The sequence below is a fragment of the Hermetia illucens genome, chromosome 6 (genome assembly GCF_905115235.1).
Source record: "Hermetia illucens chromosome 6, iHerIll2.2.curated.20191125, whole genome shotgun sequence".
Taxonomy (NCBI): Eukaryota; Metazoa; Arthropoda; class Insecta; order Diptera; family Stratiomyidae; genus Hermetia; species Hermetia illucens.
The window spans coordinates 5,753,361-6,041,718 of record NC_051854.1 but is presented as its reverse complement, the minus strand read 5'-3'; the positions used below and the strand labels follow the sequence as shown (position 1 = coordinate 6,041,718).

General features: G+C 42.0%; 16 protein-coding genes and 4 non-coding genes across 31 annotated transcripts; 10 read left to right on the top strand and 10 right to left on the bottom strand.

The window, feature by feature from the left end:
* Positions 1-17,686: 17,686 nt before the first annotated feature.
* On the bottom strand, positions 17,687-25,949 carry LOC119660440 (DNA polymerase alpha catalytic subunit). The gene is made up of 7 exons (XM_038068992.1): positions 25,643-25,949; positions 25,388-25,582; positions 24,284-25,317; positions 24,030-24,215; positions 18,708-21,049; positions 18,042-18,511; positions 17,687-17,985 (listed from the first exon to the last, which is right to left on the bottom strand). Exons 1-7 carry the CDS (start codon positions 25,656-25,658, stop codon positions 17,813-17,815), a joined length of 4,416 nt encoding a protein of 1,471 aa, XP_037924920.1. The 5' UTR covers positions 25,659-25,949; the 3' UTR covers positions 17,687-17,812.
* Positions 25,950-28,099: 2,150 nt separating this feature from the next.
* Positions 28,100-35,679, top strand: LOC119659200 (carnitine O-palmitoyltransferase 2, mitochondrial). Of its 2 annotated transcripts, none has more exons than XM_038067168.1 (5): positions 28,100-28,517; positions 28,580-29,398; positions 31,393-31,666; positions 31,741-32,526; positions 35,416-35,679. In XM_038067168.1, exons 2-5 carry the CDS (start codon positions 28,615-28,617, stop codon positions 35,546-35,548), a joined length of 1,977 nt encoding a protein of 658 aa, XP_037923096.1. In that variant the 5' UTR covers positions 28,100-28,517; positions 28,580-28,614; the 3' UTR covers positions 35,549-35,679. The 2 variants fall into 2 exon arrangements, with proteins under 2 accessions (XP_037923096.1, XP_037923095.1); XM_038067167.1 differs by having other exon boundaries at positions 28,100-28,521.
* A 3,150-nt stretch (positions 35,680-38,829) lies between these two features.
* LOC119660504 (nuclear pore complex protein DDB_G0274915-like) lies at positions 38,830-53,827 on the top strand. The gene is made up of 4 exons (XM_038069101.1): positions 38,830-39,291; positions 42,089-43,537; positions 53,179-53,314; positions 53,483-53,827. The coding sequence occupies exons 1-4, from the start codon at positions 38,935-38,937 to the stop codon at positions 53,617-53,619; spliced, it is 2,079 nt and encodes a 692-aa protein (XP_037925029.1). The 5' UTR covers positions 38,830-38,934; the 3' UTR covers positions 53,620-53,827.
* A 4,936-nt stretch (positions 53,828-58,763) lies between these two features.
* On the bottom strand, positions 58,764-60,408 carry LOC119659410 (40S ribosomal protein S8). Its single transcript, XM_038067482.1, has 5 exons — positions 60,356-60,408; positions 59,900-60,006; positions 59,623-59,722; positions 59,164-59,475; positions 58,764-58,918 (listed from the first exon to the last, which is right to left on the bottom strand). Exons 1-5 carry the CDS (start codon positions 60,357-60,359, stop codon positions 58,809-58,811), a joined length of 633 nt encoding a protein of 210 aa, XP_037923410.1. The 5' UTR covers positions 60,360-60,408; the 3' UTR covers positions 58,764-58,808.
* A 278-nt stretch (positions 60,409-60,686) lies between these two features.
* Positions 60,687-63,064, top strand: LOC119659405 (pre-mRNA 3'-end-processing factor FIP1). Its single transcript, XM_038067476.1, has 5 exons — positions 60,687-61,005; positions 61,065-61,641; positions 61,859-62,436; positions 62,500-62,585; positions 62,679-63,064. Exons 1-5 carry the CDS (start codon positions 60,784-60,786, stop codon positions 62,806-62,808), a joined length of 1,593 nt encoding a protein of 530 aa, XP_037923404.1. The 5' UTR covers positions 60,687-60,783; the 3' UTR covers positions 62,809-63,064.
* A 4,580-nt stretch (positions 63,065-67,644) lies between these two features.
* Positions 67,645-72,318, top strand: LOC119659406 (2-oxoisovalerate dehydrogenase subunit alpha, mitochondrial). Its single transcript, XM_038067477.1, has 6 exons — positions 67,645-67,857; positions 67,921-68,446; positions 68,662-68,827; positions 68,890-69,093; positions 71,772-72,038; positions 72,101-72,318. The coding sequence occupies exons 1-6, from the start codon at positions 67,795-67,797 to the stop codon at positions 72,174-72,176; spliced, it is 1,302 nt and encodes a 433-aa protein (XP_037923405.1). The 5' UTR covers positions 67,645-67,794; the 3' UTR covers positions 72,177-72,318.
* Positions 72,319-74,062: 1,744 nt separating this feature from the next.
* On the top strand, positions 74,063-77,191 carry LOC119659411 (acylphosphatase-2-like). The gene is made up of 4 exons (XM_038067483.1): positions 74,063-74,240; positions 74,304-74,320; positions 74,398-74,507; positions 76,982-77,191. The coding sequence occupies exons 1-4, from the start codon at positions 74,099-74,101 to the stop codon at positions 77,094-77,096; spliced, it is 384 nt and encodes a 127-aa protein (XP_037923411.1). The 5' UTR covers positions 74,063-74,098; the 3' UTR covers positions 77,097-77,191.
* A 2,280-nt stretch (positions 77,192-79,471) lies between these two features.
* LOC119659402 (dipeptidyl peptidase 9) lies at positions 79,472-87,565 on the top strand. Its single transcript, XM_038067472.1, has 12 exons — positions 79,472-79,627; positions 79,692-80,224; positions 80,284-80,485; positions 80,543-80,819; positions 80,918-81,197; positions 81,258-81,414; positions 81,478-81,717; positions 81,772-81,966; positions 82,033-82,344; positions 85,788-86,010; positions 86,071-86,263; positions 86,407-87,565. The coding sequence occupies exons 2-12, from the start codon at positions 79,956-79,958 to the stop codon at positions 86,609-86,611; spliced, it is 2,553 nt and encodes an 850-aa protein (XP_037923400.1). The 5' UTR covers positions 79,472-79,627; positions 79,692-79,955; the 3' UTR covers positions 86,612-87,565.
* Positions 87,566-96,273: 8,708 nt separating this feature from the next.
* Positions 96,274-145,646, bottom strand: LOC119659407 (serine protease inhibitor 88Ea-like). Of its 2 annotated transcripts, none has more exons than XM_038067478.1 (4): positions 145,622-145,646; positions 97,173-97,919; positions 96,833-97,062; positions 96,274-96,698 (listed from the first exon to the last, which is right to left on the bottom strand). In XM_038067478.1, the coding sequence occupies exons 1-4, from the start codon at positions 145,629-145,631 to the stop codon at positions 96,411-96,413; spliced, it is 1,275 nt and encodes a 424-aa protein (XP_037923406.1). In that variant the 5' UTR covers positions 145,632-145,646; the 3' UTR covers positions 96,274-96,410. The 2 variants fall into 2 exon arrangements, with proteins under 2 accessions (XP_037923406.1, XP_037923407.1); XM_038067479.1 differs by lacking the exon at positions 145,622-145,646 and adding an exon at positions 120,597-120,811 and having other exon boundaries at positions 96,289-96,698.
* Positions 133,519-163,418, top strand: LOC119659401 (neurofibromin). Of its 3 annotated transcripts, XM_038067471.1 has the most exons (36): positions 133,519-133,669; positions 137,833-137,976; positions 138,039-138,204; positions 138,274-138,510; positions 138,572-138,716; positions 138,775-138,877; positions 138,949-139,191; positions 139,423-139,613; positions 139,681-139,951; positions 140,012-140,564; positions 140,622-140,663; positions 140,715-140,808; positions 142,014-142,400; positions 142,469-142,779; positions 142,847-143,084; positions 143,145-143,273; positions 143,325-143,736; positions 143,797-143,958; positions 144,024-144,118; positions 145,818-146,044; positions 146,109-146,523; positions 146,576-146,782; positions 146,838-147,099; positions 147,155-147,559; positions 147,619-147,799; positions 147,860-148,500; positions 148,562-148,658; positions 148,720-149,219; positions 149,292-149,558; positions 149,619-149,870; positions 151,057-151,152; positions 154,890-154,979; positions 155,398-155,600; positions 155,664-155,850; positions 160,533-160,698; positions 160,757-160,878. In XM_038067471.1, the coding sequence occupies exons 1-36, from the start codon at positions 133,610-133,612 to the stop codon at positions 160,876-160,878; spliced, it is 8,301 nt and encodes a 2,766-aa protein (XP_037923399.1). In that variant the 5' UTR covers positions 133,519-133,609. The 3 variants fall into 3 exon arrangements, with proteins under 3 accessions (XP_037923399.1, XP_037923398.1, XP_037923397.1); XM_038067470.1 differs by having other exon boundaries at positions 138,289-138,510; positions 140,012-140,663; positions 146,591-146,782; positions 160,757-163,418; XM_038067469.1 differs by having other exon boundaries at positions 138,289-138,510; positions 140,012-140,663.
* Positions 163,419-169,077: 5,659 nt separating this feature from the next.
* Positions 169,078-172,076, top strand: LOC119659403 (dynein regulatory complex protein 11). Its single transcript, XM_038067474.1, has 8 exons — positions 169,078-169,656; positions 169,720-169,951; positions 170,006-170,231; positions 170,294-170,471; positions 170,525-170,678; positions 170,735-171,510; positions 171,565-171,735; positions 171,790-172,076. Exons 1-8 carry the CDS (start codon positions 169,121-169,123, stop codon positions 171,974-171,976), a joined length of 2,460 nt encoding a protein of 819 aa, XP_037923402.1. The 5' UTR covers positions 169,078-169,120; the 3' UTR covers positions 171,977-172,076.
* Positions 171,914-177,914, bottom strand: LOC119659408 (U6 snRNA phosphodiesterase). Its single transcript, XM_038067480.1, has 5 exons — positions 177,560-177,914; positions 172,687-172,829; positions 172,454-172,631; positions 172,227-172,389; positions 171,914-172,159 (listed from the first exon to the last, which is right to left on the bottom strand). Exons 1-5 carry the CDS (start codon positions 177,649-177,651, stop codon positions 171,971-171,973), a joined length of 765 nt encoding a protein of 254 aa, XP_037923408.1. The 5' UTR covers positions 177,652-177,914; the 3' UTR covers positions 171,914-171,970.
* Positions 177,915-177,926: 12 nt separating this feature from the next.
* On the top strand, positions 177,927-180,206 carry LOC119659404 (vacuolar protein sorting-associated protein 45). Its single transcript, XM_038067475.1, has 4 exons — positions 177,927-178,168; positions 178,241-178,439; positions 178,501-179,579; positions 179,636-180,206. The coding sequence occupies exons 1-4, from the start codon at positions 178,076-178,078 to the stop codon at positions 179,978-179,980; spliced, it is 1,716 nt and encodes a 571-aa protein (XP_037923403.1). The 5' UTR covers positions 177,927-178,075; the 3' UTR covers positions 179,981-180,206.
* Positions 180,207-185,894: 5,688 nt separating this feature from the next.
* On the bottom strand, positions 185,895-213,968 carry LOC119659141 (phosphatidylinositol 4-kinase type 2-alpha). 6 transcript variants are annotated; one of them, XM_038067076.1, is made up of 8 exons: positions 213,540-213,968; positions 213,152-213,434; positions 191,136-191,254; positions 190,732-190,862; positions 190,453-190,648; positions 189,787-190,344; positions 187,572-187,711; positions 185,895-187,498 (listed from the first exon to the last, which is right to left on the bottom strand). In XM_038067076.1, exons 1-8 carry the CDS (start codon positions 213,618-213,620, stop codon positions 187,429-187,431), a joined length of 1,578 nt encoding a protein of 525 aa, XP_037923004.1. In that variant the 5' UTR covers positions 213,621-213,968; the 3' UTR covers positions 185,895-187,428. The 6 variants fall into 6 exon arrangements, with proteins under 6 accessions (XP_037923004.1, XP_037923003.1, XP_037923008.1 ...); XM_038067075.1 differs by having other exon boundaries at positions 185,895-187,507; positions 213,540-213,964; XM_038067080.1 differs by lacking the exons at positions 213,152-213,434; positions 213,540-213,968 and adding an exon at positions 206,131-206,284 and having other exon boundaries at positions 185,895-187,507.
* Positions 213,969-219,611: 5,643 nt separating this feature from the next.
* LOC119659529 lies at positions 219,612-230,154 on the bottom strand. The gene is made up of 7 exons (XM_038067666.1): positions 229,468-230,154; positions 226,352-226,533; positions 221,347-221,471; positions 221,037-221,278; positions 220,774-220,962; positions 220,445-220,650; positions 219,612-220,373 (listed from the first exon to the last, which is right to left on the bottom strand). Exons 1-7 carry the CDS (start codon positions 229,570-229,572, stop codon positions 220,154-220,156), a joined length of 1,269 nt encoding a protein of 422 aa, XP_037923594.1. The 5' UTR covers positions 229,573-230,154; the 3' UTR covers positions 219,612-220,153.
* Trnag-ucc lies at positions 226,087-226,158 on the top strand. The gene has a single exon. It is a non-coding gene; the product is annotated as a tRNA-Gly (tRNA).
* Positions 230,155-234,411: 4,257 nt separating the features above from the next.
* LOC119659527 (hexosaminidase D) lies at positions 234,412-278,449 on the bottom strand. Of its 3 annotated transcripts, XM_038067663.1 has the most exons (9): positions 277,860-278,449; positions 277,613-277,783; positions 238,691-238,834; positions 238,170-238,586; positions 237,892-238,035; positions 237,076-237,830; positions 236,627-236,827; positions 236,257-236,563; positions 234,412-234,815 (listed from the first exon to the last, which is right to left on the bottom strand). In XM_038067663.1, the coding sequence occupies exons 3-9, from the start codon at positions 238,832-238,834 to the stop codon at positions 234,636-234,638; spliced, it is 2,148 nt and encodes a 715-aa protein (XP_037923591.1). In that variant the 5' UTR covers positions 277,613-277,783; positions 277,860-278,449; the 3' UTR covers positions 234,412-234,635. The 3 variants fall into 3 exon arrangements, with proteins under 3 accessions (XP_037923591.1, XP_037923592.1, XP_037923593.1); XM_038067664.1 differs by lacking the exons at positions 277,613-277,783; positions 277,860-278,449 and adding an exon at positions 277,474-277,588; XM_038067665.1 differs by lacking the exons at positions 277,613-277,783; positions 277,860-278,449 and adding an exon at positions 261,592-262,088.
* Trnak-uuu lies at positions 254,969-255,041 on the bottom strand. The gene has a single exon. It is a non-coding gene; the product is annotated as a tRNA-Lys (tRNA).
* Trnak-uuu lies at positions 261,409-261,481 on the bottom strand. The gene has a single exon. It is a non-coding gene; the product is annotated as a tRNA-Lys (tRNA).
* Positions 277,216-277,287, bottom strand: Trnag-ucc. Its single transcript has one exon. It is a non-coding gene; the product is annotated as a tRNA-Gly (tRNA).
* Positions 278,450-288,358: the final 9,909 nt, after the last annotated feature.

The window sequence follows — 288,358 nt, the reverse complement described above, 5'->3', positions numbered from 1 at the left end:
TTTTGTTAAGGGGCCTGTGGTCTTTGAAAGTTTTTTTACAGATTTTTTTGGAAGGTATTGGTTACGCATCCCGGGTAGTTTTTGACTGGAAAAGTCAGGATTTTTGCACACGGTATTTTAGGCCGTACTTTTTTAGAAAAAGAGTTTCCTTTTGAGGACCCTTTGGTGTGTCCGGATGACTCAAGTGGTTAGATCGCTGGGTTGTCGTAGCGGAAGGTCGCCGTACAAATCTGACTGGGCCCAGAGGGATCTGTTATCTTGAGTGGATGTCGGACACCAGTCGACTCAGCTGTGAATAAGACGGAGAGTGCCAACACCCACTAGGACCCTTTCCCTCGAAGACGACGCGAATTATTGAGAAGCGAGAACCCTTTAATCAGGAGTCCTCGGCTCTTCTGGGATTTTTTCCTTGTGAATTGCCAACCATCAACTGAGCAAAGTTAAGGTTTTTCATTACCGCTACGATTTTTTTATCTCACCTCTTAAGGAACAACAAAAAATGCCACTGCCGGCAGGAATTCAAATTTCCCCACTCAACTACCTGAATCGTTGTAATTTCACCGTTCAGGGGAGACTTGGCAGTGAATGACTAGATGCGAAATGGTGACATTACAGGGGCCTTCTATGTCCTGCGCCATCTTTCAGCATCCCATTGGACTGCAGGTGGTACACGGTGCTCTGGTGGCGTTTGAAGCCGAGAAGCTTGTCTATCTTCAAGAAAAAGGAGCACAAGATTTTGCAGAAATGTTTTTCGGAGGTTTCGCCTCAGGCCACCGTATGAACCTATCGATAATTATGAGGCAATAGCTAAAACCGCGCGAGTCTCACAAAGGGCCAACTAAATCGAGGTGGATTGTATGGAAACGATTGGTGGACTGAAGGAACCTGAGCGCCTCTGACATTCGATACTCTGTCTGGGCCAAGAATTAATGCCCTTGTTCATTAACGGCCAGGAATACTTTGCGGTGACTAGCCGATTAATTGTCCGGCGTGAGATGCTTCGTTACGGAAATCGGCTGGGATATACGGCCTTGGGCCCTTGCCTTAGGTTTCGCAGAACATCTGAACGCATGTTCTAATTAGGACGGGAGCTTCCTGGAAGCAACCACCTTATGAGGGCTCTTTCAAACTCTCCGAACGAGGCCCGCCCGCCTTTTTGGCTCGATTTCGGAGGAAAACTGAAGAGGGTCTCTCTAGCCCGCTTAAAGTCTTTGCTCTCGGAAGAAAGCGCAGCCAGGAAGAGGAGTGCACAACGCGTCCATTTTGACTTGCTTCAGCCGAGGTGCGGTAGTCATGCGTCTAGTTCTTCGATGAAACCCCCTTGGATTTCAGCTGAGAGGGGAGTACTGTGGGGTAGCGAGTAATTTGCGAAATTGAAATTGGGAAGTTGTGATAGTCACTTTTCCGGTAGGTCGGGCCAGTTCGATAATCAGACTTTCCTGTAATCCCCCCATCTTCCCTTTTGCTGATCACGACAGAGTATGTCGTCCCGAATTGTATTGAAGCTTAATCGATCTACAGCAGAAGTTTCCTGTTTTTGGCGAAGTTCAGTCTCGGCTGGGTGTGTGTGTGTGTATGGTGGGGGAGAAGCTACAGCTTCTGAGCACTCAGGCCGTGTTGGCCCATTGTACTCGCCTCCCCCGTCTAACGGAATATTTCGGATTCGTTAACGTATCGCAAAATTTCCGTTAGTGGACCTGATGCTACCCGTCGCAATTGGAGAACATCGGCACCAAAGATCTGATGCCTGATGCGTCCATATGCGGGGCATTCACATAGGAAATGCTCCGTGGATTCCGCTTCCTCATTACAGGAGGGACACGTATCAGTCTCGGCTACTAGACGATGGATGCATACATCAAAGTGGGCTTCATTATGGACGTATACATCTAAGGAATCCGTTTTCATGAAAGTCTCTCCCAAGGTTGCCACTTACTATGTTTTAGGCCATACTTTTGGAAAAATTGTCATTGTTGATGATATGAAATCGCAAAATATTAGGTTGTCGAGTGTAAAATTCTCCCATATTAGGTGAAAATGATTAAAATTACTAAAAGCAACACCGGAAAACTTAATTAACTTGCTGAAAACCAAATGCAAAGTAATGTACTTGGGTGAAACCAGAAATCTATTGCCAATCAGCCGCAACCTTGATCTCTTTTGTCGGAAACCTTCCTCCATTTGCAACTATTCCGCCTACAAGATGATGCAAAAGTTTCTACACCTATTTTTTTATACATCCCCCGTTTTTTATTCAGTTGAATTCTGTATTTGTTCAATCTACTGCTGCCTATTTTCGGGGTTTAGGCCCCCCAAATAAACTCGAATGAATTAGTTGTAATCATTAGTACTTAGTGTCGCAACTAATTGTGTGCAACACTGAAAACAGCCTATTGGGAACGAATTTGTCGGCATAATACTCAAAATGTGAAATAAATTACCACGAAGAAAGACTATGTGATTTTTTTGCGGGATATTTCGCTCTGAATTAAGAAAATTTTAATTTTTAGGGGTCCCTCCCAGTCAATTTTCGTACTCTACCAAATATTCTCAGACGGCGAAAGTTGCAATGTTAATTGGGTGATATTGCAATTTTCGCCCAACATCCGAGTTGTTACTATTTTTCCCCCTTAGACCACGCCTGTTAGATGTACCTGATGGTTATCCTTTATCTAGGTTAACCTCCCAAACTGGTATATTTTCATGGTTTTCATGTGCCATGCATCGATCGCTTCATGCATGATATGAAGTGGCATTTCTCGAGCTGCACGCACGATGCTGGAATTCAACCTCTCCAAATCGGTGTAAGTTCGATCGCAGGCAGTTTCCTCTAACTTAGCTCAAAGGCAGAGGATTCAAATCTGGGCTGCCTGAGGCGCATTCATTCGCGGTTATGAAGTCAGAAACATGCGCCGCTAACCACTACTGAATTATCTTGGCTTTGTGAGCGGAGGCCGAATCCTACTGGAAGCACCATGGCTTTCCAGCGAATAGAGATTTACTCAATGGCTCGACTACATCCTCTAACAGGGAACAGGGTTGCGACGAACACATTCAGGGATAGCATGCACGATATTCGGGCGACGTACGGAGCGCGGGCGTTGCTCCCGCGGCCTGTCAACCACATCAGCTGCTTCGTGGTATCAAGCTAATGTCCTAAAAATGAATCGTCCGTTTACCGGCCGCTTTTTTAACAAACTATGAATCTCCTTTGGCGTATTCCCACAGTGGTGCAACGCAATAATCGCGATTCTTTTTTCGCAGTTACCGAACTTCAGTGTGTTGTCATTCACACGCTACTGACCTTCGGAACTTGAAAGTCTGATGGAAGTGGGGTATGGTTAGGTACTCTTGTTACCATTGTGGGCAGCCTAACATTTCTCGCTATACGTATTGACTGGCAGAATACGACATGATTTCATGATTTTTCACGAAATAAACTTTTGCTTCATCTTGCGAACAAGACACATCCATAGAGCAAAAAATGATAGTTCACGTATCGGACAAATTTTGAAAGTCAGCATTCAAAGATGGACGAAAGGTGGTGACCAAACATGTACATTAATCATTTTAATGAATACAAAAACTTGGAGTGGCCAAGCCACCATCCTCAAATCTTCGTGTTTATTACACGCTTTCAGTTTTCAGAAATAACATATTTCCGGAATCAGTTTTGCACTTATTCAGTACGAAACCTTCGAAGAAGAAAAAAGGAAGATTTGGTTTTTTTTTCAGTTAAAAGAAGAGACAATTTTTCTTATTTAAAGTTCAGATATTTCAAAAGGAGAAATAAATTTACTGAAAATATTCCCATTCCATACCACACAGAATCAAGGAAACAGTTGCATGTATAGCACACTTTACATATACATATTTGACTAAACATATATAAAAATCTGTAGAAATCAATACGATTTAATCATAGGAATGCGAAAGAAAAAAATACTATCTACAGAAAAACATTTATAAAATATCTTCTTAGTGTTAAAGTCAGTCAAGTTTGTACCGCATTTACTTAAAAAAAATAGTAAAAAATTGGGCATGCGCTATATAACGGTTGTAGAAAGATGAAGATAAGGAAAACCAACTAATGTAGAATTTCAAAGATTGTAAAATTTATCTAGAATTACTACACATGAAAGTATGTTTTACCTAAATGATAGAAACACACGTTTTATTCCACGGATTTAAAAATAAACAAAAAAAAAAAATAAAACCGAAAACGTTTTTTTTCGTATTCAAAATATAAAAAACAATAAATGAGATATTTTGTAGTATTTTTGTAAAGTCATGTAAATTCGAAATGTACTAAAAAAAAGATACATATTTGTAATACCACGAAAGATATATAAACTAAAAGAGGAAAAGGACGATAATAATTCTGTTTTATTTACTAAAAAAATATCTTATACAGTTTTTCATATCGTTACTTTTCTTTGAAGGTGAAAAAAATTAATAAATTTAAATAAAGCAAAAGAATATATGAAGTCAAAGGAGTCCCGATGGTCATGAGTGGAAAAATTTGGTAATGAATAGATGAAAATGTATCTAACAAATATTGTAAATTTTGTATTTATCAGTAATGAAAATTAGGAGAAGATTGAAACGGAAATGATTTAGGATTGAAAAATGGATATAGAGAAGAGAATTGGCAGAAAAGAAATATTTTTTTAGATTGGCTCTCGAATTTTGCTTAATTAAAAAATGCATCTAAAAATGGAAATATTCAAGAAAAAAGTGAATAATGTAAAAATAAATCAACAGATATTTGTATTGATATTAGATGTATGCAATTGTACTTTATGTAATTAGATACAGAAACAAAAACAAGAAAATGTGCGGAACTAAGAAAGGGATTTGTATATTGTGGATATAAGTTGGAGATGAAACACTTTGTTCCATAATAGTCAAATGACATAAATAATAATTTGATAACACCCGGGTGTAAATGAAGGATGTTATGATCGGAAAATCAAATCGTCAACGAATCCTTAAAATTTGCTTTAAAACTTCACAACCAAATGCCAATGATTTCAAATGTGGTTTCCATATCTCAACTTGAAGGGGCATTGTTCATCTCGTTCGAAACCCATCTTACAACCTTAGTTAAGGCCGACTAGGGTATAATGATCGATTATCTATCAGCGCTATACTCTTATTTGTGAATAATCTTACAAAAGGTCACATTTTTCAATGTTAAAAAACTTTATAAGCACCCCTATTCATTATTCCTTCCTTTATCCTGTAAAGTGTTAATCAGTCAAGCTTTCTCACTTCTCCAATCTAGTATGGTCTTAACTTCCAGAGGAACTGGAGTGAATCTTTGGTATCTTCTGGTTTGTTGTCTTGCGTGTCCTATTTCAAATTGAATGTGGTTGGGGCCTAACATCACACAAAAGACCTCTTCGAACTGTGCTTATTGAAAAACGACTGATGTATTACAAACAGAAACTAGAGGCTCAAAACGATAGAAATGGATGGGGCAGGCTGTCCGGGCTTGCAATATCCTCTTTTCCTCATGATGTTTTCATATGTAATCCACGAGTTATTATCCGGTCCAAGAAAGGTTCATTTTTGGACCGAGCAAGTGGAGATGTGCATATGACGACTCGATCATGCAAATGTGACTCGCTTAACTCATGCGGCACCCATATGGAATATTTACCAGACCAATCCTAGCTTCCGATGTTGTCGAAAAAGGGATCTTGCTCAATCATAGTCGTGATAATGTCGCTATCGATCAAAGATGGCCGTCTTGAACGTGGCTTGTAACTAAGGTCGAAATCACCTGCTTCAAATTTGTCAAACTATCTTCTGCAGGTTCTATTAGAAACAGCAGGTAATAACCTTTCTCAATTGCCATTTTCCTAAATCCACTCGAAATAGGATCCTTAGAATGATCTTCTGAGTTTAGAAAATAGTTAAAAGTGGCACGCATTGTATCAGGAAACGAAGAACGATACGAATTTAACTTTTGGCGAAATGCATCAGGGGTCTAATAGCAATGCTAAAGTATGTAGAGTGTGTACAGCATCGGAATTGACTGAAACATCAGCGAAGTTATGGTGATACAATAACAGTCACGCCAATGCTTTCACGAATTTCACAGGAAATACCAGATAAATGGCATCCTTATCCTTTTCACAAGGAGTTTCACTTCAGGATTCTAACAAAATTTCTAGAGGTTCAACTAGAGTCATTCGCTATAATCGGTAAATATGGGCAAGTCCAGTGAACCTCGTATACAATGCTACTTTTCATATCAACAACGGCGCAACAACCGGTATCCGGTCTAGGTCTGCCTTAGTAAGGAACTCCAGACATCCCGGTTTTGCGTCGTAGTCCACCAATTTGATATCCCTAAAAGCTGTCTGGCGTCCTGCCCTCGACCATCATTTCATCTGAGGCAGGGTCTTCTTCTTTTTCTACCATAGATATTGCCCTTATAGGCTTTCCTGCCTAGGTTCTTCTCACACATACGGATTAGGTGACGCACCCACCACAACCTGTTGAGCCAATTTTATCCACAACCAGACGGTCATGGTATCGCTAGTAAATTTCATCATTATAGAGGCTACGGAATCGTCCATCCTCATGTAAGGGATCAAAAATTCTTCTTTCTAACGCGGGTGAGAGTTCGCAGTTTTTTTTGCTAAGAACCCAAGTCTCTGAGAAATACATAAGTACTGGCAAGATCATTGTCTTGTATAATAAGAACTTGACCCTATGGTAAGACGTTTCGAGCAAAACAGTTTTCGTTGGCTGCCAACAACTATGCGCGGATTTCGTCGCCATAGCTGTTATCGTTTGTGATTTTTGATCCTAGACAGGAGAAATTATCAACGGTCTCAAAGTTGTGGTCTCCGATCTTTATTGTTCTCGTTTGTCCAGTGCGATTTGATGTTGTTGGTTCTCTGGTTTTTAGCGCGTCTTGCCTTCATTAATGTGCATCTCAAGATCTCGCGCCGATTGCCGTTTGCTCGATAACATCTGCAAAGCATGATATGGGATCCCCTTGTTTTAGACCGTTGTTGATGTTGAATGGTCCCGAGAGTGATCCTGCTGCTTTTATCTGGCCGTGCATATTGGTCAGGGTCAGCCTAGTCAGTCTTTTTAATTTCGTCGGGATACCGAATTGTCTCAAGACCGTGTACAGTTTTACCCACAGTTTTGGCTATGCTATCATAGATGGTCTTAAAGTCGATGAAAAGATGGTGCAACTGATGGACATATTCAAACAGTTTTTTCATCGCTTTCCGCAGAGAGAAAATCTGATCTGTTGCTGATTTACCTAGGGTGAAGCCTCTTTGGTATGGGCCGATGATGTTCTCGGCATATGGGGCTATCCGTTCAGATAATGCTTCGTTGCCAGTCGTCAGGCATTGATTCGCTGTCCCACACCTTGGGCATCAGTTGATGAGCCGCTTGGTGTAGTTGGTCGCTTTGATTTCTATTTTTATTTTTAGCAGAAAATATTTCCCTCCTTGTTTGTTCCGTATCATTTTCAATGCAAATATATATAAAACTTTAGCACCAATAGCAGTATTCGTTATCAACTTGCGAAGCATTTGTTAAATATCATATCAAAGTATTTGTTGAATATCCCCCTCTCGAATCAGGGGAATCGGGTACAATGGAGCGCCCAGAAGCTGGGCCCCTCCCTCCCCCAACTCAACTACACACATCACCCTCACAGCGGGCAAGTAATGCAGAATTTTCTGTGTAATGTCTTATTCATACCCAAATATTCTGATGTTCTGAGATCAACTACCAACACGGTTGAACCATGGATAATTAATGTTTAGGAGGCATTTAGGAGGCTGTATGTTATGTTAAAGAGAATTGGCGACTAACTGTCGGCATTTTCAGTCGACTTAATTTCAATTTCAGTTCTTAGCCTTCTATATCATGAAGTTCCTGCCTTTTACCTTGGTATTTTCTCCATCGCGCTATAAGTTGATTTCCTTTCAATATTTTGTCTTTTTGTATCTGACCTCCAAGTAATTTACATTAAGGGTATCGATATACAAAGAATAAAATTTGCCCATACAAGTACGTAACCTATGATCAAAAAGTACCGGGAATTTACAAATAAAACAACACAACATCATTCATTTTCCTGGAAATTTATTTTATTTCATACAAAATAGGTAAAATCCATCTGAAGTAACACGCGAGTGCTAGCGTTTCACCCACTCGTCTATACATCGCTGGTAGGCCGCCAAAGAGATGGCGTTTAGCTCTCTCGTCGCAGTCTACTTTTTTGTTTTTGGCTCATCCTCAAAGCGCCACTCGCACGATTATCGACTTGTACGTCTCATTACCAGTAATTATGCGTTTCATGATCCTCTTCCACTGTACGGCTATTTTTAAAGTATTTGTATCACTCAAATGTCCCAGTTCTCGATAAAGCAGACTCTCCGAAGGCTTTTAGCAAGATTTTCAATGCATCAGCACAGGACATTTTGTTAACTGAAAATTTCAAACAAACTCTTTGCTTACCAAAACTATCCAGATAGACGCCAGGCTGCATTAGCGCTAAATATTGACATGTGCGACAGTTAAGGCGATACCAACTTAAAAATAACTGCCTGCCATGCTCAGATTCTTTAAATAAAAATTATCGATACTTTTTGATCATAGGTATATACTATTAACCTAAGCAACCAAATCGTGTCAATACAAAGAGGGACTAAGACTCGGATTTGGAGTTCAATAATGACCTTCCGTGGAAAGCGACACAGTCAAGCTTTTTAATCAAACTTAAACTGAAATAATTCCTTCAGCTACATATTTTCCCTAATACATCGGTGGTTTGCTGATCAAACATCCTGGATCTTACCCTAGCTCTATAAACATTTAACCGACAAAGTAGAAATTTTTAAGTTTTTTCCAGCACCTACCTCAGTATAAAACACCAAATCGTAGTGGAATTCCCAGTTATCACGTGAAAGTTTATTCCATTATGGAGAATAAGGAAGATGATGTTGCCCGTCAGTTCCCTCAAACGTTTTGTTGTTCGTCGCTGATTTAACTAGTCTGAAAATAAAAGAAAAAAACAAATATTTTCACCGTGGTTACTCGGAGTTTTGTACTGTTTTTGTATATGCAGCACTGAAATACACTGCTACCGTTTAGAGGAATGATTTAAACGTAGAATGGGCCATACCTATAGTGACCAAAAGTCCATCAGATTGGGAGTCTTCAGCTTCAGTCTTCAGAAGCAGTTTACTTTTGCCGCTTGATGCAAAAGGGGTGGTGCCTAGTTAGTTTAAGCACCATCGCCTTTTACCCTCATGTCCTTTAGTCCATGAGAGTATATCTTTCAATGCTGATCTAAGTCTCAATTAGCTGTTAATCCTCCGGATATGAAATAGAGACATCACCACCGCCATAAAAACTGAAAGGGAATAGAAGCATATTTAAAGATTATTGATAAAGTTTAAAGCCTAAAACAAACATTTGAGGTAGGTGAGGCTTACTACACATGGACGGTCGTGAACAATTTTCCCAGGGAAAAGGATGCGAGACCAGGCGTTGAAGTTTCCAAAGGGAGACTTACATTTTTTTCGCAGGCAATGCCGCAGTTATTTCAAACCCAAGTCACCATTGGTGCGTCATTCAGACAATCGGTTTCGGCATTTCTCGCTAAATTTTGTACAGCTCTCATAAAAGACTGTACTTATCGCACAAGGTTGGCTATAGGTCAATAGCAATTCTGGCCATTTTGTAACTATCAAACAAATTGCGAAAGGACCCTTCATACGGCATACACATTAAAATAAAATAATAAAAATAATTGCTATACCGATTATGCCAAAGCTTTCGACAGTATCCCCCTCAGGGGGATTCGTTGAGTCCCTTCTGGTTTTGCATGGTCTACTGAATAATGCTACGTGTGTGTGACACCGCCTACGAGCTGACACACTTGATGTACTTAGATGACATCAAGTTGTATGCTGGTACTGATAACCACTTTAGAAATTTGTTGCGAATAGTAGAAATATTCAGCCGTGATATTCGGATGGAATTTGGATTAGGGAAAAGTCGAATGCAAGCTGTCCGCAAAGGCCACCACGATCCGCATGCCGGCCATAGCATTGATGACTTCCACATCCAAGCTATGATTGAGACACACTGCTACAGATATCTAGAAATTATTCAAGGAATCCATGCTCGAGTTGGTGATCTGAACTATGCTCTGCTGTATTCGCTATCCCTTCACTGGTTTATGTATTCGGAATATTGTCGAGGACGAAAACGGATCTGAAAGATGTCCAGCAGCAGATACGGACTACTATGTACAAATTCCAAATGCATCATCCAAACTCTGCCGTGAAGCGGATGAACCTGCCTCGTGACATCGAAGGTAGGGGCGTGGTTGACGTGGCGGTACAACATCATCGCAAAGTCCACTCGCTACGCGCTTATTTTTACAGCAAAGAGCAGACTAGTCCTTTGCATGTAGCTGTCTGTAAGGCAGATTGTGGGCTGACTCCACTTAACTTGAAAGATCGATCTTTCAATCATCTGAATGGGTTGAAATCGGACCAAGAGCGGATGGATGATTGGAAGTCGAAGGCACTAAATGCATAGTAAATACGTGAATTGTCGTTGGCAGCCATTTGTCGAACAGAAAGCTGCGTAATGGGGAGTTCTTTGCTGAGACGGAGGAATCCCTCCTCCATGTATGCCATTTAGGACGACGTGGTCGCCACTGAAGCTTATGAAAAGCTCATAATGAAAGAGCGGGTGAAGACTGATCAGTGCAGAGTGTGTGGATCGGCGCTAGAGACGTCGAACGATCTCGTTTTTGGTTGCACTGTAACGGCACCAGTTCAATACACGAAGAGGCACAATGTAAGGTAATTCACCAAAAGCATGGGCTGATCATAGGAACATGTCCAGTTTTCCGTACTTGATAGTTTCGCTTCTATCAAGTATTGGGACCGGAAAGTTCTAACTAATCGCCACATACCACACAACAAGCCTGACGTGCTGTTAGTAGAAAAGACGCGTCGCTCCAAATATATTACTGATGTTGCTATCCTCCATAATAGCAACATTGAACAGAAATACGTGGAGAAGAAGGTGAACTATGAGTCACTGGCTCGGAAAATCAAATAAATTCGGCGTCTCGAGAGAGTGGTTGTACTTCCCATAGTATTGTCAGCTACAGGTATCGTACCTACATCTCTCACGGCCTCCCTTGATGTCCTGGGACTCTAACACAGTTTGAGTAAAAACTATGCAGAAGGACATCATACACATGCATACGTGTTCGATGTTGCGGGGAGTTTTGGATGGATTCTCCCATTAACCTACCATCACCACCAGCACCCCTTAATTTTTTTGTAGGTAGGATCATCCGAGTCTAAATGGTTAGCTTTTAGTTCTAATATTAGCTAAAATCCGGCATCTGCCGAGATTGTAACAACTCGGAAATAATAATAATCGTTGACGAAACTATCCATATTGGATCAGGGCCTTGAAGTGTGTTAGAGCACTTCATTCAAGACCCTAATAGGGCACATACACTGTCAAACAAATAGCGCGACGAAGCGATACGGAACGTTGCTTTGTGCAATTGCATTTCCCATACACTTAGTGAAATTTTGTTCAAACATTAGTTACAAGTTGGAAACGGTACGAGTAACATGTCATTAAAATGGTATTGCATCTATCTGTATTGTTATCGGGAGGGGTAGGAGGGTAAGTGGATGGCCCCTCTGTGCCCTCCTTCCACGGTGGGACGATAATTACTCTTAACAGCTTATTTATGATTCGAAACTAGCCCTTTTCCGAAGTTCCATAACTTTAAGAGAAGTGGAAAGGAAGGATATTTTTTTCCATCTATATATCCTCTTTACACTCTTGCTGTCCGGCGGTATGGTTGATAAACCCAACTTTACTATCATATCAAAATACCCTCCCATTATACGGAGAGAATTTGAGAGAAAGGAAATCCTTTATCATTGCGGAAATAAGGCTCAAAATTAAACCCTATCGATTAAAGGGATGATGACCGCCGCTTCCCTTTAACGATAGAAAAAGAAAACCTTTCTCCCCATTCTGTCCTCCTCGAGGGATAACCTTCAACTTGGTCATGCTGATGTAAAAGGAACCTCACTTTGAATGGTCATAACATTGTAAGGGCGATGGGCGCATTGAGTCCCCCTTCCTACTCCATAAACTTTCCATCCCCTCCAGGGTGAGGTTTAAAATCTACCATTACGAAAATTATATTTCAGTTGTCGGCTGAAAAATATTGCGCAACGAAACACAATATGCCCATACACAACACATCGTGTTGCGCAAACGTTTCCGTTGCGCAAAAGATTTCGAACATGTTTGAAATCGGTCAACGCATCAAACGCGCCCATACATCATCAAATTATTGCACAACAGCCTGGGCTGCGCAATTTGTTTGATAACGTATGGGCCCTATAACATTACACTGTAGGATTAAATGTGGTCAGAGTTCCGTACGCCCGAAATTATTACCCTGATTTAACTCGTATTCATTCACAACTGGGTCGATTGGTTTCCGACATCCTGTCACGATAATCCCTCTCAAAATAAAATACTAGCGAGAAGAAAAACCGACTAATCATTCCCAACAATCTGGAGGGCCAAGTGACAGGATTGCCCAACAAATGTAAGTTTCTTGAAAAGGTGCACAATGAATAAGACCTGACATACAATCTGACCAGCATGGGTTCAATCTTTTTCTTTGCAGTATTGATGCTGGCAGCAATTCAGGAAGGATTAAAATTTAAGAAGCAGTTGGAGACGATATGTCTAAAGTAGTCACCAGTCTCGAAAAAGGTTTTCTAACCAGGAGTTATTAAATATTATAGAAAGAATAGATCACACAGAATAATTGAAGAAAATTTAGGCAAGGAAAAAAGAGTAAATTGTCCAAATTTTTTAAACATGCTGGATAGGCTTCAGGTTATGAAGATAATCCCCTTTTTTAAAAAAGAAGACTGCGAATGGTGAAAATGTAAAAATCGAGAAAACTAAATCTATATGGTCACGAGCGACACAATTTTTCAAACTATAACTACTCGAATATTTATCAATTGCTCGTTTTATTAATACCCTTTATAAGCAGAACTTCCAGGAACTGGAATTATATTCTTAAATGTTATCTTTTTCGAAGAGAGCTTGAAAGCCAGAAGCATCTTCCAGGCTCCTGTCTTTATTCCTCTCCGGGCTACCTCTTGTTTAGGAACAGAGGTTTAAATTCGTGGTGCTGTACTTTTTGGAGAGTTCTTCCTCAATTGTTTTCTAAAAATATCTATCACAGGTTCCTCCAAATCCCTGTCACGTCACAATAATGCTGATGAGGCACAGTAATCCACTACTTTTCTCTGCCTGGCTTTTCACGAGAAATTTGTGTTGATTGAGGCGGTTGTGAAGCAGTGAAGCCATTTTCGACGTGTTCCGAAAGTTACACCTTTATAGAAACTGAACAAAGTGGACAGCCCAACAAGATTCTGCAATTCTGGCCCTTTTCATAAGCACATACTATATACATAGTATATATATGTATATATATTCAAAATTAAATTAAGGGAAAATGGAAAATTGAGAAAGTCTTCAAATGTTTATGGATTTTGTATTATCGTTCTTTGTACTTGAAAAATATATAAAAAAAATCATACATAAAAACTTTTATGTAATTATCCACTTCTTCATACTAAACTATATATCCTTACATGTTTAAAATGCAAATATATATATATGAAAATATAAAAAAAAACTATCAATTAATAATCCATGGATATAAATATTAGAAATATAAAATTGAATAATTAACCCTGTGTAAATGTGTAAGTGATTTGAATATCTTGCGTATAAATACAATAGAAGTATATATATATAAAGAGAGAAACAATTTTTTAAAAGACTTTTTGAATAAAAAAAATGTATAATTCTTAAAATCACACATTCTTATATGCATTATACATACATGGAATGAAAATATGAACAAAAGCATTTTTGTATACACAAACCGAGAAAACGTTGAAACAAGCAAAGATATATAACCACACGCTGACATAGAAGCCAATATGAAATACATATTTCCATTGTTTATTGAGTATCTTGTTTTCTATAATTCGAAGGAAATTATATTTCGCTTGAAAGTATATTTATTTCGAACAGAGAGGTAGTCGCCATTTAAGGTCATTCAGATTTAATAAACCCAGAGGAAATTTGTTTTAATGGCGGAAATTGACTCTAAGTTTTCGAGAGAATAACCTGCTATTATAGACCTTTAAAATAAGTTGCTTATTTAACATAAATTTGGAAGTAGAATTAGTAAAAGAAGAAGCAAAATGTTATATATTTTAAAACCCACTAGAGGTCATTTGCTGTGTATGTTCTTCTTTGATTTTGAGTAAAATATGTAAAAAAAAATATTTGATATGTAAGGGTAAAACCAAACAACTTGGCGAAAAAAAATTGCAACCTAAACAGGTTTGTGTCTTATAACTATATAAGCTCTTTTAGAAATAAAATATGGAAAATAATTATTAGAAAAAAAGACTTTTGTTCTTTAGCTTCAGTTGGTTAGCTTACACAAGTCGTAATTTACCTAGAATATTTTTATTCCTTCTTCCTAAACTAATAATCACGAGTTTGGTCCCTATTTCGATATCATCCCATTCATCTGGATTATGCTAGACCCTGGTGGGAACATCACCTACGTTTCCACCTCAAGTTCAACCAAGGAGTTTTGGCAACACATCGACCAATAGTCTATATATCAACTCGTGGCTCTTCTCCCCTCTGAATTGATGATCACGGGCTCCCCCAATGGCACATATTGACAGATATATGTACATTTAAAATTTTTCATTAAATTAATCCATTGCATGATGAACGAAAACCTTTTTTGATAAAATTTATTATATCAGTTTTCGATTATAAGCACTGTTGAAACCTTAATTTGTTTTTCACTACCTACGCTGGGACTTTAGAATAAAATTAGAGCCATTATCTGTAACAAATCGTCTACTAGAGGGTCGCTTCTTTAACTGGGGCACTCGGCAAAAGGAACTTGACTTGACAAAAGACACCGAGACTTCATCTTCCTCGATTTTCCCAACCAATTAAAGAGGAGAGCTCGCTTGAATTCTTGACCGATCTAGTTTCAAACTGTTCAGTTTGTTAGACGGATAATAGCTTTAGAATTAAACGAAATCTCCCTTTCGTTGAAATGAAAACTGGCGAAATATGGCTTGGAAATCATTTTCAACAGCAGGAACAGCCAGATCAAGTCCAGAATATACAAAATTTAAAATTTTCTGCGTAGATATATCGGACAAACCAGAAGGAATATGGAACACCTCTGGGGGAGCACTTGAAGGAAGCAGAGTTGGCAGAAAAAAAGGTGCAACAGTCTTCAGATCGAAGGTAGCGGAACATATCGTCTTAAATAAACACATGGTTTCCAGTGGAAACGTAAACGTTGAAAGACGCACCGCTCAACAGGAATCAAGGCAACGGATATTCCTGGATTTTCAATTTGATCAGGAGACGCATTCGCGAGGACAATTATAATACCTGTTGCATCGATGTCACAAGTAATCGGGGGGCAGGAGTGTATGAGGATTCATTTACCAGCCGGGGGAATTGGTAATTGAATCCTCCCTCTCCCAATACCAATGAGAGGAAACATAAATTGAAAGATTTTCTTTACCCATTCAAACCCAAGCACCGAAGAAGGCAAGAAACGCCGAAATATGCATACATGCTGAAAATAAAAATTTAGTAACCTGGAAACCACTTTTTAATTTTTTTTTAATAGCTGAAGATTGGTTTTATTTTGCATACAGACCTCAGAAACTGAGTACGATAGGAACTACTAAACTAGAAAAGAAGATGCAGTTTGTATCTTCTTTCAAAGAGGGAAGGTCAAGCTGTGCAGCCATTGCCCTAAATGCCGATTTGGATCAGTAATGGTGGCATGGTGAAGTAGAGGTTTTTCAAAGTAACCGAAAAAACTGCAAGAGAAAGCAAAAGACTACTAAAAGGGAAAGTCGGCTAATTTTGCGCAAGGCTCTAGGGGCTCGAACTGCAACCTTCCAGAGTATTTTAGATGACCTAAGTAGTAAGGAGACGGCTGGTAGCAGGAACATTAGAGTGCAGATTGAGTTCAGCCACTCTCCTACCTATTTTATACGAGCTAACACCGAGCAACACAAAGCCAGTGGCTCGTCATTACAGATGATTGGAAGCTGTTCCTTAGAGTCGCATGGCAATAAATCCATCGTCAGGCTGATTTGTTGTTCTAGGCCGCCCTGATCCCAGCCTTCGTAAGTAGTTACCAGTTTACTTGTGCCTTTGGATCGCCCGCCAACACAAATGGACAATTGAATAAAACAGTAAAACAAAAACAATTTCTATATATAAATGCGTTTCATACTAGTCGAATTATTACGGGAAAAAACGATAAAATTTTGCAAAAAGTCCCTAAAAATTATAGATTTGTTTGGGAATCTAATCTACATCCTAAATAAACCACCACCAAAATAAAAAAAAAACTTACCGGGAATATCGGGAATAGCTGCGTGCATCTTTAGTCCAGTCTTCCGGTTACATTGGTGGCGCTCTGCAGCTTCACCTAAGGGTCGTCCTGGTGCTCGCAGCGCTGGCAAGTTAAAATTGCAGTCTAGGTACGTCTGTTCAAATACAAAAGACTTGAATTGAAAAAAAAGACAACATACTCACCTCCGGATGTCTGCAGTTCTCATCGCGATGCTTGTTTACTTTAAATATTGTATAAATAAAGGGCAAGTGCCGTTCTACCCGAATTTAATTTTTCAAATTGGAAAAAAAACAGTGGAATAAGAATTTTCAATTAACAAGGGAGATTCCGTTTTGGTAAGTTCATGACGATAGTCGAGTAGAAGAAAATCAAGAATCGTTAAGTAGCAGAAGTGGTAAAAAAACGAGGAAAGTATCCTCGATTCAAATCTCAAGTAGGCCAGTGGAAAAGTTCTTCTTTCTTCTCATTTCAACAAAAACAGAAAATCAAAAATTCTGAGAAATAACCGAGATTCAACATCGATAAAAGAGAAAATTACTTGCGCGAACATTCGAAGACTGAAAATAAGGAGTGGCGGAATTTTACGACTGACATGAAACTTACAGTCTGAATTAGGAAGTTTCAGTTTGAATAAACGGTGACTGCAACAACGGCTTATAGGAAGACAACGGAATATCTCCAAAGAATGTCACCAGCCAGGTAAAGAGCTACATACATGAAGAAACTCGAAGTAAGTACTTGAAAAGGATTAAGTATCAACGGAAACAACAAATGGCGATCTGAAACTGAAGAAATGGTAGCAAATTAACGAAACAAATAGTGATGCTCCGTTGCTGTTTGGATTGGAAAGAAATTTCGCAATATAAGCTACGCCATCGCTAGTTAAATGGTTAAGCAATGAAGAGAATTCATCCAAAATTTCAGGAATCTCAAGGTGTCACCTTTTAATTAGGCAATACGACTGGACAAAAATTGGAATAGTTTGATTAAACCATCGTCCAGTCCTGACATTGCATTGCCCCTGCTGAAAAAGAATATATTATTATTAACCCATCAAAGCAGTACTCGGCCTCAGGATATTATAAATTGTTCAAACATTCGAAATACTGAAGACGTTACCATCAATTGACTTTAAATAAAAATGTATTTTCCTCGAAACTAAGCGTAAGAAATGCAATTCAGTCCAGACGAATCCCATCTCATAAAAGTTCATAAAAGTAAACTAATCTATTCAACCTCGTACGTTACAATCTAAACAAATTGACTTAAGACATTTGGTAATAATGGAACCGCTTTTGAGACATTCAAATTCGAGAACAATTTCGATAAACTGATTGTGCAGAAAGCGGAATTCTCCAAAAACTGATCGACCGTCTCCTTCAGGAAATTATAGGCTCCCTCGGCATCCGCGGAAAGATTCGCACCTAAAACGAAACAGTCGTTAAGAAGCTAAAAATGAGAGAAATATCCGTAAACTCACTTTTGTTTTCATGTTTTGATAGATCAAACACGTATTGGAAATAGTTTAGTTGCGTGAATAGATCCCTCTCTGTGTATTGCTTGATCAGATTCCCTTTCTTGCAAGCAAAGCATGTGGGCCGGTTGTTTTTCATGACATGCGAATATATCCTTGTGTTTGCATTGCACGATGGATCATCGCACACCATCCAGTTGTCGTAGAATCGCCTTATGTATCGACGTATACTTAATACGAGCTCATTTCTAATCGAAGGAGCATACTGGTATGGTGGAACAGTGCATTCCTTGTTTGTGCATGTTTCTAGCACGGCTACGTATTTTGAATTAACCGGTTTAAAGGCAGAGGCAAGGACGTTTTCTGTTTTGCAGGAAATACAAGTGAATTTGAACTTTTCGCAGTGTCGATATTTCTGAACGACAGGTTTGGCGATAGAAACACCATCCCCCTCTTCCATTCGCTCACGATGAACCCTACAGAAGGAGGAAATGTTAGAAATTCTACGAATGAATAATAATAATTGTTGGCGCAACTATCCATATGGGATCAGGGCCTTGAAGTGTGTTAGAGCACTTCATTCACTACGAATGAATGGTGATAACAAAAAATGAAAAACTAGGACATGAAGTTGAAATTCAATATAACCCATGAATACAATTTCCAACATACCTCTGAGCTGCCGCTTTATATTTGCTTGCATCCAGTCCAAGACATGCAGCTATTCGACTTGCATCGGTTCCCTCCAAAGGTTCGCATAACCGCGAAACAACCGGATGAATTTGTTGTGCCAAATAGTACACCGTATCCACCTTTAACTTCTCCTCTGTTTTCAGCTCATCCAAATGGTATGCCCGTTGCATTGGCGCGTTATTTGTACCATCATCGCAAATTATATAACTCACCACATCGCCCCTTTTGTAGCGCTTATTTCGTGTGCTATTCATTCGAAGTGCGACATGGACATGTGGGAAACTTTGAATGTTTGTGTAGTCTCTTGGATTTTTTGTCAGTTGTTTCGTGATGATAAGAAGCGGCAAAGGAACCGCATCGTTAACAATGTCTTCTTTGAACTTTTCCAAACGTGCATGGATATTTTCGATTTTCTCGTCGAGTTGATTATCAGAAAGAATTTCATCGAGAACAGTTTTTCCAGCCATAACTGCAATCTGAGACCAATCACGACGGACAATGTCCAGACCTTTGTGCTCTTGTTTCAATTCAATATCTCCTTTCTTGTTCTTCGCCATGGTAACCGCTGCGTATTTCTTCTTCTTCAATAGGAGCAGATATTTGAACACCCCGTCAATGTCCAATTCGATTTGCTTGTAGATCTTATTCACACTTTGCTTGATGCTGTGACCAATTTTGAATACTTGATCATAGTCCAATATATTTGTATTTATCATTAAACTGTCTGTGTCTCCGTAGATTACTTCATAGTTCAATTTCTGCACAAGACTTTTCGTGTTCATTAAAATCTCGCGACCTTTGAAAGTTACCAAAGCAGCGAGATGTTGTGCGAAGAAACGAGAGTTCGAGAAACCCAAGCAACCATACATAGAATTCGCAGTCAGTTTCAGAGCAAGCTGCCGAATATTGTATTGCATCTTCAAGTCCGGATCCAAATCAGGGTTCGCCATAAGTTTTTTGACTTCACGCCGACTCTCCACTAACCGACGAATCTGGCGCGGTAGCACTCCTTGTTCTGCACCAGAATCCGGAACCGTTGCTATGTCATCCTCCTTCTCAGGAGGTTCAACCGTGGTAAAACATATGTTGTACTCTTGAATGATACTCGGATATAGCGAATTGAAGTCCATGAGTAAGATCAGCTTATCATAGAACCCTTTAATCGGATCAAGTACGAGGCCACCTGAATAGGCGGCCTTCTTACGACTAGTGGCTGTTTGAGCCGAAGTATCTCCCTGATCCCAACGACCTTCGCGTTGCTTCTTATCGGGCACAATATACTGCTTTTCAGTGAAAGCATGCAGGAGCAGAAATTCATTACGTTCTGACCGCCCTCCTTGCAATGTTCGAGACATCAGGTTTCCACAAACATTAGTGATTTGCAGTGCCAAGGGAATCACATTCAATTCACACATTATTCTTAAAATGTAAGAGCAATCTTGCATGGTCAACGTAATCAATTTCATTACCCCTTCGCCGCTTTCGTACATTGAATATAAATCATTGTTCGACACGTCCACGCAGTCCTCTTCCCTTATCTTCAGGATATTCACACACAACGTTTCCAAGTCATAGCTTCTCGATTTAATTAGCTCTTCGGCCGATTGTTTCACGTCGCAAATCAACCGCCCAGCGAATAAATCTTTTAGTTTCTTGCCTACAATCTGCGACATTTTTAATCGTCCCAGCCGTGAACCTTCTGGAATTTTCGCAAAACCAATGCGGTCACAAATGATGTCCAATTGACAATCATGCGCATCGTGCGTAACTATAAGATCGGGATCGATATTCTGATATGTAGCTAGGAACCAACTGAGCAAGGCTCTTTCCGAGTCATGTTTTGTAGTTTTCGTCGACTTATATTGGTTTAGCTTCTGATTTATATCCAGCGGCCAGGCTTGCGTTTGAGGACGCGTAAAACCACAGAAATGCCGATTGAACGGTGGGTTCGGGGGCGGTTTATCAACAAAGAATTTATTGTTCACTAAACAGGAAATCATAACGATTTCGTTTTTCATTGTTTTCGGGTTGAGTGCCGAACGGATGTTGGTAGTTAAGACAACCATTGGAGGTGGAGGAGTTTTACGATCATCGACTACGTGGATTTTGTTGATATTAGAGCAAACTGCTTCAAATTTACACCAGCTTAGACGTTTCTGCTCGGCTACTACGAATTCTTGAATATTCAGCCAACATGGACCTTTGATTTTGCGCTCCAAGAGGAATGTTTCGAGAGCTGAAGTATTTGTTCCGAAAATGTAGGCTATCGAACTGTAGACTTTTTTGAAGTAAGGAGTTGGGAATTTTCCTTCGTAGCGAACCTGAGACAACAGAATAATTGGTTAGTTATGGAATCAGCATAGGCAATTATTCTACGTAAAAACCTCTAACGTTAAGATCAAATGCAAAGCCACTACAATTTTTGCAATATCGCTGTAATTGTGCCAGAAATAGACTCAAGATCGCAAATACCTAATGTTTCACCACTTGGATAGGTTTCTTGCAAAAATGTCGTTCCTTTTCTAAATACCCTTAGCCGAAAATTATCTTTCTTGTCCTCGATATATTACGCAATGGTCAATGGTGGTCAAAGGGTAATATAGATCCCAGGGCGAAACGTGAATTGGTACCCACGATGGAGCATAAAACCTGAGAAACGCCTACTGAACCAACACCAACAGCTCTACTACTTATCTCCACCTCCACGTGGTGAATGCTGGGAGTTCTTCCTTAACGAAAAGCTGCAAACAGACAAGCATAAAGACGAGTCTCCCGCGTCTAAAAACGGGACAACATGTACCAACTGGTCCTTCAGGTTGGGGGTTGGGTAGGGCTGACAACCCTACACGGAAAACTGATGTTACGAAGCCACAAAAGGAGCCTCTGGCAGGATGGATTTTAAAACGACCAACCCGGCAACGAAAACGGAATAACGACGTGCATTTTCTCATGGAACGTGCGCTCCCTGTACAGACTCCCTGTACAATATAAGGCTGATGTAACAGCGTTGCAAGAGATGCGCTGGACAGGGACCGGTTTCCTGGAGAAAAGCCACTACACCATATATTCTGGCGGCCAACCAGTAAACCATGTGCTCGGAGTAGGTTTCTCAGTCAGCCAAAAAATGAAACCTGCTGTTATTGGCTTTGAACACACAAGCGCACGGCTATGCACTCTGCGCTTGCGAGGCAAATTTAGAAATATAGCCCTCATTAACGTTCACGCCCCTACAGAGGAGACTGCAGAGTTGGAGAAGGATACCTTCTAGGAGGCAGTTGAGCGGACCCTCGAAGCCTGTCCTAAGTATGACATTAAAATCATACTTGGAGATTTCAACAGTCAAGTAGGGACGAAGCCCGTATTCAGGCGATATGTCGACTCCTAGAACTCCGTCGAGCGGAAAAGCGACTTGACAGACGGAAGAAGGAAGCCTTAGAGAACCTGGCGGAGCAATCGCACCAGGCGCGCAAGTTTTACCACAAGTCAGCAGGATGAAGCCTTATGCACCTCGATGCTCATACTGCCGAGACAAAGAGGGAAATCTGAACTGCTCAACAACCAAAATATCGGCGAGTTGGATGTCCCACCAACTGAAGGACGACGGACAAATGCTCCCACCACCAAGCACAGAAGAAATCCCGCCTAAAAACCATAAATCGCCATGAGCCCATCACGAAGTCTGGGGAAGCAGCGATACCAATCAGAAAGGTCAGTACCTTCTTGACTTTATTCTTAGCAATAAGTTAGAAATATATAACATAGGGAACACTCCAACATCTGTGAGTAGCACCAGATAAGAGGTACTAGACATAGCTCTAGGAAATACTCTAATGAACGGGCTGGTCAGGAACTGGAGGGTGTCGGATGAGCCCTGTACGTCTGAACACAGAATAATCAGATTCGACATTGAGGGAAACTCCGAAATAAAAAGAATAATAAGGAACCCCAGGAGAACGGATTGGGATTCCTATGCAAAGCCTCAGACCAACAACATGGCTCACCCTCAAGGGGGCAGTGATATCGGAGCGAACTGGAATTATTAACAGTAGTGGAAAACACAGCCGTCGTTGACGCATATGAGGCCAACTGTCCGACTAAGAGTCAAGTCATCAAGAGATGTACCCTGGTGGAATAGGAACCTAACCAAAATGAGAACAGGAGTACGAAAATTCTTCAACCGAGCGAAACAAACCGGGGACTGGCCGATTTACAAAAATGCACTGACTGCGTATAGCAACGCGTACAGGGAAGCAAAACGGAACAGCTTCAGAGAATTATGTGAAGAGATCGAACCAACCACAAAGCTGTAGCCAAAGCGGGGCAATACCTTTTGTCTGCCTGAAGAAGGAGAATGGAACATTTGCTGAGGTGGACAGACTATACCTGCTTCTCAGAACTCATTCCCCGGGGCCCTACCCCCCGGCGACAAGTCTACCTGACACCCCAACAAGGATCCTTTTCACCCTAAATCTTTCAAACCGATTTGCCGTTCGTGCTCAAAACGTTGTAAAACGTAATCCCCTACATCAGTGTCAGCACGTTTACCGGGCAGGACGGTCAACTCGGCGTCTTGCGGTAATGGAGATGAAGATGTTGCATTGGACTAGTGGCGTGACACGTTTTGACCACATCCGAAATGAGAACATCCGCGACCGTTATGGGCTTCCACCAATCGTGGAAAAATTGCGAGAGAGGCGTCTTCGATGGTATGATCACACAATTCGAGCTAACGAGAATTCACTTGCCAAGATTGGTCTGAACATCGAAGTCGATGGTAAACGACCAAAAGGCATGCCGAAACAACGGTGATTTGATACGCTGGATGGGGATTTAAAGGCCTCGAGATTGCATCCAGATCAGGCATTTGATAGAGCCAAACGACGAAAACGATCACGACGAGCCGACCCCGCTTGTGAACGGGACAAAGGCTGAAGAAAAAGAGGAATTACCCAATATGATACGTGTCCATCCTGTAATGAGGAAGCGGAATCCACGGAACATTTTCTATTTGAGTGTCTACGGACGCCTCAGACATGAGATTTTTGGTGCTGATGTGCTCCAACTGGAGTGGGTAGCATCACATCCACTAACGGAAATCCTGCGATACATAAACGAATCCGGGATATTCCGTTAGACGGGGGAATCGAGTACAATGGACTACTAAGGTCTGAGGGCTCAGAGGCTTTGCCTCTCCCCCAGCTCAAGCACACACAACCAATAGAGTATAATATTCTTAGTAATTATTGCAAAAATGTGTATCTAAAGTATAAAAAACGGTAGCTAAGAAAAAACAACACTTACCTCCATATATTCACAAGACTGCGGCACATCAACGCCAGGAACTTGAAACGCAAAGTGTTTCGTGACCCTCTTCGATCTAAAACTGCTTAATCCCAGCTCAGTCGATATGACTTCAGTGAATTCTTTGTAGACATCCATGAACGTGACTTTCTGTTTCGTAAGTTTATTAGTTTTCACATCCAAGATCTTAAAAAAAAACCAAAGCAGCAATATTGAGCGGAAAGTTCGTTCCAAGACTTCATATTTTCACTTACATATTCTCTCGGCAATAAATAGAGACATCGATCCACATTCTCCACATGCACACAAACTGATTTGTTCTCCTTCGCATTGCCCACCTTCCCGAACAAAAATACCTGACCAGGACGCTTGAATGGATCTTCCCATGCATCCCAGTACCACATTTTCAACCCGTCTCCGTTTGAAATGGTCTCCGTCTGTGTTTCAGCGTTCATTTCTTCCTCAAAGTTATCCATGTTGCAAATATTCTCCCAGTTATCGAGAAGATGTTTGAAATCAGCCTCGGTCGCAGCTGAAGTGGGCTTTGCAGTTGGTTTTTCTATTTTCTGGACTGTCTGAGCAGTAGTCTTTGCAGGTTTTTCAATTTCAACCTTTTCCTCGACAAACTGATTTTCATCATCGTCCAGAATACTGAAATCCATGTTGTCTACATAATCGTCCGCGTGGGATTGCCCGTTTGTGGTGACACTAGGTGGTGTGGACGTTTTCGATTCACCGTTTTCTTTCTTCGCTTCCTTAATTGGTGCTTTCGCAGCTTCTGACTCTTCGGGCTCAATATTTTTCGTCGTCTCTGTCGATTGGATCTTGTTTTCAGGCTTAAGGACACGATTGATAATCTCATCGTCTGTAGGATCAGATTTACTTTTCTTGGGTTCCTCTCGCTTCTTAAGACTATTCAGGAAGCTTTGCATGTAATCCTTGACGATCGCATCTTCACTTTTTTCTTTTACTTTTATTCTGGCTTCTGAATTGGTCGAAGCCGTTGATAAGTCTGTGCTCGTCTTGTTTTTCGCAGTGTCCAGATCTCCCAAAACATCGGCGAGGATGTCGTCCTCTTCCAGCTTCACAGGGGCTTCTTTCTTCCGTTTCACAGCTACATTGCTGAGAAGGCTCTTTATAGAACCTTTACCCTTCGCCGGCTTGTCCGCCTCACGTGGCCTTTTCTTGCCCTTTTTCACGCTTCCTCCTCTGTGGTTGTCTTCTTCCCCAGAGTAGTACTCATCGTCCTCAAAAATATCACGACCATCCTCAACATATCCTGTTCCATCTGGAAGGATCGTAAATTGTGTAAATTCAAGTATTTTACCAAACGGCCGAGTCGCCGGGCATTATCTTACCGTCTTCAATCCAATCGGCTCCGTACTTCTCCCTCGCCCTTTTCGTAAACTCCACCTCGTCAACGATATCGTAAACATTGTCCACTTCTTCGCTTACGCTACATTTATTTTTCTGCCCTTTCAGCTCCTTTAGTTTCTGCAGCGCAGCAAAGCGTCCGCCTTTATCAATTCGTTGCCGTTTTGAACGTTGCTCGTCTGGGTAAATACACGAATTTCCTGAGACTCTTCATTGCCACAATAATTTACAATACTCACAACTTGATTCTGACATAATTGGACTAATGTAGACGCATACGTGCAATTAAAAATTGAGATCTATTTCACCGAACCAAAACACTCCACTCAGTTGCAAAATACGCGGTAAAATTTGACATAACAACCAAACAAGTGGCGGGAAAACAACAAAAGTCACACAAGTGTTGGATTGTGGCAGCACTAGAATGGCCAGCATTGGAAGCAAACCGCTGTCAGATAGACAGAACTGGAAGGCATTGGATATGAATTTGCAATTGGAAACGTCAGCCGTCAATGTTGGAATATAGTTTAGTAGGTTGCGTTCGGAAAGTGGATTCGCCTATATTTTTAAAAAATGGATTTTACGTTAAAAAATAATAAATAAGACGAGATGAGATGAGATAAGAGATACGTTAAAAAAGATAAATAAGAAAAATAAATTGGTTGGGATGTGAAATGGAAATGCAAAGAAAGGCAGACCTTCAATGATCGGTTTAGGCACTTTACAAAGAGGGGATTTTTCAGAAAAATGTCCTTTTGTATGTAAAACTTAGTTGCAAAGTCTTCTCTTTTTTTGGAAGTAGCATAGCTGAATGAAACTACCAACTAAACACCTCCCAGTCATCAGAGAACTATCCTGGAGCCGCTTGACACATTATTCATTACTTCGTGCTAGCCCTCCCGCTATCCCGGCTTTGGGAGCCTTCAAATCAGGGAACTTCTTTCACCAACGATAGAAAAGGGGAAGAAGGGAGTTGTCAGTTCAGGAAATCCCTTACCGTCCGATCTCTCCGCCGGTCGAATTTAATCTTCTTCGCAATAAGAAGAGCCCGAACATAATGCGCAATACGATTCCAGCTGCGGCCCTATCCGCTGCTGCTTTGATTTGCTCGAAGAAGCTCATCTTCAAGTCGAGCATCATGAGATCTGAGGGTATCAGCGTCTGGAGGTAAGTGTATAGCCTTGTGATGAAGGCGACGTGAATTGGGGGAAAACCTGAAAAATCCCTTTTCGAGGGTTTAAACGTTAATTTCTCGCTTAGTACATAGAACTAGATGAAAAGGAACCTGATTCGTGATCATGAGATGTGAGGGTATCAGCGTCTGGGGGTAAGTGTATAGCCTTGTGATGAAGGCGACGTAAATGGGGGAAAAGCTGAAAAATCCCTTTTCGAGGGTCTAAACATTAATTTAATTTAGGGCTTCCTCTTTATTTGGGAGTCCCAGTGTTACATCGGGTATGTCAGCCCTCGCTGCCTCTTTTGCTGATCGCTGCGGTGAACGATGCATTTTTGTGGTGTATCCAAACGCACTCAGCTTTTCCTCTTTCCCTGTTATTTCGTCGATTTTTTTGACTGGTTTATGTGTATTTTGTATTTTCTCTCCGTATTCTCCATGGAAAATTCACCAGCGCATCATGTGCAAGGGAGCGGGGCGCAATAGTCAGGAACGGGTGTGCCTTCGTGGACACAGCCCCTATCCCAATTCCCCGTGGTCTGACCTACGCTTAGCTGATCCCGGAATTCACGGACAAATCAGCGCTCGGTCGAGGCAACGGGGTCTGCTAACACCGGGTCAATGCACACTACCTGACCAGGGTCCCGAAAGGGCTGGCTCCTGATATACGTCACAACTACCACCTTGGCAAAGCTAGGCTCACATCACCCCATCTACGTCGACAGAGAGCCCCATATATGCAAAAGGGGGGTTTAAAATTTTTCATTAAATATAGTCTCTGTTAGTGCTTTTCGAAGCCGGTCTTAGTTTTGACATTTGTTGGGAAGGTGGGGTGCGCGGGGTTCAAAATTATCATTTCTTTAAAGCGCCATTCTCAGAAACTACCAAACCGAAAATACGTCAAAGTTGTTACTTCTTTGCAAATTCAAGACTATGAATGTCAATATCACCCGAAAGTGGATACTCTCACATAATACAATATATGCATATATTACGTGCTGCGTACTAAGGACACAAAACCTTTCGTACCTTAAGCGTTTAGCTTCCGGTTTCCCGACTTGTTTCTAGGTTATAATTTGTCTCATTGGAATTTATAATCCAGGCCCGGGGGAAAGGCCCCCCTTCCCAACCTCCCCTTGTCAGAGATGCTTGAAGGAGATAATCAAAATGCAGCCTAGATGGAGGATGGATAGGGAAGGAAGACTCATTCGTGATTATTATTATTCATACAACGTGAAGTGATAAAGTTAACTTATGCATTGAATGAATTTTACTGCAACTGCGGAGATTATAATAATTAGTATGACAAATCGTACTTTGACCCCCATTTAAGCACAAATAAACAAATTATGTAGTTTTCTTTTTCACTCCAACATAAAGTAAAAAGCAATTCTCTAATCAATATGCGAACATTAATGACGACTACCGACATTTCAGGGCTATACAACCTCTAACAATGACCACAAGTATCTTCCGAGCACGCCTAGTCTTCGAATAACGCGCCAAGCTCGTCACTATACGCCTTGCCAAGCTATCGTATGTTGGTGCCAAGTTTTCCGAGAGCGAACGTAAATGTAAACGAAAAATGTCTTCAACGAGAGCTACGCTCACCGCATTCACTTCTGCTTCTTGCACTCAGCTGATGCCGAGTATTTACAACCAATGAGTTGTCATATTGTGGCCCGCGGTCGGCGACTTTGACTGTTTTAAAAATAATACGCTTGTTGTACCCAGGTTGGGAGGGTTCAAAGTGCACTATCTCGCAGCCGACATAACACATTTGGGGTTTGCGGTAATCGGGTCCTAATCCAGAAAGCAATTGAAGGTGTTTTGCAATGGTCGTCTAGAGTGCAGTGATAGTGTTAATTCTACTCTGAAGTGACGGAAGTGATCATTTAACCATTGCACCGGGCTCTGTTGGCACGTACTGTCGGGAACAAGTAGGTCAGTTATCAGCATGTGGAAATGTAATGTAATCTCATCACCTTCTGGTTTATCTCAGGCGCGCAGCGGAACATACAAAAATAAACAATCACCATGCTAAGGTCAAAGATCATCCCGTTACGAAAATTAGTTATCCAACCGAATTCATTGCACAAACGATGGAAAACTACCATCAAGAATGATTTGGAGTACCAGTTCCTCCAACGCTCCATACTGCCAACCATGCACTTCCAACAGTCGCTGCCGCGGTTGCCGATTCCTTTACTAGAAAAGACTTGCGAGCGCTATCTAGCTGCCTTGAAACCAATCCTAATAGATGAAAGCTACAGAAAAACCGAGGATGTTGTGAATCGCTTCAAAACAGGCTCAGGACCACAACTGCAGAAGATGCTCAAAGACAGAGACCTCAAAAACAAGCACACGAGCTACATATCAGAGCCTTGGTTCGATATGTATCTTCGAGATCGAGTTCCTCTTCCAATTAACTACAATCCAGTGCTCATCTTGAAGAACGACGAGCGCAAAGAGTACAACGCACCCTTGATAAGAGCCACTAATTTAATCATAAGTTCATTAAGGTTTATGAAGTCATTACGTGACGAATGTCTAGAGCCTGAAATATTTCATTTAAATCCGAAGAAGAGCGATAATGAACGCTACAGGAGAATTGTGAAGTTAGCCCCCAAAGCAGTTGCAACTTACGTGTCGTACGCGTTCAAGGCGTTCCCATTGGATATGAGTCAGTACAGCGGTCTATTCAGGGCGACACGCATTCCTGAGCTGGATAAGGATCGCATTTATCGAAGTGAGAAATCCCGACATTTGCTCATCATTCGTAATGGACACTTTTATGCTGTGGATGTTTTAGACAAAGATGGTAAGTTGAAGAGTTTGAATGTTGTGTATTTCTTTCAGGAGTCGGTGCTTCTCTTTTTGATGGGAACGAGGAGCCTTGCGCCCTTTTATTTCTAATAATTGTCCTTTACTATTATAATGCTATACAAGGAAAACATATTTCTTACCTTTTCTTTGCTTCATTTGGCAAACGGATTGATGGCTTCCTAATTGGCAGATCTCCAAGTTTTTCGCAACTGTCTAGAGTTGTCATGACTCTATATTATTAGTCTTAAAAGAACTATACACAGGAGGTGAAACTAGTTAACAAGATAGGAAAATGGAAGCCAGACGCTTCAGGCTACAAAAGGTTTTGTGTTTCCCTATGTGAGGAATGATGAGTGCATGGCAGTCCCTGTGTACATAGTTAAAAGTTCAATTCCCCTCTACTTTTTAACTTTCCATTCGTACATGTTCACTCTAAATAAACAATTATCTATTACCCTAGATTTCATTTAGTTGCATCACTGTAATTTTCGGTTGGGAAGGTTCAGAGAACGAGATCTGTTTCATTTTTTTGGGCACACATTTTGGGTCCTATCTCCCCTATTCAACCAATATCAGTTTTCAAAAGTACTAATTGAGCCTTTTCATTTGATACCTCACATGACCATGTTCTGTGAAAAGAAAATTTACACCCTCCTCTCGCATGAATGGGGGCCCCCGTTAAAATTCAACACAAAATGGTGACACTCGCTGCATTAGAGGAACACGCAGACCACATGTTTTCACCAAATTGCGTAACAATCGGTTCAGCGGTTTCTGAGTAAATCGGGTGTGATAGGCGGACAGACAGACAAGCCCAAGTTGGACTTTGGTTAAAACAAGGAAGGCGGGAGGTGAAGCAGGGAAAATGATTACAAAACGAAACCGTCAAGAAGCGCTGGTAATAACAGCAAACGAAGGTATGTTCTATGCTGATATTTTACGCAGGGTCAAGGCTGATCCTACGCTGATGAGCTTAGTGACAATGTAACACGAATTAGGTGAATACAAAAAGGAGGATTGCTGTTCGAATTATCGAAGGAAAAGAAGGATCATGTTGACCTACAAAGGAATATAGAGGCTTCACTCAGCGAGCAAGCGACCGTCCGCGTAAGTCGGTCAATGAAACTGCACTGTACGCAACAACGTATTTATTGTGGAGGTGTAGGAGTACATTGAGATCATCTGTCGGGCAGAATTGCAGAGCCCCGGTAGTACCTGCACACGCGGTTCTTTGAATCCTATTAAGCTTCGTTCTATTGTACTTTTTGCTCAGCACAGCAATAGAACCGTACGTTAGGATGGGACGTACTACCGCTGTGTATATCCACAAAACCATCCTCGCTCGTAGTCCCCATTTCTTTGCAAAGATCCTCTTGCAGGCTTAGACGGCTATACGAGCCTTCTTAACTCTCAGTTCTATGTTCAACCTCGAAGTTGGCTTCGGATCCGGGATTATACCCATATACCAGAGGTGTTCTCTCTATAATTGTCCTTAAGTGGATGTCTACGACGCGCTCTCTTCAACACGAAGGAGGTGAGGCTGATTGGTCGAAAGTCATTCGCGGACTTATGGCCACGACTGCCCGCTTTCGGTATGAAAAACATTTTTTGTTAGTCTCGCACTACTGGGGCTGCATCCCTTCCAAGTGAGGCCACCAATCAAGTGCTAGTAATTCCGATATTCGTAGCTTCCTATATCTTTCCATCTAACGCCTTGTACTGCGCGGATATAGTGTACGCACATCAGCCGCAAAGTGAACACAAGTACCCTTACTAGAGAGGCAATAAATTTGTCTTTTATTTATTGCCAGAAGAACTATAGATAAGAGTAGCTTTCTGCTCATACATTTAAGCCAACCAATTCCTTGTTGAGAAGTTTTAGATTATTGTCATAGCTCCCAAATATGCGACGACATCCATTCATTCTAAGGACAATTCCTTTACAAAGCATATAACCATCACGTAAATAATACTTCCGATAACCCACAGGAAACATCGAAGCCCCTAACGTTATATTAGGAAGAGTGAAATATGTTCTCCAAGACAACACACCAGCAAACGAATTTCCATTAGGATCCTTGACTGCATGGGAACGCAACAAATGGGCGACAGTAAGGCATCATCTGCTGGATATTGGCAATGAAAAGACTATGAAATTAGTAGATTCAGCATTGTTTTGCTTGTGTTTGGATGACTCCTCTTACGATGAGGCGAATCCCGTTCCACTTGTTAGAAGTTTCTTGGCAGGAGATAGCAGCAACCGGTAAGTGATTCACTTCATGATCCAATCAGTAGTAACTCCATGATCTCTTAAAAACACTGTTATTTCAATTTCAGGTGGTTTGACAAATCCGTATCCATATTCATGGGAAAGGATGGTGCCAGTGCAATCAACTTCGAACATTCATGGGGCGATGGTGTTGCAGTGTTGCGCTACTTCAATGAAATCTACCAAGATTCAACCAAATCACCACTAGTCCATCCTGACACTAATCCCGCAGGTGATATTGATGGCTCAGTTAAACGTCTCGAATTCAAACTCGATGATCGCATGAAAGAAGCAATAAAAGAAGCAGAAAAGGCACACAACCAAGTCATGGATTCGTTAGATCTTAACTTCCTCATTTACCACGACATAAACAAAAGCAGCTTGAAGAAGAACGCAGTTAGTCCTGACTCAATAATCCAACTTTCATTTCAATTAGCTTTTAAAATGCAATATGACAAATATGTTGGCACGTACGAATCATGTAGTACCGCGGCATTCAAGCATGGACGCACGGAAACTATGCGACCGTGTACAATAGCAACAAAAACATTTTGTGATGCAGTTTTATCGAAAACTGATCGTCCTGACCGTCAACAGTTACGGTCAATGATCGATCAATGTTCAACATATCACGGACAATTGACAAAGGAAGCGGCAATGGGACAAGGTTTTGACAGGCATCTATTTGGATTACGACATGTTGCTGAATTGAACGGTATTCCGAAACCAAGTATTTTTGAGGATGCAGGCTATCAAATTATTAATAATAATATCCTGTCGACGAGTACATTATCATCGCCGGGTATTGTAGCTGGTGGCTTTGGACCGGTTGTTAAGGATGGATATGGTATAGGGTGAGTAAAAGTATTTTTCTAATAAATACTGCTTAGACAGCATTAGCCAGGTATCGAGGGTGCATTATTTGAGTCTTCAAAAAATTTGCAGAAAGTAGAATGGTACTCTAACCCTAATATAACTTTAGTTTGCACTGGGAGAAACGTTTGAAATAGCCAAACAACTTCGTCCTTCGTGCATATTGTTGGTTATCACGTTGGGATTCATCTACCTTTTAAGTGGCTTTGCAGCAACCATGTTTATGCGCAGATGGGGTAGGTGGGAGAAAAACACCCACACCCACGTGGACAAAAGTGGCTATGGGAAGGACACCCAGAACAAGAAACAACAACAAAATTTGAAGAAGATGCATTCATGGAGATGCTATTGGGAGGCCACAATCCCGGTGGTGCGGCTACAGAAAAGGTAGAACAACGCATAAGGAGAGCATGTGACGCTACTATGCTGAGGCGACGGGTCCTCGTAAAAAGGCGATCAAACTATTGGTGGAATGAACAGACCGGGGAGTTGCGGAATGCATGTTTTCGAGCTAGAAAGATCTGTCAACGATCTACAGGAAGACCAGGCTTTGAAGAGAAACGGCAAGTATATGTGAACCTTCGAGATAGGCTTAAGCAGAGACAGATCAAAGCCTCGGGTGTACAGGGTGGTTATGAAGAAGAGGGCGAACACCACAACTAACCTGCCCGCATTTTCTGCTCGATTTCGTGATTGTGCTCTTCCCGCCGGATAAAGGAGAGCGCAAACAACACAAGCAAACATTGGACGTTTACACCATACCTGCGCTAACTTAAGAGGAACTTCCAGAAATTTGCCGGAGAATTGGTGACAACAAAGCACCTGGTCTGGATGCTGTTCCCAATAGAGCAGACCTGACTGGTTATCGCTGTATTTGAAACATGCATGGTAGGAGTTTCCCCACCGGTGGAAGAGGCAAAAATTAGTTTTGCTCCCAAAGCCGAATAAGCACCCAGGACGTCCATCATGATACCGCCTGAATTGCCTCATCGACACGGTAGATGCTCGAAAGGGCCATCTACAATAGGCTGCTCCCTATCATTGAATATAAAGAGGGACTATCGTAGCGACAATTTGGATTTCGACAAGTTCACTCAACGATTGACACCATAGAAGTTGTTTTGAAGCTGGCTTGAGACGTAATGTTGTCTAATAAATGCTGTGCGTGGTGACATTGGAACCCAAAATGCGTTCAATTCCGTTAGCTGGGAGAGGATAAAAAGGTCACTGGCTAAAAAGGGTGTCCCTAGTTATTTGACTAAGCTCCTCGTTGTGTCCCTAGTGTTCCTAGTTTTTTGACTAAGCTCCTCGAAAGTTACCTTTCGGAGAGGACACGATACGGATAAGAGATCGAAGCAGTACACCGTCAATCGTCAGTGTAGGATCCTTTCTTGTGGAACGTGATGTACAATGGGGTCCTTGTCCTTCCCGTGCCAAAGGAGGCCACGATAATCGGTTTCGCAGAGGACTAGCTGTGGTTGTAGTCGCGAAACAACCTGAAGACGTTGAGGTGACCGCTAATGAAACAATTAGTGCCCTAAAAGTGTGGCTGGAGATGGTTCAGCTTGATCTTGCGGAACAAAAAACGGAGGCGGTTTTGATTACCAACCGTAGGAAGAGGAATACGGTTAATATTCACTTGGAAACCGGTTATCAAATATCTGGGGGTGATGATTGATGCTAAAATCAATTTCAAAGGACACCTGGACTATGCCTGTGAGAAAGCGGCAAATACCAGCATATCATTAGCATTGGAGATATAGTCGGAGATTACTTGTGGCCGGAGTGGTTCGCTCCACACTAATTATACACGGCACCAGAACAATAAAAGGCGACGCAGCGAGTGTTAGTGCGTGAATGATCCCGATAGACATTCTGGCAAGTGAGACACGCTGCCTGTACGAGAAAAGGAAAATGAATCCACCTGAAAAGAATGCAGACTACCGAAAAGCGGCAACGCAAAAGTTGCTGGAAAAGCGGCAGCAACGGTTGGATGACTCACAGAGGAGTCGCTGAACCCACACTTTGATTCCCCGTATGGAGGAGTGGATTCCCCGACGACACGGCGAGATTACCTACCATTTGACGCAATTCCTGTCATGTCATGGTGGTTACAGGAAGTATCTGCACCAATTCAAGCTGGATGATTCTCCCTTTTGGCCTGAATGTGGTTGCACACCTGAGGACCCCGAGCATGTCATGTTCCACTCTTCAAGAAGCGGAGTGCGCAAGTAATGATTTGCGGCGGTTCCGTAGGGAAGGAAGAAGGGGCAAGTGCGAGTGGTTTTAGCGGGTGAGACTGTCACAGACTGCTGCAACCTGGTGCAGGCAGACAGATAGATAGTAAACTGATTTTAATAAGATTTTGTTTTACATAAAACCTTAAAAAAGCTGACAAAGTATATGCGGCAATTACAGAGGAATTTCACTGCTTTAGTTGACCTATAAAGTATTCATCACAATTCTTGAAATAAGCTCAATTCCTACGTGGAAAACAAGTGTATGTCTCTCTTCACTCCTCTTTGTTCTTGTCGTGGACACTATCACATAGGACATCCAACGTTCAACGCCTTTCACATTGCTCTATGCAGGTGATGTTTTCCAAGCGTTTCATAACAAAGCCTATCGCGAACCACTTGTTCAAAAATGGAATGGTCACCTCACGCAGCAGGAAGAGGGGGGCACCTCCGATGGTGTGGTCGTGCAATTCGCATTAACATTAAAAAGCCGACCATAGCTATGATGATGACTTGATACGCTATATGACGGTTTTTTTAAAAATATAATCGACGGCTAATTAATAAGAATTATATCACTATCGCTACTTGTTCCATTATTCTACTAAATATTGTTTTTTCACTCTTTTCCAGGTATGTTATCTCGAATGATCGATGTGGTGCGATTGTTACATCATATAAAGGACAGCGAAATGGTAGCGAATTTATAAAGTGCCTTAAAGAAGCTTTCGATACGATTCGAGACGTCTTGCAAGGCGGAAAGTGATATCTAAATATGTAAAAAAAGTAAATAAAATGTGTTCCTTTTTAATGGAAATTTCAAGTGGAAAGGGATATATTTTCTACAATTTATATGAATGTGTATTTTATGAATAAATGTATGCTTTTTTAACATCAGACCAGATCAAAAGTATTATTGTTGCTCAATGAACAACTAAAATTGTTGAATTCTCAATTAACCATTTCCTCCCCTCCCATCTTTCGAGCCAAAATTAACTTTTGGGGTCAAACTTTAATGACGATATGTTGTTGGTCGATTGCCAGAAGACTATCCTAAGTGGTCGCAGACAAGAAGAAAAAAAAAATTGGCGAAAGCAATCGTGAAGGTCCACCCGGAAATATTGTTCCATTGCAGTGTGTTCCGTCAACACACGCTTCCTTGAGTCTATGCAGGCCAAGCTCGGAAAGATGGGCGGCGGGCCTCACTGTACATCTGAGGGAAGACAATCAGCAGCAGTAGCAACCAGCCATTAGGAGATTCCATAGGAAACAAATAGGCAGATATATCAGGAATCTGCCAACTGAAGGATTATGGAAGGACTGACCTGCTCGAAGCTAACACTCGATTCAGACCATGCAATGGTTTAGCGGCAAGTACTATTCTCTTGCCTTCCTTCAACGTGCAATATACTTTTCATACGTCCTACGAAGAGGAAAACACAAATGTACTTACAGGAGGCAGACAGTCATATATCTTTTGAGATAGGAAATAGAAGAAAAGGCTAATAAGCAGCCTAGGTTAGAGGCATTTTAGGTATGGAAAATATAGAAAAGTGCTCGTTTCGTTGACATTTTCCATAGTTCTGATAATTTCATTGAATTTCTCGTACAATTTCAATCACATTTCTTCCTGTACTTTTGGGCTCTTGCTCAGAGCTGGCGAGGAGCTAGACGGGGCAGTAACCATGTTGACAGAGAAAAAACCTAGTTGCCAAGGAGAACCTGCAAGTGACAGCCCCAGGAAACGCTGTATTCACATTGATTTATTAGTCGTGATGCAGTAAGTGAATGCTCTGAGACTTAATAGGGCGATAAGACTCGAGTCTGCAAGAGACTCCTGGCTCTATCCACAAAGACGTAACAGAGGTTATCTGGTATCACGGGAATCGGGATACCCTTCCGAGGGTATATGTCTCACGAAAATTCCAAGAAGGCGTTTTATCGGCCCGATTATCTGGGAATTTCAAGGTGACTGTAGTTGGGCCCAAATCACGAGCAGAGCTCCTTGTGGACTCAAGCGTGGAGTTGCCCTGTAAATTCGGGTGCCATACCTCTTTGTTGCCTTAGAGGCCTCAGCTAGGCCTCACATGCACCAGTATGAATTCTAAGCCTGCATTCAGTATAAACCGGCGCCGCTATACCAGTTACAGTGAAGCGCTGATTATAGTCTTCAAATCAATGTGTGTCTTAAAAGGAACATCGAGTTAAACCGACAAAGCGAACGGGCAGCTGTTGTAGAATTGCTAAATTCGGACATTATTCAAATGAGTTTAGAAGAAAAGCAAGAAACAAAGCTGGACAACAGTGCAGGGAAATTTAGGAGACAGTTCCATATTGGTAGCGATAATCTATCAACAGCCATGATTTCAAAAAAAGTCGGTAAGATTTCTGATTCCTCGTAGCCTAGAAACCTTACTCTAAAAAGCGAACTGAATGAGATCAGCAAAGAACTTGAAAATGTTCCATACGTCGACTGTAATCAATTTAGTATATTTTTTCGATTGATGATCATCAGAATCATCGTCGACTCTTGTAGAAGTATTAAGAAGAAAATCACGAAATTGTCAACATTAAGGGAGATATAAACTTTTAAAGTTTTTCCCAAGATTCATCGAAATTTCCCCAACCTATATACGATTTTGAAGCTCAGATCCCTTACCAAAAGTAGTGATCACAAATTAAGCTCCTTTTTTCGAAATTCTCAATATTAACGGAGATGTAAACGTTTCTATTCTAAGGAAATGTGCCATCTTAGTGATATCTACCAGCAAACCACATCAAGTGAAGACACGATTAGGAAGCGTGAAGGACCCCGAGGAAGGACGTTATTTCGATAAGATCAGCTTTGTTCCTGGATCCAAATATTTCAGAGATTTTGTGTGCCATCCAAGTCAATCCGATTTAAATTAAATATCTATCATATAATCAACGAGCACAAAAAGTCAATTAAATTAATTATTTTTGGAATCATTGTCTATAATAAGAAAATATATGAACAATCATCAGATATAATAAGATCACATTTTTCTACCAATCAAAATGGTTCTAAATAAAAAACTTTTAATGAGTCTAGAATACCAATAGAACAAAAACTGATAATTCTACTCAATTTCAATTTACTTAACGAGAATGAGGTGTTCCTATTTGTCCAGAAAATAGGAAATGTACTTCGCCAAGCATATCTTAGTGCCAAAAATCTCATACCAAAGATAATAATTAAAAAAATCTCAATTAATTCTCGTGGAATCAAATTATTTGATTTACACGTTTTAGAGAACTGGAGACGTATTTCATACATCGCAACGTTTCCGTTTCAGAAAGTGTAAAAAATTGGCTTATTAACCCCTTTTTCTACAGTTCTTCATCTTTGTATCTAAAGTTGTCCACCTCTTCATGCTCGCCTGTAATTACACAGCATTTGCATAGTATCCCATTCGTGAAATTCACACGTTTTATTTTCAAATCTAGGTTCTAATAAGTAATCTAAATTTAGTAAAAATAAATCTTTGAGGAGTCGCCAAAAGCCTACTGATTTACACAGTAGTGTAAAGAGGGAACTTAAGTTCAGATTTGGCAGAAGATCCTTTAAAGCTGGTATGAAGAAAAAGCCGCCTTATTGGATGTATCTTTTACAGGTGCATTCTAGGTTGAATGCAACTTTTCTAATTTTCCAACCGTGTGAAAAAGGCCCAACAATAATTAGTGTGAAATGCATACTAACGTCGACGAACTTACTGATTACGAAAACGGCGCCCCCGCTACATATCCCCAATAGATCTGTATAATAAATATGACTACATACAGAAAGAATAAACGCCATTCTCCCCTATAATTTTATGCTAAAATCAAAATAGCTACTTTTGGTCATGCTCATGAACTGTTCATGGGCTTCCAATCGAAAAGATCACCCAAGGTACGCTTCTTTGAGCAAGAGGCTGTAAGAAAAGCAAATAAAAAAATCCGACACGCTGGTCATCATTGAATCAATGTAGATACATTGTACACCTGAAAGGTAAAAACTGTTTGTAAAATGATACCCAACTTTAGTATTCGGTGATCCGTTGACTACGGATAGTCGCTGACGCAAAGTTCAGATACATCTGCTTCCGCCAGTATATGTAGCTCCGTTCTAGCCACTTATAAATTTCGAGAATGAATCGGTTTTTATTAACTCTATCCATAATTTTATCTCCAGTTTATTCGAATTTTATCGATTATGGATATCAAAGTGAAATTCCGCCCAATTTCGGTCGGGAATTACCAAAAATAACGGCTGTAGATGTGATGGTGGATATAACGAATGATCTATCTTATAAAATTTTGCGACAGCATTCAATCGCGAATAGAAATAATTTTGCATTTTCGCCAACGTCTCTGGCTAGTGTTTTAATTGCATTGTATGAAGGATCGCAAGGTGCTGGTGCAACGGAGATTTATAACGTCCTTAAATTACCATGGGATCGGGATTTATTGAGAATCGGCTATCGAGATATTCACAGACGTTTAAGAGTAAGGAAATAATTTCTTATTTATGATTTTGTTTTTTAATCAAAAATTTTCCAATCGACTTAATTAACATATCGTGTCGGAAATACCAAATGAAAGAGATTAATAAAAATTCAATTTTTGAATTTCCAATAATGGATTTAGTTCAGACTCTTTCATGGGAAAAAAACCTGTTAGCATACTTTCTGCCCAGAGAAATGTTTTGGATATCCCAGAAATATGTTGTCAGGAAGTCAAACCAAAATAGTCAGATTATCAAAGAAGTTCTACTTTTTAATGTGTGACCGCTGCGACCAAATTTCTAGAAAGTGTTTTATGGTCATGATATCGATTATTCTAAAAGCTGAAAGATTCTTTATTTTGGGAGTAGGATATTTGAATGCGTTTACGCACAGCATGTTGGACTCCCGCAACAGTATACTGTCGAACTACCAACTAAACACATCCCTGTCACTTCCGACTAGCCCTCCCGCTCTCCCGGCTTGGGGAGCCTTCAAAGCAGGGAATCCCTTTAACCAACAGGTCCCTCTGCTGGTCGAGTTCAATCTTCTTCGCAATAAGAAGAGCCCAAACATGCGCAGTATGATTCCAGCTGCTAGTGCTCTTCATCATCTTTCTGACAATGTTGTCTGGAGAGAGCTCCCCTGTGTCTGCATAAAGCTACTGACGAAAACCATCCCAACTCTTGCAAGAGAAAAAGGTGTCTTCAGCGTCGTGCGCCATTCCATTCTAGAACACACAATCAGGAGATCGCGCCTTCCCAACCATGTGCAGGTAAGACTGAAAACTTCCATGCCCGCTTAGAAGTTGGGTAAGGAAATCATCAATCTCAAGGGTGCGTCCGGTTCAGCCACGGCTCTAAACTGTCGATGAGCCGCGCAGTCCATCTGCCCCTTGGCTCATTTTGGCAAGAGAGTTGCCACTCGGTAAGTGTGCGTTGACGTTCTTCACGGGCAACCACCTATCTTAAGTTCTCGCTTTCACGCTTGCTAAGGAGCGTAAAGCTATCTCGCTCCTTAGCAAGGGGGGCAACGGGGATTACTTCCGCGATCACCACCACGGCAGGTTCGGAGACAGCGTGATAAACCGTGCAAGGCTGAAACCAAGAGCATTCATCCATCCAGACTATCGTAGAAAGCGCTCCAGAGGTCCGGCCCAAACTCCAAATTCGTATAGGGATGCCTTGAGAGACTGAACACGCTCGCACAATAAGGACTGGATTCTCTGGATTCGAGACCATGTTGGATTGGAAGGCAATGATGCAGCGGGCGAACTGGCCAGGCCCTTCCTGCCTCTACTCGGACCAGAACTCTTCTGTGAAATCTGAAACTGGTTCTTGGCTATGACATTAAAAAATGGAAAAGAAGGGCTGAGGGAGCTATACTGGGCGAACTAACCAGGAATGGAGCAGTTCAGGGCGCTTATAGAGGGATACGAACTCAAGCGCACAAGGGAATGTTTAAAACCCACCAAAAATAACTTCCGGATTTTAGTAAGAATATTCACTGGTCACTGCCAAACTATCACCTAGGGAAGTTAGGGATATCTACGGACAATGTCTGCAGGTTCTGTGCGATGAAATGTTCATACATGTTCTGGGACAGTGTCTGGTATTTGTGAAAGTAGGACGAGGCACCTGGGAGAATACTTAATACCAAATGCCAAGTTGAAATATTTGGAAAAAGGGAATTCTGACGATTCCTTGACATACTATAGTTAATACATACACTATAACCAGTGGTCAAAGGGTAGTATAGGTCCCAGGGCGAAAGGGAGATTGGTTCCCACGTTGGAGCGTAAAACCTGGGAAACGCCTGCTGAACCAACACTAACAGCTCTACTACCAAACCCTATCTCCACCTCCACGTGGTGACCGCTGGGAGCTCTTTCTTAACGAAAAGCTGTAGAGGTAGAAGGATGAAGGTGAGTCTCCTGCGCCTAAAAACGGGACAAATTGTTCCAACTGGACCTCCTGGTTGGGGGTTGGGCAGGGCTGACAACCCAACACGGAAAACTAACGTTACGAAGCCACAACAGGAGCCTCGGACTGGACGGATAATACAACGAAAAACCCGGAAACGAAAAAGGAATAACGATTTGCGCATTTTCTCATGGAACGTGCGCTCCCTGTGCAGAGATGGAGCTGCCAGCAGCTAGCCAATACCCTGTCCCAATATAGGGCTGATGTAACAGCATTGCAGGACATGCGTTGGACAGGGACCGGTTTTCTGGAGAAGAGTCGCCACACCATATATTATAGCGGCCATCCAGTAAACCATGTGCTCGGAGGTTTCTTGGTCAGCCAAAAAATGAAACCTGCTGTTATCGGCATTGAAAATATAAGCGAAAGGCTATACACTCTGCGTCTGCGAGGCAAATTCAGAAATATAAGCCTCATTAACATTCACGCCCCTCCAGGGGAGACTGCAGAGTCGGAGAAGGATACCTTCTACAAGGCAGTAGAACGAACCCTCGAAGCCTGTCCCAGATATGATATCAAAATCATACTTGGGGATTTTAACAGCCAAGTAAAGACGGAGCCCGTATTCAGGCGATACTTTGGCTCCCATAGCTTACGGTATTCATTCCGTTTTACTCTAAAATTAACAACAATAGGTCATAATATCAGTTAACAACAATGCTAGACCTCTTAGCTATTTATATTCCAGGCTTTTTACCTATCGCTAGATAGCGTTAGTAAATGCACTGAATACTTTCTCCCTTATGATAAACTGCTCAATTTACTTTTTGTTAATTCAAAGATTTCCATTTGATAACAATCATAAATTTGATTTTACAGAAATATTTCTTCAACGAAGAGAACCCATTAACTGGCCTCAGTTTGAGCAAAGACAACGTCACAATCACTATGCAATACGAGGATATTTTGGAATTTTATGGGTACAGCTTGGAAATGGATACGCATCCCTTCAATGACGGGGCATCGCAAACAACTTCGGCATCTCCTACAACAGAATCAAGCACATCAACTACAGAATCAACTACATCAAGCACGCAATCATCAACTACAGAATCAATTACATCAAGCACGCAATCATCAACTACAGAATCAACAACAGCAACCCCGGAATCAACAACGTCATCAACGGTGACGCCGGAATCAACAACGTCATCAACAGTAACGCCGGAATCCACAACATCATCCTCAGCAGAACCTGAATCAACAGCATCATCCTCAGCAGAGCCGGAATCAACAACATCATCAGCCGCCCCGACAGCGACCACATCTTCGATAATGCCAGATTCCTCATCATCAAACCCTACGACAACCCCAAAATCAACGACACCAGTAGTAACTTCGGAACCAACGACTGCGAAATCATCAACAGTAACTCCAGAAACAACAACGCAGCAAACAACCATGATCCCAAAATCACCGACTACGGAACCGAACCCCGAAACAACGACTATCTTGACTGAATCTAGCACAAACGAACCACAAGAAACTAGTGGTTCACTACCAACTACTACTGAAGCAATGCCAAGTGAATCCAAAACAACCCCAGTCGAATCAACTGAACCTACGGAAACTTCAACCATGAATACCGAAGACCCAACAACAGATTTATCAACAACCTCCTCCCAGGATTCAACAACTATGACAACAGATTCCCCAACTACTCTTGAATCAACAACCCGTGATGCAACCAGAATATTAAGCACCATTGATCCCAGCAACGTGATATTCCCACCGAGGCGACGAAAACGACCTTCCAGCAATCACAAAATAGTGCGGAGGGAAGGTCGTTTCAAGCGACAATTTCCAATCGTATTTGAAGACCCAACGTTTACAATAACCGTTACACCAATTCAGCCCCAAATCCCCAGTTTTCATTTCGTTCCGGTCGACGGTAACGATGATGGTATCAATAGTTTCTATCAACCTAAAAATGCCGTTATAAACAAAAAGGAGATTTACCATGTATTCTATCTGAACGCGCAGGAGACCATTCAAGCTCGCTACAAGGTCTTCAACTCGATCTTGCGTTTCAACTACATCCAAAGCATTAGATCGTCCGTTCTTGAACTTGAGCTGGACACTCCAGACTACGATCTTTTAATTATGATCCCAGATTATGAATTCGGACTTGATTTTTTGTTGGAAGCATTGAAACTGGCACCCAGTCTGCGAGTGATTCGACAGGAAATGAAGCCACGCTGGGTGCAGGCGATAGTTCCGGACTTCAAATTGAAAGGCAATATCTTTTTGACCAACGATCTTCAGAATGTAAGTACAGTGCATGCATGTGTTTTTAGATAAGCATACTCGTAGGTAGCTGACCAATTGAAAGATTCAGGTTTGCAATCTGGAGAGATACAAAAAATTGGTTGTCTCAACAGTTTTATTAGTAATTTTTCACGGCAAGAGTTACTCATGCGAAAAGACGGTAGTACTATGCTCTGTGAATATAGACATGGAAAATATCTTTAGTGCAAGATAAGATCTTCAATTGAAATCATTGGTCATTTGTTATTTTATTGTTGGTACCGGCACACGCAGCTATAATGGTTCCGGTTCCAAAATTAACCTGGATTCGTAGGAATAATGGACCGTATTTATGGTTCAATGATAGGCATCAACTTTTTAATCGATTCGACTCCCGTTGCGAGATTTATCTAATTTAAATCTTTATTTTCCCAAGGCAATTACCTACAAATATTTTTTTTTCTCTTCATAATTCGTGTACAGTGAAATCAAAGTTGCAGCCAATTAATTGTTATTAATTGCAAGTTCATTTGCTTCAATAACCCTGAGATTACGAATCCCTTGTTCTAGTAACTTAGCTAGTCTGGGACCTCTAGACGCCATAGCACAGAAATCTTAAAATTATCTTTCGTCAATAGCAAAGGCGCAACTTTACCCTTTTTGGATAAGTGACGAAGTCACAATAAATTTTTCGGCCCCCCCCTACCCCGTGGAACCACCTTTCGGCGTTACATCACGGGGTGGAGTTAACTTACTTTAGCTAGGTTTCTCCCAGTCAGTCTTCCTGGCAAACTACCATTCTGCGGACAAAATTTCCCGGTGATAGCACTTCATCTAGAGTTTCCTCTAGGTTCCTCCTGTCTTCCACGAACCTTGGGCATTGGAAGAATACGTGCGCTAGTTCCTCTGGGTCTCCGTCGCAGTTTGAACAATTAGGTGATGTGTCCAATTTAAACCTGTGGAGGTAATGACGGTATCCTCCATAGCCAGTGAGAAACTGGGTTAAATTATAATTTGTCTCCAGCCACTCCCCGATGGAATTGATCAACCTACAAGTCCAAAGGCCCTTTTCTGACTGTTCCCATCGCTGTTGCCATCTGCTTAGGGATCTCTCCCCTTTGTTTTTTTCATCTGCGATAAGGAAAAGAACCCAGTATTATAAATGTTCATCATTTTGGTTGCCAGGATGTCAATCGGTATCATTCCTGAGATGACGAACGCTGCATCATCTGAGACGGTTCTGAAGGCAGAACAAACCCTTGTTCTTCTGTAAACAGTGCCTTTCCCCAAACTGCATACAGTATAATAGAAACTCACCACCCTGGCTATGAGCAGCCTACAAGTATGCAGGGGTCGTTCGGCATCATCCTTGCCAGAGTGATACTCGTGGTATATACTTTCTCGCAAGTATGCTCTGTGTGCTGCTTAAAATTGAGTTTTCCGTCTATCATCACCCCCAAGTATTTGATGAGTGGCTTGGAAGTGATGATACGATTCCCGATTCTAATTCAGGCGTAATTTCTCCGGACCGTTTTCGTCTTTTCCTCCGCGAGTGCCAGTCCAGCACTCTCCAACCAAACTTTAACAACACTGATTGCTTCCCCTGAATTCAACTCAGCATCCTCGAGATGCTTTGCTACCAAAACCAGCGCTATATCGTCGGCGTAACCAAACACCGTGGCCTCCTCCGGAACCGAAAGGTTAAGTACATCATTATATATGATGTTCCGCAGACCCGCTCCAGCATTTTCCCCCTAGGGTCTAGAAGGCATATGGGTCTATAGGAGGACGGTTCCCCTGGAGGTTTGCCAGCCAAAGGCAGCAGCACCAACTTCTGCCGCTTCCATGGTGGAGGAAAGATACCCTCCGACATGCACGTTTCGAGCAGCTCCGCGAACATATCCGGTCTACATTTGACGACAAGTTTAAGGGCCTTATTCGGTATGCCGTTGAGACCCGGGGCTTTGCTGTCGCCTATTCGACTGCAGTAGCTCATCTTTGATGACTGGTGGAATTGCCGTCACATTCAGAGTTGGTTAGAATGTGTCGATACCCTCCTCTTGCTGAGGGAATAACCCCTGGATGATTTTCAGCAAGAGGGTCGGACACGTAATCTGCAGAGATGAACGGTCTCTGAATCGTCCCATAACGATTCTATAAGCACTCCCCCACAAGTTTACGTCCACTTCTGAGCAGAGCTTCTTAAAGCATTTCCTCTTGCTTCGCTGGATGGCGAGCTTGAGGGTTTTGCGGGCTGCCTTATAGCCCCCCCCCCCCCCCCCACCCCCCCCGACCGACTCTACCTACCGCCCTCTGAGCCGCTGTTCTGCCTCGGTGGTAGGCTGATCGAAGGCTGGCCAGTACACCATTCTACCAGTAGTTTGGTCTTCTACTGGGGAATAGACACCTCCTCGGCATGGACGCATTACACGCTTTGGTGAAGCATTGGGCGACACGCACGGCTCTTTCCGTAGAGGCACCTGCTTTATCAGCTTTACCTAACCACACTTCTATGAAGGTCTGCTAACCCAAAGCTTTTTCAGACCAGCCTGAAATCTTTCTCGGCTCCGGGTCGGATAGGTCTTTGCCGTGTGGCTCGACACATGTCTCAACGAAGATTGCCTGGTGGTTGCTGAGTGTAGCGTTCGCGGGCGCACCAGGACATACCACGTGAAAGCGCAGGGCTGACAAAGGTCAGGTTTACAACCGAACCTGACCCCCTCTTCTGAAAAGTGTTTGCAGCACCTTCGTTAGACAAAACTATGTCCATCTGCGTAAAAGCTTCTGATAAACTGCGCGCCCTTGCATTTGATTCTCTGCTACCCCACTCAAGGGCCCAAGCGTTGAAATCACCAGCAATCACCTTTGGACTTCGTCCCCTTGTGTCGAGCACAAGGTTATCAAGCTTTTCCTCGAATTCAGACAGTGTCATACTTGGTGGGGCGTAGCAGCTGTGTACATATACCCACTTATTTTCGCCCACACAAAGGCACTGGCTGCCTGACTTGCAGTGCATTGCCTGTCGACCGCAAGCCCATATCGCCGCTTCACCAGTCGAATCTGTGGCCTATATGCGGCGGGTCGAAAGTGATCATTTCTTTAAGGGACCCATTCTCAGAAACTACCCAACCCAAAAATCTGAAAAAAAGCCCGATCACGAAAGCTCCTGTGCCATCGATGTGCAAATGCATACAAGATTACGGCGGTCTGCACGGGGCACTAGCCCAGAGGGGACCATGCCGGCAGACTCCGCATGCCCGTCAATTTGCATTGCCGAAGCTGCAGGAAAGGGGGAAAGCCTCAGGCACTTCCTCTACGATTACCCAGCTCTAGCTAGAGTCAGGCTACGGACACTGGGTAAACCATTCTTTAGGGACCTCAGTGAGATTTCTAGCTGCAGGGTGGAAAGCTGCTTTCCTCCGTGAATGCTATGGGCTGGCTCTGAAGATATGATTCGGCTAGACTCTGCCTCCCTGCTCTCATCACAGAAGTCACGGTCTCAGGAGTTTGTGGCATCAAAACAGCGCACCACAGCGCTAATCGGACTCCTCGGAGCGGCCGCTGATACCTGCCTACCTACCCTACCACCAATAAGGATATTGTAATGAATGTTTATGTTCGCGAATGTACTGTAAGATTGACGGATGGCGCCATTGCGTTTCGATGGAGCTTCAGTCTTTGCGGGCGAACCTTCACGGTCAATTTCACCAGCTTTCTAGGTTTCTGGGATACTTCTTCCCTCTAGGTCGTCTTCGGCCACTCAGGATGGTCGTTTGATCATTTTATTTCCCCTAGGCACTTAATCTCTCTACCAGAGAAGTAGGGTGAATCCGTGCGCACTGACCCTGCGGTCTTTTGAAATAGGATATAACGGCAATGCTGGGATGGTTCCGAAGTGGACTTTTGGTCCTATATACTGACGGAAGATTCTACATGGGTTGTTAGTAGAAAAGAAAAATGTTATTCATTAGCCAATGGTGACTAGATGTAATTAATTAATATATTCATCTTAACTCCCAATTTTACCTTAAATCTGACAAGTTTAAGTTAAACCTTACATAGATTTCTCAATCTGAATCAAATGGAAGCCACTTGCTGTGAAGCCCAGTGCTTTGTTTTTATCATCACCACAATGCGAATAAAGAAAAGCTTGAAAAATGTTCCCGAGAATCTGACTCAAATCTGAAGAGTCATTGACCAAAATCAGATTCAAATCTTAATCACTGAATTAAAATTAGTTCACACTGAGTTCTTGAACTGTGTCGAATGCATCGAAGCATGGTAAAGGTTGCTTCTTGGATCTTGACCTTTACGGTCAAGTAATTATTCTGCTTGTATATTTGCTCAGCACTTGATACTGCATATTTTGTACGACTTTGGATTTTCTTTTGTATTTTATAAGTTTACCATTTTATTTTGCAAAATGAATGCAGAGTAGATACTCAGATATTCAATTTTTCTTTCTCTGAATCAATTTCAAATTAAATACATTTTTAATTTACTCTTGAGTTAGGCAACAGCAATTAACGCATGAAAGGACTATTTAATGATGAACAAACTAGAGGACCCCCGTTGATTAATATTTTCATCGACATTGGTTGTAAACATTACACTTATCGACCTGCACGAACTCAATGTTCTTCAGTTTTTAATCAATTAACGAAGGCTGAAAAATCATTTTACAACAAATGTATTTTTCGAGAAAATGCCTGGCAATGGTTTACTGCATATGGCGAAGTACCCGTCAGAAATCACAACGTCGTTCATTGTTATACTAATTGCAACCGCCTCACGGTCGTTCCTGTTGTCGACGATGGGTAGCAGTCTGTCGTAGTAACTCTCTTTATTATCTTCAACAATGTATCCAACAAACTCACCGCATGAGTCTCCAAGGGGCTTATAAGGTTTGGGAAGCAGCTCAAGAAATAGACGAGAAAAGTCACCTTCTTTGATCTTAATCCTCATAGACCTCAGGAGTCGCTATCGACCTTTAAAGGGCCGCTTACGATACGGGGTGTGACGTCCCCGAGGTGCCCGAGTAAGTAGTTCTGACCCCCTAGCTGGCAGTATACCTGCGTCCTAGGTAGTAGCCTCGATAAAGCTTCTCGGTGAAGAGCAATCCGCGAATGACCGGTACACGTCGGGACACACTGGAAGTCTCCGGAGCCGTCGACGTCAACGGGGTGATGGGAGCGTAGCTCTGCCAAGGTGGTAGTTGTAACGTGCATCAGGAGCCGGCCCTTTCGGGACCCTGGTCGGGTAGTGTGCATTAAACCGGTGTTAGTAGACCGCGTTGCCCCGAGCTAGCGCTTATCCGTCCGTGAATTACGCAGATGGATTCGGACACAAACCGAGTAGAAGTGCAGTCAACCGTCCTAGCTAGAGCCGAAGAGGAAAGGCTCATCAGGAAATGCGCAGCAGTGGCGAAGCGTATGCGGTCGGCAACGTTCCTCCAGAGGAACATCAGCAAAAACGAGCTAACTGAATTGGAGAAACTATTGGACCGCACCTCCTTTTATAGGCGAACGTGGAGAGCATCGGAAGACGATTGGAGAAGAGAGACAGCCGCACTCCCCGCTGAGAACGCTGCTTGCATCAAACGGACCGCAGATAACCCACTACAAAGCGAACTGGGGAAAAGGTGGAAAGAGGACGACGTGCTTGAAGGAAACTTTATTGAAGTAATTTCCAGGGCCCAAAAAAAGAAGGCGAAGACGGAAAAAAGGAAACAACTAACTACGCCGTCAGAGACACGCCTGTCTAAAGACAAGGAGGCTACAAACCAAAAGCCAGGAGCAGAAAAAAGGAGGAAACGAAGAAGGAGGCTCATTAAGCCGACAGAAGGCAAGACATTTGCGGAAGTCCTTAGTGAAATCCGCTACAGGATGAAACCTGACGACAACGGAGCAGAAGTGTCTTCCATACGGAAAATGAGGAGTGGCGGAGTTCTCGTCGAACTGGGCCCAAAGACCACTAACAATAGGGGGGAGAAGCCCATGTGCTCTCCAGAAATTCGGGATCTTGACTGCCTCACAGAAAAGGTCGAAGTAGAGGAGGCGATAAAGTGTGAATGTCAAGAGGTAATCAATGCTACAGGTGCCTGGACTATGTACACACGTCAGCAGCTTGCAAGGGACCGGACAGGAGGACAGCATGCCGGAGATGCGGCCAAGTAGGCCATCAAGCGAAGACCTGCAATGAAAGCGAGAGTTGCCTTCTCTGCAGAGATTGTGGTGCGTCTGGTGAGAGCATCACACATAGTGCGCGCTCGGGATGGTGTCCAATCTTCAGGGCGGATTTGGAAAAGGCTAGGGTGCGAACGGCACGATCCGCATTCTAGAAATTAACATGCACCGGAATGCAACCGCTCACCAGTTGCTAGCGCAGTTCGCTGCGGAAGAAAATGCTGATCTAGTGCTAATTAGCGAGCAATACCGAAACAAAGACCCGTCCCCATAGCATTTCGACTTATCGGGCACCGCTGCCATCTGGCTTTGGGAGGACGTTCGACTTCGTGTTCTTGCCGAAGGCCGAGGGAACGGGTTTGTCTGGATCCGGTGTTTAGGGATGACGTTTTTACCTGACGCCGAACGAGACGATGTCGGACTTTCGGCGCCGGCTTGATGCTCCGGAGGACGCCGTTTCGAGCACGGAGGAGAAATCCTGGTAGGCGGTGATTTTAATGCCAGGGCCCTTGAATGGAGCATGCCTCAGTCAGACTCCAGAGGGAAACGGATTCTGGAAATGGCGGCGAGAACCAGGCTCGTAGTTTTGAACACCGGATCCACGCCCAGGCTGTGAAGGAAGCATCCCTGGCAACACTTATGCGTCGGAATCTCTGGCATCATCGGTGGACGGATGACGAGTCCTAGAAGACTTCTCGGCAAATGATCACCAGTACATCACGTTCGAAATGGTTGACACTACTTGCCTGTAGCACCAACGCGACGCTCCTCCTACCGTTGGAGTGTCGCGAGGGTGAACATCGGAAAGTTGATCGAAGCTCTTGGAGCAGGCAGGGCCGCACTGAAGGGCGCTCTGGGGGGTGGTAGCAGCTGACACCGTCGTAAATTTAGTGATGAAGTGCCGGAGGGGCCCCAGGTATGACAAGCCTTCTATGTACTGATGGACGGCAAAAATTGCCGACCTACGGAAGAAGCGTCATCAGCTCCGCCGTTTGGCACAACGTTTGCACGCTAACGAGGACGCATGTGCCATAAGAGCACAGTATAGATCAGCAAAAAGGAGACTCCGCAGCGCTTTGCCACTGACAGAACCTTGTCAACGAGGTGAACCCGTGGGGACTGGCTATAAGCTTGTCACCCGGAAAATCGGGGCTCTGCGGACGCCCTGCATACTAAGTACCGACCAGATGGACCGCATTCTGCGGGCATTGTTCCCCAGACATCCAATAGCGCGGAAAGCGTCAAGAATTGCACCCTTTTCACAATGAGAGAGCTCGGAGAAGCGATTTTCACTATGAAAAACAAGAAGGCGCCAGACCCTGATGGCACCCCGGCGGAAGTTTACAAACTGATGTTCCGCCAACGGCCAGAATTGATGCTTGAAGCGTTTAACGCTTGCTTGGAGGAGGGCATTTTTCGCTGTCGCTGGAAAGTGGCCAGACTCACGCTGATCAGCAAGAGTAAAGGAGACCCGGAGCTCCCGCCTGCATACCGACCACTATATATGCTTGACGCGGCCGCGAAAGCTCATCAGGAGTAGACTCGCTGGAGCGATTTGCGCTGTCGGGGACTTACCCCCAAGGCAATTCGGGTTGAGAACAGGGAGATCCATAGTGGATGCTATTATGGAAGCGGTTCATCGAGCCAAGGCACGCAGAAGCGGATCTCGACGGATAGTGCTCCTCAGACCGCCTGATGTCAGAAATGCCTTCAATTCCGTAAGATAGTCAGATATGCTAGGTACATTAGAAAACTCATTTCACGTCCCAAGCTATCTCTTGTGGATATTGAGGGGTTATCTGAAAGATCGCTCCCTGCTCTATGAGACGTTAGAGGACCAAAGGAGAATGGAAATCACGTCGGGAGTAGCACAGGGATCCATCCTAGGGCCGGACCTCTGGAACCCTTCCTATGATAGTCAGCTGAGACTCGATATGCCCGAAGAGTCGCGCCTGGTCGGTTATGCAGACGACGTTGCCGCACTTGTTGCCGGACGCACTGTTGAACGGCCGCAAAGCAGACTTGGCATATTGATGCGCCGGGTAAGCGGATGGATGACTGCTCACGGTTTCAGCCTTGCGCTGGAAAAAACCGAAGTAGCCATCGATCGGCGAGTTAACTATAGAGTCAAAACCAGCGATTAGATTCTTTGCTTTAATGCTCGACTCGAAGATGAGCTTCTTCGAGCAAATCAAAGCAGCAGCGGACAAGGCTGCAGATGGAGTTGCGGCCTTGAGCCGGCTAATGGCGATTGTCGGGGGTCCTATATTTACTAGAAGACGTCTCCTTATGGGAGCAACGCAGTCGGCGCTGCTCTATGGCGCGAAGGTATGGGCTAATGCCCAAGGTGGTGTATCGTAAGCGCCTTGCTCAAGTGCTGAGGCGGGGAGCTTTGCGAGTGGCGTTTGCTTATCGCACCGTCTCCGAACCGGCTGTGATGGTGATCTCGGGAGTGATCCCCGTTGCCCTCCTTGCCAAGGAGCGCAAAGCTATTTACCGCTGTAAGGGCGAGAACCTTAAAGAGTAGCAACTTTCTTGGCAAAATGAGCCAAGGAGCAGATGGACTACGCGACTCGTCGACAATTTAGACCCGTGGGTGACCCGAACGCACGGTGAGATTAATGATTTTCTTACCCAACTGCCAAGCGAGCATGGATGTTTTCAGTTTTATCTGCACAGGTTTGGGTAGGCGCCATCTCCTGATTGTGTGTTCTGCAACGGAGTGGCGGATGACGGTGAACACACCTTTTCCCCCTTGCGAGAGATAGGACGGCTTTCGTCAGCAGCTTTATGGAGATACAGGGGGGCTCTCTCCAGAGAACATTGTCAGAGAGATGCTGAAGAGCGCTGCCAGTTGGAATCGTATTGGGCATTATGCTCGAGCTCTTCTTATTGCGAAGAAGATTGAATTCGAGCAGCGGAGGGATCAAATGGTACGGGGTTCCCTGAACTGACAACTCCTTTCTTCCCCTCCCCTCCCGTTGGTGAAGGGAATTCCCTGACTTGAAAGCTCCCAAAGTCGGGAGAGCGGGAGGACTAGCCCGAAGTAATGTGTCAAACGATTCTAGGCTAGTTCTCTGATGACAGGGAGGTGTTTAGTTGGTGGTCCGACAGCGTACTGTTGCGGGATAGCTTCTTTTTGTCCGCAATGCATTAATAAATGAGAACAAGAATAAAATGAACCAAAGTAAGCCTTTTATAATCAGAAAATTTAGCGGCCAAATCATTAACAAAACACCCGTTAAATCTTATTCTGCACTGCAGAAGATACATTGAGAAAATAGACCAATAGATTGTTGCAAAACAATTCATTGGCAATTGAAGTTGCTGCTATTAAGTTAATTTGACGAAATTACTCGCATCAGTTGTTACCAACTGACATTATCTGGTAATTTATCTCTTTTTTCCGTCTTTATCTATCGTTTGTATGTTGAATTGAAGTAATATAGACAAATACCTTTTTTGAATTTTTTTCAGATGGGCATTTTAGAAGTGTTCGAGCCATCAAGGGCTGACTTTAGTCCAATGACCAATGAATCCGATATTTATGTTAAGCACATTGAGCAATCGATAAACGTTCATTTGAGGACGCGACCTGCTGACCAATTGAAAAGTAAGATATGTTTTTTCCCCATATTCTTTAATAAATTTATAATTTAAATAACTGAAAATGGAGGGTCAGAATATTTTACTAAAAATATAGATGTAATGGGATTTCATGTCTATCCGATTTTTAAATATTTCAACTTTTCTAATCTGTAACCAAACTTCCTTCTTTCAGGACACATTGGACCTTTTAATAGACCCATTGAGGTCTCCGTCAACCACCCATTTCTGTTTTTCATCGTCGATAAAGAAATTGATGTTGCCATCATGGCTGGCAGAGTCTTAAACCCAGTTAACGTTAGGATTCACTGAAATTTATCTAAACACAAATGTATCCATGATATCTATGATAGTAATTGTTGTAAGTTTAAAATATTTATTTAAATTCAGTATTAAAAGTGTAATTTTGTAAATTCGATTTGCATTCCTGCTGTAATGTAGAATTCATGTGTGTCTAATACGTGATACTGCAATGAAAATAAAAATTCTGCAACCGACAATATCAATTTGTTTTTTATGCGATGAATATATTTGAATCAAATAATTGAGCTATCATGCAATCGGAACACGCATTTTAATAATTGCAATGGAAAAGAAATGATGATTCCATTAATGGTAGCAGAAATTGTTTAACAATAAGAGTTCAAGTTCAGCCGGAATTGTTCGAGAATAATTGGCTATGAAGGTGCGTTTTTAGAATATTCCCCGATAGTGGTGGGCGGATATATTCTAATTTGTAATTTCAACCTATGGATATCCCCATAAATGCCAATAGTTATGAAACTATAAAAACTGAGGTCAGAATGAATAAGTATGAAGTGGGTCACACGTTGATTTTTTTTTATTTCCAGCAAGCACAAATAACGAAAACAATTTTTTAAGGAGAAGTTGCCGTCGATACTTAAGTGTATGTTTACGACTAAAATATTAAAATATAGTTTTTTTCATTTAGGGGTAAGCATGGTAAATTCTGCAAACATCGGTATTTCAGGAACCAGATGCTCCCTTCTTGTCCCCTCCTTTCCCTTCGCCAGAGCGTATGCCTAATAAAAACTCCTTTTTATAGAGTACCCTAGAAGGCCTGAGAATCCCAGCAGAACCAGCTTTATATTCATTCATTCATAATAATTACGAATAAATGGGATAGGACTCAAATGAGCACTCCTCCATGCCATTCAGGTCACTACCGTTCTATTTTGACAGACTTTCAAAAGTCAACGCAAATCCCAAGCACCATTTTCGTGGCATCTCCAAGTAGCCAAATCCGTCCGAACACATTGAGGATATTTGCAATACTACTTTATAAATACACTTTATTTCCAAGAAGTAGATTATTCAGCCGATCTCGGAGACCAAAGTCTTACCGCGGAACTATTCCTTGTAGCTACTGCGGCTTTTGCAAAAGTGTTACTTGTATTTATTCAAATTCTTGAGAACCTGAGATCTTACTACTTACTTACTGTAGAAAAGCTAAAATAGTCCTAGCACTAATCAAAGAACACTACAAAAGCCCAATCGACAACGACAAGATGGCTTCCGCTCTGAATCCTCCAGTAATGCAAAGATGTCAATTTCGCAAATACTTTCCAAAGGCATCAACAAAGAGAATACTCCTGGAGTCGTCTACGCAAGAGAACAGTCCGGAAAAACAGTTAAATTGATGTAAAATCTCAAGGGAGACCGAAACCCAGAATACAACCCATCACATATCTCTTCGCTCTTCCAGCGAGTCCTGCATCCTCGACAAATAGGTATGAATTTCGGGGGAAGAGCAAAGGAATCGTCCGTCCTCCTGTAAGAAGTTGATTTTTTTCAAAACCCTCCTCTCGAACACGGTAAAGAGCTCACCATTTTTCTTGCTAAAAACCCAAACCTCTGAGGAATTTATAAAGACTGTAAGTAGTCTGTTTTTTTACCGAGTGGTTGCTCTACTTAACCCTCTAGCAATTGTCAAACTTTTAAGGAGAAAAGAGAGGTCATTAAAAGTTCTAATTCCAGACAAGTGTCTGGAAGTAATTGGCGCCGGCACAGTACTTCCCTACCAGTGAAAAAATCTAACCCGTCGGTCAGTTTTCGTTCAGTTTGTCACTTCAAGTTGTTGAACGAGCCTTCGGATATTTCTTGCAGGATGGGCATGGCCACGGATGCTTCCTGTTGTTGTTCCAAGATCGGGTTCTGTCCCATATCGCCCATCACGTAAGCAGGATTGAGCCGATCGATACGATACTGTAAGGATTCGACCGGCAACTTCTACTTTAAAGAACTTATCAGTTCCACTGATCACCTGATGTGGGCCCTGATACGAATGTTTGAGTATTTTCGTATCGAGTATCGTTACGGACGCCCAAAACATCATTGGTCCATACCAAAGAGGTTTCACTCCAGGCAAATCAATACGCGCACACTCTCGGAAACGTAACCTTAACTACTGGCGGAATGCTGAAATAGCGAAGTGTCGTACGGAATGCTTGAAGACCAGAAGACGGAGTCAACGCCGAAGAAACATGCCAGAGTATGTACAACGGTACCTCAAATATAAATAGGCACGAAAAAAGTTTCAGTGGGCCATCACGAAAAGTAAAAATTATCGCTTCAAGGGACTCTGTGACGAGGCAGACTCAGATCCTTGGGGAGGAGCGTACAAGTCCGTTATGTCAGCAATGAAAGGCAAAAGGTCCCCTCTTATTATGTGCCTTAGACTATTGTGGGAGATAGTGTTAACATTGTTCCCCCAGCATTCGGAAACAGTCTTTCCAATGTCACCAATGAGCGCGGCCTCCAGTAACCACAAGTCTTAGACGCAGTGAAAAGGGTCCGGGATGTCGCAGCCCCCGGCATTGATCGAATCCCAAACCAGGCGCTGAAATTTGCAATGAGAATGGCACCAAGCATGTTTGCACGGGTATTTACAGATTGCCTAAGAGAAGAGTCCTTCCCCGCAGAGTGGAAAATACAAAAGCTTGTATTGATCCCGAAGACAGATAAGCCGATAGGTGAACCAGCATCCTATAGACCTATCTGTCTTCTGAATACAATAGGGAAGGTCCTCGAGCGGGTAATCTATAACCGGTTATATCCATTAATTGATAGTGGCGGTTATTTATCGAATAGGCAGTTTGGCTTCCGGAAGGCTCGGTCAGCGGTTGATGCTACCAAACTGGTTTTTGAATTAGCCAGAAAAGCCTATGGCGAAGGAAAATACTGCGCACTGGTGACTCTTGACATCAAAAAATTTGTTCAATCCTGCCAGATGGAGCTATATCATTGAAGCGTTCATCGCGGAACAAACACCAAAATATATATTAAATATAATTTTCGATTATTTCCGACAGCGCAAGCTACTTTATGATACGTACGAAAGGTCGAAGATGTATCTAATAACGGCAGGAGTTCCGCAGGGGTCTATTCTGGGCCCTCTGCTATGGAACTTAATGTATAATGGCGTTTTACGGCTTCCAGTAGCTAAACAAGCCGTTGTCGTCGGATTCGCAGATGACGTTGGAGTGGCCATAACATCCAATCATCCCGACGAAGTACAGATATATGCGAACGATACTAGACGGACGATCAAGTTTTGGTTTAAAGACCACGGGCTGGAACTTGTCGAACACAAAACGAATTTGGTGCACTTTACAAAGCGGCGAAAGCAGAAAACTATTGAAATTGGCTTGGGGGCGTATGTTGTTAGCTCTCAGCTATCGCTGAAATACCTGGGAGTAATATTCGACTCAAAGCTGAGCTTTAAACCCCACTTAAAGCTTACTGGGCAGAAAGCGGCGACTATCAGCTCAACACTGGCAAGGATGCTTCCAAATGTAGTCCTCCCGAAGCACAGTCGACGATTACTCTTATCGTTAGTTCCCAGCTCTGTACTTCTATACCCGACACCAGTGTGGGCGTCGGCGATAAAAATCGGAGAAAATTGCAGACGGCTTCAAGCTGCATATCGATTAAGCGCTCTCCGAACATGTTACAGGGATGATAATTGCGGTAGATATTCTAACCGATGAGAACCAGGAAAGTGAGCGTATGCGTCATTAGCTGCATGGGACCAGGCGAAGAATGGCCGGTGGACACATAGACTTATCTCAGACATAAACATGTGGACTATGCGGAATCACAATGAAACGGGTTACGATCTGACTCAGTTCTTAAATGGGCACGGTGGATACAGGAGTTACCTCTACAGGTTTGGTCTAGATGAATCGCCCGATTGTCCTACGTGTAAAGGTGCAGCCGAAAATGCAGAACACGTTTTCTTCGCCTGCTTGAAAAGCTCAAGCAGAATTCTAGTAAGGTTTTGTGTTTGATATTGGTATTTTCATAAATATCGCTTCCGACATCTCTACTCCAAAGCCACCTTCCACAACCAGTTATCTTCTTTCCATTTCAAGAGGACTCCAACCAGAAAAAGGAAATAAAGATTGCTGCACTCACCTCAATGTATAAAAACAGCAGGTTGACTTCCTAACATTTTCTTGAGAGCTGGGTAACTGGAAAAAAAACATCCATGTCGACTGATGAAGCGAAGGTTTCCCTTTCCGCCTCCATGAACATCTCAGAAGAAGTCAAAATCCAAATGTTGAAAGGAGAACAACCAAACTCGGCATCAGATGAACGCCCTCCATTGGTCCTAAATGTTAGATCCGATGGTAAAAGTTTGAGTGATTCCATTGTCCAGCTGGTCTCCTGTTTCAACTGGATTTTTTGCTTAGTTTGTAGCCTGATATTTGACTACAATCTCGCCAGTGCAATGAATTTTTCCAAGGAACTTGGTGAAATTTGATTCCGTTTTGTGTTCCTCGTTGCACCTCATTTATTGACTTGAGCTCAAAAAGTTTATATATGAGCTCAGGGCGGCTTCAATTCCTGTTGATACATAGATTGAAGTGCAGTGAGTTTATTGGGGACAAGTCCTAAGTGGGTACCTCAACAGAATTGGGTTCGCCTGTCCCCCGAATGATTGTTACTTCATGGCCGCTTGACGTGGTTTCGTCTGGCGCCACGCTAGTATTTATCGATGCTCTTCTTGATCCGGTGGTACTGGGACCCCGTCATGCGTAGCAACGATGTACTGCCAGACTGCAAACTCTGCATTCCAAGCGTCCATTGTTAGGTCACAAAATTTCAGCGAGCAGGAATCGCGCCTTACCAATAGCATCACAATTGTTTCCTGCTTGTGACTGAAGTGCTTCAATGAAAATGTTGATTGAAGTTTGGGCAGCTTACAAGCACGAGGAAGTCCTCGTAGTTAATCCGAAGTCGGTATCAGTAAAATCCGACCACAATTTATCTCAATTGTTGGAGACACAGAAGTAATAAATGTGCCTCTGTCCACTGCGGGGATTACATGTCGCCGAGGATATCTTAGGGATTTCGCAGGTTAAGCAAAACTTGTTCCTCCAAGTTCATGCCAACTACCCAGGGGAACGTTCAGAGACAAAAACGGGGAATAATATTTAAAAATTTTACGTAACTAAGTTTATTAGTCACTCATTTGTTTATTTTGTTTTCTTCGACTTAATTTTCCTCATGTAGAATTCCAGTTCCTTGCCTTCGAGGATGTATCCGTCGGCGCGTCCGCATTGTCCGGGGCGTGACGACACGCAAGCTGGAAGGAGAGGGAGAGCATTAGGTTATTTAAACAGAAACTGGAGATAGAGGCGAACTGAGACTGTTTTTTAAGGACTAAAGGATCAGTGTAACTATGACAAGCAAAATCATCTCCCCCAAAAGGACTCCACTTAAAACAAGCTTCGTCCAAAAGACTGGAAGATCGCTAGATTGGTTTTCATCATTCGAGCTCTAGTCGCAACTGCACAAACTCACACAAGGCATGGCAATCAGGATATTTACCTAGAAGACGACCGGACGAGAACTGTTCCTCGAGAGCCGGCTCGACTTTAGCGTACTTTTGTCGTGCCAAATACTTCTTCATGACACGGTCGCTGCGCTTCTTGTTGAGGACGTCGTTCTCATCGTCCTTCTGTTGGTGTTTGGGGTCACGTTTACGGCCCAATGGAAGGACGTAGTGACTTTCGTACCATTGGCGGAATGGTGTGGCGTCAATGACGACGATGGCGTTCTTGACTAAAGTCTTTGTACGGACCAACTCGTTGTTTGAGGCGTTGTAGACGACATCAATGACACGAGTCTTGCGGGCAGCACCTGTAATAAGAGAGAAAGGGAGAATTTAGTGACTATGGAGGTTGGTGCCACTGTCCACGTTTTTCCACCGCCGTCGGTGCCCAATACAGATTTCCGGACAACACAACCATGTTCCCCGCTTAACCTAAAATGCACAAAACAACTCACCTTCAGAGGCCCAGGCGAAGTTTCCGGAATCCAGGCGCAGAGCGCGGTACTTAACATTTCCGCCTCGAGTCCTTACATTATGAATACGAGGAGCTCCGAGCTGCAAATGGAAAAAAGGAACAAAGTTAGTCCGGCCCAAATCCACGGCAGCGTTCACTCAAAAGTGCTTTCAGTCGCAAAACAAGGTTAGAGCTCTCTTCACAGGCGAATCAGATGACACGCAAACCGATATCATCCCCAAGGCAAACTCACTTTCAACCGGGATTGCTCGACTCACCTTTGTGTTGGCAGCGGGACGTCCTAACTCGAACTTCCTCTTCTTGCGGAGGGGCTTGCGCTTGCCACCGGTCGCGCGCCTCTTGTGGAAATTGTCACGACTGATACCTGCACAACAGAAATTATTCACATTACAAATTTGCCGTTTAGGTCCAGGCTAATTCCGCTAGCCAGGTTGCTCCACTTTCCCCCCAATCTGCCGTTCACTTTGCAAAAACATTCGAAATCCCGGACACTCGCCTTCCGAAATCAATCAAAACACCCGCAACCAAGTGTCAAACTCCCGAAAGCCGATGCAGATTTAAGACTCAAAAACCCGCCATCATCGCGAAATTTTCACGGAAATTTGCAACATCGAAATGGAGGATCCATTTTACGGTATTCAATGCGATATTCAACACGGATTTTTGCAAGATGAACGCAGATTTCGGCGGAGTTAATTTCAGATGGCACTCACCCATCTTGGAGTACGAATAGAGAAAGAACTGTCGGAAGTTTCGTTGACTTAGACAAAAATTCAACGAAATGTGGTTTTGACGAAAATGTCAAGATTTGTGGTGATGGGCTGCGTTCGATAGATTGTTGGGTGTTTACTTGCAAATTGTGTTATGTCTAAGAGCAATAGTTATAAAATGAAAACAGTTAAATTAATTAATTAAACATTTCTTTCCATATCAGATAAATTTACACAATAAAACGCATCAAAAATGGATATTTGTTAACACCGCTGTAACAATACTTAATTTTCGCTGTCATTGTGAATCATTGTGAATTCCTAATCGTCATCTGTCAACTGTCAGTAATTGGTTGTTTCTTAAGCACATCGCCCAGCCGGGATTCAGATTAGTTTTCTCAATATCAGGGCGAGACTAGTTGAGTTTGAGAATGGCAGATGATACCAATGAGGATAGCTGGCTTTACGGCACATCAAACCCCGACTCAACGACAAACGAAGAGGAGAGAAAAGAGCCAGACACCCAAGAACAGCCAGCAGACGACAAAACCGATGGCGAGGTCGAGCAAGAACCCACAGAAAATGGAAACGAAGCAGAAGCAGACGAAGGCCGCCAATCACCAGACACAAATGAACCGGACACTAAGGATGAGGTACATATTAAATAGGTTTCTTCCAATGCAGATAATATTTGACCCCTTGTTTACCCCAGGAGACCGTCGACGACCCAGCAAACGAAATGGAAGAGCAAGAAGATGACGAGGCCAACAACGGGCGCGAACAAGCCGACTCGGATTTAGACGACAGCGACGATGATATCAATATTGTCATAGGCGATATCAAGACAGGCCCACCGGCCACATACAACATTAAACAGAGGGCGAACCTCATCGCCCCGACAGCGGCCATCTCGCAGGAGAAACCAAAGCCTTCCGCGGGCAAATTCAATATCGAAGAGTTTGAGAGCGTTGGCACGATAAATGGGGTTCCCGCACACGAATTCAGTATCGATTCGCTGGACGAGAAGCCGTGGCGGAAACCCGGTGCCGATATTACGGACTATTTTAACTATGGATTCAACGAGGACACTTGGCGGGCGTATTGCGAGCGGCAGAAACGGTTTCGTATCAATGAAAGTGGCGTGGGGCTGCAAGGACTCGCCGCGGGAGGAACGAATGTTATTGCTCAGGCGGCCGCGAATAATAGGACACTCACGCCGCTTACGAATAACGATAATAGCAAATATGCTGGACAGTTGGGTCCACCGAGGAGACCGGGTCCGCCTATTGGTAAGTTGTGCTAGTCTAGATTAACATTTTTACGTCTATTTCGCTCCAATCGGGGCAACAAGCTTCCCACTCCATTTCCCCTCTGAGCTAACACCTTTTTACCGGTCCCGTCTCTCTGGAATGCGAGATCAAATGCTGTCTTATCTCAAACTTTTCCCCCTCCAATTGCACTTTTGTTGTATCTAAAAAACAATTCTTACAAAAACATTCTTTCCAGCGCCAGCAAAAGAAAATGTCATCCAAGTCATGACGGCAGAAAGGCGTGAATACAGTCGTCCAGGTGGCCCACCATTCGGCGATCAATACTATGAGCCAGATTCCTACAACTACGGCTACGAGCCAACGCAAGATTCCCAGTGGATGAATGACAACAACGCCGGCTGGGCACCGACCGGCATCAAAGAGCTTACACCAGGTCCACAGATGGTTCCACCACCCATGGGCGGTATGGTTCCGCCGCCGCATATGGCTATGCGCGGCCCAATGCCCTTACCGCCGATTGTGGGGATGCCTCCGCCTCATATGCCCCCAATGAATATGATGCCACCGAATCGAATGATGCCCAACAATCCAAACGAGCAGCGTGACAATAGGGAGCGTGAGAACCGAGAACGCGACCGTGAACGGACCGATCGAGAGCGGGATCGGACCGATCGCGAACGGGATCGTGAACGCGAACGGGAGAGAGAACGCGAAAGGGAACGTGAACGGGACTGGGATTGGGATGAACGGGAACGTGACCGTGAAAGACGCGAAAGAGATCACGATCGACATCGTGATCGTGGCAAATCAGAGGTAAGTCTCCTTGAAAATTCTGCAGCACTCTCCCTAGATACATATTCTCATCATCCTTTCCAGGAGTCTGATCGGCAACCCGGGAACGAGTCCCCAACCTCAAGGGATAGAGAGCGACGACGTCGAGACAGAGAACGTGATCGTGAAAGGTAAATTGCGTTTCCTCTTTTTTTTCTTGCACCTCCCTTACCATTTCACTCTAAAACTCGCCCAATAAACTCTAAATTTTTTCCTTCCCTTAGGTCAAAGCGTGAGCGATCCCGCAGTCGAGAGGCCAGATCACGAAGACGTTCGAGAAGTCGCGAGAAAGATCGCGATCGCAAGTCTCGCGACAAAAAGAAACATCGTAAAGACAAGGAGGATAGTGAATGAAACCCGTTTTTCTTTCTTTATAATTCACACTTAATTAAATTAGAAATTTAAAAAAGCAAACATTGTCTCTGGATCACACGGGATGTGATCGCGTTTTAAGTTTTTTGTCTCCTTTTGTACACGCACGTGACGTCAAGTTGACTTGTGCATTGTTCTTTGCGGTAATGAATAAAATATTGAGAAGAATTATGTGCATGAACAGAAGAGTAGGCAACTGAAAAAAGGAAAACAATAAAAGAAAATTTTCCAAAAACTATGCGATGTGTTTTTATTACTTCTCTGTTTCAGGGGTTCGTGAGATGTGCCCAAGAAGGAGGAACGCAGAAAGTGTCTTAATTGCTTTTTAACTGACATTACCAAGCACTCCTCAATTTTGTCACACTCCCTGGACTAAGTCTTAATTGGGTACACAAGCATCGAGGGAAATGAAATAATTTTGATGGCGAAATGCTCAATGCGGTCTACAATATCACAAAATTGTTGAAGTGACTACCAATCAGTTTTTAGCGCTGAACTTCCACCTAATTCTTAAAGGCGTAGATCCTTATTTCTCAAGGTGCTGCGGTATTTGCTGCTTGGTTGATGGATTTGAATCCAAAGCTTATAATGGAGCAATAGCTTCACAAAGAGCAGTCTTGCAAAGCCAAGGTTGGCTGCCAGTATAATGGCAATGGTAACGGGGTGTCACCTTTAAAGTGCCAGATATGTTACAATATTTTTGTTTGCATAGTTCTGTTTCACTACTGTAAAAAGACTTCTAGAACCGAAATTGAAGTGGCCTGGATTTTCTGATAGAACGGCAGAATATGATCCTTACAAAACTCCCCCACAAGTGCTCCCCTTGGACACCACCTTGCCGTCATGGGAAAGCCTATAGTAGTTCATTATTACACTAAGGGTGTCCAAACCACATGAAGGTGGAAGCAAAGTATTTAAACTCTCCAAATGGTAAGAAGCCACAGACTTCCAATCCATCCGTGACTTTGAGCAATTAAGTCACGGCGGAGGCACGGATTATTGAGACTTCATCAGAATGTCCCCCCACGGAGAAATCTGTGGAAGACATGCTCTCCACTTCAGTCGAAAGTCTGCACTCACTGTCTGGTGCGGTCAGCCGCAACTCCCATAATGAGAGAAACTCGAAACCTGACCAAGGCCGGTCTGTCAGTGATACTTTCGCCTAATTCTTCGAGAAAACCGGAGGCTAAGGCATGACAGAAGGAAACTACGGCCGCAAAGGAGAGGGGACTGCAGGCTACATCTTACCTGTCAGAACCTTCTCTTTCGCCTCTATCAGGAAAAGCGGAAGAAAGCCAAGGTGGTGATGTGAATGCGGAAAAGGATCCACCGTGAACCTGGGAGGACTCCCAGTCGATTACCGCGAAAGAATGCAAAGTTTCTGGGGAATGAGGACGTGGACGTTCCTGCACCACTAAGTATGTTCCCTTCTTCCATAAATTTTACTGACTCCACCACCAAATCCCCTCCAACGATTCTGCTTCACAGCACAGCACCCCCAATCTTCCTTCCCTGCAACAACGTCGCATCCTCCATGATATAGATTGTGTACCCTTTCCAAACTCTGTAATTACCCGATGAAAAGCTTTGCCAAATGGGATATTATTTCCCGCATCGCCTCTTGTAGTACATGTAACCCGGATATTTTTAAAGTCCACTTCGCGGAGCTCGACTTTTATTTTTACCCCCGCATTTCAGGCCTATACCAGTACTACAATTCCCTTCAGCGTGGGTCCTTTAGTTCTGTCTCCTCCCTTAGTTTTAAGCGTAAGTTAAGGACAATATATAGCTACTGTTATGTATGTCCAATAAAATAATAAATAAATAAATATCCATGGAAATCAGACGCAAGAAAGTGGAACTTTCGGATGAGTTAGTAACCCCGATAAAACACATACTGGACGCAGAGGACTCTTCAATCAACAGCGGTTTTCACATTGGACTACACTTACGTCAACAAACATAAAAGCTAGTCAAATTAACCTGCAGCATTCCAAAGCCTCTTCCTATCTACTGGCAGTAAGGCTGACAAAGTTGCAAGATTGCACTCTTATATTTCTGGTACAAGAGCCATGGGTTTTTTTCACGAAATCTGTGATATTGTATCAGTAAAGGGATCGTTTCCGATAAGAGATCCTCACAACGAGCCGACCCCGCTTGTGAACGGGACAAAGGCTGAAGAAAAAGAAGAAGACGGGAATCCTTCGTACTGATACCAAAATTATTAGAGGCAACTATGTTGAGACGATTGTTCCCCAAACTTAGTTGCCGTTATCTTGCAATACCAAGTTAATAGCAAGAGGAAAATGCCATATATGCCTCTGCTTACTTACCCTATGATTTTTTGTGTCCACCGCCGACGCAAGAACTAAGGGATTTGGTAGTGTATGCAGAATCAAGTAACCTTGAACTCTTCATAAATTGTGATGGGAACACTCAGCATATCCGCTAAAGCAGTAGCAAATGCAATCCAAGACGAGAGAAGCTATTTGATTTCATCACTTTAGCTGGTCTAATCACCACGAAAGTGACAATCTGCACTTTAAAGTTATTAGATTTGGTTAGAGACTGGCGGGTGATAGGCGAAATTTCATTCTCAGATCACCGTTATTTAGAATTTAGTCTCACTATTTCAGGCGAACAGACAGTAATACAAAGACGAATTGGACAAATTTTAATAAACTTCTTGGCAACAAAGTGCGGGAGATTAATTGGAAATTCTGAACAATACAATTTTACAGTGCTTTGAAGAGGTTTGTCCTATTCCTCGAGCAGTAAAACGGTTGCCAGGTGGAATCGAAAACTACAAAAACTCAGGAAATCAATCAGATGACTTCTGAATCGTGCTTGTGAAAGCAATAAGAATGAAGACTGATCGAACTTTGAATATAAGAGATTCGTAAAACGTTCAAAGCGAGAATCCTTTACAGCATATTGTAAAGAACTGAAAGACCTTAAAAGGAGTTAGTCGGCCAAGTTGGACTCTCTTAAAAACTGGAGGAAACTTTCACGAACTGTAGAGTCTGTACAGATTCTCTTAGAAGTACACAATCCGGGAGAACAGGTGACAGAAATGGAAGGGGGGAATTGGCAGTTTTGCAAACCTTTCAACACTGAAACACTGCGAGCGCGATGGTTACCAAATAAGCAGCTGTAGAGCAGTTATGTCTTGCTCTGGGCTACATGCCTACCTCTTGTTTAACCATAAAGTGGTCTTTATACCTAAGCCTGGGAAATATGACTATTAGAATCCAAATTTGGTGGACCGATGGGAACTATGCAATCCCACGCATACAGTGATGTAAATTTAGGTGAAGTTTAAAGGGGGGCTCCCCATACATGAAAAGGAGGGATTTAAATTTTTTGTTCCCCGGATATTGTCGTGTATCAAATGAAAGGTCTCGATTAGTACTGTGAGACAGGACTCATTTTCGGAAACTACCCAACTCAAAAATCCGGAAAAAATCAGGGTGATGCGCTTAGATGAAATCTAGGCCTCAAAATATGTTCTATTCCGATATCTGCTCAAATAAATTTACTAATGGTATATTACCAACTTTTAGAAATTTACTGAATTTAAGACGTTTGCTGATACGTCGATCAGAAAGAACATCAGCTGTGGAATGCCGCTTCATCTAGGTAGCATTAACGTGTGAGGCAATTTCAAGACACTTAAATCGCTCAGTTCTGGGCAGGTTACTGCCATTGAGAGAACTAAGCGATTCAAATATCTCGAGTCAATACTATCAGCCAATGGAGAACTGCGTTATGCTCCTCACATAGGGAAACACGAAACCTTTTCTACCTGAAGCGTCAAGCTTCCGCTTTCCCGACTTGTTTTTTAAATAAGATAGTAACCTACTACCCTGGGATTCAATTGATGTCTGTTTTCTATTCATGTCATTATATCCTCCCTAACAATGATTGTTGTTTTATTAATAAGAGACTTATATAAAACCAGATTAGATTTCAGTTCATCTGTTAATAGTAAACGACGCAAATAAACGTTAAACTTTATAAATTCCGGTTCATTAATAATACAGAAATGAACTTGATTTAATTCGCAATCAGAACATTCTTATGTGTTATTCTCAACTGCCAGTTCATGATAAATTATGTACGCTTTTCTTTCAGTCAATAATCAGTAAATATTAGTTGAGACCTTTCGCTCAAACCTCTTCATCATCATCAACAACGGCGCAACAACCGGTATCCGGTCTAGGCCTGCTTAATAAAGAACTCCAGACATCCCGGTTTTGCACCGAGGCCCACTAATTCGATATCCCTAAAACTGTCTGGCGTCCTGACCTACGCCACGCTCCATCTCAGGCAGGGTCTGCCTCGTCTTCTTTTTCTACCATAGATATTGCCCTTATAGACTTTCCGGGCTGGATCATCCTCATCCATACGGATTAAGTGACCCGCTCACCGTAACCTGTTGAGTCGGATTTTATCTACAACCGGACGGTCATGGTATCGCTCATAGATTTCGTCGTTATGTAGGCTATGGAACGTCCATCCTCTTAGTTGGTAGAAAAAGTCGTCCCCACTCAAAACAGTAATATTCTCAGCAATTGTTCAAATAAGAATCACTTCACCTTCAATTCAAATTCATCCCAAACCCACACTAAATTTTTCGAGATAGTAAAATAACCGGTTCTTAAAAAATTAAAAACGAACGAACCCATAGTGAATCTTGACCTCTATCGGCATTCTAACATATTTCTTATCAGCACACAACCAGCCAACAACAATCATCAAAACAAGCCTCCTGACGTCATGAATGATTGATATGACGTCCCCTATCTGCTCGTGCTGTACCTGCTTTGGCACGATCAGCTTGTGATCGCTGACTTGGACGGGTCGATTGATTTTAGTTCCATTTTCTTGCCTGCTGCTTCGTACAATCGTGCTCGGAGCTTAGTGTATATAAAAGTTTATTGTTAGAAAAATCAATATTTCATAGAAATGGCGTTGATTAGAAACTCATTAAAGATAGTTCGTGATATTACGCTGCGATCATCTATTAGGGTTAGAATTCATTTAATTTGTCATTCAGTGAGCATAACTAATACAGTCACCTCAATCTTCCAGTACTCCTCAACAAACTTCGACCCTGATCCACAAGGAGAGAACTTAGGGACTACAAGATTCCCTGGTGCTAATGCTCCATTTGTAGGGACCCCATCCCTATTGAAACCTAATCAGGTCCATCCCATTCCCATCTACCGGGTTATGGATCGATCGGGGGACATTCAAGATCCATCGCAAGATCCGAATTTAAGTCGTGACATAGTCGAGAAAATGTTTCGGGATATGGTCCTGTTGAACACAATGGATAAGATTTTATATGAATCACAACGGCAAGGACGAATCTCATTCTATATGACGAATTTCGGTGAAGAGGCATCGCATATTGGAAGTGCTGCTGCGTTGGATCCCAATGATCTGGTGTACGGACAATATCGGGAGGCGGGGGTTTTGGTTTGGAGAGGATACACTATATCCGATTTTATAGATCAGTGCTATGGAAACGATGAGGATCAAGGACGTGGAAAACAAATGCCTGTACACTATGGGTCGAGAAAATTGAATTTTATCACTATTTCGAGTCCACTTGGTGAGTTTTTTTTAAATAATATTAATATAGAGAAATTAGGTAAGTTCTGAAAAGTGGGTTGCATGTTGGAAGCGAGAAAGAATTGTGGCTTCAATGAGCGCAAATTTACGTCTCCTTTTCTCCTCTCTTTTCCTTCATCATACATTACTGATCCTTTGCCATCAAACTAGGTTAGTTAACTTAGATATTAATATTATCAAAAAACACTTCCACAGCGACTCAAATGCCTCAAGCAGTGGGAGCTGCATATGCCTTCAAAAGACAACCAAACAACCATCGTATTGTGATTTGCTATTTTGGGGAAGGTGCAGCTTCGGAAGGCGATGCACACGCTGCATTCAATTTTGCTGCAACACTTGACTGTCCTGTGATACTATTCTGGTAATAACTATTAACAAAAAACTGTTGATGATCTTGTTATTAGCATTTCTATTTGTTTGCAGCCGTAACAATGGGTTCGCCATTTCAACTCCCTCTAAGGAGCAGTACAAAGGCGACGGCATTGCCGGTAGAGGACCTGCTTATGGAATTGCGACAATTCGAGTTGATGGAACGGACACATTTGCCGTATACAATGGTACGAAACTTGCCCGAGAATATGCGCTGAAGAATAATAAACCGGTGATATTGGAGGCTATGGCTTATCGGTAAGTTCAACCATGATTAGAATCAAAGATTATCCAATACTTCACACAAGCAATATTGAGTGTGCCTTGTGGCAATCTACTGCGTTCTACCCATCCTCACCGTGAAGTTCGTGTTTTCGTCTGTTTGATGACACGCGTTTGTAAGGATATATCAATATAAGGCAAACAATTTGCGTAGCCGCAAGCGACTTCATTGCCGCCTGCCTTATTGGTGGGTGGTGTTGCCTCCATTTAGAAAAATTGCAATGATTAGAATGTCAGTGTTAAAAGCCTTTTCGAGTTAAATATTGTTAATCACAAGGGCATAGCTGTATTGCAATACCAGAAGCGGTGTTAAATTTTCAATATTCCTGCGAAAGGGTAATGGGCAAACTCCTCTCCATCACAACAAATTCCCATTGTCATTAAAAGCATAGAACGAGCCAGAGGGCATAAAGGGCTTTCAATAAAAAAGTACAAAAGTTTCGAAGAGGCAATGTCGAGGAAACACGACGTCCGGAGCTCAAACCTGTATCGAGACGATAATTCTAGAAAAGGGAAACAAATATTTGCGAAAAAAATAAAACGAAATTAGGCTCATCTATGTAAATGCGGTTGGTATCGTGATTAAGAGGAGCCTTTTTTACAGTTGAAGAAGGCATTTTGAAGGGTAGAAAAATGCTTGCTATCTAAAAATCTAGAATTAGGACGCGAAAAGGGTTTATTCAGGTTAACTTTAACTATTGCACTGGACACTTTAAGGTTTGATATGGACGTGGCAATTAAATGCTACTTGATATGTGGATGGTATTAGGCCAAGGTACGGAGATAATCCTACAGACTATCGAAACCGTGGTGAAATGAATAGATCAGACGGCTGATGTTTACTAGAAAGGTGTTTCTTACATCTGAGGCAGGGGAAACAATGATCGAGGATGTGATCCGTCGTGGATCCTCCTTTGGATCGAGGTATTTGGATTCGGAGTTTTACGGCTCCACGCGTGCGGTCGAGCCGGTTTTCTTTATTTCGTTTCCAAGTTTAGCTCGCATGTTGTTCATTTCGATACGTTCATGCAAATCCCCGTGTTTGTCTTTTTTTCAGGATCCGGTGCGGACGTACAATGACACGTGAGGGACGATTCCAGTAGAATCGAGAGAAGCGTGGAAACACGTTTCAATAGAGTGCTTCGATGGGGCTTCAATATGTCCGAGCAGACCTTCATGATCAATTTTAAGTTTTTTTTTGGAATAGTCCTCTCTTGGTCGTCTGACCATACACAAACTCTTTGGGTCAAATGCCTACGCTAAATAGAGAGAGGCCTCTGCAAGTTACTCCAATTTTGCTTTGCAAGGTACTGACTTCCTTTTCACAGTAAGCCAGATGCTGCATTACGATAGTAAAAAAACATACTTCAGAGAGTATTCTAACTACTTGTGTGTGTGTTTGAGATGGGGTAGACGTAAAACCTCTGAATATTCAGACCCTAGTTGTCCATTATACTCGATTCCCCCGTCTAACGGAATATCCTGTATCAATTATTTATGTATCGCAGGATTTCCGTTAGTGGTTGTGATGCTCCCCGTTCCAGTTGGATCATATCAACACCAAAAATCTGATGTGTGATGCATCCAAAGGCGGGGCACTCACATAGAAAATATTCCGTGGATTTTGATTCCTGATTACAGGATGGAGAATTTCTATTCTGAACATATGGCCAGTGAGAATGTCCACAATAATTCTAACTACGACAAAAGACGACTTTATAATCGCCTGCATAAAATGCAGAGTTAACAAAGTATCCAAGTCAGCGATAAAATCTGGAGTGGCATATTCAACAGTGGTTGCTACCAATGCATTGGCTAGTCGGGCAGAGGAAGCATCACCCTTGATGTGAGAAATGCTTTCAACTGTACGCAAGTCATCAGTCACTAATTCGCCGATATAAAGGTCCTCTTCGGCAGCGACATAGACCAGTAGATTTACATTTATTATGTTTCGAGAATCAGGGCTTGCCACCCACGAAACCCCATGGCAAGCTATATTCATTGCCAATGAAATCAGGTTTGTTGTAGTAGATAAGCATCTCGAGAAATCAGGAAGAGATCTTTAATTTTCGTGCGGCACAGCATCTGATAGATTCTAAGCCTTACATCGAATACCTTACTGTAATGCTAAATTATTGATTGAATTTCAAGCAGTATTTTACTTAATGCGGACCAGAAAACGAGAAAAATTATGGTAACTGTATGGTGCCTAGCATTAAAGGACTCAAACCGTCGAGAGAGTGTGCATGTCCCATTTTACCATACGGGACACCGCTTTAAGCGTAATCTCTTAAGGTAAAGCGTACAAGAGGAAACTGGCGGCAGTATATCGTCTGAATACACCAAGACTTACTAGCACATTTCGCAAGCCAAGCAATTCTCATAGTTGGGGGATGATAACTAATGTATTTTTTTGTTGAAGGGATGCGAAAGAGTATAGTAGGATAGCTGGGATAATATTTGTAGAGGGACGTGGGCACGGATTAATTCCAAAGATCCACTTTCGCGATGCGCAGTCATGGAGCTGTCCAACAATTTGCCGCAGTTTCCATCCAAGCTAGGTGGATACTCGACCTGACTTGAAGATTTCTTAGTAGTCATACATATGAAACCTCATCAACATCTAATCTAATTTTTCCAAAATATAATTTCAGTGTTGGTCATCACTCAACATCAGACGACAGTACAGCCTATCGTTCATCACAAGAAGTTGAAGTATGGAATAGTGTCGAACATCCAATCTCGAAACTTAAGAATTATATGCTAAAGAAAGGATGGTGGAGTGAAGAGGAAGAAACAACATACGTGAAAAGCATTCGGAAACAAATCTTATCACAAATTTCTCTATCTGAGAAGAAACCGAAACCGGATTGGCGTGAAATGTTCCATGATGTGTATCATGATATGCCACAACATTTGAAGTAATGAATCAAATATTTGGAATATCTGGAAAACGCTTATCGAATTTTATTTTTATTTTCAGAGAGCAACTGGCTGAAATGGAAGAACATGTGGCAAAGTATAAGCAACATTATCCTCTTCAGAATTTCAAAGCTTGATCGACATTAAGGCTGCAATCAGGACATCTTGTTGTGTAGACTTATACCGGAAACAAAGTGCATTTATTTAATTGTAATTAATTGATTGTTAGACATTTGTGTAAAATATTCTTTTTGAATTTAAATGGCTTTTATGAAATGAGTTTTGTTCTATTTAAATCGCTCCGATGTCCATCTCCTTCGCCTATTTGTGACTGTCCGGACAGCTCAAGTGGTTAGAGCGCGGGACTGTCATAGCGGAAGGTCAGAGATCAAATCTTACTGGTGGCAAAGGGATTTGTTGCCCTGGCTGGATGCCGGTTACCAGCTGACTTAGCTGTGAATGAGTACCAGTCAAATCAGGGTAATAATCTCGGGCGAGCGCAATGCTGACCACATTGACTCCTACAGCTTACTGTTTACGGTTTTGAATGAAGTGCTCTAACGCACTTCAAGGCCCTGATCCAATATGGATTGTTGCGCCAACGATTATTATTAGTTGTGAACAATAGTTAAAGATTCGAATGTAAAAATTGATACCGGATTCTAGAGCAATTTTTACACATTGCGTAGAATTGACTAAAAAACTCTCAATGCGTGTATTTAATACATTTAAAATAAAGGAGGCAAATTTAGTCAAGAACTCTTTATATGAGACTCATCTGCTGTCATTTTAAAGAGGAGGGCATGTATAGGTCCCTATGTGGGGCATCGCCCGTCACACATAGGAGACATTTCTGTCGCTTTCTAGCAATTTGCTTCGGCGCTTTTCACGATTTTCTGCACTCCTCCACTGTATAACAACAAGTTCTAAAGCGGTCCAATCGTCGACTATCCTGGGATGGTCGATTCCATTGCACAGCTTTGGCTAAGAAACGTAAAACTAAAACATCTTAGTCGTATTGTACCTAGCCGGAACCTATTCTTTTACCAATACGAAACGAAGAACTCAGAAAGGTAATTTAATAGGCGGAAGGCATATATCTTAGCCAAGAAATTTGAGAAAAGTATGCTTAGTAAATTATCGACTAAAAAAATGGTTTCCGAATCTTTAGAACTTATGAAATTGGGAGGGGAGCGAAGAATTAATGACAGAAAAATGTTATTCCAGACCAATAATATAATTTAGTAAATGTTTTTGTGGCGCTACTGGTTCTCATATATTCTTGGGAAATGTTGGCCTTGAGCGAATGCCAAACGAATTGTATGTCACATTTTGGAGGGGTTAGATGTCCCCCGTTTATGAAAATATGGGAAGTTATGTTACCTCTTCATGGTGGAGTGAGGAAAGTTGAAGGTTAAAAAATAAAAAGACTGAACAGATTAAGGAAGAAGGCCCGTTGAGAAGGAAGGGGGAAGAAAAGATAGCCTCCAAAACCCTAAATAAAGAGACTTTAATGAGAAAGCTAAAATATCGTAGTGAAAGGCCGCCGTTCAAATCACACTCGTGGCAGAGGAATTTGTATCGTGAGTAGATGTCGACTCAGCTGTGAATGAATACCTGACTCAAATTAGGAGGTCACAGGTCAGAGGCGGGCGTAATGTTGATCATATTGCCTCTTACAATGCTCTGTAGTGTACCGTACCGATTTTGAATGAAGTGCTCCAACACGCTTCAAGACACTAATTCAATTGAATTGTCGCACCAACGATTATCTAATAATAATAATCATTGGGGCCATAATTCAATTGGAACATGGCAGTGAAATTTGATTGGTCGTGCAATTTCGGGGGTTTGCAAAATTTTCACTCCAGGGTGTCCTTATATAAAGTCCATTTCAACCGAATCCATTTCCACTATGACGTACTATAAACAATTCTACCAAAAATCGTTTAATCGTAACTAGAGCCATCTAATGTTGGATACTCAAATCTTTCGCAAAATTTATGGTTGCCTAGACTAAATGGCAACAAATATTACAGAAACAAAACAAACGCCGCTCATGTCATTAAGGATTTGTTTCATTGCAGTGAATCTAACGCTCTTGAGGAGTGTTAGCTCGGTGGTCGGAAATAATTTCATTCGCACAATGTCAACTGAAGGGCTGGTGACCTGTGACTACGAGGTCTTCGGGAGGGTGCAAGGTACATTCAATTCGTTGCAAGTATTATATAATTTTCATAAAACTCATATTGACACTTTTACAGGTGTCTTTTTCCGGAAGGTATTGTTACTATTTATAGAACCATTAAATTAATTGGAAATTAACATTTGTTAATTATGCACGTATCATTCGCATAGTACACCGCCAATCAAGCGAAATCCCTCGGCTTAAATGGATGGGTTATGAACACTGATGCTGGTACAGTAAAGGGACAACTGGAAGGGCCAGAGGATAAAGTTAACGAGATGTAAGTACTACTATTATTAACCCTTGTTTGCCTGGTAAACTATTCTATGGAATTAAGTTGATCTATTGAACAAACATTTAGCGGCATAACCTGAATTCAGTGGATAAATAGGGTTATATGTGTTTTGTTTCATTGGTTTTATTTTGCAAGTAGAAATCTCTACGAATATTTTAAGTGTTGGTTTGTGAGGATATAAATTTGACCGTATATAAGTCCAAAATTAGGACTGGACGAAATACCCTAGATTTTGAATCTATAAGGATTCCAAAATGACTGTGTTGAGTCAAATAGACATTTGCCTAGGCCAGCCATATCTTAACAATAGTGTTTTTATTATGCATATTCTGCAAATAAAGCGGTTAAATGTTTTGTCGTGTCGTGCCATGTAGAGTGGCCGTTAGCCTTGAATGCACCAAATTAGATAATCCTAAAGACCTGAAATAGAACAGGGATCAGGGAGCGTGCGATGTGTTGTCGATATCCAAATAGGCCCAAAGAGCACTAGTAGATACAGGGTAGTTTCCGTTGATTGTCCTACCACATAAGCATGTTGGCATGGATGTAAGGGATAACGCGTTAGAACATCAGTTCTTATACAGGATATCAGGGAAATTAGTCTGAAGGATTTAGATTGAAAAGAACCCGCTGAATGGAGACAAAGTTTTGAGAAGTACTCTAGTCTTCTCATTTTCAGTAGGTGTACCATTTTTTTGTCCTTTTTCGAGCAGACAAGTAATTGCTCTGCCTCTGGCTAATACCTTCTATAGGCTTGATGTTTCTGTTGTTTGCTCAACCCCCTACAGAATTTCCCGAATTTATTTCGCCTTGATTCTCTGATTACGTTGCCGATCATCGTCGGGGCGTTTTTGTACCTTGTCTAGTACCCGGCTAATTTTTCCAGGTTCCTGTTTCATCAAGGGAGGGTGCGCTCCTTAATAAAGGGACTGCTTTAACCGGATGAATCAATGATGACTCTGTTGCACACCCCTCCCCACCCTCGTTCCGAATATCACCCCACTCCTCAATGGTACTGCTTGGGTGCCTTATATACGAATCTCAATCTGTTCACTTGGGATTCCTATTCTATTCAGTTGTTTTCAGAGTTGCCCTTCAACGTCTTATTATTCTGTAATCCAACACAGGGTGTTCTTCCCAAATTCTAGCCCATTCATAAGATTCTCTGAGCTCATATCTGGGAACTCCTGCGTGACGTTAGTCACGAGTGTTTGCGTGTATCCTCCACTGTATGCTCCTCATTTAAAGATAAATTCAAGAAGGTACTCACCTCTTCGCACGTTGGCATTGCAGCTGATGAGAAGTGGTAGTACTTTCATTCCGCAGTAGTTCATCAGTTCTAGGACTTATTCTGGTGGGATCAACGCTTCACCTGGTGGCAAGTAGCCTGCTGCCACAGCTGCATCTCGAGCTCTCCCGCCGATTTCCAAGGAAACATGCCACGAGATTTTCAATCAGAAACTATGAATGACATACAAGCATATAAATAGGTAAGGCGGATGAAGAACAGGAAACAAAATAAAAACGAATAGCCATTAGCAAATGGGCGAGCAATAGGCAGGGAACAAAGAAAGGTAAAGTGTGCACGACCAAAAAAAATTATCCGTGCAGGTCGATGCAAAAGTAAAGTGCAGCACATAAGAAAATACTAGTATCGTTAAATTAGATGCGATCTATCAATGATCCAGACGAAACACAGTGTTAGGCAATTTTCGTAAATGCATGCCATCAATCTTTAAAAGCCGTGGACAAAGGGAAAAATTTCAAATACAAGGCTTGAGCCCTCAGATCACAGAGAACTCCACAGCATGTCGACCGCTTGATCCACCATATTTCGGAAAGCGATCGTTTTAATTTACGCAGCAAACGAGCGTGTAGATAAATGTGCATACTGTCCGGCGTTAGTTGAGAAGATTTGGATTAGCATGCGGAGGGGTGCTACCTCCTCCGTTCGAAAAATAAAAAAGCAAAGTTGGCATTTACTAAATAACATCTCCATTGAACTCAAAAACAGCGATCAAAAGCACTTTTTACGGACAATGACCAATTAGTATAGAAAATCTGAAAAATGAATCTAAGTATATGAATTTTTTTAGGAGTAGCATTCGAACTGATCCAAGAGAACGACTTTAACGAATCCCATTAAATTGCCAATATCTCAAACCATCAACTTTTTACTTGTGGCATTTCATGTTTTTCTGGATCCTTGTGAGTTGCTCTATCAGCCCTTTAAGTATTATCGTTTTCTCTTTGGACACCCTGTATATTTTTCGAGCATTTGTATAAGGGTGGTTCTCACTTAATTTTTCAACCTTGCTGGTGTCCACCTGTTTTAGCATTTGAGCTATTTTCAGAGAAGTAATTTGAAACTTTTTACACTTTTTTTGATTATTTCTCAATTAATTTATGATAAAATTTATGTAAAACACTTAATGATTCCATTTCCACATTACTTACAGGAAGAAGTGGCTGGAATTCACAGGGAGTCCAAGCTCAAGGATAGATAGAGCTGTGTTTACCCCAACAACTCCAGTAAACAAGGCTAAATTTACATCGTTTGCTATCAAGCGATAGATCTCCTAATATAGTATTATGATATGTGTTTTGATTCGATTGTAACTATTTATGAATGAATGAACCAAGAATTAAATAAATTTTCCCAAGATTGACTCTAGTTTTTCAATAAAAAGTGCGTAGATTTATGGAATCAATATTGGCTTTAATTTTGGGCAGGAGGAAAAAAGAGTATTCATGCAGTTTTTGGGATCTCGTGCATCAAAATATTTAGAAAGAAGTCTTTATATTCATTTGACCTTGTCAAGTCGAAACTTAATAATAATGCTTAGGACAATGGTAGGAAAAAACTAACAAAGTATTAATACAAGCATCTTAAATATATGCCTCCTGTCCCTTTGTGGATTGAAAGAATCCACAGTATATCTTAAAATTATTAATTTCATTTGATTTTCAATGAGATTGCTGCAGTTTCATTGTCCACCACCATCAATGGCGCAACAACCGGTATCCGATCTAAGCCTGCCTTAATAAGGAACTCCAGATACCCCGGTTTTGCGCCGAGGTCCACCAATTCGATATCCCTAAAAGCTGTCTGGCGTTCTCATCGTTCCATCTCAGGCCGAGTTTGCCTCGTTTTCGTTTTCTACCATAGATATTGCCCTCATAGATTTTTCGGACTGAATCATCCTCATTCATACGGATTAAGTGATCCGCCCACCGCAACCTATTGAGCCGGATTTTATCAACATGACGGTCATGGTATCGCTCATCGATTTCGTCGTTATGTAGGCTACGGAATTGCCCTCATGTAGGAGGCGAAAATTCGGAACAGTCTTTGTAAGCTAAAATAGGCTCTGTTGGCTACCAACAACCGTGCGCGGAATTCATCGACATAGCTGTTCTCAGTTGTGATTTTCGACTCTAGATAGGTGAAATTTTCAACGGTTTCAAAGTTGTAGTTTCCTATCTTTATTCTTCTCGTTTGACCAATGCGATTTGATGTTTATTGGTTGGTTTTTGGTGCTGACGTTGCTACCATATATTTCGTCTTGCCTTTATTGATGTGCAGCCCAAGATCTCACGCCGCCTGCTCGATCTGGATGAAGGCAGTTTGCTGGTCTCGGGTCGTTCTTCCCATGGACTTAAAGAGGATGGTGCCTCTAGCATTTACCTCAGCATCACTGTCGAACAGGCGCAAAGCAGACTTGGCATATTGATGCGACGGATAAGCGGATGGTTTCAACCTTGCACTGGAAAAAAACCGAAGAAGGTATCTTGACTAAAAAGAGAATTCCGACCCTGCGTCCCATATTGTTCGGCGAGTCGATAATTGAGTCAAAACCAGTGGTACAGTACCTTGGGCTGATACTTGACTCAAAGATGAGCTTTTTGAGCAAATCAAAACAGCAGCGAACAAGGCTGCGGCTGCAGTTTCGGCGTTATGTAGGCTAATGGCAAATACTGGGAGTCCTATGTCTAGCAGGCGACGTCTCCTTATGAGTTCAACGCAGTGTATCCTGCTCTACGGCGCAGAGGTATGGGCTGATGCTCTTGGCAAGGAGGTATATCGTAACCACTTCGCGCAAATGCAGAGACGGGAAGTTTGGCGAGTGGCGTCTGCTTATCGCATGGTGATGGTAATCGCGGGAGTGATCCCCGTTGCCTTTCTTGCCATCTACCGCCGTAAAGGTGAGCACTTATGACAGATGGTTGCCCGTGAAGGACGTCAACGCACCCTTACCGACTGGATGAGCATGATGAGACGGACTATTTCCTTACACAATTTTTAAGTGGGCATGGAGGTTTTCAATTTTACCTGCATAAGATTGAAAAGACGCTATCTCCGGATTGTGTATTTTGCAATGGAATTGTGGACGACGCTCATCACACTTTTTTTTCTAATGAAAAGTTCTGAACTAACAAAATACTGATACAAGCAACTTATGTATATCGCTCCTGCCCCTTTGTGGATTGAAGGACTCCCAGTATTTTCCCTTTTAGAGTTATTTTCATTTGATTTTCAATGAGATTGCTTCAGTTTCGTTGTCATCACACTTAATGCTTTGCAAGTGAGGCCCTTATAGCAGATAGGGCATTTCAAAATTAGGGCGGACTTTACGTTGTTGTTTGTTTTTCTGTTTCAGTTTTGAATAGAAAAGCATTAAACCCTTTACTTTCAATATGCTGATATGTAAATTACATTTGCGTTTCCCCATGGTGCTAGATTTATAGCAACCGTAGACAACAGCCCATCCTTCAAATAAAATCTCTAAATCGCCTGAATACCTGCTCCAACAGATTCATCGTTTCTCCCGCCGAATACCCGATACAACCACATCCCCTGTTGCGCTACTGCCCCGAATCCCAATTGGGACCGTTGAATTGTACTAGACTCGAAGAATTGACAGTTGCATTGTCAATTTTGACAACAATACTTGCAGTTGGTGGGGCCATTTTCAGATGTGACGGGACAGAACTAAGAAAAAACCTCAAGAGCCCGAAGACGTCTTGTTTGTCTGCTTTCTCCACCACGAAAGGTACTTTTCCCCAAAGAGCTGTATTGTGTCGCGGGAACATTCAGTAGATATGTAACGTCGTCTTGACAGCAATTACGTTTCACCAAACTAACGATTGTCCAACTTGAAATTTTAGGTGTTCAAGCACAATTGCAAAGCGATAGAATTTGAGATGAGAAAATGAATTAATCCACTCATCGGACCAAATGCAGTGGAGAGGAAGTTTCCGTCGCCTCCCTTAGAAACCGCGAACGTCGAAGAACTAGTCTACACGGCGCTGAACTCCATTTCACTTTCCCTCTTCTCTCCCTCATTTATGTGTGTCTAAATCTAATCTGATTTTTGTCCAGTGTTTGTTGTCCTATTGCCGAGATCTTGCGTCGCGCCGCGCTACGTTTGAATGGACATGGAAATTGGAAGTATGCCACCGAAAAATACATTGCAGACGGCTGGCGGCAGACCGAAAAAATCATGGACCGAGTTGCAGACCGTGGTGACTGAGTTTCGCAAGCAGTTGGCCAATCTCTCGAGCACTGTCCCGACCAATATCAATTTTCGAACGTTATCTGATGGACGGGTTCGTATTTACTTCTTGAGCACTCCCCCGAATGGTTGGGAGACGACTTTACTGTACACGGACGTGAACCCCAATTGGGATCAGTCGCAGAGGTGAGAGTGTTTTGAAAACGAAACTGAGGTCACGTGAACATTGACCTTTGAAATTTCAGTCTGAGCCTGAACCTGCTGCTGGAGCCGTCGATACCTAGCATTTCGGCTAATTCAACCTGTTCACGCGAGGTCCAACTCCTGTTGGAACGAAAACGGTTGGCTACTTGGGGCATCACATCCTATGAAATCCATAAATTGAGCGGGAAGATTGTCTTCCCACTATCCAGCACCCTGTACCAGTGCTTAGATACCGGATACAATGTAATGCTTGATTGTTATGTGAAAGTGAATTTGTTAAAAAAAAAACTTCCATTGCAGACGGGGCCACTGTTCCCATCGCAGTTGCGCATCTGTCCGCAATGGGCAGCGATAGATCCACAGATTTGCCCGCAGAATTCAGATCTGATTGCCTACGTGAGCGGCGGCGATATCTGGGTGACGCACACTCTTAGCGGACACGATGAGCGGTTGACGTATGCGCACGACGGCCGCCGGTCGTTCGTGGATGACCCACTGAGTGCTGGTGTTCCTTCGTATGTGATGCAAGAGGAGTTTAGTCGCTATCGGGGCTACTGGTGGCAGCCCAAGCGAGATGGTGAGCTATCAAGCAAATGACCAAAAAAAAAACACGATTATCTAGTGCATCCCAGACCTTTACTTTCAATACTCAACCCCTTCAAACTTTCATTTCAGATGGCATCTATCGAATAGTCTATGAAGAAGTAGATGAAAGCGATGTTTGCGTTTTCACATTCCCTTCCTCGCAAGCAGCCACCGGTGACTACGAAGAATACCGTTTCCCTCGGGCCGGCACAGCGAACGCAAAGTCGAAATTGAAATTAGTCCAGTTTACATTAAACGAATCCTTGCAAATAACAGATATTTGCATAAAAGATCTGCCGTATTCATTGACTGTGGTGTTTCCATGGTTGGAATATATCGTTCGTGTAGGCTGGACCCCAAACTCACAATAGTAAGTGTCCAGTTCGCATCAATCGATCGGCCTTCCTCTGAAAATCCTTTTGTATTGCAGCATCTGGCTCCAAGCAATGAACAGGCAACAGCAACGCTTAGATTTAGTCCTAATACCCTTAGATAATTTTTGTGAAGCATACAGTAGTTCGGCATCATCGCCAACTGGTGACCACAGTTGGAAATCTCCAATAAGTAGAACAATAAGCCCCTTACAAGTAAGTACCCCTCTCTCCCCTCTTGTTTCTGTGAATTATTCAAACGCCTCCTTCGAATTCAAGGTTATTTACTCAGAAACATCAACGTCGTGGATCAATGTTCACGATCTATTAAATTTTATCGAGATAACGGACTCAACAGTGACATTTATTTGGGCTTCGGAAGAGACGGGATTCCGTCATTTGTATCTTGTTACTTCTAGTCTGAATGGTGCGACGAATGGCTGCCGCGACACGCATCTGATGAATCAAGACATCGACTACATCGATGAGACCACGCTGATACCGCGGATTGTAAATAAGGTAGTGAATTGGTGCAACAATTCCTTCCCTTAGTAACTGAATTTTATGTTCCAGGTGCCGTTGACGTGCGGAAAATGGGAAGTTCTAGACTGCAATATTTGGGTGGATCATTCGCGACAATTAGTTTATTTCTTAGGCTTAAAAGAGACACCGTTAGAAAAACACTTATACGTTGTTAGTCTGCAAGGGCCCGGTTATGTTCGATTATTAACTGAGCCCGGCTACTCATACTCAGTTGAATTCAATGAGGTCAGCTCCCACTCCATCCCCCCCAAGTAACTACCCCGTCTAATAAACCCTTTCTCTCCGTTCCAGGAATGTAATTTAATGATACAAATTTACTGTAGCATTAATCGTCTTCCGTCGTGTAAAGTTTTGAAATTAACGCAAACATGTCAGAGTGGCGGCGTGGCTGGTCTGCAGTTGACATTGATGGGCTTTCTATCGGAAGGCGGACAACCTGAAAAGCAATACTGCCCATCGATATACAATCCACAGATAAGCAGCGGTGACGTGCTGTATGCGATGGTTTTCAAACCGCACAATTTTACGTTAGGAGTGAAGTATCCCACGGTGCTGAATGTTTACGGTGGACCAGAGGTGCAGACTGTTAATAATACTTTTAAAGTGAGTACTTTGTTGGCTGTTTTCATATTTGAAATGCAGGAATTTCATTTATTATTGAGGAGGTTATATTTTCTTTTCATTATTTACGTAACGAGTGCTGCGAAAAATCAAAAAACGTTTTGCTTTGTTTCCGAGCTAGACCGTGGCTCAGGCACAGATCTCGGTCATTCATCCCAAATTCAATGGTCTATACTTACTGAAAACTACAATAAACTCAATTAGTTTGAGAATTGAGTTAGCTTTAAGTGTCTATCAAAATAATAGCGCCATGTTTCGCTTTTAAATTGCTAGGAACTGGGGGTTGGTAGGCTAATTCAATCCTTAAACCAAATATTTGTCTATGTTAGTGAGAAGAAAGAAGAAACGATCTCACTCACACGATTGCCGGCCATTACGAATATGGAGCAATCATGGAACCAAATGAAAGACACGATCCACAAAGCGGTCTCTGCAACCCTCGGGGTCATCAAGCCGGGTAAGCGGTTCATCAACCGAGATACTTGGCTTTGGAATGATGATGTTGAAATGAAGGTCCGTGAAAGAAACGCCTTTACCACACATTTCTCGACGATAAAACGCCTGCTAATTGGCAAATTTATAAGAATGCCAACCGGGAAGCAAAGAAAGCGGTCGCTGTCACCCGAGCGAACCATTACAAAAACCTTTACGAAAAACTGGAGACCCGGGATACCGAGAGAGATCTGTATCGACTTGCTAAAAGCACAGGATATCAAACACTTCTGTTGCGTTAATGACAAGAACAGTACTTTGCTTACCAACCGTCGAACCGCAACGGATAGATGGCGAGAATACTTCGAGCAGATTTCAACTGAAGAATTTGCTCATCCTCTACTTCGACAATCATTGCCGACATTTGGAGCAGTTCCACTTGTCAGCTCAACTTGGTGCTCTGAGGTGGCGGTGAGGAAGACGGGGCGATCAGACCTGAGTCTGCACGGGGACTCATCTGAAGTGGTAATTGGCCACGAAACCTTACCAGGGGTATACTGGTACCATGGGAAACGGGATAGCTCCTGGACTCTCATACTTCGGGTGAACTCCCGTTGTATGTCAGTACAGCTCGGTTATTTGCGGTTGGCCCCCTAGTGGGAGTTTCATGGGGGCTCTGGTTATGCTCAAGCGAGAAGAGACCTTCGGGCCTCGGTGTAGTGTTGCGTTTCAACACGGGTGCCGTACTCCTTAGTTCGGTAGAGATTTAAGTATGTCTTGCATCCACCAGTATGAATGCTAAGTCATGCACTTAGTATAGACTGGTACCGTTGTTGCCTGCCTCAGCGGGGCTCTGATTGTCGTTACAAAATCAATCCGTGTCTTAAGAAGACCGTAGGATTAAGTCTCCACGACAGGTACCTACGTAAAACACTCAAGGACTTAATTGTCAGCGCAACTGAAGTCGGGGAGGTAATAAAACGAATAAAATCGAGGAAAGCCACAGGACCTGACAACATCGCATCTGAGCTCTGGAAAGCAAAGAGCTGGGACCCAACACTGTGGCTCAGTGAATTCTTTACTCGGGTTATTCAGGAAGGAAGAACACCATCTGACTGGCAAATCGCCTCATGCAACACGGTCTCAGATTGAATTTAAACAAAAATGAATTTTTGACGACTGATCCCCATAAAACCAACCTGAGAACACCGTAGGCGAGAAGCCATGGAATAGGCGATTTAAGGGAATAGTACAATGGGCCTAACAATGGCCTGAATGCTCGGAACTGCCGCTTCCCTCAGTAAACTAAACTAATTAACTAAACTAACTGCGAAAATATTGCAGATTGCATCCAGTATCCCCAGCACTATCCTCTTATCTTTCCACTCCATATTTTTCCAGGCTGTTAGTATTTCCCTTGTTGGTTTTTACCAAATTGAAGGATTTACTGTAAAGTATTTTTCATCATTGGCCTTCTCTCATCTTTTGGATAGTGTATCAATCCGACTTTGAGAAAAATGCCTATATTTTGAAGCAATCTACCCCTGTGCCCTTGATAAGGACAAGCAATAGTTAGAGGGAGCCCTGCCTGAAAAATACAGCGGATGGGGTACGTCGATGAACAAGTGGGGCGAGTTTCAATCTTGGCCATTAACTTGGAAGCATTGTCATGAGCTCTCCATGATTTTCTGCGCTTTTGGTTATTGCAATGAACTCGTTTTCGTCCTAGTTGGGACGAAGTATCAGATATACAAGATGCAAGGATTTCCTCCGCCTTTGGCTTTTACACAGCTTTTTATAAGCAATTCCTGCTAGTTCTTCATACTTTCGACGCAAGTTCTTAATGAGTATGTCTATATGACTCATGGAAAAACAGCGGAAGCAAAGCGGTATATCTAAATTCTTATTTTTAATGAACTAAGTAACTCCGAAACCGATGTCGGATTGATCCTTACCGAATCCACTAGGCGCGGTCTACTGTCCTGAAAACCGATGTCAGACAGAATATTGCGAAATTCCGGCAATATGAAGAACATCTCAATAGTGCAGTGTTACGCACCAACGGAGACTTCCGATGCGAAGGGGAAGGAGGCTTTTTATGAGCTCAATCCAGTCCAGGACAACATCTTGCTCATACATTTTATAGGGAGACACGGTCTTGAGGACCGTAACGATAATGAAATTTTTGTCGCTTTCTGCAGCTATCGCCGTCAGGTCAGTCTCTTTAAATAAAAAAAAAATCAACGGGGCACAGCTCCTGAAACTGCCATATGGAAAAAATTGGAGTTGTTTCTTCTATATGCAGCCAATGTGAGGAGGAGAAAGAGGCGGCCCTGCACTTCATATGCAGCTCCCCGGCCTCCTCAGATCTCAGACGAAGACATTTCGGTAAGGTTTTCTTTAACGAAGAATCTGCGCACTCTCTGTATTTAGAGAATGTTCTCAGATGGAGGTCATTAAATAGGCAATTTTTGAGGACAGCACAACGAGCTTAACAAAAGGGCTGAGCGCTTGAAGCAGCGGCTCTTCCCCCACTAAACTAACTAATATCAGTAAAAAAGGAAGAGTGAAATGTTGTATTCACAAGTGAATAACGGAGAACAAGAATGAAAAGAATTGACTTACTTTTTTTCTCGTTGATGAAAATCTTTCTTGACGTTTCAGCTTAAATCTGGTCCGGCAAAGTTTCTTTTTTTCTTGTTTCGGAGTGAGGTCCTCTATCTTTGTGAATTGACCGGTTGATTTCAATTGACCTCATTTTGTGCCTTTTTTATCGTAGTAGTCTTGGAGGTATTCAATGGCACATTGATTGTTACACTTTTCTCTAGAATATAGAAAAAGACGTATTCGTAGTTTGTCGAAAGTATCCCAAGCTTGGCAAACCTTTATTAATTGAAATCAAGTTTCTTCCTTTGTATCAGTCTCCCGACTTTGACTTATTACATGATCATCATCATCAAGATTCATCCATTTTATATTATTCATTCCAACAGGGAATGCGTCAGCTTCGAATGCATATGCTTGCCGCACAAGGCTACTGTGTGATATGTGTTGATTCGCGCGGATCTAGACATCGTGGAACAAAATTTGAGAATCATTTAAGATGTCGTATGGGTCAAGTAGAATTATCGGATCAAGTTGAGGTGCTTAAAATTTTAGCTGAGCAATTAGGTTATATTGATATGGATCGTGTAGCAATACATGGATGGTCTTATGGTAGGTATCTGATGTGTGATAGTTGAGATTCCAGATTGTATGTTTCATTTTCACTTGTAGGCGGATACTTAAGTTTAATGGGATTAATCCAACATCCGAATATATTTAAAGTTGCAATAGCTGGTGCACCAGTGACAAATTGGGAATATTATGATACGGGCTATACGGAGAGATATATGGATTTGCCGGAGAATAATAAACGTGGCTATTCGGCAGGGAATGTTCTTACGTATATTGAGAAGTTTCCTAATGAGTAAGTATTGTTGCCTTTCGTTTGTAATTATTGATGAAAAGTAGAAACGAGGAGAGACTTTCTACTATCCCTTTCAAGAGCCTTTGCCCTAAAGCGATTTTTTAAGTAACATTTCTGATATATCTTTGTTTTTTGTTTTATAGCGATAATCGTTTACTCATCATTCACGGTTTAATTGACGAAAACGTGCATTTCTATCATACATCGCAACTAATTAACTCGTTAGTTAAAGCGAACAAACCGTATCAACTTCAAATCTATCCCAACGAACGTCACTCATTAAGAAATTTGGATGCTAGCCGACATTATGAAACGAAACTTCTTTCATTTTTACAAAATAATTTATGAGTTTAATATATTTATTTTAGACCAGAATAGTAACGAACAAGTTAAATTCAAATAATATCAAAATCAATAACTCAATATTCGGAAGAAAACATAATAAAGCTAATTTTTATTATAAATTTTTGAGGAGAAAGTCTTAATACCGCGATGATCAGTTTTCAGAAAAATACACCCAGACAAACTAAGGCTTTAATTGAATATTGTTATAATTTCACTACCCCCACTTTGTTAGTTTTGAAATAAAAAATACAGCCATAGGAACAATGCATGCTCGCAGTTTTTCCTATGAAAACGTTGTCTATTTACTAAGGATTTAAGATATCATTATTTCTCTGTGACGATACAGTGCTTAGTTCCCAACTTGCAAAATAATTTTTCTATATTTTATCTAACGATCTTTTTCCAATATCCATCATGTATCAAAACCGTTTGGACAAAACATAAGAATTGTATATGAAGATCGGACGTTTTTCACGGATTGAAAACACACAAAAAAAGATAATTTTAAATTTTCATTTATCATGCTCTCAATTTGAATAAGGTTGTACTTAGCTTTCTCTAAAACTCTTTGCAATACACGCGCGATTTATTTGCTAAATCTTTACATTTTCTGAATAAATCAAATTCGAATTAAAATCTAGAAATGCATATTAGGATTATTGTTCTATTTTTCTACATTGAAAACTGTAAATTATCCGAGATCATATTGCGAACAAGAAAAAAAAACAAAACAAATGAAATTATTTATTGAATGATCAATTATCAATGTAACGATAAAATAATGTATGCCATACAAGCTAAAACTAGAGAATTAAATCATGTAGACATTATGATTGAAAGTGTACACACGAAATTGATAATGAAAGAAATAACGGAGAGTTTGGTTAAGATGAATTTATTATCAAACTGACTAACTACTTTTAGATAGCTAATACAAAATGCAGTGAATGGTTTTCATTACTTTCTTTATGTGATGCTCATTTTATCTTTGGACGTTCTCTCTTTTCTTATTCATGAATTTACGATGAAGTCATTTCAAGTGTCACGCAGGCGCGAATAGTGCTCCTCTAGCAAAATATACAAGTGTAAAACCTGTTTTGCATTGTTTGCTCATTTCTTTGAATACCTTTTTTTGCTTTTTCTTCTATCTAAAGTCTGAAGTTTTTTCTTAGCGATGTGATTAAGGTTTTCTAAAAACAATTGTAAATATGCATCTTGCCTTTTGCTAAGTATGCGTGTTTTTGTATATTTTTATGCCTTTTTTTTTGTTTTAAAAGAAATTCAATTTTTTAAAAGTCAGTATTTTACCCATTTTTTCTTCTTTTTATCTAAAATAAAGTAAATGTATATTTTTTTAAGTTTTTTCTTAAAAGATTTGAGTTGTGTATAAGTGTTTGTAAATTTTTTTAAATTATTTTACCTTTTTTTCATATTATCATGTTCATATAGTCTGTAAAATATTTTTTATAAGCCTAAAACAACTAAATATAACTTATTCGAGCTTTTTTTTATGCTACACACATGAATTTATTTGCTTTGATCAGATTGGTCTCACTCTTTCCACCTGCACGTTTGGCTGGATTTTACGTAGAAATAATTGCATGCGCTGGCTCACATATGGTGTCGCCTCCAATTTCATTTGAAACGATTGTGACAACAAATATTTTTTTTACGGCCAAAGATTGGACTTTTTGGAAGAATCACGGACAATACTTTCATACTAAATCTATTAACGAAACTACTCTTAAGAAAGAAGGCAGTAGGTTGCCTAAGTTGTTGGCCTAAACGATCTGATCTAACCCATGTCATGAAACTACTTTAAGGGGGTCATCCCGTCTGTCGGTTCCGCGGAATCGATTATTTTTTGGCATCAATTGTATCTAGATATAGTGTAGAATATATGGGCAAAGTGATTTTTTGATATTCGGAGTCGTTTGGAAATTATAGGCTAAAAATTGCATTCAACTTTTTAAATGCGTTTTTCTCGAAACTGCATGTTGAAAATCGGCTGCCATCATAGCCCAAAATCTATCCAACGAAATTCTTTGAAATTTTCACGACTTATTCAGAACATATTTCTACGGTCCGCAAACTAGGATAATTGCGATTAATTCAGTAGTTTTTCTTTTATTCATTGAAGAAGCCGTGAAAAAACACCAAAATTCACAAAACAAAAGTTTAACACGGCACCAAAAATTTAGCTTTTAATATTTTCCAATAATCCTAGTTTGCGGACTATAGGTAGGTCTGTACGTTAAAACGCTGTTTCTTTTTTTTCTTTAAGATGATCGCAGTGCTATCTAGCGTGGCAGCAGAAAAACACATTTTTTTTGGAGATGGATGTATAAATTGCTCTGTTTTTCAATAACGAGCTATGCGATCGGGCTGGAAAAATGACTATACACGCTCAAGATATTAATAAATCTATTCGTATTTGTATCTTTATCCAGTTCTTCACAAAAAAATTCCAAAAAAAAAGCCAGAAAAAAACGGCCTTCACACGGGATGACCCCCTTGAATAAATAGCCCGCATGCAATGGAAACTATCACATCTCCTTTGTTAAATTTTACAATTCACTGCACTCCTTCATTTCACTCACCCCCAAAAGAAAAGATTTACGAAAAGACACTAATGCATAGAATATCGAACTCACAATAGAATAGTGGCGAAAATCGGTTAATGCAGCATCTTGTATTTTGATTGTCAGGGATTGATTGTGCGCACCTACTTCGCACTGAACACAAACCAATACGAGTTAGGACAACAGGACTCCTTTTTGCCTTTGCTCTTTTTGTTTGTTTTTTTTTTACTAGAACCATTCTTCAAGTATGCCCAATGCCTATGCCTGTTACAAAGAGTTTTTGTCTTTTTCTCCGATTCTAGTGATATTATTAGCTTTAGGAATGATTCACACAGTTCTTTGTGATATGAGTGTATTTTTGGACAGGCATGTACAATAGCCGAGTTATATAGTTAATTAGCATGAACGAATAATCAATAAGATTAGGCCTTTCTGTTCCCTTTTCTCGTAGTTTTATTGTGACTGCAGCTTTCTCGCAATCAACTAACAAATTTTCTTAACCGCCACCCCCTGCATTGAATTTTACCGCACTCTCTTCCTAATTTAATGTTTTTTCTCTTCTCTGGAATGTATGTCAGTTCGTTTTCTAATTTTGTTATTGTGTCTTTATAGAAGGAGATTATAAAGTGCAATAAGGTTTGTTAATATTCCTAGTACGTAAACACTGATAGCAATAAATCTAAGTATGTAAGTTATTCATATTTTTCTTTATCACTTTCGAAAACAACCGAAACTAATTTCATGCCCTGACAAAAAATATGTGTTCAGTAATCATATACAATTATGAACGTGAAATTGTATATAAGTACTGTAAAATAAAAGAAGTAAGTAACTACACTACGTAAAAAATAAACATATTTCGAGATACTAGTGCTTTTACAATTTTTATGATGGTAAAGAATATATGAATTTTATTTCTGGAAGTTTGTTTGTCTTTTATCGCTATTAGTTTTAATTCTATCAATTTATTGCATAGAATATCGGTAATGAAGCCTTCCGATAGCTACGACTTCTATACCGAAGATCCAAATTGAATCGAACGATTATTCGAAGAGTCATCAATATTATCATGGCATCCCTATGATATAGCGCTTCACTTTGGAGACTAAAGGGTATCGAATATCATAATATTACACTCTCGGAACAAAGGTGTATGAACGTAAAACCATCTCTAACTGCTCCGTGAAAGACTGATTGGGGCACATTAAATACACTATAAGGACAAAAGAATCGCTCGAGGAAAGCTGCAGTCCCAGTGCACCAAAAGAAAAGGGAAAGCATAATGATGGAATTCGGATTTGACGCAGTAGTTCCCATACTTCTCCTAATGGGAAGAACAAACAATAGAAAAAATGGATATTCTCTGCATGTAAGTTAGGTATATAATCGTACATGAGGGGTACCAGTGGCCGCTCCGATGAGCTCATTTAGCGTTGCTGGGTCCCGAGCCAACCCTTAGCATTTAGCAAAGATAGCAGCTTCGTCACTCTATCACTAGCGATCCCTGTGCGGTTTACAAATAATTGTTTATCTGATGCCCGCAGCCTGGCTATATGTAGGTACAACAGAGCAATGGCAAAGCAAGTGATTGAAAATGTCGCCCTCCGCTTCGCAACTGCGGCAATGTGAATTTCAGGGTATGCTAAGTTTGGCGGCACAATATTCTATAGGCCAATACCCCGTGCAAATAGCTGTCGTTCTGTATGCATTTACATACGTCTGGACCAAAAGCTCTCGCAATCAGGACTTGTTATATGACGGCTTGGCGTAGATAGTGAAAATATTTCGCCATATAAAACCAGCGGCTGTTTAGTAGCCCGAGTATATTGAACTCTTGCGAGCCGCCAGCAGAACGCAGACTGCGTCCACCAAGGGACTGCCAAGAGCAGAGCCCTGGCTGCACGCTCAAAATAAGTGCCACCCAGCCTGTTCAGCGCGTCGTTGCATTGCTCCAAGGCCTGTCGGTTACCGACTATGTTAAGCTCAGGTTCGAATTGACAAGCTTCTCGTATCGCCAGAACCTCCGCTTCGAATACATTGGCGAATCCTGAAAGATTATACGAAAATTCACCCTTCTCAAAGAACCTCAACACATGACTGTGCGGTATTGCGTCAGACTACCGTGCGAGTCTCGCAAAGGACCTACGAAGTCGAGGTGTATGATGTGAAAGCGCTTTGTCGACTTAAGGGACTCTCCTACTTGCCTGTTAGCATGTCTAGTGATCTTACACTTGTTGCCTGCGATGCACTTTCTGCCCTAAGAACTCTCATCCTTGTTCATGTGCTGCCAGAAATACTTACTAGGGACTAATCGGTTCGTTGTCTGAATGCCGGGGTGCGCAAGATCATGTGTCGAACGAAACACTTCCTTACGGAAAGCGGCTGGAATATATGACCTAGGTTCCTTTGCTACGGAGATCTCGTAGCAGATAGACGGTAGTTAGCCGAAGGTAGGTAACTGCTTGAACTTGCATTTGGAGTCCGATCGCAGGCTCCAAAGAACGGCGTTATCCTCCTGGGTCGCAATGTTTATCGAAAAAACGATTGCGGCTAGGATGTTCATCTAAGAGATCTAGGACAAAGCGTGAGGAACTAAATTGCCTTTACTAGACACATGTTGAACGTTCGATGCAAACTGATTGATGAAGATTAAGTGCCAAAGTTGACGAAGGGAGGCTGTGTCAGACTTTTGCCAAAAGGTAAAAGTCTGAGGCTTATGGTTCGTGAACAAGGTAAACGGTCTGCCTTGTAGTTCAAAATCGTAGGCGCTGTAATTCCGTTGAGCGGGGTCCAATTACTCTGAGAAGAAATCTAACGACTGCCAGACTTAGCTCAACATCTGATGAAGAGCAGTGTCTATTGCGATATCTCAGACATCGACGAACATTTCAAGGGGTGTATCCTGTATCCCTCAGGGTTCGTCAACGATCCTTAACGGACCGCTCATGATACGGGAAGTGGCGTCCCCGAGGTGTCCGACCAAAGAGTTCTGAACCCCTAGCTGGCATAATACCTGCGTCCTAGGTAGTAACCTCGAGAAAGTTTCTCGGTGAAGAACGAACTGCTAATCACCGATACAAGCCGGGACACACTGGGAGTCCCCGGACCCGTCGACAATGGGGTGATATGAGCCTAGCTCTGCCAAGGTGATAGTTGTGGCGTGTATCAGGAGCAAGCCCCTTTGGGACCCTGGTCGAGTAGTGTGCAATATTAGTAGACCGCGTTGCCCCAAGCGAGCGCAGATCCGTCCGTTCCGAGCCCGAATATAGCAAAACAGAAGTGTCTTTCATTCGAAAAACGAAGAGTAGTGGAGTCCTGGTGGAATTAGGCCCGAGGACAACAAATAAAGTTACGTTCTGTGAAGCAGTCAAGGGGTTTCTGGGAGAGAAAACTTTGGTTTTTAGCCTGGAACCCACGTGCTATCTGGAAATCCGAGACCTTGACTGCCTCACAGAAAAAAACGAGGTAGAAGAGACCATCAAATGCAAATCTCTGGAGATAACCAATGCTCAGACTGGTATCATCTCTGCAAACTCCCGAGGCTAAAAACTCGCTGTGGTGAAAGTTGTAGAACAATGCGCGAGGAAACTTCTAAACAGCGGGAAAATCAGAATTGGTTGGGTAGTGTGTAGAATACGAATCTGGGCCGCTCCAACCAAATGTTACAGATGTTTGGATTATAAGCACATGTCTGCAACCTGTCGGGGACTTGACAGAAAGCAGGCAGGTCATAAAGCGAACAGTCTTCAGAACAGAACTGGAAAGAGCTAGTACGCAGTCAACATTGATTGCCCGGGAGGACAACCGCTCACGAGTTGCTAGCACCGTTCGTTGCGGAGACTAAAGCTGATTTAGTGCTCATCAGCAAGCAATATCGAAACAAGGACCCAGCTTCATGGCACCCTGACATATCGGGTACCGCTGCCATCAAAGTTTGAGACGGTATCCTCCATAGGGTTCTTGCCCAAGGCCGAGGCTTTGTCTGGATTCGGTGTTTAGGGATAAAATTTTTCAGTGTCTACATTACGCCGAATGAGACGATGCCGGACTTTCGACGCAAGCTTGATGCTCTGGAGGACCCTATCGGGAACACAGAGGAACGGATCCTGATCGGGGGTGACTTCAATGCCAGGGCACTTGAATGGGGCATGCCTCACCCAGACTCTAGAGGGAAATGAATTCTCAAAATGATGGCGACAACAGGGCTTGTAGTACCGGATCCACTCCAACATTCCGACTCGTAGGCTGCGAGGGAAGCATTCCAGAGGTAACTTTTTCGTCGGAGGCACTGGTGTTGCTGGTGGACAGGTGGCGAGTTCTGGACGAGTTCTCGGCAAGCGACCATCAATACAGTGCCTTTGAAGTGGTTGATACAAACTCTCGGTGTGCGCCATCCCGTCGCTCTTTCTGTGCATGGAACGCAGTTAGGGCTGCGCTGGAGGGTACTCCTGGGGGTGATTGCGCTGCAGCTGACACTGTCGTAAATTCGGTTGTGAATCTGATAACAACGACCCGCGGAGTTTCCATGCCCAAGAGGGCATCGAGACGTTGCGAATCTTCTATGTATTGATATACGGTGAAAATTGCAGAGCCCCGGAGGGGTGTCACAGATTCCGTCGCTTAACACAACGTCTAAATGACCGGGAGGAGGCTATTAGCAGGATCTGGCCGACGAGGTAATGGGGACACGTGGGGAATTCGTTACAAACTGCTAACCCGAAAAATTGGGGCTCTGTGGAAATTCTGTTCACTTAAGGCTGAGCATTGTATGAACACTATTCCCTGCGCACCCCAGACGAAATGATTGCGTCGGCGCAGAGAGCGGACTGTCCACTTTATAAAAGAGTTGGAATAGCCAGTCCTCTCTATGATGGTATTCCAGTAGAGGTATACAAACTGGTATTCCAACATCGGCCAGACCTGCTGCTTGGGGCATTCAACGATTGCCTCATTGGAAGGTGGTGAGGCTTACGCTGATCAGCAAAAGGAAAGGCGACTCTGAGTTGCCGCCTTCATACCACCCACTTTGTATGCTTGACACTGCTGGAAAAGTGCTCGAAAAGCTCATCAGAAGTAGATTCGCTGAAGCGATATGCGCTGCCAGAGACTTATCTCCACGGCAGTCCGGTTTTAGAGCAGGGAGATCCCCAGTTGATGCTGTCATGCAAGTCGTGGATGCCGTTCGTTGAGCGGAGGCACATAGCCGCCGAACTCGACGGGTGGTGCTCCTCGTAACCCTTGACGTCGGAAACGCCTTTAATTCCGTAAGATGGAAAGACATTCTAGGCACAGTAGATAAGACTATCTGAGAAACCGCTCCGTGCTCTATGAACCACTAGAGGCTCAGAAGAGGACAAAAAAAAACACAATGCTATCCGGTCTAGGTTTGCCTTAATAAGCAACTCCAGACATCCCGCCGAGGTCCACCAATTCGGTATTCCTAAAAGCTATCTGGCGTGCTGGCCTACACCATCGCTCCATACCAGGCAGGGTCTGCCTCGTCTTCTTTGTCTACCATAGGTATTTGCAGATGATACTGTCATTTTAAGTACATGTTTCCTCAACTTCGCCAGTCTGCTGACTAATGTCTAAGAATGGGCATTCCAAGACTGTAATTTAATGTTCGGCCCTTCAGGCAGGTTCAATCAATAATCCGTGGTGGAAAAAAATGAAATGACATCGTTGTTAATACGGATTGAGATGCCGGTTCTCAGCCAGTCATATTCAGCTATGTAAATTCTTCTACTGCAGTGGCAGGTACGTATGAAAACATACGACTTGATCCGATTAATTAACGATGAATTGAGGATTTTGTTTAAAACTGAAAAATAATAGTTGGAAATTACCTTCTGGTGCTTTTTTCTCTTCCTATTCGACGTATCCAGAAAATATTTTTCAAACATTAACGCCTGATACTTCTTGAAATATCCGTTTCCAATAAGTTGACAGTTTCTAGCTGTTTCTGATGTTATCGTTACCAGCCAATCAGCGTTCCGTGATTTCTCTGAGCGAAATATTTCAAGCCTTATTTGGCTTTTCGCTTGAAAATTTATTCTATTGAATCATCATTTGTGTTTATTCTGTATAGGAAAGATAACATTGGGATGATCAAAGCCTAGTAGATGAGGTCACGTTCGTTACACAATTAGGGACTAGACACAGTGAAAGCGAACCGCGGAGAGGTGAAGCACACAAAGCGCGGTCAGGCGGTCTAAGTTCTACCTTCTTTGTAATTTGAATTTCCTTATATAAAAATGCTCACTGTCAGCGGTCAAATCGCGCCAAAAGTTCATATTACAAGGAACGGACAACTCAGAAAGTCTGACCGCGGTCTGTGTGCACCGGCTCTAATAGCTTTGCGTTCTTTTCACTTACCTCAAAAGACTTTGACTATGATTTTGCTGGTTCAAAGACTGGCTGCAATACATCCGTTCATTTACGGTTAGTTCCAAGATTTAGAAGACTAATTTCCAAACAGTAATGAGGAGAATTAGCTCTACTGGTATTTGAATCATGGTGGTAATCGTTACTTTGCTGCAGCACAAATCAGCGCTTGAGAGGTGAATGCTTGCTTGTACATCCGAACCAATGGCGAATTGCTTGAACCTTATTGTCCTTTAGAGAAATATTTTCTTGTGTTCTTCGTGACTGCAGTCATTTTTGATCCGCAACAGCACAAACATTAAAGTCTAAGACAGCTGGAGCGGTTTTCAGGATCAATTATTGCACTTTATTCTTGATTGGTGATCGAGTGAGAAGCTGGCTTGATTTAGTCGATTATTCTTGATACTCGTAAAAATTCACCTCGTTTCACTATATTCGTAAAACCCTTTCTACAGTTTCCTGTAAGATAATGGATTAAGGGAAAGTAGGTAATAACGTTTCAATGAATTTGTAAACACATTGAAGTACTTTAAATTTTGAAGGGATTCCTAACTGGAATTGTTGCAGGAATGTCTTGAATTTAATTTTGTTGATTGATGAGCAACAAATGATTTTTCTTGTTTTAAATTCTTGAATTCTTCATTTGATGTTTCAAAGGTTTGATGACGCTGTTATGTATTAGAGGAAACAGACGAAGCATTTTATATGATTTTTCATTCAATAAATACATTTTTATCATAATAAGCAAAGTACACACACTACAAAAATGTTATCATAACGATTTTCATTAAAAAAAAATACTTAAAAATCTACAGATACATGTATATAGTCATACATTATTTTTCTGGTCCACGGTATATACCAGCAAATAGAATAGCACGCGACTGGACGTCATAGATCAAAAACAAGAATGGATGATCACAGAAAAATTGTGCCGGTTCCAATGGTCTGGACGATCTGAAGCTAAATAGTACAGTTGCAGCTGCTGCAGTTGATCCTTCCTCATCAACTTCAATTTTTGCCTTATGAATGGCATCGTCAAGATTTAAGTTTTGTTTTTCCGAGAAACCACTGAAATTTGCTGAAGGTTCAAAGATGTTACCCACACCAATCCTTTCGAGGACCTGCAAAATGAATCATTGTACACCATTTCTCATTAACAATGCGGAGTTAAATGCATCTTTTAGATGAAGGTAATCTATCTCAGGAATAAATAATGAAATGAAGTTCATCGACTATATTATAACTCTCGTCTTACCGGTCTGAATTCCACACTTTTCTCAAAAGAAAATTTTGGCAATTTAATTTCAATTTCACGTGGCATGCCTTCGTTTAGTGCTTGCTCCAGGGATTCGGGTGTCAATTTGCTCAGAACGTTTTCAACGCCATTTACATCGAAGGGAGGCAAGAAAATGATCATGGACATGCGGGGGTCTTCTCCTTCATAAGGAAGTTCCAACACGTGAGCACCAAGACGCTCGTTTAAGCCTATTAATAAGTAGAAATGTAAAAAAATTAGGTGAAGAACAACCAAGGATGCAGCTGGATAGAAATTAGCTTATGATGTGACAATAAAGAAATCTGTATTTTTTTCTCACCGTGATTGAATGTTCCTTTTTTGTACATCATATCTACAAAAGTTTGCTTGTCTGGGGATGAGTAGAACACGTCCTTCCTGGTGTTGTCTGGATTGAATTTGTTGGACCAGCTTCCTTTAAAGTACGCTGCGTTTGCCAAAACCAATTTAGTTAGCTGTGTGATCGTACCAGGGACTAAAATATCCTTAATGTGACCGCGTGTCACACCTTCCACCCATTTGTTGATATCGTTACGACTTTCTTCAGGTGCTTGTAAGAAATCTTTTGTCTCCAATTCCTCATTGAATACATTCTTCATGCAATCTCGTAGTTCAGTTTCCTTAGATACGTAAATTTTATCGGCACTGTTAAATTCAATTGATGAATTCTTTGCTGCCCTAGCTCTAAGCTGCTTTTCATGACGGTATGCATGCATCACTTGCATCTTGTTTTGGGCCCAGTTGATACGCAAGGCATTTTTAAGACTGGCTTCGGTTTCCTGGCTTGAACCGAAATAGGCAAGTAGTAATGCGTGGAACGTACTGTACGGTGAGAAAAATATATTTTCAGATGGAGTTGCTTTGTTGATGGCGTCCAACAAGGAGACTGTAAAAGCCTGCTCGCTGCTGTATAGATTCAGATGATCGGTTTTACTGGGGAATTGTGCACTATCGTTTTCTGTCAAACATGTTGGTAAAGCTGCGTGTACTGTTGTTGCCAAAAATATCAGGCAAGATAAAGGAAGGATTCTAACTCGCATTTTGATTTCTGAAAAATAAGAAAAAGATAATCATGTAATTGGTTTGGTTTTATTAAATTTTGGATGGAATAAAATTGTTTTTTTCTTTGGGCAGTCACTGAAACCTTATTTTGATTTAGGGTGTAAGCGCCAGATTTCAGCCTTGTTTAACATACATCCTCATGTTACTTAATCGGTGAGCCAAAGAACTGAAGTATGTAGGCAAACTCCCACCTGCTCCCTTTCATATGGAATGAAGGAATAAACACAGGGCACCATGCAGTGGTAAGTGGTAAGACGCCGATTACCTTCCGGAGAACGTCATGCTATTGGGTTACGTCGACGATATCATACTGGGTATAGTTGAAGAGCATCTCGAGAGTGCCGAGTGATACTCACGCGAAGGAATTAGTGCGGTTAAGGTTGGCTGCAAAGCGCTGGATTGATGCTTGTGGGGGAAAAAAGCTGCCTCACCACCAAGCCGCGTGGAAGAAATTTCGCCCGCATTAGAATTCGGAATCATAGAATCACATCCATATATGCATATGCAGCAGATTTAGAGCCTTGGTTTTATTGATGTTTACCTTCAGTCCAACTACTTGCTCTTTCTTCCAAATCCACAGCCGTTTAGCCAAGATCCATGACCCGCTGAGAGAGCAAACAGATGCCATCAGCGTAGTCACCGATAACAAGAAGAAATAATATCGGTGACAAGATGCAACCTTAGTGAACTCCGCTTTGTACCCCAAATTAATTTGAGATCTTACCTCGTGACATTTTGCGCCATAATATGTCGCTCTGATAATAGCTATTAGTTTCTCCGGAATGCCCCTCCTAAGTTGAGCAGTCCAGATACACTCACCCGAAAGCTTTCTCGAAATTGATGAAGAGCAGATGAAGCAAAGAAGCACGGTTCCAAGACGTCAACGTAGGAGGATCCGGAGTAGAATCCAGTCTGCTCTCTGTCAATCAGATTTTCGAAATGTTCTTTGATGCGTTCTAGGTTTATTTTAGCTATTATCTTTGCGACGGCAGAGATATGCCTTCGATTGTCAGACTCAAAACGGGTACCCTTCTTTGGAATCTTAACGATCATCGCCTTCTTCAACTCTGGGAAAGGTCTCCGATTCCCAAGTTTTTTGTGCGAGTGGAAGCAGCAGATCTGCAGTAACTACAGGGGCAGCGATAAATAACTCTGTGGCGAAACCGTCAAGCCCAGCGGTTCTACTCCGTTTGAGTGCATTGATTGCCGAAATGATTTCTCTTCTGCTTAGAGGAACAATCCGTATCCGCATTCTCCGGTGACTAGCCATTTCATTCACAAGACGAAGAACTTCATCGGATGTGATACTGTTAAGAACCGTAGTGAAGTGTCCTCTCCACCCCTTTAGTTCCAAGCGGTCAAGGGAGCCGTCAATCTCTTCCGTTCATCGATCCGCTTCTACGATTCCGCAGTCAGCCAGATTTTATGATGCCTCTTCGGGACGTAACCAACGACCTGCGTAGCATCCGAGAAAAGCGCATCTTTGATGGCAGCCCAATGCTAATCGATATTCTCAGGCTACTCAGTATATCTGCCTTCCGACCAGCAAGATAACTTTTCGATTGTGGAGCAGCAGCTGGATCGTACAAAGAGTTGATCCGAGCAAAGTGTTGTCAGAGCCCATCTTGGCATTCAGATCACCCATCACGATCACATGTTACCTTCAGGAAGGCTCATGTCAGCTGGTGCATAGCGTTGTACGATTGTGATGCTCCTTAACCTGAATCGGAATCTTGCAGCTAGAAGTCTGTGAGAAACCATCTCCCAGGTCAAAAGGGCGCGCCTTGTGGTAGCCGTCAGAAGCAACCTGAGACCGGGTTCGTGTCTGCTACCATTTGGCTTTTCAGCGTACAAGAGGGAGAGGAGTACTCTCCAGGGTCCCACCATCTTACTTCGTTTTCAATAGCCAAGGGTCGTCGCAAAGAGCTCAGTGCCTATGCGGCGCGTTGTTGACGTTTTGGTAGCAATTAAGTTTGAAAATTTTCAGTTTGCTAGCCAATAAATTTCTATCTGTTTTAGTCGCTTCTTACGACAAGTAGGGAAGACTTTCAGTATATTTTTAAGCTCCACCTTACAGGGCGAATTATGTACAAGTCAGTCGTTAAATATTTGAAAGTAATGGTGAACATGGAACTCATGTCTAAGCAGATGATTGGTACCGATTTTATTTATTTGTTTCAAGGGAGAGTCGTACTATATATCTATCCCCTTTACACACTCACAAACATCCATGATTGCAACCGAGTGTCGACTTTGGGATTGGAGATTACGAAGCTAGCGTTCTAATCATCTCAGCCAACGGCCACTGTTATGAGTGCTATTACATTTTCCAATAAGGTCGTCGTGTTCTCGATACGGTAGAGATTTCGAATTGGGTTAACACCCAAAATTCAAAAAATATACAGAAGACCACGGTTTCTTCTAAGGCAGAGCCAACTCATCAGATGTTGCCTGACCTTTGCCTTGGGAGCAGCGCGACTGAAGTGATTACCAGGTCCTGGACGAAACTGTGGTCTGTATATTTTTTGAATATTGAGTGTTAGCCCAAAAAGAGGAGCCAATGGACCAGGAAAGTGGGAGAAAGTTTTCCTTCAATTGGTCCAGTCCGCCATCAAGTGGATTGCGGTACCTTATACACTATAGGTCTCATGACTATGTTGAGCCTTCCTGAACTTTGCTCTTGAATACATTTGCGACTCGAACGAATTTTAAAAGTACAAATTACTATATTTATGCCAACAACAAATGCTCTCCCTATTGTTTAATAAATCAGTGATTATCTACTCATAAGCAAAAAGTGTCAGAGCAGATGCAAACTATCCAAACAATGCCTACATATTCATCGAATAAAAGGTGTCGTAAATATTTCAATAAGATTAGTCACGTCACGTAATAAATCAAGTATTCACAAGTAGTTTTGGTATGCAAATGATTCACTTTGCCCCCAAGCTACGTAAAAATATGTAAATATAATACTATTACAGCACAAAAATTATAACGTAATACAATATCTCATGAAATTCGCTTACTGATTATCAGCTTATTTACAGAACAAATATTTATCAATTGGGCATGAACAGGAACCGCACCAAAATGAATGAAATTTACCTGAGTCTATTTCGGGGAATGCCACAAAAAAAAACAAGTTTCTTGATAATACCATTCAGAGCATCTTCAAGATATTAAGTAATATCTGGTGTATCTCTAGTGAAGTTGGGGCTCCCTAATGCTTCCGAGAAAAAAATTAACAAATATGTGGCTTAGCTCGGTGACACAGTCGAAATTCCCCAAGAGTGACATTGTGACGATACGAGATCTGTACACCTCAACGTTTGTGAACCGCGGAGAAAGTGAAATGGAAGATCTTTTTACGACATAATCGCAAGAGATACTCAGCGGATTTAAGGCCTTATAGTCGGCACTTGAGGAAAAAAGCGAGATCTATCGAAATTGTTTTTGCAAATAAGATTAGTCTTTTAGGGTCTTTTTAATTATTTTATTTAATAAGGAGAGAGAAAAAGATATGATCACATAATATATCCTTTTGGATTGTTTGATGAATAACTTCATCATAAGGGCAGGCATAATTTCTTCATACTATATCCTACCACCACTTCATCTAATGCAATTGACCTGGTCTTCCAGGTTGGGAGTCCAGAGCGCTGCGCTTACAACCTGTCAGTCACCAAAAACCAAACACCATGTACAGAAACAGGATGAGTAGTCTTGGACAAGATTGACACCACGGAAACAACGAATGAATGACTACGCTCCTGGATCCTGGAATATAAGATCACTAAACAAATCTGGTGCTGTCAAAAACCAACTTCAACCTGAGATCATATCGAAAAGCAAACTGTGACGTCAACCATTGCATTTAAAAGACCCGCGAAATAAAAGCCAATCCAATCAGAAAATTTGACTTGGGGAACCTAAAAAAGGATTTAATAGCGGAAGACTAAAAGGCAATTAGATTATATTCTTCAGAATCTCACGGGGAAGCTTATAGATGACCTAAAACGCGCCATCAACCACCCAACACAACCTCAGAAGAAGCGGTTGGACCTCATTCCAACGACGAATAGATGAAGAATGCTAGAAAGCGCTTGACAAAAAAAGAGGCGTACAGAGAACATATGGAGCGAAACAGAAGGACGAAGAGAGAAAATTACGAAAATCACCGACGAGCAGCTAATAACATATTACGACAAAAGAAACGAAAACGTTTTGACGAGGAATTAAAGAAGTATATCTTAGGCAACGAAAGGTGGAAAGGTGGAAATGAAGTTGACGAAATAAAACGATGAATTCAGCTCGCAAGCAGAGCCTTCTACTCGGTACTAATAATAATCGTTGGCACAACAATCCATATTGAGAACACTTCATTCAAGACCGTAACGGTACACTACAGTACACTGTAGGAGACAATGTGGTCAGCATTACGCTCGTCCGAGATTATTACCCTGATTTGACTCAGGTACTCATTCCCAGCTGAGTCGGCTGGTATCCGACGTCAAATCACGATACAAATCCCACTGCCGCCAGCGAGATTTGAACCGCAACTTTCCATATGACAGCCTTGTGCTCTAACCACTCAGCTATCCGGACACTCGGTACTGCTGACTTTAAAAGGCAGCTGCATACGCAGGACAACAAAGCCCCAAGTATACAAAACGGTAATAAGACCTGTGATATGCTACGGATGTGAAACATGGAAACTAACACAAGCTTCCGAAAAACTGGTTAATATCTTCGTGAGGAGGGCCCTGAGGAGAATAATAGGAGCTAAACGAGGGGACGACCAATAGCGAATCAGATACAACCATGAGTTGTATCAAATAGTTGATCAGAGTGACCTGCAAAAGAATCAGACTTCCGAAGTTGCCACGGGCTGGATACGTTCAACCTATGAACAGCACTCGGATACCTAAAATGGTATTCAAAGGGAGAGTAAAACCACGAAGACCAATAGGAAAACCCCGAAAGGTCTGGGCAGATTCTGTTGACGAAAATAGGGCATCATGCTCGGATTTCTGAATTGGAGGACGCTTTCGATGGATCGAGATAGTTGGAAGAACGATATCCTGAAGGCCAAAGCTCGAAATGGGCTGTTAGTGCCACGACGACGATGGTTCTTCAAATTCCCCACTAACGTGATTTTTATTTCCAAAATCCTTATTTAAACTAGTTCTGTTGCAACTGAATGACTAACTTCCTTTCTGATACACAGAGCTGGGTTTATAGAGTGGAAGTCTATGCTCAAGTTTTGGTTAGAAGTTCGATTTGTAATTTTTTGTTCGGCCAAGGAAAGCCTCGACATCTGACTTCAACCTAAGGATCTGCTCATGAACTAGGGTATTTTGTTAGGTGTTTTAATATGAAACGATTTATTTATTTCCCACAGAATGCATTCATGCCAGGCGTGCCAAAGGCTAGATTTTGGAAAATGGCCTGTATAATCTTGGAAACTTAGTTATTAGGTGCTGAGGTAGGTGACAAATAGCCCTAGTATGCCGCAAATTTCCTTTTTTCGAATATTATTAATATTTGCCGAATTATATATATTATATGCGAGAGAGGCGTCTTTGATAGTATAGTCACGCAACCACGTGCCAACGAGAACTCACTTGCCAAGATTGGTCTGAACATCGAAGTCGATGGTAAACGACCAAAAGGCAGACCTAAACAACGGTGGCTTGATACGCTGGATGGGGATTTGAAAGCCTCGAGATTGCACCCAGATCAGGCATAGAGCCAAATGGCGACACCAATCAACGGGACAAAGGCTAAAGAAAAAGAAGACTGCATGTTCACTTCCTCCTCCTCCTTGCTTGTCGCGAAATGGAATACAGTTTTTCCTTATCGGCTTGAGCTTTCAAAGATATATTCAAAGCAGATTGTGAATTCAGGTGCTAGTTAGGATACAGGGCCACCATAGAATGAAATTTAATCACGGAGTATCGACGGGAGACATGTGGATGAAGTGGCGGTCCGCTGATGGTGTTCTTTATGATCAACGTATTAACGAACGTCTCAAATCTAAAATTTATCGCAATGTTGTCCGTCTTGTCGTCATTTATGGTTCTAGGTGCTAGCCGACTATAAGGGGCAATGAACGGTGCCTTGCGATAATGGAGATGAAGATGTTGCGTTGGACTAGTGGCGTGGCATGCTTTGATCACATCCGAAATGAGGATATCCGCAATCAATATGGAATTGCACCGATCGTGAAAAAATTGCGAGAGAGGCATTTTCGATGGTATGGTCATGTAATTCACGCTAAAGAGAATTCACTCGCCAAGATTGGTCTGAATATCGAAAGCGATGGTAAACGACTAAAAGGCCGGCCGAAATTATGGTCTTGATACGCTGGATGGTGACTTAAACGCCTCATAACATACCATCAAGATCCGGCCTTTGTTAAAGTAAAATGGCGTAACCGATCAAAAGAAGAAAGTTGCTGGAGAGTAGACCCATTTGATAGAAGTCACGACATTCCTGAAGTTCAACGCTAGTAATCATTTTGGGGGCTATGTCCTCGCGCCCATTCAAGTAACTACTAATTTTCCATTATCCATAAAACACGAACGTACTCTACGCTTGCAATGACCACATTACACCCCATCCAGCAGAATAAAATAGCCCGTAACAAGCATAAAAAGAACAAAATCAATTCCACGCCATTCTTGATGTAATCACATGCGTTGATAATTGCATATTTAAAAAAAATCAATGCATATTTTCATAATTTAACTCTTTCAATGAAGGTTATTGTCATCAGTTGCAAACATCCCATGACACGCAAAGTAATAATTTACCGTCAACAAAACAGCAAACCATTACAAACTGAAATCATAACGAATTCCAAACTGATATGAATAAATCTCTGGGTTTTCCGTTTGTCTGCCTTCAGGCAAAACTTATGATTCATGTTTTCTTTTATTTAGTTTATAAAGAACATGTCCATGTTCATATAATGTGGATTATCATATGGAAACCGGCTGGAAAATTTCATAATAGTGCTCGTACATCAAAAGTGTCTCCTGTTGATAATGGAGAAATTTTAAATGCACTTTCCAAAACCGCTAGTCGTGACGTACATGACTGAAAATTACCCAAGCATTAAATTTGAGTCATCCGGGTAACATGTTGAAGCGGTATCTTAATTGTAACTCCAATGCATTTGCTGTTATTGTAGGTCCTAAAAGCGATAAACATTAAATAATGATGTGAATGTATCATAGACAGTTTGCGGTGCATATGATAGGGGGGAAAAAGTAAATTGATATTAGATATTGTCTATCACCTTCATGGGTCGTACTTTTATTTTTCAAGAGTTTCTATAATTGCACAGGAGTTTAGGCAACAGTGAATGTTGGAGTCATTTATAGTACCTCTGATCCCACTAATTATTCAAAAAAAAAAAAGGAGAAAGGTATTTTGGTGAACCTTTCCCCAGGAAGCCAAATTCCAACCGCCCCGGAGGAGCGAAAAAAAAGTGTCCTTCTATTTCAAGGTGCCATCCGGTTAGAGGAAAGCACAACCTCAAATCGAGGTTTTTTTAAAGGGTGAATTGTAGCTCCAGAATTCAAACCTTTAGAAGGCCTAGTACAATAGGCCCAACCATTTTAGATAGTCACAAACATCCATGACTGCAGCTATGATTCGAACGATCACGATCTCGACGTAAAACTAACGCTCCAACTATCTTGATTGTCGCACCGTTCTCAAATCGAGGTTATTGGGTGTTGGTGGTTCCACAAGGGTGCTAATGGTAAATAATGACGTTGGTAGGGAAGTTTCAGAAAAGTTCGCTCCCAAAAGAAGCGGTAAGTCCAATTCCGAAAGAAAGTTCAATTCCTCTACAAGTAAAAACTTCAACCAACACGAAATTCTTATAAAGAAACTGATAAAGGACTTTCGAAGAAGACCATTTTCAGGCAACTACCCCGGTGCTTGCGCTATCGATTGAAGCCGGTCGGATATCAAGAAGCAATTTGCCATATAGAATTGATGCCTTTTAGCAGCGGAATTCCGAATAAGATATAGCCCGACGATCACAAGGTCATGAAGGAGTAAAATTGACATTGACGTTGGATACACCCAAGAGGATTTTTATGTTCGTGATGGTACCAGTGACAGTCTAGTCAGTCAATCTGCTTGATCGATATATCCTCGGAGTTCAACACGAGAGATAAATGTCATTTTTCCTTCTTTCTCTAGACGTTCTAGAGGCCTCTTCTTCAATAAAATTATTCAGCACAACTAGGGTACCTGCCTGACATGCCTGAAAAAGCAAACGGATTTACGGAATCGATGGCGGTATTGGTGATCCTGGCCCCACTACACATCCTCCGGCAGCAGAAGTTGATCTCGTCGTGCGGTCACTGAAATCAAACAAAGCGCCGGGCGCGGACAAGATTTCAGCCGAGCTGTTAAAATCTGGTGGAACGGGTCTACTAAATGCGATACACAAACTACTGGCGCAAATCTTGGAGGACGAGAAGATCCTAGACGACTGATGCAGAAGCTTCATCAGTCACATCTACAAAAGGGAGGTAAATTGCGTTGTGAAAACTACAGAGGTATTTCACTGGTCAATTCGTCCTATAAAATACTGACGAAAATTCTGGAGAATAGAATTAGACCATACGCCGAACGACTTATTGGCGAGTGCTAAGACGGTTTCAGGCCAGGTCGCTCCACAACCGACTAGCTTTTTACCGTTGAACTAATCCTGCAAAACGGTGACGTGTACCAAATTTTGGCGACTTCAAGCAGGCATACGACAGTATAGGTCGTGGAATACTGTGCAACATAATGCTGCAATTTGGTATACCAGCTAAACAAGTACGACCGACGAAGATAACTATAACTAACTCCACCTCACAGGTCTGAATCCAGAATAGGTTGATTGATCCTTTTGAGACACTCGTTTGAAGCAGAGCGACGGATTGGCGCCGACGCTCTTCAACCTGGCACTCGAACACGCTATTCGAACAATGGATCGACACAATTGTTAGCGGATCACATCAACATCATGTCTCGTAAACCGACCGACGCAGAGAAACTGTTCTGAACGAAGTTGGACTACGCACAAAACGAAAATAATGATGCAATCAAGACATATGATGCCAGATCATTCGAGCATCAACGCAGGGAACCTCAACATCGAATTCGTAGATAGCTTTATATACCAGCAGGTAGCAACCTGTCAAAGGACGTCAATAAGCCTGGCGAGGTTAACCGATGGATACAGTTAGCGAATAAGACTTTCTTTTCGGTCCTTCCCATAATGAAATCGAATCATGTGGACAAAGACACGAACCTCCGCGTATATAAAACCATCATACGACCAATATTGTCATGGGTATGAAACTTGGACCCTAACACAAGCCTCCAAAACATTCGAAAGGAAAATCCTTTGGCGGAGCAAAGGATGGGGTGGTTTAGATTAGAGCATCTCTCTTTGAAAAAATACTCCCTCGGAAATGTAGACAAAAGGAAAATGAAAACTGTTTTGATGGGTGTGAGTCTCAACTGTAGCTTGGTACGGTAGGATATCTCTTGGAGCCCCACTCCAATCAATGAAAAAGTAGGAGCTGGCACTTTACTGTAGGTCATAAAGGTGCCCATTCTGTGGTAGATGACCACATAATCGATTGAAAGACATTCCCTTCAAACAATGTGATAACTGTCAGAAGAAAGATCGTATACCCTGAACTCGGCATGACCAGGCCTAACTAGAGGGGGCTGGAAAAGGAGGGATATAATATAAAAAGACAGACAGTTTGAAACTAAGCATTGGGTGATTATTAGTTACTCAACCGAATTTATAATTTCCAACTTATTGTACTAAAGGTAATAACCTCGTGGAAAAAAATCCCATTATGCTAACCAATCCGCCTAAAAATCCCATGTCATGAGTGATTACTGAACTTGCATTTTGCCTTGAAGACAAAATTATGTACAAATCATTGTAAAAACCTTTTAAGCAAACAAAACACGTACTGTAACGCGACAGATTACAAAATCCAAGGCGAAAAAAACCCCGAGGGCCTAAATAAAAAGTACGACACTTACATATTGGATGCGTATCGCGAATTGCATTGAGCTATATTTTTTGCACCCACTCGTTCTTCTTTTCAGCTCTTTGATTAAATAATTGATAAAACCGAGAAATATCCAACACAAAGAATGCAATGTTTAATTTGCTCTTCAATGCAGCGCCGTGAAGTCACTTTCCCTATCGATTGGTTCATAATTTCCAATGCACTCGTTAAACATTTTACGAGTTTAATATAGAGTACTTATCAGGGGCTTTCTGATAAGGAAGCATACCATGTGGAAAACTGATTGCATAGAAGCATTTTCTTATTTACAATCCACTCATTGAAGCATGGATAGGTAGATATGGAGACAATAAAAACTTTTTAGATAAGGAAACCCCCTGGAGTGAAGCTGTTGAAAAGTAATTGAAAGACCGGAAAAGATTCAGGAATGCGTTAAAGTTGAAGACACAAAATGAGCAATCCATATTTCTTTGCTTGGTGAACTCTATTCTGATTACTTTTATTATACCTTTGATTGTTAATATTGTAAATATGGAAGTACATATTCCAGTTAAGATAAATATGTTGGTACTGATAAAAGCATTTGTTTACAAAGAGCATAGGATAGGCAGAAAATTGGCTTATCTTGTGGGGAAGGTCAAAATACTGTACAAACTTTGCTTTGTTGCCATTTCATGAGTTCCCGGAAGGCTTTTGTATTGCTGACAAAACATTCAGCTGAAGCGCTCCGCACAAAAAGGAAATTTTAGTTAAAACGTCCAGAATAAAGGACGCTTCTCGGCCACATGATCATCCCTGATGGAATCCAACCAGATCCAGACAAGGTTGAAGCGATGAAAAACTGTCTCTCCCCACCTCGGTGAAGAATCGGCGAAGATCATCAGCAAGCGATCCTCAACGCTTACTTCTCTAGGCCCAAAACGAAAGATTCCCGCGAGGTTTACTGGTATTTCCTCGGGCAGATGCACCCCTAGCCATGATACTTCAGACACAGCAGTAGGCGCCGCTCTTCACTAACAGGTGAACCAAACTTGACTTCTTTTCAAAACAACTTAATCCAGCTGACCGCAACTACAGCGCCTACGATCGTGAACTACTCGCCGCGTACCTCTCTATTAAATACTTCTACTTCGGACATCTCCATTTCAAATGTGATCATGACTGTTTCGCCATTAGTCCAGCGTAACATTTTAGTCTCCATTGCCGCGAGGCGCCGTTCATTGTCTTTCATAGGGTAGGGGCAGGGCGAGTAACATTGCAGTAAATTTCGGAAACGTTCGTTGATATGGCAACCACATAGAACGCCAATTGCGGAACTTCATCAGGGTGCGATAATGCGTGAAGGGATGGGGATTGTTAGATATTATCTACTTTTATTCTAAAAATTAAATTAGAACGCTACATAGAAATTTTTGAATAAAATAGATTAAATTAGAAACGTTGCATAGAAATTTTGTTTTTGAATTCCTATTTTACAAATGAACAAAGTCATACGTCAAAAAAATTAAATATAAATGAGAAATCCATTTGACGCTATAAATATTTCGTCAACATTTCCAGTTAAAGATTATTTTTCACTTTCTACGAATATATGGGTATACATAGTGTACAAATCAAAGAATTCCGTATCAAATGACCGTGGCATGTTTACTGACCTTTAATAATGATAACAAAAGGAAATATTGATAATCCGATGTAAGCTAGACGTTGAGTAAGAAAATGAATTTAACTGACTTTGCAGACATTTATAATGGAGCTGAATCTAAGATTGTTGCTAAATATTATAATATTGACGTTTGTGAGGTAGGAATAAGTTGGAGTTTTGTAAAAAATGAGGTGAGTGGAGTTGGATGTCTTGTTTTTGGGACATCCAAACTAGATGGGGAGAAATCGAATAAGAAACGTTGGGCGTCTACCAGTTAATTACAATTTTTAGACACCCATTAGTTCTAGGGAAATCGATTCGAAGTGATAAGAGACAAAACGTGTTAGCCATTATATTCGATCGACTCGCGGATGGCGATAACTGCCGAATCGCAGAAGTTATGTCATCTCGAAAATCTACACCGGGCTTTCACTCTGCCCAAGCCAAGAACGCCGAATCTAGCTGATCAATCTCTCGACCTCATCAGCCGGACCGGATCCCGCTAATCCCCGATTCTGCGGGCCTCGACTTTGTATAGTAATTCAAATTCGATGTAGGCGGAGCAGAAGTAAAAATTCATGAATTTTTTCCTTTGCGAGCGGCTTGCACATTTGCCCTGGCAAAGGTTAATCGTTGTACCTACATTTAAGAATATGTTATTTGGGCAAGTCTATGTGCAAGCAAAAGGGTTGGCAAACATTTTGCCCGGTCAATTTTCGCTTGCACTAGTGTTACTAAATACAAATTGGAATTTATTCAAATGGAAATGGATTTTAGGGTTTAGGGAAAAGCTACCAATTGTTAGGTTTTTTTTTTTTAAAATAAATAAATTTAATCATTTTAAATGTTAGGTATGAATGCATGTCGTGATGGAAATTAGAAAATTGAAAGGAATAAATTGGAAAAGCTAAGGAGAAAAAATCAAATACTGTCCACGTTAGAAAATATTACGAATTATATTCATAATCGATCGTTTTCGGAGAGTTTGGATAAACTCCTCACAAGTTGTAGACTACGTCTCTATCTGACGTATCAATGTTAAAATGTTCGGTGTAGAGTGTACTTTCTTCATGGAAAAACTAGACGAGGTCGAATGTGTAAGTGTATTCTTTAACTGAAACTAATTCTAACTGTCAAATCAAACTTTACTATGATGATATCAGATTTCCCCCGTTTGCAGCGCCATAACTTTTTAAGGGGATAGTGATGACCGCTGAGATTTTTCAACAGGATTTGAGAGAGAAGTCCATCGTTTCTTCCTTTATACTCTCCTTTACCCCTGACAGGATAAAGTTCAAAATTACACCCTAGCATTTTGACACGAAAATAGGCACCATTGCTTTATTGGCGGAGGAGGGGGTTTAAACAATGTAATTTTTTAACGAGATTAGAAAAATTATCTTTCTTCCACAAACTTTCCGCATCCTCTACGCCTTACGAAGTAGGGTTAGAAATTTAAACTTTAAAATGATACCATCCACCAGGTCAGATAGCTCCATACGCCCAGAACATCATTGACCCATACCAAAGAGGCTTCATTCCAGGCAAATCAGCAACAGATCAGATTTTCGCTGTGCGGCAAGTGATGGAAAAACTGTTGGAATATGGACACTAGTTGCCCCATCTATTCATCGACATCGCCAGGGTAAAACTGTACACGGCCATGCGAGAATTCGGTATCCCGACGAAATTGATAAGACTGCTTTGACTGACCCTGACCAATGTGCGATGACCATTCGACATCAACAATGGTCTACAACAAGGGGATGCCTTATCATGCGTCCCCTTCAACCTGGCTCTGGAAATAGTGAACCAACCATCGCGTAGGTCAGGACGACGGCAGCTTTTAGGGATATCCAATTGGTGGACCTTGGCGCAAAACCGGGATGTTTGAAGCTCCATATTAAGGCAGGCCTAGACCGGATACCGGTTGTTGCACTGTTGATGATACGCATATTTTGTTAAGCATATATGACGTGATATTTTGCATTCTTACCTATGCACGAATGGAACGTGCATAGAGAGTTGCTCACATAAGATGAACAAAAAACCTTTACTCCTCAAGCGCCGAGCATCCGGTATTCCGACTTGTTTCCCTCCTCTTCCGGGGTGGAGCTGACAAATCAAACTTTACCATGATGATATCAGAATTTCTCCCATTGTATGGGTATGGCTGCTGCGATTTTTCAACACGATTTGCTTCTCCCTTCTATACAATGTGAAGAAATGTTAAAGAAGGGAGGTTGAAAGAATAATGCATCCAGCTGCGGAAAGCTATCATATTGTCAGCTGATTGGGGGAGTTGTTAACTGGATCCAGCGAAAGATATTGTTGATCCACAGAGGATGTCAAAGAACTGCGGTCTTAGGCGCAGTAGAAACGAAATACATGGTCATGATAGGTTACACACAAGAAGCCGAGTATTTATTTGGGGCGATAGCCATAATTTTTAACCCTCCCCTCCCAGGACCTAGAATGACCCGGTTATATCTTCAAGTATAATTGCAAAACTATAACAAATATCTGAAAAAAAACTAAAAGATTCGCAAATATTTGAATAACAAACTTATTTCCAGATCGAATTACTTAACAGTTGTACACCATATAAGCCTATAACCTACTCACCACTGGAAATGGTGACACATTTTCAAAAATTTGTTACGCTTTAATTCGAGACCATTTGCTGTTTTAATTGTTTCCGGGAAACAATGAAAGCACAGAATACAACACAATTGTGACCGTGAGTGAATGAACGTGCAAGTGAATTAGCGTCTTGGGTATTTTTTCGTTGTTTAATTTGGTTTTACCAGCTTTCTATTTTCCGCATGGCGTTTTGGCTCAGCGTAGGTATCACGGTCTATATAGTTTTTTAGTTTCATTTCAGTGACTATTCTAAAAAGATTGCAATCTAATTATACTCACAATAGCAATAAAGAGGTAGAATAAATTTAATTAAATTGATATTTGCTTTGTTGGTATTTTTTCAATTTACTCATGAATTATTCACATTAACGATTGGTGATGAATTGGATTGAAATTTAATTAAAAGAGAAGCCTGGTCAGGAAATTCAGTAAATAGTTCTTGCTGGACTTTCACTCAAAGGCACCTCTGGGGGACAACTGACTCGATTCAATTAGCCCTTCTGTTTAAATATAGTATTCTATGGAAAGCAGATCACTGATAAGGGAGCTATCATTTGTGTTTAGTTCGCCACTATTGTCAACCATCATTAATCATTATGCTGGTTAATTTGCATTGTTATGCAAGCCGCCAGGTTAGTTATTCGTATGACTAATGGTCGGCATAGGTGGTTAAAGTGGATACAACAATCTACGAAAAATAAACCAGTTTTATTGTTTATTATGCACTTCAGACCACCTTCCTGAGTTATATTTAGATTCGTGGAAAGGAAATATTTTTGCTTGTGAAAAACCAATTATGAATTCTAATTAATTTGCAATAGTTTTATATTTTATTGATGATTTGAATTTATTTAATGAAAAAACCGCCGGCTGAAAGTCATCATAATAATAAGCAAAACACGTGAATTAATATTCTTTTGTTAGGTTCGATAGGAAGCTAGAAATCAACGAAGGAGGGGCTTTTCGAATTGCTTATAATGACTTTTGGTGTGTTATGGTTACTTTACGGATGTGACACTCTCTGCTAAATAACGTTCGAGGCCGACAGAATCGGTGAATCCCACACACGTTGAAAGCAAACCAATATATGCATTTAGGAATGTACATTAAATTGACTGCGGGTAGCTATAACATATAGTTCTTACTCATGAAATCCACGCTGGTTGGTCTAATTATTGCCTCAGCGAAGTTCAGAGCGAATGGGATGTGGCCTTGGAAGCGCCATTACAATTCTGGTTCAAATAGGTGACTTATAAGGATAAGGCAGTATAGAGAAACTTTATCGAACTTCCCTGTCGAAAGAGAAAGTTCTTGATTATAGATCAAGTAAGAAGCTTGAGTAAAGCATGGACTTCGCGATTACCGATCGACAGGGTACATCCTGAGAGCTGTAGCGAACCTGGCAAAGGAAGCAATTGCAGCCTTCATGGCGAGAAAAAGTCAGAGATGTTTAGTACCAATATACTGTCTTTGCTACTAAACAGAAATAGTACACGAAAAATGACCGTCACGGTTTTTTGGTAGTTCCAAGCTTTTATCTACTCATAATTGCACCATGTCATCGGAGTTCCCTAGTCTGAGGTAATATAAAATGAACACGCTGATCAAAGACTCTGTGGACTGCCACTGACTTGCACCTGGTCCTACCCAGGGAAAATTCTCACCGCTGCTATCAACTACCAGGTTTTAGGAGCATAGATTTATATTGTCGCCAGTCTGTCGACGGACGTTATGACTAGTCAACCAAGTTTTAGGCACTCTGTGCGGACCAATTTTCAAAATTAAATTCCTCCTTTCATAAACTAAGAACAAATGGAGCCACTGACAAAAACGATCAGCGAACTTAGGGACACAGTGAAATCCCTGCAACCTATGCCAGCGACAGTTTTCCCCACTATGAACGTAGGACAGCACGCTGCTGCCCTGGCCAAGCCAACGGAGGTACCAGCTAACTATCTTCCATTGCGCGAACCACGTCAAGTAGCGACTTCGTCGTCCAACGCGAGAGGAGCGCGCAAATGAGCCAAAGGGGGGCACCGAAGGAGAAAAGATGTGCCTTGAGGTGGTCGAAGAGGAGCAACAAGAAGACCTTTTCAACTTCGTATGTCGGTGGAAAAGGTCCAAAAAGCAACAGTTGAGTGCTAAAAGTGTAAGTGCCTTAAAATAACAGGCATATAATATTCATGTCCTACAGTTACTGAAATCCCTAAAGGACAAAGGCCTAAAGCCGATCCTAAAAAAACTCGGGAGGTGATAGAGCCCTGATTTTTCCAGAGTGAACGGGAAACCATGCCAAAATTCTCTCATTCATTAAAGAGCAAGGGTTTAGTGCCACCCATAAGAACGCCTCCATCCCTTAGGACTCAGTGCATGATCATCCGTCTCCCTGAAAAAATTGTGGTCGAACTCACTTCAGAGCACCCACTTCTGAAAGTTCGCTCGGTTGTAACTTTTGTGACCAAACAAGATAAGGCTCTTCACAGGGAGAATCCCTCGATCCCTATAGAATGCCAATCTGGTCTTTTTAAAGCCCTTCTAAGAGCTAAGTGAAGTTTTCAAGATGAAGTATATCCTTCATCAAAAGATTACCTTCGAAAAGATCAAACCAGTGGAGGAAGTGCAGTATTACCACTGCCAAAACTTCGGGCATATCGCCAGAAATTGTTCGATAGTGCGCAGAAGCGTTAAATGCGCATAGAACCATCGGGGGGAATGCTCAAGTCAGCATTGCTGTAACTGCGGCCAAACTGGGCACCCTGCAAGCTATCGTGGGTGTTCAGATTATAAAGAGATGGTAGTCAGACGGGAACTTGCCAATACCCGAAAGGCAACTGAGAAATTTTGAGTCAAGCAAACTCAACTCAACTTTCATAGAGTTTGACCAGTTCAGACCAAATATCATTCCCAGTCACCAGTTCGATTTCCTGCATTCACGACACTGTCCTTTTTACACTTAATATCAACAATAAACCAACCTGTTCCGTCGTTTGAAAAAATCTTCCCCAATTCGTATCCTCTTCCACACGGAACCACCGTAAAGTGTTACGGCAGACATAGCTCTAGTCCCGTCGTTAATCGATTGCATTCGCAACCGCGCCTTTCTCGAGTCTCTTAACTTGCACTGAGTCTGCCCCATCATGTGGTTAACTCCATTCCAGTTCTCCAGGTACGCAAACGTTTTGTCAATTAGACTTTCCGGTGTTCCTGTTCCTCCCAATGTCTCCTTGTCCTCTAGGACAATGGGTTATGTTCCGCGTCCACCATAATACCATCGAAACTGGGACATTTAGGTAATCTGTCCACTTTAAACCTATAGAGGTATTAACGGTATCCACCATATCTCGTGAGAAATAGCGTGATAATCAATCTGTGAGTCCATCGACTTTTTTTCGCCCATTTCCAGTGTTCTGGCTACCGTATCTATCAAAGAAAGAATCCAACAAAAAATAATTATCGGTTTCAATCCTGTTACCGCGTAGGCCGCTTCGTCTGATATGGTTCAAGAACCACAACACACTCTGTGGCGGTGTTTCTATAAACTGCGCTCATCTTTTGAGTATTGCAGTAGTACTGCGTAGCTGCGTAGAACACTATAGAGCTCAGCATTCTAGCTACAAGCGGCCTACGGGTGTATCGAACACCCCCAACGTCCGGCATCATTTTTGGCAAGGCAATGTTGACTTTAGACGCCTTAGTCCAAACATGTTGTAAGTGCTGCTTGAAATTCAGCCTCGCTTATATTGGAGGGATCTCCAAGGTATTTAATTGCTGGCTTTGAAGTGATGATATGCTTCTCCATTCTGATACGGGCAGTGGTTTCCTTACGCCGCTTCGTGATAAGCACCACCTCTGTTTTATCCTCCGCGAGTGCAAGATTTGCATCTTTCCACCACTTCTTTATAGCAGTGATTGCTTCAGATGAATACAATTTCACATCTGCCAGATCTTTTGCAACAACAATCACCCACTATTATTGCCTCGGTAGGAACTGGGATGTTAAGGACATCATTATACATGATGTTCCACAATAGCGGTCCCAGCACAGAACCATATAGAATACCCGCGGCGACAATGTATTCCCTGGGTCCATTGTCTGAGTCGTACCAGAGCTTTCTGTCAAACATATAGATCTGCAGGAAAATGGTTCGCCAGGAGCCTTACCAGGTTTAGGCATTAACACTAGCCTTTGTCGTTCTCATGTCTCAGGAGATATCCCATACAACAAGCATGCTTCAAACGACTCTACAAATATGTCTTGGCTCGATTCAACAGCCAGTTTAAGGGTTTTGTTAGGTATATCGTCGAGGCACGATCTATTGTTGTCCTTTAGCCTACTGCAGGATGGGGTGGAGGCAGGACCAACCTACCATCGTCTTTATGACTTACACACTGACATAACATGTTGCCTTTAATATTACAACAATTTCAAGGAGAATATTCGACATTCAGAGTCCTCAGAAAATCTTTCTGCGCATGAAGCCACCCAAACGCCTAACCTTCCATCCTTATGGAGAACTTTCGCCCCTTCGCACAGGCCATCAAATACGGAACTGCATCTAGACAAATTTCAGAAAATGCTGTGTTTTTTTTTCATGAACTTGCGTTTATGCAGCAACGCATTTAGGAGAGTCGATTTCATCTGGAAGTTTTTGAAAAATCGGTGCAACAGTCCTCACAGAGTGCTCCTTCGTAATAGTGACTGAAAATATGTTATAAACGTTAAGAACCGCCGTCTTACTGTCTCAACAGATATATTAAAACCGGCATAGTTCGAAACGGCCAACGCTCAGGCTGAAAGCACTTTGTTTATCGATATGCGTGTCTTCACATGAAGAGTACCTCAAAAGCTTGCCTCATTAGATCAGTAATCCTTGGGCCCAACCCTACCACAGCTAATAGTGCAATCAGGGATGCTTTCATCAACCGTCAATGATGCTCTAACAACCCCTCATACAAACATAAGACCAACCGTGGTCCTAAGGAGAGCATATAGTGAGAAGAATTCGCTCTGTCCGCTTCCCACGAACAACATTGAAGGCAAGCGATTGTGCCGATGCCGTATATATATATATAAGGGTAGCACCAACCCAGTGGTGATGGCCCTTATTTAAACACATATTCGGTGATTATTGAGTGCGTTTGATTTGCATTCTCGCTTCCCATTCTCCTCAAGCAAATATATAGGGTGGAATTTTTCATTGAAGGAATAATAATACAGGTAACCCAAAAGCGTTTGTTATGCTACGTGAGAAGGGGGTAGTAGCTGAGCGGTCCTGTATTCTTTGACAGGAAAGGGTAGCTGCTTACAAAGATTCCACAGAAGTATTATGATATGACAGATACTATCATAATGGTTATACCATTTCCACTTGAGGAAATCATGAAGGACTGAGAACAAAGGGCAAACTATTATATCTAATAGAACATATTTGCTAATATGTTTGGTTTTAAAGTTTTGTGTAAAACGAAACCTTATTAGAATCGATTTGATGTCTGTCTGTCTGTCTAAACTGCCGGTCTGTCTCCCACACCCGATTTATTTGGAAACAGCTGAGGCTATTGTTACAAAATTTTGTGAGAATATGTGGTCTGTGAATCCCTTTAGATACAGCAAGTGGCGCCATTTTGTGTTGAGTTTAAGGGGTAGGTTGAGGCCATGTGGGGGTGTAAATTTTCATAGAATATTCTCTATTGGGATACCAAATGAAAGGGCGCAATCAGTACTTTTCGAAATTGATAATATTTTTGATATTTCGTGAAACATAGCCGATTGACAGCTCAAAATGTATACCTCAAAAAGTATAACAGATTCCGTTCACAAAACCTATCCAACCGAGAAGTCTGAAACAAAATTACAATGGTATGGACGAACCAGAGAGAAAAAATCTGAGCCCTCAAAAACATCCCATTCCAATATTCGCTTAAAAAAGTTAATAATAGCATATTAACAAATTTTAGAATTTTATCCCCTTCCCCCCTTAATCTCTTCATCTTGGAAGTACAAAATTACAGTGGGGTACGGTAATTATGGTACGATTATAAGTAATAACATGCAGAATTTTGGAAAGTTTGACAAAAATACAGCTATTATTAACAAAGTTATAGAAGGTCAAAATTGTGTACTTTACGTGAATTTATCACATCCTAACGGCGGAGTTGAAGGTTGAAAATACATATGTATATCAAGGAATATTTTGAATTAAGATATATACGAATGGGAAAACGTCAATTGGAAATTTCTCACACAAGATGAACACAAAATCTTTATATCGGAAGCGTTCAGCATCCGGTATTCCGACTTGTTTTTAAGATACATCACTTGCAGCGCCAAAAAGCCCGATCGAATTTTTTTTACCGCTTATTAGTCAATTAACTGGACAGAATTGAAAAACCGGCAAACTATTAATAGATTCGATACAGAGATGATTCGAAGGTGGAATGCGGAGTTAATTTCACTGAAACAGTCAAGGTTTCTGATTCATATAAGCAAACAGCCAAGCTATATGTTGCCATGGCTTTATTTTCGGAATTTATGAACTAATATTCTATTGACCCCGATGTGTTCGATGAGAGTGGATTGCTCAAAAATATCTCTCTTTGGACTCAGAATGTGGATGGATGGATAGCGAGAAAAGAGTAAAAAAAAAATCCTTATCCTCGGCCTTTCCAATCTGCGACTTTAAGCTTAACCAAGCAAGAATGGCCATCATCGTCCTTAGTATAATTTATTGGTTTTATAGTTAAATCTCGGTCTTAGAAGGGTTATTTTCAGAATGGAATATGGATCAGGCAAAGATGAATATGACCGGATAAAACTCAGCAATGGCTGTCTTAAGTGTAGATAGTGTTTATGAATACTGAAAATACTGTATTTCGGGAACCAGACAGTTTTCACTGATAAAAAGAAAAACTGGTTCCCGAAATGCCTATTTTTTTTATTGAATTTTTTTTAATTGAATTTTAGTTGATTAATTACTCTCTATGCCGATTATGATATTCCTACAGGTAGAACAGAATGAACAAAGTGACTAAGGGGACCTTAGAAAGAAATTGAAAAATTAATTAGGGTCATTTTTACGTCAGCGATTTTATTGAACCTTCGATTAAATTTTCAGGACCATCTTTGTTTATTTATTTATTTACTTTTCAGACAAGATTTTATTGAAAATAAACAAATACTGTCCGAAAGATTCATAACAACTTGAAGGTTCCCGAGTCAAACCAAACCAGTGCATACAATTTATCGTTACTAAATATAGAAAATGAATCTTTCTATAAATTTAAAAGTCACCTCCTCGAAATGCACTTATCCTACGCATTACCTTGAATTTCAAAGGCCATTTAAAGACATGAGCAAATTACAAAAGAAATAAATTAACAGCATTTATGTAAGGTACAGAGAAATTTGAATAGCACCCAATGCATCTTGAGTAACATAAAGCACATGAGTATCTGTTCATGCACAGTCGGTATCTTTGTATCTATAGCATGTGCATACGTATATCTGCAGAAAAAGAGTTATTATTTTACAAAACAAACCAATTCAATGAAAAATTGAAACTTTCACTCATCGACTCAGTGCACACAGTGGAAGCAAGATTGTTTCGGCTTTCGGTTAGGCCAAATGAAATAAAATGTGGAGTAGTAATTTTTCTTCAAGAAAATGGTAAACATAAAAAGAGAGGATGTTACGCAAACGAATTTCACCTGTGGATTATTCATAGTTATGATACGAATTTCGTCGGCATTCGAAATGGCAGACTCCCAAACATAAACGTATGCAAAATCGGCTTATTATGATTTAGGTTGGTCTGGTCTGACGCTTTGGGTTTGGTGGAATCGCGGAAAAATTACATGAGGTCCGCTAGCTGACGCCCCCACGATAATTTTCAGCGATTTCATTATATAATTTAGAGTCCGGTAATTGAAAGTAAATATCAGATGAGGCGAGTACATGGTCAACAGAACTCATACTTGCGGCTAGCATCGCTTTAAATTACGATCATTTTAACATGACGTCATTTGTTGTTGAATACCAGAGGTTAACATGTTGCAAAATGTCCTCTGGGATTTTCCCGTACAACTAGTGGTAGTTGTTTTTATTCATTAGCCATTACACACGACTCAAGACAATTTGCTTTTATTACAGGTCTAGATTCTGTTCAATTAGCTCCCAAGAAAAACGCAAATTTACCGAGTATCTCAACACTTAGACGGCCGTACTAGACGTCGTACCGAAGCCAAACCAGATATTCATTGCGATTAATTAAAATTTAGCAACCAATCAATTATGCATACACACCTCGTCGGCAAGTTGTTCTTGAATACACTTGAATTCTCGGTTTCACCAACTCTCTCGGATTATCTAGCGAACTAATGCACTTCACTGTTGCTCACTAACTAACTTAGTTCTACCCTCGGCAGTTCGTGGGACGAATACTGAATTCGAATATTTTTCTATGTTGGAAACGTTATGAGTGTGGAGTTCAATTACGACTGGTTTTCCAAACCTGTCTCAAGTTTTCTAGTCACTTAAACGCATTGGGTTTGGGCAGCAGCGCAACTGGGGTCGAGCGCCAAAAGGCAGTGGGGGTAAACGTACAGTATTTGATTACTGTCTTCGTACATATCTGTATGGGGTACTGTTTATTTTTAAGGTACATAAGCCAATGTTCCCCGGAATAATATTCTCCAGGGCAAGGGGGTAATGGAAACAGAAGTCGTAAAATAAGTAAAGAATATAATTTCTAATTAGATCTATTGCTAACTTCTGTTGGGCGATTAGATACGGTAATATGCAACTTAGACACGTAATATTCAGAATGATTCTTGCAAGTGCTGGAACGGCGAATAACTTTAACCACTCAAGTTACTCTTTGCTTCTTCCTAAAAACAAGCCGGTAAACCGGGAGCTGGACGTTTCAGGTACGAAAGGTTCTGTGCATTTCTTATATAAAGACATTTGAGTGTGCACTTGCTCCCCTAGGGTTTTCAAATTTTTCGGTTGGGTAGTTTCTGAGAATGGGTCTGTTAAAGAGATGATCATTTTCGACCCCCTGCACTCCTCACCTTTCCAACAAATGTCAAAACTAAGACCGGTCTGGTAAAGTACTAACCGAGACCTTTCATTTGATACCCCACATGACTATATTTGATAAAAAAAAATTTATACCCCCTTTTTGCATGTATGGGGGGGGGGGACCTCCTCTTAAATCCTCCGAGAAAAATGCGTGTGACGGACAGACAGACAATAAACCGATTTTAATTGTTTTATACAAAACCTTAGAAACGTACTTGCGGAGCATTGCTCTGCGCGCAAAAAAGGGAAATCGACCAATCCTACCTAAACAACCTGTTGCTGCAAATATCCGCACCCAAGAGTAAAGGCAGAGTCGTGAAAGCGATGTCTTTTGACATCAACAAAGCGTACTAAAGAATGGACCTATTCCTTCTTACCGAAACTATGAGTGCGAAAAACGTGCCATCTGACATATATTTTTACACGCTGCACTTTCTGGAACAGGGAACTGAAGTTGCATGAGGGGTCGTACTCGGTAAACATTGGTCTACACGAAGCAAGTGTTTTAAGCCTTTAATCTGTCCACAATCTCGCTTCACTTCAAACTCTACTGACATCTACCAATACGCAGATGACTCTATCATCCTTATTATGGATACAGGAGATGATCAGGTGGATAGGCTACTACAAAACAGGTTGGCCTTTTTGTGAACAAATGTAACACCTTGAAACTTTCAGTGAACATAGATAAGTCCCCTTTAAAACAGGTAACGAAGATAAAATTTCTAGACAGGACAATTACAAAATCCCTACCCCTGAAAGATCACATCAATAATACAATCATAAAGGCGAAAGAGGCTTCTAGGGTAGTAACATTTGCCATAGGATTCTCATGGAACCTGAGAGACCTGTAAAACTTTTTAGGACCATTGTGAGATCAGTGCTTCATTATGCTGCGGAATCCACGCCCTTTATGCTCAATACATGGACAACAAAATAGCCACAATAGTGGCGTCTCAGTTCATGTGGCCCATGCTCTGGCGGCCGACAGCTCTGATCCGGAGGAATTGCTCTTCATATAGCTTGTCAAGAATGGTAATATAAACCAAGTTTTAGAGAACATGATGGGAGCCATTAAAGTTCTTACAACAGGTCGCAGAATGAAGAAACAGTTCTCCCAGGAAAAACAGAAACTTGTTGCCAGGGCAGTGTCACGGCCGACAAAAGTGACATTTAACCCCATTGCTATCGACCTTTGGATAAACAAATAAGTGCAGGAAATACAGAGGGATTTCAAGAGATAACAAGCACCTAAAAGAGCAGGAATATCGTTTAGAAGTTGAAATTCGAGAAGCTTAAGGATAATGGTGGAAGGACCAACGTCATGAACAAAAAGAACGAAGAAGCTAAGATATCTAAGCGGATTGTCATTCCATTCATTAGGATTCAAAGAATTCGAACTGGATCACATATTCGATGTGAAAAGATCAATCGTAATAAAGATAAAAATTAACCTTTAGAGAACATTATGAAGTGTAAAACAAACCTACAATAAAAACATACAGTGCAGGGATCTGGATGATCGCAGGTCGAGGAGAGAAGTCTTCATTTAAATTTAAAGTGCCAGAACTTGGAGGATCTATTGTGAATTTGAGAAAGGCTTATATAGTGGTATTCTACCGGGCAGCGAGTCCTAGGGGGTTTTACGTGAGTACCTGTCTCATGGACTTAATCCCACGGTCTTCTTAAGACACGGATTGATTTTGTGACCACAATCAGAGCCCCGCTGTGACAAGCAACAACGGTGCCCCTGTTGCTATCCCCAATTCGATTCGTTTTATTGCCTCCCCGACTTCAGTCGCATTAACAATTACGTCTCTATGTACCTGTTTCGGGGACTTAATCTCCCGGCGATTTAACACGCGAATTGATTTTGTGACCACAATCAGAACCCCGCTGCGAGAAGCTACAACGGTACCAGTCTATACCGAGTGCATGGCTCAGTATTCATACTGGTGGATGCAAAACTTACCTAAATCTCTACCGAACTAAGGAGTACGGTTCCCATGTTGAAACGCAACACCATGCCGAGGCTCGAAGGTCTCTGTTCGTTTGAACGTAACCGCAACAACCGAGCTGAACAACAGGAATTCTCCTGAAGTATGTGAATTCAGGGGTCATCCAAGTTCCCATTGTACCGTTATACCCCTGGTAAGGTTTCCTGACTATTGTCACTTCAGATGAGTCCCCGTGCAGACTCGGGTCTGATCGATCTAATTAGGCCTTTGGATTATTCGCCTACTGCATCACGGCCGGCAAGCCAATGCGATATAGCGTCCCCCGGTGCCACCACTATGAAGGTTCTCCTTGGTCACTTGTTTTGGGTTCAGCCGACAGGGTTGCCGCCCCGTCTTCCTCTCCGCCAACTCTGAGCACCACTCTACCGGACAGTAGAATCAACACAGGAACAGTTGGTGTATGGGAAAAAAGGCATATTGTGAGAAGGAAAGGAGGGCCGGGACGAGGAAAATATCCTTACTTCATAAAGACATTAACTGCAATGAGGAAATGAAGTGCTGGTGGTTTTGTGTGGGTAAAGATAAGCAATGTGGGCTGGGGCTACCACCAACAATTCTTACATTGTTTGAATTTGAGGACGTGCTTGAGAACTTTGTTTTCTACACAAGGGGATGGAATCCAAAGACGATCGCGGTAGGTCTTCAATACGTGGCTGTTCGAGTGGGGACGTAGTTAGACAAACGTAAGGAGACCAGTTTATTAGAAGCTTTTGCGAATTTGGGCATAATACTGATTAATGAAGTGAAGCACCGCAACACCGCAATTGAAAAAGGGGAGTCCGGCTCATTTGTGGGTTTGTTCTTTTTCAGTGCTGCACTGAGGCATCACATGTCCTGACACGTCGGCGAGAACTCTACCCACCACCAAGCAATTATTTTTGAACTATGGAGGGAACCACAGGCCGAGAAACCCGCATGCCCAACACGAAAGTGAAGAAGGATATCAATTGATCTGTGAAAGCTAGGTGAGACCAAACTGCAGGCAGATCAGCCAGAAAAGGCAAGCGTTTCCACGGAGAGAGTTCCAACTGTGGCGCAATATATTGCAAAGGTATGCGCATTCCTCAACAGAACAACTAAATAATGGTGTAATAGTGAATAGTGAGTAGGTAGCTCCGATCAAGGTGAAAAAGAGCAGGCCTCAGTTCTCAGAATCCCCAAGCTGGCTATCCATGGAAACAAATAAGATTGTTCTATTGAACTCTATTCAGAGGCCTAAATGTATGGACCTGCGGCTCCCGCCGGCAAATTAAACTTTTTTTAAGCGGACGTAAACTCGTGGGGGAGTGACTGTAGAATCATAAGAGAATGACTCTTAGGCCGTTCATCTCCGCAAATTGCACGCCCTACTCTCTTGTTGACAATCATCTAAAAATTATTTCCCCCAGGTTTAGAGGGGCACTAGTGGATCCAGGAAATATGGAGATGCGACGGCAATTTATACAGTAACCAGAGACAAGTCGCTGGAATTTTGAATAGAAGAAGGGACTACTAACTGCTGGATTGGGAGACATATCTAATAAGATCCTTAAGCTGACAGTGATCTGTAGATCGCAAATGTTTGATAAAATTTTTGAAAGCATATCGGAAAAGATATTTCTCGTATCATAGCTGGTACTAATACCTAAAGTCGATCCACATTCCTATAGATTCCCATGTCAGCTAGACACTACCGGGAAAAAAATTGGAGAGTTTGGAGCTTCCAGCTGATTCCGTAAAGTTAGGTCAACCGTTGATGCTATAAAATTGATTTCTGAACGATAATGCAATTCACGGAAAGGATATTACCAGTAAATATTGCGTGATGGTGATCTTGGACGTGAGAAATGCATATAACTTTGTAAATTGAACTCTAATACGTATAAAGTCCTTGGTCACGGTTGGTATCCCAGCTTTCTCGCTGCTATTGCTAAAATTTCATTGGTAAGGGATCTAAGGAATATGTTGTCCTTGCTAATATCCTAAAGCGCTCCGTAATAAACCATTATTTTTAGAAGGCTGAGTTACATGTACGGGCAATCATGCGAAGCAATCAGTACTGCTAAGAATTAGTTAGAGTTTGCCAAATTGACCCTTGCAGAGGAGAAAACGGAACATAAGACCTTAAAAGAAATTACTCTCGCATTCGAATAGGGAATCATATCATAATCTTCAAGTCGGCCATAAAATACTTATGAGTAATGGATAAACACAATTCTCAATTTTAAACAGCTCCTGGCAAATCACTCAGCACCACGGTATACCTGTAGGCTACTTATAGCCAGGGAGTTCGTTAGTTTGGGAAAGGGCACTGGAGGTATATCTTATGTAAATTTCATAATTCTAGAGCGGTCTACAGAAACACAGCCCTTGGAGTGTGTTTCGTCTTCAGGATTGCCAGCTGATTAACATAGTAATAGATGAGAAAACGGACTTATATAATATAAAGTCTATCTTTTCTCTATTGACAGCAAAGAACGGCGAAAGAGAGTAATCGGAACATCCCCCGGATTCCACTGTGTGAAATTTTTCATTAAAGGAGAAAATAAAGGAAATTCTAGGCGGATTGCTGATCGACTCTATCCAACGTAAACGGAGAGAAGCAGAGGAGACCAGGGAGGCGTGAATAAAAGAAGAAGAACCTAGCAACAGCAACGGAGTTAACTCTGCACCGTGATACCCATATACAGTGATACTATATTTATGGTGGTTCCCTGATTTAGGAGCAGGGCACATAATTTTAATGGATCTGGGATTGAAATTCGAGGATTTTCACCCACTTTGAAAAGATAGTAACAAGCATCTTTTGATGGAAGGAAAAAATTACTAGGCTATTGAGCTGAATACAAGATGGAAGATCCTTAAGACCAACAAGATGCATATAAGACTTCCAGAAGAAAGTTGAAGGAAGCTATCAAGAAAAGCTAAGTAGTTGCTACAAGCGATCATTATAAACTCCAGGGAAACATTCGCCATAAATAAGCCACGCAAATACTACTGCAATTCTCGCACTCAAGATGAGTACTTGACGATTATCCTTGTTTTCCAAAGGTAGCGACGATAATCCCGGAAATGCTAGAGTCGATCGAAGTTTGGAATGCAATGAAAAAAGCCGTTAGAAGAAGTGGAATAGAGTAGTAATAAGGGGAGCAATAATGAAGCGGCGTTGAGCTTCTAATGGTCTTGCTCAACTCGGGAAGAAATTGGGTTTACCGGGTTGAAGGCTCTCACTGCGGCTCGCGATACTTTTCGTCCTAAAAAAGGCGGAGCTACGGATAGTGAATCGATTTGAAACGGTTTTGATTTATAAGAAACGTTACCCACGAAAAGGCAGTACCTGAAGAGTCCCATGCGGCTGGACGAAACCGGAGTCTTTTGAACACTCCGATCCCCCACGAGTCATTATACATTATACAATGCACGCGTCCATTATTGATGCGTGAATTCGCACCGGTTCCTGAAATATAATAACAGAACACGAACTAAAACTGAAAGATAAAAAAAGAACTGCGGACTCGTGTCACTATCGAAAGGGAATATCCACGACGGATCGCATCCTCAATCGATGCATCCCCGGCCTCAGATGGATGGTGAGGCGCAGCTTTCGAATCCTCAAACCATTCTATTGGAGCAATTTTCAGGATCCGATACGGATCTCAGCATCCGTTAAAAGAACACGAGAATTTTTGTTTTTCTGAGGGATCGAAGTGCTCAAAGGACGCCTCCACATTCCCGAACCTGGCTAGCAGAGAGCCAAGAAAGTACGTGTCAATTTGGCCATCTTTTTAGGTTTTTGATATAGCTCTCACCTCTTGGTTATCTCCGGCCACTTAAGATGATCTTCTGTCCATAGTCGATTGCATTTTTGTGATCCTAAGCCGGTAATAAAGTACAGAACTCGGACCTAATTCTCAACTGCGTATAGTATGTTTATAGGTCATGCAATCTAACTTTCCATATGAAGCGTAATTCCTATACCCTCAATATTTAGATATTTGCATCCGTAATTGAGATAACAAATACAAATATTTGCTAGTTCAATATCTACAGCATCGACTGTTTCAAACCACACTGGTCTAATTGAAAATCTACAACTGAAAAATTTATATCTGTAGCTAATGTGAATTATTTCTCATATTGGAAAACGTTTTAATGAGAAACTTTACATGCCGCAGTTAAGGAGTTGGGTTTTTCTGAACTCACTAATCTTACGTACTTTTACTTTTTTTTGTATCCACTGGGGAGTACTTGGGGCATGCGTTCTCAGTTACTGGAAATTCTCGTATTTATTTCAGACATAAATTTCGTTATCTTAATAGTTATAATAGTGGGTTTGTTGTCATAAACAAATACTATACGTAAATATTACGACTGAATATCTTTTTTGTTAATACCGAGCTGCGGTTTGTGGGAGGAATTAATGGAAATAAAAAGTTGTTTCTTTGAGAACGCGGTTGGATTAATATTATCGTTGAATTTTATGGACATGAGAAATGACCGAAAGTAATGATTGAAAGATGCCAACAGAGTGAATGATACAATTGTTGGTAATGAACCATCTACTTGAGGATAACGATCAGATCAAAATCAACAAGAACCTCACCTGAAGTGGCTTCCGACGCGGAACCTCCCCGAAGGTTATCTTGTTTCACGGCTTTTGCTAAAAATATGTATCTACTTTCGGCCCAATTAATTACCTTGTAAAAGTTGCACCTTGATCGTGGTTATGTCTTTATCCTGAGCAAGTTTTTTGGGATGCATTTAATTCTATTTTTGGGATTGGGAATTGCGACTCTTTGACGAGAATTGAGCCTACACCCATATATCGGTGGCATTTGCACGAAATTCTAATTCAACCTCTTTCCTAAGAAGAAGGTTGGTTATCTTTCATAATCGCTCGCAAAGGTGAGAATAAATTGAGAAATATGGAGTTTGTTAGTTGGGATGCGTAAGGTAGGTGTACATCACGGAGCCGACATGCCTTTCAGCAAATATTTAAATGAGCTCGAGAGAGATTTTTTTCTGGGAATTATTCCAGTTTTTTCCTTGTCTACGTAACAAACTGCAATGCAATTAGGAACAACAGCATAAGACCAATCATTCTCAGAAAAAAACCGAATAGAACCTCCGTTTGCCGGTTTCTACTAATTGGAGTTTGCGAAGGGATTCTTATGGAAACTAAACGAATTAAGAAGTTATTCTTAAGAGGGATTTTTTCGAAAGCAAGACAATCAAAATGATGGAGAAGGGGACCAGAGCACGGAGCAATATTCAAAGATTCTTTGAATAAGGAGAGTTGGGGAAGATTGGGTACAGTGAAAGTCAGAAGAATATGGCATATGATTGCTGGCATCCAGGTAGTTTCTTTCGAAGCCGAGTTTATCGTTGAAAGTTATCCTGAGTTCCTGGATGGAGTTCCAGCATGTTAAGGATAGCCGTGAAGAGGATAGAAAAACAGAGTGGGAGAGGATCTGTAAGAGTAGCACAAGGAATAATTAGTACCAACTCATTTATAGAGCATCAGTGAACCAGGGTGTCCAGTTCCACTGTAGTATTCCCCAGCTCTTCCCTCCGTCCATTAACTTCTCTGGCTCCTCAGCTAACTCCCCCCAACTATCTTGTGATTTACTCTGCCGCTACTTTTCCTCAGTCTATGTTCCCCCTCCACCCTCCGCACCCCTCCCGCTAGTGGATGTAGCCTTCCCCGCATCGCTTACTATTCCCCTTCTTAACCCTCTCCTTGTTGAGTACCCCATTGACAAACTTGATGCCAATGTCAGCCCTGGCTACGATGGTCTTCTAAACCTCTTTTTACTCAAAACTGGTCAGTCAATCTCCCTTCCCCTATCTCTTATTTTCAACAAAAGTCTCGAAGAGAATCATTTTCCCGACTTGTGGAAAGAAGCTCTCATCATCCCCATTCACAAAAGTGGCGATCGTACGCTTGCCAAGAACTACCGTCCAACTTCCCTCCTCTCCTTCTGTTCCAAAATCTTGGAAAGATATGTCAGCAACTGGTTGTCCGCCCACTTTGGCCACCGCATAGTGAAAGAGCAACACGGCTTTGTTAAACGTAGGTCCACTGCCTCCAACCTGCTTGACTTTATCAACTTAGTCGTCAAATGTCTGAATTTACGGCAAGAAGTACATACCACTTACAATGATTTCGCTAAAGCCTTCAATACTGTAAATCACAAGATACTTCTATCCAAACTCTCGTCTCTAAGCGTTTCCATACCACTTGTTTTATGGTTTGGCTCTTATCTTTCCAAACGATCCTGCCGCGTCTCTTTTGACGGCTGCAGTTCCCGCTCCTTCCCCCTTCCACTGATGTCTCACAGGGATCTATTCTGAGCCCTTTGTATTTTTTTTATCAACGACTTTCCCCTTCCTTACTTGTCCCTCTTTGCTCTATGCCGACGACCTTAAGCTGTTTTCCGCTATATCGTCGCCTATGGACTGTGTTTCCCTTCAATCTAGCCTAGACACTTTGATTTTGACTTCATCCAACCCTTTTTAGCTCTCTTCAATTCCCTCGTGAGGAATACTCTCGAGTGGTGCTCCGTGATCTGGTCACCTTCCCGTAACTGTGATTGCCTTTCCCTGTTTTGTGTGAAACAAAATCTTATTTAAATCGGTTCAATGTGTGATTCATCGTGTTGATAAAAAATAAAAGTAGTAGTAAACCCAACATGGATCCTTGTAGTACAACAGAAGAGGGGGAAAATAAACTGTATATGCCTCTGTCGGAAAAAATACTGCAGAAAAAATTAGTAAGGTAGGAAGTAAGCTATGTAGTGAGTGACAGGTGATTGATAGGTGAGGCGAGTTTAGGCAAAAGTGTCCATGTAGATGACGTGCACTTCCAGCCACGAATTTAAAAATTTGGCTATGAAATTAGTGACCAATATTTTACAACGCTAGTTCTTTAGCTCTAAGGTTACCGATCAGCCACCACGATACATTTCCCAAGGAGCTTGAAGCAGGAGGAGGGGAAGGAAATAGGATGGTCATTTCCGGTGAGTGTATGATCGCCACTTTCGTGAATAAGCATAATCGTTCGGAAGGATAGAAAAATGATAACCTTGCAAGGCAGGCGGGGGAGAGACGAAGCCAGAGAGTAGAAGTTATACATCGAAGAAAAGTGATTTCAGAGTAAGCAGAGCAAGGAGGAGGAGGAAGGGACATAACAGTCACCGAGAAAAGCTGCCCCCCCTTCTCGTTAGGCCTAGAGTGAACACGGAATCCCAGTTGATTATCGACACGGCTAAATTCAGATCTACGAAATTAGTCTTTGAAATTTGAACCTATCAGGCTGGTTTGACGATGAATGTAAGGTAGCAATGGAACGGAAGAATGCCGCATACCGAGTAATGTTCCATTCTCAAAGAACGCGGGCACGGGCAGAGACTTATCACGAACTCCGTCGAGCGGAGAAGCGACTTCACAGACGGATAAGGAAGATTGGGAGAACCAACGGGTCTATTCACTCGAAAAGTACAGGGAGCAACCGCACAAGGTGCGGAAGTTTTACCAACAAGTCAGCAGGTAGAAGAGCTATACACCTGGACGCTCATCCTGCCAAGACAAAGAGGGAAATCTGATTTCCGACAGAATGGGCATATTGGAGCGATGGGTTGAGCATTATGATGAACTGCTCAACAACCAAAATGTCGGCGAGTTGGAGGATTCGCCAACTGAAGATGACGAACAAATGCTGCCACCATCAAGCAGAGAAGAAACAGTCCGTGCAATTCATCGGCTTAAAAACCATAAGTCGCCAGGAGCCGATGAAATTACAGTCGATTTGGTCAAATATGGAGGCGACCAGTTACACCAAGTGGTTCATCAACTTGTCTTTAAAGTGTGGGGCAGCGAATCAATGCCTGACGACTGGCAAAGAGGCATTATCTGTCTTATACATAAGAAGGGGGATATCACACAGTGCAGCAATTATAGAGGTATCACGTTGCTGAGTAGTTTAAACCGGATACCGATTGTTACGCCGTTGATGATGGTAATGATCTGTGCTTTGAAAACAAGTGCAGAATGGTGAGCATCAGGACCGACATAAGGAGGAGCATCTGAAAATTGGGAAAAACAACGCCCAGGCAGGTTGTAATATAGGAGGCAAAATTAATAGTGTGGTTTAAGCGATTTCTCATGAGGTTGAATTGAAGATCGACACAGGTGTAATTGAAAGCGGATAACTGAGGAAAGAGTGGATTTGGAGCCATTTTCTATTTCATCTTGGAGTATGCGACCCCTGCATAGAGTAAGAGCTATTGGAAATCTCTTCAAGCAGATTACAATCCTAAAAAGAAATGCAATTACTTTGTAGCGAAACAGGGTCGTAGAGAGGAAAACCGGACATGAATGAAAATGCCCGCCCAAAATCGCATAACTGCGGGTGCTTGAAAAAACTCCGAATCCGTGGAAAATCTTATCCTCTCGATGGACCTGCCGTAATATGGTACGCTCTATTCCATATACAACCTAAAAAGTTTCTTAAATTTCCAAGGCAAAGGACGAACTTCTGGTGTGGATCTATTACAAAGAGGGAAACTGCACAGGCTTTGCCTTCCAAAAACAACAACCCCATAGAATAGGAAAGTTACTTTCCGAAGAATCGGAATATCTAAGAATTTTTCTAGATAAGCTTCTTTGGAACAGACATGTAGAGATCAATGAAGAACGAGTACCTACAGCCTATGGGCTGTTCAGATGGACTTTTACTTCGAAATGGAAACTCGCACCTCAAGAGTCAATGTGGATGTCATTAGGTTAGCCATTAGGTTCGTCTAGGCATTTTTAGCCTGGTGGGTTAAGGTAAGACAAAGGAACTTGCACTGTAAGCTAGCCTCATTGCAAAGAACTGTATGTATGGAGAAACCAGATATACCGATGATTCAAAAACAGAAGACAGTTCTCAGCAGAACTCTACTTTTCGGATAAAAACGGAACGTGGACCTTGGAATAACACACAACGGTTTTTGAGGCTGAAGTGTTTGTGATGATAAGAGCAATAACTTAGGTGATTGACGGGAGATTGAAAAGCACACAAATAGCGATCTGCAGCGATAGGAATGTAGAACTTGTTTGAACTCTATATTTAGATTCAATATGATGAAAATACTTTGGGTATCTAGGCACTGTGGCGTAGAGGGAAAATAAGTTTTCGGATAACTTTACCAAAGAGGGTTCAATCTCTCCCATGTCGTGGCCAGGACCAGTAATTTGGATGACAGTAGCATTAGCAAATGCTGTTGTCAAAAGCAGGCAGACATGCATATGTATTGTGAGCATAATTCACTGACTGGACATATGTTCAGAGTAAACGTATCCACAGAACACTTCTTATGTAATTGCCCCGCCCAAGAACGTATTAGGAATGGTGCTGGTATTCTCCAGTTGCAGCGGGTAGCACTATATCTACTGACGGAGATATTACTGTACATAAACGAATCCCAAATATTCCATAGACGGGGGCGCAGAGTACAATGGAATACTAAGATCTAAATGCCCAGAGGATGCGCTACTCTCCCATCCTACGTGCATGTATACAGGATTATCTTTTATATTAAGAATTTAAGAATTAGGGAGTAAATTTCGTCGCATCGTCAATGATATCAATCCGAGAAGAAAGAAGAAGCGACTGCATATGACAGAAAGTTTCTGCTTTAGTGTGCCCAGAATTTCAACTGTGGGAGTATCACTGGGGATGGCATAGTTCTGGTAAACGTTCTGCACTTTATTTCTCGCCCGTCTGCTGGCATTGCCAATGTTGATCTGCATCAGTCTAGCAATGTCCTGCCTTAGTGAGTCCCGCCGACGTTCCAGATGAATTTTCCATGGTGGATCTCTTTGGTCACTCAAACCAATAAAACGAAAGCGAATCTTCTGACCGTGCAATCTGATATATTATTATTATTATTGTTGCAGATACACAAAACCTTAAGGAAGAATGAATTCTGTGCGGTAAGAATGGCTATAAACAACGAAAGCACTCATAGATTGTACAGAACATCCGTTGACAGTCCACTCATGTCATTCTGTCATTTCCGTTATACGCTCTTTAACAGTGTAAGACAAATTCCGACACTATGCAACGCAATTCGATGCCAACTTCAATTCGTAAAATGGTTTTCGTGCAAAGTGGAGTGTATTGCAAGTTCGCTCTGTAATAGTTACCATAAAAGTATGGAAAATTCATATTCTCGCGAGTAAAAATATCACAAAATGGCTACTCAAAAGCCCGGTGAATGGGCCAACTCATTGTTGGCCCGTTTTGAAGAGCAGGTGCGTGAATATATGCAAGTGAAAAATTCCACCCAAACTTGTCCGAAAAATTTTCACGATCAATAACATTCGCGATGTGCGAGTGAGATAGTGCATGGTGAAAAGGAGATAGATAAAGTTTGTTTTGATAGTGGCATGAATGAATTTGTTGTTTACATTAGTGCACGTGCACGAAGTAGCGGCCGGGTCGGAGCGATTTGTATTGAAACGAGAGTATGAATGAAATGTCTATTGAAGGGCGGCGCTACGGAGATAGGGGAGATAGTACGAGTTTATTTTGATAGGGGGACCGGAAAGGAAATAGGGGAAAAAGGATGAATGAAATTGTAATACATAATAGGGTTGAGAGGGAGGAAACGGGAGACGTTTCGTGGAAAAAAATGAAAAAGAAATCATGTTCAGGAGCCGGGGGTATTTCGTTTTAGATTGGTTTCTAGTGTGCGTGTATGCGTGTGTGATTGGTTGCACAAAATGAGAATAGATTGAGTGAAATTATGAATGAAAGTGTGAAGGCTTGAATGAAATTAATTGGGGATTTAATGGAGGTTCAAGTCAGAGTGCATATAATGTGAATGAATATCGAGTGAATGGAGATGGATGGCGTTATTAGCTGGATGTATGGTGAATATTGAGGTTAATTGCAATCATTTCATTGAAAGTAAGAGAACTCGTTGAAAAGTTTGTTTAATGGCGTACTCGCATTGTTATAATTGTATAATGAAGAGGGAGCGAGTTTCTAATGATCTCTAAAACCCTGTTTTTGTCAACCGCTATTATATTCGGCGCTTCTCTCCCAAATCGGTACATAGGACTTTCTTTCCTTATATTTAATTTATCCGGAGATGTTCTCAAAAATCAATATATAAACAAAAAATTGAATAACGAAAACTATAAGGAAATACATAGATACCAAATTCTCAGTAAATGAGGGGAAGGAAGTGACTAAAAAATATGTCAATGATGTGGTGTTAACGCGCAATAACATAGAGTAATCCAGACGAGAGAGGAAAGCAAAGGGGATGATTCCTCCTGGACTCATAAAAGAAATCAAATAAGAAACAAGTCGGGAAACCGGAAGCTGGACGCTTCAGGTATGAAAAGTTTTGTGTATTTCCTTTATAAGGACATTTAAATGTGAATTTGTCCCAATAGTACGTAACACGTAATATACGCAATATATTATGTGAGAATATCCACTTTCGGGTGATATTCAGATTCAAAATCTTGAATTTCCAAAGAAGTGATAACTTTGATCTATTATAATTTTATTAGTAATAGTACGATTTCCAGGAAGTTTGGTAGTGTGGAGCTCTATGTTCTAGCCTACATTACTGCAAATTTGCTTTGGTGCTAGGATGAACTTAAGAGGGGTTTTGCAGCCAATTACTGAAAATGATAGTAATACACTATTATTAACTTTATTTGAAGGGACATTGATATGAAAGACATATCGGAGCCTAGCCCCTATACAGTCGCAGCCTCTCGTTTTTTCCAGATTTTTCGGTTTGACAGTTTCTGAGAATGGCCCCGTTAAATAAATGATCACTTTCGACCCCCGAACTCCCCGCCTTTCCAACAAACAGCTTCGGAAAGTACTAACCAAAACCTTTCATTTGATACCCTGCATGACAATATTTGGTGAAAAAAAATTTACACACCCCTTTTGCATGGACCTCCCCTTAAATTAGACGTAACAGGATATAACTCATTGTATGCGTGAGCGTTCACAGTTCCCACCTTTCCACCAAATTTGATGTAAGTCTCTGACAAAAATGCGTATGATGGACAGACAGTAAAATATGAGGGCTCACATAATTTTCATTGCGGAGTCCATACTTGGAGTTGAACTAACTCTTGCAGATCTTCAGAGCAAGCGAAATAAGGAACTCTACAAACGCCGCAGGCTGAATGGTCTGCAAACAATGTTCTCTACTTTGGGAAGATTCTTTTGAAATTTTGGTTGAGAAAATTGACGATTGATTAACTTAAATGATAGATACAGTAGGAAATGGCAGAGAAAAAGATAAAGAAAGGTGGAGAAGAGGCGTTGAAAATTATTCCTAACAAAAAAGTTAAATAATCTGAGGAATGTAAAACCAATTCCTGTAATTCTGGATGCACAATATCTAGTATCAATGGAGTGTTTGCTTGAATGGACCTTGCCATTGAGACTTACTAACAGCTTCAGGACTGATAACAGATTGGACAAAATGTATTTATATTTTAAACGAGCTAGGAAGACCCTTAGAGAATAGTCCATCAAGACACCTTTGATGGCTTTCATGTAATAGTCACAGCGGTCTTAAAATGAAGCCTCAAGTGGCACATCGGTTACAGAGAATCTTATAAAGGAGGAATGCTATTGGGTAAGCTAAGATAAATAGACAGTGGGCTCGATGAACTAATTCATCCAATCAACCTCTGGAATTCGTACTTCCGATCTGAAGTCAACATGGCGGCAGTAGATTTTTCAATAATCGCCTGAAGGATGCCTGCAATTGGACTTTAAATACAAGTTCAAGGAGTTCCGGCCGCTTTCATAAGGAAATGTTTCAGTCGGTGCACGATCCTGCACATTCCGAATTTGGAACAATGAATTGCTAATTCTTGGGGCAAAGAGCGCATCGCATGCCAAAGGTGGGGCATGTTAGAGAGGAAGGAGGAGTATTCCCTAGGTCGACAAAACGCTTCACCGCCATACACCTCGATATTGTAGGCTATTTACTAGACTTGCAAAGCTACAAGTAATACCTCACAATCATTGATCGGCTTACATGGTAGCTTGAAGCACTACTTCTGAAGAACACTACAGCACTGAGGCCCTGTGTCGAGAGTAGATTCCGCGCTGTGGTGTTCCCATCGTAATCATCACATACTAGGGAATGCAGTTTGAATTTGCTCTCTTCGTGGAGGTTGAAAAGCCCATGTGTTTTAAACGCCAGCGGACTTGTACTTGTGCCTACTATCTGTGCTCCAATGGGACGTTGGCATCGAAAGCTGGAGGCAACCATTATGACGTGTGTTACCTTTTCTTTCGCTGGGCTTTCGGACAGTCGTCTGTCGGGAGTTTGCTGACAGGACTGTTGATCGGGTGTACGGGGAGAACCTACGACTTGCCTGCAACATGGTCTTTAATAAGATAAGAGAGGCGGTATTGGATTGTCGCCCCTGCTACAGGAGGCCGTTGTAAACTTGAAACCGTCTCCGACATCTGGTCACATTGGTCACGTGCAGCCAGCCAGTAGTCAACAACTCTAGGAAGTTCGGAGTCTGTACCTACGTTGTGGTGAAGACTGATGTCACCCTGAAGCCACTGCAGCCATTATATGGGTCGTTTTCCATCCTTTTTCAAACCCGGAAACGATGTAAGGTCAATAATCGGTGTTAAAGTTATAAGAGTACTTGGAAGTTTCCAGGACTTCTCATATAATCCGTTATTGGTATCCCTTTCCCCTAGTGTATTTGAAGTCTTCACCAAATCTACTATGTATGGCTGGACGCGAAATCTTTTGAGAGGGACACGTTTTCCGCGATGGTCAAGCCCGATATATTCCTGGATGTTACGGCCGGGGAAAAATCACCCGTTGGGTGACGCAAGCACGTGATGGTACTACGCATGCCCAGAAGGCGACTGCTACTGGTGGAATAACGAAATTCCAAGTTTCCGGGCAATGAAGCTTTACTAGAGGCTCAGGGGAAAGGCCGATAGCGACGGACGAGAGGAGAAACACAGAGAACTGCGTGGCACCCTAAAATAAGCAATTTTGAGAAGTAAAAAGTATTCAAACAGCTATTCGGCCATGCCGATATAAACACTTGCGGTGGCGCTAATAGGGTAGTAATGAAATGGCTGCGAAGATCGCCTCAGATAACCTGGGATTATTCGTACATGGCAGGTATTCACGTTAAACGTTTGCATTTTTTGGTCACTTTGAGGGTAGAAGGTATGATCCAGGTAAATCAGATAAACTCAACCACAGAAAGAAGGTTCTAGATGTCAATAGTCTTCCTCAACAATTTAATGCGTAGGGTTGGAACGACAGATTATAAGGCACATCACCGCTTGGGAGATTATATGGCACTAGATATCCGATTTCTCCTCTCTTTTCTCTATATTTGTTCGTATTCATGCGTGTATAATATTATTCAATGCTTCATTTCAGCTGCCAAATAAAATCGGACCACATGGCACCCAGGCTCGTCTCAATCAGGATCAACTGATCAATTGTTTGATTCATATATCACGTTATCGATTCTCCCTGGTCATTGCTGGTTTAACGAAAATGCTGCAAAGAGTCAATGAGACGGTATCTATTCTAATTCCTAAGCTTTTATTGATCATGAAACTATTTGGATAATTCTTTTCTAGACACTACAATGTCGAGGACACGAATCAGAACGCTGCTATTACGATTCTCTCATCATTATCCTGACAACTCTCGAACGATGCTTATCAAACCAATCGAAAGATACTGCACGATTTGATGAAGCTATGAACGTTAAGCTGCTCCTTCGCGAAATATGTCAATTTATTGGTGAGTTCATTCTCAATTTATTTTTTTTCTACAAAGTCTTCATCAAGATACGGTTTACGTAATATTAAGTCCTGACAATTACAGACGTTCAGAGCGAAAATAACGCCAATGCTAATGCACTAAAAGCGTTAGCCTCAAAAGTTCTCTTTGCACTTTCACAAAACCATTTTGCGGCCGTTTTCAATAGAATTTCAGCTCGATTACAAGAGCTCTCGGCATGCTCTGAAGAAAATCCTGATTATAGCGATATTGAGTTGATACAACATATTGATCTGGATGTGGTCAGATTGACAAAGCTTCTGCAAGGTATGTATGACTAACAAAAAATTGTGCACTGATTATAACCAACTTTTTTTTTCTCCAACAGAAACTACGCAAAAAATCCGTCTTTTGAAAAAATCTGCACATTTAATTTTACTCAATTCACTCGAAAAAGCCCTCTGGAATTGGATTGAATATCACCCTCAGGAATTTGCTGACGTACAACGAACACCGAATGAAGAATTATCCAAGTATTGCCTCCTGAACCACCAGTCATGCAAATACAATAATGATGATCCTTTTTTTCAGGTGCTGTGAAACATTATTTGATATTTTAGATTCATACGCGGAAAATAAGAAAAGTAGATCGGCTATTTGGCCCCTTCAGATTTTATTATTGGTTTTGAGTCCTGTAAGTGTTATAGACATTGGTTGGAACGATCCCTCAAATTTTAATTTGTCCTGCTTGTCTCCTTTTTTTAGAAAGTCCTAGAAGAAATTATTAATGCTGATTCGGGCGCACCATGCAGTCCTCGTCATATGAAAAAGAAACATTTTATGGAAGGTATAAAGCGAGGTTTGGGTCCTCATGCTTCATCGAAACAGTTGACTGAATCCGCGGCTATAGCATGTGTCAAGCTTTGCAAAGCCTCAACATACATTAATATTGCAGATTCGAATAACGTTACGTTCAAGCTGGTTCAAAGTGTGATCAATGACTTGAAGGTAATTTTTCAGGTGTTTATTTGATATTCCGAGAAAAGCCGGGATTTATTGCTTTGAAGCGAATTTGGATGATGATAAAAATAAGGTTTTATGGTCTTCATTAAATTATACGTTTCTATCCATTATCTAATATGGGAATTTTAACCCGTTTCATCAAATATCTTATTTCGAATTGATTGGGTATCACCACAAATTTAATCTAATTCTCTATCAACATTTAACTATCATTAGGCTTTGCTCTTCAATCCTGCAAAACCGTTTTCACGTGGCCAAGGTTACAATTTTCAAGATATCGATCTAATGATCGACTGTTGGGTATCTTGCTTCCGTATTAATCCGCACAATATTGAGGCATTAAAAGTTTGTCTCAGTCTATCCTCACCACCAGCCTATCATTTCGTTATTGTTAGCTCGCTTTTGAGGTGAATATATAAAATAATCTAAAAAAAGGACCTTTCAAATATCAATGGAGCTCTTCGTCTATTTTAGAATTGTCAAACAACCACGATTACCATGGTGGCCCCAAACTGATGTAGTGCATTATAGATCCGGAGAGTTGAGGGGTCTTTTTACCGACACTTTAAATAAGGCGACGCAAGGTTATATAGCACATACTCCGTTAAGGATGATAACATCGCTGACGTTGAAATCGAAGGATGCACAAAGTCGCCTCACGCGACCAGATGAAGGACCTGCTCATAAGATGCTGTTGCTGCTGATGGTTCGGCTCATACATGCCGACCCGAAACTTCTACTTAATGTAAGGACTTCGCTTTTTATTCATATCCTAAATGCTGACGCTATTTTTCTAATATTTCAGACCCAAGGTAAAGTGGCCCATGAAGTCCAGAGCTCCACATTGGAATTGATCAACGGTCTTGTAAGTTTGGTTCATCAACCTACAATGCCGGATGTCGCACAAGAAGCTATGGAGGCGTTGTTAGCGCTCCACTCACCCGAAAAGATCGAAGTTTGGAATCCAGAGGCTCCTATTAACACTTTCTGGGATGTCAGCTCCCAAGTGCTGTTCTCGATTTCCCAGAAATTAATTCAACATCAAATCGCTAACTATACAGACGTATTGAAGTGGCTTCGAGAGATTTTGATTTGTCGAAATACGTTCTTACAAAGGCACAAAGACTATGCACATGTTGGAAGCACAATTGCGATTTGTAAACAGGCACATATTAAATTAGAGGTTGTGTTCTTCATGTACTTATGGTCCGTGGATTTGGATGCAGTGTTAACATCACTTTCATGCTTTGGACTGCTCTGCGAAGAGGCTGAAATCAGATGCGGTTCAGATGAGTTGACTGTGGGATTTATAATGCCCAATTATCATATTTATCAGGAGTTGGCACAATGTTCAACAGGTATTAGTACCAATTTTAAAAATTTCAGTCTTAAAATTATCACAATTTTTATTGCAGGAAATACTGATACAAAATTCAGTTTCTACGAGGATACAAAAGGTTAGTGATCACAAGATTTATTTAATCAAAGAACATTCATATTATTTTCAGGTCGTATAGCGCTACGGAAGAACATTATGTCGTTGCTTCGGAAAATCGAACATTGCGTCAATGGCGTTCAACCTGCGTGGGAAGAGACGTTCAGGTTTGTTGCCCCGTCTGTTCCTACCTTCTATACTTAGTTATGTCATGAACTTAAGAGAAAAGAACACACGCTTACCAGTTAGCTCAATATCTGAAATCAAGGCCCAACAATGAAGAACAAATTTGCCTCCCAAAAAGTTTCTCAGATGAATGCCGATTTGCATGGCTGAAGGTGGAAATCTCGGCGCGTTCTACCTTGCCAATCATAGCTCCCAGTATTACGAAATTCACCGTACCGGTTCAAGAGATTGTAATCAATTAGCCTTTTTAGCAATTATGACTTCTCTCCCTGACTGGTGCCTTTTGGCGTCCTTCAAAGGTACCGAAATTTCCTTCGCATCGTTTCTTATCTCTTTTTCGACTTTTCCGCTTTTTGAATGTTGATATACTTGAAGTGACTGAGTAGTTCTCCTTCTTTTTACAAAGTTTTTTTTCTATTCTTGACCTATTAAAGCCTTAACCACTATCACTATGTTATTAATGAGGTAATATAATTGGTTATCATTTACCAATAAATAGGACATAGTGCGTCAACCACACTTATGCGCCATCGTTCCTGATTTACCGAAATGCGCTTCAGCTCTCCCCAGGACTTCCCGAAATGCTTGCACTGCTACTCCACTTTTGGCATGGCGTAGCAGCAATGGAGTTGTCGCCCCTCCTATCCACTAACAACGTTCTGGAAATGGGGAAGGAGATTATTTTGAAAAAGCTTCAGTTTCTGCACCTTAAACTTCAATAAAGTCCTTTTTCTGAATTTGTCTCCATACTTTTGGGATAGACCAAGTGCCCTTATTGACAATATATCACAAAAATACAAGTCATAATATAGGGCACGATAGTGGAAACTTTAGTGGAAAATGGACAAAAATGTACAAAGCTATGGAATGTAAACTAGCATTTCCCTTGTGAATTTTCTGTTCTTTTAGACATTGTTAAATGCCACTATTATATAGAAGTGAATATTTTGACACATTAAAGGCCTACATATACTGCGCGAGTATTCCTAACTCTAGAAATGGAAAAGTAATTGTAGAAAATCCCACGAAGAAAGAAAAAAACAATCCTTTATATCTGAAGTGTCCAGTTTACGACTTCCGATAGTCACACTCCAGGCTGGTTCTCTTTCTCTTATAGTTCATTATATCAAATCAGCCAAATTTGATCCTTTTATTCAAAATATATAACAACATTCTCTTCTAATAGGAATTGGGAAGCTACCAGCAAACTCTTACAATCCTATCCAAAGTACAAAACTGAGGACGGTCAGGCAGAAGTCTTCCACCGTGGAATGGGAAAAAGACGTGCTAGTCACCAAAGCTCCGAACACGATCTTGAAGAACAAATCACCGAATGGGCTAACATGACTTGGTTTCTTTTAGCCCTCGGTGGTGTATGCTTACAACGACCACGGCTACAACGACAACTTCAAAGTCAAGCAAACAATTCATCTCTTTCCTCTCTAGCACAAAACTCTCTCTATTCGCTATCAAGCTCAGCAAGTTCCGGACGAGGTTCGTGGAATACAAGTACAACGTCTTCTTTTGTTGGTTCGACGGTTCCACAGGAAATTCAATATTGTCCAGTTACACAGTAAGCTCATTTTTACGACCCCTGCACCCAGCTTACATATATGCTTAAAAACTACGCTTTTTCGCTAGATTCATCGGGCAACTGCTCCGTCTCCTAGTCTGCAGTAACGAGAAAATTGGTGCAAGCATCCAGAAGAATGTAAAGGAACTAGTAGGCGAAGAAATGTCTCCTCAACTTTATCCGATTCTATTCGACCAAATCCGCTCGATCGTCGAGAAATTCTTTGACCAACAAGGACAAGTTAATGTTACCGAAATCAACACGCAGTTCATCGAGCACATTATCTATATAATGAAATCGATTTTGGACGGTCGACAAAATAAGGATCAAAATGAGCAGCCATCTTCTTCGGAGCATTTAGGCGTGACTAGCATTGAAGGTTTGTATGAATATTATCCTTTATGAATTAGACATTTCGAATTACGGCCAATTCGTTTTCCTATTAGGTATGATGCTTGGTATTGTCCGATATGTTCGCTACTTGGATATGAATATCTACGCGATTCGCATTAAAACAAAGCTGTGCCAGCTTGTAGAAGTGATGATGAAACGTCGTGACGACCTAGCTTTTCGACAAGAAATGAAATTCCGCAATAAATTGGTTGAATACCTGACTGACTGGGTCATGGGAACATCTCATCAAATTGCCCCACCCAGTTCGGCTGACGCTTCAATGATCACAAAGTTTGTTGATTTAAGATAAAACATTTCGAATCGATCTGGATAGTTATAATCTAATTCCAGCCAAATATTCCGTGATTTGGATCAAGCGTGTATGGAAGCGGTAGCAGCTCTTCTTCGTGGTCTTCCTTTACAGCCAGAAGAGTCCGACCGGGGAGATTTAATGGATGCGAAAAGTGCTTTGTTCTTGAAGTAAGCTGAACATATTAATAATTTTTCAGTCACTCATATCCTGTTTTTCAGATACTTCACACTCTTCATGAACCTCCTCAACGATTGCATTGATAGCTCCGAAGCGGAGAAGGATGTAAATAATCCGCCATTGATGCCTCCGCGACCAAGAATGGCAGCAGGCAAACTAACTGCCTTACGGAATGCTACCATTCAAGCAATGTCCAACTTACTGGGAGCTAATATCGATTCGGGTCTTATGCATTCCATTGATTTGGGGTATAATCCTGATTTGCAAACACGTGCAGCGTTCATGGAAGTGCTAACACAAATTCTGCAACAAGGAACTGAATTTGATACATTAGCGGAAACCGTATTGGCTGATCGGTTTGAACAGCTTGTACAGTTAGTGACGATGATAAGTGATAAAGGGGAGCTACCGATTGCTATGGCCTTAGCCAATGTCGTGACCACATCACAAATGGTACAAAACTATTGGTTGCCAAAGTCTGCATGGAAAATACTCATTATTTCTGTTTTGTAGGATGAACTAGCTCGGGTTCTGGTGACTTTATTCGATGCAAAACACCTTCTTTCGCCATTACTTTGGAATATGTTCTATCGTGAAGTGGAAGTTTCCGATTGTATGCAGACTTTATTCCGTGGGAACTCGTTGGGCAGTAAAATAATGGCTTTTTGTTTCAAGGTGACTATAATGCGGAAGCTAAACTTTCAGGAAAAAATTACTTATATATTTATCACTTATTACAGATATATGGTGCTAGCTATCTACAAAATCTGTTGGAACCTCTTATCAGACCGTTGTTAGATGATCCAACTACAAGTTTTGAAGTAGATCCGGCAAGGTGAGTATTGAGCCTTCCAAACTTGAGTGAAAGTGTTTAAATCTATCTTTCAAGTTTGCCTGAATATGTTTACTTTTTTAACAATGTACCATTATGCAGAATACAGGAATTAAGAGGGAGAATTCATTAAATCGAATTGAACGATTCAGAAGCCACCGCGGAGCTGTAAGACAGTCCGTCAGATTCGGTGGTGGTGAGTGGTCAGTATTGAGCAGCATTCTTTATTACGTGTTTCAATCGCTTCAACTTGCCGTTCATAACTGCCCCTTGGGGTTGATTATAGAGTTGTAAGATTCGATATCCCAGTGATCTAAGGCAATCCTCATCTTGAAACCATAGTGCGTTTTCCAAAGTGGTCGCTCTTTACTCAACACTACTCAAAGCTCATCTTCGACTGGCTTGACATCTGTCAATCTATTGCATCTGCCATTAGTACGCTACTAAAGTACCAAGGTCCCGGTGCTATATCTGACTCAGTGAGTAAAATGTCTGGTTTGCCAGTGGTTACTTCGGATGTTGAACCTGCTAGCATAAATCCAAAGGATCTGTTGTCTAAGCATCGTATCCGCACATTATTTGCAGTTGCCCCCCTTGTGGGAGTCTCATGGTGGTTGTGCTCAGATCGCAGGCAAAGCTCTTTGCGGATTTAAGCGTGGAGATGCGCTAGACAACTTGGATACCGTGCCTTTTAGTTGCGGTAGAGATATTAGGTAGGCCTCATACCACTGATATGAATGTTGAGCCTGCATGGGGAGGAAGAGGATTTCATATGCAGCTATCTAGCCTTTTTACACTTACGCATTCTATGCCTTTGTCGAAGGATAACAAAAGTCCATAAACGTCGCAGTTACCAAGCTATCTGAATAGTCGTCAGGGGATACACAATTGACTTAATATATAGGGCTTATAGCTGTGGTTATAAACTCCGATAGGAAGCACAGTTTATAATTCTGAATTTGATTTCCCCACCGCTGTCCAGATTAACAAATTATTCGACTTCTTCGAGGTTTAATCTATTAATGATATATTAAGAGAGTCCAAAAACTAGCGCTGAAAGCAGCCTGCTCTGAGTCTATCAGACTTTTGACATGTTTCCTCATGAATATCCAGATTGTTTTAGTTATTATTTTCCTCCTACTCAAAAAGGATTCCATCAGAGATTCAACCACTGGGACAGGACTAGTAATTAGGCCGTATCATCCAATTCCATACTAGACCATAGGAGCAGATGTGTACAACCATTCTCGCGACTTTCACTTTGCGAAGTTTAGCTTTCCGTCTGACAGTAAAACTCCATTCTTTGTTTTTTTTATCCCTTTCATGCCTTCCGGTGAGTGATCGTTGGTTGATTTAAGAAAGAAGAATGTCAATAGCAATCGATTTCTTTTAAAAGTAGCTTCACCAGAGGCGGGTTTTTAATGCTGCGGCAAGTGTATTTTGTGCTATTGCAAATATGACTCCGATTTGATCGGGATTGATCTGTATTTTAAAATTAGGACTTACCCGCTTCCATGTTCTCCTCGTTGACTGTGACCGCGCCCTGTGGTAGTGTTTACTAGGCTCTGCTTCCTTTTACCATTGGTATAACCTGAAACAAGGATATCCATCTTAGAATTTATCTGTAACAACTAGCAACAAGTTTATTAATTATGCTTTAAATAAATTGCTCTTTTTTTCAAATATTTTATTTCTAATCAAGATTGGAACCAAACGAAGACATCGAAAGGAACCGCCGAAACTTAATCGCTCTCACACAAAAAGTTTTCGATGCAATTATAAGTTCAGCTGATCGTTTTCCACCACAACTTCGCTCGATGTGCCACTGCCTCTACCAGGTTTTAAGCAAGCGCTTCCCTAATTTGCTTCAAAACAACATTGGAGCCGTTGGAACTGTGATATTCCTGCGGTTCATAAACCCAGCTATAGGTAACAATCGAATCAATAGATTTCTAGTTCACTTCATGAATCCCTTTTTGTTTTTTTTTTTCAGTTTCTCCACAAGAATTGGGGATTGTCGGCAAACAAGTACCCAGTTCAGCCAAACGAGGTCTCATGCTAATGTCAAAAATACTTCAAAACATCGCAAATCACGTGGAGTTTTCCAAGGAGCAACACATGCTTTGCTTCAATGATTTTCTACGAGCGCACTTTGAAGCCGGTCGACGTTTCTTCATTCAAATCGCCTCTGATTGCGAAACTGTCGATCAGACCTCACATAGTATGAGTTTTATATCAGATGCAAATGTTTTAGCCCTACATCGCCTGCTATGGACGCACCAGGAAAAAATTGGAGACTATTTATCAAGTAGTCGAGATCACAAGGCTGTGGGACGACGTCCATTCGATAAGATGGCAACGCTACTGGCTTACTTAGGTCCGCCTGAGCACAAGCCAGTTGATTCACAGTAAGAACTTGTCCTTATTTAGTTGATATTCTTTGTCATTTCATTATCTAAGGTTTATTCCGCTTAGCATAATGTTTTCGTCTTATGCTCGATGGAGTTCGATTGATATGTCATCGACGAATTTCGAAGAGATTATGGTGAAACATCAGATGCATGAAAAGGAGGAGTTCAAGACGTTAAAGTCGATGAACATATTTTATCAAGCAGGGACAAGTAAAGCTGGTTATCCAGTTTTTTATTATATCGCCAGGAGATATAAGTAAGTGTTGGATGTAAAATTGGGACCTTCAATTATCTATGGAAATTCATTTCAGAATTGGAGAGACGAACGGCGATCTCCTGATCTATCATGTAATTCTAAGCCTGAAACCGTTCTGTCATTCACCGTTCGAAGTTGTTATCGATTTCACGCACACTTGCTCCGATAATCGTTTCCGCACTGAATTCCTTCAGAAATGGTTTTACGTTCTTCCAGCCGTTGCTTACGAAAATGTGCACGCTGTCTATATCTACAACTGTAACTCTTGGGTTCGTGAATACACGAAGTTTCACGACCGAATTCTTGCGCCATTGAAGGTAATTTCAAGGAGCACTACGAATTTCGTTGTATATCATGTCCTTTTTATTTTAGGGCAATCGCAAACTTGTGTTTCTCGATTCACCTAGTAAGTTAAACGATGCTATCGATCCGGAACAACAAAAACTGCCTGGAGCCACATTGTCGCTCGATGAAGACCTTAAAGTATTCAATAATGCATTGAAATTAAGTCATAAGGATACAAAAGTAGCTATAAAAGTGGGACCAACAGCATTGCAAATAACATCAGCGGAAAAGACAAAAGTCCTTGCACATTCAGTGCTCTTAAATGATGTCTACTATGCGTCGGAAATTGAAGAAGTTTGTTTAGTGGACGACAACCAGTTCACGCTCTCGATAGCAAACGAAAGTGGACAATTAAGTTTCATTCATAATGATTGTGATAATATTGTTCAAGCCATCATTCATATTCGGAATAGATGGGAGTTGAGTCAACCTGTGAGTTTCAAAATATGTTTAGTTGGCATTTGATCTTGCAACAAGCTTTCCATTTCCAGGACTCTGTAACAGTTCATCAGAAAATAAGACCAAAAGATGTTCCCGGGACTCTTTTAAATATGGCTTTACTCAATTTGGGTTCTTCGGATCCGAATCTCAGGACAGCTGCTTATAACTTGCTGTGTGCGCTGACAGGCACTTTTGATTTGAAAATAGAAGGGCAGTTGTTGGAAACTCAGGGTATGTATTATTTTGAACCCCAAACCAGAAAGCACATTTACTAAGAACAACCTTTCACAGGCTTATGTATCCCGTCAAATAACACCATTTTCATCAAATCTGTGAGTGAGAAACTTGCAACGAACGAGCCACACTTAACACTAGAATTCCTCGAAGAATGTATCCAAGGATTCCAACGAAGCACGATCGAATTGAAACATTTATGTCTCGAGTACATGACACCGTGGCTCAAAAACCTTGTGAAATTCTGTAAATCCAACGACGATGCGAAAAAGTTGAAAGTCTCACAAATCCTGGAGAAACTGATTAATCTTACCATCGAACAGAAGGAAATGTATCCTTCCATCCAGGCGAAAATCTGGGGATCTCTGGGACAAATTCCGGAGCTGATTGATATGGTTTTAGATAATTTCATGCATAAATCGCTAACCTATGGTCTGGGATCACCACAAGTTGAAATCATGGCTGATACGGCTGTGGCATTAGCGTCGGCCAATGTTCAACTTGTATCGAAGAAGGTCATAACACGATTGTGTCGTGTTATGGATAAGACTTGTACAAATCCAACGCAGTTTCTAGAGCAGCATATGATGTGGGATGATATCGCGATTTTGGCTCGTTATCTTCTCATGTTGTCTTTCAATAATTGCTTAGACGTTGCACGACATTTACCCCATTTGTTCCACACTGTTACGTTTTTAGTAAGTTACGTCTACATAATTGCACGAGGGACGTATTATTACGGCGTTTTTTGGTTTTCAGGTTTGCACTGGGTCACTATCTATGCGAGCTTCAACTCACGGCTTAGTCATCAATATAATTCATTCATTATGTACCTGTACGAAACCGTCCTTTTCAGGTGTGTTGAGAACCAATAATTCTGCTAGACGCACTTCTACTTTCATTTTCCATTCCTACAGAGGAGGCACAACGAGTATTACGTCTATCGCTTGACGAGTTCTCTCTTCCGAAATTTTATTTGCTCTTCGGAATTAGTAAAGTAAAATCAGCTGCAGTAACAGCTTTCCGATCAAGCTGCCGCCACCCCCCGGATAAGTGGCTGGGAAATGAGCGAGTATCACAGCCTCTACCATCCGATCGTGAACGATTATCACTGCCTTCGTTGGAAGTAATCACAGATGCTCTGCTGGAAATTATGGAGGCTTGTATGCGAGATTATCCCGATTGCAAGTGGCTTCAAACGTGGACGTCGCTGGCACGAAGTTTTGCGTTTTGTTATAATCCGGCATTGCAACCGAGGGCATTGATTGTTTATGGATGTATTAGTAAAAGTGTAACTGATCAAGATGTTAAGCAGTTACTTAGGATCCTAGTCAAAGCTCTTGAGTCCTTTAATGATATTATTTTAATAGAAGCTTTAGTAATGTGTTTAACTAGGATACAACCGCTATTGCGACCTGTAAGTATTGCTCTATATGCCCTACCATTCTAAGGTTAATCAATATTTCTTTCATCCCCTTTCATCGACCAGGAATCACCTATTCACAAAGCTCTCTTCTGGGTGGCAATTTCTGTCCTACAATTGGATGAGATATCTCTCTATGCGGCAGGACTAGCTCTCCTCGAGCAGAATCTTCATACTTTAAATTCACAGGGAACATTCGATAAAAACAATTTGGCCGATGTTATGATGGCCACTAGAGAACCATTGGAATGGCATTTCAAACAACTGGATCATGCTGTTGGACTTTCCTTCAAAAGCAACTATCACTTCGCTTTAGTTGGACATCTTTTGAAGGTATATGAGTCAACAGAAAACAGATTCGAATTTTAATACCCTTTTTCCTAATATTTTCAGGGCTATCGTCATCCAACCCCCACTACAGTCTCCAGGACATCACGAGTTCTTACAATGTTACTTGGAATTGTTGCCAAACCGCTTGGTAGGGATAAATTTGAAGTAACGCCGGATAGTGTGGCATATTTGACGGCTTTGGTAGCTGTATCGGAGGAAGTCAGATCACGATGTCATGTGAAACATACGTTGCCGCGATGGCCTGCTGAAAACTCGAATGAAGTTAGTGATACCACGAACCCGGCTAGTCAAAATGTATGTTGGATATTTTTTTAGTTTTTATTATCATTTGACATATTTAAGAGGAATTCCGGGCTCTTCATTGGCACAGTGTAATATTTTGGAAATTCAAATAGAATCTATGCTTGCCATTTACCCGTTAGTGGGGTATAGCGCGTCAATCACAACTACGTGTCATCGTTTGCGGCTACCTCAAATGAGCTTTGGCTCCCCCTAGGACTTCCCAAGACGCCCGCACTCCTTCTCTACTGTTCTGCGGCAAGTTCTCCTGGAGCGACCAACTCGTCGGTCACCTTAGGAGAGTTTATTCCACTGCATGGCGTAGCCTGCAATGCAATTGTCGCCTCTCCTTAATGTGTGACCTATCCACTGCCACTTCCACGTACGCTCACGAGACCTGTGCGCCGTCATTTGCTATATTATCAGACCAGTGTCCTTCGATGATACGACGCAGATAGGTATTGATGAAGGCTTGGAGCCTTCGGGTGACAGTGAGGGTTACTTTCCATGCACTAATTCCATATAGCAACGCGGAAAGAACACTAGGAATTCTCCTAGACCATATGCTCTCGGAGGGTCATTCCGGTTTCCATGGTACCAGATAACCTCCGGTGAGGCTTCGTGGCAAGAGCCACCTCAGATGAGTCCCTTACAGACTCGGGTCTGATCGTTCTCCTCGAGTACGTGAGGACGTGTTTGAGCATTCATAAAAAATGTTTACTAGCAATGAAAATGCGCATAAAATTGTTATCGGCGGGCCCCTTAACAAGACCCGATCGCGAGAGCTTTTGGGCCGCACGCATGCAAATACATCCTCTACGTACGGCGGTCTGCCTATAGGGCATCATGCCCGCAGACTCAGCATAACCTACTTGCGGAGAAGAGGGAGGAAACCTCAGGCACTTTCCTTGCCTAGATTTAGATAGAGTCAGACTGGGAATGCTGCTCTAGTTGCATTGTGAAGGAGCTGCTATCCTTCGTGAATGCTACGAACGGGCTCTGTCTTCTGGTAAATGAGGAAACGACGCTTCCCGAAGCCATTTGAGTAATATCTGCAGGTGTCGAAATTCAGCCACGTGAATTGAAACGCAATATGGACTTCACTATGTTAACTATAAGCTTTAATGAACCCACAAAACTATTGCTTTTGAAGTTTAAGTAAGTTTGATTTACGAAGCTTCTTTTGAATCTTTCTTTCCAGGTTGGAATGCCATTGTCACGGCGCCAAAAATCATGGGATATCCTTGATCAATCAGCTATTGCTTACGCTCGTCAGCACAAAGTGCAACCACACCAGGTATGTCATTAGCACGATATCCATGACTCCAATGCAATTTGTTGAAGCAAAGCATAGTAAAAAGTAGATGAATTTATATTTTCGTGGCGTTTGAAGGCATATTTATCTTATGATTTGGTTGAGTTTGGTTTCTCGTTTTTCTGTTCTTTTCAATTGGTATGTTGCATAAAATTATGACGATATTCGTAAATCACCACGTAGAGAAATGAGAACTGTGTCATAGCAATTCGTATTTTTTTTTAAGTTGAATCAAAGAAATGTTGTCGATGAGATAATATTAGTGTATGTATTAAGGCGGTAGGGAACAACCATTTTCATTCCAATTCAGAAAATGCACATGAATTTTCTTTAAGTTATTCAGCCACATCATGATCTTCAATATCTATCTATCGTTATTTTATCAAACTTCTCCGATGTAGGAAGCAGCGATCAAAGGGAAAACCTGGCGAAGTTTAGATTTTACAATAAACCAAGGTATCGCTAGCAGTCCTAGCTACCTGAATCCAAATTTCTATGGGAATTTCCCATCGTCGACATTCCTCAATGTCGGTCAAGCACAAAGTAATAGTTGCAATTCCGCAACGAATAGTAGTAACAATCAATGCTATCATCGAAAAGACTTTCAAAATCGAAGATCAGCATCTGAACCGGAGCACGATAAACCCTTGTATAACATTAGTAATTATGACAAATATTCGAAATTAGATAGCACTCTGCCTACTGTAACTGTAACCATTATTACGACGACATCATCCACCTTCTCTGCAAACAATGTAGCTACCACTACGACAACGAATAGCGCGACAGGTGTTAACACAATTATGAGTCTTGTTGAAGAGGGAATTGAAACGAGTAATGTCTTTGTCAATTGTCTACAAAACTGTCCGCAAATCAAAGTAAGAATCTTATCAAAGTTTTATCAAGTTCAAGGGTGAATGGTTGTTGGTTTTTTTTTCTTGAATTTATGCGACGATCTTTTGGAATACGTGAAATGTTAACGTCTATTTCGATGATCACTGTTGATTTTTGAATAATTTTACTCGTTTTTCTCCTTGTTCAGTTACATCGATGAGTATTTTTCCACAATTTAAATATTTTGACGAATGTATCTTTTATAGATCGCATTATAATATATGAATATTTTTAATGTTTGTCTTACGGAAAGCAGTATCTATTTTCATCTGATGTATGAGGAAATGTCGACTTCAAAATAATCGATGAAAGTGGAATCCCGTTCCAAAATTCAATACATTTTATGATTTGATATCTTTAAACTGTTCCCATTTGAATTAATTCTGGATTTTAAAGCTGCAGTACAAATTTCAACAGATTATCCTATCTTATATCTTGTTATGGACACCGTCACACGGGGCATCCAACGTCCAGTGCTCTATACACTGCTTTATGCAGATGGTGTTTTCCTAGCATCACATAACAAAAATGATCTCGACCAACTTGTCTAGAAATGGAATGCTCGCCTCATGCAACGGTCTCAGATAGAATCTCAATAAAACTGAGTTTTTGACGACCGATTCCCATGAAACAGGCACAATCACTGCCAGCGGCAGTGACCTGCCCAGAACTAGGTGATTTAAATATCTCGAGTCAATGCTATCAGCCAATGGAAAACTGCGTTATGAAATTGCTTCACACATTAACGCAACCTGGATGAAGTGGCTGTGGAACTTGTGTTCTTTGAGATCGACATATCAACGCACGTCTCAAATCTAAAATTTACCACAATGTTGCCCGTCCTGTCGCTCTCTATGGTTCAAGTGTTGGCTGACTATAATATGCAATGAACGGCGTCTTGCGGTTATGGAGACGAAGATGTTTTGTCGGACTAGTGGCGTGACACGTTTTGATCACATCCAAAGTGAGGATATCCGCGGTCGATATGGGGTTGCACCGGTTGTGTCTTCGATGGTATGGTCATGTAATACGCGCTAACGAAAATTTACTTTGCCAAGATTGGTCTGAACATCGAAGTCGATGGTAAGCGACCAAAAGGCCGGCCGAAACAATGGTGGCTTGATACGCCTCGCGATTGCATCCAGATCAGGCATTTGATAAAGTTGAGTCGGTATTTTGTGGAATTATTGGTTCTCAGTTAAAATATGACAAATATTTATATAGTTTTAACGAAAATTTTATAGATTACAATATTATAATGCGATCTTAAAATTAAGTTGTCCTGCATTTTTTTCACTACAATATTTACTCTTGCAAATATTCCGACAAACACCCTTTATTTCTATCAAATTTAACTACTTCACATTCACACTATATTTCAAACAACCACCAAATATGTTGCAAGTTCTTCTTTTGAACATTAAAAATATTAAAACATTTCTAATTTCTGTTACACAAACTTCTGACTTCTTTGGCTAGTTCTAAATCGTTTTCTTGAATTCTATTCACAAACATTATGAGTGATAATCTGAGATTGATACTTTTTGGTGATAGATGTGAATTGCATTGCTGATAAGTCGTATCCTCGATTCTCTCAAAGATGTGTGGCCTTATTCGTCTATACTATAACTTTGCTAATTTTCTACTTCTCTGATTTTCTTTTTCGTTGGTCAGGCAAGGAATTTCAAATATTTATGCTAATTTGATTGATTTAATATGAAGGGGAAGTGATAATTCGAGTCTAAGATAGTTTTTGATGAAGATTAAAGATTGATTGTCTGCGGAGAATGGGAATTAAAAACTGTTGAACTCTTTTCTACAAGAAACTACTATAAATTTGATAAATAGAATGTCAACACATGAGCAACTTTTATCTGCTGACAATGGATTGCAATATTGCTTTATAATTGTGTGATTGTGTTTTTTTTATAGTGCGGCGTTAGTACGTGATGAATATGAGTTGTGAAATTTGCTTGGATTAAGAATAAGATTTTTTTCTTCTCCTTTCCCCTTTTTATATGATATTTTTCTTTTGAATATTAATAAATGAATTTAAATGAAATTTTCATTTTCTTCAATTCTTATATTTTCCTCGAAAAAAAAGGATTCAATACTAAATCTAATTTTCTTCTTTCATTTTCTATTGCCTGCTGATTGGTGCTTGCATTGCTCTGGGTTTCAAACAAATTATCTATAATTGAATAAAAAACAACATTTATCATATCAAATACAATAACGAACGATTTGATTTATTACTGGTTTGGTTTGTTCGTAATGTTTTTATTCTTGGTTTGATTGCAAAATGATCAACAAAATTCGATATTTCTATGATTGTGATTTGTTTTCTTTTATGAATTTTGAATTGATCAATTGAATTAATAAACATTTAAATTTGTTTCATGTTATTTAATGTTTTATCTTTGAAATTCCCTAATGAAATAATTTGAATTTAATCAAATAATTATATCCAACTGCTTTCGATATTGTTGTTAAATTATATAATCGATGAAATGAATTTTTGGCTACAATGTTTTGTTCGTTGAAATTTGACTACATATATATTTTTGAAAAAAAAATTGTTTTAATGTATCTAATTATGAATATTGACTTTATGTGGCATGTAATTCCTGTTGGAAACAAATATATTTTTTTTGATTAATTTCATTGGTTTCACAATGAACAATACAAAATATATGAAATTGATGTCGTTTGTGTTGATTTAACACTTTTTTATGTTGGAATATTTTAAATGAAAACAAATTATCTGAATGTACAATATTAAAAAAATGAACACAAACATTTACAAAAAAATAAAAAAAAACTAGAATGCCAGAGTTTTATTTAAAACTCAGAGATCTTTTTCTGTACCAACAACAAAAGATCCAAATAATACGGCTGGAATTAATGAGCGTCAGGTATATTTTCATTTTTATTTCATGTTTAGAATAACTTAACATCCGTAAAAAGTACTAATTTTATACGTATTTCGTATGTTCAACTGCACTAATTACAATGATCTCTTTATTTGAAGCAGAGCTGCGATACTGGTCTAAATTTCAATATTAACAATGCTTTTTCTAAAATTCTTTATCTTTCCTTTACACTCTCTTTGTAGATTGTTCTAAACTATAATATAATCTTCCAAAATTTTTGAACTCAGCAAAAACACAAAATTGAAAAGTTTGTGCCAACTAAATGAAGAGATCAATATAAAGCATTTTAACTTCCTTAAAACAATAATATCCCACATTGTAAATACCTTTTTACACCCCATTTGTATCTAATTAGTATTAATTAAATAATTAAACCAAGTTGACTTTTAAAACTTTCTAGGAACGTGGCTCTCGTTCATCGGTATCAAACGAATCCAACGTCCTACTAGATCCTGAAGTCTTGCCCGATTTGTCGACACAAGCGTTGGTATTAACCGTTTTAGCGACATTAGTCAAGTATTCAACTGTAGAAACAGAAACTAGAGTTCTCTACCAATATTTAGCTGAAGGATCTGTTGTGTTCCCCAAAGTTTTCCCCGTTATGTAAGTGATGATCCTTTCTATATTTAACATATATTGAACTAATAAACCTAACTCCCTGGATAGCCATTCACTCCTCGATCAGAAAATCAACCACATTCTATCTGCTTCGAATGATCAGAACGTTTTGATGGCCGTACAAAGTATTATTCAGAATATGCTTGCAAGCGAGGATCCATCGCAGCAGCAGTTGCATTTCTTACAGAGTTGTGGTTTTGGAGGATTATGGAGATTCGCTGGACCTTTCCCCAAGGTAAGAATGTCCTTCATTATACTTTTGAAAAGAATATCACAAATATTGATAATCGTATATTTTGAAATTTGATTTTGAGTCCAGAAATCTCCAAACATTAGACTCAATTCTCCATATTTGAAGAATCTTAGCCCTGTGAATTGGGGCCTAAGAATACACTCAAAATCTTCCCTGTTTGTCGTAGGTGGCGACTAAAAGGGGTAGAAATATGCAAATTTTGAAAATTGATGTAGCAATCAAACATCAATAACACCGCGAACAGGGACTGACCCCATGCGGCAGACCTTTGACTAGAGGGATTGATTGGTTTCTAGAATGTACGCACACTCCTCGATAATGATAGTGAGAGTCCTCAGAAGGCTCACTTTCTCCAACTCGAGCAAGAGTTCTAACCACATGAGGTGGACATTCTGGGCCTAGGCGAAGTAAGATGGTGGGACTCTAGAGAGTACCCCTCTCCCTCTTGCCATACTGATGGCAATATGCTTTTGTACTCTCTCTCTGCTATAGCAAAGGGCGGTCTCTTCACCTGGGAACCGGTATCTGACAGTCTTCTAACTGAAAGATTCTGGTCTAACTTAAGGAGCATCTGAATTGTACAATGTTACACACTAGCGGAGACTTCCAATATAGTGGAGAAGGATGTTTTCTACAAGCATTTACACGCAGTTCACGTAAGGCTCTCTAAAGATGACATTGTGGTCATGATGGGTGATCGGAATACCAAAGTGAGCTCTGACAAAACCTTTTTCGAGCATCATCATCATCATCAACGGCGCAACAACCGGTATCCGGTCTAGGCCTGCCTTAATAAAGAACTCCAGACATCCCGATTTTGCGCCGAGATCCACCAATCCGATATCCCTAAAAGCTGTCTGGCGTCCTGACCTACTTCATCGCCCCATCTTAGGCAGGATCTGCCTCGTCTTCTTTTTCTACCATAGATATTGCCCTTATAGACTTTCCGGGTGGGATCATCCTCATCCATACGGATTAAGTGACCCGCCCACCGTAACCTATTGAGCCGGATTTTATCCACAACCGGACGGTCATGATATCACTCATAGATTTCGTCATTGTGTAGGCTACGGAAGCATGTGAGCATGTGATAGGGAAACACAGTCTTGACGACCGTAACGATAATGGTGAGAGAGAGAGCCTCCCATAAGATCAGTTGGTTTTCAACTGACCGACAGATCGACCACTTCGTGATTAGCAGTAGATTTGGGATTTTTCTCCTGGAAGTGTGTAACAAAACAAGCGCTGACATCGGCCTCGAAATGGATCACCACCTAATGATCGCTTGCATGTTACGTCCGCCGCTTTTTGTATATTTGGAGAGCTACGGCCCCCTAAATTCAATATCGAACGCTTATATGATCCAGTTGTCACTAGACAGTGGGAGAGCTATGTTGCTGATGAACAACAGACAACAGAGAATCTGCTATTAGGCTAGTCAGAGAAGCAGAAGATGTCGTAGAACGCAATGATTGCAGAAGTGTATACCACATCACGCAAATCTTTCCCTGGTCCTGTGAATGACATAAACGGTCCACTTCTCATCCATGATGACGGGCCAGCAACCGAAGAGGTGTAAGGAATAGTTTGCCACGATTCTTAACCGTATCACATCTGGTGAAGTTTCGCTTATTGTGAATGAAATGGTTAGTCATCGTAACATGGAGATATGGACTGCTACTCCAAGCATAAGAACAATCATCCTGGCCTCAAACGAAGTATAGTCGCTGAGCTCGATGTTCTCTCCACAGAGCTATTTATCACTGCACCTGCATTTTCTGCAGATCTGTTACTTCCACTTGTGCAGAAAGCCTTAAAATCCGAGGCCTTTCCCAGAGAGTGGAAGAACGGAATGATCGTTAAGATTCCAAAAAAGGGCACCCGGAGGGGTATTTGCGTGCTCTTTGCTGTCGCAAAGACAATAGCGAAAATAATCCCGAAACGCATCAAAAGGCATATTGAAAGTTTAATCAATAGAGATTAGGGTGGTTTCCGCTCCGGATCCTCCTGCACTGACCACATCAATACCCTCCGAATCATTTCGAAACAGTACACGGAATTTACATCTTCGCTTCACCTGCTCCTCATCGATTTCGAGAAAGACATCAACAGCGTTAATAAACAATGTATGCTGCGTGCTATACGTAGGAGGGGCATTCCGGAGAAATTAATAACTATTATCAGAGCGACATGTAATGGCGCAAAAAGACACGTACTAAAAGGAAACAAAAATTTCAGAGGAATTTGAAGTCCAAAGTGGAGCCCGTCAGGGTTGCATCTTGTCACCGATATTATTCCTTCCTGTTATGAGTAACCTTCTTCATGCTGCTTTGTCCAGAGGACGTGGAGGTGCTGACATCTTACCTCAAACATCCATACTACACTGACTACACCGGATTATGTACCTTGGTTAAATTGCTCTGCGTTTGCAAAGAAAGGGCATGTAGAGTTCGACTAAAGATAAACGCCAATAAAGCCAAAGTGCTCAGTCTGGCAGGTCATTGCATTGTCCTTATCTGTATTAATGGGCAAAGCATCGAAAACGTGGATCAATTTGTATATCTATGAAGCGCGGTTTCTGCCGATGGAAGCACCGAATTGGATGTCGCTTGACGCATTAACAGCACTAGATCTGCATTCGCTGCCTTGTCTAAAATCTAGAAATGAAGACATGTCAACACTGAGATCAAGTTGATACTGTTCTGCGTCGCTTTGTGGAAATAGTGCAAGAAACGAGATCCCCCTTGTCACTCAAAAGGTCCAAACCTTCGTCAACATCTGTCTGCGCCGTATCATCGAAAAACGCTGACCTGATACTATTTCAAGGAAAGTATTTGGTCGCTACGCAGTCCTGGCACCCATGGGCGATGTGATTGGAAATCTCACATTGAGGAGGAGCGATGATTGCATTGCTGGAACTCACTTTTCCAAGAAATTCCACTTTTTTCACGAAATTCAGGTCTGATGTAACGAGCTGGGATGCGATACATTCGCAAGTTCACTGGCAATCCATCTTAGGGTGGTGCTTCTGACCACATTTTTCCCTGGGGTACCACCGTATTGATGACGAAGGAATTGAAATCGTGAGCAGAGACCTTAGAAACCTAAAAGTAATTTCATAAAGGCTAATATCTACTAGCCTCTTCACTGGGATTGGAAAGATCCCAATCATAAGACACTGCGCTCTAAAGGACTGTTGACAGATGAGGAAACAAATGCGAATCCTGCTCCCAGCTCATATACCCTCTCCCCCCCTCAGCAAGACATAACGCATCAACTACACCTACCCGGCATCGTTCTCGGCTCAGGACTTCCTGAGCAGTTTTGATTCTTCTGTCACTGTTCTGTGTCATGCTAACAACAGAAAATGTTTAGAGGACAGTGATCATAATTATAGTGGCGATACCAAAATTACCAGAAATAACAATGTCTCCAATGATGCATGGGCCTCCCGGATTGGGGCCGAAATTTTCAACTTGTATATATCACCAATATCCAGCTGCTCAGTCGGATACAAGCTCAAAAACTCTTCATAACTGACCAAAATGGCCCTGTTACCACCGATTTCAATGCTTATCAAGAGTTATATATTAAGTAAGTAGTAAGTGACCCGTGCAGCGGCTAGATATCCGCAATCAATTCTTACACGATTGTGCAAAGCAGAGTAGGCGCATCATGGAGGAGAGAGTAACTTTTCAATTTCCGAAGAAGGAAATGTTACGTTTCACTACGAAGCTGTGAAAAAAAATCTTTGGTCCTATAGTGCAGTCCAGAATAGAGTAGCATATAGAAGGGAACCCACAGGAAGGCCAAGTTGCCTTAGGAAGAAAAGCGTATATGCCGACCACTCGAAACACCGTAGGACTAATCGTAAAATACTCGATAGAATGGATCTCTTCCCTGTATATCACATCTGTGGACTTTAAGCGAGTATTAGATAGGATCAACGATAGGGAGATAGAAAGTGCTTAATCCAGGAGTCTGTATACCAGCGCAGAAAGGGGTGGTCAGGATAGGGACCTAGCTGTGTTACACAGTGAATACATAAGCGAACCGTCCTCTTTAATATCGGTCATTATAGAATGAATTGGTAGCTACAACCATCGCACGATTGAGAGAAATCAAAGAACTTCATTTGGTCTACTGGAATAACATGAAATATAACAACCAGAAGGCGAGAAAAAGACAGTAAACCGCTCACCAAACCAAAAAAAAAGATCATGAAACAGTGGGAGTCCTAAAAATTGGGTACCGATTTCTGTGATAGCGCTTAGGAGATCATATGCTCCAAGTAGAACGTGGTAGAGCGAATAAAAGGGATACCTAAGTTGATACTGGAAACAAAAATGTTCATCGATTATTGCGAATTCAAAGGCAAAAATGACGATTTGACTTTGATCGTCTTGGCATTGTTAGGGATCTTTTATCTTATTCCAGTCAAGTATTAGGTTAAGTGGAAAAAGGACCGCGTATTGACACCGAGAAATTTCCAAATATTTCAATCAATTCCACATATTTTGTCATGCACTTTCTAATATTGTATGTGTAAGTGCTTATTTTCTAATTCTGTAAATTTTTTTTTATCTTCAACTGAGGACACGACGATCTTTTTATATTTGTGCTTTCATGATCTATATTCTAACTCTCATTTTCCATTTCTCCAGTGCAATATGATGGGCGAATCATCCGAACTGTTCGTCAACTGTCTCGAAGCAATGGTTGAAACATGTTTACCAGCAGACGACTCAACCCCGGTACCACCATCACCACGCCCATACAATCTAAGTTCAAGTTTGAGTAGCCTGACATTAGGTTCACCAACAGATAAAGGTATATATTGACATCAATTATTTTTTTTCGCTTCATATAGTTTTCTGTAAAATCATAGCTTTCTCATCGGAATCACTAGATCATGACAACTTTGGTGGAAGTGTTAGTTCGTTACGACGTGCATCATGTAGTAAGGCACGCCAAGTGAAACATCGTGTTTCGGATAGTCCATCACATTAGATCATTTGAAATGTTTCTAACTTAAAAAACTAACCATTCGCACAAAACATTTTACTAACCATCCTTGCATACTACCTAAAAGAAATTAGTGAAAGTGTTTATTTACTAAATGTAACAAAGTATTGTTTTGGTTTTGGAGTAAGATCTCTTAATTTGATTTCATGTGGCCAATATTTTGTAAGAAAGTGAACCAGATGTATTTGTTGCGGTGGCTTGGGAGTATGTTACTATATTCATCCTGCATGCATTTGTCCTTGAACACAAAGTAGAATATCTGGAAAATGTGATCCCTCCTATTCATCGCATCTCATTCTCTGTGAAAATTCCACCCAAATAGACCAACACTTTTGTCATAGCCTAGTTTGCTTAACGAGTCCCCCTCCCCTCTTCGTTCGTCACAGTCTCTGTTATGTTAAGAAGTAAAGATCTTCTTAGTCCTGGCAAAATCCTCTACTGTGTGATGCCACCAAATGTAGTAAAACTTTTCCCCATTAGAAGTCAGGCCCGTTGCGGCCGTCGTGCAAATACTCAAACCATGGATATCGTATTAAAAATTCGTAATCTCATCAGTGAAGATTGACACTGGGACCATCAGCGAATTCGAAACTCATCCGGACTATTATCACCGATCACTCTTGCGCAGAAGGCTATTCGTTTTCGCCAGTTTTGGCTTCAACGAAGACTATTACGTACGATCTTTTTCTTCTTTCTTAGGAAGAGATACGCAAAGAGAAAGCGTTTCGCCGATATCGGCGACATAAAACACAATGTCACAACAGCGCTAATAGGTATCGAAGAGCACAAATTTAGAAGAGGCTTTCAACACTAGAATGATATTTGTGGTTTTGGAAGGGGAAAGTTGGTAAAAAACGGCAGACTTTCGTCATACCCCTTAAAAAGCCATTTGAAGGCTCCCTTCTTCACGTTTACGAAAGTCCAAACCTTCCTTCTTACAGCTCAGCCTCTGAAGTAAGAGCCTTAGGAAGTGCTTAAAATGTTTTGAACAAAAGCTGAGTACTGGTTCTGAAGAAGCGGGCCTGGTCAGCGAACTGTTTGGAACCGAGTCGTTAAATCACAACACCTTCAAGTTCTGCTGGGAAATCATGCTCGTCGGTCATCATTTATTTCGTGGCGCCAAGAGGCCCCCACAAAACACAAATGTCTGAAGATTGTCTTAAAACGCAAAATCTTGATTTTTGAGTGTGTTGTCGATGAGACATTACGTGTCTCCTCGGGCTACATATTTTATCTTCAACCCCAACCGAGAGCTAGGGTGACCCATCCGTTCGCCAGACTGAAAAGTAAATAACCAAGTCTACTCATTGCCACTTTTGTCACGCATGAAACGCATTCGCATAGAACTGCTCTATCTGCGCTAGGAAAAATGCGATACCCAGGCAGATGGAGATCCTTGGCTTTTCTGTTATGGGTTTCCAGGTTCATTCTGATTTGCTTTTTCGCAGGTCTAGAATCATTTGGCGTTTGGGTTTGCAGCATACATAACATAATACTTCCGATTAGGGTCGATTGTAATTAAAAGTTCCAGAACTCCAGTCTCACGGTTATCGTCCAGTTCATTTCTTCCCGACAAGCGCTGCGCGTCTTGGCACAGGCATTTGTTCCGCAGAAGGCATAGCCTACATCGCCATCTTACGCCAGATACCATCCTATAAATTTTCGAGGCAGCCTATTGAACCCGGTTTTTACAATGACTGATCGTTCATCCACGATTCTCTCCTCCCAAACGAAACTAGGAAACTTCGCTATTTCGCTGGCTTTTGTCGTGCCCAACCTTAGCTTTCTGCCTTCCAACTAGGCTGTCCAAGTACGTCGCTTGGATATCACGACAAGGACGTATTATTTTTTCGTTCGTTCGTTGGCCATTGTACTATCTCTGCAAATCGTCTATTCAATGGTCTTTCGCCTGAGGTGTTCGCAGACTTTTACGAATCTGAGAACATTCTCCAGAGGCAGATAGTGAAAGGTTTCTTCGTTGAAGAAATCTTTACCTGGTGTCTTGGTCTGAAAGGCCAGGCAGCTGCGTATGAAGTGCAGGGTCATCTTCCCCTCCTCCTAACATTGGCTGCATATAACCGAGAACAACACCCCAATTTGGTCTTGTGGTAGTTTAAGGAGGGTTTTCATATCCCACCTCTTAAGAGTCAACAAAAATGCCACTTTAGCGGCCTTCGCCTGCCGGCAAGAGTTTACATTTCTCCATTCGGGCGCGTGAACCTGACAGTTTCACCCTTCAGATTAGAATTTATAGTAGATGGTCGAATGCCAAAAATTGGCTTTGGCTCCATACCCTTGGCGAGCCAGTTTGTCAGATTCCTTATTACTAGCGATATTTGAATACCATGGCATCCACATCGGAGATGTTTCGTTCAGTCGGACAACTTTCAGCAGTATCTGATGACAGCTCCACACCAACTGGCTTGATATGTTGTTGCTATTTAGTACTGATAACGCTGCCCGACTGTCGGAACAAATTCGAATGGTGTGGGGCCGCAATTTTTTTTGCTACTAATGAAATGGCATATATCCCCTCTTGGAATATGGTCGTCATTTTTCCGAGAGGCGAGGCCAAAGACGAATCGCTCGCCCGAGATTATTACCCTGATTTGAATCAGGTACTCATTTACAGCTGAGTCGACTGGTATCTGACGTCAAATCACGATACAAATCCCTCTGTTATCAGCGAGATTTTAACCGCGATGTTGCGTTCAACAGTCTTGTGCTTTAATCACTCAGCTATCCGTAGAGAAAAATGGGACCAGAAATCTCACTGGTGACAGTGGGATTTGAACCGCTGCCTTGCCTTGTGCTCTAATCACTTAGCTATCCCGGCCCCCCCATGCTTTTACTTGTCATAGCGGAAATAAGCAGAGCATCAAAAAATCTCCTTATCTCCCTGTTGACTTTTTCTGATTAGTTTGGTCATTGTTGTGTCCCCATCACACAGGTCGTTAACCAAATCTGCCTAGAGGTCTTTTAAAACCATCATGTAGACGTGTACCACTGTACCACTTCCTTTGGCATACAACTTCCCCACCAACAGCTCTTTTATACTTCTATGAGATATATAAATGTCTTGCAGCTATTTATCTGATGATGTTTCACAAAATGTCTAATTTATTTTCTCAAAGCAATTAAGGTTTTCACTTGCCTAGAGAGAGCTCCCTCGTGTCTGCATAAATTTACTGACGAAACCCACCCGATCTTTGACAAGAGCAAAGGGTGCCATCGGTGTCGTCCGTCACTCCATTCCAGAACATACAACCAGGAAATCATGGCTTCCCAATCTTGTGCAGGTAAAACAGAAAACCTCCACATCCACTTACAAGTTGGATGAAGAAATCATCAATCTCGCCACGCTTTCGATTTAGCCACGGATCTAAATTACGTATGAGCCGCGCAGTCTATCTGCCTCTGCCCCACTTCTGCGAGCACCATTACGACCGGTTCTGAGGCAGTGCAATAGGCAGACGCCACCAAAGCTCCCTGCCTCTGCACTTGGCCAAGTTCTTACGATACACTTCCTTACCAAGCAGAACAAACTGAATTGCTCCCATAAGAGAACATCTCCTGGTAGATGTAGGGCCCCCAACATTCCTCATTAGCCTATACAAGACCGAGATTTAAATCGCAGCCTTGTCCGCTCATGTTTTGATTTGCTTGAGCATAAAATTTAACCGCTGACTTTGCGTCTTTAGTCAGCTTGCTGGAGGATATGGAACGCAGGGTCGGGATTCTCTTTTTGTTCAAGGTGACCACTTCAGTTTTTCCCAAGCAAGTCTGAAACCATCCGTTTATCCGATTAGGCGCGACTCTTCTGAGATGTCAAACTTTAGGAGACTATCGCAGGAAGCGGTCCGCCCTTAAAGGAAAACAGTCTCTCAGATAATACCCTCAATATCCACAAGAGATAGCACGGTACGTGGAATGAGTTTTCTAATATGCTTAATATATCTGTCCATCTTACGGAATTGAAGACTTTTTTGACATCAAACGTTATATGGAGCGCTAGTCATTGAGATCGGCGGGAGTGTGCCTGCACCGTGGATCTCCCTGCTTTGATTCCAAATTGCAGCACGCATCGCTTCCTCGAGTCTACTCCTGATAAACTTTTCGAACACTTTACCGGCCGTGTTAAGCATACACAGTGGTCCGGATGCAGATGCTAGGCTGTTGTCATCAACCTGAACAATATGGAATATTGTCCGTGCAATGTGGTTCCAAAGCCCCGATTTTCCGGGTGACAAGCCTGTAACAGTCTCCACGGATTTACAATAGAGTACAGTGGGTGCAGAAAAAAGGTGGATTTTGGAAAGAGCCACAGGAGAATTAACGAATTCAGAGATTGACTTTCAGTGTGACAATATTTGGGGCCTATTCACGAGTGGTTAGGAACAATAGCTCTACATTTTCAAACTCTTCAACCCATAGTCATTTCATGCAGAAGTTAAAGCTATTTCTACTCAATGCCTAAAATTTGTCCTTGGTAATCAAAAATTGGTCGCCAGGCTCTAATTGATATAGAACCAGATCCAATAGAATCTATAATATATACAGTCAACCTCGATGCAAAATTTTCTTTAGCAAAAGAATTTGCTTAAGAAGCTAAACATACAACACAAACCACCTCAACATTCATCTGTTCTCGAAATTACTTCAGCTTATCGCTCCTAAATTAGATATAAATGAAAATATATTAGAGAGTCATTTAAAAGAATTTTACAAAAGTATTTTAATATTCATGTTGTAAGATTATTTATATTCTATTTATAGAGAAATTACATAGAAAAAAAAAGAAAACAAAAACGAAACAAAAACTAAAACAAAACCTTAATGAAAATAGAACAAAATATTTCCATATTAAATATTATATCACTTAAAATCATAATTAGCACAATTTATTTAATATTGTTACTCTGAACTAAATTGAATGAGCAAAAAGCTATATATTATTGACAAAAGGAAAATTAACTATATCATATTCATCTCGTTGTGTCTGTGTGTTTTAAAGGCAAATGAAGAGACAGGAACATGTCATTTGACTACTTACATACAAATGAAATTGAAGCAGGACAAGAAGAGAGCCATTTATTAAATGTTATATACATTATATGTATGTTTATGGAAAATATATATATATATCAAACGAGAATGCGCAAATAACATGAAAATATAGAAGCCTAAAGAAATTTATTAATCATTTACTTTCATTTCAACTCGATCGGAATGATGCATGGGAAAATATATTAGAAAAGTATATTTTTGGCCTCGAAATTATTAGTATTAATTTTTTTTAGATATATTTTCGGTACCTCATCCATTGTTTATTGAGCTCAGAAGCGTTAAAAACAGAATGTTTTCTGGAAAACTTTGCTGGTACTAGCTGATCCTACCAGAAATTCTATGACTAACTCCCTTCTTTCTAAATATTTGGTAGATCCTTTAGAGATTTTAACACCATTTGACAGTTATCATTATCATCTCACTTAATCACTGTGCAAGTGATAAGCCTACCTTTTCGTGAGGTTTCAGTAGAATGCCTGAGTTATCTTATTTCGATACCCGCTAATGGTTCCAATCCGATCTTCTGGGGCTGTAAATATTTTCCGCGTGCTAATCATGTCACATGTTACAGTATAGTTTAGTCTAATCGGTGAACGCATCCCGTACTAATTGAAGTCTGTGTTATATTCATAAAACTAATTATCCCCAGTCACGTGCAATTCTAACATTCAATACCCCCTTTCATTAATAACTGCACGAGTGCTGCAAAGTCAGCAACCATACACAAATAGATATAATGAAAAATTATCATTTTTATTTATATTTTATTATTGATTTCTTCTATTTTCAGACACGGAGATTTTCAACTTTGACAATTAAAGAGATTGACATTATTTTCATTGTATACGACTATGTTTAGAGAAATCATCATTTCTTTCATATTCAGTTCTTTTCATCTCATTCTATTATTATCTTTTTTTTTTATGAAAATGGCATTTAAATTTATTTATTTAACATGAAAATATTTCAGAAAATATAATCGAACATCAAAGAAATAACACAACCCACCATATCTTAAACGTCGTGTTTTAAATGTTTAAAATAACATAAGATATTTCTCCTGATTAAATTTAAAGATTCATAAAATAAATGTGATTAAAAAGAAGCGAAAGTCATAGATTAAATGCTATGAAATTCTATTTTATAATAACATTCGTTTTAAAAAATGAATTATTTAAATACAAATATAATAAGTGAATATTATCTCATACTTTTTTTAATTAGAAAGAAACTGTTGTTTCCGAAATTCCCCTCGGACACCACCAACCTGTAGTAGTTTACTACTGCGCTAAGGGTATCCAAACATGAATCTGGAAACTATGAAATTTAACTCTAAAAGTGGAAAGAAGTGACAGACCTCGAATCCACCCGCGATCACGAGCAACCAGGTCGACGCCGAGGCGCGGAATTTAGAGACCTCATCAATTTCATGCCCCCCTACGGAGGAATCTGTCGAAGGCATGCTTTCTGACTCAATGGATTAGTGCCCACGGCGAAGCGAGCCAGAAAGGAAAGTACAGTAACTCTCAACTTGGGAGAAACTGGAAATTTGATTACTATAGCCCAAATCTACCCGAAGACGGAAGAAGAAGGCTCGGCAGAAGGGAACTTCAGCCCCTAAGGACCACTATAGTTCCGAGTGTTGATCGGCCACCAAAGCCAATGCCGTGGTTGTGGAAACGATTATTTTGTGCTGAATCAGCGACATAACTTGCTATACTCGCGTTCGAAATGCGGATATTCGTGGTCGATATGGGATTGCATGCATAGTGGAGAAATTATGAAAGAGGTGTCTTCGATGTCACTGTCATACAGGAACGTGGAGAAAATCGAGATATATAACACTTTCCCCCATAAAAAAAAAAAGTTGCCATTACTTTACGGGTTGACAATCTTGCCATGGACTTCACTGGTGGCCTCTCTCTCAATCCATACTGGCCTTTTTCGTCTCGGGTGTGTAAGCGTGTATACACATTTCTTCACAGCAAACATTTCTACCCAAAACGCGCCTCTCTTTTGCTAGAATCCTCCAAACTGCCGCTGAAAAACTTCCAATCGATGTCGCTGTCATCTTCCGGCAGTAGACGTGGCACCCATTTAACAGAGACTACGAAATTCCAAGTCATCTGTCACTATCTTTAGACACTTCCACAGCTAATGTTAACTTCCTCAACGATTTTATATAGGGATATTCGTGGATTTACCTCTTTGAGCCTGCGGACCGCCTCAATGTTTTCCGCGGTAACATTCATCCTTGGGTGATAATCGTGGCTCAGATACTCGACTTCCTCCTGCCTTCCAGAGAATTCTTTATGAAATACAAATACTCGGGACCTTGAAAGGGTATTTTTTCCGAAATTTGCATTCTTTCCAACATTTTGTTCGGATTCACTTCCTCCCCGGAAAAAAACTTAATAATAATTCTTTGCCTAACGAACACGTGCATTTTTTTTCTCGATCATAGTTTCTTTCGATACTAAGCGGGTCGAGAGAATTACGGTTGGTCCCCCCTTTTCAATAAAGGTACCGGCTACCTGCCACATCAATCTTTTCCAGGTACAAGACCTCTTCGGTATCTCAAAAAAATCAGTCCCGTTCGTATTTGGTACACCCTCGTAAAATCATCCTTGAGGCAGGCATCATCGACTGATCAGTACAACAAATAGATAGGAGACTGGGTTTCCCTACGAACGTGTATGTCTCCAAATATATCGTCGATTCAATGCCAGACCCCAAATTTTGAAACGTCAACCCCACACACGAAAATATTCACAGTGGAGCAGGTGCCAAATCCGTAGCCAGTCATGATGGTGAGCATGATTTTTTCCAGGGAGACAAAGTTGCGGTGGATAAAGGATTCAAATTTAACCAAGTTTACTGCCGCGGTCATGGTACTTCTGCAGCATTTTCGCGATAGAGAATGGATGTTTCAGCAGAACTGAGAGCCAACCAACTAGACAAACGTCACACGCGCCTTAGTCACTGGACCCCAATCCAATAGACTACAGGATGTGCCTGATAACCATAGCAACCATTCGTTTTCAATACATAACCAGCAGCATCTGCCTCCAATATTGATTAAACAAATTTGCAAGGTCGCTAGGTAGAATGCAACTCTTATCAACAATCGCTTCAGTAGCGTCACTCCCTTCAAGCCAGCATGTCACGGGACACATATAACGAACTCTGGCGAAACACCCAGAAACAACTTGAAATACTTGCCATCACAGATTTCGAACAACAAACCCAAGAACTTTCCTTTGACCGGAGCCAGTCTCAAAACTCGACATATGAACTCTATCTTCGCTATATTCGAATTGCTAACAAACTCGAAAGGGTATACGATAAAATGATTCAACCGCAGAAACGTATCTTAGTGAGGAAACTCTTGGACTCCTGCTATGGAAGAGTGATTGAATTAAAGCATGATCTTGTTCACATCGACATGATGGAGTTCAGCTATAACGACGCAATCATGGAGAAACTAAAAATTACTCCTCTGGACACTGAGCTTCGGATCCCGCGGTATTTTATAAGAGAGCGAGAAAAGGAGATTCGAGAACGAAAACAGACAATGGATGAGATTTTGATAAAACTGGGTTGGATGGATGACCATCCTGAAGAGCAAAGACTGACTGAGGTTGAGGCTATTCGCATGTTACAAATGCACGAGCGGGCCAGGCAAGGACGGCTCAGGTATGACAAATATTTAGAAATAAGGAAAAGGACGATGTAAGAATAACCATTTTCATATTTCAGAGCTCATTTCATGAAAGAAATACGTTTACTGAAAGAAAAGGGTAAGCCAGAAGGAAAAGACCGGACTGAATCTGGTCTACTTGCAGCAATGAAAATCCAGAAGATGTGGAGAGGTCATACAGCTCGCCGTAAAACTAGACGTCGCAAGATGGAGGAGATGGTTCTTATCGGAATGATTCCGCCACCACAATCAACACAGAAGAAGTCACAGGCAGTTGAGAAGATGAACGCTGTAGCTAAGAACACATATTCAGTTCCATATCTTACTTAATCGTCACAATTACAGATAATAAATGAGACGTACAGGACCCAAAAAGAGTATCAAGAAAATTTTGAAAAGGCTTTACTGGAAGTTCGTGAAGAAATCAAGAAAAAACAAGGACCAACAATGACGGAGGACATAGCTGATGAGATTCGTGTTTGGATTAAAGATTATTATGAAAAGACGGGGAAACTGCCTGAACTTCCAAGTGAAGAAAGTGGAGGATCACGGCATATTTTCAGTCGGCAAGGTAGAAACTTCCAAAGTGTCTTCGTACTTCTTTATTAGCATCAATTTAATCTATTGTTCTAGGAACTGAAAGTGAAGTCAGTCGATCATCAGCAATATCTTCAAAGGAATCTCGTAAAACCAAAGAGAAATCTAAATCCCCAGCCAAGAGTGGTGATCTAAATGTTGAAGAGGCAGCAGAGGCCGGGTTTAAGCCAGGACAATCGGCTTTTTTGCCAGATATAAAATCGGGAATTGATGAGTGAGTAAAACAGATTTATTTTCGAACCCATTTTATCTTTCGCTTCGGTACAGATTTAATGAGGTTTGGCGTGATAAAGATGAGTATATGAATAAAAAGCAAACTTATTACGAGGACATGATTTATGCCGAAAAATATACGGAAGTAGAAATAGAGCTTCGGAAGGCAGTGGATGAGATAATGCGACAAGAATTGGATTTATTACAGGTATATTTCGAAAGGTTGAACTAATGCAGTATTTTTCAATTTTTTTCCTCAATTAGGCTGCACTAGACAGAGATCGTGCCGCTAAAGGTAAAAAATCCAAAAAGGGCAGCAAAAAGGCTCGCCGCAGTGGGAAGAAAAGTAAAAAGAAGAAGGAAAAGGATCTAACCCCTGATCGTACAACTGAATCTCTATTCGAAGAGCTCGTTACAAATGGAATCATTCGAAAGTATCCAGATACGCCGTTGAGATCATATATCGGTGATAAATCTTATGTGGAACGAAGCGGGGTTAATCCTTCCCCCGGTGACATCAAACAGCTTCTCATAGAATACTGCATTCTGCCCCTCGGCTCGGAAACAATTCGAAACTATTCGCCATGTATACGCTCGATTTTGTTAGCTGGCCCAAAAGGGACAGGTAAAAAGGCTCTTGTACATGCCATTTGTACAGAAGTCGGAGCTGTTCTTTTTGACCTCACACCAGCTAATATAGTAGGAAAATACCCCGGCAAATCGGGGCTTATTATGCTGATGCATTTGGTAATTAAAGTTTCAAGGCTGTTGCAGCCGTCAGTTATTTACATGGGAGATGCTGAACGCCCGTTCATGAAGAAGATCCCTAAAACTGATCGGACTGATCCAAAACGATTGAAGAAAGATCTGCCAAAGTTGATTAAAAATATCGGAATGGAAGATCGGGTGATTTTCATTGGAACATCCAGTTTTCCGTGGGAAGCGGATCAGAAACTATTTCAGCAAACGTATAACAGGTTTATTTATATTCCCCGTCCGGATTACGGAGCTCTATCGTTAGCGTGGAGGGAATTGATAAAGTAAAAGGACTTCAAATAAATATTATGCATAAATAATTTCCTTTTTATCTCCAGCGAGTACACGGGAGGAAATAACCAATTCGATTACAGCGTCATGGCAAAAATATCGGATGGCTACACCATTGGTTCGGTTGTAAGTTGCATCAAAGAAGTAATGACTTGCAAGAGGAAACTTCAACTAAAAGCGCAACCTTTGACACATGTTGAGCTCATAAATGTTTTGTGGTAAATCAATATTTCTCTATAAAAGCCCCTCAATATGGATAACATCTTTTTTAGCACCAGAGAACCAGTGTATCGTGAGGAAGAAGAAACTTTTCTAGCTTGGTGGTCGAAAACTCCATTGGGACGACGTCGGCAAAAAGCCTTGGAAACCGAGATTGAAGCCAAAGTTGAAGCTGAAGCAGCCAATGGAAAAGGAAAAGGAAAAAAAAGCCAAAGCATAAGAACATATCATTTGCTATGATAACTCAAATCGAAACAATTTGTTCCCAGTCTTACAAAGTATTGTGTTAACAGCCATTTGAAACTCTTCACTAGATTTAATAAAATATGACTGAAAAATTGTTTCCAAGTCTTTTAAAATTGCATTGAATTTGGTTTCGTGATCGCCTGCACACCATAGAATGCTACAATGAAATGACGGATCCTGTAATAAAAACAAAACAGATTTTGTGTGACAGTCGAAACGACGAGCTCTTGGAGAATTTAGCTACCTTATAGAACTCGGGGAGACGATATTCTTTTAAAACTGTATCCAAACGCTTTGAAATCGCGTCCAGTTGTTGGGTCATGCCACTATTCACTTTCAAACCGATGAAAGTCCGCGTGCGGTCCTCATTACAGTACACTTTTAAATGTTGAAATTGAATCCTAAATCTAAACATATACAGAGTTAGTGATGGAGAAACGTTAATAACTATTAACAAATCGAGTAACCCACTTTTTTGTAAGAACTAACTCATTTCGAACAGACGATACGAAGGAATCAATCCAGTGATGCTGCAAGACCACCGTTTTTGTCAAGCTTATGTGAATACCGGAGGAAGGTTTTAACTCAACATCAATCAACGGGGATTTAATCAGGCTGTTCTGTAGATCGTCTAGGATCGGAACATCAACTGGAAGCGAACAAAGTGAAATTATCTGAATTTCTAACTGACTAGCACCTTTTACCTGGAACGTATACGAAAGTAGCCCAATTGCCACGTTCATGTTGAAACGATCTAACGCGACCATCATGTTTGCTGGGGTCATCTACAGGCACTTCATGGATCGAATTCAATTTCATAGTTTTAATTTGACTGGGGAGAGGGAGCCTACAAAATTAGGTAAAAGAACAACACTTGAATCACTCTAGCAAAATTTCAAAATATATTTTGTCTACATAGCACTTGCAAGCGATAACAATAACATAGCTAAAATGCCATACTAAAACCATAGACTGAAAATTGAACTACGAAGATAACTATTGAACTCAAGAAGACGACGACATACGAGTATGCTATCGAATAAAGGGAAAACTACTAAGAAAATAACCGGAAATTCTGAATCAGCCCAATTGAAAAATGGGTCATAGGAACTACTAGTAAAAGCAAACACAAAATTCCCATAGAAATTCATTCTGAATAGTAGCAAAAGATTTGGATTTCTCTTGATTGTGACTTCGTCTATTTGCGACAAATGTTTAGATAAATTCCCCTTGCCCCGCTCAATTACAAACTTCTTTTGTTACAAATGTTCTTCTAAACTTGTAGGTTACAGAATTAGATTGCTATGGCGAAGGTTCTCATAAAATAGAGTAATTCGAATAAAATGATTTAGATTAGAAGAGTACCTGGAGGCACTAGGAAAAGTCGACTAGATGAAAATGTTCCGCTCTGCAAATAGGATGACGACCTGGATCCAATTGACGCCACCAACGAGCTGTTGAACGACATAAAGATCGACGTTCCGAAGGGGATTGATGAACCCCTACGCATGCAGAACATCAGTGCAGACAATTCTGCAGCACTTCAAGTGCTCCTCGGCTAATCTGCTTGTCTTTCACTTAAAGGAAGACATCGACATCGCACTAATACAGGAGCCCTGGGTCGGAAGCAAAGGGCTCCAAAGCAAATATTTCAATTTATACCACAGCACAGGAGACGCTGATCAGAAGAAGAGCCTACAAGCTTTTCTATGTCCGGACCCGAGTTAAAGCAACCGCCTTCCGCCAGGAAAAACGCAAGAAAAGGAAGCTGGTGATGTGAACGCAACTGGTTTAACACCGGTATTTGAAAACAGATCTATCTAGCCCGGATACCGTGAATCTGGGAAGGCTCCCAGCCGACGACAACGGAAGGCACTGCGAAAGAAGACGAAGTTTCGATATCCAGAGAAATCGGACCAAGAAAGCGGAAAGTAAGGCATTGGAAGACTTATTGGGAGAACTGAATCCAGTTTTCGCAATGCAAGGCGAGGCGATACCTCTGATAGATATTACTGCATACTTTTGTGCTGGGGTCCTTTGTCGAGAATCAATTCCACGCTTTGTTGTGCCGGCAATTCCCATTCCTCAAAGTTGGGCAAACTGTTTGGTTTCAAACGAGCTTGTGTACGGGGAGAACCTGAGACTCTCCAACGATCAACATTCGACATTACGGTCGGGATTCAACACCACTGGTTCACTGCGTCTACTCAAACACGAAATGCTAAAGCTGAAGCCGCCCCACTTGCCAACCACGCGAAAACGGTGGCTTACGTGCACAGTAATCTCGAATCCCGCATGCATGTCCATAGTAGCTTTGTACTGAAGAGAGTATGTCGCTCCTCAAATATATATATTACGTTTAAAACAAAAAAATGTAGATTGCGGATAGCTTCTCCTTTCCTATTAATTTTAGGTGGGACTACAAGTAGCAGCCGAAAATTTAATCTCTTGGGAACTACGCTAAACCAAAAATTACTCTGGAAAACGCACGTCGGAAAGCTACGATGACTCTGATGACTTGCAGATCTATCGCAGGAAAAAGTGGGGCTGCACGCCGAAGATAATAATAAACCCGCCGTAGCCGGTCCCAACCCCGGTTGTCAAAGAAGGAGGGATAGATATCTTCAGTCTTAATGGCTGTACGCTACCGCACTGTCTCAGGGGGTAGGCGAGGAAAGTGCAGGAACTTTGCAGTCTTGTATATTACTCACACCGCAGTAACGTATAAAATGCAAATCCATCTAACGGGAAGAAAGAGAAATTTGAGGTCCAGTACGGATAACCGGTGGAAGTCGTCTGACTTGGTGACTGGGTCGGGCTCCCGTAATGGACAGCACGGCGTCGAAACCGCTAGTCGTGGGATGGTTCGATGTCTAGGCGCCACGACGACCAGAAGCATTGCTCCGCCTGCTGCAGCTGTTTCGCCGAAGCACTCTTCTCCATTGTCCAGCTGAGGTTTCCGCTAAGGTTCGGGTGCTGACCACATTGCCTCCTAGTGTACCGTTATGGTCTTGAATGAAGTGCTCTAACACACTTCAAGGCCCTGATCCAACATGGATTGTTGCGCCAACGATTATTATTATTATTCGGGACGAATTCCAAAGAGCGTGTATAGAATTCTCCTTTGCATAGACCAGGTATTTCCAGTTTCTATGCAACTCCAGCAACTCTATCTCAAATCAATGATGAGATTGCATCTCGACTGTGTGTTGATATGTCGCTGCTGCAACCAAAATCGCTTGTGTATTGTGGTACAGTTACGGCTGTCAGATTGCACGATCAGAAGATTCACTATCATGTTATTGGTTTGAGTAACCGAAGAGATCCAGTATAGATAATTCATCTGGAAGGTCGGTGGGACATTGCTAGACTGAATCAGTTCAGCACTGGCAATGCCAGCAGACGAGTGAGAAATAAAGTGCAGAGGGTTTACGGAAACTATGCCATCCCCAATGAGACACCCGTAGTTGAAATTCTGGACACACTAAAGCAGAAACTTTCTGTCATGTGCAGTCGGTTAAGACCGTATGGCGAAAGTCACTCCAGGCGTGTCCAGAATGCAATGTACGCGAGAAACCAGCGGAGCTTTTTCAGATCTCTCAACGAATCCCAACAGAGCGTCCAGTGTGCAGTTTTCGGTAACGGAAGCGAAAGAATACTGGGGTGGACTTTGGGGTTACCCGCCTAGCATGCTGAGTGATCAGTGATCCGAGGAGCTGCCTAAATCGAAGAAAGATTAATATTCTCAAAAGACGATTTCCCGAATTATTGATACCAAGGGATAACATGACAACGAAGTTTCACTTTGATAAGAAGTTTGAAGCACGTCGGAGTAACAAGGCAAACTGGAAGAGCGTGGCTGTAGCATACTGGTACACTGACCGATCCGTCACAGCACAGGGAGCGGATGCCGGGGTCATTGGTCGAAGGTGCTTGGAAACAATGGGAAAGGATACTAGCATATTCCGAGCGGATATATACACGATAGACAGATGTGCCCCCTTTAATCTCTAAAGGAACTACAGGGGGCACAACATTGATATCCTGATTGATAGCCGAGTGGCGATAAGGCACTTAGGTCCAACCAGGTGAACTCTAAACTAATATGAGACTGAGAGATTGAATACGCCCGGCTCGCACAATAAGGTCTGCATACTCTAGTTTCCAGGCTATGTTGGATTGTAAGGCAATGACGGACGAACTAGCCAAGAAAGGAGCAGAGACGCCTTCACACGGACCAGAACCCTTCTGTGGAATCAGGAACAGGTATCTTGGGCGAGCCTAGTAGGAGTGGAGCAGTCCGGGGGGCTTATTGGGAGATACGAGCCTAAGCACACACAGGACTGTTTAAAATTCACCAGGAAGAACCTCATTGGCCCATGCCAAAGAGCCTTCACTCCAGGCAAATCGGCAACAGATCAGATTTTCTCACTACGGCAAGCGATGGAAAAACTGATGGAATATGGCCATCAGTTGCACCATCTTTTCATCGACTTTAAAGCCGCCTATGACAGCATAGCATAGAATTCGATATCCCAACGAAGTTGATAAGACTGACTAGGCTGACCCTGACCAACGTGCGAGGCCAGACAAAAGCAGCAGGATCACTCTCAAGACCATTCGACATCAACATCAGTCTACGACAAGGGGATGCCTTATCATGCGTCCTCTTTAACCTTGCTCTCGAGAAAGTGATCAGTAATGCTGAGGTAAATGCAAGGGGTACAATCCTCTTTAAGTCCACCCAACTACTGACCTATGCTGACAATATTGACATTGAGAACGACCCAAGACGTACAGCCAGGTTGTGGATAAAATCCGGCTCAATAGATTGCGATGGGCGGGTCACTTAATCCGTATGGATGAGGATGATCTAGCCCCGAGTCGAAAAACTTTGATTTTGTGAATTGTTGTCCGCTGTACTACAAGTGGCTTCTTCTTTGTTTGGGAGTTTTATAGAGCCTATTTGTGAATATGTTTTTGTGCACCTAAGAATTAGGTTCACGTCGGTCTAAGAGTTTTTAAACCCTTTACGGCCTGTCGAGGGGAAAAGCCGGAAAATTGGAGTCACGTGACTCGTCCAAGTTAAGTTCTGTGAAAAAGTTTGTAAAGAAATTGTTGACTTCGGGTATTGAGGTGTTCTGGACTGACTGCTGTCCAGTTGGGCCAACTTAAGGTGTTCCTGCCACTTGGGGCAGGAGCGATCCTTGGAGTTGTGCCCTTGACTTCTGCATAGGATACGAGTAAAAGTGTGGCAGGACTCTATGCATTTGCCCGCGTTTAACAGTGGCTTTGCACAATTTTGAGGTATGGCCTGGGGGCCACACATTAGAAGCACTGTCTAGGCTTGGGTATGAAGTAATCCACTGGCACGCGAGTGGAACAAAACACAATCTATTCTGGAAGTTCGCTTCGCATGCAAGGAAGCCAACAGAAAATTATTGATTTCAAATTTGATGTTTGTCTTTGAATAAAATTTTTCATGCAATTCACAGTTATTATAATTGGTGGAAAAATTGATGGACCAATGTCCAATAAGATAAATATAAATAAATAAAATTGAAGCCAATCACTTACCTCATCTTTTTTGCACTCGGCGCTGGAGGGCTGCCGGCTTCAGCGGCGTCCTCTGAATCCGACGATGAGCTATATTCCACCAACGATTTCATATTTTTTTCACTTCACTTCAAATTAATTCAGTCAAAGCACTTGAGTTTCACTGGATTTTATCACAACCGAAAGCGCGGTTAACCACAATTTGTATTTGTTTACAACCAAACAGATGACCGAAGGGGCGTCTGTTGCACATAACCACAACGAGGAAGGACGCGCGTCTGACAGCGTTACCACATCACGCCACCCACAAGTCGCCGAGAACTGTCACACTACTCGCGACGATGATTTGTGTAAGCCACTGTTGTCAAAGTACAAGTCAATCTCCAGTCATGACGTTCGCCGAACACTTGTATTGATTATTTTCTGACCAATCGCGCAATGTCAAATTAACAGCTGCTACTTGGGATTGTAACCACCCCCTCAAGGAGCAGCAACAGATTTTAATCGCCAGAACAATTCGCGAACAAACCAGTCAACATGAACGTAATCACAGCGATCAAGCTCTACATCGAGAAGATGACAAACGAGTCGGGCCCGGGGCTGAAGATTATTCTGATGGACAAGGAAACCGTAAGTGCCGAGAAATCATCGACGTGTTTTTGACCTAATTAGCTTCTGTTATCAACGCTCGACCACTTCCAGACAAGTATCATTTCCATGGCATTTAGCCAATCGGATATGCTGCAGCGGGAGGTCTACCTGTTCGAACGAATCGACTCCGCCCGGTCAAACGAGCGCCTGAAACATCTCAAGTGCATAGTCTTCATACGGCCGACGAAAATGAATGTCTCTCTGCTGGCAGATGAGCTGCGAAGTCCCAAATATGGAGCGTATTACATATGTAAGTGAAGACAGTCCGTCCTCTATCGCAGGAAAACGTTTTGAATGGCGTTTGCTTGCAGATTTCAGCAACATTATCCCGCGAACAGATATCAAGCTCCTTGCGGAGAGCGACGAGAGCGAGTCGGTCCGGGAAGTGAAGGAAGTCTATGCCGATTTCCTGTGTGTGAATCCCAACTTGTTCTCCTTCAACATTCCGTATTGCATGCAGAGCCTGAAGTGGATACCAGAAGCGCTGATGCGTTCGGCGCAAGGTCTCACGTCCATCTTGCTTTCACTGAAAATTCATCCTGTTATTCGGTATCGAGCTGGAAGTGTGGTCGCAGAGACTTTAGCGAAGCAAGTTTACGATGTAATTTCGAAGGAATCATCGCTTTTCGATTTCCGCAGTCATGATAACGGCGTTCCTCCTCCTTTGCTGCTTATACTCGATCGGAGAGATGACCCAATAACGCCACTCCTTCACCAGTGGACGTACCAAGCCATGGTCCATGAGTTGCTCACAATCAACAACAACCGAGTTGACCTATCGAAAGTTTCTGGCATTTCAAAAGACCTTAAAGAAGTTGTCCTTTCCGGCGACCAAGATGAATTCTATTCGGGCAATTTGTACTCCAACTTCGGCGAGATTGGATCCCGCATCAAGAGCATGATGGACGAATATCAGAAGAAGGCAAAAGATCAGCGGAAAGTGGAAAGCATTTCAGACATGAAAAACTTCGTGGAAACATATCCACAATTCAAGAAAATGTCAGGAACGGTTTCGAAGCATGTCCGAGTCATCGGCGAGTTATCCGATCAGACGGCGCAGAGGAATCTGTTGAATATATCTGAATTGGAGCAGGACATTGCCTGTCGGGCTGATCACTCGGCACAACTTCAAAGAGTAAAGAAACTCGTGGCCGACGAGAAGACTGCCGTGAAGGATGCTCTGAAGTTGGTGGCAATCTACGCATTACGCTACGAACGACATGCAAATTGTGATATAATGGGATTGCTGCAAACAATAGAGAAACGAGGAGGGAAAGCAAGTTTCGTGCCGAAACTGATCGAGTACGCAGGGCAGCATGCGAGACAGGGCGAGCTGTTCAGCACCGTACGAATTACCGATGCTGTCAAGTTTACCAGAAATCTGATAAAGGTAAGGCGACTGTGATTTCGTATTTGTCACACTCATTTCAAGCATTCACCTCACAGGGATTGAAGGAAATCGAGAACGTCTTCACGCAGCACACATGCCTCCTGAAGGAAACGCTCGAAGAAGTATTCAAGGGGCGTGATCTGGATCCCATGTACCAAGTCGTGGGCTCGTACGTACCATTCCGAAGACCTCATCAGGAAGTTGTGGTGTTTATGATTGGCGGCGCAACCTACGAGGAGGCTCTGGCCGTACATCAGTTGAACGTGTCCGGCTATCGTGTGATTTTGGGTGGGACGACGATTCACAACTCGGACAGTTTTATCAACGAAGTGGCGCACGCAACAATCGGCGTGCAGCCGAAACATACAAAGTCGCTTCAGCAATTTTACTCGCCAGACTGAATGTAGTCAGTGCATTTAGATTATAATCGTAACAATCGCTTACTGGAAAATCTAATGCATATTTGTGGAAAGACTTTATTTTCTAACTGTTAAGTGTATCATATTCGAATTGTGTATAAGTTGATGATGACGTAAATCATTTATGTATTACAGTAATAAATAATCTTTAAAGGATTTGTCTAAAAAACCTATTTAAAGAATATATGAATGTTATTAACAATAAAAATGTTTTGGTCACTGGTGTGGAACTTACAAACGGAATTTCTTAGCTAGAGCAAATATTCGTGGAGTTTAGTCGGGACGAAGGCTAAAGAAAAAGAAGAAATGAGGGAAGCCAGAGACCCAAGCACCCAAGTCTTTTGTTGGGCCCATTGTACTATCATTGGATGACGTCCCGCCTGCGGGTCCGCAGGTTTTTACGAATCCGAGAACATTCTCTAGAAGCCGAAAGTACGCAGATTCTTCCCTGAAGAACGCCTTACCAAGGTATCTTAGTCTGAGATCTGAGGAAGCCGCGGAGTTGCAGAGAGATCGCGGGGAAACGGAATAAGGAGGAAAACCCGCTGTTACTCAGCAAGTGGTCAAGAAGAAAAACGCCTCTTTGTCAAAGAAAACTGATCCGGCGAAAATTCCGAGGAAACTTGGTAATTCTTCGATTACTGCCTCAACTTAACTAAAGCGGAAGAATCTACAGTTCGTAAACCTGAGAATGGACTAAGGTGGACCGCTAAAGAAGAGAAGATTCGTCCGGAAATAATCATTATTTCCAAAAAAGATATTTCTTACGCCGATATTTTTCGCATAGTCGAAGCCAATGCGGGATTGATAGACCTGGGTGACAGTGGGTGGTATCAGGCGCACGCAGAAAAGATATCTGATATTATACTAAATATATCCAGCGAGAAGATAGCGAATAGTTTTCGCGGCCAGGTGAAAAACGTGCTAGGTGGGTTAGCAGAAGTGATAGCTCGAAAGTAAGAGATATTTATCGAGTGGAAAGATCTAGACGAGGTTGCATCGCGAGAGGATATCTATATTGCAAGGGGTTTGATCGTAGACCTCGACGAGATGAAAGGTCAAGAAAACACGACAGTTTGCCAAATAAAATTTTGGATGAGTGGAAAGGAATACCGGTCTAGAATCGTCTGAGCATTCAGGTGTCTATAATCTCCACAAGGTCGCCACTCATCATTGAGCTTGGCGATCGAACGGAGTGGAAATGACCAACCGCTGTTGGAAGGTCTGCATATACCCTGCTTAAGTGGTTGTTCAAATTTTTTCTGCACAACGGCGAGCTTCTGGGATGGTAGAGGACACACCTACGAGAAGATTGGAGAACCAGTAGTGCTGATGTGGTGCTGGACATCATGCTCAACTGGCTGGGAGATACTACATTCGGTTGTAATGTTGCGATATTTTTGGAGAGTGCATGACCTTAAAAATGATGGAAAGAGTGTCGTTGTCAGAGCAGTTGAAATTTTCCATGATGACCGGAAGGAAGTTGTGGGGTCTATGCTGCATATCTACCAGCAGTTCATAGTAACACAGGAAGTCTGCGCCTAATATGACGACACGGATTTCAGCTAAAATGAAGCGCCACGAAAAGGTCCAATGCAAGTCAAGACGTACGTCTACTTCTTTTGTAGCTGTATGTTGCGATGTGGGTGGAGTTCACTGTCGCTAATTTTAGCTGCTGGGGAAATAGTTTGTTCAGTCTGGAGACGGGAAGGACCGAGACCTTCGCGCCTGTTTCTACCAGATAATTACGCCGAGGGGAGTCGTATACTGTAATGCGGCGTGTTGCTGTACTCGGGTAGATGTCGCCGCGCACCCAGCGAACTCAGTTTTTTGGAATCGCGTCAAAGTACATGGGGTGGTACATTACGTATGTGGCTTGGTCCGCCTGGCACACGTCGGAGTTCGATGGCTACCCGAACACCCATTTCTCGAGGCGGACGTAGGCAGCGACCGTCTGTCGTCCATGACAAATGGCAAGGATGGCGATAACAGTTGATTGTTGGTTGGTTGTGGAACAATCAATTGTGCTTGCGCGACACCAACAAAAGAGCTTTCTGGAGCAAAACATTATTTGCTCTGAATGCGAACTGGATCCATAAGTTGTATGGAAACTTGAATGGCTGATCGTCTGATTTTCTTGGTTTGGCTACTTCGCCATCGCTGCCAGAGTGCGATTGATCTTCTTCTTGTTTTCGGAGAATTTTCAGGAGATGTAGGTGATGCGACGTTCGAGATCGCTTCAGCTGCTTGCCTCGAAATTCACATGATCCTGAATCGGCAAGGTCTACTTTACACGACAACGATTACTTCGTGTTAAATAGTCCCGCTCTTTGAAATCGGCCTTGTAGCAGGTTGCGCCCACTTCCAGTGGGCCCGGTATGGCTCCGCCACAATTCAACCTTAGCTGAAAAGAGTACGATAAAGAGGCTGAAGAATGCGTGGCTTTGTGAGGGTAAAATCTAATCTTCACAAATGCGCCTCCATAATGATCGTTTCGTTGATCTTATGCTCTTTTTCAAAAGTTTCTGACCCTCTTGGTACCCATTTTAGTCAACAGTTGAATCAGACTTTAGAGCCCGGTTGAGGAGTACTCTTGTTGATCTCCTCTGTTTTGCCAAATCAGAGTTCCACCAAAGTGTTTTGCCCTTCTTTCGCATATTGAGTGGATATTTCTTTTCGAAAGCTTCTCTCATGCTAATTGTGATTATTTGGGTTGTTTTCTCAATTCCAACAATGTATTTGATGGAACGCAACTCCAGCGCAATTCTATTTTGTAGGCTGCCTAACCTATCTTTCGTTGATTTCGAAATGGAGTAGTTAGAGGTGGATCCATGCCGGCAAGAACCCCAAATTAGGAACTCCACCATGCTATTAACATAGTGTGCTAGATGGGGATTTAAAAGCCTAGAGATTGTATCCAGATCAGGCATTTGATAAAGCCAAATGACGAAACCGATCACGACGAGCCGACCCCGCTTGTGAACGGGACAAAGGCTGAAGAAAAAGAAGATTATCCAAATTGGGGATCTACAATTCGGTTCCTACCAAATACTCTAGTAGTCCCGATCCTCTTGCGTTGATGTTGAAACTTCCCAAGTATACAGGGTGTTTCAAAACTACCGGACAAATTGCATGCCAGGCGCTTCCTCATGAAATTCTAAGCAAAGAATATTAAGTATTTTTTTCTCGATTTCTTAATCCTTTAGCTACCACATGTAATTTTTAAAAAGTTGCCGCTCTCACACCATTAAAATCGTAATAACTCAAAAATTAGGATAGCTAGAACTTTGGAATAAATGGTGAATCGAAGCTAGGACTTCACCACAGGATACAAAAGTTTACTTGTGAAAACCGAATAACTTTTGTGTTCCAAATTACGTTTTTCTCTACCAAAATTTTGCTATTTAACCCCATTTGTCTCGAAGTTGACTATATATAGATGCTACCACTGCCAACCATGGAAGAAACAGCCCGTGCACTTTATCAGTTTAAGAATCGTACGTCGCCAGGAACCGATGGAATTAGAACGGAGCTGGTTAAACATGGAGCCAACCAATTATACCAAGCAGTTCATCAACCTATATTCAAGGTTTGAAACAGCGAATCAATGCCTAATGACTGGCAAAGAGGAATTATCTATCCCATTGATAAAAAGGGGGATATCAGGCCGCGCAGCAATTATAGAAGTATCATGTTGTTGAGTACCATCTGTAAGATATTATCCACTAAGGCCGGATTGACCCATATGCCCAAAACATCATCGATCCGTACCAAAAAAGCTTCATTCCAAGCAAATCAAAAACAGATCAGAATGTAATTATGCGGTGTTTCCAACGATTAATCATTTGAAATAATAAAAAACTTTTTGTTTCTTTTTCGTTAGTGTAGATATTTATTCTTGCAAATACCGTTATTTCGGGAACCACTTGTTCCCTTCATCAGTGCTAACAAATCACTTGAAACAACAAGTTTTTTATTATTTCAAACAGATCAGATTCCTTCTGTTGAAATATCGTCATTATTACATCATTTTTTCATTGAGTTCAAGACCATCTATAATAGCATGATGAAATCCGCGTACGGTTGTTGGCAGCCTTTTTAAGCTTACAAAAACGATTCCGTTCGAAACGCCTGACAATACAGTCAAAGCTGTTACCGTAAAAGACAATAATCTTGCTAATCCCTATGTATTCCTCGGAAACTTGGCTTCTTAGCAAGAAAATTTTCGAACTGTTAGCCGCGTTCGAGAGAAAAAGCTTCCAAGGAATTTTTGGTACCTTACAAGAGGATGGACGGTTCCGTAGCATATAAAATGACGAAATCTATGAGTAATACCTCGATCGTCTGGCTATGGATAAAATCCGGCACAATAGGTTGCGGTGGGCACGTCACTTTATTGAAGATGATCCAGCCCGGAAAGTCTATACTATAAGAGCAATATCTGTGGTAGAAGAAAAGCGTGGCAGACACTGCCTTCGATGGAACGATGGTGTGGAAGGATGCGAGACAGTTTTTAGGGGTGAAAAACCGGCATATCTGAAGTTCGTTATTAAGGCAGGTCTAGATCGAATACCGGTTGTTGCGCCGTTGATGATAATTTTATACTTTGTAGCGTTGCTAGCGGAGACCATTTCACAACTGGATGAGTTTGTTATCTCAGTGGTCCGTATTATTATTACTTAAGAGCCAAACAGAAAGCGGATTACCCGCGCGAACTCTGTATTATGAAATGTTGCATCATCCTAATCAAACAGGAAGCGGTGCTGTGAAAAATTACAGAGATCGCGGTAGACAGGAAAAATGGATCTTGGAAACGAAATTCACAACGGTGTACATTCAATCACTTTTTGTGCCACTGTAAACAGTCCGCGTGCTGTTTGAGATCACCTGTCTGCGACGGATAGTTCGTTTTCTGTTTGACGAGTCCTTTATTTTTGGCTTTATTTTCTAGAAAGTCTCATTGAAAATTTCTACTAATTGTTCTGAGAGCAAAATACTCTTCTTTTTAAAAAAAAAGAGGCAACTCTTCAGACTCTACCTCGCTGTCGCCGATCACTGCGACGAAACCGGCACCTATTCTTGAGTTTAAAGAAGCTGGCACTTGCTGGAAACGAGCGTTCTGCACAATAAAATGTGGGAGTCAGCCAATCCTCACAATTAGTGCAGCCCGTCATGAATATGATGGGGACCAACTCACATCCTCAAAGTATTTGCCTAGGCTTAAGTCAAATAAGGCAAAAATACGATGGTGTCTTCGTTCATCATAATTCATGTGTTTATGAAACAATATACTCGCAACGGACACCATATATTAGTTACTTTCCTTTGCACTACTCCACAGGGCATAAGTGAGGCAGCATCTGAAGGGTTGCCTCTACCGTGCGAATAACCGCCAGATATTTTTGTAGCTTCTTTTTGTATTTTCAGTATAGAATGCAGTTGAAAGTAAGAAGTAGTAAGATTTGTAAACGCACCTTTGGACCTGCAATTTTTACTTCATATTCACTCATGAGATCAACTGGACATGGTTATACCACGCTCTTGCTCTTCGAATTTTTCTTGATTTGGTGTTATTTCCGTGTACAAAAATTCCGCTACTATTCGAAAGGAGTAGCGGGATCGAAATCTGGTTAATTTTGATTGTGTTTTCTTGATTTTCCCTGGTTTGTAAACTAGTAGTGCCTTGACATCCGAATTCAAGCCAATTATTCAGTTCAGTTTGGATGTCCTAACACTATTTCTTCAGCACCTTTTCCTGTTTTTTTCCAGGTTTATGATCTTGCATTCATGTTTTGTATTTCGGGGCAAAAAGCTTACACCTGGAATTAGAAAGATCAAACTTATTGCATACTCAAGGGATATTTGGGGATAATTGAAATTGAAAGATTATAAAAACTGCGTTTAGGACTGTTAGTTATGATATTAACATTTTAGGTCCTTTCTCATTTCGTTTATTTAACGTAGTTTAAAATTCCAATTTTACAGTTTATTTTACGTTCCCGTAATATGTGAATATGTTATTATTTACAATATTGGTATGACTTCTGAAGTTGTAATAAGTGTATCTTTGCTTTCTTTCATATATTTGATAAATATAAAATGAATAATTTCATGTTTCATTAAATATTCCTAATTTTTTTTTGTTCTAATATATATATATCCCTTAGTCGATATTTATACTGTTTTTTATGTTACGATATATCTAAATTCCTACTACAATAGATAAGGCGAAAGGGGGAGAAAATGAAAATGGAAAAGAAACCAATTTAACTGATTTGTTAAAATAGGAAGCGGTTCAATGACCCTATTAATGAGGATGCATATTTTCTCGCAGCTGATAATTAATTAATAATGAAAAATACGCCTACCTAGCAAGAGTATTCGTCTCCGCAAATCCCGGGACAGGTTGGCTTGAAACTTGTTGGAAGTCCTTCACTTCATGAATGGCTGATACTCGTAAGATTGTGAAGTGATTACTACACCACAACCCAATGAAAAATATATCCTGCGTAATCAGCCACAGCGCCTGACTTGGCAAGCATCGAGCAATAATTGATCATGAAAAGCTAGCGCTCGTATCGTCCAGCATTCGAGCTTGCATAAACAAATGTGGTAAATCTTTGGGAAAGGGAACGCTCTTATCTGAAAACCTTTTATTTTTCCAGGCCTGCCTCAAAAAATTCAATAGATCTTCGATTTAGGCATGAACCCCTCTTATACTTAAAATTTAATGACTCATTTCCCCAGCTTGGTATGCATCCTATTTTAATAGCAGCGAGGGAAGGCATTTAGCGCGATAGTTTCTAAATTTTTTGGAATTCGTTGGTGGTGACGTTTTCCTATTTTCGTTTTTGTACTTAAACCGAATTCAATAATTTTATAACGATGCAAATAATCGTACAAAAAAAAGTACACTCTACAAAAAAACACAATCAAATCAGGACCTATCGAATCAAACAATATTTGGAAAATTAGATCACAATCTATTTTACACATTATTATTACCGCAATCTCAAATCCTAATCGACAAAAAAAAAATCAACATAACAAAACACGAGGTATGCCTAGGAATGATTTGCGACGGTAAAAGGAAATAATAAAAAAATAAAATAGACGTATGATGGCTAGATGAGAAATTAACTTTAAAAATAAATTCTATAATGAGACAGGTGTTGAATTATCTCCTAAAATAAAGGGGAAAAAATATATATATAAATTTTAGTATAATTTCACAGCATTTAAAATAACAATGACGCAACAAATACGACATTTAGTTCTCTCGTTTGTCTTTTCTGTTTATTTGTTGTTGACGGTGATAACGCAGGCATATTTATGAATTTCTTTCTTCCTAATCTTTTCGTGGACTTAAATATGTGGATATATATGTATCTAGTTTCTTTGTTCCTATATAATGCTCAGTTTCCTGTTAGTTAGCACCATGAGAAGAAGGGGCTTTTGTTTTGGAAGCGCTGTGTAAAGGAGAAGAATCTCGAGCTTGAACTACTTGACCTGCAAAGAAACGAGGCCATTCATTCCCATGGATTCAATATGCTTTAAATTTAGTTAAATTTACCGTTCAACAATAACAGCTGGCATCTGTACCAATTGTACAGGTGATTTGCCGTCCTTTAGGGCTTGGGTAAGATTCAGTATTTGACCACGCATCACAGACATTTGCCGTTCGAAAAGACCCTTGTCAAAACCTTTGTCTTGCTGCAATTCGGGAGGATTACGTTAAAATCATTCCAATAATATTCATTGTATAGTCATAAGTTCTGTCAGTCAAACAAATTTTTATTTCTCACGAAGTAATAAACCAAACCAATCGAAAAGTACACCATTAGAAAAGAGAAACATAGAACTTACAAACGAAAAAAATGCGTGTGACGGACAGACAGTAAACCGATTTTTAATTAAAAAAGTTATTCGAAATGGCCGTTGCCAGCAACTATACAGGTTTGAATTCTATGAGGCCATGTATTAATCGCTTCACGCACAGTATGAAGCGGCATTCCTCGAGCTGCACGCAAGATGTGGCGCTCAGAGGTGGCGGTGAGGAAGACGGGGCGCCAACCCTGTCGGCTGAACCAAAACCAAGTGGCCGAGGAGAACCTCCAAGTGGTGACACTGGGACACGCTGTATCGCATTGGCTTGCCGGCCGTGATGCAGTAGGCGAATGCTTCAAAGACCTAATCAGGGCGATCAGACCCGAGTCTGCACGGGGCTCATCTGAAGTGGCTTCGGCCACGAAACCTTACCAGGGGTATACTAGTACAATGGGAACCGGGATAGCCCCTGGACTCTCATACTTCGGGTGAACTCCCGTTGTATGTGAGTAGAGCTCGGTTGTTTGCGGTTGGCCCCTAGTGGGAGCTTCATGGGGGTTGTGGTTATACACAAGCAAGAAGAGACCTTCGGGCCTCGGCGTGGTGTTGCGTTTCAACACGGGTGCCGTACTCTTTAGTTCGGAGAGATTTAGGCAAGTCTTGCATCCACCAGTATGAATGCTAAGCCATGCACTTGGTATAGACTGTTACCGTTGTTGCTTGTCACAGCGGGGCTCTGATTCTGGTCACAAAATCAATCCGTGTCTTTAAAAGGCCGTAGGATTAAGTTTCCACGACAGGTACCTACGTGAAACACTTAAGGACTCGCTACACGCACGATGCAGGCATTCAAACTCTCCAAATCGGTAAAAGTTCGATCGCAGGCAGTCTCCTCTAACTTAGACCAAAGGCTGTAGTCCAGAGGATTCAAATCTGGGCTGCCTGAGGGCCATTCATCCGCAGTTATGAAGTCAGGAACATGCGCCGCTAACCACTGCTGAATTAACTTGGCTTTATGAGCTGGGGCCGAGTCCTGCTGGAAGCACCACGGCTTTCCAGCGAATAGAGATTCACTCAATGGCTCGACCCCATCTAACATCTTTTCGTACACGCTCGCATTGGTTTTGATGCCGCCCTCGCGGAAATGAATATCAGTTACTCCGTGATATGAGACGCAAAAACATGACAGAAGTCGGATGGTGAGGACGTTGGACTCGCCGAGCATTTTCTTTGGCTTCATAACAATTGTGAGCATATACTCGATCATTTTGTTGGTTGAATTTTTCCTCGATGGTAAAGAAAAAAGAAAATAGAATTTTGCGATATTTTTTACCGGGAAATCTTTGCAGAAGAGCAACACACCGAGTTCGCCGTATTTCCTTCAGTTTTGGCGTTCACATATGACTAACGCATCGAGACCGAGATCTTCTCGTAAAATACGACTCATACTTCGAGTTGAAATGCCCATTTCCGCCGACATTCGTTTCTGCTTGCGGAGAGGATTGCGACGAACACGCTCACGCATAGCATGCACAACATTCGGGCGACGTATGGAGCGCGGGCGCCCCTCCCTCGGCCTGTCAACCATATCAGCTGTTTCTCGGTATCGAGCTAATGTCCTAAAAACGAATCGTTCCTTTACCGGCAGCTTTTTAACAAACTATGAATTTTTTTCGGCGTATTCCTACATTGGTACAATACAATAATCGCGATTCTTTCTTCGTAGTTACCGAACTCCATCGTATTGTCGTTCACACGCTACTAACATTCGAAAACCTGAAAGTCTGACCGAAGTGGTTTATGGTTAGGTACTCTTCGTACGCAATGTTACCAGTTTCGTCGGCCAAAAATTTCTCGCTATACGCATCAACTGACAGAACTTATGGCTATACTATGTATGGCTTGTATGTGAATATTATCTGACACGTTATGGGGGATGTGATAAAATGAAAAACACTTACCCTGAATAGCTCATAAAGTTCCTGACAAAGCTCCTCGACTGCATTCATATCAGACAAAATCGGCAGAACTAGATCCTTTATTTCCTGACTAAAAGGCACTTTGGCCTGCGGTAACCAAGCCCAATGATACGGATATGCTCGCCACGAATCAGGATGTTTGAATGGAAATGCCAAACCATTATCAATGGCGGCAATTTTGATATCAGGCGACTGGACTAAATGCCAATCGGCATGTTCATTCTGTGTTAGTTGATTTTCTGTACTCGAACCGGGTGTAGCTTCTGTAGATATGAGGTTCCCTCCTGACGATGCAGCTGCTTTTGTTGCTGCTGTTGTCGTCCCGTTTAATCCATTAACAATAGTAGGCATTTCGTATCGGATGAGCCAATTATCGTTACCACGATCTGTATTACGTATAATGTAGTCGAGAACAACGAGTCGTTCGAATTGCATTTGAAATCTATGCGCCAATTTTTTCGGTAGTGGTTCGTTTTCAAAACGACGAAGCCAAAAGTCAGCGTCTTTGTAACCATCAACAAACATTTGAAACGATCCGACCTGTGAATTTATTTGAAATTATTAGCGATTGTTTAAATTAATCTGGCAAAGGCGATCCCTATCTTCTAGACCCAAAGACATCGACCTACTAATAACTACGACACCCACCTTAGGGGGTAGACTCATCCGATTAAACTTTGCTGCTGGATAGTGCTCTTTAATAGTTCGTTTAATCCTATATTTTTGTCTATCGATTCTTGGATAGTTGAAAGTTTCCGATACCAGTCGTATAACCCGTGTTTTCGGCACAACATTTAATTTTAATTTTTGGTCCACTATGCTTGCGCCAGCCTCTGACAAATAGCTGGAAAGGACCGAACAATCAACAACATAATTTCAGACGAAATTTTGTCGAATATATTATATTTATCTAAACCTTTCACTTACCCTTGATTTGGTATTAAACATGCTCTACCAAAACAGCAAGGACAACACAACTTGTGCATCCACTTTGTCCATTTTGGATTCAGTCGCCCGTAGGGTTCCTCATCTTTTGGCTTGAAAACACCTATGTTTTTCTGAAACGAAACAAGAGTCCCCAAATGAAAGCCATTCTGACGAAAGAACATATCTGTCTATCTATCTAACATTTCTCTGTTCAATTCAATCCAAACTGGTTTTTGTAAAACTCTAGTGTTCATTCATTAAAAATAAACTTCAAAACCAATCCCCATTGAATTTTATTTGCTTTTTGCTCTTAAATTTGGTATACGATTTCGCTTAATATCTACGCACCAATCCCTTAAGGGAAAAGAGCAGCCAAAGGTAATTTATTGTTTTCGGATACTTACACCTGCAGGATTTTTCACGAAATAAGACCCACTACTGCCTTGATATATCCTTTCTGGATATATCCCATGGTCAATGGCCATTTCGGCCTGTAGGATGAGCTCACCGAACTGAGGATCATCTGTAATGAAAATAGAGAACAAATATTAGAAAAATACGTTGAAATGTTAGACAGAACCTGTAAGGAGACCATTGTTTTGCGGACAGAGTCAATACTGTGATATCGGAGCCACTTTTATATAAATACAATTCACACCCTCAACTTAAGGTTGTACCAAATTCTTGATATAAAACCCAAAATTGGTGGTTGGTGGTCAAAGAGTAGTATAGGTCCCAGGGCGAAACGTGGATACGATGGAGCATAGAACCTGGGTTACGCCTGCTGAACCGACAACAACAGCTCTAATACCAAACCATATCTCCACCTCCACGTGGTGACCGCTGAGAGTTCTTTCTTAACGAAAAGCTACAGACGGAGAAGGATGAAGCCGAGTCTCTCGCGCCTAAAAACGGGACAAATTGTACCAACTGGTCCTCCAGGTTGGGGGTTGCGTATGGCTGACAACCCTACAGCTTATTACGAAGCCACAACAGGAGCCTCGGACTGGACAATATAGACTCGGATCACTATCATCAATGGCGCAACAACCGGTATTCGGTCTAGGCCTGCCTGAATAAGGAACTCCAGACATCCCGGTTTTGCGTCAAGGTCCACCAATTCGATATCCCTAAAAGCTGTCTGGCGTCCTGACCTACGCCATCGCTCCATCTTAGGCAGGGTCTGCCTCGTCTTCTTTTTCTACCATAAATATTGCCCTTATAGACTTTCTGGGCGGGATCATTCTCATCCATACGGATTAAGTGACCCACCCACCGTAACCTATTGAGCCGGATTTTATCCACAACCGGACGGTCATGGTATCGCTCATATATTTCGTCGTTGTGGTTCCTGGTAATGAACACCTTGCTATAGCTCCTGAAGGACAAAACGGTCTTCGTACCAACGTTCGCGGACGACCTAACCGTAATATTTATCGGCAAGTCTGCGGGCACAGTATGTGACCGCCTGAATGCAACATTGTATGTAATCCACAGTTGGTGCCTCTATAATGGACGCTAGGAAGACTGGACTAGTTACAGCTGGTACAAACAGTCAAATATTTAGGAGTACATCTCGACTCCAAGTTAACGTGGAGGCACCATATCCAGGGACAATACCAAAAATCCTGCAGATTGCAGAAGAGGTAAAACGGAAAGCAGCTAACGGCGCATATAGGCTTGATGTCATTGGTGCGTGGAAGAGCAGCCAATCTTACGGCCATGCGTCCATCTAAAAATTTCTTGGCAAAGATTAAGTTGGCTCTCATGCCGGCCGATCATATGATTCGTCTTTAAAAAGACTTATTCCGTCGTAACCACTAAAAAAGAAAAATAGTCGATGCATGGCTACGAAACTTTTGGGATTATGCCATTTTGTTGGCATCATCGGCCATCTACTATCAAGTCGTAGCCGAATAGAGAAATTTGATCTTCTGCCGGTAGACGAAAATCTTTGTGAAGGAACCCGAGGCCGCTAAGGCGGCTTTTTTGTTGTCCATTAAGAAGTGGGACATGAAAACCCTAAAAGGGGTTTTAACGGGACACTGCCTCTTAAACTACCACATGGAAAAAATCAGAGTGGTGGTCTCGTCAATTAGCAGCCAATGCGAGGAGGATGAAGAGACGGCCCTGCATTTCGAATGTAGCTGTCCGGTTTCCTCAGACCTCCAACGAAGATACCTTGGTAAGGTTTTCTTCAGCGTAGAGTCTGTGTCTGGAAAATATTCTCAGATTCGCAAAAGCCTGCGAACGCTGTCGACGAGAGGCCGATCTCCGGGGATAGTACAATGAACCTAGCAAAGATTTGAGTTCTTGGAGTTGCAAGTTCCCCCACTAAACCCCTGGCCCTAGGCGGCCTCACTAATACTCCCGATCATTCTGAAGGTTGCCCTTCTTGGTAGCGTCTTATGTGCAAATGGAGAGGAGTACTGGAGTACTGTGTAATACTTTCTCTGACTTCTCAAGTAAAAGGGCTATGTGGCAATTTTTCTGGTGGCAATTCAGGGTGCTGAGATAGATATCCAATGTTTCTTCAATTAAAGTAAGCAGTTTTTGGGTAATGTCCGTAGTTACCTTTTAAGATTGATACTATTTTGTATAATTGATATATGAGATGGAGGATCACGAAGCTAAAACAAGTTATTTAATTTGGACTGCCATTATCCGAATAACAATAAGTGGCCTACATCGTTCAGACATGTTAGAACCAAAACGATGGCATTAAATTACTATTTAATTACAAAAGAGCGGTGATTTCAGGGATTGGATTCATTGACACGTATTCCTATATTACTGGTAATCTAGCCTCAATGATGCACTGACTTTGAATTGTGACGCTTTGCACTAATGAAACCGTAGAATGAGTCCATTTTGATAACATTGTTACGAAACTCGGCATAGTTTGTAAATGAACTGATAACACTCATGATATCGTTGCATTGTTTCTTCTGATTTCTTTCGCACCAAACTTTGGCTACGAATGTAAATTCAGATAATTAAATAATAATAGCTTGAGAGCGTTTGCATGGTGTATAGTTTATGTTTAGAATTTTAGTGGAGGTATAAAGGCAATTAAACCGTTTCGTTGTTATGATAATGTGAACTATAATATTAATAGATGCGGTCGCTCTCTGATACATCCGCGTTGTAGCAACGAATTTCATGATATTGTTCACGTGTCTTGTGTTTGCACAGTCCGTTGATTTCCGCGATGATAGTCTCTGCATTGTATGATATTAAGACTGTGTAATATCGAGGTGTGACTTGGTTGGGCAACGCACTGAAAATATCGCGATTTAGGAGCTGTATTAACTGGATTTTGGCCTACACATCCAATAACGCATCTTTGTTTGATAGTCAAACAACATTGCAGTTACTAATATTACTTGGAGAACACAAAATGATATTTTGCAATTACAGCACAGAACTTGCCAACCATGAAGGATGCTGACTCACTTTAGTAATTTGCTAACTTAAAAAACACTTTTTTTTCCAAATCACCTCGTCTCAAATTGTTTCCACAAATGAATGATATTGAACGACACGAGTATTCCGGCAGAGAGTATGGATTGAATGCTTGTTCATAGTTAACAGATTGTCGATTGAACAATTTCTTCGTTCGCAATAAAGTTATATCGAACAAGCTTAAATCTTGACACAATTTATCCATTTTTTTTTTCGTTATTATCCGTTCGAACGTGTCTATGATTTCAAATCCATGCGACTATGTATCGGGACGTGGCACCGTCGAACTAACTGCTGGCAACAAATTACAGAACTAATTACAATAACGATTTTGCACAGAATAAAAAAATATATATCAACGTAATGGAAGCACAGGAAAAAAAGACTGAAAACTATGAACACTACACCAACTAAAATGGAAATTAGTCGGTGGAAGAGCTGATAAAGTAAATACAAATTTTCACGGTAGTAGACGGAAAACAGAGCGAACCTTCAATTTCCTTTCATGCCAACTTACTTTTAGTTGGGTTCCGTTCAATGATTTCACGTGCAGTTTAGATATATTTGCCGTAGGTGCAACTGCAATTAAATTGTTGATAAAAAATTTACTTGAAATTTTGGTTTTCTTCGCGATATTGAGACTATTACATGGAAAGCGCGAAAGAAATTGAGCATTGTTGTATGGTAGAGAGGCTACTATTCAACAGTTGCTTCCATAGTGGAAAGTATTGGAGGTGATGACGGTGAAAATATATTCGCAATACAATTAAGTGTGCACGTAATTATCTCATGAATGCGTTTCATTTTTCTACATTGGATTATTTCGAAATATTTTCTTTTTTTGTTTCGTTGCTTTCGGGTAATAGGATTAGAGGTTCTTTCATGCACAACACATAAACTCTCAACCAGAGGATCTTGTCCACAACAAGTTTCTTTCTTTCCTTCCTTGTGGTTTTCAGAAATACTTTTAAGCATTGCAAACAGTCTTGTTGTCCGTTTTTTGAAAAATACAGAAAAACGCTGCGGGGATCGCTTTAGTGTTCAAAGTTTTTCCATTGCAGTCTATGCTAATGTGCTTTGTTATTCGAAGTTACAATGCACAGAGAGCAGCAGCCGAACTAATAGCACATGTTGCAGAAATTACCATCAAATTGACTCAAAATCTCCTTCCGTTTAATCTAAAATGCAAAAGTATTAATAAAAATTGCAAAACAAAACTCCGCTCATTATCAAAATCATAAAAATAAATTTGGGGTAATTGAACACTGGAATTAATCTACTTGTTCTTATCTGGCGGGAGTTAAGACAAGTAGAACTTTTACTTATTATGGTTCGCCTGACTCAACAGCAGTTTGACTGGATTCAAGCATTGAAATTTGCGGTTTATTGTTCAATTTTCATCGATTTCAGCTCGTTCTCCGGAAAGCAGTTCAATAATAACAAATGAATTTAAAAACGGCCCCGTGCATTGTATTCATTGATGCAAGATTTAAAATCATAAGAAACGAAAATTGGACCAACAGCGCTTGTTCAGCTTAACCATCGCCTGCGAGTATATCTTAACACAGTCGCGCCGAAATGCGCTAATCTAAACGAGATTTTTGCTCTCCAAGTGATTCATATGCTTGCTATGTAAAACTGCGACGTATCTAGCGATTTCGGTTTGGAAAAATGCATGGAAAGCGGGAAACCTACAGATATTCAAAAAAAATAAAGTGAATTATTAAATATAATTCATCAATTTTTCCAAATCTATACTATTCTCTTTAAATCCTCCTTTGACCCAATGTACCACTTTTTCAGTTCTCGCAGCAATCCAAAAACCTCCTCCGGAATATCTTTTTATACGTGCAATGATTCACGCTGATTTTCTTCTATGGTATCTTAAATAATATTTTTGTTGACACCAGAGTAATCAAAGAAAATTGCTAACATGACCTTGACTTTTGAATTACTTTCGCACGGCGTGTGGCGGTGTTTTGGCTTTATTATTTGCATGCTTTGCTTGAATGGTTAGTTGTTTCGGGGTCGTAGGCATAGATTCAGGTCTTATCTTCCGGAATATGAGTTTCATGACTGACTGATAGTCGGAGATCATTTCTTTACAGTTGTTAATGTGATGCTCTTTTTCGAAAAACTTTAAACCAATCGAAATCTTTGGTGGAAGCTTATTACTTGCACAATATTGAAAATAAAATGGAAAAAGTATCAACAAAATAGCTGAAACTGTGTGGAGTCCCTATACTCCAAAAAGAAGTAAACAGAAGACAAAAAAGACCACGGTTCGCTGAAATTTGCTTCAACTCCCTCCAGGGCTTTCCAACATGCTTGCACTCCGTTTGTACTGCATTGTGGCAAGTGCTCTTGAACCACTCGTCGGCCATTGTGTGGTGTAGCCAGCAATGTAATTATCGCTCCTCCTTAATGCCCTCCGATCATATAATTCACGGGTGACAGGCCTATCGTCGAACTTAGCGGCTTCAACCTGTTTGATGGCATTGGTGATTGAGATGATTTCTCTCCTGCTTGGAAGAACAGTCCGTGTTTGTATGTTACGATGACTAGCCATTTCATCCTCTGAAGGCGGAACTTCACCGGATGTTATGTTCTTTACATCTCTTCAATTGTTCGTTATAGTAGATGAAGAGTCGACCGTTAAGCTCCTTCACTTGACCATTGAAAGGTTTGCGACAACACACATTTCACATTGCCTTTGCGACATTTTCCGGTTTTCTGACCAGCGCAATAGCACATTCCCTTTTGTCGCGCACAATCTACGTTTAACTTCTCCCGATTTCAGGCCGTATCGAAATTTGAGCATATCATCCCCACCATCACTGGTCAATATAGTCCTCAACCTATCCCGTTCATCATTCTGCTTCCACAATTTCGCAGTGCTCATCATATTCTCAGGCCTGTTACTCAGGGTATCTACCATCCAATCATCCAAATAGCTCTCCTAATGTCGAGCGACAGCTGGATCATTCAAGCAGTCTATATTGAATTTGGAGTGTCGCAACTCTCCAAGCTACGAGAACTGGTGAACGTAATATTCAAGCGAAGGCAACCGACCATCAGATGGTGATCCCTTTCGAGGCCGTTATCACCGCCTCTCCTGTTTTGCATATACAGAAGGCGGCTCCTAAATCTACTACTGATCGCAAAGTGGTCAATCTGATTGTTCGTAGGTTGCATAATTCGGCAAGTCCTCACACAGTCTTCTCGCGGTGGCTGCTGGAAACCGTCTTTGGAAGGGCCAAGAGTATGTAGCGCTGGGCTGGGAGTAGACTCATCCATTTCTTTACCTGCTGGCCATGTGCTAGGGACAAGTGGACCTGGCGGAGGGATGAACCAAACAACAGCCCAGAGATCGTCCTCTCTGCACTGGAGAAGGTGCTAATAGAACTTCAAGCCAAGGTGGAACACCATACGCCGAGGGCCGCGTGGCCAATGGGAAGCTTGGTTTTCAGTATGCGAATTATGAATACCTTGGGCACCTTCAGATTTAAATAAGACCCCTACCCTGGTGGTCGGGCTAACCAGGGTGGATATTTTTTCCGAACTATTCGTGGGACCAAGACAAGCTGCTGGCATCCAGCCAGGAGGCAATAGCCGTCGAAAGCAGTATAGTCTGTACCAGTCATAGCACTGCTGTGTTGAAAGGAACCGTAACCAAAGCAAGGACAAAATAGAATGTCGGTCATCGGAAACCGGCTAAGAAGCGGAGGTCCACTGGAATCCTGCTCAAGAGCTAGTACCAGAAGCGGCCAATTAGCGCCGGAGATGTGGACTGGTGTTGAGCCCAGACTATCGGAGATGGTTATCGAGCATTTTCTGTACGTCAAAGGCGAACACACGTTCCTCTCTGGTGGTCTGTGGGTTCCACGTTATAGCATGTGAGGATCAATTCTCCCGGAACTTTTTCATCGTGCTAAAATCAGCGACACCAGCAAAGTCGTAGAGCTCAAAGTCATCCCATACAACGACTTCCCCTCTAGACCGGCCGCTCGCATCTTGTTACCGAAGTTCCGCATGGGTAAGAACAAGCTCGTCTAACCCCTGTTCCCTAAAAACCCCAGGATCCCCATGGAGGACTGGGTAGTTATCAAGGAAGAGGACACCCCCAGACGGAGAGTGCCTGGAGACATTAAAAAAGGCGGACTACAAAGTTCGGTTCAGGATCAAGAACGTAAATGTGAAAATCATCCGCTCCGCAAAACCGGATGACGACCTGGATCCAGTTAACGACGAGCTGTTGGAGCAGATGAGGATCGACGGTCCGACGGGGACTGACGAATCCCCTACGCAAGCAGATCATCCTGAGGGTTGCGCTAGCAAATCTCGGCTAATCTGCTTGTCTTCCTCTAAGAGACATTCACCTTGCACTAGTGCAGGAGCCCTGGATCAGAGGCGACTGATCCATCAAAGGGCTCCAAAGCAAATATTACAATTTATTCCAGACAGATCGGGACAGACCTAGAGTATGTATTCTCGCGATGAAGAGTCTGTATGATTTTCTAAGTTCCAGGGAACTAGTCATGGTCATGATGGAGCGAGCGGGAGCCAAGAACGTGTATATTTCCTCGACTTACATGCCTCATGACTAATCAGCTTCGTCAAAGGAACTGCAACATTTAACGCCCATCATAACATCAAAGAAGACCAACCTGTTGATACGCTTTGGGGCAGCTCGAAAATCAACCAAAGAAGTGAGTTATTCTTTGATTTTATTATTAATACAAATCGACAAGAACAATCTAAACAGGTAGAAGTCGGTCACCAAGACTGCTTCTGGTTGCACTATTGTCAAAACATTGAAAGCACCAGTGAATCTGCAAGACTTAGTAAGATTCTAGCCAAGAAACATAGGTGGAAAAATTAATGAAGGCAGTCCATAATCTGCTGAGGAGGGAGGAGCTTCGGAGGAAAGTTACATATAACGACAGGAGCCGCAGTTCATAGCTGATCCTGCCCCGCGACGTAATACCGAAATGGCAGTCCCGCGGGGGAGGTGGTTAGTGAAAGACTCACATAACCGTATGGCAGGAGTGCCAGCGGTAGGTTTTAAACCTTTCCACACAGATATTGAACCGAAACAAAACCTTGAAAGCAGATCGCTGACCTAAAACCTAGACACTAGACAAATTAATGCTCATGGGTTTACGCACGTTCACCAGATAACACGATGATGTGAGCAAGGAAGAACTTTTAATAGTTTTCTAGAGACGACCCATGATTCATTACCTTTGATAACGTCACTGCCGTATAAGGTGTTCGCTAATGGGCTCAACTTGAAGATACATTCGCCATGACAATTGCAACAATGAAGATCACCACCTTACACAAATCATAAATTTACGAAATATTCATTCCGTCAATATTTTTTTGCGTCAATGAAAACAATAATACACTATAGGGGCCAAGACACACACCGATCACACTCGAACTAAAAATCATACAGAAAATTCGAGGTCCACATCAGAATGATTCAGAGGTAGAATTATATACAATAAACAGCAAATCATTAACACCAATATCAGACATTATCAAGCTTCAATAAAACGGTCACTAAAAATGGATGCAAACCGATTGTTTACCAGACCGAATGATAAAGTATATGACAGAGGGCTGGCTTTAGAAAAATCTTGCAAGAACTAAAAGGATCCAATTACGATAGACCATGAATGAGACCTTAGAATTTCGGAATTCCAGCGATACCATGGATTGACCAAGATGGTTGAAGGGGATGTTACGTCGGGAAGGGACGTTATGTTGTAATGTGAAAGTCAGAAATTGCAAAATCTAGCTTTTTCCTATCCCAAGGGAATAAGGGATAAATATCACACTTTGTATCTATAAAGCAGGAAATTAAAATTTATTTACATCTTGTAGCTGTCGTTTCAAGCAGAATCATCGACGATTTACACATTTTGATTGTTACTTAGTAACTATCTTTAACAAACAACTTATACACGGCTAAGCACTTCACAATGTCCACCTTATTTCAAGCAACACAGAATACGACATTACAAGAATAAATGGAACTGATGCAAAGAAATACACTCCACTAAATGCACCTGCAAATTGAACTTATCAGATACTTTTCTCCAGGTGTAATTCAACTGCTATGTAGGCGTATCAATTGATTTACAAAATAAACCCACACTTGAAACCTTATCAATGAACACTGCTCTAGACATACTTCGGTTAGACTTTTTTTTATTTACAAGAGATTAATCGCTCACTCCTTCTGTAAATCAACCTAGCGATAAATAGAAAATTGTGTTTACAATATATACTATAGGAAACATCTGGAGAAATATCTTATCTTAGAATCTGTCGTATCATTACAGCTGTCAATTGATAGGTAATAAAGATTTCACAGCTTCTCAGATGCTAAACACATTCAACACCAGTGAAGTGGGGAAACAGGTTGAGTTTTTAGACCATTGCAGACATCTAGGTCAAGGATTCGATTAGGGGACCAAACTATTAATCAAATGGGTCAGAAAATCGTGCTTGTTTTGAAGATGAACTCCTACTGAGTACTCGGAGTTTCGATACGCAAGAAATAACTTTTGGACAATTAAATCTGCTCCTCCAATTTCCATTGAAAAAAAAAAGACAATTCTTACTGCTACGTGTGATCAAATCTTGTGATAAGTGCTATTATTTTAAATTGAGAGAAAATGTTTAAACAATTCTCTTCAGTGTCGTTCGTAAATTAGTATCGAGTGAATGACATAAAAAAGCACTAAAATACAAGAGAAAGAAATTGTTAGCCGCGGTAGCTAAAATTGTGAGTGCGATAAAATTTTTAGTGACTACACTATGTACTCATCAACAGATCGCCATAAAAGATTGTATCAACTTAAGTGCAATGATTAAATCTTGCATTTTGTTAGTATCTTAGAGCTTGTTGAATTGACGTTGAAGAAAACTAACTAGCATAAATGTAGATAGTATTCTTGTTTAAGAATTGAGTTAGTCCAAGGTCTCTGCGTCTCATATTTTGGTGCGTGGATCACCTATGACCCCAGCGAAAACCAACCTGCTTTCTGTCGATCAAGCTTTTGAGATGTTCGTTGAGATGGTAAGGGAGTATCTTAGATAGAATTTTCGCGACAGCATGAAGCATGCAAATATCCCTCCAGTTGGCGTATCCCTTTCTTACTCATTGGGAAAGTTTCCGTATTCTCAGAATTTACGAGTAAGCAAAAGCAGCAAATTTGCAGAGAATCCAAAGAAAAATCGTCGAATTATGTGCAGACTTTAGATGTTAAAGACCGCCCTCGGTCGGGTCGTCCCAGCACGCGTCGAGCGTCGCAAATCAAGAATTTTTCGAAATTCGCTCTGAAAACAGAATACCATAGCCCGAAGATGAATGTCTCGCAAAAGCCCCCGAGTCGAATTATAAAAAAAAGACTTGGGGGCTTTCGAACGCCGTAACGGACGTTTATTGACTGAAAAAATGGAAAAATGTGTGACGACGAACGCCATTTGTTGGCACCAGCGGATTTCACGCCACTCCTCAACGTTTTATTGACCTCCGGCCTATAGCGCACATCCTTCGAGTGTACGTCCACACTTCTCCCTCGAGCCGTGAACAGCGACAGCCACACGGCGACCAGCAAAGACCAGCGGTGATCCTGTATCCTACGTTCAAAGAAGCGCTGATCAAACGTTTGTGTACGTCGCCAGAGCAACGGACCAGGCGGCTGCCAGCACATAAGGGAATGGGGGACCGCAGGCAAAGCCAAATCTTGCGTCATTCACAAGATTTAGCTGGAATCGCAATAAGTGACGAAATTGTGCACACATTGTGAGTGAGTCGATTGCCAACGAACATGCAGGTATGCTCGCCACCCAAAAGGACGTAACACGCAGCTAAGTAGTCGACTTGACAAATGTGATCGTCGAGTTTATGACGAGTATAACAGCGCAAATGACTAAGGTACGCGCCAACCCTGCGGAGTGGGAAACATCCATTGCTAAACTCATTCCAGAAGTAGCCGCTCGACCTTTCCAGTTTCGACCATTCATGCACGAACCGACTCCATGAAAACGCCCCTTGCTGATACCATAACACTTTCCGTATCGAGGTCAAAAGATCCGACAAATCTTATTCGCTTTCAAAAACCGCAACCGGCTCTCACTAATGGGGGCGACCGACCAGGCTACAAAGTCACGTCGTATATTCTCACGGATGAGATGTCGCACTGCACGTATCTAATCGATTGTGCCGTCGATTTATATCCAAAATCGGAGAACAAACCTCAATAGTCGATCTACGAGCTATCGGCGGAAAACGGCACTATCATTAACATTTGCGGCTCAGAAGCCCGTACTCTCAACCTCGGTCTGTGGCGTAATTTGTGGACCCGGTCATTTTTGTGGTCAATCCATTACGGTCTTGTGTTCGATCTACAGAATAAGGAGCTGATCGATAAGTCAACCCTGTCGTCTTCAAGGTGTCAGGTAGTGAAATCGGCAGCTTCGTGTGTTAAGGTAGTCTCTGCTGGCTCACAATACCACCAACTGCTAGGACGTTATCCGGAAATTGCGCGTTGGGCGGCCGTCTAAATTGTGCCACAATACGAAACATCATATTTTAACCTCACTGCGCCTCGCGGATCCATTAAAATGCGAATTTGTTCAGGACAAAAAGCTCTTCCTAGGCAATCCAGAGCTTCCTGGAACCCAAGTAGACAAAAAAACTACGTCAGCTCGTCGGTATGCTCAGCTTTTACAGGAAGTGCATACCCCGCGCGGGGCTCAGGCTTCGATTAACAACCTATTACAGGGCAACATTAAGGGTAGGGTGCCCGTAGTTTGGGTACAGGTCTTTTGAGAAAGTAGAGGAACTTTGCAGTCTTGCAGATTAATCACTGAGGAAGCTATCACCACATCTGGCAGCTAGGGATAAAATGCACCACCAAAAATGAGCAAAAGGAGAAATTTGAGGTTCGATACGAATAACCGGCGAGAGTCGTCCAACTTGGCGACTGGGTCGGGCTCCCGTAATGGACAGCACGGCGTCGTAACCGCTAGTCGTGGGGCGGCTCGATGTCTAGGCGAGGACCAGGAGCATTGCTCCACCTTCTACAGCTGTTTCGCCACAATCTGTGGCGACCACCTCAGTAGGTTCACGTAGGCAGCGGATGACTGACGGACTGAAGAAATGAACCTCTTCGTCATCCGCTCCTACTTCGAAATAACGACGGGGGCGGGTACAACATCTTACCGCTCCTTGTTGCACCAGAGATTCGTCGAACATTTCTCGCAATTCACGCACGTTACTGTAAAGCGAGTCTCAGACCAGTACTGCTTTATAAGTCGCAGCGAAACAATCCCGACCATCATCAGACAGCGCGTTCGAGTTGAGGTCATCGCGGAAACTGTTGACCGAGAGTCGATGGGGGCAGAGGCGGCGGTATCAACAACACCACGCCGCACTGCAGTCAACAGTTTCAGTACTCGTCGAAGCACTCTTCTCCACCGTTCAGCTGAGGTTTCCACTGAGCTTCGGGACGAATTCCAAAGAGCGTGTATAGAATTCTCGGAAATGGATCCCTTGCATAGAGCAGGTATTCCCAGGCTCTATGCATCTCCAAGAATTCTACCTCAAATCAATGAGAAGATTGCATCTCGGCTGTGTGCTGATATGTCGCTGCTGCAACTACAATCACTTGTGTATTGTGGTGCAGTTACGGCTGTCAGATTAGACAGTCAGAAGATTCGCTTTCGCGTTATTGGTTTGAGTGACCAAAGAAATCCACCATGGCAAATTCGTCTGGAAATTCAGCGGGATTCACTAAGGTTGGAAATTGCTAGGCTGACTCAACTCAGCTCTGGCAATGCCAGCAGACGGGTGAAGAACAATGTGCAGAGGGTTTACCGGGACTATGCCATCCCCAGTGAGACACCCGTAGTTGAAATTCTGGACACACTAAAGCAGAAACTTTCTGTCGTATGCAGTCGGTTACGACGGTATGGCGAAAGTTACTCCACACGTGTCCAGAATGCAACATACGCCAGGAACCAGTAGAGCTTTTTCAGATCTCTCAACGAACCCCAACGGAGCGTCCAGACAGTGCAATTTACGGTGATGGAAGCGAAAGAGTGTTTATGTGTCCCATTCATCACGGCGTGGTCGCACCCGAGCTTATAAAAAGCTCATAATGAAAGAACGGATGGAGAACGACCAGTGCGGAATATATGGTTCAGCGTTAGAGACGTTGGACCATCTTATTTCTGGCTGCACTGTTATGGCACCGGTGCAATACATCACCAGGCATAATGCTATATGTAAGGTATGTAAGGTGATCCATCAAAACCGTGCATACAAGCAACGCCATATTCCGCACAACAAGCCTGACATACTGTTAGTTGAAAAGACGGGTCGCTCCTATATAAAAATCCTAACATTCACTTAAATAACTAACATCTCCCTGTCATTTTCAAATTTTAGCCTGATTTTCGTTTCATTTTTGGACGTAAATACCAAATCTTCAGACTTCAATTGCTGTAGAGCATTAATAGATAATTTAGAGTTCCTCTTGTATTATAGAAAGATATCAACCAAGGCACAGTTAGCTTCAAGCCGCTGCCAATGCTAGGCCGTGAAAAATATCCACCATTTTCTCGGCCACTTTCAGGGTAGAAAGTAAATATAAAAATAAATAAAAACGACGAAATTATATGCATTCTCCTGTCAGATTGTCAGATATTACACATTAAGGGATATATCCAACAACTTTTGCAAACGCATTATAACACACAAGGAAAAATGGAGCAATTTGAAATGGATCCAAGAGCGCAAGGTAGACCGACGACTCAGTATAGACTTCAAATCGCAGATAAACTGCGTAATTCCAAGCTTATGTAGATCAACATTGCACATCCTTCCACTATATATGAATTAAAGTCGAGAATCATGAAATAACATTCAACTTACGATTTAACTTGCAATTCAGACAATGACATCCAGGACACGGTTTTCCGAAACGATATGATGAAAGGCTCTCATCAGACGTTTCCAAAGAACAATTAACACATTCACTGTTCGCAGAATCAGATTCATTATTTTCACGTTCACTATTTAAATTTTGTTGAATTTGTGACTTTACATATCCACAACAAGTTTCCTGGTGCGACCTTTGATGACAACAAGGACCTAAATTTTGTTCATTGTCGTATTTGTTACTTTGCATTATTGACTACCATCCGAAAAGCCTGTCATTATGAAGTATTTGTGTAGAGTGAAATTCACACGATGACTTGATTGGAATTTTTGTAGCGTTAATACCCTGGGATACAGATTGATATGGAATCTGGCAGTTGTTGTTTCTGGGAAAAGCAGAACTAGTCCTGAACCCTTGGGAGCTATATAGAGAATTTTCCGCCCCACTATTTACATAGTAACTAAAAACTGAATTTTTAAAATTGCTCGGTGTCTATTTTATTTTAAAGGTATTCCTTACGTACCTAAGTGTCATAAAATTCCCGTCATATGATAGAATGCTGTACCGACCTAACCCTGACTCATAAAATATTTACAGTGTTTGTACATTCATTGTATCGCTAATACTTGGATACATAGACCTAAGCAGACTTTATGACGCTTTCTATTCATTTGAAATCTCCTCGCAAATAATATACGCCTCATCTAAATTTTTATAACAAAAAAGCACTGCGTAGAAAATTTGCATTGCACGACTTGCATATTTGGGTTACGATTGGGCCTTAAGACCATCTAATTGAACACCTTCGACATTGCAGAGTATCGTTTTGAGTATATCCAATAATTCCAAATCAAATTTTGACTAGAAAAGCATTTCAGAGAACTAATTGCAAACAGAACACATTCCCGGGGTCCAGATGCACTATGAACAATTATCTAAACTTCAATCAATTGCAATAATAGTCGCTTACCATCTTTATTTGCTGTCATTGTCAGATACTACACAACGGCTATGAAAGCCAACAAATCACTCCGAAACTTGAACGACCAAAGCGTACTGTGAATAACGACGTTAATTAATTTTTAGGATGACACAGATAGAGCGGCCCTGATAGAATATTTACAGCACATCATGTTTTGTACCTTAGCTGATAAGAGAAGCGTCGCCCACGTTTATCATTTTAGATTGAAAGCTCTGTTGTTTACGCTCATTAAAATTGGACTTTTTTTAAGAACATTTGAAATTTTGATAACGTTGAAAACCGTTTACTTTGAAATTTTTCAACTAAATCATGTTCTTGTTCGAAACATTGGCCTAGGAATAGGCCGCACTGAATTATTTCTAGATAAGATTCTTCGAAATACATTGGTGTTTGCGAAAAAACACGGCCCCACTTTTCGATTGAGTGATATTTTTATTCTTACAGAATATTTCCACTTGGATTGACAAGTCAATGTTTAAACAAAGTCTCTTTTAAGGTAGGTCGGTAGAAATAGGTCTAGTTGAACACTGAGGACTCCGGCTTAACCAAATTTGCATTTAAGGATGCAACCTTGCCATCAGGATTTTCAACGTGTACTATACAGACCGGTCCAGGAGTATGTGATCACAACTGTTTCCTTTGGAGAAGCCACGGGTACATTCCTGTCCGTCAGAACGTTGTTCCAGCTGGCCGAAGATGAGGAAGCGAAGTTCCCTCTTGCGGCAAAGATGTTAAGGACAGATTTACTAAGTGCAAGCACGAGACAAGAGGCAAAAGTTCTCATCAAACAAATGTCGACCATGCTAAGGTCCGGTGGATTCAACCTACGCAAGTGGGCATCAAATGATCCCAGCCTTTTGAGCGAGATTCCCGAGGAATCCAAGGAAATGGGGTTACATAAGTTCATACAAGATCCAACGATGGCAACGCTTGGTTTGATATGCAACCCTAAGAAGGACGACTTTCGCTTAAAACTATTGAAGTATGACCCTTCAAAAAAGCTGACAAAGCGATGCCTTCTATCAAATATCGCAGGGATTTTCGACTCCTTCGAATAGCTCGCACCGGTGACGATTTCGGCCAAGATTTAGATGCAGAAATTTGTTTGGGATAAAGAGAAAATCCTGCGGACTGCGCTTCAAGAGGCATCTCCCCTACCGAATTGTTGAATCATCGATTATCGTGGCAGGGGCCGTAATGGCTTCTAGATGGACCAGTATCCGAGGAAGTGGCCTGTTTTACGGGCGTTGCAGACCAAGCAAATCTGTTGGGGCGATCCTCAACGTTTCCAAGGCTGGTGAGGGTCGTGGCCTACATGTCTCGTTTCATCACTAGAATCAAAGGTCCAATTTGCGCCAACGAATACGAGCAAAGTCGGTTGAAGAGCCTGCGGTTACTGCAGCAGTTGATAGGTGATCTGCCTGCAATCCGGATCTCTCCGAACCGCCCATTTCTTACACTGTGAAGTAAATTATGCAGGCCCCTTCAGAACGCGGATGTCGAAAGGCCGATTTAAGAGGTTCATTGCGAGACGAGGCCTATGCTCGGAAATCAACAGTGATCACGGAACTAATTATGTCGGATCAAAAAACCAGATCGACAAGGAAATGCAGGATGCAATAATGACAGACCACTCGTTCCGCTCTCTAGCAATCCAGATGACATTGAAGGCCACTTTTTAATTCAACGACCGATTAACACACTTCCGGAGGCCGACCGGGCGCAGCGGGACCTTTACGACAGACGGCAGCAGCTTAAGGCAATTCATCAAACGTTTTAGAAAGGATGGTCTCATGAATATTTACACCACCTACAGGTCCGAAATAAGTGGGATAAGGAAACACCCCCTATCAAATGGCCATTAGCACGTTTGCACCATCCATCCTGGAGACGACGGCGTAGTTCGAGCCGTGACAGTACAGTATCACGGGTCGTTGAGAAAACAAATCGGAACAATAAATCTATGTCCCATGCCAGTTTGAATACCAAACGACAATGAAGTGGCATCCTCTGAAGCAAGCTCTGCTAAGCGAAAACGTCTTTTATGTCGTTTCTGATATGATTACGGCTTGGGCGTATTAGGAGGAGCCTGCACGCTTTTCTGTATCTGGACCTGAGTTCCAGCCACCTAACCGTGGTCAAACTAGAACAGACGGCAGTTGAAAACGTGTAGATAGACGCATAGACAGTTCCCAACCGATCAACTCCACCAGGATATCTGTAACATTTGACGACCATCACCACAGAAAAAAGGCCAACCATTCATTGAAAACAATGAAAGAAATGAAACTCTCTCTGACTTTATTACTAACAAAACCTTTCCGGTGTGTAACAGGGGCAGTACACCAACCTTCCACTTCCTCCATTCAGCGAACTGTGACGGTTGAGAGGAAGTCCTTGATATCACTTTACTAACCGCCAATGGAATTCTCAGGGTAGAGAACTGGCGAGTGTCTGATCAAAGATACTTCTCTAATTACAATTGTATACTTTTCAGTCTAAATCTCGCTGTAGGGGTCTCCAATCTTTTCGGAGACTACAAGAGATTCAACTGGAGGAAGTTTGGTCAAGTTGTCAAGAATAAATTCTCCGGGACTCGAATTGGTAACATTAGCAGGACAGACTAACTGATGTCAAAAGTCCGGGCTCCTCAAAAGGCGGCTTTAAAGTCTCGTGAGGAGGAGAATGAATAATACAGTATCCTTTGAAATAATCGTACAGCGATTCAGAACTTTACGAAGGCAAAAAAGTACAAAAATCACACTTTACAGTTTTTGTATTCTTAACACTAAATAAAATAAATCGATAACGCTCTTATACCTTATAGTTTCCGATTCAAATGGATAAGGAATTGGGAAATTTGTGAATATTCTCTGACAAATTACCTAGCTAGATGTTAAATATTTTACCAAATGTATCCAGCTCCGATATTAACACTCCACACTTTCGAGGCACTGACATTCTGGACAGTTCACTACTATCTAAAGCTTCTGTCGATTCTCAAAAATGATCGGATTCTGTGATCGTTTCAAAAGAAATTCAGGAAAACCAACAGTACATTGAATATCGCAATCAACGCCACTTTCCAAAACTCATCGAAGTGAATGCCAGACTCATATTTTTGTCCAAGAAACTTAAGAATCGAAATTATTCAACATGCCTCCTTCATCACGTACTTGATTTTGCAATGTATCACGGGCGTTAGTCATGCTCCGAGAATCGACTTGCAAATTAAGGGAATGTTACGATTAGAAAAAACAAAGAACATTTTTCGCGATATAATATCACGGATTAAAAATACCGAGGTAATGTCATCAGAACAATTTGCAAGGCATTCCAACGACTTGCCTATCTAGGAGCTATGAGAAAGCTCGTTATGCATAGATTTTTTGGCTTACTAATGGATGATATAATTGCGCCCGATATGGTATTTGTAAGTAATAGGTTCCGTCAATAAACAAAACGTTTCCACAGGGTAGCTGTAATTAAATACAATCCGCCTTGTAGGCACAGTCATTCACTACATGCTACTACGTGCTAAAAGGAAACAAAAATTTCGGAGGAATTTGAGATCCAAAGCGGAGTCCATGAGGGTTGCATCTCGTAAACGATATTATTTTTTCATGACGTTACAAACGCCAATAAAGCCAAAGTTTTTAATCTGACAAGTCATTGCATTGTCCCCATCTGCATTAATGGGCAGAACATCGAAAACCTGGACGAATTTATGTATCTAGGAAGCGCGGTTTCTGCCGGTGGAAGTACCGAACCGAATGTCGCTTGATGCATTAACATTATCAGATCTGCTTTCTCTACGTTGCTTTATGGAAGTAATGAATAAAACGTGATCCCCACTATCACTCAAAAGGTCCAAACCTTTATCTTTAATACCTGTCTGCGATGTATCATCGGAGAATGCTGACCTGATACTATTTCAAGGAAAGCACTTGGTCGCTGAACAGGCGTACCACCCACGGGCGATGTGGTTGGAAGGCGAAAGTGACAGTGGATAGGTCCCACATTAAGGAGGGGCGATAATTGCATTGCAGGAACCCACTTTTCCAAAATGGCCAACGAGTTGGTCGCCTCAAAAATATTTAGCGCAGAACAGTAGAGGCAGAGGGCAGGCGTTCTAAGGAAGTCCAAGCTGGAGTTGAAGCATATGTCAGTGAACTGCAAAAGATGGCACGTAGGCGTGGTTGACACGCTATACCTCACTAGTGTGTGCTATTCACGGACAGTCAGGCAGCCGATAATTCAGGAGCTAGCTTATCAAGGAAAACTATCTCAAGTTCGACAGAAGGTTAGTAGAGTAGAGTAGCCATTGTAATCGTGATGGGTTATCTGAATGCCACTGTGGGCTCTGGCAACACCTTGCTCGGACTTGTGATGAGGAAAAATGGTCCTGCGAGCGTAACGGTAATGGTGGGAGATGGACAAAATTTTGCAACTTCCACCGCCTCGTCATTGGTGCCACATTTTTCGGGCTCAGAAGGTCAGTTGGGTTTCAGTTGACCGACGCCGTACGAGCAACACTACTCCGCGATCAGCAGAAGATTTAAGACATGTCTTCTGGATGTGCGTAACAAGAGATGCGCCTCGAAAGGAATCTCCATCTGATTCTCACAGGAGGGGAGTTCAACGTCGACCGCTTATATGATCCAGCTGTCGCTCGACATTGGGAGACACATCTTGCTGATTGGACCGTAGATTCACTGAGTAAACTGCCCGCTCCTTTCTCGCGTGCTACACAAGTCACTGGCCATGTCCCTAAGGCGCGTCATAAGATCAGGCTGACTGCGGAACCATGGAAGTGGATTGAGGAACACAATGGGTTGAAGACTCTTTTGGTCACTGCGAATGATGACGAAAGATCAATGTAATGTGCGCCGTGACAAAAGAGAATTTATTATGCTGGCCAGGGAAGCGGGAGCTGCCGCAGAACGCAATGTACATTGCATCACGAAAGAACTGTCGTATGGTCGCAAACCTTTCGATGGTCCTGTGAACGGCGTTAACGGTTGACTCTTCATACAAAATGAGGAGGAGCTAAAGAAGAGAGAATATTACATCCGGTAAAGTTCTGGCTCTTATGAAAAAATTAACATAATATGCGTAACGGATACGGACCTCCAAACAAAACAGAAGTTATCTCGGCCATAAATGCATGTCTCCCCGCAGAGGTCGTTGTACCTGCAGTTTCGGCAGAACCGAAATTTCCACTTGTACAGACGCCCTGGGAATCCGAGACCTTTCTTAAAGAACGATGTTAATGTAATGATTTCAAAGAACGGTACCCGTTTTGTGTCTGAAAATTTGAGGGGTACTTGCTCCCTACTGCCGTGGAAATCATAGCTAAAGTAATCCTGAATCGCACCAAAGAATATCTCGAAAACTTGATTGACACAGAGCAGGTTGGTTTCCGCTCCGGATCCGGATATCAACACCCTACGAAGCACAGATTTTCGCTGCACTTGCTATTCATCGATCCGGAGAAGGCTCTCAATAGGGTGAACATGGAGTGTATCCGGAGTGCTCTACGCAGACGAGGTATTCCGGGAAAGCTAATAATTGCACCGAGAAACAATTTCACAAGATTTTAAAATCCAAAGCGAAGTCCGCCAGGGTTGCATCAGTGACGTTCATCATGCCGTTTTGTCCGGAGGTCATGGTGACATCTTTTTGCTCTCTCATCCGGTCATGGACCTTTGCCAAATGATTCTGGATTTGGAAAGAGAGGGAAGTAGAATTGGAAGGCAGATAAACACCTACAAAACCAAGGTTCTCAGTCTGAGAGGTCAACTCTCCCCAGGTTACACATTAAGGAGGGAGCGACAGTTCCAATGCTGGCTACGCCATGCAATGGAATTCACCATCCCAAGTTGGCGGGCGAGCCGGCTGCCTCTGGAGCATATGGCGCAGAACAATAAGTAGTACAAGCGTCTGGGGAAGTCCTGGTAGGGGCTGAAATGCATTTCAGCGCCATAAGACGGGAGAATGCATTTAGTATAGTTTCAAGACTGCGAAGGAGGTTGTGAAGACGGGATTCTGAGTGAATTCGATGAGAAACAAGTCCATCTCACGATGTAATGCTTTGCGGTTCCAAGTATAAGAGGGCAGTTGCAAGGAGCGGGTTTTGATACGTAAAAATCTCGAATGCTGATCATATATGGGATAGAGGCTTTCTATTTATGGAAAAAAATTGGTGTTGGATTGACTCAAGACTTTAGTTATTATAGTACCTGTTATCCCAATGACCAATGTCGCATAGAACCGATAACATCCCTTCCAGGAACGATGGCAGATGCAACTCAGGTGCAGGTCCCCCTAGAAGAACTTCAAATTAAGTCTTCCGTAATGTGTTTTCCCCATGCCAACATACTAAACATCCTCACAAACAATCATTCCAAATAATTGGCTTCCTATATTTGTTGATGTGATAACAAGCCAAGTAAGCTGTGAAATTAAAACGAATTTGTAGCAATGTTCAATGAAGTCGGGGCTTACAATATTTATGGAAATTTTAATTGAATATTTCGTTCCCACTGCGAATGATCCATTCAAGTGGCCTAGCAACATGTCTAGATATCAACCAGTTCACGAAGTGGACTTCACTTTAATTTAGTCAACGAAAACAATTGGATTAGGCCATGTAAATGATTATAAATAAAATATTAGCATTCAAGAATCAATAACACTTGGGCCCTGTGAGGAAAGATTGTTTACGGTTATCACATGCAACCGACCTCGGTCTGCAGGTGCACAATTTCCCTACTCTCCCCAAAATACACATTCCCCTCGATATCGGAAAACCACCGCGAAGGGTTTCGATTTCTTCGAGCTGCACATGGGAATGAAATCCGAATACGACTCCACCGCACTTATCTGGTTTCTTATCTAGCGCGCGATCATTCACATTAACCGCAGACACCGATGGCTTAGTGCAGATTGCATTGGATGCTGGACTAGGTGGCCAGCGGGGTGGTTACCGATTAGGACTACTACTTACCAGCGTAGTTATTACGTAGTATATCCGAATGGTCGCGAGCCCCCAGTAGGGGCTGCGACTCACGATTATCTCCGCCGGAGTCCAGGTTGACACCCTCGAATTCTACCTCCGGCACTGAATGGATTTCCTCCTCTTCGTCGATGGAGTCGTTGCTGCTGCGACAGCTGTTACTTGTGCTAGCGCCACAGTTACTGCTCGACAGTGAAATTATGCTACTTTTATCATCGGTTATGAGTCCGCCGTTTGGGCCGTTTTTAACTACAGCGTCTGCGGTTTTGTTCGTCTACAATCAGAAGCGAAACAACAAAGGGAGAGCAGCCAGTACCCTCCCAAATGTTGATCAGCGAATTAGTAGGAATCCGAGGAGCGTCAATGCCTGACGTTTTACCTTAAGGAAATCGATTTCGTCCTTCAGACAAGTGATGATTTCGTCCTCTAGTTGCAGGAGCGGTGGATCAGCCGTAGTCATTTAGGCGAAATTTCGTTTTTCTTGCCACCCGTCCGCCGCGGTTAGTCACGACGAGTTGTTTTTTTTCGTCGCGAAGGCTTCAAGCGATTTCCTGATACGCGACGAGAAAAAATCACTTGCGTTTTTCCACACCACCACAACTTAATTCCTCGCGGATTTCCGACAGATCGTGACGTTGGACATTTAGAATGGTTTTGTTCGCGGTTCTAGCGTGAGATGATGATTCGATTAGAGATTATTGCGATAGAAAAAGACATCCGTCAAGCTAACAATGAATGTGACGGTCTCCCGTGTCAGACCCCCGCGCACATATAAAAAACTCAAGATTTATCAAGTGATTTTTGACATGTAGTTGAAGGAAGTGAAGGTGGCTGCGGTTGGTGGGTTTGAAATGATAAAGCCTTGAAATGACGTTTGCTTTGTTGATGCGTTTAATGTTGTGAACTGGATGAGTCATCTCACGGAACTAAAGGGAAATTTGATTCTAGCAGTATGCTGGCGGGGTTTCCCCAATTCGTTGCTTATTATCTGGCTAGCAATATATAGCCAATGGATTGAATCACGTCGATTAAGATGGTTAAACGGGCATATACGCTCCTTAATCTGGCATTAAAGTCAAGATTTAAGTTTTCTCTCCGATTACACTTGTAAACACCGCAACTGATAAAAATTCGCCTGGCTGTTCCAACAGATGTACGAAAGAGAGTTTTTCTTTGTTGATTGCTATTTCAAAAATAAACGGATCCCCTGAACCCTTTGCTTAAGCCATGGGGCAGGTATAATGCTCGCTCGCTCCAACTTCAACGCTACATGGAGAATATACTGGGGTTAAGCCAGCAAGATCACGAACCATGCAGGAGAAGGAGGCACTCTATAAGCAATTCAACGCAGTCCAAAAAAAACTACCTAAAAGGAACAACCGGACCATGATGGAAGATCTGAAAATGGGCTCTGATAATGCTATGAAATAACGCGGTCTTGAGAACCTTGACGACAACGGTCAGAGGTTGCGGACTTCGTACAGAAATATTCTACTTCGGATACCACCTTGCCGTGGAGGAGGCTGTAATATGGATATATATAACAGGAGTTGCTTACTCCAAACTACAATTTTTGGTTTTAAACGTAAATACATATTTCGGGAGCGACTTACCCCCTATCTTCAGTACAAAACTACACTACTAGCTTTGTACTGAAAAAGGGGGTAAGTCGCTCCCGAAATATATTTACGTTTAAGACCAAAAATTGTAGTTTAGAGAAAGCTACCCCTTGTCTATTACTTTTAGGCTCAACTACAAGCAGAGGAAAGTCTAATCTCTGTTGGAGGGTGTCCACAACATGAATATCGGAGCTTTGAATTTGAACTCTCCAAATGGTATATCAACCCACGATTATGAGCAATTAGGTCGCCACCGAGGCGAGGATTTTGAAGTCCTCACCAAATTCATAAAAAGCTTAGATTTAGTATTTTTTTTTAAGAATTGCGGAGTCCTAAGTCCGCATCAACTTGATGCCGGACCGGAGCAACTTACTCGCTCTTTTCTGGTTGTTTAGGGCTTAGCACCCAAACTTTAAAAATATTAGGCAATTGACGGCTTTACGGTTTCTTACCAGGGAAGAGGCAACAGAGGGAAACGAATTCTCAAAATGGCAGCGAGAACAGGACTTGTCGCTTTAAACATCGGATCCACCCCAACGTGCGCCCAGGCTGCGAGGGAGCATTTCCAAAGTAACCTTCGCGTCGGAATCACTGGTGTCGTTTGTGAACTTTTCGCGGGTTCTGGAAGATTTTTTTATATTGCCTTCGAATTAGCTGACACTAATTCTCGGTGTATGCCACCTCAGCCCTCTTTCTATGCGTTGAACTTCGCGAAGGTGAACACCGGGAAATTTGTCGAAAATCTTGGAACAGGTGGGGCCGCGCTAGAGTCCACTCCGGGGGTGGTGTTACTGCAACTAACACTGAGTTATGAAACTAATAATGAAGGCCTGCGAAACTTCCATGCCCAGGAGTGTATCGAAACGTGGCAAGCCTTCAATATATTGGTGGACGGCGGAAATTGTAAAGCTCCGGGAGGAGGATCACAAACTCCGCCGCTTGACGCAATGGAATGAGGACCCGTGGGGACTCAGTTACAAACTGGTAACCGGGAAAATTGGGGCCTTGTGGAAACCCTGTTCAGTTAAGGCCGATCGCATTTTACGAGCACTATTTCCTGCGCAATCCGTACAGGATGATGACGGCAGTATTGAGAGCGCCGAGTACTGCTAACTTTTCTCTGTAAAGTTATTGGAAGAGGCGATCCTCTCTATGAAAAACAGAAAGGTGGCAAGACCCGATGGTATCTCAGCAGAGGTATACAAACTGTTACTGCAACATAAAACAGACTTACTGCTTGGCGCATTCAACCCTTGCCTGAAAGAGGGAATTTTCCCTTCGCGTTGGAAAGTGGCGAGACTTCTGCTGGTCAACAAAGGGAAAGGCGAGCGTGAGTTGCCATCTTCTTACCGACCACTTTGTATGCTTGACACTGCTGGGAGAGTGCTCGAGAAGCTCATCAGAAGTAGACCCGCTGAAGTGATACGTGCTGCCAGAAACGACAGTTCGGCTTTACAGCGGGAAGATCCACAATTGAAGTCGTGGATGCCGGTCATCGAGCGGAAGCACAACGCCACCGATCTGGACGGGTGGTGCTCTTCGTAAAGCTTGATATCAGAAATACCTTTAGTTTTGTAAGGTGGAAAGACATTCTAGGCACACTAGACAATACTTTCCACGTGGCGAACTATCTCTTATGGATATTGTGGGATTATCTGAGGGACCACTCTCTGCGACGCTAGAGCGTCAGAGGAGGATGGAGATCACATAGGGGATCTATCCTAGGGCCAGACCCCTAGAATGCTTCCTATGATAGTCTGCTTAGACTCGACATGCCAGAAGAGTCGCACCTGGGCGGTTATGCAGATGATGTCGCCGCACTTGTTGCCGGACACAATAAACAAGCGCAAAGCAGACTTGGCACCTTGATGTGACGCGTAAGCGGATGGATGACTGCTCATGATTTCAACTTTGCACTGGATAAAACGGAAGTAGTCATCCTGACTAAAAAGAGAATTCCGACCCTGCGTCCCATATCGCTCGACGAGTCGATACCATCTTGGGCTGACTCTTGGCTCAAACATGAGCTTTTTTCGGCGTTAAGTAGGCTAATGGAAAGTATTGGGGTTCCCACGTCTAGCAGGCGGTGTCTCCTGATAAGTTCAATGCAGTGTGTCCTACCCTACTGTGCATGGGTATGGGCTAATGCTTCTGGCAAAGAGTGAGCATCTGACGCAAGTGCAGAGACGGAGAGCTTTGTAGGTGGTGTCTGCGTACCGCACTCTCTCTGAACCGGCTGCGATGGTGATCGCGAGAGTGATCCCCGTTGTCCTTCTTGTTAAGGAGCGTAAAGCCATATACAAATGCAAGGGAGAAGAGTCAAAAGAGGTGGCTGTTCGTGAAGAACGACAAAGTACACTAGATGAGTGGAAACTCTTTTGGCAAAATGAGACTAGAGGCAGATGGACTACGCGACTCATTAGCAGCTTAGGAGCGTGACTGAATCGGAAACATTATGAGACTGAAAATTTCTTTACGAAGCTCCTACGTGGATATGGAGGTTTTCAGTTTTAACTGCAGAAGATTGGAAAGGCACGATCTCTTGATTGTGTAAAAGGGATTCCCTGACTTGAAGAGCGGGAGGGCTGGCCCGAAGTAATGTGTCAAACGGTTTCAGGCTAGATCTCTAATGACAGGGAGGTGTTTAGTTGGTAGTCCGCCAGCGTGCTGTTGCGGGAGTGCAACACTTTGTGCGTAAACGCATTCACCTGCCCTACTCCCAAAAAATGCCTGCCTAATCAAAAATACCGTACAACAGGCGAAGAGGCTAGCGCCTAGTACATCGTATGCATGAACCATTTTGCCGAAAGTATCTACCCCACCTTTGGTAGAATTATAAAAGTCAATTATCTCTGGCTTCTTGGTGGTGCTCAGAGGTCGCGGCGAGGAAGATGGGGCGGCAACCCTATCGGCCAAACCAAAACCAAGTGGTCGAGGAGAACCTCCATAGTGGTGGCGCCGGGAGACGCTGTAATCACTTTGGTTTGCCGGCCGTGATTCAGTAGGCGAATGCTCCAAAGACCTAATCAGGGCGATCGGACCCGAGTCTGCACGGGGACTCATCTGAAGTGGCAAATTGGTCACGAAACCTGGACTCACATAGTTCGGGTGAACTCCTGTTGTATGTGAGGACAGCTCGGTTATTTGCGGTTGGCCCCCCTAGTGGGAGTTTAATGGTGGTTGTGGTTGTGCTCAAGCGAGAAGAGACCTTCGGGCCTCGACGTGGTGTTGCGTATCAATACGGGTGCCGTACTCCATAGTTCGGTAGAGATTTAGGTAATTCTTGCATCCACCAGTATGAATGGTACCGTTGTTGCTTGTCTCAGCGGGGCTCTGATTGTGGTCACAAAATCAATCCGTGTCTTAAGAGGACCGTAGGATTAAGTCTCACGACAGGTGCCTACGTAAAACACTATGGGCTTCACTGGCTTCTTGGTGACCTCATTTACATTTTTCTGGTCATGCATTGAAGAGATCAAAATAACACATGTGTTCTTCCTTGGGGTGAAAGAGACAATGGTAGTCTTCCCATCAAAAGCGAACTGAGATGACAGGACTGGTTTATTTTTGTTCGGAAGAAAGGAAGGTGGAATTTCTCGCTTATTTTTGCGCATTGTTCCAACAAATGTCCATGACCATTTTTTTTAGCATTTCTTCCGCCAAGGAAATCGAAATGAACCAATTGTCACAAGTTATGTTTCGGTTGTTTCCACACACAATTTCTTCTAGGGTTTTTACATAGCATGAAGGAAGTCTATTCGTTGTGCTGCGTTCCCCTCACCAATGTATGGAATGGCATCAATCATGTAGAACGTTCGAGCGTCGCACATTGTTACAATTTTGAGGCCGTATTTGTCAGGTTTAGAAGCTATATACAGCCTGAAAGGACATTTCCCTCAAAAACCAAGAAGTTGTTCGCCAATCGTCAAATACATGTGAGGGGTGTAGCGTTAACGTTATCAATAAAAAGAGACCACAGGGCACGAATGGGTGCAAACTTGTCAGACCTCTCACACGTGTATTTCTGTCATCACCTTTTTGGAGTGAAAGCCCTGATTGTGGCTTCCTAACAGGCGATCTCCGCACCATATTGTACTTCTAATTTACAAAACAAATCCATTTCTTACGACAAGTGCGGGACAATTGAAAAAAGGCTTTGGCGATCTTTGTGGGAAAATTTTCATTGTTTGGGATCTTTTATGTTGTTCCAGAATGTGTTGTTGGGTTTTGTAGGCTTTTTTTTTGTTAAAAATGAGAGAGAGTTATGATCAAAAGACTTACCTTTATCTCCCAATATTGTTTTTCTTGAATATTTACTTTGGCGTTTGGCCACAGAGGGATAGTCTTCGGTGATTTATTCTTCTTTGTTTCCACATTTTCGCTTCGAAATTCTGAAAGTGATCTTCAAACTCTAGTTTTCTTGACGACTGGCTGTTTTCATACCATCCATGACTCTTTCTTTGGTCAATTGCAGCCCAAATTAAAATGTCTCCAATTCTCTTGATTTTTTTCTTTAACTAAAGAAGAAATGAAGAAATAAAAAGAAATAATAGCTTAAAACATAACTAAATAATACGGCATTTTTTTAGAGGTAAGTGAAAGAAAAAGGTTGGCATTACAGTACAAAGACTCTAATTGAACGGTTAAAAGGAGAGTTGACTGAAGTAGAAGTAGATGATATATTGAAAATGTGAATATAGTGAATGAAGATGAGAACAAAATTGGTCTAAACTCAATAAATTATTTTATAGAATAGAATTGAATATTTAGCTTAGAAAAAACTGAACTTTAGGTGAGAAAACAAAAACAATCTTTCAATAAATTGGTAAATATTTAGATACGAATATAATCTTTATTTGAAAATTCACATTGAGTCTTTCTTCTTTTAAGGAATATCATCACAACACTTTTATATGTCACCATCTCCTTGTTGAGAGAATAAAACATTCATTTAATGATATTACGAGTTTCAACTACTACATTGGATTTGATTTGAGTAATTGCCAAGATTTGATCAAGATTCGACTACAATCGCGGGGACATCTGGGTCAATTTTTCTACATTAGCAACATTGATTTTTTTTGGTTGGCACTGAACGATTTTAAAAGTTTTGTTTTATTGGAAATATTCCTAATTACCGGGAAATGATTCTTTTACTGACAATTTTCAAAGCGCCTAACATTATTAGTAAATTTGATGCCGTTGAGTTGAACTATAGTATCATAACACAGTCAAGAAAAACGAACACGAAAAGTTCGTACAATATTGTCGAAATAAGAAAGATTGTCGATTTTGTGCTTAAATGCAAATCCTTCTTAAGTGCAGAAATAAATTCGAAAATAAAGTGGATAAAAATTATCTTAAAACTACCATCTTATAGCATTCCGCTGTCCACAAGATCAACAACGATCTCCGCCATTTTCTGTCGACATAAATCATTTGGGGGAAAATTCAATTCAGGCGCTCCTGTTGCCTCCTCGGATCTGTTCTGAAATAAATCAGGTGCATCCTCTGATGCACACGTACTCATTGGGAGTATATCCATTGCTAGACCAAGAGCAAATTTTCCGTAAGTTTTTAAATCAGAGTTGACTCTGGGTGTGAGGAAAAAGATAAACGAATTGAATTGACGTAAAGTTACTCTAATTTAAATATTTTGACTCACAATTCGAAGCATTTGTCCTCTGTGCTGTAGGATTCCGAGAGGTGGCCCAGTGTTTTCAGTTGTTTGAAGAGTTCTCCCGTGTAAAGTCTTAGAAATGATTGCAAATGCTTGTCCCGCATTTCTTTGGATGTGCAGCAATAAATTAGGTTGGAAACATCTAGAGCTAATGATCCATATCGAATGCATTGAAAGTCGACTAACACAGTCTGGAAATAAATGAAGGGAAAGATTTGGGGAAAATGCATGTTTTTTCCCACAGCTCAGATACTTGCTAACTGATCACTTTTCTATTTCTCTTACATACACTAAGAAATGGATATGCAACTTACTTCAACCACATGTCCTTCTTCATTATACCGATACAAGAAATTGTTCGTCCAGCAATCTCCGTGACAAATCACCGATAATTCCGACTCTACGTTAATCAACTCGATAATTCTCTTAAAGAACGATGAGCTTCCAGCAAATGTAGTAATACTTTCCACATACTTTGAATTTTTCGGCAAAACATCTGATACCTGGGAAGGGATCATTGAAATTAATTAACACTTTTGCTGCCCGATAAATGAGAGATTCAAATTTAAACTCTTACCATATCAATTGCATTTTTCGTTAACTGCTCGTAATACTTTTTATACCAGTCTTCTTTCGTACTAGAAAAAATCGCTTCTCTTATTAAGCTCTTCAATCTTTCAAATCCTTTAGGGTTTTTAGCTTTGTAGGCGAGGCTGAGTGAATGTAGTTTGGCAATTTCCTTAAGGGCTGCTTCGGTTTCTTCAACTGAAAGGCCTTTTTGACGATCCGGCATTTGGAAATTTCGAGTGTGTAGATCCTCTGGGAAAATATGTTTAATATAATTGGTTTCCAGCCCATTTCAGGGGATTTACATTATTCGAATTTACCCATTATTATGAGGTCGTCTCTTGCCAAATAAATTTTCGGTATCGCCTTGAAAATGTCATTTGTTTTAGACCGTTGGAATGCTATGAGTTCAGGTAAGATAGTTGTGTAGAATTCCACTTCATTTCTGTAAAAAATAGTAAGATAGTCTCGTTAATAGTTTTCTCATCAAAAGTTTTTATGGACTTTGAAACTTTGCCGCATAGAATCATCAGAATTAATTAGCTCGGTACAAACAAAACATCATTTGCTGACAAATATACTGCCATGGACGCAACTGAGCAGAGGAGCTGAAGGTATCAAAAAGAAACTTATAAATCTCTTTGATCGACTAGGAAACAAATACATAGAAACCACCAGGTTCCGTGGAATCCATTTTCAAAAAAAAAACTCAAGTAAGAAGTGGAAGCTTCGGACGACCGGCACGTCACTGGGCTCCGGCACTTAGAAACGAGCTGAATCGTAGGCTTAAATGGGGTTAATACAAATGAATCTCAATCATCGCGGAACAGTTCAATATCTCCTCTCGCAAACCATTCGGGGGCTGAATGTTGACGATAATCTGCGAACCTTATTGAAATTATGGCATTGTTAGGTAGGTGAAAGACATATCTGGAAGCGTGCCGATATGGGCATGTGGAAAACAAGCCACGCAAGAAAAAATGGCATTCTCGAGAGCCGGCTTTGTAAGGGAAAAAGTGAAAGGCATCCATATCTACAATTGTTTCGCCCCTCCTGTCGCAAAGAGAGCGCAATGTGGGAAAATGCTAGACAGTTTGGTATTGGACGTTAGAGACCACATTCCTAAAATTATTGCCGCGATTTCAACACCTGGGGCCAAAACCAACTTGAACTCTTCTGATAAAGCTTGGTTCTGCTAACGAAGCTCCGAAAACAATCTGCCGTATCCTGTTCCTATCGTTTTATTTATCTTTTAGATACCATGGGGAAGATGTTGGAGAGGGTGATATACAACGGACTATTTCCGAATCTGGATCTGATTCGGGAGGCATCGGCCGTTGAAACGTGCTGTGCAATGGTGAGGCTAGGTGTCAAGAATATCCTTAAATCGGCTAACTAGGGGTTGGATTAAGGGCACCTTAAGTAAACTGGGTGTCCCTGGTTACTTAGCTATGATAAAAAAGATTGATCTCTCTGAGAGATTTTTTTTGGTGCGAGATGGATGACGGCCGAAAGAATGCATTGTGTTCTCCAAAGCTCCGTATTGGGCCCCTGCTGTCGAACATAAGTATGACGGAGTACTTGGTCTTTGCATGCCAGAGGGGGTAATATTGACTGGTTTTGCACACGACCTGGCGTTGGTTGGTGATAGCATGGAACTTTATGGAAGCGAAACCATCCATGTCATCAAAACATTGTTACGAGTGGTTAAATTGGGCCTGGCGCACGAAAAGATGGAAGCGGTCCTTATTGCCAATCGCAGGATAAACAATACTGTCAAAATCCAGGTTAGCAATCACGAGGTCGTTTTAAAATTGATCATTAGATACTTGGGGAGTAATGATCGTTGCCAAATTGAGCTTCAAGGGACACTTTAACTATGCTCGAGAAAAGGCAGCAAAAGTTTGTTCATCTCTATCAAGGATGATGACTAATATTGCTTTAGATTGGACGAATCCCCCACTACACCCGAGGACGCCCTTATTGTAATTATTGAAATCCATAATCTTATGGAGGAGATGCTGAGGTCAGAAGCAAATGGAATGCGACAAACGTAACAATAACCCCGATACAAGAAAAGCTCCAGCAACTGGGTCGAGTCTGGAGAGCGCGACAGATGCTTAATTTAATCTTGCTGGTGTAGACCAGAGCCCTCTCCGCGAAGTAATAGTGGTGGTTCTTCAGGATTGATGTGATTGTTGACTTTAAAACCGCTTGGATACATCAGTTTGCTTACCGTCACTGGCTGTGGCGTTTATGATTTATTGTTTTTCTTTAATAGAAAGGCTGATTTTTTTCGAAGGCATGATAACGTATCAAAGCTGAACGAACATGAGATTGTAGGAACAAAAGAAAATCTAGCACCAGATCAATAAAATTTCTAAAATTTCTATTCAGCTCTGTAGGAATTACATGATTTCTTAGAAAACATTTATCTTGGGCTTCTCACCGTCCTCTCCCTTTTCTTGAATCAGCACGAATTAATGAGGTTTTTAAGCCGGAGATAATAATAATAATTCATCACGTCCATAATTAGTGGAAGGATCAATGCGCACCTCGAGACCAACAACATTCTGTCCGAGGAGCAGAAGGGCTGCCGAGTTGGGTCAAGGGGTTGCAAAGAGCAATTCATTATCGACTCGGTAGTTATAGGACAAGCAACTAGAGGCCAAAGAAACCTCTTCAGTTGCTATATTGATTATGCCAAGGCTTTCGACAGCGTTCCGCATACCTGGTTAATCGATATCCTACATCTGTATCGCATTGATCCGAAACTAATAAAGTTTTTGGCGACAGTCATGGAAGGGTGGCATACCACCTTATCAGTCCGTACATCTGAGCGTGCTAATACCTCAGAGCCCATCCGTATACGGAGGGGCATTTTCCAGGGGGATTCGTTCAGTCCCCTTTGGTTTTGTATGGCACTGAACCCCCTTTCATGGCTACTGAATGATGCTAGAGGGCATAGTTTTGCAATAAAGTATGGCCTACGTGCTAAGTGCGAACTGACACACTTGATGTACTTAGATGACATCAAGCTGTATGCTGGTACTGACAACCATCTTAGAAGTCTGTTGCGAATAATAGACATGTTCAGCCGTGATATTCGGCTGGAGTTTGGATTAGACAAGTGTCGAATCCAAGCTATCCGCAAAGGTCATCACGAGCCGCATGCCGGACATAGCATTGGTGACCTCCACATCGAAGGTATGACTGAGACAGACTTCTACAAGTACCTAGGAATTCTGCAAGGAACCCATGCTCGAGTTGGTGATCTGAAGGATGCTCTGCTGTCCGAATTCCTGCGACGTGTAAAGCTGGTGCTGAAATCGCATCTCTCGGGGAAGAATAAAATAAGCGCGTTGAATGTATTCGCTATCCCTTCACTGGCTTATGCATTCGGAATATTGCCGTGGACGAAGACCGACCTGGAAAACGTCCAGCGGCGGATACGGACAACTATGTCCAAATTCCGAATGCATTACCCAAAGTCTGCAGTGGAGCGGATGAACCTGCCTCGTGACATCGGAGGTGGGTGCGTGGTTGACGTGGCGGCACAACATCATCGCCAAGTCGACTCGCTGCGCGCTTATTTTTACAGCAAAGAGCAAGCGAGTCCCTTGCATGCGGCTGTCTGTAAGACAGACTGTGGACTGACTCCACTTAACTTGAAGGATTGATCTTTCAATCCTCTGAGTGGGGTGAAGTCGGACCAAGAGCAGATCGATGAATGGAAGTCGAAGGCAATGCACGGTAAACACGTGAATTGTCTTTGGCAGCCATTTGTCGATTTGCATTTGTCGAACAGATGGCTGTGTGTTGGGGAGCTCCTTGCTGAAACGGAGGGGTTCATGTGTGTCATCCAGGACGGCGTGGTCGCCACCCGAGCTTATAAAAAGCTCATCATGAAAGAACGGGTGGAGAAAGACCAGTGCAGAATGTGTGGTTCGGCGTTAGAGACGTTGGACCATCTCATTTCTGCCTGTACTGTTATGGCACCGGTGCAATACATCACCAGGCATAATGCTGTATGTAAGGTTATCCATCAAAACCTTGCATACAAGAATGGGCTGATCGCGGGAACATGTCCGGTTTACCGATATGAGTCGCAAGCAGTACTTGATAGTTCTGCTTACAGCATGTATTGGGACCGGCAGGTTCTGACTGATCGCAATACCGCACACAACAAGCCTGACTTACTGTTAGTTGACAAGACGGGTCGCTTCGCGTATATTATTGATGTTGCTATCTCCCATAATAGCAACATTGAACGGAAATACGTGGAGAAGAACTATGTGAACTATGAGCCATTGGCTCGGGAAATCAAAGAAATTTGGCGTCTCGAGCGGGTGGTTGTAGTTCCCATAATATTGTCAGCTACAGGTATTGTACCTAAATCCTTCACGGCTTCCCTTGATGTCCTGGGACTTTCGCACAGTCTGGTTTAAACCATGCAGAAGTACACCATTCTGCATACGTGCTCGATGTTGCGGGGAGTACTCGACGGATTCTCCCACTGACCTGCCACCAGCCACCACCACCAGTGCCCCTTTAGTTTTTAAGTAGGTAGGATCGTCCGAGCCTAAATGCTTGGCACTTAGTGCTAGTATTAGGTAAAATCCGGCATCTGCCGAGATTGTGATAACTCGGAAATAATAATAATCGTTGGCACAACAATCCAATTGGATCAGGGCCTTGAAATGTATTAGAGCACTTCATTGAAGACCGTAACGGCCGGTATGATTACATGATTACAGTATCCTATAGGAGACAATATGGTCAGCATTGCGCTCACTCGAGATTATTACCCTGATTTGACTCAGGGACGCATTTACAGCTGAGTTGACTGGTATCCGACGTCAAATCACAATACAAACCCCACTGGCACAGTGAGATTTAAACCGCGTGTTATTGGACATAGGACGAATGATCGAGAGGTCTAAATGCATTGCTTTTATACCATTTATCCGGGTTTTCTCTAAGGACCCACAAATTTGGACGAATGTCTGATAAAAAATATAAAATGTTTGACTACAACGTGGACATAACCTTGACTAACCGCGTCGGTGGTGTAATGGTCAGCATAGTTGCCTTCCAAGCAGTTGATCCGGGTTCGATTCCCGGCCGACGCACACTTTTTGCTATTTTAATAAACACAAGAAACAATCTAAATTCGGCTCATTGTATCTATATTATACATTCAGCAGTTTTTAAGATGGATTTGGATAATAATAGGAATTTGAGGGAACTACTTTCGTTTTTTAATCGTTCAAGTTTTTAGTACAAGTACAGAGTTCTAAATATATATAATTAAAATCACTTTACCTGAATAATTCGACACTCTTATAAGCTTCTCGTATCACAACGCTGTGGGGCAATTGTTTGCAAATGACACTCTTCTCCCATTTCAGCTTCTTGCCATCTGTGGAGTTTCTGCAGTAACCTTTTAAGTGAACTCTATACAAAGCCGCCGTGTAGTTGTCTCCTTTTCCAGACCCTCGTGCTTCCTATGGATGAAGAAATGTTCATTTAGTAGTGGCATGTCATAAGCTCATTAAAGTATAGAAATGTTGATGAAAATAGAGATACAATTTAAGATTAAGATTATTAAGACAAAATAGAATGTAGGGGTAATAAGAAGAGTAAAAACATATTACTGCCTTAGGGACTTGGTGAAAAAGAATGTGGATGACACTGAATAGTTGCTGCTTAGATTGACGGCAAAACATTACCATCAAATTACAATTAGATTGGACATTGTGCTGAGAATACTGCCACCAATCTATTTATGCGAGCGTAATTCCATGGACGCCAATGTTGACGAGACGAAAGTCCAGGCCTGCAGCGAAGCCAACTATAGAAAAGTCACCAAAGAAATTGATTTGTCTTCGCACTTAAAAGCAAATGTGTTCTTGAAATCAATCCTCCAACTTGACCAGGCTGAACAGTGTCCCTCCCACCTCTTCAGCTAATCGTCAGCGTGGGTGAGGAGCCGGCCTTTAACGGCCGTCACAGGACCATTGAAAGGTTTGCGCGTACATGCAAATTCTTTCGTGATGCGGTATACAGTTCTGAAATCATTGCGATCTGTGGAGGCTTCCGCTTCCCTGACTAGCTCAACAACAAATTTACTTTTGTTACGGTGCACACCATGTTAAACTTCCTGAAATTTCGTACGGTATCGGAGCTTGAGCGCCTTACGCTCGCCATCGCTCGCAGCAGTTAATAGAACCTCTCGTTTCTTCCGTTGATCGATCCGCTTCCACGATGTCACAGTCAGCTAGATCTTGTGTGTTGTAGCATTGCAGTCGACACTGTCTTAAATTCAGTAATTAACATGATAATGACAACCTGTGAAGCTTCCATGCTCCGGAGGTAACCCAGCTATGGGCCCTTCTATATACTGGCGGACGACAGAAACTGGATGGAGTAACATAAACTCTGCTGGTTGGCACAACGTTTACCAACTCGCGAGGAGGCATGCATCATAAAGGCAAAGTAACAATCAGTAAAAAGGAGACTCCGTGCCGCAACGAATAAAGGCAAAGCTCGCGGCAGGCTGTGGGGATTTGGGTATTAACTTATTTCCCGGAAAGTCCTCATACTTAATACCGACCAGATGAACCGCATTGTACGGGCATTATTCCCCAGATATCCCGTAGGTGTTGATGTCAACAGCGCAGAAAGCATCGAGGACTGCCCCTTTTCACAATCAAAGACCTCGAAGTTGCAGTTCACACCATGAAAGCTAAGAAGGGGCCAGGTCCTGGTGATATCCCAGTAGTGCTTGAAAATCTCATAAGGAGGAGAGGAAACACTGAAACGGTTCGTGCGGCCGGGGACCTATCCCCAAGACAGTTTAGGTTCAGAGCAGGGAGATCCACGGTCGATGCTGTTATCGAGGTCACATATGCGCATTGTCACCGATCTCGACGTAGTGCTCTTCATAACGTTTGATGTCAGAAATCTCCTCAATTCCGTAAGATGAACAGGCATGCTAAGCAAACTAGAAAACTCACTCCACGCATCGAGCTATGAGACGATAGAGGGCTAGAGGAGGATGGAGATCACGTCGGAAGTAGAATAGGGGTCCATTCTTGATCGGACCTCTGCAACGCTAAGACTCGGCGTGTCAAAACAATCACGCCTGGTCGTTTATGTAGACGACGTTGTCGGACGCAGTGTTGAACATGTGCGAAGCAGACGTTCCATATTGATGCGACGAGAATCCCGACCCTACATCCTATACCCATCGGCGAGTTGACCATAGAGTCAAAACCAGTCAATACCTTGGTTTAATGCTCAACTTGAACATGAGCTTCTTCGAGCAAATCAAAGGAGCAGCGGATAGGGCTATAGCTGGGGTCTCGACCTTGGCGGGGGAACTATATTTACCAGGCGATGTCTTCTTGTAGGAGCAACGCAATCTGTTCTGTTCCACGGTGGGAAAATATGAGCTGATGCCCTTACAAAGAGGTGCATCGTAAACGCCTTGCCCTAGTACAGAGACGGGGAGCTTCGCGAGTGGCGTCTGCTTATTGCATTGTTTCAGAAGCGTGCTGGTGATCACGGGAGTGATCCCTGTTGCCTGTTTGTCAGCAGCTTTATGCTGACGCAAGGGAGTTCTCTCCAGACAACATTGAAGCTGAGGAGCGTTGGCGAATGGAATCGTTGCGCATTACGTTCGGGTTCTTTTTGTTGCGAAGAATATTCAACTCGAACGGTGGAGGGACTAGATGAGGAGGAATTCCCTAAACTAACAACCTCCTCCTCGTCTTCCCATCCGTTGTCAAAATGAGTACCCTAATTTAAAGGCTCCCTAAGCCGGGAGAGCGGGAGGGTTAGCCCGGAATAATGTTTCAAACGGTTCTAGGCTAGTTTTCTAATAACAGGGACAGGGACCCTTAAAAGAAAAACTAGACCTATTGTATTTTCTCCTGGCACGTCCATTTTCAAGTTAACTATCTTTGGAGCATGCAAGTTTCTGTGAATCTAAGGATGTGTCTTAGCGATAAAGAGTGTACAAATTTTTCATTAAAGAAGATTCTTCAAAGGTATCTTCGTCTTAAATCTAAGGAAGCCAAAAGCTACGTCTGAGCTTCTCTTTTTCTACAGTTATAGTCAGGCCGACCCCACTACTCTGATTTTCCCCAATAACAATGTAAGAAAAAATGTGCTGTTAAAACCCCACTAGGATACCATATCTGTTTTCAATACCATAATCAATAGAAAAGTGGATCCTTAGGAATCCTTTCATCTCCATTTGATGTCACTCAGTGCACAAAAGGACTTTATCGGGCGGAGCGGACGACTCACAAATAAACAAGAAGACGCGCATCTCACCCAGGTAAACACTAAAGGAACTATGCAATTGAACGGTTATTGAGATTCAACGTACAAAGACATCTAATTCAGCTATTGCGCTTTTATTCTTCACTCACCTCAAAGTTATCAATCGTAACACCTGGATCAGAGTCCTTGAAAATATCCTGAAACAGTTGCAATGTTAGTGTCGATGTTGAACTTGTTTCTTCATTCACGCCCATTCTGCCGTCTGTGTTTATATCAGAATTCCGAAATGCACTTTGAACCCCTGTATCCGTAATTTTGGATTTAATTCACTTTTATCCTCAAGATTTCTGTTTAGTTTTTTAATCAAACTGATTGAACAAAGGATGCTTTTCATATGAACGATGCGAATACACACGAACACAAAATTCTTATCGATTTTTCCCTATAGAATTCTCCCGACACCACCTAAACTTTTAAATCACTGACATCTATTGCATTTTACAGGTGATTGGATCTATATATATTCGTATATTCCCTACTACGAGTATCACTTGTACTGGGATTTCTGGGAACGATTTTGAAATTTGTAGAGTAAAGAAAAGATATCTTTTCACGTTGTTCAGAACTCAGCGAACTTCTTACTTCCTTAGTAACGTTCTACCCCCGTACGCTTGCAATAACAGACTAGATATGAAACTTTTCCGTTCAAGCGTGAATAGATTGAGCTCCTCCGGGACTCTTCTGATTGCGAGGGTTCTTGAAGTGTTTTGAGCCAGATGTTTCGTACGTAAACGACTTCGCTAGCACACTTACATTACAACTGATTTATTTTAATGGATGTCTTGTGGCTGTTGCAATTGATATTATTTTGCAAGCTGTTTTCTGTTCACTGTGAAATGAGTGCGTGAATTGCCAATGAACGGTTGGTGGAAGCGACAAAGTTCAATTGGGAATGGTCGTCATCTCAGCGGGTTATGGATGCCATCTACCTTTTGTCACGGTTGAAGATATGCAGTTGATTGTGAGTAGGTGAATGATAAATTGATAATATTATGAAATATGAATGGAACGTGTACGCGTGGAGATTAAACAAAGGAACTTGGGAGCTGCTTGTAAGCTCACACAGTACAGCAATGGGAACTCTGGAAGTCTGGAAAATGATTGAAACTTCTCGATTTTAACGAACGTTTCCTTTTACTGGAATTGAAACCTACTACGTGACTGATTCGAATTTGTTCCCCTAACATCGAAGATATAATATAAATCTTCTAATCAACGAGTACACCGAATGCAAACAGTGACTAAGCCAAGCTTAGGACTCAAGAGTCGGTTTAATATATTGAGAACTCAGTGGATGAGTTTGAAAAATTTACTTCAGATTGAACCAGTAGAGATTGGGAAGATACTTTCGATTGGTGTTGTCTCTCTTTTTGCTCGCCTCAGTTAATAAGTTTGGCCTTACCGTGCTTCAGGGGGCTTTGGCACGGCGTACCTCCTAAACCCCATATTCGTGGGAATCAAATGTGTAACATTACAAAAGTAGGGTGTGAGGGCAGGAAACAGGAAGTCCGCCATTAGCTATGCTAGTGCGACCAAGGGAATTCGACTGGTCATACTGTTAAAAATATTTCCCGAGCAAATATTCGCTCATGAGGAGCAGGAAACTATCGAAGACCTTGTCGTCAGGCAAATGTGCAAAGGATGGACTGTGAAACTTTTATTCACCGGGATAGGCTTTCGACCAGGTCACATACTGGTGGTCACATACTCGGAAGCGACTTACCCCTTCATCAACACGAAGCACAGCAGTGCACAGTGCAAGGTAGCTTTGTACTGATGAAGGGGGTAAGTCGCTCCCGAAATATACATATATTTACATTTAAAACTAAAAATTGTAGATTGGAGGAAACTATCCCTTGTCTATCAATTTTAGGTTAGACTACAAGCAGCAGACAAAAATCTAATATCTTTGTCATGTGTTGCACTCGTCAAGATCTCCGCTACCTTCAATTTTCCGGCAATCGCCAAGGCGCAAAGGACGTTACACTTCTTCACTGCTTCAGGAGCAACGGCAAATACATATTTCGGATGTTCCCTATCTTCGGCTCAACGTCCAGTATATAATGCAAAATCTCAGACAAGGGACCAAGGCTATGGTAGTTCGGTCGATTTCCGCACGGAAGTAATTCACGACGCAAAATATTTCTGGACGAGGCCACTGCAGCCACCTTACGAGGGTCCCTTCGAAGTCCTCAAGCGAGGCCCATATCATTTTATGCGCAACGTCGAGGGCACTGCTCAAGGAAGCATCCCTGACGTAACTTTTACGTCGGTGGACAGTCGTATGTCGTATTCGAGGTAGTTGGTGCTATTTATCGACGTGCACCAACTCGGCGATCTCCCTGCGAGTGGAACGTCGCCAGGGTGAACTGGGCTTGAAGCTCTTAGAACAGTCCCAGCGCAGAGTCACACTGGAGGGCACTACGGGGGGTGCTAGCATTACAGCTGACTCTGTTGTAAATTCGTACGCTCGAAGAGACAGTTCTCACCATGAAAAAGAAGGAGGCGGCAGTTTATAAACTGCGTTCCGCAATCGGCCAGACTTACTGCACGATCCGTTCAACGTTTGCCTTAAGGAGGCCATTTTTTCTTTTCGCTGGAAGCTGGCGAGGCTCGCGATGAATAGTAAATGAAAAGGAGATCTTGAGGTTGACCGGTGTGTATGCTTGACACGGCCGAGAAACTGCGTATCAGGAGTCGACTTGCTGAAGCGCTACATGCCGCTGGAGGCTGATCTCATTGTCAGAAATGCCTTGAATTCCATAAGGAGGACAGATGTGCTAGGCACATTAGACAACTCATTCCACGTGTCAAGCTATCTCTTGCGGATATTGAGGGATTATCTGAAAGGGCACGCCCTGCCCTAGCAGACACTGAAGAACCAGAGGAGGATGGAGATCATATCGAAAATAGCACAAGGATTCTTCCTTGGGCCGGACCTTAGAACGCTTCCAGAAGAGTCGCGCTTGGTCGGTTATGCAGACGACTTTGCGGCATTTGTTGCCGGACGCACTGTTGAACAGGCAAAGCAGACTTGGCATATGATGCAACAGGTAAGCGGATGGATGACCGCTTATGGTTTCAGCCTTGTACTGGAAAAAACTGACTAGAAAGAGAATCTTGTCCCTACGTCCCGTATCGATGGGCGAGTTGACTATAGAGTCAAAACCAGCGGTTAAACACCTTGGTTTAATGCTCGATTCGATGTTGAGCTTCTTTAAGTAAACCAAAGCAGCAGCGGACATAGCTGCAGCTGAAGCCTCGGCCTTGAGTCGACTAATGACCAATGGAAGCAACGCAGTCGGTTCTGCTCTACGCGCGGAGGTATGAGATGATGCCCTTAACAAGGAGGTGCATCGTAAGTGCATTGCTCAAGTGCAGAAATGGGGAGCTTTGCAAGTGGTCTCTGCTTATCGCACTGTCTCAGAACCGGCCGTCATGGTGATTGCGGGAGTGATCCCCGTTGCCCTTCTTGTTAAGGAACGTAAGGCCATCTACAACCGCAAGGGCGAAAACTCAAGAGAAGTGGTTGCCCGTAAAGAAAAACACCGCACACTAACCGAGTGGCCACTCTCTTAGCAAAATGAGTCAAAAGGCAGATATACTGCGCGGCTCATGGGCAAATTAATAGATACGTGGTCGTGGCTTCTAAGTGGGCATGGTGGTTTTCAGTCCCACCTGCACAAGATTGGAAAGACACCAATCTCCTGATTGTGTATACTGCAATGGAGTAGCGTACGACGCCAAGCACACCTTGTTGTCTTGTGAAAGGTGGTCTAGGTTTCGTCAGAAACTTTATGCAAATACAGGGGAGTTCTCTTCAGACGACGTTCTGTGCATACTGAGGAGCGCTGGCAGATGGAATCGTGTTGCGTATCAAGATCGGGTTATTCTTGTTGCGAAAAAGATTGAGTTCGACTGGCGGAGCCACTGAATGGTAAGAGGTTCTTTGAACTGACAACTCCTTTTCTCCTCTCCCCTCCCGTTGGTGAAGGGAATTCCCTGACTTGAAGGATCTCTAAACCGGGAAAGCGAGAGAGCGAGGCCGAAGTAATGTGTCCAATGGGTCCAGGTTAACTCTCTGATGGCGGGGAGGTGTTTATTTGGTAGTCGGTGGTGAAGTGTTGTGGGAGTCCAACAGTGAAGAGAAGGCCTCCCTGGCCCGGATAAAGCCTTTTTTTCCCGCAAGACCAGGAAGAGGGGCATGCGCCGTGTGCACTTTGACTTACGACAGCCGAGATGAGGGAGTCCTGGGAAATAGATTAATACTTTTGATAGTTGGAGTCAGAAAAAGAGGCGGGAGAATTATCCTTTTAAAAGGGTCGGAATACTTTAAAAAATAGTGTTTTTTTGTTAATTAAATATATCAAACTAAAATATAACAAAATAAAATAGTTACGTATTGAATTTCGAGGGGATCATATTGAAAAATAAAGAAAGAGATTTCCGTCTTCCATGTGGTATTAAATTACTTTCCAATCGAGACTCATACGTGATGTTACTCATATTCGCACTTACCTTATTAATATTTTCAGCCCCTTGGTCCAAAGTCCAAATCGTCACAAAGTTCTTATCATAAATTCGACTTTAGAGCCAATTACTCAGTCAAAGAATTATTGGCTTGTTTGCGGTTGCTTTTAAATTGCTGGCGACTTAGACTTCTTCCTTCTGACTTACATGCACGCTTGATTATGATACATTGGAATTTTTTAGGTGGCAATTGAAAATAATAAAAGCGAATCAAATTAAATTGTTAATGCAAATTATATGTAGAATTGTGTTCATTGATTTAGAGTAAAAAACAAACGATGTAGTAAGATTGTTTGGCAACGATTCATTCACAACATGTTGACAAGGATGAATTGAATGGTTAGTGTGAATCATGACTTGTTTGGGTGTTGTTTTGGGAAGTTAGAGTGAGTGATGCTACATGAATTGGGATGAATACAAAAAATGCAAATAAAAACCGAATCAAAGGTTGCAGAATGGCAAAATTATAGACCGTGGCGTAAACTAGGTCGCCCAAAACCCCCTTTCAAGTAGCAAAACCGTTTATTACGTCATAATATCTAATAAATTTTTTATCTTATGTAAAAATAACACAATTTTCTCACATCGTTCCTCTAAAATTTACAACATTGTAATAGTAGATGCATTGCTTTATAAATTATTGTTATCATTAATACTTAACAAGATTTGAAAATTGACTTTAACGCTTTAGACTTGAAATCTTATAATTTATTTGCCTCCTTCGCTTTTATTCATTCATATCTGCTGATTTGTGAAATAGATTCAATTGCGTAAGATTACGATCGTAAGGTATGGGACGTCTTGGCCAAGTTTTACGTGTCAATAATGCTCGACCACTTTCCTCGTGTTTATGCAGTTGCTCCATTAAAGGGTAGATATTTTGTTCGATGAATTCTGCGATGGTATGCTGAGGGGGAAGATATTTAGAGAGGCATTAAGTGAGATTCCGGGCAATATAAATTTACTTATAATAATCACTAATATGGTAATAATAAGCAAAGTTCAGTGAAATAATTAATACAAGAGTCCATTTACAAACCACTGGAATATTTATTCAGAGTACTTTTATACACACTTTAGTATATCAACATATTACCGTCCGATCCGGTTACTTTCCCATACCATGAAGATTTTTGAATGCATTCTTGACAACCGTATTCGCGAAATCGCTGAAATAACCGTGAATCAAGTCGGATTTGTCAAAAACTGCGGAACTACTGACGCAATACGCGCTGGTGTTCATCAAGGAAGCGGCCTCTCACCACTCTTCTTGGTTCTTGTTATGGACACCGTCATACGGGATATCCAAGATCCTGCATCTGATAGCAAAAATGATCTCGAGCAACTTGTCCACAAATGGAATGGATTGCCTCATGCAACACGGTCTCAGATTGAACCTAAACAAAACTGAATTTTTGACGACCGATCCCCATGAAACAGGCTCAGGCTGACAGTGATCTGCCCAGAACTGAGCGATTTAAATACCTCGGGTCAACGCTATCAGCCAATGGGGAACTGCGTTATGAAATTGCTTCACGCATTAACGCAACCTGGATGAAGTGGCGTTTCACAACTGGTGTTTTTTGTGGTCGACGTATCAACGAACATCTTAAATCTAAAATTGACCGCAATGTCGTCCATCCTATCGTGCTCTATGGTTCTGAGTGTTCGCCAACTATAAAAGACAATGAACGACGTCTTGCGGTAATGGAGACGAAGATGTTGCGTTGGACTAGTAGCATCACACGTTTTGATCACATCCGAAATGAGGATATCCGCAATCGTTATGGGGTTGCACCGATCGTGGAAAAGTTGCGAGAGAGGCGTCTTCGATGGTATGGTCATGTAATTCGTGCTAACGAGAATTCACTTGCCAAGATTGGTCTGAACATCGAAGTCGATGGTAAACAACCAAAATGCAGACCAAAACAATGGTGACTTGATACGCTGGATGGGGATTTAGAAGCCTCAAAATTGCACCCAGATCAGGCATTCGATAGAGCCACATGGCGAAACCGATCATGACGAGTCGACCCCGCTTGTGAACGGAAAAAAGACTAAAGAAAAAGAAGAAGTATATCAACATATTACGCACGACTTGCAGCTCACGCTGTGAGGGCCTTTAATATACTCTCCTTGTGTGAGTATTGTACGACGGTGTAAAATGTAATGCATGTCAGTAGCTTGTATGCGCGATGTGAATGCGCCGTAAGCGTCTCATATGTGTGTGTACATGTGAACATTACTGTATCTCCAACAACTAATTATAACGGGACTGATAATGGTATGGCAAACAATTTCATTCATTTCTTTTAATCGGAACATTCTCTATTCCCTAGCCCACTTACCTCATCGAAAATGTCATCGAAAACTTTATGAGCTTGTCTGGCGAAATACGAAAGATCCTCTATGTAGTGCGGCGTGCTTGAGATCAACTCCCGAACGCGAATTGGTGAACTGAAATTATGTCGAACATTATAGTCCGACATCCAGGCTGACCTTGTCTGAACATGAGTCAAATAATTTGCGACTTCGTGCAACTTTTCGAATAGTTGAAGCATATATTTGTAAACGGCGCTGCCAGGATACGAGCAAGTTTGAAATATGTGGTTGTGGTTTAACGTCTGAAACTCGATCCATGGTCGCCCTGAACGGCTGTGAAGAGATAATCGTTCTTTTAGACTTGTATCAAACTAGCAACTTTCTTTCTAAACTTACCGACCATCAGGACGATTTGGACAATCTAAGATATTCAAAATTGCATTATCTTTCGCTTCCACATTGAAATATCCTCTCGACATGGTCGACAGGCATGTGATTAGACTCGGCATAGCTGTTGGCAAGAGTTCACAAAGAACCGCAAAGTGGTCGTATCGTTGCCAACCAGTTAAGGCAACTCCTTGAAATCCTTTGGAGAACCTTTCAAGAAAGTATAAAAATTCAGAGTGTAACTTTACATGTGTGCATACGTCCCACATTTTTATAACTCTACAAGAATGCATTCGTCCTAGTTTTCTCTAGAGGCAATTGAGTGGATATCCACGCTTTGGTATCTTGGTAGAGGTATCAAAGCTCAATTGTTCCACTTCTAGGACTCCATGAATGCATCAACTAAGGCTTGTTATTTGAAAAGGACTATCTATCTACATATTCAAAACTTAGCTTACCTTGTTCCCTCTTTCGCAATAACAGCCAGCCATCGTAAATTATTTTCTAAGTGTTTCTGAATGGGAGGTATCATTAGACTCTCCCCAAAGGCACCCTTAAAGGCTGATGCAGCCCAAGCTGTGGCAAACACTTTCGAATACTTATCCCATAAATGAGGTTGAATGAATCGATAAATGTCATTGGCATAAACCCAAATCATTGGCTCCACATAAGTACCAATATGTGACATTTGCATATCGCTAAGGGTCATATCACGCAACATATCATCCCATATAACGGTCTTCAGTTGAGGCCATTTCTTTTTTATGAACGATGCAATTGTCGTTACATGCGATAGAAAAAGTTCATTACGAGGGCGCAAAATGCATTTCGAGCATTCCGCCATTCGATACACTTCATCGCAACCAATGTGTATATGCGTGAAATTGGGCAATAGCATTATATCAGAGTTCAAAGTTGGCTGTGATTTCGTTCCGGATAAAGATGATGAGGACGAGGACGACGCCGACGATGACGATGAGGATGTCGACGAGTTGGACGATGAGATCTTAAGATGGAAATTTACGATTTGCGAAATCATCTCCTCGAGAAAATTTATAGATTGAATTTGGCTGGGGCAAATCGATTGTGGACTTTCAGGAACTTCACGCATATGTTCGTATCCTTGAAGTTTCAGTATGAATTCCATGTGACCGAACGTTTGAACGAGCGGCATGACGTGAAGGTCATGCAAAGCGACTGTTTGCAAGAATTCCTGGATGGCAATGATAAATTCTAATTTTCGCTTGGCACTGAAATGGAATTTTCAAATTTACCTTGAGATCTTCAGCTCGGTATGCATTTTCCGCACGGATACTTTCAATTGGTCCCGAATAAGGGAACATATCCTCGTATTCGATTAGAAGCCCCGTCGCTCCAAGGGATTTGAAAATTGGTAGCAGTCGCTTCAGAAACGATAACTGAAATTGAATTGGGAAATGGGGAATGAAAAGCGTAGAATATAAATATCCTTTGGTTGAACTGTTGCTTTGTGGAGGTGTTACCGATTTATTACCAAATAATTTTGATATGAACAGAAAATAATATCACAAACCTTTGGCGGGGCGCCTTTCAAGTCCAAATGTACCAAACGATTTTTTGGCGGTCGTGGACCAGTCGGTCCAAGTCCTGCAATCACAGGCACTCCCATTCGCTGCAAATCATGCTCGTATTGAGATTGTCGTTCTGCTGATGTCTCATCGTCTTCCTCCATCACTTCTTCCTTATTCTTCTGTTGATTTTGTAACATTTTCAGTCGCTCACCCTCAAAAAGGTATTCCTCGGGAGGCAATTTGAATCTCGCCACCGGTGCTGCCTGAGCTATAGTTGGCTTTATGAATTTCACATGAACCGGTCGAGTGTTTGGATTTGCATTTGTATTTGAATAATCGTATTGACGCTGTATTACACGATTCGCCTGTGAGATTAGTTTTTGCAGAAGATATCCGTGCTTGTCGCCCGCTTCAATCCCCTAGGAAGAAATTCGATTCCAATGACGTTAGTCGGTTATGAGGATATAAGCTGAAGGGTCTATTGTGTAAAGTGGCTTATACAATGCCATTGTGTTATACTTACAATGGAAAACACTCTATCCTTGCCAGATGCGTACGTGGTGTTGTAGAAAGCCCACGACCAGAGACCGAACAAGACAACGGCGCCACCGATTAATATGATTGATAATTTCCTTCGCCAAATAATAACTAGGAGACGAGACTGCATCTGCAAGTAGACGGTAGGATATAAACAGGATATCAATATTTCGTACCTGTATTGAATTTTATATCAAGTTTGCTGTGCGGAACTGGCTAGGATATTACCAGAGATTTACAGAAGATATTCAGTGAGCAATTGGTAGAGATAGATATTGTGATAGGAATCAGCATTGCTGAGTCAGCTATTGAATTCATGAATTTAATAGATATTTGGAGGATATTGTATGGAATTCTGTATTACTTCGGAAATATGGGAGGCAATTTCAATCAATTTGTGTTGGAATTAAAATGGAATTCAACTTGTTTTGAAAAAAAGGGAAAAAGATTGCGCGATGTAAATACTTAAATTTTTTTTAATTATGCCGAGGAAAAAAAAGGTTAAAACCCTTTTCTATTACGAAGGTTTATAATTTGAGTCAAAAATCTTCCTTTTTACATCTTTCGGTTGGAAACTCTTTATCGTTTTCTCGGTTTCCTCGCTTTTGCCTCAGTTTTGCCTTTCAGGATATAGTGCAGTGCTGTCGGATTACGTTAGTCCAGATGTTACACAGCGAAGCCCTACGGCTATAGTAACATCCAAGACGAAATGTGAAGTTGGTGTGAGAGTTTTTCGGATATACACAGCCGAGTCGTACGGTCTCCCAGATTTGGCCAGTGTATTCCAAGCGAAAGTACTGACGATACTGAAAGCCTATCAATGGCTGAGGCATGATTCGAGCCCCCCGTGGACTTGAGGAAGGCTCACTATCTGCGCCAAGTCAAAGATGATTAGGCCCGTCTACAACAAGACCCAATGCATACAAGGTTAAGGCGGCCTGCACGGGGCAATGACCAGATTATCTGTATAATATAAAGAGGGGCAGCATAGGAGTTCCTTGTGTTACAAGTGCAGTGAGTCTGCATATAACGCCAAGACTTCCATGTCGCAGGAATGCCCTCTGCATGGAACATGATATGCGGAAAGAAGACGGGGCTTCCGTTTTTGGCTCGGGCGATATGAGATCTATAAAGAAGAGCTGCAAAAAGTGAAAAATAAGCAGCATAATCCACACCATGCAGACGAATAAGCACACAGTTGCTTACGAATTGATAGGGCAGATGGTGCAAGAAGGGCTGTCTTGTTGCTCCTCAGCAAGTGATATCGAAATAGGGGTTCAACATCGTGATATTCTGGGATATTTGACACGGCTGGCATCTGAGCCCGAGATACCGTACTTACTGTGCCTTGCAAGTGGGGGCTTGTAAGCAGGTAAATGGTTTCGTTTTGGTTCGTTGCGCGGGAAATAACCTTTCCCGTCTTTGCTTCACAGCAAACGCAAGTATGCCTGTTTTTAAGGAAGAACTCGGCACCTTTCAAGGATGGAAGTTTCAATCCCAGCACCCTTGAGTGAGAAATGGCTGAATCAAACTCTTATGAAGTGGCAGGTTGGCCAAATTTCTTTGCCGGAGGATGTTAAGTGTTTCCGGTTATCTCAATTGAGGCAATGTTGTAAAATGAGAACGTGTAGAGTTGAGTGGCACATTGCACTCAAAGTATTCTTAAGACGAAAAAAATGGAGATGAATAGGAGAAACGGCAGTGTAATTGAGCTTCCCTAAACGATGGGTGCGAAAATGCGTTTCATTGCCCCTCCCAAAAAAACCTATCGACATCATCAAATTTGTTTCTTGTCCTTCATCCGAAGTTTCATGATTCTTTTTATCTAACCCTTCCTGATTTCTCCATCGGTACTATACACGATTGATTGTCGTTGTTGTATCAGTCACACCGAACACTCGTTGGACCAAGGAGCAGAAAAATATGCATACCCAGATGTTGCTAGGTTCACTCAACTTTACCGGGAGATATGTTGAAGTTATGATTGTTCATGTACTCCAGTTCATAGTGAACTGGAAGATAGTGGAAGAATCATCCAATCACTCATCTCTCTCCTCTTGATGGAGGTAATGATAAACAAGAATCCATGAAGTTTCAATGCTCATACGACCAGTCTACTGTGCCGTTCTGATTGGTTTATCAGACATTTGGGACATTGGGGCGCTTGTGGCCTCGGTGTTACTGTTACATCAATTCATGCAGCTCACAAACCGTACTAGCCTTAAGGATATCTTAATCATCTCATAGATTCCTAAACTGATGACAAAAAGTCTCATGAAAATTAAATTTTAAACCCATTTACAAGCAGCTTGATCCTCCGTAGGTCTTCACAGCTCCTGTTTACTGTAGCCTTCGATACGGCTTTTATGCTTAAGTGGGGACCTAGTGGAAGATACCAGGAAGAACATACGATTGCGAAACTTAGGTAACCAGATGACATGGGCCTACTGAAACTGAATAAAAGGAAAACAGCAAAAGAACTACCAGACTATACACACCAGTTTTGGAGTGCCAGGGTGGCATAATGGCAATTCGATGAGAAACGAGGAATGAAAAATACAAAAAGAAAGTTGCATCAGATAACGCAAGTGGCGTCCCTCGAAATATGAAAGTTTTACAAGAGAAATTAGTAATGATGTTACGAGAAACATTGAATAAAACAAATTAAAAAAATATACCCGGAAATGGCGAGAGAGCTCCCTCTTGCTCACAAGAAATTTGAAACTGGTGAAGATTATAGCTCAGAATTGCTGACGGAGAGCACATTGCTCCAGTGCCTAGAGCGAGTCCATTCCCTAAAAAGAATATGGCAGCACAAGGTGAGGGAGTTTTTTACAAATGGAAAGATAGAAGGAGGATGCAGTACATCCGGTCCAAACGTGGAGAACAGTCAGAAACAGATTTGAAATCTTATGAGTTAGGTGACTAAGTAGATGTGGCTTTGGCCAATTGATGGAGACAAGCCTTCATTGTGGAAAGTTTCTCAAAAAAACTATACAAATTGGCCCGATTAAATTGCATTTCAAGGACAATTTGTCCATAGCTCCGTAGCTGCGAGAACGGATTCCCTGAAAATGTCTGGAGTTCTATGTTATCTCGTTGGCCTCGCGTTTATTAATTTCAAACTTCATTTTATAAGAAGGCAGGAGTACGGTCTCTAAGAACACTTGCGGTTTTGCAGTGAGTAAGGAGATGTGTCTCTCTGTGAATGTAGATGCGATGAGACTGAATATGAAGCTATTCCGAAGACAGGAGCTTCTTAATCACCTTCTTATATAAATGTGAAATACAGCACTATAATACTTTCTTGACAATGTCCTCAATGCCCACTCCTGGAGGGTTTCTACTAGTATACCTGAGTGCTACTATCAGAATTTAGATAATTTCCTTGGCTTCAAGTACTCTTCCACTTGAGGAAAACTGGGATATTCAGCGAACATTCCATTTCCTCCTACCCGCAAATGATATTCATGCATATGCAGATGGAAGGACAATTTTCTTCAGTCTTACTGAGCATTTATCTCAATCATCCCCACCACATATCATCAAAATAATGACTAAAAACTCATGTGAACAATTCCGTCCACAAACGTAATTGAGTTCTTCCTAAATTGAAACGTATCCACCAAAATATGTCCACATCTCCACGTCCCATTTAACACATCCTCCTAACAAATAGCACCCAAACACGCTCATAAATCAACTTTCGGAAAAAAAACCTGACTCCTAGAAAAACTTTATCCTTGGCGAAAAATTTCGTTGAGCTGGTCATTGTTGTGTGCCAAAAAATATATTTCATCCTTTGTTCAAGTGGCACTTTACAGTGCATTCGCACAAAGTTTATGTCTCCTCAAGTCCTCCTTAGGAGTCCTTATGTCGTTGAGGAAGCTAGTAAATTGTGTGACCTCATTACCTGGAAAACAAGATTTTTCTTTGGACGCTAGATTTATTGAAAGTCTCCTAGAGTCCTTATTGTATATGCCTGTGTTAGTGGGTCTACGAGGACTATTTTTACGCTCCCTGGCTGCATTTTCTTTATCGAAAGGGTTTTTTCTCTGTTTGCAATGTAGCAGTTTGCGAAGTTTCGTTTGCATAAGATTTATTCTCTCGTTTTTCAATGGGTATTCCAGAGCGTAGGCAAGATGTACGTACAACTAAGATGGATGATGATGATGGGGTTCCTTGAAGTCTTGCCAGAAAATGACTTAGGCGAAGGAGAGCAGCTAAATGAGCTCTGTCGGGCTTGCTTGGCTTGTTATATAACATTTCATCAATAGAAGGATGTAGTCTCATTAATATTTGATAGAAAGCAGCAGTGCGACTGAAGGTGTTTTTTTAAATGCTCCAGGAGAGGCTTTTCCTGCTAGCGGCTTATGGAAATACCTAGAAAATGTGTCATTAGGACGAAAAAACTATCGCAAGGAGATCTGCCCGTAGTTGGAATAACTCAGCCGTGGAATGCACATCTTTTGTGATTTATAAGTTTTAATATTTATGAGGAGGGATAGGTATGCAGATTGTATTATATTAAATAGGTACATAGCTGATGAGAAGCATCTTTGTATCCTTCATCCTTACCAACATTTCACTTTTATTGATGCTCCTTCTCATCGAGGTAGTGCGGTATGATATTCGAGCTGGTTGTGCGTCCGTCTCTCGATCATATTGCCCTCAGTTTGAACACCGGTTTTGTCGTAACGTTTTTTCGAAGGACCCTCTCTCCAACACAAAATTTGCCTTTAGAATCGCTACCAAATTCACCTTGCATTCAAGCAGTAGTTGGGGTACCTCCTTTGTATTTCAAAGGCTAAACCAATCGAGATATTCCTATTGATATAGGTCGGAAGCCTGGACGATTGTGAGACAAGAACGGGATCTCCAAAAGTCGATGGTTTTGACGAAATTTTCGTAATCGTCAGGATTGGTGTGAAAGGGGAGCGGGGGGTGGGGGGTTGTTGTCTACCTTCCGGGCCCGGAGTTTGCCAAGAGGCCCGAAATAAAATTTTTTATTAAAAAATGGGTATTAAGTATGCCAGCATAATTTTCACCTCAGACCGATATAATTTTCAACCCGGAATCCTTTTCTCTATATCATTGCCACCCTGGGACCGAATTTTCTTTCTACGGCCGTGCTTACGCTATTCATAAAGTGATCAAGATAGCCCAAATCAGGAACTACAGCAACCTAGTGATCATTACGTGTTCACTAGCTTCATGCAGGGTCTTGCAAGGAGACAATTTCGCAAAATGCAAAGGGTAGGGATTCATGAAGAGAGGTGCCCCCAATTGCCACTCCCAACTAATTTCTTTGAAAATAAAGCCGACCTGGCGCCGAATGCAAAATAACCACATCATTTCCAGGGAGAATGCATGGAAGTTAGTCGTGATTAAAAGCCTGGAAATTTATAGAACACCGAAAGATGATCTTCTCAACAGGAATCAAGGCAACGGTTATCCCCACTTTTCGAATTCATCAGGAGAGGCACTCATGAACACAGTTATAACATTGGTATTATCGGCGAGACCAGTAATCAGAGGGAAAGAGTGCAGGAGGATATAATCACCCCATTTCCCCGGTTAGTTTTTTAGAATTTCACCAAAACGCTTTGCAATCAGGTTTTGTTTATTATCTTTCCGGTGGCAGCGAGCACGCACGCAGACACCCCTCCAATTGTAACACTCAAAACAGGTGCCCTTTTTTGCTCCGAGGAGCCCAATTAGCGCTGTGGTGTGTTGTTTTGATGCCACGAAATTCATAAAAACACGACGGTTGTTATGAGAGCAAGGAGGCAGAGTCTAGGCGGCCCAGATCTTCAGAGCCAGCTCGTAGCATTCACGAAGGAAAGCAGCTCTCGCAACCTGCAACTAGAGATCACTCAGAGATTCTCAAAGAATAGTTTACCCAGTGTCTGTATTTTGACTCTAGTCAGAGCTGGACAATCGAAAAAGAAGTGCCTCAGGGTTTCCCCCTCTTCTCCACAGCTTCGACAATTCGAATTGTAGGGTATGCCGACCCTGGACCAGTGCAGACCGCCGTAATATTGAATGCATTTCCACGCGTCTGCCACAAAAGCTCTTGCGATCGGGTTTTTGTTATAAGCGGGCCAAATCCCCCTTGACTTGGCACGGATGGTAAGCAGCACCATCTGAGGTGATAGTGTGACTGGATTCCACTCTTGACAGTCACCAGCGACACACAAAGTGTACCCAGGGGCACACAGACGGTACCCGTCAAAGGACTGCCAAAAGCAGAACCCCGCCTGGCCAGTCTCTCAGTTCGCTCATTCCCCTCTATGAACCCAGACTATTCAGCGCGTTTCTGCACTGCCATACCAGCCTGGCTGTCGGTCAGAATACTATGTTACACTTGGGACTCGGATCATGCCGCAGTCATCGACAGGCTTCCAGTATCGCCAGTACTTCCGCATGGAAAACACTGTCGAAACCTGGGAGACCGTACGGCTCGGATACACTGCGTGTATTCGAGAAAACTCCTATACCAAATCCACAGAGCATCTTTGATGCGTCAGTGAAGAATACTGTGTCAGATCCTTGTAACACACCGCCGGTCTTCCACTCTGCCCTGGTCGAAAAGTCCGCAGCAAAATTTCTTGTAAAGTTCAGCTTGGGTGTGGCATAGGACGCGGAGAATAGTCGTCTAAGGTGTTGCTATGGCCTTGGGGTTTCGCTATCTAGAATCTGGAATCATGTAGCTTGGCAGCACTGTCCGCTATAACGTATTTAATGTGGAAGTCTAGGGAGAGGGGGTGTAGGAGTTCATTGAGAGCACCTGCCGGGCAGCTCTGCAGAGCACTGTGTATGAAGATTCGTACTTTTGCTCAAACCCTACCACCATACAATAGAACCCTACGTTACAATGGACGCACTACAGCTGTGCATATCTAGAGAATCATCCTCGTTCGGACCTCATTTCTTCACAAAGGTTCTCTTGTAGGCATAGAAGGCTATACAGCAGCAAAATTTCATATACACATGCCAAATGTCATGTGTTCATCGGTTCAATGAAGGTATGTCCGTCCGTCTGTCTGTCTGTTACAGCCGATTTACTCAGAAACGGCTGAACCGATTGTCACGAAATTTGGTAAGGATATGTGGTCTATGTGTCCCCTTATATCCAGGGAGTGGCGCCATTTTGTGTTGAGTTTGAAGGGGGCTTCTCATACATGCGGAAGGGGGGCGTAACATTTTTTTTTCACAGAATATGGTCATGTGGGGTATCAAATGAAACGGCTCGATTAGCACGAAACTGTCATGCACTCATCGCTCCCCACATAGAAAAACGCAAAACCTTTTATACCTGAAGCGTCAAGCTTTCGGTTTCCTGACTTGTTTGAGTTTGTTATTGTTTCTGCTTTCATAAGTGAGTATCTGACCATTTCTTATCTCATTTCAAACCATTTGGTCAACTTAAAATGGAAAGGATCTAACGTTTGGTAAACAAAAACTTGTCTAGGAAGATTAGTTTCCTTTTAATCTTCCTAAAACACTTCTGGGTATAATAACGATATTGGGATGATTCTGCACAAAATAGGGATTAATGCAACAAAACGAGTAATTCGTTTAGGAGAGATTATCGAATCATCTTTAGGGAATCAAATACCATAAAAACGAATCATCGTCACTGTTCAGAGCATTTTCTACGCTCCACTAGACAAAAGCATCCCAGTTCAGTCGTTAGGAGACTATTCAGTTAACGTCTATATCGATTAGTCGACATTCCTGCCATTTCATCAACAGACCCTACCCTTCATCAGGAATTTCCTGAAAACATAATACACATCAGCCAGGACTATATGAGGACGTTTATCATACAAGTCAAACTTCGAATAATATTTTATGAAAAATTACGGCAGAACAGTCATTCCGCTTGGGTTTCCAACAAAAATGGTCGGCATCCCCCACATGGCACCGAGCGAAATTCCATTTAAAATTGCTTTTCCATGAGTGGGGGCCATGCAACTGCAAAGTGGGAATAATCAAATAGAAACGGGGAATCAAGTTTCTGCAATTTCCAGGCTCATACCATGCATTTCCCGTACGTACACTCACGCTAATTCCTTAACAACTGGGCGAAATGTGTTGGGAGCAATGGTGCAGGCTAAAGAGTATCCTGTATTCGCTATTGTCCGTTGCTCATTGGCCTCGTGTGAATAAATTGCAATGAGTATAAAAGCTTGTCGTAGTATCCGTTCATGACATACTTGTGGTCCTATATAAACTCAGCATACTTGAAAAGCCGCGACGTCGGTTTTCACGCTTGCCTGAATCCGACCTCACTTTGACTCGTTTGTTGGTCCGGCATTTTAATAAATCAGAAAATTCCATTATTCGTAGAGAAGGGAGAACGGACGTGTAATGGATTACGGACGGGATCGTGAAATTTGAATAAACTTTTTCATTCCGTAATGGGCATTTATCGTAACAGAACTTTGCCTGCATTATGGCTACAGGAACAGATGCATGAACATGTGCAGGAAGTGCATTGTACTCAAATGCAACTGAAAAGTTGATTCGTTCAGGTCTACCGTTACTAATTCCTTTATGGTTTAAAGCGCAATGAGGTGCTTGAATGCCGATTGCACAACGAGAGCTTTTAGTTCACTGAGCCACAAATGGATATACTCGAAGGACACCGAGAAAGAAAAAGGGATTGCAATGGGTTGCATACCATACACTTGCTTGGTAGTTTTTCTCAAAGCATTCACTCGTAGCTAAGCGTCTCAGCTCTTCTGTGTTGTACAGAATTTCAGGAAAATATTTATAAAGTAGTCGATGAGGACGTTCTCCTTTCAACCCATCCATTTCAACATCTATAACGCTTAATCGACTGTCGTGTCCAGAAATCATCCAATCTGAAATGGGGACTCACAAATCAAACCTCAATTCGAATCACTAATTTAACGTCGATGAAGAAATAAATTCCAAAAACGTTCTAAAGGCTTGCGCCCTCAAGAGCACAACAGGCAATAACAACACATAACCTGATGCCAGGAAAAAAGACCCTCTTAAAATTTCGGCAAGCTGTCAAATATTGCGAATAAAGGAATGTGACCAGACTGAGAGCGGCACATAGAAGTCGGCCCCGGTCCATTCACAACAGCCAACAGCATATCTAAAATGCCCGGAAACCTCCCGATGAAAAACTCCATTGTGCCCTTATATCCTCCCCAAACCTCGGCAATCCTATCGGAATCTTCTTAACTGTCGGTCCATCAAATACGAACAATAATAAATTATATGTGAACGTAATAACAAAAACTGGCATAGTAGCTTTTCCTCCGAAAAATTACGACTTGGACTTTAGGTGAGTGGCATATTCAGGCATATTTCTTCTGGAGGAAGCGATGGGAAGAGAAATTGAATTGCTGATAACGGCGATAATCAGTTTCCAGGATTCTATGACGACGGCGATGACGATGGTAATGGCGACTGCATAGGATGAAAACGAATGTTGTTAGGATAGCGAATCATGTAGATTAAACATTAATGAAATACCACCCAAATTGGTTTTGATGCCTGGTCGGCACTATTGAATTATTTATCGGAATTCAATGATTGCGGAGCCGCGATAATTGGAATCATTTGAAAGGTGTGCTAATAGGATTGCTTGATGTGATGCTGACTTTTAATTCGAAGAGTTAATGATTGGTGTTAGCATAACTTGTTCTCGACGATACTAACAACAAAGGGGAATATTGTCTGACGCAATTCTAAAAGGAACCACACTTGTCTGACCCAAAGCTAAAACAACGCATAGATGAGGGTTTGCATTTGAAGCAATGTAACAATATACATCACTAGGAGCAGTTTTCGGCGTCTCAGAAGAAACTGTCGTTGCTTAGAAATGACAGTTCAGAAAACTCCCCCAAGTAAGGAGGGGCGGGTATACTCAGTTTCTTCTTCTATACAATAAATCACAGGAAGATGCCAAAGAATCAAAGGAGAGCTCTACAATTACTCCTTCAACGCAGGGACACCCAACCATATACTCGTGGATTGACAGAGTAAAAAGAGGGTTCACGAAAAGGAAGAAAACCAGCGTTCAGCGTTACCGAGATGCCCCAACTGCCGTCCCAAGGAATTTGGATGTGGTGTAACGTCCCACCGGCAATTTCAACAACAACGGCTACAAACAACACTACCGCCCCAACTTATCAGCCTTCTGTACATCCCGCGAAGAAAACATCCACAAGAAGCATTTGAGCTGCTCAATCAGCCATCGAAACCAAAATCAACTGAGTCAGAAAAAATGTCCTCCTTTCATTATCCGAGCAGACCCCGCGGCAACTGACAAGACCCTATCCTCAACCTCCAACAACATCACGCTAAAAAAAACTTCTATTCATTCCGCCCAGGTCCGCGTCACATCCCAGGAAGAATATGAATCCGCCAAAGTAATTCTGTGAGAAGGTAACTCTTCTTCATCTTCACCCCGTCTTTCCTAAAACCCGTCAATCTAGTCCTGCGTGGACTAATTTTCACACATTCCCCGGTGGAAATACTGAACAATAAGAAACGCACTCGTCACGCCGAAATTCAAAACCCCTCTAACCCCTATTCCAACAATCCTCTTTCACGAAAATCAGAACGATGTTCCATTGCATTGTCAAAGGTAGTGCAGCTCCAAGAAATAACGCTGTGTCTGAACTGTCAACGTTGGGTTAAATGCAACGTCCCCCACGGCCCTTGCATAGCCCAAACAGGAGGGAAATCCCTCCTGCTTCAACGACGGAGGTAACACATATCCGGCGAGCTACAACATCTGCCTGATGTTTGTGCAGACCCGCGTCGCAAACACATTCTGCCTTTGGCACAAAACCTCACCGAAGCCGCCCCCAACCAAAATCTACCCATAACACAGAACAATCCCAATCATTCTCCTAGGCTAGAAATGCCACCCGCCCACAATCTACACTTGACCTTGACTCTGAGATCAACACGCTATTCAACACCTCCACCGCTCAATTAGTCTCGCAACTCACAACCTTACTCCTCACATATAATTCCCCTTTCCTCGCCGAGACGGTAGTTCTCCTCTCCTTCCTCTGTCAAGTGTTTTCTAGTAATGTCAACTAAAGTGATTTTGCTGAACGTCAATTCAGTAATTAGTTGACAGAAACGTCATGAATTGTCCAACTTCCTTAACATCCACAAAACTTCCTTCTCACCGAATCCAAACTAAATCCTAACTTAGATTTTCCACCTCCAACTATACCCCTTTTGGCTCTCACGGTATTGACCCCCAAGGCCGAGGAACGGCCATATTCTCTTCATCCCAATCGCAATTGCTTCATCCCTCGAACTAACAGTCGTCTCCATCACCACCTACTCTTCTATTATATTCCTAGTTAGTCTCTACTGTTCCGATCAATCCTTTCACCCAGTCGATATTTTCAACCAAGCAGGACATCCCAAATCCCTCTCAAATAGCAAGAATAAACGTTTCTCCCTCGTACTAAGTGGTGATCTATATGCCAAACGCAAGATATGATATAACACCTCCATAATCATCAATGGCAATAGGTTAGCCAACTGGTACCCCCAGTGCTCCCACCCTCTTCAACTGAGCCACCACCTCCTCCCCCAGCCTATTCCTTATCAACAGCCACCTACTCAGGCCAACCCCCCAATCTTCCCACAAGACCTACCATCCAACCCAGGCCTGAGTGACCATGACGATGTCGTCCTGGACATTAACACCTCTGATCGCTTCTCCAAAATTCCACGCAAACTCCTTCCCAACTAGCCTCATACTAATTGCCAACTTGTAAACCGCAACCTAGCTGATAACCTGTCGGCTATCCACCCATTCCCTTTCTCCTTCAGAAATCGATTCCGCCGTGCAAAAATTCACGAAAGTGCTACGAAACTATCCCTTTCAGCCGCTAAATTATCAGGACCTGACTACCTTCCCATCCCATTTCGTCCACCTTATCAAACAAACAGCCGCGTTCCGACACAGATACGCATCCTAGTTTAATATCCTTAAATCTGAGCTCACAACTCCCCACTGCTCCCTCATACATGCCGCCACGCCCCTTACAGGCGAATCCAGCATCCTCTCCCGAAATAACAAAAAATCAACTGGTTCTAATCTCATCCAATAAAACCTTCGCCCTTTCCTATCCAAACTCTTCAACCTATGCCTCCTATCAATACATTTGCCCATACCATGGAGGAAATAACAACTATTCGTCTCCCCGAGCGAGATACCGCCAAATCTCACTCCTCAACACTTGCTTGAAAATTTTCGAACGCATCCCCCATGACATTATGTTCACACATATCTCCGACTACAACATAATTCTCCCATTCCAGTTTGCAAAATAGGCACCGTGTGTATCGCCAAAGTATTGGATGCGTCAATGAGTAGGAGACGCATATTCCCGATTAGAAGGCCCAACTATTGGTGAAATAGTGATGTAACTACCCTTCGATCAGTCTACCACAGAGCCGGACAAATGGCTTAGAGCGTGGTGGGTAGAATTCATCAGGGTTAAGTAGCTCTTCCCGGAAGCGGACGTAAGCCCGTGGAGTAGCGTCTATATAATTGTAGTGGAACGATTCCGGGGATCTCCGCAGATCGCATCCAAGTGAATCATTCTTCTACAGATTCGGGTAATGTACATACAATAATTACTACGGGTTGCTTAGAATCAAGACCTTTCAGATCGACAGTATGGGTTCCGTAGAGCCAGATTAACCATTTATGCCATTAAATTAGTTACTAGCTTTGCCAAAAATGCAACTCACGTGAAGGTAGTACCAGAGAATATTGCGTAGTGGCGATCTTGGACGAGAGACTTGCAGAAATGCATCATGAAGATTGGTATTTCCACGTACTTCGCTACTATTGTCGATAATTGCTTACAAGAAAGGAAGCTCTGATATGACACCAATTATGGACCTCAGGACTACGTTGTCTCCACAGGTGTCACACCGTATTGGACCCATTGTTGTGAAACATCAAATACTTAATCTTCTGGTTTCGGAGGCAACCACTGGTGAGTTACGGAGACGACATGGGTTCTCGAAAGCTTCTCGAAAATTTTGAGTTATACTCTAGCGAAGCAATCAGTGCTATTGAGAGAGAGTTCTGGTCTAACACTTGCGGAGGCAAAAACGAAAGCGATCCCCATCACCAAGCGCCCTAAAATTAATTATGCCTGCATTCAGATTGGGAATCATATCATCATTTCCAAGCCAACTATGAAATATTTGAGAGTGATGATAGACGCGAAGCTCAGTTATAAGTAATAGTGCAGTCTGTTTGCGACAAAGCATCCACTGCAAGTATGGCCCTAGCAAGGGTATGTCGAACATGGAAGGGTCATGGTATACTCCTAGGATTCTACCAACCAGGGTGGTAAGCTCGATCTTGCTCTATGAGACCAAAGTTTGGGGAAAAGTATTGCAGATCTCAGTTAACGCACATAGAGTGCAGTCTACAGAAAGATAAATTTGAGGATGTGATCCCCGTTTAAAACTGGAGGTGGTGAAACTCTAAATACATAAAAAAGTGAGCTGTCGAAGTCAGAAACACCAATAGCAGTGGGTCACACTTCGAAAGCTGTTTTCAGAAAACAGAGCGGCAAAGATTAGCCGGAGGTAAAACCTAGTGAATTGACGACTCCTGGGGGATCTTTTAAGAAAAACTTGTTCCCCTGGAAATTGCAGCGGTGCTCAACGAGGACCCGGAGGCAAAATTAAATCCGGCTGAAAGGAAGACAGTTAAGAAAGCTATTCTGTTTGAGATGTGGGGATGAGAACCTTTCACTGGGTCTCAGTACACAAAGATCTACTTAGGCAAAGGTGCCCTGATCATTAGTGGTAAATTAATATTATAGATCTTACACGTCTTCTGGTACGGATTAAACAAGCATATTTATTAAATCCGAATATTAACTAATACCATTAAATAATTTGGTCTCCATGGAAACAACACAAACGGAAGGGAATGTGCGGACTGGCTACTTTCCATATAATCCACAGGCCCTCTTGTGGATACAAGAGAGATGAAGAACCTGAGGGGGATAACCTTTGGAGAATCACTCAATTAAATGCATATTCCCTGAGCTCGGCAAATAAGAAGAGACTATTCACTTGACGGTGCCATGTTCGAGTCGGTTGAGTATCAGCATCTCGAACTTGGTTGGGTTCATTTTTTCATTGTAAGTTTATCATTTGCACAACATGAACTATGATGATGTTGGAACTGAAGTTTCAATGAGACTAAAAACCAAAATAGGAAAAAAATAATATAAGAAAGACTGTGAATGCCCTACATTCTACAAACGAATGAACATTAGTCATACAATTCCTTAAGGTGAACTTTGGTAGGGCATACAGTAAACCAATAGACTGCATTGCTGGGCCACAAATTAAGAAAAGACGACTTCTCCATTGCTAGGTACGTCCTGCAATGGAATTCACTATTTCAAGATAACTGACGATTGGGTCGCCCCAGAGAAACATGACGCAGAATGTTGGAAGAATAGTGCAAGCTTCTCAGAAAGTCGTGGAGGAAACTGGAATATTTTGTAGGACAAAGTCAATGATGGCGCTATGTCACCCATTTGGTATTAGGTAATATTTGTGTACAAATGAGCATGTTAAGCACACAGAGCCGCAGAGAGAAAATCCAAACCCAGAGTGAAAAATTATGCGAAAATATCGATCTCGGAGTCAAAATTATACAGGTCTACGACGAAGGTTATGCGGGTTTCCATACTATCCTTTTTTGTTGAAATTTCTATTTCGGGCCCTCGAGGAAACCTCGGAACCAGGGTGAATCCCTCCCTTTTCAGGCCTCCTCGTCAGGCCTGGAACCATATGAATGGTGACGAATCCACCTCCCTCTTGAATAAAGTATCGAGAATGGTTCGTTTCATGTGTGTCCTGTTTATAACAATCAATCATAGAATCCTTTTTTTTGAGCTAATTTCTTCAGATTTTGTCTTCATTAGAGGTCATCCAAGAGTGGGTAATTGCATGATTCATGACTTGGTGATCTTTCTAAGTTACAAGATTTAAATTTTTCAATAGTTCCCAAATTGAATCCAACAATATTAACTATATAAATGTATGTATAAAAAACCCCAAACCCCAAGCAAGGATATTCTCATATTTTACAAAAATTCTGTAATCTTGCGCCCTATTCCTGACGGCCAACGTCTAAATATGAAAAATGGTGAAAACTAGAAACAACTATGCAAACATCCAGCAACAATAGTAGATCCTATGCAATTCCGCCCTTCAACTAAATCAACCACAAAATCCTTCCAGCTCCCTTGTGGAAAATGTACATACAGCTCTCATTATCCTTCTAAGTTTTTAGTTACATATTTCTCGCTGTTTTCATTAAAATGCATATTCGTATTTCTGTGCTTGCCTCAATGTCGAGATACAGAGCATTCACGCATATAATTACAGTCAGGACGAATTCTGAAGGATATTTGTCATGAAATCCGTTACATAGGATCAGGTTGGAGATGTTTTCATGAGTGACGGTTGGCCAGATTATGATTACAATGTTTTGAAAATGGTACGGCGGTTGTAAAGGTAATTCCAGGAGTCCTGATTTGCATAAATGATTAAATTTAGTGTGGCTTAGTGTGGTAGTTTAGGGAAGGTGGCGGGTGATGAATTAATATGTTTGTCACTTTGATAACGTTCTTTAGTTGCGATTATTTCAAGCTGGTGCTGAGTTAGAGATACTTTTAGAATCTTATGATTTTAATCAACATTTAATAGGGCTGTAGCATCTGCTTTTTATAGTGCGTAATACTGGGCTTCTCACCTCCTATCTATAATAAATAATGTCCTCGATATTCACAAGTAGCTTTATGTACAGCCTAGTCCTGTTTTCCTTGAAACTCTGTAAGCAATCCCTATGAAATTATGAATATCTTCTTGCCCTCATATCCCTTGAAAGCTTCAAAGCGTGTGGCAACCTTATGCACATAAATTTGCTACCGATTAAGTACTGCATTAGATATGTATCTTTCGTACTATGCTCACCATATAATTAATAGTCTGCATCTACGGAATTCCATATTTCTAATACTAAGCGTTCCGCATCTGCTGCAGACAAAGAGGGAGATTTTGAAGCTCTTCTAATATATATTTTGGAGACATATTCCAAAAATTTAATTAACAGAATGTTAAATGTACTTCTGTTATGAGAATTTAGAAAGTATCTTTTCCGTGGGATTAAAATAGAGGAAATAAGAAAAAATCTGACCGCCCGAGCAGGGACTTGAACCCTGGACCGTTGGATTAAAAGTCCAACGCTCTACCGACTGAGCTACCCGGGCAACGAAAACCAGGGAGTTTAGAATAGAGGCGGTCATTTTTGAAAAGAAAGATTCTTGAAATTCAACGTGTTCAACCATATTTTTAGGTAATAATAGACTAAAATGACAATGTAGATACATATATGGCAACCTAAAATAATCTAATTAAAAGTATTGTTAATGCAATCATATCTGTGAGTAGATAGCGTAAAAGATGTATTCACGAAAGGGAATAATTTGCCCATGAATACTTTAGAACACAATCTTTTCATATTTTTGAGAGATACTTATAATAAACAGAGATATATGCGTGTGTGCCTGTATTTACTTGAAGTAGGCGCTACTTTTGGTCGAAACATTACGTTTATTAATGTATCTTCTTTTTCAGAGCTATTTTTTGCCAAGAATATTTGCGTGATTTTTCCCAATATTTTTAAATTAAGATAAATATTTCGCTATCTCTTACTGTACGAGACTATGATCTTGCCAGTCCTCATGTATTCCTCGGAAACTTGGGTTCTTAGCAAGCAAAAATTGCGAACTCTTGGCCGCTTTCGAGAGAAGAATCCTCCGAAGAATTTTTGGCCCCCTACATGAGGATGAACGATTCCGTAGCCTACACGATGATGAAATCTATGAGCGATACCATGACCGTCCGGTTGTGGATAAAATCTGGCTCAATAGGTCACGGTGGGCGGGTCACTTAATCCGTATGGATGAGGATGATCCCACCCGGAAAGTCTATAAGGTCAATATCTATGGTAGAAAGAGAAGACGAGGCAGACCCTGCCTAAGATGGAGCGATGGCGTAGGTGAGGACGCCAGACAGCTTTTAGGGACATCGAATTGGTGGACCTCGGGGCAAAACCGGGATGTCTGGAGTTCCTTATTAGGGCAGGCCTAGAACGGATACCGGTTGTTGCGCCGTTGCTGATGATGATTTCGCCATCTACGAGGCGAATATTTATTATACTTAAATCACGATGTAAACCACTGCTTTTGATGAACCAAGATGCCTATGCTCTTCTCTCAAGGATCTTTGATTGCGTCTACTGCAGCAATTTAATCTTAGAAATTTGCGTTGCACTCCACAATTGAATTCTTTAGGTCCAGATGGGTTTACTTAATATGATAATGATTAGCTGGAATTTCGAAGATCAGATTGGTAAGCGGATTAAAGGATTCAGTGAAATACGTAGAACGCAAGCTTGAGGTGGCACGAGGTAGGCCTTCATTTGAACAAAAGCGCCAACACTAACAGCGTCCACTGAAGCAACAATGTAGAACTCGCTACTAAAATAGACAACGCAGGAAACCATGGTCCGTGTCCTTACGAAGACTTGTTCAACTTCGTTAATCCACAAAAAATTAAAAAACGCCGTAACCTGTCTCTAGCCCGGTTGTGAAAAGAGAAGGGATAGATAGGTTCAGTTTGAATGGATGCACGCCACCGCAGCATCTCAGGGGGTAAGTGAGGAAAATACAGGAACTTTGCAGTCTTGTAGACAACTCACTGAGGAAGCTATCACCATACCTGGCAGTTAGGTACAAAATGCAAAACCTAAAAATGAGAAGGAGAAATTTGAGGCTCAGTATGGATAACCGGTAGGAGTCGTCGGACTTGGTGACTGGGTCAGGCTCCCATGATGGACAGCAGGTTCGCGTAGGCAGCAGATGAAGCGGACTGAGGAAATGAACCTCTTCATCAGACCAGATATTCCCAGGCTCTATGCATCTCCAGGAATTTTATCTCAAATCAATGATGAGATTGCATCTCAGCTGCGTGCTGATATGTTGTTGCTGCAACTGCATACAATCACATGTGTATTGTGGTGCAGTTACGACTACCAAATTGCACAGTCAGAAGATTCGCTTTGGTGTTATTGGCTTGAGTGACCGAAGAGATCCACCATGGAAAATTCGTCTAGAGCGTCGGCGGGACTCACTAAGGCAGGACATTGCTAGACTGATTCAGATCAGCACTGGCAATGCCAGCAGGCAAATGAGAAATAAAGTGCAGGGGGTTTACCTGAACTATGCCAGCCCCCGTGAGATACCCGTAGTTGAAATTCTGGACACACTAAAGCAGAAACTTTCTGTCATGCAATCGGTTACGACGGCGTCCAGGCAGTACAGTTTTCGGTGGTGGAAGCGAAAGAGTATTGGGGTGGCCTTTGGGGGTTACCCGCCCAGCATGCTGAGTGGATCACCGCCGTAGGAAACCGCCATGCCGCTACCCTTGGCATAAATTTCGCGGATGCTACCGAAGAATAGGTTCAACGAGCCATAAACATCTCGAAGAACTAGAGGGGACCTGGTCTCAGATCGAGTGCAGAATTTCTAGTATAAAAAATTTACCAGTATACAGCCGGTTAGCACATATAATAGTATAAATCCGGTGGAATTTCCACCCTTCCTCACTGCGGGAATTACCTACCTTGTCCCTAAAAAGTCCACGGTTCAGGACGCCGTGGATACAAGACCGATTACTTGTATACCAACCCACTACAAATTTATAACGTCCATTATTAGTGGAAAGGTCAATGCGCACCTCGAGACCAACAACATTCTGTCCGAGAAGACGAAGGGGTGCAGAGCTGGGTCAAAGGGTTGCAAAGAGCAACTCGACTCGGTAGTTTTAGGACAGGCAACTAGAGGCCGTTGATAAATAGTTCTGCTCAGCTCAACTAAGCAACTGATTAGTAAAATTAATTGTCTCTACATGGAAGACCCGTATCTACAACTCCGGATTCGTTATTGTCATTCAATTGAACAAAATTTCTGCTATTTCATAGAAAAATCAAGGACCCCTACATTGTCTATCTGATCCAGAAGTTAAAACAGTTCTTTTTGTTTCTATCCTAATCCTAGATTAGCAAGGGGAATATTTAAATCCTCTTCAAAGTCACTTTCCTCCATTAGCGCAGTGTTTCACAAGATTCTTTCAATTCGATTGCAGTGCAGTATGCGAAACTGAGTCCCAAGTACAGTCCCGTTCAGTGGTGGGATCAGCTCATCTTGATTGGTTGCGTTATTTTCATCGGTCTGATCTGGGTGGAGTCGGGAAACTCTCAAATCACCACCTAGCGCGTCAAATCAACATTACATTGGTGGGCCTCTTGGTCGTTTCCGATGTTTAGTCCAATTTCAGCAACTAAGTTTTCGTCAGCGCGAATTACATGTCCAAACCATCAAAGACGCCTGTCCCGAAATTTTCCATGAACGGTGCAACCCCATATCAATCACGAATGCCCCATTTCAAATGTAGTCATGTTAAGCCACTAGTCCAAGGTAACATCTTTGTCCCCATTACGACGAGGCGCGGTTCGTTGTCTTTTACAGTCGCTCAACATTCAGAACCACGAAGGTCCATAGCACGGGCCACAGTGTGGTAGATTTTGGAATTGTGACATTCGTTAATGCGTCGAACACCAGTTGTGATACGTCACTTCATTCAAGTTAAAAAGTTAGGCCACAGTAGCGGCTTAATAAATAAGCGTATTTTGGTAAATTATAATCTGATAAAGGATCCAATCCTTAATTGCACATAAGATAAACCGTAAAAATATTTTTTTTTGAAAGTAATATAAAAGGAAATGATGGCTATACAGCTTTCCTTCGATTGAAGCTTTCTTTTTTGAGGAACATGCGACCGAATTTTTAATTTACAGTGAACATTTTTTTAGCTTTTACATACACATAGCTAGAGAAGAACAAAGGATTTTTGCGAGATGTTAATATTTGTAAAAACGGCGCATTTTAACATTTGTACAACTTGAAAAATGTAGTTTCGGGAGAAAGGCATTTCAAATTTTCGGTATGTTCGCATCATACTGAGGGAGGTTGCGCCAAAATTCAAAATACAAGCATTTAGATATTTTCTCCACTTGAGTCTTTGAATATGCCACTCTTAAAGGCATTTTTTCAGCAGAAAAATATCGACCTTTTAAAATTTCTGCAGTAGTCCTTAAGATTTGAAACCGCCCATCTTGGATTAATTGTTACTGACTATGCCATGCAAGCAAGTCCCTAAGTATCTGGCCCTTACGCTAAAGAAATTCATGATCATCATCAACGGCGCAACAATAGTATCCGGTCTAGGCCTGACTTAATGAGGAACTCCAGACATCCCGGTTTTGCGCCGAGGTCCACCAATTCGATATCCCAAAAAGCTGTCTGGCGCCCTGACCTACGCCATCGCTCCATTTCAGGCAGAGTCTGCCTCGTTTTCTTTTTCTACCATAGATATTACCCTTATAGACTTTGCGAGCTGGATCATCCTCATCCATACGGATTAAGTGACCCGACAAAATTACTTATTGGAAATTGTATGCTACCAGATTACTTCCCCTCCTCAAAGCAGATAAAAAGAGTGCGTGGACCCTTCGTTTCACAAATAGGAACTTAAACACCACCTTTGCCGATTTCCGCAAATGTGTTTCAGCTCCCCAAGTCTTACCGACTATCCTACACTCTTTCCCCATTACTGTACGTCTGGTGCGAAAATATTTGTGAAGGAACCCGAGGCCACTAGAGCGACATTTTTGTTGTCCCTTAAGAAGTGGGACATGAAAACCCTAGTAGGGCTTTTAACGGGAAACTGCCCCTTAAAGTACCACATGGAAAAGATTGGAGTGGTGGTCTCGGCCATATGCAGCCAATGCGAAAAGGAAGAAAAGACGGCTCTGCATTTCGAAAATACTTGGCTTTGGAGAATCTTCTCAGATTCACGGAAGCTTGCGAACGCCGTGGGCGAGAGATCGATGAACAGGCGATCTTCGGGGGTAGTACAATGGGCCTCGCAAAGGTCTGAGTGTTTGGAGCTGCGGCTCCCCCCACTAAACTACACTAACATAATCCATGGGTAGTGGGATTTAACTGCATGGCATATCTAGCAATGGAGCTGCCTTCCTTTCTTAATGTGTGGCCTATCTACTGCTACTTGCACCTTTTGATCCAAAGGAAGGCAAAGGCGAAATACAGCCTGGTTCACAAGATGAAATGAACGGTATTTCTATTTCTCTTTCAGCTACGATTGTGGCATTAGCTCTTGGGTGAATCCAAAGCCAAACTTTCCAGTCCATGTTAGCCTCACATGATTAAAATACGTTTAAGAGATCAGGCCACTCAACTAGCTGCACATTCCTGTTTACGGTAAGGTCCTGTTTAAGGAGCTGAGAACAAAGATCACTGCCAGTGGAGAGTATGACGCGATTTTCTGAACGATGGTTCAGGTTACGCGCACCTGGTTACCAAGGAGTAGATACATCACTTAGCGCTCCGTCGAACTCCATATAAAAGTGAATGTCTGGGGAGAAGCATGAGCAGAGGGCAGTTCCGAGTGCTTCTTCATGGAAAATTTGGATTTAATACAATAAAAGGACCTAAAAGGTTAGATGTCACCGTTTGAAGTCGATAGTATCATCAGGATATATAATAAAGTTTTCTAAACCGATGATTATTTTAAAGAACCTTCAAGAAACTGAAGAGAATAGGGACCTTATTAATTGCTCGAAAAAATGTATGTCAAATGACTGCATCACTGACGTCACAGAATAAGCAACCGAAATTGCTAGATAAATGTTACAAGAGAATGTGACAAGCATGCTCCCTAATCACTGCTAAGTCCAATGGCAATCTAGGTTTATTAGCCAACGTTTTACATGAAAACTATTGCATGATTTTTCCGTTGGAGGCTGAATTTTATTTTAGTAACATATATCGTATTTCGGGAACCATTCTTTAATGTAATAACGTAAGGTTTTCTACTTTTTCCTTAGCTATCTTGAAAAAATGATGAATACAAAAAATGGTAGAATTCGCTCATTGACTGTAGTCATTTGTATATGTAGAAGAACTGGAAGAATTTTTCCACAGATACAGTTATTACAGATAGAAGATTTTATGGAGAAAAATCTTCGTACAATTACCAGCAGCTCCTTACTCAGAAAGTTCAGATGAAGGGAAGATATAAAACTCATTGCCACCTTTGTAAGTTATTTTTTTGCAAGAAAAAATATAAAGGGACTTCGAAAAACCTCTAAGGGGGGAGGCAAATCTGATGCTCTTATAGACCAAATATTTAAAGTTGAATTTAAAGTTTCAAAAGACCACACAATATTACTAAATGACGTGATCAAAAAATCTTCGACTACATGATTTAGACACTTACATAGACCGCGAATTATCTATTTTGCCAATTCTATCTGCGAATTACAATCTATTCAGAGACTATCTTGCATCTATGTAGACCACAGCTTTATGTACATTAAGTTAGTTCATACGCGAGCAATAGACTTCCCCCATCATATATTCAAATTCTAAGATTAAATTTGTTATTCTTATCATTTTAATTAGATTTTTCTAAATCTACTAAAAAGATCTTCACCGCCCGAGCAGGGACTTGAACCCTGGACCGTTGGATTAAAAGTCCAACGCTCTACCGACTGAGCTACCCGGGCTGCGAGAACTCTCTCACTATCGCCAGTGAAAAAATTCTGGCCCAAAACAGTACGATTAGCCTTTACTCTCGCCAGCAAACCACTATCGCAACTAACAACAAACCACTAACCTTTGCGGATATTTTCAAATTAATTCTGGTTTCCAACACTAAATCATGCTCTTCCTTAATTAATTTTTAATTGGCACTTAAAGAGTCAACACACCATCACAGGCGAATTAAAAATTTATGTACACATGTGAGCTGAGATTTTTAAATATTATATCACACATGATACCGCAGCATCCCAAAGGAACATCACCAACTCCATAAAGAACCCGAAAAAGTTGCCAAACTCCACGTGAACAGAATGCACACTGCAGTGGTTGTCGCAACACGACTATGAATACCTCAGGCTCCCGGTACGGCCGACAGCAAGTTTTTAAAGTTCCGCAATAGGAAGTAAAAGTTTCGTCCGCGCGCGTGGAGTTCTTCACTTTCACTCAATAGAATTGCACTGGCCACGTTTCGCAGCGCTTCCTACAAGAGGAATGTGCTCTCACGATGCATCCTCAGGATACGAGCCCACTCAGCCTGGCAGTTAGATTTTATAGTCTGTTGTGTAGTACGTATGGACGTTGAGATGTAGTACGCGCGTTCAGCCTCCGTACACGAGGATATGTCCTATCGAATGGGTATAATGTTCATGAAAGCTCCCATGCTTCCTACAGATCTGCCTGATGTATCCAAACAACCGTTGTGTTTTGTACAGATACACTGACTTTAAGAAGTATCCACACAGGCGATGGATGGAAGCATCCTTTGTGGCTGGAAAGCGCTTTGAGAGTTATTGTAGAAAATTCGAAAGCGCTCATCAACAAGAAACCAACGCAACAGATTGTGTACATTGAATAAGATAATCATGTTCATCTATTCTAGGTTAATAAAAGCAAATTAAGGAGTTCACCTTTGCAAAATTACCAATAAACACGTTTATCCTTCCCAGTGACAGTGATGATGAGAGAGGCCGGAAAGTGGTAGTTATGATCGTTGTAGAAAGATGAGGTTTGAAGGACTATTTTGAGTAAATGAATAGGAACAATTACATACGTATATCTTGAGTGTTAACCTTAACCTTCTTCAGGTTATGCTACTTTTTATCGCATATTATCAATCTTGTCCCACTTTAACTAGGAAAGCAATCGTAAAGGGTTAGTCCTGTGGGAGATCCTTATTCGCAACGACTAGCAGGCAAACATCCTCACAGAAGAGATGGAAATTGCCTTGTGAACTAACATTTCACGTTGTGAACACAAAAAGCCTTTTATTTGGTTGCTTGGTTTTCGTCTACCGCAGCTAAAAGCTCTGGATTTCAGGAACACCAACTGGCTGGCAACCTGAACGTCAGGTTGCCCCTGCTTTAACTATTACTGAATCAGAGAGTTTCTAACGATGCCATTGACCGTGCGGTTCGTGAATTTACTGAAGCAATTTAGATGATAAATGACGGATTCATATTAAATTTTCCAAGTTTATCTCTGTCCCAACATCCACCACAGGAAAACCTTATAGCCGAGACTATTAAGAATAGCTATTCCCCGTGGTACTCATTCCTTAAGAACGAGATCAATGATCTCGATACCTCAATCCGTGGAAGGATCTTGACCCGATATGCTAATCACCTCCCTAATCCCCAATATCGTGCTAAACTCAAACGCACACAAGGAGATTAGGTGAATATCTCCTTCACTTGGCAAAAGCTGCCAACGTCAGGTCATCACCTCCCGAAAAAGCAAACGCCCTTGCTAACCATTTCAACAAGGCCCACTACCCTACTCTCCATACGCTTGGTCAAAGCTTTGAAATCGTCGCCAGTGCATCAATCGACTTCCTTCGATTCTCATAGTCCCCCTCCTATGCAATCAGCCCCCTTTAATCCAACATAGAACATTGTTACCCACTGGATACAAGAGGGTTCACAATTCCCACCTTTTCATAAAATTGCATTGCAAGAGGAGTAACCATCTCTGAGAAAATTGGTGTGACAGACGAACCTATGAAGAGTTGCCAGATCTCTCATCAGGCGCAACCCCAGGTGGCGGATAGGGGCATACCTATTGATGTGTAAATATGTGTTCATGCATTTTCTTTTCAGATTGTGCATGGATTAGTGTGTGCTCAACTATGGTATGTGGACCAAAATGGCTATAGGAAGGATAGCTGGAACATAAAACACCCATGGAATACGTGAGAAGGACTAAACTTTTGGTGAAAGGACTCAGAACGCTACTACCGGTTTTTGGGTGGTGGCAGTACCTCGGTGGTGGACAACTTGGCCACCGTAGCAAATAATGCTTGCAGTGATTTGGTATAGGGAAGGAGGTGCTCAAGCGTAGTACCAGCTTACCGAGAACACCGGTAACAAAACCAAACATGAAATGAAGGCAGATCGCTGGAAGACAGAAACAGTAACAACACCTACCGTGTGTATTCAAGAAGGGCAACAGGACGAGATACTCCAGGACCAAGAAAGAGACCCATTCAGAAGAAGCTCGACAACTCTGAGATCTCTACCAATGTTAAAGACAGTAAAGGATAAGGTACAAGGAAGGCCAATATATGGCAAATGTGAAGGAGCGTATAAAAGGAGTAACTCCACCGAGATTCATAGAGACATGAACCCTGATTCGGAGGAATTACCCTTCACCCAGTTTGTGGCCAAAATTGTTGAGCTGTCCAAGTTTATCAATGACAAGCACAACGTACTCCAAACCAAGGACTAAAGTTACCAGCAAAAAGGTTAAAACAAAAGCAAAAGTGCGAATTCATCCAAGGACGTTTGTTATCTCCAGAAAGGGCAAACTGTCGCATCTATCCAGAACAAACTGCAAAATCCAGAGGAGAAGAGGAAATCGCGGATACGTACGTCGTTTATACTAGCTTGTCTAGGCCAGTGTATTTTTGAAAATGTTCACCACCACAAACAAAAAACACAGACAGAAAGTAAATCGATTTTAATCAGATTTTGTTTTGCACAAAACCTTAAAAATGCTCAGTCTCCATCAGCCCCCTCCTCTCCAATATTATTCAACTATTGCTTATTGAACGCTCATTTTCCTCGAGGTGGAGCTATCCCAAAGAAAATCGAAAACCCTCTCCTTCCTTAAATTTTGGAGCAGACCATCAAATTAGTGATAGGTGAACACTGCAACAGAACCCTACTATCTCGGACTTCTGCATAGTTCGCCAAACGAACATGTCATTTGGTTGAGTATGCCTTCCTTGCCCTGAAAACCAATCTCTTCATCATCATCATTATCAACGGCGCAACAACCGGCATCCGGTCTAGGCCTGCCTTAATAAGGAACTCCAGACATCCCGGTTTTTGCGATGAGGTCCACCAATTTGATATCCCTAAAAGCTATCTGGCGTCCTGACCTACGCCATCGCTCCCTCTTAGGCAGGGTCTACCTCGTCTTCTTTTTCTACCATAGATATTGACCTTATAGACTTTCCGGCCTGGATCATCAAATGCTTGCCTTTTTAACAAAAGGAAAATTGTTGTCCCCGTATGGCAATAGAGACTCGTTTATAAGCTAAGTGATACCCCTCACTCTCATTAGGACCTATAAAAGCTAATTTTCAGCTTTCTAGCTAATGTTTAACTTTCTAGAGGGGCGGCAATACAAAGTAAAAGTTCAGCAGCAACTGCGCTCTTCTTACACCAATCCGGCTGAAATCCCACAAGGCTCAGTCCTTTTCGCTCAGCTCAAGGTTTGCTACTATAAGCAGTTAATCCGACCTCTAATCAGTTTCGGCTTCATTTTCTGGACCGACACCTCTCCTTATCAGAGAGAAAGGTTGCGCCTTAAGGAAAGGCAATTTCTCCGCCATTGTACCGGCATATTAAAAAACGAGGATGTATGAAGTATAGTATAGACCAGATAGACCAGATCCTCTATGAAGCCACCAAAACACCATGCATCAACGCCATCCTGACCAGATACGCGATCGAATTCCTTGAAAGGTGCTACCCTAACTCGTTAGTTGCTCAGTGTCTCGCCCAGTCCAAACCAATTCCCACAAATTCTCCTTGCCTTTACTACAAAAGCGACAACCGTTTTTCGACAGGGCAGGTAGAGTAGCCCTTTAAGCAGGTCGCCACTCCCACGCCCAATTCGTTCCCCAACTAAACAAAATGCGAACACGCGATTTACAACCCACTTTGCCACTCTAATCCCTTTCCCATCGTTATCCTTGCATTTCTCTCCAACCCTATTTTAGAATTACTGACAATAAAGATTAGAGGTCCTTGGTAGCTCCAGGTACAGATATCGAAAAACAATGACAGGGAATTTGTCTAATTTGAGATATTGATAGATGTTTCCAGCGCTATGTTATCAAATATCATGCTAGAGCCAAGCTTAAGTAAAGGAGGACGGTTTGAGAGAATGCACCTTGCACTATTTTCAGTAAAATAAAAACCAAATTGCTGCGGTCACGGAAAGGGATACACAAAGTATAGATGTGATTACCCCACCGTGCTAAATCCTGCCTGACCTCTCCAGGTGACAACTCCCATGATAGGCCGACAAGTAAAGCGCATTGAGCGCCGTTAGCAAACGTGATCATGCGACTGAACAAAATGATAAGGTGCCAACCGCTGCGATATCACTAAAAATGGTAGTCCACCGGGTTTTTATATTTACACCTGCTAAACTCCTCATAGTGTTGCCAAATTACTCGTAGAAGATGATAAGCACTTTGGTTCGATGCGAGAAGACGAAACTCAAATCAATCGAGAAACTAGCGCCTCAAATATGGTAGCCGAAAAATAAGCTTCGAGGGTTAGGTAATGGGTGGGCGGAACTAGGCATGGGATTTGTGTACACCAGAAATGCATCCATTTTCCCTGTGTTAATGCCGCTCCGATGAGATGTAATAGGCCATCTGTCATCTTAAAAATTAGCGTTTTCAATGGCTTTTGATCTCCTCGGGCGATGTATGTATCGCGGTAGAATTGAGCTGCAAGGATGCCCTAGCTGGTAAGCGAAACTGGTGTATCAATGCTCTTTCCAGAAAGAAAAGTATCTTTTCTCGCTAACGATAATGGTTGCAACAAAAGGCGTAAACCTCAACATGCAAAGGAACTACAGGGGGCAGAACATAGCTATTCTCACCGATAGCCAAGCAGCGATCAAGGCACTTAGGTCCAACCAGGTGAACTCTAAACTGGTATGGGAATGCCTTGAGAAACTGAATACACTCGGCTCGTCCAACAAGGTCTGGATACTTTGGGTTCCAGGCCATGCTGGGCTGGAAGGCAATGAAGCAGCGGATGAACTAGCCAAGAAGGGAGCAGGGATGCCTTTATACGGGCCAGAACCCTTCTGTGGAATCGGAAACGGTTTCATGGCTATGAATCTAAGAAACGAAGAAAAACGGTTGAGGGAACTATATTGGGCGGGCCTACCAGGGATGGAGCAGTCCAGAGTGCTTATTGGGGGATACGAACCCATGCGCACAAAGGATTGCTTAAACCTCACCAAAAAGAACCTCCGAATCATAGTGGGAATTCTCACTGGTCATTGTCGGCTGAACTACCACCTAGGGAAGCTAGGGATATCTACGGACACTGCCTGCAGGTTCTGTGAGGAGGAGGACGAAACCTCTATGCACGTCCTGGGACAGTGTCCAGCACTTGTGCAAAGTAGGTCGATACATCTGGGAGAACACTTAATACCAGATGCAAAGCTGAAACTTCTGGAAGTGGGCAACATACTAAAGTTCCTAACGGTTACTGGCCTGCTTGAGATACTATGATCAACAGGTACACTATAACCAGTAAAAGGGGCACAATAGTTCTTCAAGGACGCGGTGCGACTTTCCCTTAACAAAAATAATAAATAATAAATAATAAACCTCAACATTTGAATCGGCCTCGATTCGAAGGTTGGCTCCATGATTGTGATCAAGCGCAGTCTTAAAATGTTATCTAAATTCTGTCGAATCGGCAGTGAATCATCCTGGATGATACCGGAGGGACTGGCTGGCTTACTGCAATGCTCAGCGGATGCCGAAGATTTCATCTGCGACCGCGGTAAATGGATCCAAATTCTTGGATCCATAAAATATGCTGATCAGTATAAGAAAGACCTGGAGAGAGCTGAAGTACATTTCGGCGACGCGTAGGCGAACGGAGAAGCGATTTCACAGACGGAAAAAAGAAGCCTGGGAAAACCAACAGGTCTGTGAACTAGAAAAGTACAGGGAGCAACCGCACCAGGCGCGCAAGTTTTACCAACAAGTCAGCAGGATGAAGCCTTACACACCTCGATGTTAATTCTCCTGAGACAAAGAGGGAAATCTGATTTCCGACAGAATGGGCATATTGGGGCAATGGGTTGAGGACTTTGATGAAGTACTGAACAACCAGAACATCGGCGAGTTGGAGGTCCCGCCAACTGAAGACGACGGACAAATACTGCCACCACCAAGTATAGAAGAAACAGTCCGTGCAATTTATCGGCTTAAAAATCATAAGTCGCCAGAAGCCGATGGAATTACAGCCGAATTGGTTAAATATGGAGGCCACCAATTACACCAAGTGGTTCATCAACTTGTCCTCAAGGTGTGGGTGAATCAATGCTTGACGACTGGCAAAGAGACATTATCTGTCTCATACATAAACAGGGAGACATCATGCAGTGCAGCAATTGTAGAGATATCACGTTGTTGAGTACCATCTATAAGATATTCTCCGCTATTTTGCTAGGCCGGATAGCCCCATACGCCCACAACATCATTGTCCCATACGAAAGAGGCTTCACTCCATGCAAATCAACAACAGATTAGATTTGCTCTATGCGGCAAGCGATGGAAAAACTGTTGGAATATGGACATCAGTTGAACCATCTCTTTATCGAGTTTAAAGCCGCCGATGATAGTATAGCCAGGGTAAAACGTTACACGGCCATGAGAGAATTCGGTATCCCGACGAAATTGATAAGACTGACTAGGCCAGATAAAAGCAGCTGGATTTTTCTCAAGACATCAACAACGGTCTACGACAAGGGGATGCCCTATCATGTGTCCTCTTTAACCTGGCCCTCGAGAAAGTGATACGTGATGCTGAGGTAAATGCAAGAGGTACGATCCTCTTTAAGTCCACCCAACTACTGGCCTATGCTGACGATATCGACATCATGGGAAGAACCGCCCGAGACGTACAAACTGCCTTCATCCAGATCGAGCAGGCGGCGCGAGATCTTGGGCTGCACGTTAATGAAGGCACTTGGGGGGAACTTGGGTTCTTAGCAAGAAAAATTGCGAACTCTTGGTCGCGTTCGAGAGAAGAATCCTCCGAAGAATTTTTGGCCCGAATCGGTGGATCTCGGCGCAAAACCGGGATGTCTGCAGTTCCTTATTAAGGCAGGCCTAGACCGGATACCGGTTGTTGCGCCGTTGATGATGATGATGATGATAATGTAATCTCCAGCACTTCGGCAAGCTGAGGAACCTGCAGGGTGCGGTACATTTGGGGGGATGTAAAACAAAACCTAAAAAAAATGCTGCCCATAGGTGAAATTAAGAAACAAAGCGCTGAATTTTTGCCTATCGACTACCATTCTTTTTGCTGTTAGACTCCTCCCCTCCACCTACCAATTCGTATTTACAAATTAATTCCAGGCAAACATGGAACTTAAATACTTCTTATCACTGTAAATTAACTCGGAGCATGTGCAAAACATGAATTTCGCTACAAAGTTTCCCTAAAAAGTATCTTTCTCCTTTCAACCATATCATCACATACATATATAGGCCCAATTCCAATTACTGTTTTATCCCGCGCAATTTTGTAACTCATCTATGAATTTACGACAACAACCGGAGAATGTTAAGCTAAACGGACGGAAAATAACATCCCAAGGACCTCACCGACCCATGTTTCCACTTTCTGTCCCCTCTGTTTCGCCAACAATCTATTCCTCCAGAGGAAAATGCATTTGAATTTTTAAGCGCTCTTAGAAGCTCCAATCTCAGCACATGATTGCAATCAGTTGTATATAAACTACATACGAAAAAGGATAAACGAGAGAATTCTAAATTACAAAAGGACCAAAGCAAGAAGATACACCGAGGACAAAAATGACGACCCTATCTTTTTTTTGGAAAAGTAGTTAGTTCTCGAGTGTTTTCAAACACACAGAGACGAAGGCTAGAAGTGTACAAGTGACGAGTGAAGTTCATAACACAAGGAGCTTTTCGGATGGAACTTTAGTCCCTTTGGGGGATTTGTTTTATGGAGACAATAGACATTACTACATCGTTGTGAGTTGTAAGGGTTGAATTTGAATTTTAAGACACAGAGAGATGAGTATCTTGGCTTGTACGTGGGCTAGTTAACTGGAATCAATTTGAATTTTGAGCAGGTTGTAGTGAACAATCTTTGAAACTACTTTTCAACTCTGGAAAAGTTTCCTGTTTGATGAGCTGCAAGGGGATTGGATTAAAGTTGGGGGCTAATCTGGATGGAATTATTATTTTAGTATTTTGATTAAAAAACCATAGATTGTTGCGTCAAGTCGAATATTCCGGACCACATCACAGTACATCGAGAAGGAGTCACACCGATACTTCACAATCCCAACCCTCATCCTCCCAATTCGGTAGGTCACACAATGTTAGCTCTCCATCCCAGGCCTCATCTTTTTCTTTTCCGCTCCGTAGGCCTTTTTCTCCTGCGAATTGCAATGAAGTCTTAAAAAGACAAGTAGCAGGTTAAAGTTCTCCATCTACATTTCTATTACCTTCCCTGTCGTTTCAGTGACGATAAGTTTTTTTGCCCTTATTTTTTGTCCCACCCAAGAGGTGGGTAGAGGGGCTGGAATAACGTGAGAAGGTTGTAGATTGTATGACGATAAAAACCAAAAGAATGAATGACTTTCTTCTCTTTTGAGTCGGCATTCGAACAAAGAACTAAATGGTAAGGAAAAGTAACTGGTTCTTCTCATGTTCCAGTTATTGAGGAAAAGCACAGAAGGGTTGTTTAGGCTCAGTAGGTAATGAGATCAGAGAATACCGCCTTTGCGAATTTCCTCTCATACATGCTTCGAATGAATTGCCGACTTCTGCCTTCCATGAAATCTTAAGCAGAAATATCCAATTAGTGGTGGCTTGTGACTATGTAAAGGGACGCTTTCTCTGCTCGATTTTCCAGCCCCGACTTCTAATTTGAAATTTACAAAGTCCTCACCACTAAGCAACTACTCAAATATATTTAGACCGCGAGCTATTGACTAGCATCAGCCCGACCCTATGAATTTTAATTGCACAACTAAATGTCGTGTTAAAGGGCTGCTCCTGACAAGTCGCGCGAAGCAGGACTATCCCGCAGAACCAGGATCGACTTTAAGGTACTTATCTAAGCTATCATCTGCAAAAAGCATCGCATATCTCCACAGCCAAAGGAAGAGTACTGCAAACGGAATTTATAGCGGGCTGTATTCTCGAAAGGCTCCCCATCCTTCAGAGCTGTGAGCTAAATTTCTAGTAGTTAAAACGCACATACACCCATATCTGTATAATGTTTACCCCACAACTGACGATGACGGTTTCCATGAAATAAAATGCGCTTTCATCTTCAGTCTCCCGAAAACACTCGTTTCTACACTTTAAGTTTGCATTTCCCCACGAGTGGTCCTTCCTCTACGAGTAGTGCTTCCTCCCTCTGTTAGTTTCTTGTTCGTTAGCGAGGCTCGAGTATCCTTGGAAAGGCAGCCATTCAATATGCAAAACTGCATTAAAAATAAGAATAAGCGCTGAATTCAGAGAAACTTTCATTAGTTGAAGTTTTCCAACAACTTTTTTTTGTTGCAAACAAAAGGATGTTTTAGGTGTTAAGAAAGGGTTGGAAAAAAATGCCAGTCCTCGGAAATGCATGAAAATTGAGACTTTTAAATTTAATTGGAGTAGGAAAAGGAACAAGATGTCCCAATTAAGTGACGATAACAACGTCGTATTGAGGGAAATGGCTGGGGCTCATTTATTTAATTAGTTTACGCCTGAACGATGCAGTTTTGTGTTTGCTATTCATTACCAGGCAACTGGGAAAATAATCAATGAGCTCTGACTGTTTACGTTTCAGTTGATTTATCGCCGAGAATGGTTTCCTTCGAACTGTGGTAAGAATGTATACGCCTTGGAATATTTGTTCCCGGAATTGTATGGAAGGAGATTGGGATGAAATCAATAATAGAAGCCCCAAAAGCAATTCGGAAGCAGCAATTGTCGTGTATGATCCACATAAATAAGCACATTTATTTAAGGATAAATTTACATTCAAAATAGCGCTGCCTCACCAGTAGCAGACTTAGGTAAATTCCACTTCCAGCTGCGTTGGGGAAGACGCTTCTTTTTTGGAACGCAAGCAGCGAGATGACTCCTTGGTTTGTGATTCAGGCTTCCCCAAGGAGGGTAGTTCCCAGTAAACCGTTCAGAAAATTCGGCCTTATCTAGTAGTGCACTTCAGTAGAGGACAAGTACCCCAGGAGCTCGACTCGGTTTGATCCAGGTTGCATTTTACTGGATCGACTGCGACCGAGATATTTATAAAACCATCCGAATATGATTCATCATCATGCCTTAATAAGGAACTCCAGACATCCCATTTCTGTGCCCATGTCCACCAATTTCATATCCCTAAAAGCGATTATGTGGTGCTACGTGGTTCAACACAATATCTTTGCCTCGGCGAGGCACTGTTCATTGTCTTTTATAGTTAGCCAGCATGCAGAACAGACTATGATTGAGTGGACGACATTGCGGTTAATTATGGATTTGAGATGCTCGCTAATGCGCCGATCACGGAGAACGTCAGTTGTGGAACACCACTTCATCCAAGTTGCGATGATGCAAGAAGCAAATTCATAACGCAGAGAGATATTTCGGTTGATTAGTTCCTGGCGGGCCGTTGGCACTGACAGCGATAGTACCTGTTTCATTGTCGATACTCAACCTACTGAACCTATTTTCCAACTGAAGAGATGTATCCTGGGGGCTAATTTTGATGTCGCACGATACTGCTAGGACGTAATTACATTTCTTTTTACAATCTGGTAATGATGAAAGAGGATAGAGGTACAGAGGTTCGCATTGATTTTAACGAGGAGCTATCTATGCTCCTATGAAACGATACCCGGCCGAACTTAACATCTACGTCGCCAGCAGAAACTTTAAGCAATCAGCTTTTGAGTTCATAACGACCCTTTTCACCATATCACCCAAAAAATACAGATTCAGTTGGATATATCAATCCAATCTATCCAGCATAGATAAACCATCTGTATATGGGCCTCTCTTGAGGTGACCCTACTATAAACAAAACGCTACGGATCTAGACTGAGTTGAAAAACACCTCGCGAACCGTGCCCATTGGATAGTATGCAGTCGGGGTTAGCTAATTATACTGAAAAGGATCCTCATTGATACCTGATCGCCTTACCATGCTACGGGGGCTATGGCACGGCGGACCTCCTAATCCCCATACTTGCAGGAGCCAAATGAGTACACTAAAGAACATAAAAAAAAACAAGCGGGACTCCTTACCGCACTTTAACTGGCCAACCAGGTCACGTCTTCGAAAAACTGAGAGAGGTGATTACACCCAAAAAGGGAAAAGTTGGGACCTCAAGCCGTGGAGCCACGGTCAACATTGGCCTACTGCAAGGATTACAACCAACAAAGACCACGGCTCAGCACATTTACAAATGTACAAATGTGATACAAATCAACCTCAACCATTGCGAGGCAGCTCAAGACTTACTCTCGCAAACCATTCGAGAGTCGAATGTGGACGTGGCGTATTATCTGAACCTAACCGAAATTACGTTGGTGTTACGTTGGTGAAAGACTCATGGGGAAACGCGGCGATATGGGCATGTGGACGGCATTTCCAGGAGCCGACTTTGTAAGGGCGAAAGTCAACGGCGACCATATTTACGGCTGTTATGCTCCTTCAAGTGCAACATTCGCGCAATATGAAAAGATACTAGACAGCTTGGTGTTGCACGCCAGGGACCACAGCCCCAAAATCATTACCGGCGATTTGAACGCGTGGGCCGCGAACACCAGGGGTCAAATCTTGCTTGGAACTTTCGCAGAGCTGGACATCGTACTAAACAAAGTTGGATGCATGCTAGGGGCTAGGCTAGGATCAATCGTCGATATGACCTACCTCAGTGACAGTGACCACCAGGCCATCTTTCTCGACAACAGGAACGGGGGAAGCGATTGTCGAGTGAGCAACATAAGCAAAAAAAACCCAGGACAGCTGAGTGGTCCATTGGAGCTTTCGAGGAAGAGACATTCCTGGCGGCTTTCGAAGGAGGTTACGACCCGAAGCGAACGGCGCTAGAAATAGTGAGTCAGTTATGTCAACGGGTAACTGAGGCATGTGACTGCACAATGCCATGACGAAAGTTTCACCACAGTAGGAGACCAAACTACTGGTGGAACTAAGAAATCGCACTATGCAGAGCATCGTCTCTGCGAGAGCCTTAAGAATGCTATACGGGAAAGTAAACGGAATTGCTATAAGCAGTTGTACCTTGAGGGCGCTGCTTACAAGGCTTGTAATGAACAAGATTCGTGGACAAAAATCACCCCAAGTAATGTGCCCGCGACTCTTGCTCAAAATAATCTCAATTCTTTTCACACAGTAGGAATAAAGTGGACCTCATCCAACGGTGCAATAGGACGTCTTCACAATCCCCGTGGTTACCGAGGAGGAACTAAGGGAGATCTATGAACGAATTGGGGATAATAAGGCTCCGGGCTTGGATGGGATTCCGAAGAAAGCACTGGAGTTGGCAACTAAAACTAGGCCCGCATGGTTCGTAAGCATATTTGAATCGTGCATAGTGGAAGGAATGTTTCCTGCGCAGTGGGAAAGGCGGAGGTTGGTTCTGCTTCGGAAGCCCCAAAAAGCACTCGGCGCACCCTGTTTATATCGCCTTATCTGTCTTTTAGACACTGTGAGGAAGACGTTGAAGAGGGTAGTATACAACATGCTGCTTCCGTTCGTCGAGCTAGCGGGTGGTCTATCGAAGCGGCAGAGCGCGGTCTACAGTCGATGTCATTGCAATGGTCGTAGCCCTGGCCCGGGAGGCATCGGCTGGGCGTTGATGACGCTGGATGTCAGAAACTCGGTCAACTAAGGTTGGACTAAGGGCACTCTGGCTACACTGGGTGTCCCTGGTTACCTAGCTCGGATAATCGAGAATTATCTTTTGGAGAGACTTCCTTGGTACGAGAAAGACCACGGTTGTGACAGTAGGTGCTCCCCAAGGTTCCGTATTGAGGCCCCTGCTATGGAACATAATGTACGACGGAATGCTCGGCCTTTGCTCCATTGATTGGCTTTACAGACGGCCTGACAGTGGTAGTAGTTGTGAAATACCACCAACCCGTGGAACTCTATGCAAGCGAAGCTATCTATGCCATCAAAGGCGGTCCTTATTACCAATCGCAAGAAAGACAACACTGTCAAAATCCGTGTTGGTAATCACGAGGTCGTTCCAAAATCGATCATTAGATACCTGGGGGTAATGATCGAAGGCAAGTTGAGCTTCAACGGGCACCCGGACTATGTGCACGAAAAGGCAGCAAAGGCTAGCTCATCTCTAACAAGAATGCTAATATTGGAGGACCAAAATCTGGTCGCCGGCTGCTTATCACAGGGCTGGTGAAATCCATCCTGCTGTACGCGCCTCCTGCCAGAGCGTGCCCACTGGATAACACAGTGAAAAAGGGAAGGGTAATTTCGACTTACCGGGCAATCGCGCTGAGTGTGTGCATTGCATATAGGATAGTATCCCGGGGGGCAGTGTGTGTCATCGCGGGGATGATTCCCTTCAATCTTCTAGTGACTAAGGCACGCTGTTTCTATCGGAGAAGGAGGGTAAATTCGGCCCAACTGACTGCGGATTTCCGAAAAGCCACTAGAAGAAAGGTCGCTGGCCCATACACTGACATCTGTCAATACACGTGTATTGGGGGAGATGGGTCGAGCGCAAACATGAAGAGCTGAATTACCACCTAACGCAGTTCCTTACAGGACATGGTGAATACAGGGAGTAATTGCCTTGCGGATTAGGTGAATCCCCAGATTGTCCCGAATGCGCCGCTACACCCGAGGACCCGGAGGATATTATGTTACACTGTCCGAGATTCGTGAATGAAAGAGGGAGGTTAAACGACGCCCTCAACGCAGTTATCGGACCGCATAATTTCGTAGAGGAGATGCTGAGATCCCCAGCAAATTGGAGTGCATAACACAATAGTAACTGCGATACAGGAAAAACTGCAGCAACTGGAATGAACCCGGAAAGCGCGACGGATGCGTGACTTAGTTGTATTGATGCAAACCATAGCCCTCCTCGCGAAGTAATACTTCACGGTGGCGCCATGGGAATATGGGCGGAAAAGTGGCTGTGGTTTTAGTGGGTGAGAATCCCACACACTGCTGCAACCTGACGTAGTAGCGTGTTTATAAAAATTCCCCTTTTACCCATAAAAAAACAAAGTAAAAGAAACTGGTTGCTCATGATTAACTGGAGCGTACGTTAAACGAATGGTAACTCTCTTGGCAAACAAGACAAGATGCAGATGGACTGCATGCGACAGCATGATGAGACTGGCTATTTCCCCATTCAGCTTCCTAGTGAGCACAGAGATTGGGAAACCACGACCTCCTGACAGTGTGTTTTGCAATGGAATGGCGGATGACGCCGGAAGGTGGGATGGGATTCGTCAGCAGCTTTATGCGGACGCTACTCTCTCCACACAACATTGTGAGACTGATGCCGGGGAGTGCTGGCAGATAGAATCGTATATCGCGTTACTTTCGAGTTCTGCTTGCTGCGAAGCAAATTGACCTCGACGGATGGAGGAGCCGGATAGCAAGGGGTTCCTTGAACTAACCGTTCCTATCCTCCTCCCCTTCTCGTTGGTTAAGGGAATTCCCTAACTTGAAAGCGGGAGAGCAGAACCGTTCGCTCGCAGTAATGTGACAAAGGGTTTTAAGCCAATTCTCCCTTTCTCTCCCCAACACTGTGCGTAACCAGCATTTTGCGAGCCTTGGCACATCCGGCCGTGTTCGATAGCAAAAGGCCAGTCCTAGTTCGACAAGCTGTTGACGTTTCGATAGCAGAGCATTTTCGAAAGTTGCAGGTTGCTAGCCGACAAATTTCTATCAGTTTAGTTACCTTTTACGACAAGCAAGAAATACAAATTTACTTTATTACTTTAATTTTCACATCTGCAAGTGACATTTAAGTGAAAAGAATACTCAATCAGTGCACAATAAACCCGGAATAATGAAGCGTTCAATTAAGTATTAAAGGCTATTTTGACTACCCATAAGTTGTAGGAACTTGGGTCACAACAGAAGCGATATCCTTTCTGTAGGACACTCAATTAAAATACTTTTGGGTCATCTTCAACATTTGTCTCATCTTTTTTCACATTAACAGCAAAATGCCTTCTTTCTCTTTTCCGTTATTCTCAGATTCCCAGCCAAGGAGATTCCATTATAAAGCAGGAGTATTAAAGGATTATAAAGGCTTAACTCAATGTCCCAAATTGAAATAATAATGAACTAAAATATTTCGCAAATGTTCTTCAGAGGAACTCGCAAAATACTTGTTCATGAGGCATAAATTATGGATGCCATGCAGCCTGGATGTAAAAAAAGTGTGCGTCGGCCGGGAATCGAACCCGGATCAACTGCTTGGAAGGCAACTATGCTGACCATTACACCACCGACGCCGCGTGGTTTCCCGCTCAATTCGTCGACTTTATTACTTTTGAGTATTTTATCTCTATTTGTGCTCATCCCACATATTAGGTGATTTGATAACACCCTCCCGCCGATAAAATCAGCTAATTTGGCCAGCATATAGTTGCCTACGGTCTAGCTTAACATCCAACTACTTCAGAAAACGTTCGACTTACCCAACGAAGTCGCTTTTCACCACCCTAAATCGCACAACCAACGCGAAATCTGAATTTCTTTCCGCACAACACATCACCGGCCGACATTTGTCAAGCCTCCGACTTTATAAACAAACCTTCCCCCACTTCGAATACTAACCTGTAAGCAATTTCGAAAATCAATTCGAAGTTAGTGATTCCCCGTGGTTGATAGATTGGATGAGCCGCGCTCCAAACCAAAGCGCACCGACCGCGTACGATTCGTATCTGTGTCCGCGAACATGTGCTCGTTGTCCTCGCTAATGCTCAGGACGTGCGCTCGGTTCGTATTCTGCAAAAAAAAAAAAACCACAAAGCACAAGAATCACACCCGTCCTCCCTCTCAATTCGAATTAATTAACATTTACCCATCTCTCCAGATCACAGAACTGAACACAGTAATTATCACGACAGTCGTTATCGGCGCCGAAAGTGCGCCACGTTCGCCGGGTGCGAAGCTGCAGACCGCGACTAGTTGAGAACAGAACCGGCGTACAAGGACTCACCAGATTATCAGAGAATTGGAAATCCGCTTCCACGGTTGGGCTTCCATTTGAGAAATTACCGCCGCTTTTGCCGTCGTCACTGTTGCGAGTTTTCCGATTCTGATTGGGAACAATTGCACGCGACGATGACGGTCCGGCGAAATTACTGTTCGAGGCTACGACGAAATTTGAGTTACTTTCCAGGTACGATTTCCACATTTATCAACAAGTTGTTCGCGAGAAACTCGCGCCAAGTGGGCTTATTGATTTTCCGCAGTTCAGGTCCGACCTGGTCATATTTTTGTGCACTAGAAGGGTTTCCGGAGTGTTAAATATGTACCGAAGATGCTCACTGAATTCCGATACGAACAAAAAACAATGGGACTTAGCCTTTGATCCGTCCCGATTCCACTTGGTTTCCTATTTTGCCGACAAAAGGACTCGTTCGCCTCGTCTGCAAACATTCGACTGAATTGATAATAACACCGGAAAGGACTTGAGACTTGAAAGCTTCGTGAGCTTACTGCAAGTGTCCTAGTAACTCCTTCAGCTGTTATGAAAATATTAAAGGTTCTGTCCTTGATTTCGATGTAAGGAAGTGGAACATAGCGGAGAAGCGCGATGGTTGGCTCGCTTACCTTCTACGATTCCAAAGACTTTCATTTGCAGCATTATTTACATATTGTCCTTAGAAGGAGGAGCAAGTAAATGGCTTAGCTTACGCATAAAACTAAGGAAGAAGACAGAGCTAAAGAACCCAACAATTCAATTCTCACAAAAACTTCTTTTTCTCTTACAAACGAGCAGGCATGGCCTACTTCACACGATTACTGAGATTGAACTGTGAAGTAGTCCCGGTTTGCGAAAACAAAACGGTTCAGGCGGACGTCAAAACAAACGCGGCACTCACACTTCATTCCAATGCCATCTGCTTCTTGGAAAAAAGACTTCAGCCTAACCAAGGAGATCTCTTTAGGCTTGCCATCAACGGCCAGACCGAACGCTTGCTCCCCACGCCCGAGGACCTTATCTCTATGAGCCTTCGTATGATGCAACGGCTTCCGGATGTCATCAGGCCTCAGCAGAACGTGGGTACAAACTTAGAGTTCCCTAGTGGTGTGAGCCGCCAGCCGCGTGTGACCAGATGGCGGCTTTAATCTGAGAACGGCCCCTCGTAGCAGACGCAAAAATCCAGACTATCCAAGGCCGTTTCTCCTGTCGAGGATCATTTCGCTAGGGAGTGGAAGGTTCTTTCCGTACCCCAAGTTAGAGAGCTGGCAGTATCAGATCGCTAAGGAGTGGAAGGTTTGTAGGGATTGTGGAGTTATCCGCCAGAGGCGCTCAAAGCAAGAGAAGAAAGATACAACGATTCGCAACCTAACCTACGAATGAAGCGGATGCTCGACCACCTCGTAGCGTAGTTACTCGTTGTTACATTTACCCGTGAAATAAAATAAACGTTATTAATCTGTTACCCAAATGTAATCGATTTTGTGAGTATGAAATCAGTTCTACTCGGTAGGTTTGATTTCCCATAATTGGCAGCAACATCTCTCTCGCCGTTGTCGATGGCCAGCGTTGGTTGGCTAGCTTGGTGTGTTGAATCATGCCCTAGGACGATGAGGATTTCGCAGACGTAGTGGAAGGAAGCGGTGAGTGGCTGCACTCAGCGATCCATCCGTCGCTGCCTTCAAGTTGCCACCATTTTGGTCATCTAGACCAAAGCTTTGGTTCACACGAGTCGAGGCGCAATACCGGACTCATCGATTCGCGAATAATTCGGCTCAGTATAACAAGGTTATTTGCGAGCACGACCCGGGGTATCCTGCCCAAGTTACGGATTTAATTGAAGCGCCGCCCGCCATTGAAAAGTTTCAGGCACTGAAGGAACACCTGATAAGTGTTTTTGTGGTGTCGGAGGAGGAGCTGCGAGAATATCCTCGAACTCGGTGACCAACGTCCTTCGCAGCTTTTACGCGCTTTGCGACTGAAAAGCGCCTCTAGAGTTTCGGAAGCGTTCATGGTTACGTCGATTGCTTAAAGGCGTTCGAAACATTTTGAGCGCGTAGGAGACCAAGGGCGTCCCTCGGTTGGCCGAGATGACAGATAGAGTGTTCGAAGCACGAGATTCAGCATACGTGGCTGCGGTCGAGCTCACCAAGCCACCTTTGCAGTTGGATGCAATGTAGAAGGAGCTGTCCACTCTCTGATCGGAATTTAGCAAGGCTGACCCCGGCCGCAGATGAGCTACGAAGACGAAGAGATGGGGAAACTAGTAAAGACGCTATCAAGAGCGACAATTGACGTCCAGCAGCCAAGCCGCCTTCACGACGAATCAACGGGTCTACTGGTCCTCATCGACACTCGCGCCGACATTTCTGTGGTTCCCCGTAAGCATAATGCCTGCCACCCAAAGCCGTCGACATACGAGCTGTTGCTGTCGCTCAAGCTAGGTTTACAGCGGAGCCTGCCTTGGAAGTTTTGTGTGGCTGATGTCTCCCAAGCAATTATAAGCGCTGATTTTATTCGGCATTTCGGTCTAGTGATAGATATCCAAAATCAACGCATAGTCAATCCGTCAACAGACGAGGCAGCAAAGTGGGGGATACGTGTAGCTAGCAGGGCGCCAGCAGTCGCCGGCTTACTCCCGAGAAATTGACCCCAGCAAAATTAGAATTCGAGTACTTGTTGAAGATGAGTCACTGCCGGCCGTCGAACAGACAACAATGAGCCCGCTGCACCTTGTTCCCAAATGGAATGGTTCCTTGGTTCCTGGACCAGCGGTTCCAGCAGGTTCCCATTGACATCATCGGACCATTTACTCGGTCAGGTGGTTTCCAATACTGCCTCACCATGCTGGACAGATTTTCGCGTTGGCCCGAGGTCTGCTCTTTGAAAGACCAGCCGGCTGAATCAGTGGCCGAAGTATTCTACTCATCCTGGATATCACGCTACGGTGGACCAAGCACCGTTACCACGGATCAGAGCGCACAGTTTGAATCCGCCTTGTTCAGTGTAAGTACTCGCGATTACATTTACGTGTGAAATAAAATAAACGTTATTAATCTGTTGCCCAAGTGTAATCAATTTTGTGAGGATAAAATGAGTTCTACATGGTAGGTTTGATCTCCCACAGGCTCTCCCCGTGCCCCACGTCAGCAGGGCTTGCAGCAAACTCTTCGCGAACGGCTGTACGGAGGTCATGCACAACGAAAGGCAAGACCTGCTACCAGGACGGCGCGCCATAATAGCTGGCTTCAGTATCCGACAGACATAGGAAGTCTGCACCTAAAATGGGGCACTAATGTTATCTAAAATGAAACGCCACGAAAAGGTTCGGCGCGAACCAAGATTCACACCGGAAGAGGAGGAGGTCATACACTGTAAGGCGACGTGTTGCTGCAATTCGGGTAGACATCGCCGTACCACTAGCGAACTGAATTTTTTGACGCCGTTAGGAAAGTGCATAAGCTGGTACATTTCGTAGCTTAATCTGCAAACCTACGGTGGTACCAGCACACGCTGGAGTTCGATGTAGACCGCGGCGCGCGACCACCCGGACGTCCATTTGTCGAGGTGGCCATCGAACAAGTTCGCAACCGCTCTCTCTGGGTGCCTAGTATCTCTCCTGTAGTTTCGGTTGACACGCTATACCGCACCACAGGGTGAACAGCAACCATATAAGATAGAGGAACTGCAGCTCCTCCCATATTAGGCCCATTGTACGTTTCATTCCTACATAGTTTCCAGGCTTTTGTGAATCTGAGGTTTGTCTCTCCCTTTCCATCACAATGCAAGCAGATTAGTAAACCCACCAACCCAACTTTTTTCTGATGATAGCTTAAGAAGCGGTTCCCCGTTAGAAGCCGAATACTTTGTAAAGATTTCCCCAAATCAACAAAAGTTCAAATCATCGTATTCCGATGCGCTCTTTCGATTGTTGAAGTCAGAGAACACTTGACAGTAAATGACTTGCCATCAAAACTCAGCTCTGGTTTTCCCATTATGGAGTCAGATACCCGGCGGACCAATCTAGATTGTTAGAACAGATTTAAATGGTGTGACCGTACAGGTTTTTCCGTAGAGATACCTCTGCTATCAGGCATATATCTTCGCCGACTGGGCCATTTATCTAGATCGTCAGGTGTTCCGAAAAAACCTTTGTACTCAATGCTCTTCCTGGGACTGACTCGTCGGGGAAGATTATTATATCCATAATTCCAAAGAACCTGTAAGCCCCTGATATCAGCCCTTCTTTTTCGTTAAATGCAGAGAGTGCACGAACCGTGCACATCAGGGTCAAATGATCCTAGCCCAGGAATTTCCGATTGGACTCATAGGCAAAAGATTGATTAACCATAGTCATTAATGGTACCCAGCCTGTTTGCGAAGTTAGCAGCTCTCTGCTTCACCTTCCCATGGAAAATGGATATGTAAATTTGCTCCAGTAAAACTCTTATGATTATTTATCTTGACACGGTATGTCAGGTAAGGGATCTCTCCTAGAAAACCTCCTCGAAGGGAAATTGGAAGCTAAGCGTTAATAAACCCCAACCCAAAGTGTAGTGCGACCCCTGATGACGAGTGAATGATACCGAAAACGGACACTGAAGCAGAGAGAGCTTCCAAGATCGAGGTTTACTTTTTTCGCGTGATCGTCACGGGGTGATTATTAAAGGAGAATTTAATATCTGCTTCCCTGGTACGAAACCGTACTTCAATAAAATTTTGGAGGTCTATCATTTTTACATCCGCTAGGGCAAGGAACAAGACTTTTCACATACATAAGTGGCCTAACAGGGCGGGTCTTTTGAAGTTCAGCAGTAGCTTAGCTTAGATATTTAGAGGATTAATTAAATTCCTTGGAGAAAAAATAATTCTATTCACGGTCGGTATTGTTGCATTAATAATCCGGGGAAATATTAAATATTAAAGAAGCAGCAGCAATTTCCACACACAAAAAAGATACATTTATCCGTACTGTACCAAAAATGCTAAGCGGTCAAGCCGTTATTTCCCGGCACTAGCCTAAATCGATAAACACGTTCCACGTTCCCATAATGCACATTAATTACTATATCCGCATTTTACCTCCCATTAAGCAACATAAAAGTTCCATTGCTCTCCACCTATTGACCCCCACCACGTCATAAAGCGTATTTACCTTAAGTAGCTTCGATTAATTGCCTGCGTCTTCCATTCATCAAAGAAACCTCTTCTCATCTCGCATTTCACAGATAGCAGTATTTTGTCAAATTGTATGTTTTCGTCACGATTCTGGTCAAATCAATTTGTTTCGCTCAGTGACCTAATCGGACATTGATTAATTTCAACTCGGTCAGGAGATGAGGCGGACTCGTCACTAGTTCTTCATTCCAAAATAGCATCTGCTAAGCTATCTATTCGCTTGGGACGTACTATTTCCCCCGAGCCATGCGGATGATATTAGATTATGGACCTTGTCGAGACGAATTGATGGGAACTTGAAGGCATTCGACGTTTTGGTATCTCTTGTGGTAATGGAGCGCTTTCGAGCTCCATTTCGTAGATTTTACGTATTTCGCGAATGATGTCTTCAATTCTCTAAAACACTAAAAGTTTCAGAAGAAGATGAATTTCGGAAAGAAGAGCTGGAGACGATGGGAGAGTGCTTGCAGGAAGGGTACATGAAATATCGACAATCCCAAAGAAATTCAAACAGTTCGGACGGAGATCAACATGACGTTGGGAAAATTATTGATGCACCGATCGAGAGTTGTTAGGTTCTTACTAGCGGAACGTGCACACCTTGGGTAATAATGCCTTTGTTGTAGGCAGAAAGATACTCTAGCCTGGGTTGTCTTGTTCGATAGCAGGACAGTTGGAGAAGAAGCTGAGTTTGGATTTGAGTATATTCAGAGATACGTCCCTGGTATGCAGATATTTGGAACCGATAATACGAGCCAGATGCGCCTGAAGGTCCATATGGTTGACTCGTCGAGGAGACAATCGTCCCATAGGGCCTGATCTAAAGAGGTTGTCTGTCATTATGGAGTCCGAGCGTCTTGATGGACGTACATGGGGTAATGAAATACTAGGTAGTGTCAAGATCTGCCAAAGACTGCTGGTTCCACTCCTGCTTGAAGATGCAATTCTCATCGATAAAGGCTGTGCCATTGTCGCTGTTGAGGTCTGTACATCGGTTTCAAGGAACCTAAAAGCTGAGGCCCTCAGCGACTCCAAATAAGCTTCCTGTACTCTTGAAGGCGAAAAGAGACGATGATGGGTATTACCAAGAATGGTGCCATTTGCCGCTCAATAAGTCTCCTACAATGATGGCGGCATTACAGCATATCAAGGATTTGGCTTGAACTATCCAGTATCAGGCAAGCAATGTCTGACTGGAACATGAAGTGCATCCCGTTATAGCAAATGGAGAGATTAGCCAGTTGAATAAGGCACATTGTCGAAACATCAGTCCTTGACAAGATCACTAGGAAACGCTGGTCTTGTGAGAGTTTCATGTGTGAAAATCGTCCTCCATATGAAGCATATGAAGTATGCCCTTATCGCCCAGGTCTGGGTTGAGAGGGAGTACCTGTATCTCTGCTGAAAATGCTGCACCTTGCTCCATTTCGATAGAGAACTTCGGAAAACTCCTGAGTACCGATTACGGGCACGCCCTCACGGTCCATACCAGAGATCCTGACCTTGTAGATAGCAGAAGGAGGGGAAAGCAAGAACCTTAACCTACGCTTAAAGCTGCTGAAAAAAGAAATGTTTAATGGGTCAAGCTGTTGTGCGTTATAACTTCGACAAAGTCCCGGAATCGGGGAACGGAAATAGATTTCAAACTCAGCGAAGGGCACGTTGAAAATGACTACGCTGCATGTATTATAAGATGCAAGACGGCAGGTGACATTGATCAGACCCGTGAAAAGTCAGTATTGTTAGTCGCAGTCGCCGGCAAGCTACATGCAGAGCTAAGCAGGGTGAGTCTCAGAAGATGAGAATACTCTGGTGCCCGATGAAGCAGCAGCTTTCAGTAGGATAGTAACGTTGAAACTGCATATTGAGTTGTCGCTAAATTAGCGGTGTGTTGATGCAATAGCTGCATTGCATCAGAAAACTGGTACCTTTGCCATGAGTTAAAAATAGTCTAGCTTCGCTAGGAAAAGTACTGCCAACTCAGGGACGGAAACTTCTTTCGGTAAGGTAAGGCGGATTGGATCCTGCCACTATGGAGGAAGCTCAAGAAGCTCCGCGGTTGAGAGGCTAGGACGGGTGCAATCAGAGGATTCTCGACAGTTCTTACATAATGTTTGATAGTGAGGTAAGTACCTGGATGTGATCTGCTGAAGTCATCTCCGCACGTGCATTGATCTAGGAGGCACGAACGTAACAATCGTTGTCCTCCATTCAAACGTAGGCAACCACGTCACAAACCTAAATGCGATGGCCAAGCCTGACTTGAAGCCTTGCCTAAAGACCAAGAAAGAAGAAAAGGGCTGTGTTCTATTCAAAGCCAAGCACCTAAAGAAACTGAGTAAAAATCTTTCCTCGAAACCAATGGGATCGGAAAGACTCTCCACCTGACAGACCCACTCGTTATTTGGTTGATGTCGAAGTTCAAGACGGGAGTTGAGATGAGAATTAAACTCAGAACAGGAGCTCATGCGAGACTGGATCCCATTGCAAATAGAGCATTGATTTTATCAAATCCACTAGAGATTGTCTGCATCATGGTGTATATGGAGCGGTGTTACGAGCCACCTACATGCCGTTACCATTGTGTCCACGCTAATAAGAAATTTTCCGAGGTAGAACGAGGAGGAAATTATAACCCATGTGGCTGCTCTCTGGCTGCAATTAGCCACGCTTTAAATGTTGCCTAAAGTCCACTGCTGAATAGAATATAAACTTGCATTTTCCAATTGCAATTGCAATTCATGGAGTTTGGGGACGTCGAATTTGGAGAGGCAGCTATTCGCCGAGCGCCATACGTCAATTATCATCCGGGGGCTCATCACTCGGAAGAAGCTGAGTGACTCCTGTACAGCATTGGCCACTGTCAACAATGTTTTTGTCGATTCCTCAGACGACATTATCATGTTCAGGAACAGCTACAGGCTATCAGATCGTTTAACTTCTTTCAGGTCTCCTTGTGGAGACAACGCTTCAGTGTGCTGCATCGACTAATAACCCCAAATGATGATCGTACTGACAATTTGCTACCGAAATAATAAAAAAACCTATGATTCACCACCTCCTTTATTCGTAGAATTATGACAGTAATTCAGTGATACCCGTAAGCCTGTTTGGGAAGTGCTGGAATCTAGCTTCATTTGTGAGTAATATGTACCCACATCATACCAATAGTCGAACAGCGGAGCTGTTCAAAAAGCATGTCATATATAGGACTAATAAACCGCCTTCAAGGTTGAGGTACTGAGGTAGCATCTTACGGACCTTTCAAAATCTCAATTATGTTCTGACACTAGGATTAGGCTTTGGACTAGATACTACGGGAGCCGCGATAGCAAGATTTCCGATTGTTTCGCAACCACGTTACTTCGCTGTATTCCTGAGACGAGTGAACTGCAGCTTAATGAAAGTAGCGTCCCCTAAAATAAAAGAAACCTTTCAGTCCAAAAGGATAGGCAGGCAACTCAGGAGGTTTGTGGAGTAACTAGAAATTCTGAAGGCCCACGGAACTTTTGATGGCTGGCTAGTGATAGAAGCTGAGCAGTTTAAGGAGGGGGAGAAAAGAGCTGAAGAGATAATACTTCATAATGAGTATGAAGGGAGCGGAAAGCAAAACCTGGCGGTTGCCATGGCTGAGGTTAGTGAACGTGAGTCCGTGCCTGAATATGAGTGGTACAGCTTTGTGAGGTTGGGATGTCCACCTATTAAAATGACATCCACGGAGCCACATTAGAGCACCGATGTGTACCAGGTGTAGAAATCAATGTAAAGTAAGCTGATCATATAACAACGTCACTCAGGATATATTCCAACAAGACACCTTAGAAGACAGAGAACAGAGGGCAGATGACCAAAAACTTGGTTTCTACCATGATAGAGCTAGCAGATATAATACTGCTAGCTCTAATGCTATCTCGTACTCTTGAAATGGGTCTTAATATTTGTGAGAGGCTGAATAACAAGCACTTTACTCATTTGCATCTATAGAAACGCAAATCAGACTGTTTCCCACGCTAGTTGTACTAACCCAAGTTATCCATTTTCTGGACCTTGGCTCAGCGATTGAATCTTACATCACAATGGGAACACGATTTCTAACAAGTACAACGGCCAACTTATCTAATGCGATGAAAGAAAACCCTACAGTTTTGAAGAACTCGATAATTTGTATAATATTACATTAAAATGCTCTCCTGTCGTGAATTATGGCGGTCCGTTATCTGGTTCTTCCGATCACAGATTATATCTATATCTTGTATCTCAACAGGTACCTTTACATCCACGTACCTGGCTCGATCAATCGATGACTTGCCGATAATTTTCTCGATAAATTGAAAATCTTTCTAAGTACTCCTAGCTCCTGACTATTGGTGACGAGATGAAAGCTTTAGTTACGGTTGGCAACCGGTCATTGTAATTATTGTAGATCTCCCATTTGAGGGCTCGGTGTCTATGGTGCGCATCACGAAGTGATCCGTTTTTAAAGAGCTGTAAAAGGCCGATACGCGTAATGAAGGGGGACGTGCACGAGGCGGTCAATAGTGAGCGTACTATGGTCAAATGACTGTAATCAATTTACGCTGATGCAAGTATTATGCAAAATAATCTGGGGGGAAGCATCAATCCATTTCCTTGAACGCTTTTATTCACGTTATGAGTTATAATTGCCTGTAAAGTAGGCAGTTGTAAGTTGATTATGAAAGGGGCTCATTTTTTATGTAGCTGGATGTGTAGCCAATAGAATTACAGTTACTCAATTAGTTTAATAATTTTTCTAATATGTTAATGCATGGGAAGACAACCAGATTAGATATTGTAAATGTTAAGATTCTTGTAAACAAGTAATCTGAATGCAATATCTTGAAAGACGTTGAGCAACACTCAAGCCTGGACCATTTGAGGACCAGATCTTGCAACCTAGTTTTCCCGGCAAGCGGAGCTCATCTTTGGTAAGGAAGGAGCATTTACTTGATTTTCACAGTAATAAACAAGGTATGCTTAGATACGAGTATTTTTAACGGCATCTCAGTTTGAATCTATTTATCTTAGTATTTCTTGCAAATTCCCTTGCCTCCGTACCGAATCTTTGAAAGTTGAGCATTCATTCCTGACAAGTCGAGTTGAAGTTCTTTCCTCTTGCTAGGGCTAGAGATCGACCCTCAACTCACCCAGCTGGTGCCAACTTTTCATCCAACATG

Bases quoted from the DNA above. Each gene is read 5' to 3' on its own strand.
- LOC119660440 (XM_038068992.1), bottom strand. The intron at 25,318-25,387 runs GTAAGATAATGC...CGATCCTTCCAG, and splicing joins AGCCGATTGGATTGAAGACG to ATGGAACAGGATATGTTGAG. The intron at 17,986-18,041 runs GTGAGTTTACGG...GTTTCGTTTTAG, and splicing joins ATCAAAACATGAAAACAAAA to GTGCGAATCTTTCCGCGGAT.
- LOC119659200 (XM_038067168.1), top strand. From the start codon at position 28,615: ATGCTAAGGTCAAAGATCATCCCGTTACGAAAATTAGTTATCCAACCG. The intron at 31,667-31,740 runs GTAAGTGATTCA...TTTCAATTTCAG, and splicing joins GCAGGAGATAGCAGCAACCG to GTGGTTTGACAAATCCGTAT. The intron at 32,527-35,415 runs GTGAGTAAAAGT...ACTCTTTTCCAG, and splicing joins AAGGATGGATATGGTATAGG to GTATGTTATCTCGAATGATC.
- LOC119660504 (XM_038069101.1), top strand. From the start codon at position 38,935: ATGAATCGGTTTTTATTAACTCTATCCATAATTTTATCTCCAGTTTAT. The intron at 43,538-53,178 runs GTAAGTACAGTG...AATTTTTTTCAG, and splicing joins TGACCAACGATCTTCAGAAT to ATGGGCATTTTAGAAGTGTT. The intron at 53,315-53,482 runs GTAAGATATGTT...TCCTTCTTTCAG, and splicing joins ACCTGCTGACCAATTGAAAA to GACACATTGGACCTTTTAAT.
- LOC119659410 (XM_038067482.1), bottom strand. The intron at 59,723-59,899 runs GTGAGTCGAGCA...TTCCATTTGCAG, and splicing joins GTCCCGCTGCCAACACAAAG to CTCGGAGCTCCTCGTATTCA. The intron at 58,919-59,163 runs GTAAATATCCTG...CTCTCCTTCCAG, and splicing joins CTCGTCCGGTCGTCTTCTAG to CTTGCGTGTCGTCACGCCCC.
- LOC119659405 (XM_038067476.1), top strand. From the start codon at position 60,784: ATGGCAGATGATACCAATGAGGATAGCTGGCTTTACGGCACATCAAAC. The intron at 62,437-62,499 runs GTAAGTCTCCTT...CATCCTTTCCAG, and splicing joins GTGATCGTGGCAAATCAGAG to GAGTCTGATCGGCAACCCGG. The intron at 62,586-62,678 runs GTAAATTGCGTT...TCCTTCCCTTAG, and splicing joins AGAGAACGTGATCGTGAAAG to GTCAAAGCGTGAGCGATCCC.
- LOC119659406 (XM_038067477.1), top strand. From the start codon at position 67,795: ATGGCGTTGATTAGAAACTCATTAAAGATAGTTCGTGATATTACGCTG. The intron at 67,858-67,920 runs GTTAGAATTCAT...TCAATCTTCCAG, and splicing joins CGCTGCGATCATCTATTAGG to TACTCCTCAACAAACTTCGA. The intron at 72,039-72,100 runs GTAATGAATCAA...TTTTATTTTCAG, and splicing joins GATATGCCACAACATTTGAA to AGAGCAACTGGCTGAAATGG.
- LOC119659411 (XM_038067483.1), top strand. From the start codon at position 74,099: ATGTCATTAAGGATTTGTTTCATTGCAGTGAATCTAACGCTCTTGAGG. The intron at 74,508-76,981 runs GTAAGTACTACT...CATTACTTACAG, and splicing joins GAGGATAAAGTTAACGAGAT to GAAGAAGTGGCTGGAATTCA.
- LOC119659402 (XM_038067472.1), top strand. From the start codon at position 79,956: ATGGACATGGAAATTGGAAGTATGCCACCGAAAAATACATTGCAGACG. The intron at 80,225-80,283 runs GTGAGAGTGTTT...TTGAAATTTCAG, and splicing joins AATTGGGATCAGTCGCAGAG to TCTGAGCCTGAACCTGCTGC. The intron at 82,345-85,787 runs GTGAGTACTTTG...TCATTCCAACAG, and splicing joins CTGTTAATAATACTTTTAAA to GGAATGCGTCAGCTTCGAAT.
- LOC119659401 (XM_038067469.1), top strand. From the start codon at position 133,610: ATGGCTACTCAAAAGCCCGGTGAATGGGCCAACTCATTGTTGGCCCGT. The intron at 143,959-144,023 runs GTGACTATAATG...CACTTATTACAG, and splicing joins TAATGGCTTTTTGTTTCAAG to ATATATGGTGCTAGCTATCT. The intron at 148,501-148,561 runs GTAAGTTACGTC...TTTGGTTTTCAG, and splicing joins TCCACACTGTTACGTTTTTA to GTTTGCACTGGGTCACTATC.
- LOC119659407 (XM_038067478.1), bottom strand. The intron at 97,063-97,172 runs GTGAGAAAAAAA...ACTTATTAATAG, and splicing joins AAAAGGAACATTCAATCACG to GCTTAAACGAGCGTCTTGGT. The intron at 96,699-96,832 runs GTAAGACGAGAG...TTCATTTTGCAG, and splicing joins AAAGTGTGGAATTCAGACCG to GTCCTCGAAAGGATTGGTGT.
- LOC119659403 (XM_038067474.1), top strand. From the start codon at position 169,121: ATGTCACGGGACACATATAACGAACTCTGGCGAAACACCCAGAAACAA. The intron at 169,952-170,005 runs GTAGCTAAGAAC...TCACAATTACAG, and splicing joins CAGTTGAGAAGATGAACGCT to ATAATAAATGAGACGTACAG. The intron at 171,511-171,564 runs GTAAAAGGACTT...TTTTATCTCCAG, and splicing joins GCGTGGAGGGAATTGATAAA to CGAGTACACGGGAGGAAATA.
- LOC119659408 (XM_038067480.1), bottom strand. From the start codon at position 177,651: ATGAAATCGTTGGTGGAATATAGCTCATCGTCGGATTCAGAGGACGCC. The intron at 172,830-177,559 runs GTAAGTGATTGG...CTAATTTTGTAG, and splicing joins CCGAGTGCAAAAAAGATGAG to GCTCCCTCTCCCCAGTCAAA. The intron at 172,632-172,686 runs GTAAAAGGTGCT...GTTCGCTTCCAG, and splicing joins TACTTTCGTATACGTTCCAG to TTGATGTTCCGATCCTAGAC.
- LOC119659404 (XM_038067475.1), top strand. From the start codon at position 178,076: ATGAACGTAATCACAGCGATCAAGCTCTACATCGAGAAGATGACAAAC. The intron at 178,169-178,240 runs GTAAGTGCCGAG...GACCACTTCCAG, and splicing joins TTCTGATGGACAAGGAAACC to ACAAGTATCATTTCCATGGC. The intron at 178,440-178,500 runs GTAAGTGAAGAC...GTTTGCTTGCAG, and splicing joins ATATGGAGCGTATTACATAT to ATTTCAGCAACATTATCCCG.
- LOC119659141 (XM_038067075.1), bottom strand. From the start codon at position 213,620: ATGACTACGGCTGATCCACCGCTCCTGCAACTAGAGGACGAAATCATC. The intron at 190,863-191,135 runs GTAAGTATCCGA...GTTTCGTTTCAG, and splicing joins TCGTGAAAAATCCTGCAGGT to AAAAACATAGGTGTTTTCAA. The intron at 190,649-190,731 runs GTAAGTGAAAGG...GGTCCTTTCCAG, and splicing joins TGTTTAATACCAAATCAAGG to CTATTTGTCAGAGGCTGGCG.
- LOC119659529 (XM_038067666.1), bottom strand. From the start codon at position 229,572: ATGGGCGTGAATGAAGAAACAAGTTCAACATCGACACTAACATTGCAA. The intron at 221,472-226,351 runs GTAAAGTGATTT...TATTTTTTACAG, and splicing joins AAGAGTGTCGAATTATTCAG to AAATGAAGTGGAATTCTACA. The intron at 220,963-221,036 runs GTAAGAGTTTAA...ATCCCTTCCCAG, and splicing joins CGAAAAATGCAATTGATATG to GTATCAGATGTTTTGCCGAA.
- LOC119659527 (XM_038067663.1), bottom strand. From the start codon at position 238,834: ATGCAGTCTCGTCTCCTAGTTATTATTTGGCGAAGGAAATTATCAATC. The intron at 238,036-238,169 runs GTTTGTGATATT...ATTCAATTTCAG, and splicing joins TGAAAGGCGCCCCGCCAAAG to TTATCGTTTCTGAAGCGACT. The intron at 236,564-236,626 runs GTAAGTTTAGAA...ATCTCTTCACAG, and splicing joins CCAAATCGTCCTGATGGTCG to CCGTTCAGGGCGACCATGGA.